The sequence below is a fragment of the Nesoenas mayeri genome (genome assembly GCF_963082525.1).
Source record: "Nesoenas mayeri genome assembly, chromosome: 12".
In the NCBI taxonomy this organism is placed as follows: Eukaryota; Metazoa; Chordata; class Aves; order Columbiformes; family Columbidae; genus Nesoenas; species Nesoenas mayeri.
This window is the reverse complement of record NC_137547.1, coordinates 17,256,168-17,544,525: the sequence shown is the minus strand read 5'-3', so window position 1 is coordinate 17,544,525 and position 288,358 is coordinate 17,256,168. Positions and strand designations below refer to the sequence as shown.

General features: G+C 38.5%; 8 protein-coding genes across 12 annotated transcripts; 2 read left to right on the top strand and 6 right to left on the bottom strand.

Moving 5' to 3' along the window:
- Positions 1–890: 890 nt before the first annotated feature.
- On the bottom strand, positions 891–28,423 carry TDRD12 (tudor domain containing 12; the record flags this gene model as incomplete). Its single annotated transcript, XM_080351657.1, has 28 exons — positions 891–976; positions 1,322–1,388; positions 1,484–1,637; positions 1,724–1,837; positions 2,271–2,325; positions 3,331–3,452; positions 4,316–4,485; positions 6,948–7,040; positions 7,578–7,788; positions 8,095–8,282; positions 9,643–9,742; positions 10,490–10,710; positions 10,807–10,940; positions 11,687–11,804; positions 12,733–12,861; positions 13,261–13,452; positions 15,167–15,294; positions 17,388–17,541; positions 18,235–18,420; positions 18,748–18,852; positions 20,358–20,434; positions 21,055–21,226; positions 22,285–22,370; positions 23,645–23,700; positions 25,056–25,175; positions 26,616–26,752; positions 27,041–27,202; positions 28,403–28,423. The coding sequence occupies 28 exons, from the start codon at positions 28,421–28,423 to the stop codon at positions 891–893; spliced, it is 3,558 nt and encodes a 1,185-aa protein (XP_080207783.1).
- A 6,050-nt stretch (positions 28,424–34,473) lies between these two features.
- On the bottom strand, positions 34,474–37,299 carry NUDT19 (nudix hydrolase 19; the record flags this gene model as incomplete). The annotated part of the gene is made up of 3 exons (XM_080352176.1): positions 34,474–34,701; positions 35,786–35,993; positions 36,601–37,299. The coding sequence occupies 3 exons, from the start codon at positions 37,297–37,299 to the stop codon at positions 34,475–34,477; spliced, it is 1,134 nt and encodes a 377-aa protein (XP_080208302.1). The 3' UTR covers position 34,474.
- A 10,795-nt stretch (positions 37,300–48,094) lies between these two features.
- On the bottom strand, positions 48,095–48,808 carry RGS9BP (regulator of G protein signaling 9 binding protein; the record flags this gene model as incomplete). Its single annotated transcript, XM_080351952.1, has 1 exon — positions 48,095–48,808. One exon carries the CDS (start codon positions 48,806–48,808, stop codon positions 48,095–48,097), a length of 714 nt encoding a protein of 237 aa, XP_080208078.1.
- Positions 48,809–59,350: 10,542 nt separating this feature from the next.
- On the top strand, positions 59,351–91,704 carry ANKRD27 (ankyrin repeat domain 27; the record flags this gene model as incomplete). The annotated part of the gene is made up of 28 exons (XM_080351656.1): positions 59,351–59,478; positions 60,324–60,434; positions 61,655–61,811; positions 63,319–63,473; positions 63,786–63,845; positions 63,944–63,997; positions 64,091–64,156; positions 64,238–64,314; positions 64,671–64,792; positions 65,739–65,817; positions 66,673–66,805; positions 71,566–71,655; positions 72,489–72,616; positions 73,077–73,159; positions 73,923–74,038; positions 74,790–74,882; positions 75,249–75,446; positions 75,758–75,817; positions 75,909–76,028; positions 78,648–78,692; positions 82,590–82,712; positions 84,438–84,635; positions 86,050–86,169; positions 87,222–87,383; positions 88,274–88,382; positions 89,408–89,489; positions 90,044–90,116; positions 91,432–91,704. Exons 1-28 carry the CDS (start codon positions 59,377–59,379, stop codon positions 91,702–91,704), a joined length of 3,189 nt encoding a protein of 1,062 aa, XP_080207782.1. The 5' UTR covers positions 59,351–59,376.
- A 3,283-nt stretch (positions 91,705–94,987) lies between these two features.
- PDCD5 (programmed cell death 5) lies at positions 94,988–99,546 on the bottom strand. The gene is made up of 6 exons (XM_080351815.1): positions 99,452–99,546; positions 98,384–98,424; positions 97,146–97,207; positions 96,599–96,690; positions 96,306–96,377; positions 94,988–95,910 (listed from the first exon to the last, which is right to left on the bottom strand). Exons 1-6 carry the CDS (start codon positions 99,515–99,517, stop codon positions 95,863–95,865), a joined length of 381 nt encoding a protein of 126 aa, XP_080207941.1. The 5' UTR covers positions 99,518–99,546; the 3' UTR covers positions 94,988–95,862.
- Positions 99,547–108,978: 9,432 nt separating this feature from the next.
- Positions 108,979–165,765, top strand: LOC308044785 (neural-cadherin-like; the record flags this gene model as incomplete). The annotated part of the gene is made up of 33 exons (XM_080351655.1): positions 108,979–110,005; positions 122,859–123,056; positions 123,884–124,109; positions 126,626–126,830; positions 128,282–128,393; positions 129,694–129,943; positions 132,195–132,337; positions 134,216–134,388; positions 134,970–135,138; positions 135,655–135,825; positions 136,707–136,879; positions 137,917–138,084; positions 138,672–138,921; positions 139,021–139,148; positions 139,997–140,183; positions 140,937–141,080; positions 142,544–142,827; positions 143,319–144,933; positions 145,581–145,674; positions 146,850–147,034; positions 147,247–147,476; positions 150,515–150,792; positions 151,693–151,907; positions 152,930–153,057; positions 153,639–153,766; positions 155,952–156,075; positions 156,637–156,817; positions 157,697–157,863; positions 158,617–158,881; positions 160,670–160,850; positions 161,803–162,047; positions 163,304–163,458; positions 165,358–165,765. 33 exons carry the CDS (start codon positions 108,979–108,981, stop codon positions 165,763–165,765), a joined length of 8,607 nt encoding a protein of 2,868 aa, XP_080207781.1.
- A 6,042-nt stretch (positions 165,766–171,807) lies between these two features.
- On the bottom strand, positions 171,808–197,573 carry DPY19L3 (dpy-19 like C-mannosyltransferase 3; the record flags this gene model as incomplete). 2 transcript variants are annotated; one of them, XM_080351865.1, is made up of 18 exons in its annotated part: positions 171,808–171,969; positions 172,536–172,694; positions 173,410–173,542; positions 179,963–180,045; positions 182,295–182,351; positions 182,904–183,015; positions 183,360–183,482; positions 184,958–185,116; positions 185,357–185,430; positions 186,074–186,175; positions 187,254–187,385; positions 189,024–189,158; positions 189,959–190,082; positions 191,624–191,769; positions 191,970–192,091; positions 192,936–193,026; positions 195,833–195,953; positions 197,461–197,573. In XM_080351865.1, 18 exons carry the CDS (start codon positions 197,571–197,573, stop codon positions 171,808–171,810), a joined length of 2,148 nt encoding a protein of 715 aa, XP_080207991.1. The 2 variants fall into 2 exon arrangements, with proteins under 2 accessions (XP_080207991.1, XP_080207990.1); XM_080351864.1 differs by having other exon boundaries at positions 195,833–195,966; positions 197,465–197,573.
- Positions 197,574–201,827: 4,254 nt separating this feature from the next.
- On the bottom strand, positions 201,828–224,495 carry ZNF507 (zinc finger protein 507). Of its 4 annotated transcripts, none has more exons than XM_080351812.1 (7): positions 224,117–224,495; positions 219,189–221,320; positions 217,917–218,022; positions 211,969–212,083; positions 209,041–209,145; positions 205,951–206,085; positions 201,828–205,818 (listed from the first exon to the last, which is right to left on the bottom strand). In XM_080351812.1, exons 2-7 carry the CDS (start codon positions 221,313–221,315, stop codon positions 205,461–205,463), a joined length of 2,946 nt encoding a protein of 981 aa, XP_080207938.1. In that variant the 5' UTR covers positions 221,316–221,320; positions 224,117–224,495; the 3' UTR covers positions 201,828–205,460. The 4 variants fall into 4 exon arrangements, with proteins under 4 accessions (XP_080207938.1, XP_080207937.1, XP_080207939.1 ...); XM_080351811.1 differs by lacking the exon at positions 224,117–224,495 and adding an exon at positions 223,493–223,654; XM_080351814.1 differs by lacking the exon at positions 224,117–224,495 and adding an exon at positions 223,493–223,654 and having other exon boundaries at positions 205,593–205,693.
- Positions 224,496–288,358: the final 63,863 nt, after the last annotated feature.

Here is a 288,358-nt window from a genome sequence, read left to right as displayed (position 1 = left end):
CAAAGCAAGACCAAAATACAGTTACATTAGCTGTTTCCTTAAGTATTTCTACAACAATTACAGCTTTGCAAGTACCTGTACTCAGGTGAAGGTTACAATTGAGCTCCACCACAGCCAGGTTCTCAACAGCACTCTTTTTTTTAACCATTAACAATTACAACTGTTTGTCACGTGGTGGTTTTCCACTGGCATCAGCAATATCCTTGAGTATTCAGAAAGGTATAGTTTTATTATATGCTAATACTAGAAAAAACTATAACTGAGAACAGATCCTGAATCTACTATCGTAGGCCTTGTTCCACACCAGCTGTAGAGCAGTTAGTGAGCTGCACTGTACAGTATTTCATAGCAAGTCAACTTATTTCCAATCAAGCAACAAAAATTGCCATTGGAGTTGAGGCATCATTTCGTGATGCAGAAGTGACAAACGTGATGATCGCCAACAAACTGACACCGTATGAACATAAGAGATGTGGCAGAACAATTGACAGAGCATCAGGATTTGAGAAACCTCAAAAATTAGTATTGCTAACACAGCAAATTCACTCAGATAAAATAAACTAGAAGCTCTCTAATTACTAATAAACTCAGCTGCTTCACAACCCAGGTTTAATCTTTAGATTTTACTGTTTGGATAGCACACATGCATATGTACATTTCATCATTAAAGCAAATAATTTTGAAGTCAAGGCACTGGAAAACATGCACAATGTTCTAGAGAGTATTACTTCAGATTCTCAGAGCCAAAGATAAGTAGTTGGTTCACTATTATCCTCTCAAAATTAAGGACAGTTCTGCAACTTGTTTAGCTTTATCAAATTTAGTGTAAATACTCATGCAAGAGACACTTTTGAAGCATAATTCCTAGAGGAAAAAGATCTGTTTCCAAATTAATCATCACTTTCTGTTCCACTGTCTTCTGAGGAGTTCACCAATCCTTCAGTCACTGCATCAGTGCAATGCCATTTTTTATTACCTAGAAGGAATTAGCAAAGTGTAACATACATAAAGCAAGGAAAAAAAAAGAACTGCAGCACAAATATGTAGCAGTATTAAAAACAAACACCCACACACACACTTTAGACTACAAACTAGACCAAAACACTAAAAACTACATTTTGTCTGTGCTATTCTGATAGAAAAATACCATGCTGCCTATATTTTGCTATTAGAGATCTTCTCATTTGTTTTCAGAGAACTTGAGCACACCAGCAAAGTGTCACATATCTCAAATAAATGAGTATTTCAGATAAAACCTATGCAAAAAATGAGGATGCTAATAACTTTAATCATGATAAACACCGACTCATTCATTCCTTACCAACTGGAAAAGGGCTTTTATCTTCAAAGTCTTCCCAGTGTTCAAAATCAAAAGACACATGAAGATTCTGTTGATGAAAAAACACAGTTTGAAGTATCTGCACTGACACACAGTCAGTATGTTCAGAACATTCAATAATTCTCAAATTGATTTCCACTTCACCTCGTCCTTCAGTAATTTGCACCACATTTCTTTATTCTCCTTCACAAGAACAATAATAACCTCTGTTTCCTTAATCACACAGGTAGACTTTTCTGCAAGTATATCTCGATGTAGCTCCATGTCAGCCAAATAATGTTTGTCTCCTGAATAAGCACTACATTGTAAAAAAGTTGAAAAAAAATTAACTGCAAGCTGACAATCAAATAATTTGTTAACTATACTTACATTCCTTAAACCTACCTGAAAACTACCTTCTTTTCAGAGAACTCACATTTACAGTCAGCCGCACTTGCTATTTTTACCTTCACTGTAACAGTCTCTTCATTTTGAAACCACTTTATTTCTGGATTAAAGCTAAAATAAAGAAAGTTTAGTTGGATTTTTTCTGAAACAGACAACTGACTTTCAACATCTGTAGGTGTACCCAGCCACAATAATTTGTCAATGAATAACAGTGTCAGGAAAGCACGTGATAGGATGTCAGCCAAACTTGTCACAAGAGTGCAGCGATCTCAGTCGCTGGAGGAGCACATCTACCGGTTCACGTGGGGACACACACTCCGGTAACTTCGCTATCCAAAGGGATCAAACCTACTCCTCATTTAAGGATACCGTCAGTTTGATTTTGTAATGACAAAGGGTAAGGTAACAGTAGCAAGACCAACCTCGGAAAGTCAAAGTAAACTTTTCAACTGACCACAGGCACAAACACTCATTTCTCATTAAGGTTTGGCAGTTCACATTAAAAAAAAAAAGCATGGGAACAAATCACTCTGAATTTTTGTACCATTTATGCTGATGCAGGGTAGAGTCTTCTGCTTCCTTAGTTTGAGCTACATCATCTAAAAATAAGAAATCCAGAAAATCTTATATTTCTCTTTACTATAGAAACCAGATACTTCTAGAATACCCCAGCACCATAATAAAAATAACTTGCTTGCAATCACATTACTACTACAAGACTGTATTTGGAGTTTATATTGGATACTTCCTATTTGGAAAGATTTAATAAAGTTCATAATTCGACGGAGAATTTTAACTAAAAAGAATATTATAGTTGGTGTAAGAAAATTATAAAAACTCACCAAAAATGCAAAGTTTTCCAGGTCAGGCAGAGGTTTTCCCAGTTTCAAAACAGGGATGAAAAATAATATTGATGTTACCATCACAGCTTGAAACATGACATTACAGTCACTGTCACCAGGACAAAAAGCCTCCCATGACAAGCACTGCAGGATCTCATCTGCCTCCTGTGTGCTGCAGCTTTTTAACCCCTCAGCTTTCACCACTCCAAACTCATGTGCCAACTGCTGCCACATCATCCTCTGTCCCCCTTCTGTGACTGACGAAGCCACGTGCTTTTAAGCCCCTGCTGACTGAATAAGCATCCTTGACCATTAGATTAAAAAGGGGAAAAAAAAAGCCATTTTCTATCACCCTGAATCCTGGGAAAAAAAAAAAAACCTCCCAGACAACGATGCCATTACCTCATATTTGAAGAGGTTTCGATTTCCTTAAACCCTATGGCTTTTGGCAGCAAAATGCTCACCCTTTCTGCAGGAGAAATTTCCTGCTCACACATTCCATTCACAGCCAAACAATTCTAAGTCTCTCAAGGACAGAATTTCCCAAATAGTGATTCAGCTATATTGACAGGGCTTACTCTCCCGGCCATTTGCAGGCTGCTAACTATAAGGTATTTGTGGCTTATTGCAAACATGAGCTATATGGTGCTATCCTGCATACTCAGAGAAGACTGCATCTGGTAAAATTATTTTTAGGGTGACACTGAAGCACCTAACCTAAAAAAAAAGTTAAAACTTTAATTAAATTATGAGAAGATTTACCACATGGATGATTCCCAGGTGTAATTTCGGAAGAATTACAGTTCCCAGTAGAATTTTCTTGCATGGACATATTCTGTGGATTGGATGCATCCTCTGGACCAGCTGCATTCTCTTTTATGCTTCTGAACACACAGAGACATTTTTAAAAGAACAGGTTTAAATATGTTTAATATTTAAAGGATTCCTAATCATAGTTTAAAGTCCTTTTGAAGTTACGTTTCGCTTTCTAACATATAGAAACTAACTAGCAACTGTAAATCTCAGAGTGTTGCTGAACTTTAGCAACTCAGTAAGAAGCATTTATACAGAAATCCAAGGTCAGATAACATACACAGTTCTGGTGGTACCAGCTTTTCTTTGGAATCACAAAAATCTATTGGCCTTACTGTGCGTGACAGGCCTAGATAGCAACGTAATTCCCCTTCACAAGTAATTCCAGTAGGTTTGGGGGCTTTTTTTTGGTCATAGTTCATTCTGACTTTAACAAAAAGTAAAAATTTCAGAATATTCTGAAGTTCTTTGTTTATTAGTAAGAGAGCTGTGGCTCTGCAGCTGCACAGCTGGGGGCTTCACTGGCTGGACTCGAGACGCAGGGAACACTGCAAGAGTCCATGTACTTGAGAGCTCAGACAGGCACCATGACACCAACGATATGCTCAATATACGGACTGGTATGCACTCAAAAAGGACACTGATTATAATAAAAGATAACAGAATCTTAATTCAGACTCCATATTTTTATGATAAACTCGACTACCTGCATCAATTATTAGTGCAACATTGTCTAGAATTGCTATTCTTCTTCCTGTGATGGTTACGTGGCTAAAAAGTAGTTAAAGGAAATCAGATGTATCACAAACACTATTCTCTCTGTGTTTAAATGAACATCACATTCAGTAATATTAATCATGAAAATATCCAGTTAAAATTAAATATCTTTTTTTCCTAGTAATATATACGCTGAAAAAAATTGTCAAACACTTACAAATGCTCCAAGTTCTTTGAATTATCTAATACTTTCATGTGTTTGCACAGCTTCTGAAGTTGTGTTACATGTTCCGGATTGTCAGTTCCCAGACCCGTAGACAAAATCTCAGACCGAACGTTGTATTCACTGACAGACATGTTCAAACCTGGAAGCCTGGCAACCCGGACCTTGAATTACAAAACATACTAAATGGAAACAACAATTCATAAACTGCCTCTCTCCAATGCTAAGCTGTTCTTTACATAAAACTTTAAACACACCCTCATTTATTTATACCTGTAAGCCATTAGTTTTCTCTGATTTTCAAACAGGAATCTACCCACTTTTAGCTGTTTTCAAAGTATCACCATCTATTTCATTGTGATAACATTAGGAAAAAATTATTCACTGAAAGGGTTATAAAGCACCAGCACAGGCTGCCTAGGAAAGCGGTTGAGTCACCATCCCTGGAGATATTTGATAGATGTGTAGATGTGGTGCTTAGTGACACGGTTTAGTGGTGGACTTGGCAATGCTGGGTTAACGGTTCGACTTTAAGATCATAAAGATCTTTTCCAACCTAAACCATTCTATGATTCTGATCAAGAAAACTAAGGAAAAAAGCCTAAGAGCTTTTCAATTTGCAGAAAAAATTAGGATAAAGCTAACTCTAAACTAGTGCAAGAACCAAAAAAGACAACCAAGACTCAGAAATGTAAACAGAATAAATTTGGTCTAGTATTAGAGGTCTTAGGTATCAGCAAACAATCTTGCAGGATCCAAGTTTCAGTCTTTCAGAGCAATGTGTGACAAACTATAGAATTGATTTTACAAGACAAAACCCTAAAAAATAGTGATTTCAAAAGATATTTTTGTTATTAACTTTGTGGAATAGGCTGGATGACACTTAAAATTAATGTGGTGCTTTGTTACTGGTGCCTGTTCAGATTCCAAGTTCAAGTTTTACTCGATCATGTATTCCATCTATATACAAACACGCATGTTTATCACAGAATGGTTGAGGTTGGAAGGGACCTTTGGAGACCATCTCGTCCAAGCCCTTGCTCAAGGAGGGTCATCTAGAGCCAGCTGCCCACAGCCACCTCCTCACGGCTTCTTAGTATCTCCAAGGAATCACAGAATCACACAATCACAGGATGTTAAGAATTGGAAGGGACCTCAAAAGCTCATCTAGTCCAATCCCGCTGCCAGAGTATGAACACTCAGATGAGGTTACACAGGAAGGTGTCCAGGCGGGTTTGAATGTCTCCAGAGAAGGAGACTCCACAACCTCCCTGGGCAGCCTGGGCCAGTGTCTGTCACCCTCACTGAGAAGAAGTTTCTTCTCAAGTTTAGGTGGAACCTTTTGTGTTCCAGTTTGTACCCATTACCCCTTGTCCTATCATTGGTTGTCACCGAGAAGAGCCTGGCTTCATCCTCCTGACACTCACCCTTTAGATATCTGTAAACATTAATGAGGTCACCCCTCAGTCTCCTCTTGTCCAGCTCCAGAGCCCCAGCTCCCTCAGCCTTTCCTCACACGGGAGATGCTCCACTCCCTTCAGCATCTTTGTTGCCCTGCCCTGGACTCTCTGCAGCAGTTCCCTGTCCTGCTGGAACTGAGGGGCCACAATTGGACACAATATTCCAGATGTGGTCTCACCAGGGCAGAGTAGAGGTCAAGGAGAACCTCTCTGACCTACTGACCACCCCCCTTCTAATACACCTCAGGATGCCATTGGCCTTCCTGGCCACAAGGGCACAGTGCTGGCTCATGGTCATCCTGCTGTCCACCAGGACCCCAAGTCCCTTTCCCCTATGCTGCTCTCTAATAGGTCATTCCCCAACTTATACTGGAACCTGGGCTTGTTCCTGCCCAGATGCAAGACTCTACACTTTCCCTTGTTATAGTTCATTAAATTTTTCCCTGCCCAACTCTCCAGCCTGTCTAGGTCTCTGATGGCAGCACAGCCTCCAGTGTCAGCCACTCCTCCCAGCTTGGTGTCATCAGCAAACCTGCTGATAGTACAATCTATTCCCTCGTCCAAATAATTGATGAATATATTGAATAATATAGGCCCCAGCACTGCCCCCTGAGGCACTGCACTAGATACAGGGCTCAACTGGACTCCGCCCCATTGACCATGACTATCTGGCTTCTTCCCTTCAGCCAGTTCACAGTCCACCTCACCACCTGCTCATCCAGACCGCACTCCCTCGGTTTAGCTGTGAGGATGCTGTGGAAGACTGTGTCAAATGCCTTACTCAAGTCAAGGTAGATCATGTCTACCACATCATCCATCCATCTTGTTATGTCCTCATAAAAGTCAATGAGGTTGGTCAAGCACGACTTCCCCTTGGTGAAGCCATGTTGACTGCCCCTAATGACCCTCTTATCCCTGATACACCTTGAGATGGCACCAAGGGTAAGTCATTCCATCAGTTTCCCAGGGATGGAGGCTCTACAGCCTCTGAGCAACCTGTTCCAGTGTTCAGACACCATCACAGTAAACTAACCCAAGGTATTATGTAAACACCACGTAGAATAAAACTAAAGTAGGAACAGATAGAAGGAAAGAGAAGAATGGGTGCTCTTGTTATAAAGGAGTTTCAATACAAATATTCTGTAATGCTACAATTCTATACCTACCATTGGGTCAACCCAAGCTGTATTTCCCAAGGTAAGTACTATTTTTGCTTCATGTAGTTTTCCTTTAATTTTGTAATCAATATAATGAGTTACCTAGGAAAAATAATTAAAATAATTTTTTGCTGCACTTGAGAAGTATACCAACATAACTCTACAGTCATTTTAATTACAATGAAAAGATCTGAGCTTCACAGTCACAGGGCATTCAACAAATAAAAGCAGTTTTGAGTAAAGTAGTGAAATACTTCCACTTTAGTGTAGGTTAAAATAGAACTAGCTTTTAAGGAAGGAGCTTCCTGAATGGTAGAACATTCAAACATAGGCCAATGTACAGAGGCTACCCTTTCCCTGTTACGCCCCACAGATTCAAAAGCAGTAATAACATGTTCTGGAGGATGCCATTTAAATCACAGAAGAAAATCACAAAAATTTCACTTTATCATTTTGTAGGAAAACAAACACCACTGACTTCTTAGAATCTGCTCTAATAGCAGATATTTATTGGCAATACTAATAAGCAATGAAATTTGGTAACTAAATTTGCAGTTCGTAACTGTTTTCTTGTAGAAAATAACACATAGAAATTAAGGAAGTTAGAGCAAATGCCATGGAAAACATTATAAACATTACCTTTGGGTTCCATTCTACTTCGTTATCAATGGGTTTCAGTCTACAAACCACAAATTCCACAGCCTGAGGCGGCAGACACTGAAATCTTGCAGGTAAGTGAAGCAGCTGACAGTTCTGAACTTGACTTGTTCTGCCTTCATCTATATATTTAACTTTGACACTAAAGAACAAATTTTCCTCTTCTTTTGGGGAAATCTCTACTACCTGAACCCTTCAAACAGTAGGCGAGGAAACACAGAATTATTATTCATATAATCAGTTGGAAAAAAAAAAATCTACTCTTTAAAAAATGGTATATTATTACCAAAATATGTACCTGCGTGTATGTGGGTAGTCATTCTATTCTCCATTCAGTAACTTAAAGAGTATGTGATTGCTTTTTAAAGAGCGATTTGGATAGCAGTGATTTTTTGCTGTTTTTGAGTATGAGTTGACTTTTTTTTAAACTAAACAGTGTTTTAAATTAATTGATATAAAAAGTGCACACAAATAATTTATAAAAAAATAACACTTTTACCTGTGAAAACGTGTTTCCTCACATAATCCATACAATGCTAGCTTCTCCACATTTTCAACTGAAATCTTACTACCAGGTTTCTTAAAATACTCATTAATTTCTTCAGCAAGAATGGTATATTGGTCCTTTTGTTTATCCACTATTCGACCAAAGTAGTTTGTTGCATTTACAATGTGGAGAGGCAGTATCTGAAAAAATAAAAAAAACATTAGAAAAAAGGAGGACTGGATGATTTATTTAAATTAATGACACGTAAGTTTTCATATTCAAGATGACCTACCTCTTTCTAGCCCAAAGAGGTGAGAGAGATGCTGCTGCATACACACATTTCAGAAGATTATGAATTATTATTATATTATTCAAAAGACTTAATTAAAACTAACTGCCCATAGATCAGCTAACAGTGGACATGGATTTACAGAGCAAGAACTGCTGGGTCTCAGTTGGGGGTATTCCACTTAAACAAAACACCAGTGAACTATAGTATTACCTGTCCAGCTATGAACCACAAAGCCTTTCCACACCGTTCAAGTATAATTTCAGGTGTTCTCCAGCCTTACAGTGAGTTTCAGTAGAACTGGCTGGGGAAGCATGAGGCCTTCACTCTTTTTGCACTAAAATTACTTACATAAAAAAAACTATGAGTACACTACTATCAAGACCAATGCATTAAATACTGGGTGCACTCCACGCAAAGGGTCACACCAGGAAGACGTACTGAGATAGAGCTGGGTGTATTAGGCCAGACAGGATAGTAAGAGGACCAGAAAGATAATTTCCACTTACTAAAAAGCTTAAAAAAAGCACAGTGTAACTCGAGGTTCTTAAAGACAGAAACACACTGAGTTCCAAACAAAAAAGAAAGTAAATGCTTATCAAAGTGATAACTGATTTGTAAGACACACACCCAGAAGCACAAGTAGATGAAGAAATGGTCCAGAGTGCAAGTTTCTAATAAAAGTGTCCTGAAATCTCTTCAGATAAGGGAGAAGCTGTATCCCATTTTCTGTGGATACTGCAAATGAAAATACTAGTTTCAAATGATGAGGCCAGAATATGTTAATTTTTCAGCAAGTTTGCATGAAAATGTCAGCTAATTAAAAATCCTCACTTCCAACAAAACACGCATCATATTCCACTTCACTTCAAAAGATGTTTATGTTCCCTATACAATAAATATAACTGAAGTTTATAGGCACTTTAAGCTTTGTTAATTTCAGTATATGGTCTCAATTTATAGGGGGAAGGAATAAAAAGAACATAAACCCTCTTCCCATAGAACGGGCATCTTCAATGCAGAAGAAAATATCAGGTGAACTGAATCACCCACAAAACAATTTCAAATTCAAGCTAAGGATTAAGGGAAAATATGGCACACTTATTTATGCATGGGAAAGAGGAAAAAAGCGAAAAAATAAATATCCAAGAGATACAGTGTACATAATACAGTTATATTAACGTAATATGAAAAAATAAGTAATATGCTAAATAGCTATTTAAGACCTGTCTTCTTGGTACCCAAAGCCAAGGTAAATAAAAACAACTTACTGTCACACATCCAGATGTTTGTCTAATTTTGTCTAGTATGGTCTGGGGCACATCTATTTCACAATTAATTTGATGACGATCTGGACACGCTGTTCTATTCCTATGTATTAAAAAAAGTTTTAGAAAAGAGTCCTTTGTTTTCAGTTGAAAACTATTTTGATGTGACTTACAACAGTTTTAAACACTAACATTTCATCAGCCTTTCATATTCACTTTCTGTCTCAAATAGCACCAATGACTCTGAGGGGTTACGCAGCAACGGCCTAAAAGCTCTTGCTGGAAGTTTACACAACAAAACAGAAAACTTGTTTCAGAATAAAACAAACACCATTACTGATGTTTTTCTTACTTGCAATAATAGTTACATACAATAGAAGGCACACCTCAGAACATTTAAGCTTCCTCCTTCAAGCACTAATTACAATCCATTTACACACAGCTCTGAAATTCATCATCTATTTACCCACTCTGGAGGGACAGGAGATGATATGGGAGAGAGAGAAGCACAAACCTTGTGCAATTACGGTTACAACACTAATCAAAACAATGGCTTAAAGTTCCCTCAAGAACTTCTACACAGGAGTTGTAATGAATTATGCTCCTATGTCAGAATACGTATGATTTGTCTCCATAGAAACGTTATTTTGTTTTCATAAAAGTACCTTAGAAGAGTGAAACAGATGCAACAGTGAACAACGGTGACAACAAAAAGTCATGAGCAAAACTCAGTTTGAATAAAAGCGTGCAACAGGAAAATTCATCAAGGAAGTAGAAGCAGCCATCATTCAGGGCACACAGTGCCTTCTTGTGTAAATGTGTGCGTCAAGAAAACTCGATATTTCCTTACTTGCAAATCCCAAATGTTTTAAGATAGGCGCACAGTGGCCTTGAAAGTTTCTTCTCTTCTTCAGCCTCTAGTACCTTGGCAGTAATATCATGCAGTTCTGGTGGTATTTCAGCTTCTGCGTGCTGCAAATAGTGCAGGATCCCAGGTGCATGACATGCACTGTCTTCTGTTAGCAGAATGACTGACCTTGCCTTTGTATATTCCTGATCTACAGAAGAATCCTACAAAAAAAGTAAAATTACATTTTTTAAAAGCTTTTATGCATCCACCACTCAATAGTAAAATGTAATACTAACACACTAAAGATTTACTCAAACCTTTATCACATTACAGAAATTATCAGACAGGCTTTGTAGACGCTGACCAAAGATGCTTGGAGAAGGGAAACTGAAGTGTACCACGCAAGTTGCATCTGTAATTCCCAAAGGCTGCATGCAGTCATCTGTTAAAACTAAGCACATGTTTTATATACACATATAACACACAATACCTTAAAGCATGTGAAGTATTACCTCCCCTCAGCAATGGCTGTTTTATTCTCCCTACCCATTGACTTAAGAACTGAGAAAAAGGTCTTTCCCAAAACACTTACATAAGGCATTATATTTCTTCAGTCAGTACACTTCATAAGTATACGGCAGAAACAGTCTCCGATAATTTAGCATAACTCTATATCTCATAGCAGTATCACAGAATAAACACAGCTGCCCACTGAAATTACTTTGCAAAAGTTACATTAATGCTAACACCTTTGTATGAACCTCCAAAGCAGATGTAATTCAGCAATCTTTTTGCTTTTGATGTACAAAATGGAAAAAAATAAGTCTGAAACTGGGCAAAAACCTTTACTACTGCAAACAACTTGAAAAAATTAAATTCTGCCAGAATATAAAGGAAATTATTAGAATAAGTCTTCAAAGTTTCAAAATTATTTTAAATTGAAAGTATCTTTTGTAGTAGGAGACAACTGTGAAATAATCTAATTTCTCTGAAAGTACTAGTACTTGTTTAATGCATCAAAAAGTCTCTTTTATGTTCCCTCTAATAAGTACAGTTTTCCCTCACAGCACTTAACCCTGAGACCTAATAACAAATAAAGGGTTAACTGTGGAAGTGATAACCTAGTATAAGTACTTAGTGTAAAACATGATTCACCATGAACACATAACCACAACTAGACAACAAGAAAATACTCACTTAACACAACATGAGTGCCAGAACTATACTTTTTTGTCCACTGCTCTAAGATACATGTGAAATTAAATTCGCTCTCTTTATGTATTCTCAAGGAAAATATTGAGTTGCTCTTCAGTGCCTGCATGAGAAAGTAAAAAGTTATAGTTTCTTCCAATACAGTAATGACTGTTCCAACAAACTCTAATAAATAGCGTATCTTATTAGTATCTAGCATACCTTAGTTAGTGGCAAGAGCCAAGGGAGTTAATGAAATTTTGAAGATTGAGATTAAGGAGATACATGTATATATATGTACACACATGTATATATACGTGTGTATATATATGTGTGCATGTGTATATATATGTGTGTGTATATGTATATATATCCAATATGTGAAAAAAGAACTATTGCAAGAAAACTCCTCCTTAGTCTCCACCTCGAAAATGCTGAGTATACAATCCCACAAAAAAAGGTGTAAAACTGGAACACATTCTGGTCCAAATAAATTTGGAACAGTTTTATGCCAGTTTTAAAGGAAATATATATTAAGCATGCTATCTTCCCCCACACCCTGTGACCTGAAGCTTAACTAAATTCTGGTAGACTTTCACAGGATGACAGAAAATGTTTCTTTCAAATCAGAGAAACAGTCTTCTAAAATTTCAAATACTCAGGAGTAGAAAGCAACAGAACAGAACTTCTTAACACAGTGACTTAAATTTTCTTTCCCCATGCCAGTCCTAGAAACAGTAAAATAAAAAGCAGCCACATCCTCAAAAAACACCACTTAACAGAACTTTACTGGAAAAAAAGTTGATTTGATTAAACTCCAAGTTCCAACCTGACAGACAGAATGTAGTGAAGAATTCAGTAATGAATGCATTCTATGCCAGCCATTCCTGTCAGTTTGGCTTGCTTCTAGTTGGCAGAAGGGCAGTGTTCAGGTTATATTTAGCAGAAATAATTATCCCTTTTTTCTCAGAAACCAAGATACTTAATGGTGTCATTCCTTAACATTAAAAAGTAAAAATCACTGATCTACGTAAATTTACATGCTATCTTACCTGATGAACCATTTCTGCCTCATTTACTGAGTCAGTGAATATCAGCACCTTCTGAAGATTATTGGGGGTAAAATCCAATATTTTGAGTAACACAGCAGTTCTCTCACTGTTTGTGCATGGCTGCACGACCTAGAAGTAGATACAACTGTGTCTTAGGATATGTTTTACCTTGTAGTTCTGCCATTCACAATTAACAATTTCAAAAACATTCTGATGAAATTTTGTTCATGAACTATACCATTTGCAAATACTTCACATAAAATTCTGCTTCATTTGCACTAACAATTAAATACTCGAGGGAGTATCTTCACCTCAGTCCTACAAAGGTAAGAGACCCTCAGCTCATTCAGTGATAATTTGCACAGGTTCTCTAAGAAGCACCTCAGTTCATACACAGGAGATGCCCCTGAGCAGTCTCAGTTTGGATTGTAGTTCTACCCACTTAACTGCCACATATATAGACTCACATCAGTACAAACAGCAAAATATTTTAGTAAACAAATAGTGAAATCATCCCCAATTTTTTACCTGTTGCACATTTCCATAGATGGAAGCTTCTTCAACAGCCGTTATCACAACGTAGGGATCGCTCATGAACTCCTTTATCAAGCGTGCTATATGTTTATTATAGTGAGTTCCAACAGCAATAATCTGGTGCAGTGAATACTCCCACTCTTCAGCAAGAATGGATTTATTGTAACAATCTAATATAGTAAAAACCTGTAAAGAAAAAAAAGGGTTTTTCTATCCTCTTATTCTATTCCAATGAACACTTAACAGCAGTGAAAAGTACATTTGCAGCACTCCATTTTATCCAGTCACAAAACCACCACCATGGCAAGACACAATTGTCACATCCCAAAACGAAGTGTTTAATTTGTGCACTTTCATCCTATTGTTTGAACAACTTCTGAAGCAAGAAGAAAGCGACAGGATGGCATGAAGGAACAGCATGTGCATGCAGATGGGATCATAACGTGGGATTCTGTCCAGAGAAGACTGAAATCTCAGGGATAGGATCTGTTCAAATCAGACAGAATGAATGTATTCCTGATGAAATCACTTTACGTAAGTGAGGAGCAGTGCAGTTGTGGAATGACATCAGGATTTCTGGCCAAAAAGTCCCACACTAAGAAGTATTCAATGCCTCTGGCACAACAGGACTCAGATGTTCTAAGAGATTCTATCTCAAGAGATTAATTCTAAGAGATCTCTCTCAACCCAGCACTAAACTTACATTGTTAAAAATACTGCTGCTATGGGTAACATTTCGTTAACAATGCTTCAGAAGGGCTGCAAGAGCCCAAACATTATCAAATTATCACTACCATCTGAAAGAGCATCTCTTCTTTTTTTCTGCTCAAGACTGACACTTGAAAAGCTGAGATGCTCCTACAAAAACTGCAGACACATGCACAGTATTTTACAAACTACTTTTCAACAATCATATGGTGAACCTGCACTCTGCCTCAGAACTACCAGAACAGAAAGAACAGCCTGAACAGAAAAAGGAAAGTCCCATTGGCTAAGGATGACATTTCATCTAATTTCTGACTTCATATTTGCTGCTACAAAGGCACATTTAACACCTGTGCATGCAGCAAATTGGGCAATTGATCTCCATTAAGATGTTTCTCTAGCTTTTCACACTTAGAAACATGGCCCTTTAGTCCCAGTACCAAATTTTAAACCACCAATGTTAGGGAGTTAATGAGTTAAAAAAAAAAAACAACCTATGACAGTGATAAAAATGTGTTGTAAGCCATTTCTTGCATACTGATGATGTAATATACTGTGAAGCCTCAAAACAGCAATAAAATAACCAAGGAATATTCTCAAACTATAATCATAACTTTAAAACTGCTAAAAGTATCCATCCATGTTAACATGAAACTTTATGCTGTTCCTCTTCCCAGGTTCTCTGAGTTGGGATCAGTTTCTCCTTTTGCCTGCACTGATATTATGGCCCAAGGGAAGTTTTCTACAACTGCTTCCAAGACTATGTGATCACTGAGTTCTGCCTTTCATTCTACAGAGACTGAGGAGCTTTCCAGTAAAGATGGTTCTTGAACTGAAGCGGTTCAAACAGCATCAAGGGAAAAGAAGGTTCTTTACAGACAGATAATCTAAGTCCTTAGAGTAAAGATCCCCATACCAAGGAAGAGAGCATAAAGGAGCAGCAGCACAGAGCACTCTGATTTGGGGGGTGGAAAGCAGAGTGAGCAGGGAATGTCAGATTTAATACATTACAGCTCCACTTTTCCAGTGTTTCATTCTGCCAGGAGTATATAGATGTGATTCCTTTAATTCCATTTTCTTCTCAACTCCACCATAGGACTTCAAGAAGGTTGTTTTTTTCAGTATGTTGCAGACAGTCCAAGACAGGTGCACAACTGAAACTGCAATTTACCATCTGAATGTATAAGCCATGTACCTGTTCAGTGGCTTCAGAGAGCAGCACCTCAACCTCATCGAGAACAAGATGGCAAAGTCTACAAAATAATAAATTGTGGTGTTCAAACAGTCTCAGGAAGCTATATGGTGTAGTCACAATTACTTCACCTACAAGTAGGAAGAAAAGACTGTTAACATTAACCTAAAAATTGAACAAATACTAATAAGACACCGTAGGACATGGTAATTTTATTAAAAAGGCCTCTTTTGCATTTCAGATGCCTCATCTTGAAGTTGGCTTTATTTTGGTTGGTTGGTTTGGGATGTGGGGTGTGGCTTTTTGTCATTGGCTTCCCTGATAGAGAACACTGAAGTCAATTTTCTGACTTCTGGTCAACATTAATTTTCAGTTTGCTTGGATTTTCCTACCCCTGCACATCTTCCAAGACCTGACAGGGTAAAACTGAGTTTTTTAAAGAGTGAAAGGTCTAAATGTTAAGAAGTTTACCAAGCAGGATGCTATTTCATTTTCCAGTAAGGTAATGGAAGTAGAGATAAAACTTCAGAACCAGAGAGACAGAAGGTAAATATTTCAACGTGTCCAAGAGCATTCTTTAGAAAAGTTCAGTTTTTACAATTTAATAAAGCACACATTATAGCTTAGATATCTACACACGTGTGCATATCTGTGGGTATATATGTATCTAAAACCACACTAATCTTAACCTGTGCAAATATACCAACAGCTCTACTAATAAAAGATCTGAATTCATCCACTAAGCTCTTAAACTTGAATGATGGATGCAAGAATTCAAACTGCTGAAACTGAAAATTTTACGCAATCCTTCATAGTTTGATCCGTATTTCTTGTTTTCTTGCCAAAAAAAGCCACTTTTAAAAATGCACTTATCAATTCAGGTGTAACAAAAAGACCAAACAAGAAAAGTAAAACTAAGTGTTTTAAGTAAACACACTTAAGTAGGGCAAATCTTCCAAGAGCTCTTTTAGTAGTTCTATGCTTCCTCTTCTTTATGAAGTATTCTCTGCATACTACTGAAGTTATAGGAATTAATCAGAATTTATTGCAAAAAGAAAGCTAGAAACCATCAACTAAAAAAGAAATTCAAACTAAAATTGAAACTGCACATCTATACAACATTGTCTGCACATAAATTTTACCTCTTAATACTTGACTTTTCCAATACTCTTTTTAAATTCAGAGTAGCAAAGAATTGTGTTAAGTGTATATAAGCAGTAGAGCACCAGACATGTACCTCAAATATTTGTCACTTTAAAAAATAGAACACATATACTTGAAATACTTATAGATTTGTTAAAAATATGTTTAAGAACATGCACATGTGCATTACTGTAGTGGGCTGTGGTCGGAAGCTGTATAGCACACAGATGCTCATTCACTGCCCTCATCCCCAGTGGGGTAGGGGACAGAACAGGAACTGCTGAAGTGAGAAAACTCGTGGGTTGAGAAAACAGATAGTTTAATAAATGAAGGGTGCGGGAAAAGACATAGAAAGGCAACCACTGACAACATTCCACCAGCAGACAGATGCCCAGTCACTCCTCAGATCATCCCCACTCTTTGAGCTTTTATGTAAGCATGATATTATACAGTATTGTGTGTCACTTTGATCAGTTTGGCTCAGCTGACCAGGTTACATCACCTCCCGGGTTCTGCTCACGCCTGGCTTACTCACTGGGTGGCAGGCTGGCAAAAAGCATTCTTGATGCTGTGCATGTGATGCTCAGTGAGAGCCAAACACTGGTGTGTTATCTGTGCTGTTCCCATTACAAATCCAGAACAAGCTACCACACAGATGATGAAGAGAAGTAACTCCATTCCCTGACAGATCCAGCACCTTTGTTCTGCAATGTATGTTCATGTATCAAAAAAAGCTCTTATAAAATCTGGTTCTAAATCAAGAAATTTCACAAATAATCCTAATTTAGTGTGATCTTCACCAAATCCCTACCACTAATTGGGCTCAAAAATAACTGTTATGGAGCTCAGAAAAAAGATGCTGAACATATAGACATTCAAAGAGCTTTAATACCATTTACTGTTAAATGGCACTACTGAAACTTCATGCATCACTAAAGACATAGAGCATTAAAGAAACAGAATTACTGCATTAGAGAACAAAAAACTTAGGAAGTATAAATTGCTTCTTTCACAATTCCCTGCAATTATGGCAGGCTCTGTTGTTTTCAAGCATAATTAAGAAGACAGAAAGTATTCTTACATCCTTGGATTTTCAAACTGCTAGCTGCTGCTTTGTTCTGGCCAAGTATTATCAGCATTGGATGAAGCTTTCTGGAGCATCGCTCATATGTTCCCAGTAGCTCAAAAACAAGTTGTGCCTTCTTCCGCCCAGGACATAAAATAAGTGCTAGTGGCTACACACATATGTATAAAATTTTACACCACAGTATTAGGCAAGAGTTCAGAATCTTAAAAATAGTACTACTTCAGCATTTAGGGCAAACCCAAAATCTGCAACACAGGCCTTCAGTTCAAAACAAAAGCTTTTAGTACTATATCATCTCCTAACTGCAGATGTTACAGACCTAAGGAACCACACACCAAGTGACCTGGAGACACACAAAGGATGCACACAGCAACATTCAGTAAAAAGTCCAAAAATTTAACAGAGGCAAGAGCATCTTGTTTTACTTAGAGCTGTACTAGGCAATTTACAGACGTCCCTTACAATCTCAGTCATTCTATGTTTTTGTGATCTAATACAAGTTAGAAAATGAGTTACAATATTTAAAACAGCTAATACAAATGTTACTTTAATGACTACATACTATCCCCTTAAAAACAAATCTTTATCAAGTATCAAAGCGATACAACATTAACACTTGTTAGATATAACCTGATATGTAAGTTTTAGAACCCCACATTCATACAGTCCATCTCTGTAAGCCTCTACGCAAAGGGCTTATATAAACTGGCCAGCATCATGAAGATACACCAAGATCACATTCAATGTATACGTTCTAAACATCCACTATCTTTTGAATCATTATTTTACATCTGCACTTTAGAACAAAAAACTTGTTACTACTCTAATAACATATACATACTCCATTCCTGCGTGGCAAGGCTCTGTAGTAACTTTTCGAGTGCAAAAATGTAAGAACTGGTGGAATATATAAAGAAGGATCATTTCCCTGATATGAGATGGCAACTACATCACATCCTCGAGCTACCGCAGGCCAACAGTAAGATTCCGTGAAGTTAGGGCCTAAAAAGTTTTTCTGAGCAAGTTCCTACAAAAAGAGAAATTAAGAGTTCCACCTGAGAACTGTGTACATAATAAATATTCCTAACATGCAATATGAAAAAGTTGTTCTGGGCTAAGAAGTTAAATTATTAAAATTCAAATTCCAAGACTTGTGGCAGTGGTTGATACACCAGAAGAAACGTGTACAATTCTTAAAGCATCTCTCTGAAGCTTCATTTATTCAACCACATGAACAACCTCCTAGACATTCCTCAAGCAAAAAAAGGTATTACTGTAAAGTTTAGTATCTAACATTTGGGTATGATACTAGCCTTAACAATATATTCAATGTAATATATTACACTAGAATTACCTTTTTCAGATCATCAAAAAGTGGTGCTGTTTCCAGAGTTGAAAATGGTTCAATTTTGTTGCTAAGAAAGACAAAGTTTTTTTCTTCACTAAGATTTTGAGAACTCTGAAACCATATAACAAATAGGTAACTTAACAACTGCTGATGCAGGCAAATTAGACTCAACCTTAGGTTAACTAATTTGTTGCAAATTAATATATATAAGTGCTGATTTGGTCATTGGGAAACATAAAGAAACAAACACTTCAGAAAAACCTTTCCTCCCCTATTCCCAGGCTTGACTTCACCCCAAACTCCTTTCCCCTCCCAGTCAACACAGGCCATACTCAGTTTCACCACTGAAGCACAGAGCAGCACAAGGCAGGGACCGCAGTCAGAATGTTGCGGTTTCTCTCTGCTGCTCCTTCCCTCTCACTTCTTTCCTCTGCTCTATTGTGTGTCTCCTACAGACTGCAGTTCCTTCATGAACACCTGCTCAGGCATGGAGCACCTCCTGCTCCCTTGACTTTGGCGTTGCCTCCATTTCTCACTTGTTTTTGTTTCTTGCCCTGCATTTTTTACCCTTTCTTAAATATGTTTTCACAGAGGTACCACCAACTTAGCTGGCTGGCTCAGCTTTGGCCTGCAGTGGGTCATGCCAATGCAGCTGGAATCAGCCCTGACCTCCTTCCCCAAAGATCACCCCTGCATGATGTGGTTGAAGACTCACGTCACTCGAGTGCCTGGTGAAGCCAGCTGACTCTTTGCGGAAGGGTATCAAGACAATCCTGCTTTAGTAACAATTCACGCTACTACATTCATCATAATTTTTTCAAAAAAATTTTAATAAGGTATTATAGTTTAAATTTAGGAGTGGTTGTCATCCTTCAATTCTCAGCAGAGTGAAAAATAACTTCTGCAAAACTGCTTTTTTCCCCTGACCTCACAGAAGTAGTTCTATTACTGTCATGGAAGCAAATTTCTCCTTTAAAGCATCTAGCAGAAGAGGATATGAACAGTGCATGTGCTCTGTGAAAGAGCTGAGACTGGATACACTCAATAGTGATTGTTTGCCTAGAATCTATCAGTCCATTTTCCTTTCCTCCCATATACATTGCAATAGCTCTACTTGTTCAATTGAGTACAGTTTGACACTCAAGAATGAGCTCTGACCTCCTGAAAACGCTTCACTGAAAAACACCAAGCAAAAAAAAGAGAAAATAGCAAGAAACCAGATTAGGTATTTCAGCTATTAGATGATTCAATAAATAAGAAGAGACTTCAATAAATGTTGTACAACATAGGACTATTTTGTTTTCAGGGAAACATTAACATTTACATTTTTTTATATTTGTCATGTCAACAGCTATCTTCTGCATAGAACTATAGCAAAGGACTGCAAAAGGAGGCACAATCTTTTCAAGGACTGTAGTGCATTTTTGTAATTTTATTTTTTGCAACTTCAAAAAAGAAACTGAAGTAGAATGTTCCCTTTAGACCATATAAAAAATGAGCTCAGTCCTCCAGATGTATGTTACATAGAAGAACAAGCTAGGTGCCTACAGTATTCCTAACTTGTCCTACGTAGGCTTATATAGTTCATATTTCACAATTTGTTACAAAACACTTACAGACACAGTATTTTCATTTAAATCTGTGCTTGATCTTTGGTATGTCTCTTCAAGAAAGGAACTGGAAACAGCAAGACCTAGAAAGTAAAAAAATGCAGAAACACATTTCTCATTATCTGAACAAATAAAAACGCGGTATTTTTACTTACAGTGGGTTGTGACTGACTTGTTTAGTTGCTTGTATTACTATTTCCTAATAATAAAAAGGACAACCAAAGAAACAGGTATCTTTACATAAAGATAACTATGCAGATGAACTGAGTGAACAAGGATGTAACATTGCACACTTTTAAATAGACTTGAATCACTACAAATGAGACAACTCATGGTAAGCACTAGTTAAAAGTACCCATGTTCAAATAAATCCTTCCAAACTCAAAGAACAGTAATGCACCATTGATCAATGTTAAATAATTTCAATAATATTGAACATTATTAAGCATATCAACGAATGCCCGTGTAACCCACCCTCAGCCTTCACCTTATACGGTACAAAAGTCTCTACAGTATTCCTGCATCTGGTGATTTGATGGGTCTTTTTTGTAAAGTCTGATACATACACATTCTTTGTTAGAAATAAACCATTTGATCCAATTCTTAGATTTAAACAGAGACAGTAGGTTCATGTTCAGTGTATCCAATGACAGACACATGATGCACTGCACGTATGATTGTTCCCAATACACATGGTTCCCACCTGTCTCAGGACTTGTTGGTGTTTTATCCTGACACAGCATTGGCCTGAAGGGAAACACAGGATTAACAGGTTCAGCTGGAAAGGACTCAGCATTTAATGATGTTTGGTTCTCCTGATCATCGTTCTCAAGACGGGCAAAGTTCTTTGCGACAAGATCATCATTAACGCATACCTAAAAAACCAAGATCTTTATTGATCAGGATCAATAAGCAATAAGCTACACCACCACATACTTGGTTAGAATTTATTTCAAGCTTTAAACAACAGCTGTTAAGACATAAGCAGTATAAGTGAATGCTTTCTGAAGATTATTAACATATCTTCCAGTATGTTCTCTAAACAGGTGTTAATTAGTTGCCAGTTTCATGCTTCTAAAATTCTGTACTCAACTTTCTCTATAAGCCCTAAAAATTAAAAGCTGTTAATAAGCCAATCTGTTTTCTGTCTTCTTCACTCAGCATGCATTAAAATCTGGCAGAAAAAAAACAACGCTATATTTAAAACTTCTTAAACTCCGTTGGCTCAGAGATCGGTGATGATATTGTCAACTGGGATTCTAAACTGAGAGAAGATCCTCAAATAAATACATCACTTCAAAGCTATTGTCTATGGCAAAGACCACAGCCCCAGTGTTAAAAGCCTTGGTAAAACACTCCAAAGTAGCAGCAGCATGTAAATAAAATCATTTGTATCTAACATACAGCTGCTTAAGTCTGACAGTAGCTACAGCAGATCTAGCACAAGTTAAACATTTTGGCAAGTGGAAGTAGGGATTTTTTTCATTTGTTTTTGTTTTGTTTTTCCCAAAAGTTCGAAGACTCAGTCTTATACAGGAACAAGTGTTAACTTCTACTTATTTTTGTAATCTACGCAACTGCCTTATTGAAGCATCTTTAAGTATGACACCACAAAAAGGTGAAAAGTACATTAAATAGTTCACCTAGTTGTCCATTTTGAAGTACCTGCTGGACTTCACTTGCTTGCCAATACCTTTCAAAAAGAGGTTCACATCAATAAAAACAGGATTTCTGCGTCTTGGCATTCCTTCAAAAGTTTACAAGCAATGGAAATATAAAACAAAACCTCTAATAAGTTAATGATTTAGCTTCTATCGTATCTGACAGAAATTACAAAACTGGCTTGCAAGTCATGTTTTTCAGTCTTAACCTAACTGCAGAATTATAAGGTACAAAGTGCACAAACAGGTTTGTAGATATAAAAGTCTCTCACCTTTTCATCGCCCTTTGTCGCATAAAGAAAAATATCAAATGTGTTGTCTTCTACAGCACATAAATTGGCTTTCATTTGCGTAGTTACTAAATGTAGTAATAAACACAAGAAGAAATAAAAGTATTTAATCCTTATCAAATTACCAGATGTTTTCACTTGGTACTTTCCAAGATAGACATAATTACAAATCACAGATGTGTAACCTATTTCTTCAGATAAGCTAGTACAAATTTAATAACTTTTAAATGAAACAAGAAAGTAATAAGGCAATGAAAATTTAAAGTTACAAAAATGAAGCTGTCCTCAGTCTTTGAAGGAAGATTGAGAGCTTAAACAGATTAATGACTTCTCTCTCCACACAAACTAGTCTTAGTTCTACACTAAAAGTCTTAGTTTCTCTTTTAGCCTCTGACAATCTGTAGCACAAATGCATACTTCCCAAACATGACATTTACTTTTCTTGAAAGAAGTTATATTTGCACATTTGTATAGCTTGGTTAGGCTCTTCATTTCAGCAATCGTGGCTGATAAAATCCATTAGTAAATTCTGAAGCAGCACTTCTGTATACACTAAGGATGTGCTAGCAATCCCAGTTAGTGGGTGAAATTACCTGCCCACAGACCCTTTATTGCTTTCATAAACTCATCCTCTCCTCACCAAATACCTGTTATGTGCAGCTTCTTACACTTCTGAGTAAGCAGGTAGGCAGTTTTTCAGATGGGAGAACATAAGCAAGAAAATTAGACAAATCTCAAAGAGCTGCTTTTCTAGGAAGACCAAAAACTATATAATACCAAAATAGAAGGCTTGATATGAAAAAGACTGGATGACCTACTGAGACACCAAACAAGGGAAAGGACAAGAATAGAGAATAGAGAAAAAGCAGCTCTATCTTACTAAATAACTACTGCTTGCTAAGGTTGGAACTCTTCTTCTGAGTTAGGTTCGGGGTATAAGAACTGAAAAAGTAAACTCATAAGCCAAATCTTGCCATTTCTGCACAAAACTACAAAGATACAGCTGTGATGATGATTCAAAGATTAAAACTAAACACACAGAAAGGCTCCACTGTTCAAAACAAATGTTACACGTTACCTTAGCCTGTCCAAGAGTCAGACACCATTTAGTCAACTATCAAAATTTACGCAAGGAAGCCCACAGTGCTCAAGATTCAGCTCCAGAAATATTTTACCTTAGTCAGTCCATCAAAAAAACCTTATATAGATCCTGTCTTTATTTTTAATATACAACATTCTTAAATATAATCAAATATATAAACTCAAGTACTACATTTCTCTAACAGTTTATTTTTCCCAAAACAGAAGTGCCCATTATGATTTTGGCAGGACATTTATTTACCTTTGAGAAGGTTTTTAAAATACTGAATAGCAGCACTGTCCCATCTTTTGGCTGGTCTAGGAAAATAAACAACCAGTTATCCCACATCAAAAATTAAAAGGGTAATTTTGGAAAAAAACTTTGGATGTGTGTAGAAACATTATTTCATATCACAGCAAATCTTAAGAAGTTCACCAACTAGACACATGAGCAGAATCTTACTACTTGGAATGTAACTTTTGTCTTAGTAATATTGTTTCAGCTCATCAATAATGTAAACTGACCAAAAATTACTGGATACTGCTTTGTCAAGGTATGATGGCTTATATCCAACATAAACTATGATGGTTAGAAGTGAAACAGAATAACCAAAAGTAAGGCAAGAATCCATTTGTGGAACATGCTAATGAAAGAGGTGTTGAGCAATTTTGAACAAACACTTAAACACCAAAGTAATGAAGACTGAAAGGTATGTAGCAGAAAATCAAGTTCACTCTTTACCATCTTCTGCAACTTTAAGTATAAAATAAAAAAAAAATTCAAATGAAGAGCACTATAAACACAACATGAAAATCTACTACTTTAAAAATTATTCACAATGATGGCCCACACAAAATGTATGCTATTCCTATGCAAACTATGCTACTATTTGTTCCGTCAGAATACTGCAAGTCAAATACTGATTTCTTGTGCCAAACAATAGCATAGAAAAAATAAACTGCTTGACCAAATGTAGTTTTGAATATTCTTTAATGACATAAAGCAAAGTATCATTCTTGTTGTGGACCCATATTCCATAGTGATTTAATCATGTCCCTGTCAAATTTGTAGGATCTTTGACAATAGCATCCTGGAACTCAAGAATACTAAAGTATTTTTCTTTACCACCAGGCCCCCGTGAAAACCTTATTCGAGTTATTCAAAGTTGCAGTGAGAAAAAACTGTCATGAATAAAAGGAAAACATAAGAGCAATCCAAAAGTATGTAAAGAGAAAGACAGATGGGGAAAAACAAAGCTACCTATTAACAGCTATAGAACTTCAATCAACCATGTAACTACCACAAAAAAAGTATAGGGAGTAAGATGAGCATCTGTAAAAAACAGCAGTTAAGGACAGATTAGTAAAGAAGTTCATACATTAGGAATTAAGAAACACAGCTCTGGGATGATAGACAAAGGGCAAGAAATGTCAGTAGCTTATCTAAACTTCCTAAGGCTTTAAAATAAACACCGAAAGACTCGAACAGGTGAATATTAAAACCCAAATCATTAAGGAAGCAGTTCTCCTAAAGAACTGCTCCTCTTGAAAGTTTTCCAAAATTGATTTCCTATGTTCTTCTTGAAATATAATTTCTAAAAAAAAAAAATCTGCAGTAAAACTTCACACTTAAGGAATTTATTACTAGAATACATTTCCTAAATTCTACTTACACTATTTTTGCAGTATTTTCACAGAAGTCGACACGCAGTGTCACCGGCTTTGTGCGATACAGTCTACACTTTTTTGCTCTATATGGGATCTGCAGAAATGCTTCCACTGCAATTCGAATGCTTAAAAACAAAGCAGAAATAATTTCATTTTATGGGGCAGATTTTACTCTCCAGACACCACTGGTCTCATACGCATCCTCCCATTACCCTGCATCTGACACCACAGTTCTTCCACAAGCCTCGTGCCCACTGTGGAACACCCTGGAACCACTGTTTGATTGTCCTCTCCAAGAGAGGTGCTACCAATATCAATTAGTGAACAGATTCGCTCTGGATACGAATACACTTTGTGTTTACTTGAAATCTTCCTGATCCTTTGCCACTACAGTTTGAAGTCTTTTCATGATATTTAGCCCTCATACTGCCACACATGCCACCTGGTGCCACATATTCCATTGGGCGATTATTACTTCTGTGTGAGAAACCAGGTATGATTAACATCAGCAAGAAGAAAATCTATTAAATACACTAATTTGCATTTATACTAATTTTCCTAAAAATGTATTCTTTATCAAACTATCACTAGAATACTAATCTTAACCTTTACACTTGGTTTGGTTGGAGACTTTTAATAACCAGCAACACATAATATATAGCAAATTCTAAAGATCCATATATTTAACACTATTGTTCAAATGTTTATTTTACCATGAAAAAAGCAGCAAAATCACACATTTACTTCTAGCTGAATGTATTTTAAACTTGGGGTATTGTCAAGTTGTTTTCCAATACAGCAACATGCAATTTAAAAACATTATTTAAAATATTTCTTAAGTTAAATAAGCTTTCTTAATTGTGTGAAATACTGCAAAAAAAAAAATTTAGTAAAGCTTCTTGTATACAAACTTGCATATTTTAGTATATACATGAACTTTAAATCTAGCTAAGAACTGGAACAGTTATTTTTAGAAACCACATTTTTCACTATTTCAGAACCACTAGGTTTCACAGGGTTTTATTAAAAAAACAGGAATCTGTGAAAACTCACTTTTTTTGCACCACGCCAAGACAGACTGTCAGCTCTTAGTAAACAAGCTTGTAAACTGTAGTGGGAAGAAACCCACATACCTGCGTCTTAATGTCAAAAGCTGGTTCAGCAAGTCAAACCCTGCTTCCATACACACTTTGTGAATGATCTTCACTGGTTATAACTTTTTATCTTTTTAGTATATATCACTTAATAATGGAGGAAAGTATATACCAATAACTTTAATTGGCAACCATATATTTCAATTGTAAGAAACTGACATTATTTCTGCTCCAAATCTTTAAAAAACCAAAACCTACAATAAAAAGCATCTTTAAAAATCCACAAAACAGAAGATTGGTTTACATCCACACCTGCAAGGGCCTATCGTATGGCTGGCAGTTTCCTGTGGACCCAGCCCACACCTCAACTGAACAAAAGCCTCATTACTATCAATCTAAATAAACGTTAATAACATTTGTATGCATTAACTAACAAATACATTTCAGTGACAGTGTCAAAAAAACACTTACTCCTTTGTTCCAACAAAAGTGTATTTGGCATAATCCACAAGAAAACATTGTATTTGATAATCATCTCTACAGTACATGATTGACTTAATAATTGCTCTACACCAGCATTCGAGTTCCTCACTGAAAACCACACAAATCTGAAAAAGAAAGAAAAAGACAGCAGGCTCTTGTAAACAGAATGAATTACACTCACATTTTTCAGAGGCAAGACTGCAGTAATTTTCATAGAACCCTCATTGCATTGCAGCTTACGTAATTATGAAGTTTACTGATAAGAAGATATAACTCATATGGATGCCATTAGCTACTTTTCTACATAGCAATATTAAAAAAAAAAAAAGATTAAAGCGTATCTTGGATACTGCATTCCAAACCAATGCAAATAACACATTATTTCCATCTACACAATACAGCAATGATTTTACCTGGCCCTCTTTTATGACTAGTGGTTTTACTTCATCCACATCTTTATAAGATTTGTCATAGAACCGATTCATTTCAGCATTCAGGTTGTTATATTCTATTTCGTCAACTATGTAAGGTGCACATCCTTTCATAGTAACCCAAAAGCAACCCGGATCTTCAATCTGGGGCAAAGGGTAGACAAAAACAGCAAATACTATTAACTCCTGCTAAAATAATAGGATGTTTTTAAGAACATATGAGCAGCAAATGTAAAAATAAAACTTTAAAATTATGGGGACTGATACTTCACATACAGATTGTTAAAAAGCAAAACATTTTTCAATTTCATACCATTAGTTTGTTACATGACTTCTCAACTTGCAAGTTTCTTCAGCACTGCAATTAATGGCTTGTGTAGTCTAAAAGGTAGCAGCATTATCTAAAAAGCTGACTAAACCAAACAGTGGGTAAACTGCAAAGATATGAATCTTTTTACTTTCATATTGTCTTCAAAAACTACACATAAGAAGCCCCAAAACACAACACCACCGATAGACTTCCTCATGCTCAGGGAGCCTACAAGACAGTCAATTTCTTTAAAAGGAGGCCAGAGCCTTCTGCTCAGCCTTTGAAAACCTTTATATCCCAGTCTTTCAGCTGATCTGGGTCTGCAGTTATTGTGGGCTAATCCCAGTAGGCAACTAAACACCACACAGCTGCTCCCTCAGTACCCTGCAGTAGGATGATTGAGAGAATTGTAAGGGTAAAAGTAAGAACAGTCATGGGCTAATATAAAACCAGCTGAGTAAGTAAAGCAAAAGCTGCACATGCAAACAAAGCAAAATAAGGAATGTATTCGCTGTTTCTCACTGGCAGGCAGATGTTTAACCACTTCCAGGAAAACAGGGCTTCCTCACACATAACAGTGACTTAGGAAAACAGACTGGGTAACCTTGGAGTTCCCCCTTTCCTCCTCCTCCTCCCTCCCTGCAGCTTTTATTGCTGAGCATGACATCATACAGTGTGGAATATCCCTTTGGTAAGTTGGGGTCAGCTGTCCTGGGTGTATTCTGGGAAAATGATTCTTCCACAATCTCCTGTGGAATTCAGTAGCATGCAGCAGTACTACTACACTCTATCTACGTTGCACGTCTTCCATTTTAGATTTTAGCTCTATCCCTGCTGACCTCTTTTGAGGTGAGACTAATATAAACATTTAAAAGAAATGACAAAACACACATAATCCATATATGATCCCACATGTGTAAGAACGTGCTGCTGGAAATACAGAGGCATCACCTTACCTGTAAATCTGACTTACAGAGAGGTGCATTGAAACAAATGAACAGCAATTCTTCAGACTGTTAAAAAAGCCAGCATACCTCTAATACTGAGACTTCCATGTTTCTCAGCTAGAGTCTTCCTCAACACTACTGCAAAGGAACAACAAATATTTGATTAAGCATTTTTAAAGCAGCCATTTATTTTGAAGCATATCTAAAGAGCATACACCAAAAGCTAGCCTATAGATTTTTTGCTATATGTCTCAGAAATATTACACGCATCAAAGGATTCAAACCAGCCTTCTTAACAATGCACTATGCTAAAGCCTAATTAAGATTTGCCATCCACACATGTCCATACAATCACCTCTATTTTTAATACACCAAAATATACCTGTTATCATCAACCTACTCACAGTATATAGCTGCTTATCTTACATTCAAAGGCCAACAGAAACAGGCTAATTGAAGACGAGGGCTGCTACAACATATTTACATGACCACATAAGCAGAAATACCACAGAGAAATGCTTAAAAAAAACCCCAAAGATAACACAAAAGAGTCCCAACCACAACAATTTTAACAGATTTTTACCAGTATTTCACATTACATTAATCTGCAATGGTACCTATCACACTTAGGGATTACAACAGAAAAATAAACTACCTACAGACTGAAGCAATGTGCCTTTCATTTTGGCACAAACCAAGCACATCATATCATCACTGCAGTGTCCATCTTACCACCTGAAAAGAATTCACTCTGGAAACAGGTGCCTAATAAAATGTTTTGGAAGAGGAAAGTCAAGTCATGGCCCTTCCACCCCCTCCGTTAGTGTTGAACACATCAGCACTGAGTAAGCAGCAATATGGCTACACTGTGGTCATAACAAGCAACACGCTTTGCTAAGAGATGGCACCAATTATTCCCCATTTGGCACTACAATGACACAGGTGAAACTATTTTAGAAGCTTTACCTAACATTGCATGATAGAAGCATTCTACCCCAGTTAAATGAAGTGTCTAACAGTGCACTATAACACAGTACTGCCTTATGTGCCAAAAGGAATACGCACTTTTATTTCAGAAATAAAACATATGAGACATAAATAACCTCTCTTAATCTCCCAGTTTGAGAAGCACAAAACCAATAAATGATCTGTCAAAGTATCAAGGATAAAGCATACCCAGGTAAAAGGCTAGCTCTCCTCACATAAACCTAATAAAAACACGCTTGCTTTGTTGATAAAAACTAAATGAGAACTCAAACGTTTGCTCAAGTTCCACCTCTAAGGATATTTAGCAAAATGTTGCTAAACCCACCACTCCGAACTGCCACACTGACCACATAACAGAAGGGAAAAGGTTCCTCTCCAGCAACGCACCTCATACAAACACCAATTCACTATTCCAACCTCTCCCTGCTAGTCAGTCTTTCTTCATTTAAAAACCCCACATCTAACAGACACAGTGCAGGGAAAGAGCATAGTAAAGAGTAAAAAGACTCTTAAGAAACTATCTTTTCCTTTATCTACCCAACCGCCAGTTTCCCTCATATTCATGCTCCTCCTCATAAAAGCAACCGCCCTAACCTTAGTCACCAACACCACCGCCTCCCGCCGCTCTCCTCAGAAGTTTCCAGAAGCACCGGCGCTCCCCGCCGCCGGACTCACTCCGGCGCGCGCGGGCTGCGATTGGGCGGAGTGCGCGCCCGGCGCCGCGCCGCGAGCTCGCTGCGCATGCGCCTCGCGGCGCTGAGGGGATGGCGGGAGCGCGGCCGTCAGGGCGAGGTTAGAGCCCTGCGGTGGCGCGTTCTCGGCTCCTTTGGTGTATTGTCGTGGCAAATGAGTCTCAAATGGGACTCTTACCGTTGTGCTGCTCCTGCTCCGGGCTCGGAAGGGCAGGACTCATCGATCAAACCTTGGGTATCGTCTGTCCACCCTAAGCAAGACGCAGGGCCATGGAGCCCGGAGAGCCAATCCCGACGGCGGAGCCACGTGGCGGGGGCGTGACCACTAGGCGGGGGGCGGGGCCACAGGGCAGAGGTGTCAGGGGGCGGGGCCGGTGGGCGGGGCCACGGGGCAACCCAGGCCTGTGTGGAAGACAGTGAAGCGATTGATTCTTTTTAGCGTTTCTTGAAAAGATGAGAAGCAAACTTCAACATGTGACATGGTAAGAGACTTTAGTCAGAGGATTTCAGGGGAAAAATGTCATCCAGAACAGGAATGTTCATGCACTTCAAGGCCTTGGGCCAGATCATGTGATTCCCTCTCTCCTCCCCTTGCTGGATGCACCCTTACACTCTGTTCTTTCACAGGTCTCCTCCCATTCTCAAGATGATCACCACCCCATCGCTGGAGTCGCACCTCTCAGCACTTGGGAAACTCCTCTGGGCCCTCCTTGTTCAAACCAGCCTCAGGGGGGCAATTGCCGTGCCTCAACAGACATACCTCATTTGTGGACGAGATCTTGCCAGGCTTCCAGCTACTGTTAGGTTGATGCAAAAATAATGGTGGGTTTGGACTGTTAATTTTAAATCATTATAAGTAGGCTCAAACACATCTTTATTCATCAAAATAGGAGCTGTTACAGTTGGCAGTTTTGCCAAAGAGAAATAAGTTTGTGTATTCCTGTAGCGTAAAAAAACGTGCTTTGGGATTGGACAAACTCTTGGAAAGCATTTTCTGCATCCTGCTGGTTGTGGAAGCATTTTCCCTGCAAAAATTTGTTGAGATGCTTGAAGAAGCGGCAGTTGGTTGGTGAGAGCTCAGGTGAATATGGTGGATGATGCAAAACTTCATAGCCCTATTTGTTCAACTTCGGAAGCATTGATTGTGTGATGTGCAGTTGGGTGTTGTTGTGGAGAAGAATTGGGCCCTTTCTGTTGACCAATGTCAGCTGCAGGCGTTGCAGTTTTCAGTGCCTCTCACCAATTTGCTGAGCAGACTTCTCAGATGGAATGGTTTTGCTGGGATTCAGAAAGCTGAAGTGGATCAGACTGGCAGCAGGTCACCAAACAGTGGCTGTGACCTTTTTTTTTGTGCAAATTTGGCTTTGGGAACTGCTTTGGAGGTTCTTCTCAGCCCAACCACTGAGTTGGTCATCACCAGTTGTTATATACAATCCACTTGTCAGTGCACATCACATCTGATCGAGAAATAGTTTGTTGTTGTTGCGTAGAATAAGAGAAGACAACACTTCAAAACAATGATTTTTTTTTTGTTTTTTGGTCATCTCATGAGGCACCCACTTATCGAGCTTTTTCACCTTTCCATTTTGCTTCAAATGGTAAACAAACATAGAATAGTTGACACTGAGTTTTTCGGCAGCTTCTCGTGTAGCTGTAAGAGGATCAGCTTCAATGATTGCTCAGTTGGTCATTGTCAACTTCCAATGGCAACCACTACACTCCTCATCTTCAAGGCTCTCATCTCCTTTGTGAAACTTCTTGAACCACCACTGCTCTGTACATTCATTAGCAGTTCCTGGGCCAAATGTGTTGCTGATGTTGCGAGTTGCCTCTGCTGCTTTACAACCCATTTCGAACTTACTCGAATAAGAAAATCACTCAAATTTGCTTTTTGTCTAACATCATTGCCATAGTCTAAAATAAATATAAAATAAGCAGCAAGTAATAAGTCAGTAGCAAAAAATGCATGAAGCAAGAAAAGTGGATTCAAATGATCCCACATAGGCCACAACCAACCGTATCCTGGGCTGCACAAAAAGCAGCGTGGCCAGCAGGTTGAGGCAGGTGATTCTCCCCTTCTCCTCTGCTCTGGTGAGACCCCGCCTGGTGTGCTGCTTCCAGCTCCGGGGTCCCCAGTGCAGGGAAGTCATGGACCTGCTTGGCTGGGTCCAGAAGAGGCCACAAAAATGATCAGGGGGCTGGAACACCGCTCCTATGAAGAAAGGCGGAGAGAATTTGGGATGTTTCGTCTGAAGAAGAGGAGGCTTTAGGGAAACCCTATTGTTGAATGTCATTACTTAAAGGGAGGCTTATAAGATGAGAGAGACTTTTTACCAGGGCCTGTAGTGACTGCATGAGGGGTAATGGTTTCAAATTGAGATTTAGATTGGATATATGGAAGACCTTTTTTACAGTGAGGGTGGTGGGACACTGGAATAGGTCACCCAAGGAAGTTGTGGATGTTCCATCCCTGGAAGTGTTCAAGGTGAGGCTGGATGAGGTTTTCAACAACCTAATCCAGTGAAAGATGACCCTGCCCACGTCATGGGTGCTGGGTTAGGTGATCTTTAAAAAGTCCCTTCCAAACCATTCTATGATTCTGATACCAGTTATCACAGTGAGGCTATTTTTTAAAGTCTCTATCTGCAGGAGCAGAGTAGAGTAGTTTACCTTTGTTTCTACACACCAACAGTCAAATAGGAATAGTTTTGCAAGTGCTTCCCTGTCCTCCTTTCCTGGGCTGACAGAATAACCTTAACTTGCTGCATTACTGTCCACCAGCTCAAAATAAGGAATCTTGGTTCTACACAGAAGGTGAAGTAGAGCCCAACAAATACATCTTTATCAATGCTGTGTCTTAGAGATTTGTGTATCTACTCTTTGTAACTTGTAAAACAACATAGCAACTACTTGGATGGCTTATTTTACCCATTACGAATAAACAGCTGAATCATTTTGAAGCAAAGATATTTGTTACTGTAGACACCACAAGTATGATCATAAACATGCCTTTCCCTCTTGTCTTCCTAGTACTACTGGCCAGTGTTAATCTCAAAAAGCTAAAAATCATGTAAGACAGCAATACAAGGTACTTTCTTTGCTTCCTCTACTCTCAATTTTGATTTTTCTGTTGTCTTCATGTTCAGAAGAGTTAGCCAGAATATTCTGAAGGAGACACAATACTGCATAATATACAGTATACATAATATACTGCTTTGTGTGATCCATGTTTAGCAGAGGTACACAAATTTCAGCAAGGTCTGCAAATGCAAGAACAGTCTGAGCATGTTCAGAGAGAAGAAAGACATGCATTTTTTTCCAATCCAAATGAATGCTACAAACCAATTCAATTTAATGAAAATATTGCAGAAAATTTTAATTAAAATACAGAACAAAAGCTGAAACGAAGCTTTCTGAACAACTTTACTGGCTGATCTCAAGTCATCATTCATTCTTCTTCCAGGTAAAGAACTTACGTCACTGTTCCATTTGCTCCATTTATTGCGCAAGAAAAAACAAAACCAACCAACCAAAAATCCCAAACAAAAAAGCAAGCAGCTTCCTCTGTAGTTCTTAAATCTCAGATATATTTACTAAAGTAGCTGAGAAGCAAGATGTGGGATGTTGAAATATGGAAGTGGGTGTTTCCAAGGTAGCACATTATTCCCTGAAGTTGTTGGTATCTTTTTGAAGCTAAATAATTAATTTTTCTAATTTTTAAATTGCTAACAACTTGAAGATAAAAATTATAATAAATAAAAAGGACATTGAGAATGCACTCAATCTGATGACTCAGTTTGTCTAAATTATCTCTACCTTTGAAAATTGTAAAGTTTTAAATAGAATACCATTTGTAGAAACAATTTGGGTATATTAAATATAAACATTAACTTAATAATTTTTTAAAGTGAATTTTAGCTAACAAATATATATTTTTTTATACATACACTGGTTTTGCCAAAAATGAAAGACAATAGACTGAGAGATGTCAGCATATACGGAATGAGAGATTTCATTCATTCCTAGACACACAGTACAGTTGTCTAACAGATAACTTTGGGACACATAGTAAAAGAATTTGCCAAGTCAAAACATATTGTTCTGAACATAATATATATTTAAATTTTCAGTGAGAAAAGAACCTGTGTGACCTAATCAACCATTGTTGCAGCATATTCTGCAAACAGTCTGTAAGTAGAATAAGGTGGTAATGGCTCAGTATAATTACCATCAAATTGCATTTAATTATTAATTAAGCTGATGGTTATGCTAAATTTTCAGGAGCCTCTAAACATCGTAACTGGCAGAACTACAGTTTCAAAGACTCAAAGAATTAGGTACACATGAATCTCAAAACATGCACACATAAATGCTTTGGCAGGACAAAGGAATATTTTCCTGACTATTTGGCAATGTTTAGAAAGGACCCAAACCACAGTGAATGTAATTAAAAACATTCTAGCTTTAAATCAAATGGATATTATAATTTGCTATTGTAATCTGAACAATCAAGGTTTATCATCAATGGATTAATATGTTTATATTTTGCTTGAATATTAACATAGACAGCAAGATTGTTGATGTTTTTTATTACTATCCTGTGAAATACACTACCCTCTTTCATGAGATCTTCAATCTTCTTATCTGTTGACATGATTGTTTTCTTCTCTCCGGTATAATCTGGATCTTCCGGATATAACTCATCTCCTGGGGGCAGAAAAAGGTTTTCGTTATACATTGTCTACCTCATTTTTCAGCCTTTTGATTGACGCTAGCAATTTTTAATATATTTATCAGGGCATGAAACTCAGTGGGAATGTATTTCATAATACAGAAGTAAATTGCCCCTAAACATCTTCAGATTTAAAGACAGGGCCCATAAATTTTGACGTATCTGTCAGTGAGGCTGCAGTGCACATTTGAGGTGTTGATTTGAATGTTCCAATGTTCCTGATAATACTAATATGCTACAATCACAGTCTGTTGATATACAACTTTATGTAATAGGTAGAGAACAAGACCAATACTTTTCTAAGTGTTAAAACAGTAGGATCAAGAATAGAAACTAGTTACTTTGTTCTGTTTTGTTGAAGAAAACAGTATTTTGCCATATAAATGCATGTTACTCTTGTGCAAAAGTGCAAATGCACCACCGATACAGAAATTCTAGAGGTTAATTGTGACCAAAAAAAAAGGGGGCAAAAGCATAATGAAAAGCAAAGAAGCAGAAAAATAGTAGACACAACTTTTCATAAGGAGAAGGAAAAAATGTAGATGATTATCAAATGAAGAGGCTTAAGTAGGAGAAAGGGCAGGAGGAAAATGAATTAGTTTTATCTTTTTAGATCACTGCCCTATCACTACTTTGTGAGGATTTGAGACTGCAGTTGTGCCTGACTCACACACACAAACAGGTAACTGAAGTAAATGAGAATTCCCACTGAGAAGGACTAAATAGGAGGAATTCTGGTACATCCTTCAGATGTAAAAAAAACCCCGAATGCTGAAATGCTAGAATTTCTTCACAAATAAACATATTAATATCCACCATATGAGCCAATGAGATGATAAGTAAGTACAGAAATAACGATGCTGTCTGATTCGCAGCTGGTCTCTCAGAGTAGCTATTATCAACTGTATCTAAAAAGAAAGCCAAACAGTAGAAAAAGCATGCAGTAACTTAAAACAGTAATTTTCTTACAGTTATAGCCTGGTTTATGTCATGTGGCTTAAGTATGTATCAATTCTCAAACTTTTATATTTTTAAAAGAACCTTGATCTGTATTCTTACCTGGCAAAAGCTGGATGAAGCCATCGGAAGCAGTTAATATCACGGGCATCCAGCGCTCACACCCCTCCAGAGCTCGATCGGAGCTGAACTTGTGTAACTCACGGAGCGAAGAGAAGTTGCACAGCCTACAAAATTCATAGAACTGAGGAGGAGGAAACCATATTTCTTGAGATTTAAAGCGTTCAATGGCTTCTGGAGGTGATGACCACTGTAAGATGAAAACAATAATAGTGTCATCAGCAGATGTATAAGCAACTTTAAAAGCCATTTTCAAGTCTTTACAGAAAAAGAGCTTTCAACAGTCCACGTTTTCTGAACACAATAAAAACCATGTATAAACTACACCAAAATAACAACAAGAATTTTTTTTTAAATTGAGAAAGCATAATAAAAGCAATTTATAAAAATTATTCCTTTTTCCTATAAAATTAAATAACCTTATCTTTCACACAGAGGCATACCAACTTTGGAAACTAAAACTGAGACTGGTTGTAGGGTCTGACTAAAAGTTTGCTGAAACAACAGGAAACATTAAACTCAACGTGAACTGAGTTAACAGAGGTTGCTACTGACGCTTAAAGAAATAAAGTACTTCCAAACATCTGCTTCTTACACACATTGTTTTCAGCCTGCAAGGGGGAGGATTAAAGCGCAGATCAAAGTCCCCTTTTCTTGCATTTTGAGGGAGCGTTATGAGGGCGGTTCGAGGGCTGGAGCTCCGCTCGCCCCGGGGTCGCGCCGGCGGTTCCTGACGCGGGGTGAGGAGGGGCTGCCCGGGGTCCCTCCCGCCTGTCGCCACGGGCACGCGCTCTTACCAGGATGGCTGTCACCTCCTGCTCGTCCTGCGAGGCGTGGGGCGGCCGCTCCCCCAGGCAGCACACGTAGAAAGCCGTGTCGTAGCGCCGGCCGCCAGCCCCAGCCCTGTCCACGGAGGTCAGCCAGTTGCTCCACTCGTGCAGGGCCCAGATGTTGGGGACGCAGCCCAGGTGCCGGCACAGCTGCAGGAAGCAGCCCGCGTCCTCGTGCACCCGCCGCCGCCACTCGCTGAGCTCGGTAGGGGGCAGGCGCTCCGCGGGCAGCGGGGACGCGGGGCCGCTGTCCGCCGCCGGCCCGCGGCCCGGCACCAGCAGCAGGATTCCCGCCTCCTCGAAGGTTTCCCTGATAGCGCAGATGCGGAAGGCGACTTCCCTCGGCAGCGGCGAGCCCAGCCGCCCCTGCTCGGCGGCGAACAGCGGGGCCCGGCTGCTGCCGACAGGCGCCGGTCTGACCAGGCCCAGCCCGCACTGAGGCGAGGCGGGCAGCAGCCCCAGCCAGTCAGCGGAGAAATCCGCCGGCTCCGCCAGGCCGCCCGGGAAGACGTGTGCGCTGGGCATGAAGCCGCTGCGGGAGCTCCGCTGCAGCAGCAGCACCTCATAGTCGAAGGGGCCGAGCGGGGAGCGCGGCAGCCGCGCCGGCGTGCCCGCCGCCAGCAGCAGCGTCGCCGCTTCCCTCCAGTGCCGCAGCCGGCAGTTCATCGTGAGGGGTGGAGGAGGCGGTGGCCGCGATCGCGCTCTGGGGCCTCCCGGGCGCCACCGCCGCCTGGGCTCCCGGAGGAGCGACTGCAGCCGGGCGCTTGGGCGGGAAAGCTGGGCGGGCTCGGCCGGGCCGGGCACCGCGCAGCTCGGCCGGCTGAACGCCTGTCCCGCCCGGAGACGCGGTGGGATGGAGGCCTGTCAGAAACAGCCGGTAATGCCTCAGTCCCGGTCAGCCTTAAGCCGGTAAGTAGCGTCACAGTATCACAGTATCACAGTATGTTTGGGATTGGAAGGGACCTCAAAAGATCATCCAGTCCAATCCCCCTGCTGGAGCAGGAACGCCCAGGTGAGGTTGCACAGGAACGTGTCCAGGTGGGTCTTGAATGTCTCCAGAGAAGGAGACTCCACAACCCCCCTGGGCAGCCTGTTCCAGTGCTCTGTCACCCTCACTGAGAAGAAGTTTTTCTCAAATTTAAGTGGAACCTCTTGTGTTCCAGCTTGATCCCATTGCCCTTTGTCCTATCATTGTTTGCCAACGAGAAGAGCCTGGCTCCATCCTCATGGCACTCACCCTTTATATATTTATAAACATTAATAAGGTCACCCCTCAGTCTCCTCCAAACTAAAGAGACCCAGCTCCCTCAGCCTTTCCTCATAAGGGAGATGCTCCACTCCCTTCAGCATCTTTGTTGCCCTACGCTGGACCCTCTCCAGCAGTTCCCTGTCCTTCTTGAACTGAGGGGCCCAGAACCGGACACAATATTCCAGATGGGGTCTCACCAGGGCAGAGTAGAGGCAAAGGAGGACCTCTCTTGATCTACTAACCACCCCCCTTCTAACCCACCCCAGGATGCCATTGGCCTTCCTGGCCACAAGGGCACAGTGCTGGCTCATGGTCATCCTGTTGTCCACCAGGACCCCCAGGTCCCTTTCCCCTACACTGCTCTCTAATATGTAATTTCCCAACCGATACTGGAGCGTCCTCAAAGGGCAAAAGCTTAAGGAAATACAGAGGGCGTACAGGCATAGGGCGAGTGGCAGAGAGAAACGAGGTGATGACTTTCAGTTTACTCGGAAAACTACGGAGTGGTTTGCAGTTTCTGAGGTTTCGTAGCACTGAGTGTATTTACAGTATGACAAGAGGTAAATGTTGAATAGCTCCCTCGCACCCCAAAGTCTCCCCGAGTGCTGCTGAGGGGACTGTGGTTCCAGCACAGGGTCATTTGTAACTGTGACAGCGGTGCTGACCCCCCAGCTGGCCTCGGGGAAACCTCCTTATCTCAGGCCCACATCAAGGTATTGTTGATAACAGAAATAATTGTAGGTCTTTAATTAACCGTGTCATGCTTCAAGTTGTTTGAATTTGTTCTGGTAGACTTCAAAGGGGAGAGTTATGTAGATTTTTAATTAATTTTTATTACAAAGCTCTTCTGTTTTGAGGCTGTTACCTGGAAAAAAGATATATTCAGCCATGACAGCAAAACCTTGAAAAAGCCCTTTGAACAGGTATTTTACAGTAGGAACCATTTTATTTTATTAACATTTGATTTTGATTCCTAAATTTAATAATAGATTTTTAAATTTTTTTCAACTTGTGAGGAGTTTAAGCTGATGACACATGTTGAGAAATTTTTTAAGAATACTATTTGCATGTAACATGGAGAATCCTCCTATTTGTCACCCTTCTCACTAGATTCTCTTTGGCAAACGCTCGCATACCTGCACATGCCTCTGATAACTTCTCCACTTTATTTTCTATTTGAGCATGTGCTTAATGCCCGTGAGATGTGTCTCACCATAACTGAAATGATATTTAGAGGCAATTTAACCAATGGGATGCCAGAATATTTCAGCTGACAGAACAAAAAATTCAGGTGATGTCTATGCACACACAGCTGGGCCATAAGTTCATCCTGGCACGAGGCTGCAGCTGGCGGAGAACAGGTCAGCCAGCCAGCTGCTTATACTAGAACTGGGGCAGGACACCAGCTGTGGTTTTGGCAGACAATATATGAGTGTGCTCTCCCTCTCCTTTCCTTCCTCATGACGACATATACAAGCAAAACCGGGACATCTAGCCTCCTCTTCCATAGTAGTTTAATCATTAGTGCTCAACAGTGATTACCGTCTTGAGCAATGGAAGCATAAGGTCCACTAATGTGCCTGTTCCAAATAGATGGTATTTTGAACCTAAAATCACGATATTCACCCTGTGTTTGTTTGCCTTTTTCAGTCTTAGTTACCTATTTTATTGTGTTAAGTGTACATCTCGTTAGGAATGTGCATTGCCTAAAAGCTGCTTTACTGGTGAAATATTAATAAACTACTGAGGTTTTTCAAGGTTTAACATCCAATGAGCTTGATGGCTGATCAAAAAGATTTAGGGTCCATTATGTCTGATCATTTCAGCATAAAGGCATTTTAAGTAGAAAGTACTCACGTACCAGTAACAGCATCATTTTCAAATCAGTTGTAATACCAGCACATATACAAAACTGTCTTACTGTAACAAAAATGCAATGTCTGACATCACTGGAACATTATTTCAGAACATCTTGGGGAAAATCTGATAATAGAGAACAGTATAGATTACATTATTAAGTTTCAAAATGGGATATTTTTAAAAATTTTTATTTTTATTTTTACCTAGTGCAGTCTAAAGTCTCTCAAGTGGTAGTATGTAAAGTAGGACTATCCTGGAAAACAATTCCTCTGGTTTCAGTGGTATCCACAGGTATTAGATTTAGCAGATCTAATTTCATAGGCATTCTTTTGTGGGGGCTGGAAATCGAATGTGTGGCTGGCATAGGTGCTGCTGTTGCCACTCTCAAACACACACAGAATACCAGGACTGTCAGTAAAGGAATAGTTGTGTGGTTATAGCGTTCTTCATGACCGTTCTCAGCACCCAAAGCAGTCCTTTGGCACCAAACACAGCCAAGTGCAAGTTAAGACAAACATTATTCTCCCACTGCTGCATTTTCCCACATGTTTGTATTTTTGTATGTAAGGCAGCTCTTTCCCTTAAGGATGATATTCCTTACCCAAGAGTCAGCATATTCACCCTGTTGATGGCAATTTTTTAATCTTTCATTATTGTTTTACAGATTAGATCAATATCTGTTCACTGAAGCTTAGGTCATCTCACGCAAAATTCCAGGAGCATATGAGCCTTTAATTGACCTGGTTATAAGGACTAGAGGTGGCAGTAGGTTCTAAGGGTGAACTCTCAGAAACTCTTTGAGCAGAGATCAAGTGTTTGAAGGGACTGTTACCCACTGCCAGTTTCCTGGTAGGAAAAAGGAAAGCTAATGGCTGTGAATGTGCATAGATCTGCCCTCTCAAAGCTATACCTGACTTGCTGGAGATAACTCAAATAGATATAGAAAATGTCTGAAATCCAAACTAGATGGAAGGTTATAAAGCATGTTTAATTTCTTCATTGTCAATTTAGATGACTTCTTTGTTCCCATATATTCTGCTAAAATGCAGAGCTTATCTCACATGTACTTAAAACTTGTACAGCGTTACAAGTGGTTTCCGAAAGAATGGAAAATCGGAGAAAATCTGCTACTCAAGAATGCAAATCTTAAACTGAGCATACTAGTTTATTCCTTTACTGTAGTATAAGCGTTCTGGCACAAGGGCCTTCTACATTCAGCTTCTACATGCCAGCTGAGCTCTGGCATTATCCTTCAAGGAGCAGCATGTGAGCTGGGAATACAGGAGATTTTAGTTTGGAGAAAAGTCTCTCCATAGCAAGAATTAGCTGGAGATAATATGTGACACTCAGTAAAGTGTAAGAGAGAAGGCTGGAGAGTCCAAGGTCCCCTCCAGATTAAATAATGATAAAAAGTATTTTTTGCTAAAAAATAAAGAATTTGACTGCTGTTCATGCTGCTTGTATGCCAGAACATACAATCGTTAACCTGATGGAGCCCAAATACTTCTGTATGTCAGGTTGTTTTCAAAAACAGATTGTGCTGCATTGAAAAATAAACCCTTGTGAGGTGATGCAGAAGTTCTGTCAAATGAAAAACCGTAAGATTATTGCACTGATAATTCTTTGTGGGATCATATTTCAGCAATGTGAAGATTACTTCATCCTTCCCCTTTGGTTACTGCTTATGAGAAAAAGAAAACATAAATTTGTTTACAGGAAAAATATTCAGGTCACTACATATATAGAAATGATTGTAAAATTAGCTGTCTGGGGTTATTTTTGTATATTGAGAATACTTAGTAATAGAACTATTTCATTCCCTTTTCTCAGATCATTATATACACTATTTTGCACATACAGATCAGTGCAGATCATATCACAGATCATTTCACTTCAGTTGAAAAACAAGGTCTACCATTATTTCACAATTTGATGTGGCTTACATGCTGTCCTGTGAGTTGGAGACGATACCTACTAAGTTCTTAGTTTAATTTATATACATCTGGTAAAAGCTTTGTCCCCATGCAGATGTAGTGTCTACTATAGTGAACAAATTGTTACAACCTCAAGTATAAAAAACTTAGAGGTTTCACTGTGCCTCTCTGCTACTTCTTCAACTGGCTGAATTCAAAATGACATTCTAAAGCTTTTACATTGTTTAGCTCATATAATATCAATGAATAAATAGACTTAATGAATAATCTAAAAAATAAATACATTCATCACTGTATATTTTTCTAAGTATTGTGTCCAAAATGTGAATAAATATCAAATCTAAGAAGAGCAGGTTTATGTTTATAGCACCTTCATACAGAATATTCCAACAAATCAAACTAATCAGAAAACTAGGTTACAGATAGTATTAACAACTGGAAATGTTTTACTTCCAACAGACACATCATGGATTACATGTTTTATGCAAAATAAAATCATGGTTGTAATTCTGCAGCTTTTAATTACATGAATAGTCTTTGCACATGTAATTTCTCACTGTACTGAGAAGTGATGGCTCATATGAGTGATGATTCAGACCACTCCCTCTAAGACCTGGAACTCAAATGTTTATTTATATATATAAAGTTACACATGCAATTAACATATTAGATTAAGTTGCTAAGGGAGTATCATGTTTGGTGTGTCAGGTACTCCACAGTCATTTTATATGGTATAAATAGTTAAATATTTTCTTCTGTTGTCTTTTCTCATTTCCACTTTTCTCCCATGTTTTTCTCACACTTATATATCAATTGTTGAAGATCATGCAAAGCAATTGCATTTGTTTTTTGTTTTGTTTTCTCAGACATTTATACACGGCTGTATGACCTGGCATTTACTATTCCTACAAAACTCCCACGATTTTTGAAGTCATGCTTTAGGCTATGCAATTCCTTAATGCTGTGACATATCAATGAGTCTGAGTGTGTATGTTCTTTGAATATTTGCGTGCAAGAGACAGACTAGACTGATTATAGACCTTAGTGATTATTTTAATGTATAGTGGAAAACTGACCAAAATAATAGACCACACATTTCTGCTATGATTGAATTAGAACTTGAATTAGAACTAGGTTTTAGAGGATGTTAGTTTGTTTAATTTGGTGGAGATGTTACTAATAAGTATATGATAAATAATGTCATGCAATACAGTGTAAATAAAACATACACTTCAATCAATCAAACCGGAACAAAACACCCCACCTGACTCTGTGGAGGTTCGAGAAGTCAATTTCTGACACTTGGGAAAACCACAGTAGGTATTCTGACAAAATTACTGGAACCGAGCAATCAACATAATTGTTATTGCTAGCTAGCCTGGGTAGGTGACAGATTTTCAGAGATGCTGTCATTTTACTTGTGTTTGCCTACATGGCTTCTAGTCACATTGCCACCAGCTTGAAATGCTTGTGCTTGACTGCATGAGAAGGTGCAGAAGAGCCTTCATGGTGCTTAAATGCCATGTGACTTTTCACCTTTCCACAGGTTTAATCCACGGCAGCTGATTAAGCTGCATTTCCAGTTGCATCACAGTACTGCAGCAGGAGGCTCTTGGGGTGGGTGACAGAATCCAGCCTCCTGGGACCACCTTCTTCCAATAGGAAGTCCTTTGTAGTGTGAAACAGAGAGAAATGGGTTGGCTTTCGTAAAATTGATATCATGTAGCACATAAAAACATTTTCCTCTTATTTTGTATTGAGTTATTCAGAGAACAGGTAGTTGGTTCCACTCAGGGATATTTTATATTCTTTGTCCTAGTATAAGATCTTGTCTAGTATAAGATACTACCTTCTTACAGAGAAGCTATCATTTAACGGTGATGCTATAATATCATATTTAACAAAAAGCATACTTTACTAACATAGCCTGAGATGTTTACTACATACATCCATCTCCTTCCTTCTCTAGTCCTTCCCTCAACATGTGCAGATAATTTCATATGAAAGACATTGTTTTCTAATCCCAGTTTTATTGTATGCTTACCACAGCAAATGCTGCTCACGTGTAGACTGCTATTTTGTCCAGATCTCTTCCTGCATTAAAAGACTTATATAATCGTATTGAGAGAAAGCACTTAGAGATCTGTAATCCACTGGTTTTACTGAATGACTTTTTACATAATGAAAATCTGTGAAGGGTAAATATGTTGAACAGGAGTTCCATTAGCACTTATATATATGGTATTTCTGGAAAATTTACATAAACAACAGAAACCTTAGAAGGAAAAGAAAGCCCATAACCAATCTGTTCAGACTACAAATAAGCGTGTTTAATTTTTAATCCGAAAACTAATGACATCAGTTGTTTCGTCTGTTTTTAAATAAGTGCATTCATGTAAAAATATTTTCATCAAGAATTTTGAAACTAATTTTATTTCACATTCATAATGCTGAAGTTTGATGTTATGTTGTTTGCAACATAAGGAGATGGTTCTTCATCCATTTTAGTAGTGAACTAAGAAAAGAGTGTAGAGGGTTTTTACGGTGATAGACTGGAAGTCCTGGAATAAAATTCCAAATTACTTCATTTTACAGACTCATTTCTGACAGTTTGATACAACTATCTTATTGTTGTTGCTATCAATCCTAATGGACCAAATTTCACCCTCCTTAGGTTTGCTAATGTTGCTTTGGGGGCTGTAAGGGGGCAGAGTTTGTATCCTAACAATGAGGGTCTAAACATTCCTCTAGTCTAATATGTTCTCTAGTTTTCAGCTGCCCAAGCCAAGGGTTCTGTACTTTACTCAACAGGACTGAGCCAGCAGTGCTGAAGGCAACACCAGCCCTGTGATCCTAAACGTTATTGTACCTGCTTCCTAAGGCAGAGATTTCTTGACTTTTCTGACTGCTGATTCCCTTGCAGTATAAATTAAGGATATATCACTGTATTCAACTTTGGGAGCTTGAGAAGGGTGCATTTATGTAAAGAAAACTGTAATGAGAAGGCTTAGCATGTTACTTTTATTCCTGTAGTTGAAATAGGAACTTTTTGTTTAGAAGAGCTTGCTGACAAACTGTATTAATATTCTAGTTTTTGTTTGGTTTTAACTATTGCTGTAAGCCAACCAGTAAGTTATAAGAATGTACTCTATTTTAAGTTAAATAAATAGTGACAGTAACAAGTTTGAATTATTCAAAGTATAGAAAAATACCACCCATACACAGGCAAAACCAGTATAATTCAAGTCAGGAATAAGATATGAGTATACAGCAAATGTAACATGTATATCCTGTGAATAAAGACAAAAGAACTAAAGTAGAACATTGAAATTAAGCAATGACCATCCTCTTTTGCAGTGAAAATGCAATAACATTCTCATTCACTGATCAGCATGAGAGTATTTGCATTTTCTTTGTGCTATTTAGAGTTTTTTGAAGTTTGCCTTCCCATTTTTCACTTACAAAAATAGTATTTCCAGTCTCCTTCCAGTTGCATTCCAGTGGGGGAAAAAAATGAAGACTGTAAATCTACATCATCTCTTTATTTCTTGATTTAAAAGAAACATCAGCACTTTTTGGCAGTGGTGGCTTCATCTTGTTTTCATTTTGTGCGCTTGTGCACCTGAAGTCTGTCACATTGAGTGTACAGTTGTATCAAGTGGAGGTGATTAATGGCAGCAGCATTATCCATTTAGATGGTGCCAATCCTCTATTACAATTCTACTTAATATTTTAATTTCAGGTATCCTAAATATAAGATGATACAGATTTTTAGGAACAAACAAATGACGAATAAATCTCCAGCCAGCTTTGTCTTAGGACCTGAAACTACTTTATTTTGCCAAAGTCCAATACTTTAAATACTAATTGTGTGTATTTGTAATGGAGCAAGACTTACATAATTATAGGTTACTTACATGAATTCTTTGAGTCCTATATCCAAAAATCCAAATTCCAAAAAATGCAATGGACTGTAAGTTTACAATTCACCAGCTCACTGAGGCTTGCTTTTCAAGATGACATTTAACTATTAAAAGTCCTTCTACATGCTAACCGTGGATAAACTGTATACCTGCTTCAGGATACCAATATCCAAGATAATGAATGCTGTAGGTGGCACCTTTTACTTATCCACCAGAAACCAGGCTTGCATTACTTGCGTTTTCAGAACACGTGCTTAAACGATATCTTATTCCAAAAGGAACACGGAGTTTTCAACAAGCACAGAACAGAGTCCAACTTCTTATCCACCTTCCTGTGGACTAAGGAAAAGGGGAGTGCAAAGAGTGAAAATACCCGCAGATCCATAGTGACTAGTGTTTGCAATCCTAATATGTACATTCTCCTGCAGCTTTTGCTGTATTTTCCATAAATACGTTTAGTTAATATGATTGTGAAGGAGATCTCATGTAAGTCAATACAAAGCAATTACACCTCGTCTAGTCAGACTGAAACAGTAGCACCGATAAATACAGGCTTGATTTTTGTCAGAATGCTGCTGCGAATCTCTGCGAAGCTAGGTTAACTACGCATGAAACACATCCTATGGAATGAGTGAAATACAATAGAAAGGAATGTGGAGTCATCTCATAAAAAGGTGAATTCCCATGAGAATGGAGCTGGACTGGATCAATGCGCAGAACCACATTATCCTTCAACATAATGATAGACTCTAATTTTTGATTCAGGTGTCCACTTACAATTTTTCCTCACCTACTTTATTTTTTTCTCACGTGCAAGTGACCATATTCAAATTTGTCACACACCTTTTCTCTTCAAATCCAGTTCTCATAAGTTTCAAAGAATAAACTTTGCTGCAGTTTTTCAAAGTGTGTTTAGTTCTTAATTCAAAAATATTAGGTGTTTGAGTGTTATCAACATAATTTTACTTAACAAGCCTGAAGACTGTTGTCTAGTAACTTCACAAAACATGTCCAACTGTTATTCTTTGATAATGTGTCCATATAATAAATGCAGAAGAATAATACCTTATTAAAACCCCAGTATTACAAGGTCTTTATATTTGCCTGTGGAGTGCCTCTTACACCTATGACACTATAAAGTACATACCAAACATTCTTGAACGGATGTGTGTTCACAGTGACAGAAGACATTTCCATAAGTTACACAATAAATACCATAATACATAGGTCCTCTCATAAAATGTTATACAACTTCTCTGCAAAGTTAGTGTCTCTCCTCCGCTTTTACATTTAAACATTAACAATTTTATAAGGAAGCAGTGCTGCTCTTGCATTTACCTCCCAAAATTGCAGTGTATCAAACTGGACCAGTTCCTGTTTCCCACATTATTAATCAGACATGAATGAGATATAAAACAGACACATTTTTAGCTTTATCTGGATTGCTGCAAAGAATTCAAGAGCTTGCAGAAATGTGGCTGTTCATATACTACAGGTATCAATCCCTGCCCGTCAACATGAGAGGGGATCTCTCTTTGGATTATTAGTAAGGGCTGCTTTAACTTGACATTTTTGCTTGCCAAAATCTATTTTCAAAAATTACTGCTTCTGCTGCGGGTAGATTCATTGCTCCTATTTTCAAAGTTAACTGTGAAGTGCAAGCTGTTTGCTTCTACAGAAAAAAGAAAAGAAAAAATCAACCAAGGGCAAGAACCAGCTTGGTAATAAAATAATGGTAAATGTGGATGAGAACCACAAGGCTTGCTGGTGTTTTTCTGAATACGCAACTCCCTGTTTTTCCTCTCTGGATTTAAAAAGCGATTAGTCATTTGCATTTGCTGTGCCAACCCATGCAACCGGGTTCTGTACAATCAGTTTAAATCAACAAACAGATTTGGTATCAAACATTGCTTGTTCTGTTTTTTCATCCTTCTCCACATATCCCTCCCCAGCCATTAACTTATCTAAAATAGAAGTTGTTTACATTCTTTTATTGGAGTTTTCATCCTTCCTCCTTTCCTCCACTGAAATAAATTTGATGAAAGAAGCAGCATTCTTTTAACTTTGTCAGACAAAATACCTGTGTTAGCCTCCAAATTTGTGTTACTCACAAATACTGTAAACAGTGACCAGCAGCAAACACCAAAGCCTATTCAAGAACAAAAAATACAGGCTTCTGAGAACAGTGAACTATTAATAGCAGACAAATCCCTGTTAAAGCCAGTAGAGATAATACCCTGATACTTCATAGTTAACCGTTACAAGTCCAGCAGATGAAGACATCCTATTCTGCAGGCTGATTTGCATCTCTCTTCTTCAAAGAGCAAGAAGAAACAAATCATGCATTTTAGGATACTGAGAGGCAAAAGTTTTGCTTTGTTTTTTCAAGTGCTAGGTTTAAATTCTCAGCTCATCCAAGTGACCCGTTTTGAAATGAAAGGTGAGAAGTGAAACACTCCATAGACAGATGGAGGGGGTTCAGAGGCTGCACCACCCTAAGAGAGTTTTACCACACACACTGCCAGGACTATAGCGATAATGAGCACAGCGGAGAAAATAATCCCAGCTAGAACCTTGCTGATATCGCAGAAGGATTTATTTTCCTCCACAGAGATCATGCCAATAGAAGAAGCGCCCATGCTGATGGTGGATTTTAGTTCAGCCCCTGGGTCTTGCTTAGCCTCTACTGTCCACTGGGGGACATTGACCTTCATTTCCATCTCGTACATCATCTCTCCTACCTGGTTGATTTCGTTCTCGAGGTCTTTCAAATCCACCACGTCTATATTGTGCTCAGCCTCGTATTTCATGTTCTGGACGCTCATCGCCCTGGCGGCCACACCAGAGGTTCCCCCGCTCATGCCTGTCTGGATCAGGTGCTTTTTGGGGACGTTTAGCGGGAACTCGTGGCCCAGCTCCAGGGCTCTCCTCATGTCGATCTCCAGGATCTCTAGGCACGTGGAGAAAATCACCCATAGCCTCTCGAACTCGGCTTTATCTTCCTTACTCACGGTTTTGTCCTTCAGGACCGTGGTGAGCTTGTTCCTGTTGGCCACCGCTAGCTCCTGGGCTTTCTGCCGGGTTTTCTTGAGCTCCTCCCGCAGGTTCTGGGAGTCCGAAGTGCCGCCGATGGTCAGCACCATGTGCCGGTAGCAGGCGGTCACCTTGTTGAGCGCGTCCAGCAGCGCTTTGCACTCCTCCTTCACCATGGTCCCGGCGGCGGCGCTGGGGCCGCGTCCCCGCCGCTCTGCCCGGCTGCCGCTCCGCCCCGGCTACCCGGTACCGGCACCAGGGAGCTGCCCGAGACAGACACTACCCGCACACATGGCAAGCGGCAGCTTCGGGCCGCGTCTGCATTCAGCGCCTTCTCACCCTCCTCGCGTCCCCGCGGCTGCTCAGGCGGCGCCGACGCCTCTGAGAGCCCGGGCGGGCTGCGGGGAGCCCCGGGGGGCGGGCAGCATCGCTCCCCGCCCGCTACTGCCGCCGTGCAGGAGAACCGGGGCGGCTCATTCCGCACCGCGCTGAACGGCAGCGGGGACTTCCAGCGATCGGGCGTCGCTTTTTGAAAAGTGCCAAACACCGCGGAGGGAGGAAGGAGGAAAAAAAAATACGCGCCGGTTAAAACTCTCGAGAACGAGAGGCAGGAAGCTGGCTGTCCCCGTCTCGCTGGCTGCCGCGTCCCGCTGCCGCGTCCCGCTGCCGTGTCCCGCCGCCGCCACCACCGCACTTAACTCGTCCCAGCTGCGCGCCCGCAGAGTCACATGGCGCAGCGCGGGGAGCGCCCGCGGCCTCCCGGGCGCGGCCCGGCCCGGCCCTATAAGCCCTCGCAGGCTCCGCCTCCGCAGGCTGCGACCCCGCGGCGGCTGCCTGGCTGCTCGCTCGCTCCCCGCCGGCGCCCGGCCATTGGCTTCGTGCGGCGCCGCCGCCGCGCCGGGCCCGCCCTGGATCCCGGTAGGGCCTGGAGGAGGCGCGGAGCGGTTGGGGGAGGTGGGTCGCCAGCGGCTCTCTGCGGCCGGGGAGGAAGGGAGACAATGTTGTCGGTGTAAGTAGCGCTCCCGCCCCGGGCGCCCCCGGGCTGCTCCTCGGCGGCAGGACGGCTTCCCGCGGCGTGCGGTTGCGGGAGCGGCTCTCGGGAGCCGCGGGGCAGCCGCCGCGGGGGCGCTCCCGCCGTGACGGGGGAGTGGAGCGGGACGCGCGCGCCCTCGCGTGCCCGGAGCGGCCGGGCCGCGGCCTGTGCGGCGGGCGGGGGCCGTGCGGCCTGCGCCGGCCCGGGGCTGCGGCGGGACGCGGGGCGCGCTTGTTCCCGTGCGGTTCGGCCGCACCTCCGGCCACACGAACAGGCGGCGCTTGTCAGTGCTCGCGGGCTCGCTGGCACCTGCCTGCCGTCCCGCTCCGTACCGCGTTGAAGGGGCAGAAACGTCTAATGTGCTGAACTTCATGTGTCCCCCGCCGCGCAGGGTGTTTCCTTGCGGGCAGCCGGCGGCTGTCCCGGGGCACCGGCAGCGCTCCGGGCTGGGGAGCGAACTCGTGGTGGTTTCACCTTTCGCGCGGGGTGTTTAGGGCGGCCGGTGTGAGAGCCAGAACGTCTGCAGTTGGCTCCAGTAATTATCCATTAAGAAGTGCAGGAGGCGCAGCGGGGTGCGCTGGCACAAATGGTGCCTCACGGACTCTGTGAATGTGCTGAGGTACCGTGTGGTCACTAGTGACAGGCGCTAGTCTGTGTTTGTATGTGCATCTGAACCTTCTAGAAGAACAGAAATCATGATGTTGAGTGCTATGTAGCAAATTAAACTATGTTGTCTCTAGTGGATGATGTGTCTTTGCCAGAGCAGGCTTCTGGAGAACTTGCTTGTCATAACATATGTTACTACATATGCCTCAATGTTTGTGGGTAACCGAGTGATTTTTTTTCTTTTTTTATTTCCTGATGTTATAGTGACTTGGGAAAGATGTGGAGCCGCAGTCCCATGAGGAGGGGGAGCGTGGCCCCCTCTGTAGTGCAGTGTGTGCTATGAGCAGCAGAGTCCAGGCAAGCTGGCTTTCTGGTGCTGAGCCCAACATGAAGAGTCTGTCTAGACTGTGTTCCTTCTTCTGGATCTTGGTAGCTTGGCCTCCACTGACTTTTTGTTTTTCTGCCTTAATTTTGGCCCAAATTGAAGCCATATGTAGTTTCTGCTGGAGGTTGCCACCTGTGGAAGGAAGTTCCTTTTAGCTTCTGTAGGTTGCCAAGTTACTACAGAGGAGATTGAGTAGCTCTCTACCACCTTGTGTATCTGCAGCCTGGAAGCAGCAAATTGCTAGTTCCTGTTTCTTTGTAGGAATAAAGAAACACAGGATGATTTTGACCTGATTATAAGTGAAGTCTTATAATTGCTTAATCATTGTCAGGTGGAAAGAGGATTAGCTCTGGATTTGAATCTGGAGACCTGTGTGACTTGAGTGCTAAGCTTATCGCGAACTAAATTATGCATATTTGTGTGTGTATAGTAGCTGTGCTTAAAGTCTGCCACGTAGCACTAAAGTTACTGTTAATTGTGGCACATTGGAATCTTGAAACTGCTTCTCTGAAAGTAGCTGAAGAGAGGGAGGAAGGGATATTGTTTCAGGAACATGTGATTACTTAAACCTAAAGGTGGCAGCAGTTATAATCTGTATCAGATAATGTCTAAACACATCTTTGGTTGTGTCATGTGGGAAGAAAGGAGCTGTTTTTACATTAGTTCTAAATTAAGTTCAGCTGCATGCAATTATCCAATTTGTGTGGATTGCGGAAACTCTTAAAATTCAGTTGTCATTTGTGAGGCAGGCATGATGTTCTGAAGAATCCAAATCTTAATACCAATTTCAAATCAGATGCTGGCTAGCTAAAATATTGTCCTGGGAAAACCATTAGGATTGGGTGTAAAAATCCTTAGAAATTAACTGGGAAGCAGCAGAATGAGCAGGAGGAGAAATATATTTCCTGGTTCTGTAGAAAAGCTTTCTTGCAATAGATGCTAATAATCATATTCATCCTATTCCAGTACCCTTTAAAATGTTTGAAGTATTCTGTGATGTTTCTTGAACATCGCTACTTGTTAAATTCTAAATCCTCATTTTAATAGACTTCCTTCAATAACTGTTCTGTGATTTGCGTTCTGCTAAGCATTTTGCTGCTGAAGTGGATTGAGGATTTGATCTATAGCAAGAATCTAGTTTATATAATGGAAGAATGTTATGTCTGTGTTGTGCTTACAGTTAGGAAGGTCTTAATTACCTCAGGCTGGTGTATGGTGTATTATGTAGTGTCAAAACACCAGTGGTGGTTAAAATAATTTGTTTTGCCACTTAGGAGAATTTACCTGCTGAATTGTGTTCCAACCGTCCTTACCCTTGCTCTGGTCCCTAAAGGAGGCAACTAGTGTAATTCTGTGATGTTTTCCATAAGTCTAGTAATGGTCTGATGTTCAAGTTAGGTAAGACTTGGCGTGTGCCTGCAAGGACTTGGCTTTCCTGTGAAGATGCGTGGAGAATGGATTAAATTCCTGTCCAGTTGTCTGGTCTAAACTCAATTCAAACCAAAGTAAATGGGGACAGGGTTGCTGACTTTGATTCCTGTGTATTTCTGTGGGTGGCCTGTGCTGGGTCTGACCCTGCATACTTGGTTTCTTTACAGACTCGCTGCTCATCTTGGAGCTGATACCAACCTTGCATGGTCTGCTGTGGATGGTGCTGGTCTGTAACTCTGTAGTCAACAGATGGTGTTACATTCTGTGGCCCCATCTCACAGCACAGTGTTCAGACCCACTGCACACTCAATGCACAGGCTTGGGAATTAGACCACTGTGCCTCAGTAACTAAACGATCTGAATAGTTGGCTTAAGTAAAATGCTGGTTATAGTTGTATTTCAACTCCTTTATTTTTGCTCCATCTCCCCAAAGTAGTACATGTGCTGATGCCCCTGCAAGCCTGAGGAGGTGGCCTTAAATATAACTCCTTAATATATGGAGAAAGTTACCTTATTTGAGAAGCTGTTTGGGGAACTTTGTACTTTCTGTTAATGTTTTTCTCTAAACATGTTTCTTGTAATTGTTTGTGGTTCACTGATTAGCACTCTCTGCACTCTGTTCCAGGGCTTACTTGAGAATAGCTCAGGGCTCCCCATCTGAGAGTTTAATGTAGCTTTCATAATGGTGAGCCAAAGAATGAAAGTTCTTTGCAGCTGCTCTGGTGGATTTCTAAACCTGGAAGAGCTGAGAATTGGCAATCTAGGCTCTGTTCTGCTGTCAAGAGGAGAATGCAGCTTATTCCTAATACTTGGCTAGTGGCAAGTAAGATTATCTCAAAAATCAGTGAAGTGACTGGATAAAAGTGGGAGACCTGCCTGTTGAAGGACAAGCCACTCCTATTAAAATGTGCTTTTCTCTGGAGGAAAGAAATAGTGACTGCGGAGAGTCAAGCCTCAAGTCTGAGACAAGAATGTGTCCACATCAAGCTACGGTACCAATACACTGTTAAAATACAAAGGGTGGACTTTGTATTACTTCTTAAGAATGAGCTCAATTTTAGAGTTTGAGGTGGAGTTCACAATGAAAAGCTGTGTGAGGAATGACAGGAGGTGTCCTGGAAGAAATGCGTGTCTGAAGGGGAGGTGTTGAGAGAAATGAGCATCTTCCTGGAATGCTGCTGACCCCTCCTTTCCAGAGCTGGTTCCATTGCTGTCAGGCTGATGTTCTGGGTTCAGAAAACTTAGTGTTTTTTTCCTTGTTGCTAGGAAGCCTGGAGCTGACTGATGCACATTCACCACTCTATAATAATTCAGAGGTGTTACTCTGACATACTTCACTTTCATGAAATAGATTCAGCTGCAGCTTGTGTTGAAGAGGGACAGAAATATCTTGTTTCCTCCTGTGCTCCCCTGTGGTGAGCAAAGTGCCCTGGAGCGCGTCTCAGAGCTGTTTTTCCTAAGATGCTCAGTGTTCTTCCCTTAGGGGAGGGAACAAGGTTTCTTTTTGTGCTCGGAAACAGAAGGATCTTCTGTTTTTCATTTTGATGTGAATGCTGATTTGAGGGCTCATTCTCAGCTTTTGTAGCTTTTACCCAGAAATAGGATAATTGAAGAGTAATAGTGCAGGTAAAACTGGCTGAAGTGGTAACTAGATTTTTATTTGAACTGAGACTAGTTAAATTCCACTTCTAGATTCCTGTTTGCTTGCAAAGTGCTCTAAGATGTGCTTAGTTTCAGCTGAAAAAAAAATTAAGTAATTTAGAACTGGGGAACAATTGCTTCCTCTTATGTTCTTCTGCAGAGCTCTGCAGTTTGCTAGTGTGATAAATATACATGCAAACTTACCAGAAATGTTTGCCTGCTACTCTGAGCGAAGCATCTTTTAGTTGACTAAGAAGTTGCTGCTTGTTCTGATTCTGTCATTATTTTGACCACTTCAGCAAATGGTTATTCTAGTTACTGGGGTACTAAGCCTTAGTTTTTACTGTTGTGGAGTCTACAAGCTAAGGTGAAATTGATGTTGTTGTGTGAAACTTCATAGCATTGCTATGCAAGTAAAATTCAGTGAATTTGTGCTGCTTAAATGTGACGTGCTAATAGATCTGGTATTGAAGGTTTTGGTGAATGTGGCATTCCACTTCTTTGTAGCAGGACTTTTGCGGGGAGGACACTGATGTTATGGATGTTAGCATCCCCGTGTAATATCCCAACTTGCTCTCCTGCAGAGATTTCAGGTTACTGAGCTAGGCCAATAATCTTTACCAACTGTGGGAGCTGTTTTACTGTCTTTGCTTTGCCAGAGTATTACTAAAATGCTTCTGTGAAAATACATAATCTTACACTGTTGAACATTGAATATGAAGTTTGTATACCGAATCCATAATTCTGTTAGGAAGAGCATTTTCTCTGCAGTATGTTTTGTTAGGTCTTTGATAGTGGTATAGCAGGACATTCAGAAAATGATGTGCCAAAGAACGGAATAAATAGTGTATAATTTGAATGTGGACATGATGTAACTGCCAAGTAACAATGCAAATAAAACTTCTACTTCAGTTGCTGTTTGTCTAAATTTCAAAGTGTTTGTTAAAAGGAACTGAAACCTGATGGGTCTGTAAAAGGTACCCCACTAGACCCATCTCTAAAGAAAAACACCATCAATGATGAGCTGTCAGTTAAATCCTGCTCATGGTTTTTAGTACCAAAGGTCATAAGTCTTCATTTCCAGTGTTTTGGAGGAAATGGTAATGTGCTTAAATTCCACGGTATGTGTTTCACTGTAGCTATCTCTTGTATAATGAGTCATATCATCAGAATTATCTCTCTCCTCTAAATCTAGAAAAGATTTGGCTGTTTTGAGGTTATGATTCTGTTTTTTGAAAGCAGTAATGTAATGCTTATTATATTCTCTGACCAGCTAGCTTCTCTTCTTCCAGCAATTTGAGCTATTTCTGTGTTTACAGGCACAAAGCCACACACTTAAGTGATTCCATTTAAGCCTTTTTATATAACATTAGTACTTGAGTATTACTTGAACAGCTCAGCATGGTAGAACCTAGTGAATATGGCTTATGACAATTTTTAGTGGGTCTCTGTTAAGCATGAACGGATCTGGTAATGTGTATAAGGTTTTGTACACTTTCAGTTCAGTGTTAGTAAATCTAAAGCTGTCCAACGTGCAACTACAAAAATAAGTCTGTATCTACCTGGTGCCACCCCCCAGTTAAATTAGGTTGAAATTGGATGTTGTGTTCTGGCAGCAAACTCTGAGTATTCTTAATGTGTTCTTAGAATTATAGTAATGCATTAGCCAGTATTTTCAGATGCATTTAATGCTTTGGGGTGCAAAAGAAATTGACATGATCTTAAAAACGACTGAGCCAAAATTTGCGGAAGATTTAATGTACTCTGATTCTGTAAACTTAATCTATTTAGGTTTAGTCTAGAGCCCTTTGTTTTTCTGTAATTACTTAAACTGTAGATGGTTTATACATCCACACTTGTCTCCCTGACTAATGCTGTGGATAGGTGAAGGAGGTTCAAGTGAATATAGTAACTGTTTTGATAAGTATTCTACCCTTTTTTTTATAGCTTTATTTTATTCAGATACAATCGCCATCCACTAATGCAGCACTGAGCAGATGCAGGGGTAAGGGAGAGAGAAAAGGGAAGGAAATTCAGAATGGTGATTCTCAAAGCAACACTAATTCAGCTGCAGGTGGTGGAGGAACATGCCTGTGGTGCGCAGTTCTGAGTTCAGTCTGCGTCTGGTCAAGGTGGCTGACAAATACCCATGTGAACTAGAAGTTTTAGCTTCCTTATTGGGGTACAGCGTGTCAATGTTGTGTTACGGCAGCTGAAGTCCCAGAGTTCAACGTCTGAATGTGGTTTCTCTTCACTTCTTGCTGGAGCTCTCAAATGTTACTCAACCCCATCAGTAGTTCTGTAGTAAAAGAATCTAAGTGGCTGCCACTAAGTGTTTTAAAACCAGTTATTTGTGGTGTTTACCTCCTTAGCCAGGAATTGAAGATTATAATTTCAAACTCTTCTGTGATAATCTGTTGATTGAAATTATTCTTTAAGTACTCTACTTGCTTGTGTTTTTATTTTCAAGTGCAGGTAATGATTTAAGAGCTACAGCAGATGTATGGACAGCAAACTTGATAAGCTCAGGTTTTCTGTGGGAGCTCTCCTCCCATAGATCTCTACCTGTTTTGCCAGGTGATGAAATGCTTTAAATTCATTTCTAGACAAGCCTTATCAGTTAGTGTGTGGTTGGTAGTTTGTGCTTTTTTGATGTTGAGATAGAGTTTTCTAGACAAGGAAGATTTGTGGAATGTGTTCCTTTCCCCCTTACTATTATGGAAAGAACTCTTTGAGCTTCTAAAGATTTGTTAAGCTGAAAAAATGGTAGTATAGCTATAATAATTGGAAACACTTGTGTACTGCAGTTTTTGTCTGCAGTCTCATGCTTGGCTGCCTTCTTGTGTCAACATGCTCTTTGCCCTGACACAGGACATGGTATATGCAACACCTTCTCTGTCGCTGTTGTGGGGAGGGTCACAGTCTCATGTACTACTTGACCAGATACTGAACACAAATTCACCAAATAAAAACGCAGATGAAGATGCCTGAGTGGGCCAACTACATTCATAAAAGCTTGATTTGGAAAGTACTTTGAGATAACACATAATCTAGTCCCCTAGCCTCCTCTTCACCTCTAGTAGAGGTTTGTCTCACAGTTTCTTAAATATTTACAGTGTGAGAGACTCTATCTTTGCCAAGAAAACATGTTTATCTTCTTTTGAAAGGTGTTCCTGATCTGTAGTTTATGCCTCTGTTCTTCAGCTAAGGTTTGTTTCTTCTACAAACATGGAAAAAAAGCCCTTAACTGAGAGCTCGATCCATCTGGGGAGAAGATTCTTACTTGCTCCATGCAGTTTCTTCAGTATAAACAGCATCACTGCATTTCATGTTTTGGATTCTGCTTCCAGAGCTTTCTCACCTTTCTCACTTCAGATTCTCTTGCAGTCAGTTCATCTCCTCTGAAATGCAGCACCCAAAGAAGGATGTAGGACCCCAAAATAAGTCTTGCTGTGGCAGACCATTTTGCAGGTTGTATGTGTGTACATACAACCCTGTTTAGTGCTTGACTTACTAGATATAATAAATTGGTACCGATTCATGTTTAGACTGTAAGCTGTGGCTGTTTAAGATCCTCCTTGGAATTATGGCCCAGCCAGCTGTTCAGCCGGCAGGTTTGTTGGTTTGTTTTGTAGCTGATTAGTCCTGCTTATTATGGTTTGCCTTAGCCGTGTTTTTCTATGGATCAGTGATGAGATAGGCTTGTGTTGCCTTTTCTCCTTCCCCCCCATGGCTGAGGAAGCCCACAGCTTGAACTTGGGTTGCAGGAAATGTCTACAGCAGTCATCAGTGGTGGAATTACTGGTGATGAGCCCGGTTACCCAGGCACTGCAGTGGGACAGACCTTGTGCAAAGCTGTACTTCTAGGCTTGAAGTCTCGTAATTACTGAACTTGACTAGTCTTTTGAAGGTGCCAATGAGCAAATGTTTTCTTCCCGTTTGTGTAAGCAAATTTAAGATCCATGCTCCAAAGAACACTGGTTTGGGTCTGCTGAATTAATATTCTTTCACAGAAGCTCTTAGTTTTATTGTATGTTCTCAAAGCCGCTGAACTGTTTTATCTGGAACTTCACAGGAAAACTCTGCTTGAGGCAGTTATCTGCTGCTGTCAGCCTTCAGTGGTTTGGGCTGAGGTTGTCCAAGCTGTAACTGCTGATAACTTCAGAGTGGAAATCGCTTGCAGCTTTAGCTGATCATGTTTGTATTTAGCTCTCTAAGGGAGTTCCGCTTGTGCTTAATTATAAGGAGGGGCCAGACTGTAGATCAGTTACTGGGCTGGTAGATCAGTTAACAGCACAGCTGAAACTCAAAGGCTATCTAAAAATTGGTGGGAGCTGGGTGTGTGTTTTTCCGCTCTATTAAACTGCCATACAGTGGTTTCATGTCTGTTCCAAAGGTGTTTAGTACCAGTACAGCATTAGGTGGTAAATACTACAAGTGTTGCAGAACAGGCATAAGAAGCTCACCCTGAGCAAATAATGTGCCAGATATCCTTCTACATTTAAGAAAACAGGGAGTACTGATTATATAAGGGTGGCTTGCTCACGTTAAAGTTCTGCTGCTGTTCTCACCCTTTCTTAGGGCATATAGCTGAGATTGCTTGAGGAAATGGTGCAACTTCTGTTGATTCCGAAGGGAAGCTGGATGAGGGCAAAAGGCATAGAACAGACTAGTTAATTAAGGACTTGTAAACCTATTAATCTAAATTCTTCTGAATAAAATAATTGTGGAGTTATTCCAGAATGGACCTATTGATATTTTTCCTGCCTTTATGTCTAGGATGTGTCATTTTTTAATAGAGAATTAGAACTGAGGAAGCAAGCAGTCAAGGCTTGGTGGCTCTAGAAATTGTCTTTTCCCTGTGACACACCTGGTGACAGCTTTTCTAATGCCTACAGGCTGGGCTTTCTGTCTCCAGTCAGTTTTTGCTTGGTGTTTTGCCAAATGTTGTGCTTCAGCCTGGCCTCAGATCATTGAGACCTTTTCTGTGGGAGCAGATAACTGCAAATGGTGCATTTCTTGGTGGCTTTTAAATTATGGCATGGGTATTCATATCTCCTTAGTGTATCCATCTCTCTCCTGTAACTTCCCCTGGAAAGTTGGGGATTGCCTTACAGAAGGATTCCTGTTACACTCTGTCTCCTTGGTGTGTGTCAGGCAGTAACCCTTACACAGGTGAGTCTGCAGACTCACCTGAGTCCTGTCATGTGGACTGTAAATCTACTGTAAAGAAGCTGCTAATTCGTGTCTCTTGTTTTAGACCTTAGCAGTGCCAATTAGCTTGTGTATCAAAGCAGTCATCATGTAGATAGTCTCTCCTTCCTCTAAGTTTTGTCTGAACATATGATGTGTTGTTAGACTATAAAACCTGGAAGGCCTGTGAAGACAATATGAGGATAATTATGTAACTGGAAGTGTATGGTCAGAAAATAATCTTTCTGAATAACTTTTGAGTAACTGTAGTTACCGTATTAGTTCAGTGTGCCGTGGGCTGCTTACATCAAGACTTCAAACTGCTTTTTCCTTTCAGACAATCAAACTGCCCCCCAGGTATTCCCAAATATAGTATATTTCAACAGATGCCTTGTATGATACAGTAACAGTTTTCCATATGTATTTTAGAAAATCTTGGAATATCTGAAGTCCATATGGCTATGTATGATGAAGATATCTTGAAAAATCCCTTTTATTTGGCCATTCAGAAGCGGCGTCCTGATCTATGCAGCAAAGTTGCGGAACTCCATGGTATTGTAAGTATAAATAACTAAATTTAAAAGCTGCTTAATAAATAGTAGCTGGATGAGTTTAAACCATACGACTGCTATGACGCTTGAAGATGAGTGCAAGCCTACAAAACCTGGAAGTGAAGGACAGCAACTTTTAGTTTAATTTGCTTGTTGCTTACTAATATGGACCTCTTGATTTATTGCATGGCAATGAAAGGCCAAAGTTGCTGTTGTTTCTAAACTTCACAGGAAGCTTGTTTGCTATGAACTGAAGTTACATATTCTCCCACTTGCTGTAACTTAGAATGGAATTAATGGTTTGAAATCCCCAGTGGACAGACAACTACTAATTTCTGACAGCATGCTGGGTACTGAAAGAACCACTTACTTTATGCTTCTCCCTTGACAATGAGATGTATTTCTTTTCAGCATGTATACAGTGTTTGTTGTATTCATGATGTATTGCTTTATAATTAAGAGTTTGTCTCAAACTGCCATTTTGTTGACATGCTGTATACCTGAGATGCTTGATCTTAGATTTTTCTTATCTTTATGCCTAATTTTAAGTCATTCAGGTGACTGGTGCTAAGTAGCTTTATCTCATCTTGTATGGTTTGCTTCAGTTACATTTGCTATCTTTTTTCAGGTAAGTCACTAAATGAAACTTGTGGGCTAATTGCCAGACTATGTGTCTATCAATGGCCTTTCCTTTTGATTTATTTAAACAAAAGCGCTAATAGTTGCTATATGTTTGCAAGTAAATGTTCATAAACCAGATTAAATTGCTTGCCTCTAAAGGGCAAAAGCTGCTGGGGTGTAGCTGGTCATACATGGCATTTCTCTCTAAAGCATGATATGACCTTTTTTAGGTCCTAGTTCCATGCAAAGGGAGCCTTTCAAGCAGCAGTCTGCCCGCCTGCCAGTTTGAATCTTATGTTCTGAAGCCGCTAGAAGGAAACTTTCAGACCTTAAATGGAAAGGTATTTCTGTTTGATATCTGAATGTAGCTTGGGGACACTCAAGTGATGGGCTGTGGTTGGTGACTGTGCCAGTGTGGTTACAGGAGGGGTCACCAGGAGTTAGCGCTGACTGGCAATAGTAGTAAGCTGTCCATCTAAGCCAAGGTTCTCAGGGATATTCTGCTTATAGCAAAAGCTGGCTTTTGGCATGTGCACAACAAGAGTTGTCCTGTTCAGATGGTAACGCTGCCGCTGATTTCATCTTACTACTTTGGCAAAGCAGCTTTGTCAATTTGTCTCTTTTGTGGCTATGAGCAATTTTTTGTGTCAGAAGGGCCTTTATCACTTAATTAAGAACTGTCTCTCTAGCTTTCAGGCAAGTAATAGTCTGCCTATATTGTATGCAGATGTGAGTTCATCAGGGCTTAAGACAAAATTATGATGATATCAGGTTGTAACTGAGGCCTGGTGTATTAGTCCAGTAAGTAGGGTAGAAACTGCCTAATGTAGCAGCGAGCCCTGATACCAACACTAACTGCATAGGATCATGTATTTTTCACTTGTACATTTGCAGTGTGAGATCCTGCTCCCCTTTGCAGGCTATCATCTAGAGCAAGGCTGTCAAACTCATCGTCACCGGGGCCACATCGGCCTTGTGGTTGCCTTCAAAGTGCCGAATATAATGTTAGGATTGTATAAATGTAGGAATAGTTACGTTTATACAGTCCTAAAATTACATTTGGCCCTTTGAAGGCAACCACAAGGCGGCTGTGGCCCCAGAGACGATGAGTTTGATACCCCTGCTCTAGATCTTCCTACTGCAGGCGTCTTCACTTCAGTTGCCTGAGAAGATAAAGCTGAGCGTGAGAAATGTAGAAAAGTAGTGTGGTGTTTTTCTGAAGCTGGACTTGGGCTCCGATTCTAGTTGGCTTTTCTGTTTCCCTTCTATTGAAAGTGCTTCAAAATCTGCAGATTAGTCACTTTGACCTTGTAGGTTGTCTGAAACCTCCTCTAGTAGTAGACTTGTAAAGAAAGTAGGTATAAGTGAGGTTTAACTAGCCATTGTACACTGAAGTAGTCTGTTTCAGTGCCAACACAGCAGGAGAGCATGAAACTTCTGGAATCTGGGGCTTTCTTGTCTTGCAAGGTTATCTTATTTCCCTGGAAATGTAGCAGTGCACTGTAGAAGCATTTTATTCTGGCAGAGTTTTACACTTGATGTACTTTTTGTTTTGTTTCAGGAGATCTTCATACAAGGAAACCTCATCATTTTAGGAACTGGTTTTAATTACCACCTCTCAGTACCTGTTCTTTTTGAGGAAACATTTTACAATGAAAAAGAAGAAAGCTTTAGTATATTGTGCATAGCGCATCCATTGGAAGAAACAGAAAGCTCAAGTATGTATTGAAGTGTTACCTTTGTGGTCTTGTTTGCACAGGGAGCAAGTGAGTAGGCTTGTGCTTCATGTGCTTCCTCATTCTGAAGAGCGTTGGCTTGGCTGAAAGCTCTTGGCATTTACTACCCTGCTGGGGTGGATGCTGGTGTGCTGCTGGGGACAAATATTAAACTGCTGCAAGGCAAACTTAATTCTGTAGGGTCTATGCCTTAGTCTCAGCACTAAACGTCATCTGCAGAATGCTCGATCCAGTGTGATTTTCTTTTTAGCAATGCTGAGTTTACTGCTGACTGCTTAAAGGGATTTAGTCTTGAATGTGACGTGTCTTGAGATGCAAGGTGGATGCACAGAAAACTGGAGGGGTTAGTTCTTTCATGATCGCTTCATTGGTGGTTGGAGTTTGTGTAGCGTAGTTACATAGAAGCTCTTCTGGTGGGTGTTGGTCTGTGTCATTAAGTTGAATGTGTTAATTTTTGTCCTAGTACTGCAAGTGCTCTTGGTAAGGCTGGAACACTTTCCAAGGCTACTATTAAACTGGGAATGTAAGAGGATTTCCTTGTGAATTTGCATAACAATGTTTACTAATTAAAAGGAGCAGAAGCTTTTTAAAACATAGGCTTTTTCTGAAATAAAACCATCTAGTCTTCCTAAATACATATCTCTTTGGAAAAAAGATGACAAAGTGAAGTAATACTAAGGTAGTGTGGAAATAGTGCTGTCAGGGATGTATGAAAGTTTTTCTGGAGAAAAAGCTGACATACATATCGGCTTAAGTTCTATAAATATTAATCAAAATCTAAAAAATTATTCTTGTGGCATTCTTTTTTTGGCCACCACTTAATGTAGTTATATAGCAGTCTTTCAGAAGTGAGGTAATCTGTAATTTCAAAAGTAATTTGAAATGAATGAGATCTAAGCCTGTTATTAGTTGCCTGTTTTTGCAAATGAAAGACGTGCCTAGAAAAAAATTTTTGGAAAAGTAATATGAATTTTAAGTGAGGGTTCCAATTGTGTTATTCAGAAGGAAAGTGGATTTGGTTTAATGTTTACATGAAGCAACCTTGCTCTCCCATTCAAAGAAAGTGCATCTAAATAAATAATAGGTTATGTAAAAATCCAAGATGGGATTTTTACAGCTCACTTGCAGCACGCTGACTTCTGCACGGCCATTCAGTCAATACTGTAATGTGCTTTTCTTCTACTTTCAAGCTTGACTTGCACTCAGATTATGAGTTGTGTATGTGGCAATAAATTACCCCGGGATATAAAAGCATGTGAAAACAGTGTTACCTATATGAAATAAATAAATACTTGACATAAAAGGCAAGAGAGCTTACTCTAAATGTGATGCATTAAATTGTTCTAATTAAAAGCAATAGTTTTCAGTTAAAGGTCTGGTAAGCTGAACTGGTGTTCTGTTGCACACAAGCTGGCTCTGTATGTAGGAACAGAGTACTTTACCATGCATAATATTAAATCTATGTGTTAATTCTTGTCTTTTATCTTAGGTGAATCTACAGCTTCATCAAACTCCTATTGTCTTAAAAATATTGAAGATGTTAGAGAATTCTTGGGAAGGCACTGTGAGAGATTTGATAAATATATAGGATCTTTCTATAGAACGTTTAAAGAACATGAAAGGAAAAGCCTCCGCCACTACATAGTCAGTATCTTGCTGCTTGGTGTTTAATTTACTACGTATAATTCACTTCACTGCTTTGGTTCTTTGTCTTATTGAGGTTTTCTATGCCAGAGTAGTCTGGAGTTGAGGAAGGTGGGAGGAGAGAAAGCAGAATTGCTAATTGTGAATTACCATATTATCTATTAATAAAGGCAAATTTTCTAGCTTAGAATCTTAAATCTTTGTGCACACTTCTAAGGCAAGGAAGGTTTCCTTTCTTTGCTTATTCATGGTTTGTTGCTTCGAGCCAGATTAACCTGAATGCCTTTTGGTGTTTTGTTTCTTCCCCACCAGGATTCTGTCAATGCACTTTATACCAAATGTCTCCAGCATCTTTTGAGAGACTCACACTTGGTAAACACTTATTCAACTAAATACATAGCACATAGTGTTACTTAAGCAATAGATTATCTAGCTTTCTCTCACCATTTGTATGGATTTTCTTTTTCCAGAAGATGCTTGCAAAGCAAGAAGAGCAGATGAATCTGATTAAACAAGCAGTTGAAGTAAGCATCTGAAATGAAGGAAAATAATTAGCAAGCTATTTTAAACTTTCTCTTTCATGCCTAAAGTACTGTTGCGTTTTTTTTTTTCTACAGATGTATATCCACCATGCTATTTATGATCTAGTCTTTAAATATGTGGGGACTATTGAGGCAAGTGAGGTAAGTTTGATTGCTGAAGTTCAGTTACATTAAGGCATTAAAAAACCCAACAAACACAACTGTTGCCTTTCTATTGATTAGGATGCTGCTTTTAACAAAATCACGAGGAGCCTTCAAGACCTGCAGCAAAAAGACATTGGAGTAAAGCCTGAGTTCAGGTGAGAAATGGTTGTGGAGTCTTTGAGGAGGCATTGAAATCTTAAATTGGTACGAGGCCAACCAAAAAGTATCTTTTTCAGAAAACAAGTTTTTTCTTCATATTTTTGAGATGGAAAAGTAAAGCATTGCAAGTGTTGTTTTATGGCAGTCTTTGAGATCATTATTTCCTTTGCTTTTATATTATTTTACTTGCCTCTCCATCTACAGGGTACAGAAATGCAAGTGTGCTTGGAGCGGAGATGGAAATATTTTAATAATGTTCTCCATTTCAGCTCTGAACAAGTTAAAACTTGGTTTTTGGACATCCTGCACAGGAACTCTGTGTGCTAATAATTTCTTTCAAATTATTTCACAGTTTTAATATACCACGCGCAAAGCGAGAACTGGGTCAGTTGAACAAATGTACTTCCCCTCAACAGAAGCTACTTTGTCTGCGGAAAGTGGTACAAATTATTATGCAATCTCCTAGCCAAAGAGGTCAGTAATTAGTGAATTAATAACTTAGTTTTAAACTTTTTCCTGAACCAGTACACACAAAACACTTTAGTATATAAACAGCTGTTTGAATAGAACTTGTGGGTTAAACACAGACTGGAGTCTGTCTTGCAGGTATCTAAACAAAGCAAAATGGAGACAAGATAGATAATTCAGCAGTGTTTCTCAAGGGTTGAGGTGGGGTACTTGATTAGCTTATACATATGCTAGCTGGTGCATGTGAGAAGCTTGTGTGTGCTGGGATGTTCTCCTGCAGAAGGATTGAGGGTGATCAATTTTAAACACTGAGGATTGCTGTTAGATCATTCCTGTCTATCTGTCCATGCTCCTTGATGATCTTGAAATCAACATGCTTGAGATGCATCTTTTGCAAAATGCAGTGTTGGTGGATGACAAGCAAACCTTCCATGTGCTGCATTCAGAGTCCTACCATGGATTACAGAAATGATTTTGTGATAGGACAACATGGACCTCTTAACCTGGTATTTCTTTTGTTTAGTCTGGAGAGAGAAGACACTTCCACTAAGCAAATGGAGCAGCACAATGAACTTGTGCTTTTCTTACTTCATCTCTTCCTTTCTCTAGGAAGACTCCTGGGTTATGGAAGAGTGTGTCAAATTAGAGGCTGTTTTTTGCCCTTAAGAATTTTGGAAATCCTGAAGTCTAGTGCTCTGGCTCTTCCTGTATATGGAGGAGGGGATATTAGTCAAATATTGCAATTTGTACAGTACAAACTGTATTTTTTTTGGCTTCTGGCAGCCTATGTTAGAGGGAGATTGAGAAAATTTGAAGGGCTGCCTTAATTACTCAATGCATTCTCTACTAGCGGAGCTGGCCCTTAGTCTTAGGAAGCAGAACTCCCTTTATAGGTATTGCTCTTGATATGAACCATGACATGGCTAACATCAGATGTAAATTCTTTTTTTAGTTAACATGGAAACCATGTGTGCAGATGATCTTCTCTCTGTTTTGCTGTATTTACTTGTAAAAACAGAAATCCCAAACTGGTATGTAATTATACTTTGACTGTACAGAGATTAATTGTATAATATACATAATGCTGCTGTAAGGGCAAATGTTTCTGAACATGTAGTAATAACTTAAAGTGTAAGAGGGGTTGATGTAATGCAGGAAACTATTTTTAGTAGGACAAACAGCAAAGATATATTCCAGGTTTGGCTGAATTAAGGACCTGTTGGGAATTTAAGTGCTATGTTATTGTTTTGATTCCCAGCCTAGGGAAAAAATTGTAATGGGAAGGCCATATGTATACCAAATCTGTATGTTCAATATGGACTTTACAGACTGGTCCTTCCCCATCTGTGTCTGGAGCTGTGAAATCTTGTGCAGCTTCTAACTGTTTGAAATATTTGATCCATTTCATATAGAGAAACCAGATTTGAATGCTTAATTGCTTGCTGCTAGACCATGCCATTGTGTTTCTCTAATCAGTATCACTATATCTAAGCATTCCACTTGAGCCTGAACTGAATTTTAATGTTGGTGTATCATGTATCTTGGAGATTAGCATTTTTCTCTAATTTGTAGCTATCACATTACACTGGTGCTTAAGGTACCTGAAGCATTAACATGTTTGAAACATGTGAAACAATCTCCCTCTGCTGTCCCTACCCTGTCCTTCATATTCTTTATATCCAATTAATAGCTTTTCATTGAATAGTTAAAAGATAGAGTTCTGATCCATCTACAAAGCTCAGAACAGCCACAGTTTTGCCAGAAGCTTTTTCTTAACACACACCTATTGTCTGCCTGGATTGCCTAAGATGAGTTGCAGTATTAAAATAGTGCATGCTAGTGTCATCTTATTGTTAGTGGTTCATGGCTTTAACTTTTTATTTCAGGATGGCCAACTTGAGTTACATTAAGAACTTCAGGCTTTGCAGTTCAGTGAAGGATGAATTGGGATACTGTCTAACCTCAATTGAGGCTGCAATAGAATACATACGACAAGGCAACCTCTCTGACAGATCAACAGTAAGCTACTCTTAAAGTCTGTCAAATGTGTATTTGATAAGCTTGTAGTATTGTGTACAACTGGGGGAGTAAATCCAAGCAGAGGATACAAACATAAGAGTTCTTTCTTTGCATGTAAATGAGTTGAGGTAACTACCTGAAGCAAATGCCAAAATGATCTAAATGATTACAATGAAGTCTTAATTCTGTAGCAATACTTGTTCATTGTAAAGTCCTTGAGCACATAGCTAAATGTCAAGTCTTCCTCTTCATATGGTTGGAAGAATAATGACAGTGCTGTTTTGAGCAGCTGAGTCTTCAGTAAGCTTAATATCTCTTGTACTTGTTCTGTTATGGCTGTGAAAGCAATGTGGTACTTGAGAACAGGCACAGTGTAAACAGATTTTTTCTTTAATAATTTTAAAAAGCTTAGCTGTGCTAGCAGAATGGAGATTGCACTGTAACTTAATGACTCACTAAGTCTTTGTAGTCTGAAAATTCAATGTGTTTGCAGTGCAGAGTACTATGTTGCACCAAGCTGATAGTTGCATGGGAGTGCAGGACTATGATATGGTGGTGCATGAAGGTCAAATTTGGCTCTTGGGATCTCTAACCTGGCAGGGGCAGGAAGTTTGTGAATGCATGAATTATTTCATTCTGGGCAACTAGACCTTCTGTCAGGTCAAATCCCTGCAGTCCAGTCAAGGATGATATTGGTGTGACTTCAGATACTTCTATGATTTAAGAACTTTGTAGCTTATTTAGTAAAGTAAGCCAGTCTTACTGCTCCTATAAAACTTTCTACTGTTGCAAAATTAGGTTTTCCTGATCTGATGTGGAAATCAAAGGGAGTGAGCGTGGAACCAGAGTGAATTCAACGTGTCTCAGTCTACCCAACTGCAAAGCACTGGAATCTAATTGCAGGGGCCAGAATAATGGCTCAGTGTGCAGGGCTTGGGATGGGACAACCTGGGGCACAATCTTAAAGAATCACTTAAAGTAACATTTTAGCCTTTTGATGTTTTGGCATTTTTTTGTCTTCTCTATGATCTTTCCACGAGCCTGTCATGCATAAGTTTTTGTACACTTGAGAGAAAAAAAGACACTTTTTGTGTAAAGAGACTGTGGTATTTCTTGTCTGTAATGCTGTATTGAATTATGTTAAAAATAAATGTTAGTTTAAAAGGAAAACAACTTGCCAAACAGTTTTACTTCCTGCAGTGGCTTGGCTATCATCAACAATTGATACACAACCAGCAATGCTGGGATGCTGCATGGAAAACTGGAAACAAAGTACAATTGTCTTCCACAACAATGCTGGCAAGCTGGGAAAAAAACCCTGTTCTTAAATTTCCGGAATAAAAACTGTTTCCTATTAAACGTCTGGTCTTCTCTCTCCTTAATATAGTTAAGGATAACAGGTTTTTTTTATAGTGTGGTTTCCTTCAAGGGGCATTATAACTTAAGTGCCACTCATATTCAGATATCTCCCAAAGAAATATAGTATCTGTCTTGAACGATGAACTCCATATTTGAGAAGGCTAATTGAGGGTGGTCTTGTACTGCTTATAGTAGCGTCTGCACCGCAGAATGTTAGGGAATATATGAGCAAGTGATAAGTGTTTCTATCTATACCTCAGCTGGATCAACTCCAGCCCTAGAGTGCCACCCTCTCCGTTTCTCACTTTGATGTGCATACAGGGTGTGTAGCAGGAACTTCTTCAATCTACATGGCCTTTCATAGGAGTCATTGTGGCTTGAAGGCCTGAGATGGGAACACAGCAGAACCTTGAAGACAATGAAGTCTAGCCCTTTAGCACAGCTGAAAAGGAAAGAGCTAGATTGACCACCCTTTAGTCTAGGGTAAGGCAGAAGGTGGCACAAAATGAAGAGGAATTGGAAGAAGGTAGTGAGGAGCTGGAGGAACATGGTAGGAATTTCTGGTAGGGTAGCACTACTGTTTGTGAACTTATCAGTTATTTTCCTTTGTTCTCTGGTGAAGGGAATTTTTTTTCTGGTGAAAGGAAATAATGTTTCTGTTCAAAGCAACGGCAGCTGTCACATTAATGCCCCATGGTTTCCTTTTCCAGATGGCACTGGAAGGGGTTGTAGGATTGAAGTGAGCAGGAACATTGCTGTACCCTGGGGCTTCATTACAGCCCCTCATGTGGCTACACTTAATTTTATAGCTGGCTTCAAATGGAGCTTCTGGCAGCTGAGTGATGCTGTTGTCCAATCCCTAACGAAGCTAAATACATAAAGAAAACTCAGCAAGAAACTATTGTACCCTGTGGGATAATGGGCATATCATCACCCTTATGGCAGTGGGAAAATTGCACATGAGACACCTGCCAAATCCCTTCACCCAAGGTCATGCAAGTCGTAGGGGGACATTTTTTGATGTGGGAAGGAGAGGAACAGGTCACTGATAGCATGAGAAATTCCATTTTTATTTTCTGGGAGTTGTCAACCTTATTTAATTAGGAGTCCAGTTAACAAGTGTTGGATCTTAGTTATGTTCCTATGTACAACTAATGTGTAGTAAGACCCTCTAGTTCTGAGGGTTGAAGTAGGTACCTGTAGGAGTTGGAGCCAGCCACTGGGGAATGGGTGTTTGGTTCTTGTATGGAAAGAGCTGCAGGTGGCAATGAAGCTGGGGAAAGGGCAGGTGGGAGAAGCTGAGGGTAATGAAGTGTGGGGAGGAGGAAAGGGAATGGAGATAATTTCCCCAAGTCATCAGTTGTAATCTTTGTAAGTCACCTTGGACAGGTCATTATATAGATACACCTTTACAGATACTAATATTGTGTTTCTCTACTATAGAGAGTAGTGTTAGATAAAAAGACTAATGTTTGGTTGTGTATTTTTCCAGACAACATAGATTTAAAATATCCAAGAGTCCCTCTCAAGCCAATTTATTTTTTTTTAAATATCTGGAGTGCAAATAAAGCTGGTACAAGTGACTTTTGTATTTGAAAGGCCCAAAAGTGTTTATACACGTCAACCCATACTTGATTCTTCTGCCATTCTGTATTGCACATTTGAAGATACGTAGTTTCATCTGGAATGGACACTTTTCTGAATTATATAATGAGTAATATAATATGTTGATTGCTGCCTCAAGTGTCTCTTTAAAATAATTTTTCTTCCTGGGGAACGCTTTTCTTGTAAAATACACTGTAGAAGGAACAGTACAGAACTACACCAGGTCTTGCTCGTGGTTACTTAGATTTTTCGTAGTGAGTGAATAAAGCTGTCTGAGCATTCATATTAGAACTTCTGATTAGAAACTTGTATCAGCAGTAAAACTTTAACATGTTTTTTCTAGTTAGTAAAATTTTTGACCAAATATTTCTTAAGGAAGTTATTACTCGTCACGCTGAAGAATCTACCCAAGGAGACCGGTGTTACGTGCTTTGTAATTCTGGAAAGATATGCATGCGTATCTTTAGCTGGAGTACTTCAGTTTGAAAAGACTGGTGAATATCATCTTCATGTATCTAGATACAAACAGCTTACTGTGGAGTACAGATCCAAATCTTTATCTCTAGACTTCACGAACATGTTTTTAATGACACTGTTTGCTCTACAATGGGGTTTTTCTGAGAGAGCTTTATGAGTGGCATCTGTGTTGGTTTTGAAAGGAGTGATCCAGTTTCTAGAAAATCTGAACCCTTTATTTTTAGTGTTCAAATGATCTTGTTTATTTGTAGTTCACCAAGTTTTTAAACTTCATGATGACTTACTAATGTTAAGAGTGAGTTGGACTTTTTTTGCTTATTCATATCTGGTCTTTACAGACTTAATTGCAGAAGCTACAGCCCAGATACTAAACCATCAAAGTTTATCTGATACGTAGGCATCTGTCTTAAATGCAATGGTCTTCAGTTTGATGAATGTTGGGAGTCCTTCCATTTCTAGGGAGATGGTCGCTATACAAAAATAACATCTGAAGAAATTATAATACCAACCGTAGCAGCAGTTGATCAGAATCAACTGTGTGCGTTTCCATCTGCTTTCTTAGAAAGTGTTTTCTTTAGATTGTTGTTTTATTTCCTGTGATGTTCAATGTGATGCTTTACCTGTTACAATCCTCTATTTAGCAGCAAGTAACAAAAAGTTCAGCAGAGTTTTAGAGTTGTATCTGGGTCATCTCTTTTTAATAGTCCCCAGTAGATGGCTCTTGGGCTTTGGCAACACCCTGTGGCAATGAGTTCTACAATAACATCTTTTCTTCCCTCTCTTCTCCCTATTACCTCTCCAGACCTAATGTGTGATGATTTTGTTGGGCATCCCGGTTCTTACATTTGGAGGAACAGCGAATATTCATTCTTTGCATGTTTGCTTTGGAGTTTTTATGATTTTTATAGACCCACTGTAGCACAATGAAATCTTTTCCAGAGTGAAGAATCCTAATTTCTCCTCATAAGAAAGCTGCATTGCACCTCTTGCTGTCATTTTAATGTCTTTTGTAGTTTTGATGTATTCTTTTTTAGATGGTACAACCATGATTTCATTAAGGCTCAGTTAGTTTGTGGAGAATTACAGTAAAGGAATATTCTAGTGAACATCTACTTGTTCTGTCTTTGAACAGCAGGTGTGTGGTTCTTCAAGTCTCAGAGTCCTAAATGTGAAACTGATTTAGGTTTTATGCGCATCTGGTGATTTGTAAGTGGAAAATACAGTGTCTAATGTTTTTAAAGTAAATTCCACTGTTAAGGTACCTTACTTTTGCCTGTAAATGAGCATGTAAATAATGGATCTATATATTTTATTTGCAGGAATCTGAGAGACTGTGTGACAAGCTGCTTTTAAGACAAAGGATGAACTTGTCCCAGATGTCTGCTACTCCAATAGACTGCTTATTTAAGGTTAATAACTTTTATGGCAGAATATGTATGTACTTATATACTGCACATCTATATCCCTTTCTTTCAGCAATTTTCTGAAATGTAATGCAGTGTTAATTGCATTAGTACTGCGAAACGTATTTCAGTAGATGCTAAAAGTGTTTTGAATCTAGTGCATTTCTGTGCCAAAACATTACCAAGTTAATATAATCTTATGGATTTCAGCACATGTTGTAAGGAATACGGAAGCAAATGAGGATTAAATGCTGCTGGTGTTGATTTGCCTGTTTGATGCACAGATGTGATATTGTTATCCGGTTGTCTCTCACAGCTTTTAGGACTTGACATTGACAGAGTTTCTGAAATAATTTAAATGTGATCACCTGACAGCTCCTTCATATTGTGTGTTAATCTTATATTGTCATTCTGAAAGAATTTGCCTATACAAGGACACAAAGCAGAACTTCTAATTATATGTGTTCACAGCCTATGGCTAGAGACTTGGTAATTTTAAGAAATGTTTTTGAACAGAGGGAGCTCAATTTCATGACTGACTCTAAAGAGAACAATAGGAATTGTTTTAATCTTTTATAGAAAGTGAAGTAAGCCAAGAACAGATTCTTCTTAATACTGAATGCCCATTATGGGGTTTTGTGCTGTGGCATTGTTCATTTCTGCTTTCTAATGCTTGAATACACATCTTTTATAATCAGTTCCTTTTGTTTTGTGCTTCAGTAAATTACTCTGGTTTTTTTGGGGTGTGTGGTGGGCGGAGGTGTTTTTGGTTTTTTAATTTCTTCTTAAACAGAGACTTTTAAATTGGTTTCTTATTCTCTTCTCTTGGCTTTTTGTAGCATATTGCTTCGGGTAATCAGGAGGAAGTGGAGCGATTACTAAGTCAAGGTGACAGTGATAAGGACACTGTACAGAAAATGTGTCACCCGCTCTGTTACTGCGACAAATGTGAGAAACTAGTTTCTGGGTAAGCACTTTTCATCTCCACAAATACATAAAAAGCTACGTAAAAGTTCTCATCCAAGGTTTGCTTTAGAAAGCAAGCCGCTTCTGGTTATGGAGTAAGTTGGTAACCCTTGGGATGTAGTAGAGAGCGTATGTTTGTGTGCTTTGAAGGAGCAAAAAAATATTGGGAGAATACTGAATGCCTTGGAACCAACCAATTTGGTGATGGAGGCTGCATGTCCTTGGGCAAATGTGGTGTGGAATGTTTCTTCTCTTGAACCTGACTTGAACATCTTGGACAAAACCGTGTCTCTTAACAAAATGTATAACTCTATATAGAATAATTTGTCAATGAGAAGAGGGTAAAGGATAGAAAGTTCCAGAATCCGTTTTGTGTCAGCCTTGGCAGTTTTTCTCTCTCTCTCCTCCTTACCACCGCTGCATAGGTAACTGAGCTGCTTTTAAACCATTGTGTTTTAAAGGAAACTGAATGATCCTTCCATTATCACTCCCTTTTCCCGAGATGACCGAGGATACACACCACTTCATATAGCTGCTATTTGTGGTGAGTGGTGTTGGTTTTTCACCAGTGTTTACTGTCCTTATGTTCCTTATTTTTATGTTAGCATGTTTTCCAATTTTGCATTAAAGAGTGAATTTAACATTAAATTGTGTTGTTCGTATTTGCTATGTAAACTGATATCTTGGTGCAGACTGAAGTTATTGTATATTCTTTTAAGCTGAGTTTCTTATGCCTAAGTTATTGTTTATTTGTTTCCTGGCTGTTTGCTCCTGCTTTAGTGTTTACCACAGTAGCTGTGAAAAATTAAAGGTATGTCATCAGAAACTAGTCTTGTTTTAAAGAACTGGCATATTGAGAAGTGGATCTTTGCTCTCTCCTGCACCTGGCTGTGCATGGTAGAGCTCTACCAGCTCCTATCTTGTAATGTTCATTATGCCACTGATCTTACATTTATTAGAAGATGGTATTAGTTTTCTTAGTGAGGTTTTTTTTTTAATAATTTCTTTTTTGAATTATTAAATACTAGTAGGAGAGTGCTTTGTGTGACATGGCTTTATTTTCTATTATTTTCCTACTCATAAGATAGAAGCGGAGCTTGCTTTCAGCTGGAGGTTCTTTTATGGAGCTTTAACCTTGAGTAATCTGTAACAAAAAAAAAACCCAAATTCTAAGAAAGTGAGTATACGGTATATAGAGACATAGTACACAGGGTGTCTTGGTTTGTAATTCATGTTTGAATTTGAAAATGAGCAATGTTCTCGTGGAAAGTTTACTTCTTTCTTTTAATGTCTGTGTATTTTCCAAGGGCAAGCAGCGTTCGTGGATTTACTAGTAGCCAAAGGAGCTGTTGTCAATGCTACGGATTACCACGGTTCAACTCCGCTTCATCTTGCCTGTCAGAAGGGATATCAAAATGTTACGGTAAGCACCAAAAGGCTTAATTAGAAAGAAAAAGAAATACTTAACCTAAACGATAAATACAGGACTCTTACTGAGCTATTCTGCTATTACTGTCAGTTAGGTCTTCTGAGAAGCTTTTACCAGAACTGTGTACACTGACAGAGTTGTGGCTCTTTTATCATTATAGTTTGCATGATATTTTATTTTTTCCTATACTGCAAGGTTTTCAGCCATTTCTGATAACCAGGCAATTGACAGCTGTGCATTTTATTAATACAAATCTCTAATACACAGTACAAATGGAGAGCCTGTTGACATCTCTGCTCTTAAGAACCATTGCAGTCATTGGAATGAACAAAGTGACTTCACATTGTGTTCAGGATGGACTTTCTAACTACATTAATTATTGTGTACTTGGATTTTGTATATGCAAGATTCATTGAGTAGCATTGTTGAAATCCAGCTGTTCTTCACTTACATAGGCTCTTAAATATGGTATAAACTATCACATAGTATGTGTATTGCAGTGTTTGCTGCAGTAGGTTATTCATTTTTCACTGAATATGTAAGAAGCAGCTGTTATTTGGTTCTTAGAGTAGGGAAAAATCAGTCCTGTAATGCCAAGAGGGTAGTGTCTGAAACAGGAGAGACTTAGCTAGTTTTTCATTAAGTGCTTCATCATGCTACAAACCTAAAGGAATCCACAGAATAACAATTATTTGTCCATTAATTTTTTAGTTACTTAAATGTCTACTTTCCTTTTTCTTTTAAGCTTCTCTTGTTGCACTATAAGGCAAGTGCTGATGTTCAGGACAATAATGGAAACACTCCACTTCATTTAGCCTGCACTTACGGTCATGAGGATGTAAGTAATTGTTTTGTAACAAACTAAATGGGCGTTCTAATGGAATAGAATTAAACCGTGATGCAAATTTGTACTAAACTTACATATTTTTAAAAGTAAATAAAAAAAGACTTGGAGGCTATTTAACACTGTAAATGAGGACTTTGTTCAGTAGTTCGTAGCAATTTTTAGTATGTATTCACTTTAAAGATACCAATATTATACAATGTTGGTTGTTTAACTCTTTGATGACACTGAATTGTGAAAGCCTGTCCTTTAGGCAATGGGTTATATGAGCAGCAATGAAAAAACTTCTTAGGATTGCACTTGTTTTATGAATTGAGAGACAATACTATAATTTATTGATAACTTTCCTTTTCTTTCCAGTGCGTCAAAGCTTTAGTCTACTATGATGTGCATTCCTGCAGGCTAGATATTGGTAATGAAAAGGGAGATACTCCTCTTCATATAGCTGCTCGGTGGGGCTATCAAGGGATCATAGAAGTGCTTTTGCAAAATGGGGCAAATCCAGAAATTCAAAACCGCATGAAAGAGACTTCCCTACAGTGTGCATTGAATTCCAAGGTATTCCTCTTTGTCTTCCAGCCTGGTTTCTGTCTGATACGATTTCACAGCAGTGTAGGTGCTTACCTGCTAATAGGAGTTTGGGGTCTGGTACTACGAAAGTGAAGATGTATGTTTGCCCTTAAGGAAGAATGGTCACGTTTTGAATGTAACAGCATGAATACAACCTGTGGTATAGAACATAAACTTGTAAATGCATGCTTTTAATCTGCTCAGTCATAATCTGTTACTAATATTAGGTTGTGTCTCAGTCAGTAAATTCCTCTTTAAGTGAAGTTACATTGGTTGTTTTTATTAATATTTTTATGCAGATTTTGTCATTGATGGAATTAAACTGTCTAACGTTTGAAAGAGGACAGTGCGCTTCCGAGGTAACAACCAGTGCAAGTTGCTAAGCTTTTTTTGCCTATGTTTAACCTGCTTAATCTGATAGGTAACTTTTCTCCCCCCTCCAACTTCAAGTCACCGCTTAGGTCTCCTCAGCTCTCAGCAGAAACCTTCAGCAGAGGGTCATCTGTCTCAAGCCTGTCGTCAGCATCAACTGAAATTAGGCAAGAAGAAGTAAAAAATAGTTATAAAGAGGTAAGACTGAGGTATAAGTTTGACAATAAACAAAGTGAAGGAAGAGTGATATTTTGCGACACTGCTTTAACTGCTTCTTCAGGAATAACCTTCTGTCTGGTTTGGAAAATTATCTGTCCTCAGGTGCTTGTTGTCTTAGCATCTAAACCCTGATTTTTGTACGGTATCAGCTGCTCTGCTGGTTAGTTCTGGGGAAGAATTGAAAGCATATTTGAAGTAGTTGTTCAGATTTATTTCAATTAAGTACATAATTTGAGGTTTACAAAGTTATAATGGTAATCAGTGCCCCAAGGACTTTGCTGTCCTGTCCAGGATTTAAATGCCACTGTTAGGTTACAAAATCTGTCAGGGAAAAGAGACTAGTACAGGCATACTGGCAAACAATGTTAAGACAAGCTTTCAAAATAGGCATAGGAAATAAATTTTTAATCATATGAAGAACCACACACTTGATAGTAAATATCTTGCACATGTGTTTGCTGATTTTGCTCTGTCCATACCAACCAAGGTGCCATCCTCTGGATTTTTTTCAAGTGGGACCTCAGATCCATACTTGCCATTTATCCCCTCCTAAGACTGTGGTATCATCACTCCTTCTCATGCTTCTCTATTTTTTCCCAGTCCTGCTGCTCCATTTTTTCCAGACTGACTTCCTTAGTGTATTTGTTTCCATATCACCTCTCCATTCAAATTATCTTTTCTGCTATTTTTAGAAGATTATTCTCCTACCCAAAGTTTCTGTTTTCTAAAACTGCTCAAGAAGCTCAAAGATGTACAGTTTGACTGGAAGGTATTACCTCAGACTTCATTATCAGTTATTCTACGAGAGCCTCAACATAGGAGTGTGCCCCCTTGTTTGTACGGAGTCAAGCACTCCAAGTCAAGTCTTAACATAAAGTTACCTGAATGTAAAAGTTCACCTCATAGATTGAGGATTTATTTTTCCTTGAAGGAACAAATATATCACACCCAAGAGCTAAGACTGTAGTTCAAACCAGGGAAAAAGATTACGAGCAGCTTACACCTTAGATTGACCTTCTCCTGTAATCCGGCTTTAGGCTGTTGGTGTTTGCCCAGTTTCACGTGTGCTCCCGGCTCTGGTTGTTCCGAAGCACAGGGGCCATGGCCCGGCCTGAGCGAGCTCAGGGAAGGGGACGCCTCTGGAAGTAATGGGAAGATAGTAGGATCAGTTTTCCAGACTTTAAGGCTTAGACCATGTGGATGCAGTTAGATGTTTATTAATCAATACTGCTGATGAATTAAACTCTTCGCTTAAATGAGCCAGTCATGGTGTATGTCTTGTATCTGACTGGTCTACAACTTAGAGAAGAGAGAGTAAAACAGCTTCCTCTGTTGGAACTGATAACTCCTTGCACAGTTTCTGTTCAGCAACAGAAAAACTGAGCCTCTGAGTGAATTGCAGCTCTTAAAACTGTAGGGAAGTTCTTCCTTTTGGAAAGAAATTCTCAGAGCTTGTGGGTTGCTTGCAGTTACCGTGAGGCATCTTATATGTGATAAGACTGGCTACTGAAAATCAATACCTTTATGTTCTCTGGTGACATTATCCTATGTGATACGGGGAAATTGATAGGAGGCACAGATCTCCCTTCTATATATAGTCCATGTTAGATGTATATGTGTAGAGATTGGGATTTGGCTCACCTAACTTCAGATGTGTTAATTTCTCTGGAGAGAAATTAATTTTGAACATGCTTGGTTAGACCCGAGTTGCATTTGAGTGTCATTTGTTGACTGCATTCTGTTTGGGGGTTAACAGAGAGGGAGTTTAAATGACTGGCTTAGATTTAGACAGTTCACTTCTAGACATTCAAAGTTAGACAAGAGGAATCCTGCCTTGAGTGCCTTGCATTGACTTCCATGAGCCTCACCTGGTGTTAGATAGGTAGCAATAAAATAGTAGTAATAAAATAGAATTAAAAAGAGATAAAAATGGATGGAGGGATTTAATCTGGCGTCTGATCTTTCACCTGTAGATGTGTCCTGTTCTTCTGTTAAAAACCTGAAGAGACCAGACCAGTAAAACACAACTCCCTTTTAGTCTCATGCTTCCTTGTTTGCTTTCCCAAGCACTGCTGTCACAATCAGCAACGTACTCATTTGCAGATAAAGATTAAAATGTGACAGTAGCTGTTAGTCCATGAAACCTGCAACTTGCAAAACTTACCGTCCTTGGTGCTTCTGGTCACCTGTAGTAGCTCAGCAAGAGTCCAAACAATGCTTATGTTTATAAGAGTAGAAATTTGTCTCGAGTAGGGGTTTTTAAGGTTAGGTTCACAACAGAAATGCATGGTCAGCTGCTGCTGAAGCGGCATCGTAACTTATGTAAGCTTACGTGGCTTTGTGTGTGGACTACATGTCCTCTCTTTAGGTAGTACTGCTTAACTAAGCAAGTCAGAGGTCATCAAATGGCCACAGGCCTTGCACAGCTTTTGTACTTCATAAAGGAAGAAGGTTTTTGCTTTATAGCAATAAATAGGGAATGGGCCAGCAGTAATTCTACCATGTGATCTTAGGAGGTTAGTAAAAAACCCAGGATTTTCTGTGTACAGCTTACTACCAGTACTAACAAAGCAAATAAATTGTTTTCTTCATACATAGGTGGAAAAGCTCCTAAGAGCAGTTGCTGATGGAGATCTGGAAATGGTGAGTCTTAGCATGACTGTTGAATTCTGATTCACCTCATTCAAATTGATGAAGTTATTTGTAAATAATGTTAAATGAAGAATGCTTTAGGTAATACTTTCCTTCGGCAAAAAACAAATTCAGCTCAATTTCTGCAAAGAATATTCACTCCGTGTCCCCGAATTATTTTATCCACAGTGTCTAAAGGCCCATTATTTTGACATTTCTCTGACACCTTGCACTAAAGGAATTACTTTAAATGGAATAATTCCTTTGTGAAGGCCCATTACGTAAAAACGTATGCAAAATCACCTCTAGGAGATGCAGAGAACTTGGGAAGAACAACATACAGGGCAGGCACGTTGAAAAGAAATATTGTGGGAAGGAGCAATTTATTTGTTTGCAGGTGCTCAAGCTGAACCGTCAAATGCCGTTTTTAGATAAAGATCATGGTGTGTTGCAGAACTGTAAAAAGATAATATACTGATGTCACAATATTGGACTGGATATGCAGTCAGCACAAAACAGCAACAATAAAAAGGCAAAATAGATGAGTTTTCAGGTAAGCCTGGTTTTTGACAGCAAATCCAATAGAAAGTGTTATTATTCCCAGTTGCTTGTTCCTGCGTCACAGAAGTATGTGATATCGTTTCTCATACGTGAATTGAAGCCTGTGCTCGAGTGGCCATGCTGTGCACCCGTTCTGGAAACGGAATGGTGGGGTTTATGCTTTGTGGGTTTTTGACTTGGCATTCCGGTAATACAGTGTTTTTAAATCCACAAATGCTTTTTGATTCCTAAATGGCCAGGTTCTCTAATGCTTTGAATATTGTCTACTCTTTATTTTGTGTTTACTGCATGTAATAATTGTGCATAGGTACTATAAATTAAAAATGGGCTCTTATATTTTGTTGTGATAGTTTTCTATTAATATTTCATACAGAGAGGAAACTTAGGTGATGCCAGTCAGTACAGAGAAGTTATCCTATGGACATACTACTTCTCTGTAATTTGGATTTCCCTTCAAATAGATAGCTCATGTCTATAATGACACCAGTTTCAGAGTTGATGTACTGTAATTGATGATACTCACCACCTGACTTGACATGAAGTTACTATTTCCCTTTATTCCTGAAAATGTGAACAACAAGGTGCTTTCAATGTCATTCTACTGGGAAATTGGAAGAGGACACAGAAATCTGTAGAAGTTTTGTCTTTGGAAAGATGTCTAAGGCTGTACATGTCTTAATTGTTTGGTAGTTCACAGAAGAAGATTGTGAACCCATGTGGGAATGCAGGGTCTCTCTGCTGGACATGTTCAGGAATTAGAGATGCTAATGAAGCATCACACAGTCAGAATAAGATAGATAATGTGCATCGCAACATACATACCATGCTAATGTTGATTCTCTCACGTTTTATTCCAGTTAGATGATAGAAACAATTTATTAACTGATAGAGGAAAGAACTGCTCATTTGTTAAGTAAATATTGTTATCCTACTTTACAGTATAACTTAATCTTAGTAATTATTACCAGGTCAGCCCTTAAGTCATTTTAAGAAGCAGCAATACATACGATGGTGATATTTACCATCTTCCTGGCAAGTAGTAAACCTGAATGTATTACAATTAACTTTTCATAGACTGTGTTAAAATCTAAACTGCATCATGAAAACATTTGAAGAAAATTAAATATAGTGCTATACTTTGATGAAAAATTAGCATCTAGCACTGCTCAACAGATGTCAATGACGAAAAGCATATGGAAATCTAATCTGTGCATTCAGGTGACAGAATCACATGATTTTTGTGGCTTTACTTGCCACATTACTCAAGTTCATGTAGAACTGTTCATTATAAAGAGAATTGTCCAGTTGGATGGCAAAAGTTACAGCTTGCTTATCTATTAGAAAACCACGGTTATTTAAAAACACTTTATCTTATTCTGACAGCCTGAGATCTGTCTCCATAGGAACAGAAGCAGCAGTAGGGTCATTAGCGCTCTTGTAGATTCCTGCTGTGACAGCCAATTGAGCTTTGCAAGAGGAAGCACTGAAAAAAAAGTGCTATGAAACGGGAAGATTTGAACAACAAAAAGTACTATGCTGTGATTGTTCAGGAAGCCAGAAAACAACCTTTGTCATCATCGTAGCGCCTGCAGACTTCACAAGCAAGTATGCTTCAGATTGGAGGGAATGGTGTTAATCAGCGAGTTTATTTAATTAGCTGACTCAATGGCAACTAATTCTACATTTTGAAAATAAAATTTAGCCCCCTTATTTTCTATGTCTGTAGTGAGAAAGAAGTATTTTAGACAGTATGGAGGGAATATCTGTATTGAAAATATTAAGCTTTATCCTAAAATGCGTTTCACAGTTACGCAGAAGCTTTTTTGAGAGAGGTTCCCTAAGTGTATTCTGACATGTTTAGTGGTTGCTGAATTGGTAGAAGATGATGATAGCTCCATTCGGGGTGGATACTGTTCAGAGTTGGTTTAGCCCATTGTGTATTGCTTTGAACAAAGCCTTTAGGTGGCTCTAAGTCAGTAAAGGATGGTGTAGAAGTAGTCAATGCTGCTTAACATCAGTTCTCTGACTGGATTTGGTGGTCTGGTCTACACCACGGCCCCTTTGTGATGGATGAACCATTCAGCTTTCAACAAAGATACTTAGATTTAACAAAAAACCCAAGCAAATAAAAAAACTCCTTTTATTATCAGAGTGGGATAACACTAGAACAGACCTGGAAGGTCACAGAACCTCTTGTGTTAAACGTATTGGGGAAGAGATTGTTCAAACTTCTGCCAACAGTATTGAGGAAGAACTGACATAGTCTCAGCGTAGAATAGTGGATTGGGGACTATTCTGAAATTCCTTCCACCCAGCTAGTCTTGACTATTCTGCTGGAATGGGTACGTGCAAATCCACCTCAAAAAATCAACCAACGAAACAAACAAATCTCTTGTATAAAATAAATCCTGTGGAGCAGTGAAAAGTCTGGCATACAGGGTACAGTGCTCCTGGGGTGCTCTGCTAGATATTCCTGGAAGTGTGTTACTCTGCAATGTAAAGAAGGTTTTAGATGACAAGTTAACTGGCAAAGGGAGATTATGGACAATTTTCTGAGATGCTTCAGTGTGTGTCTGTCTTGGTTTCTGAGTGCCATGATCTCGGCCCTTTTCACACAGCCACAGAAAGGTGACCGATAACGTATTGTCCCTGGCGTGATGAGACCAATTTAATTCCCACTTCTGCCTTGAGTTTCTGAAAGACTTGTCTCATTGACCATGATACACTAGATAGACGTCAGGCTTAACATTGCCAGGTGGTGCAATAACGGAGACTTAATACAGTCACTGCTAATTCTAACATGTCTTTAGTTTACGGTGGATTAATGAATTTCGAGGTAAAAATGTATTTCTTAAACAGCTTTTCTTTGTTGCATAGAATTTAGTGTAAAATTAACATGCAGTAAGCCCCATGTTTGCACATTGCAAACATCGGAGAAGTCAGTGCCGCTGCATAGTTGTGTATATCGGTTAAATGTTGTCATACTTGTCACTTACGTTTGTTAGAGCAAAAGATGAAACAAAATTCACATTGATATGAGCCTGCACAAATCATCTGAGCTGAAAGGATTTGGAGGGCTTGAGAATGGGTGAACACTGAAGTCTTGATTAGGCAGCAGAAAGTCAATTAAGATTTACTTCACTGCTGTACTTGGTGAACTTTCTGGCTGCTTTGTCAACAACATTTTTTAATGTGGCCTGTGGGCAGCGGTTGCCGGGAGGTAGCTCTGTATTCTACCCAAGATACTCACAAGTCTGTGTTTGTAAAATCTTACTTGTTTACATGTGGAAATCTATTGGGACACGGAACCTTTGGACTCTGTACAAGAGGACTTGCTTTTTATTCCAGGTACGTTATCTCTTGGAATGGATGGAAGAAGACTTAGAAGATGAGGACGACACAGTCAGTATATCGAAACCAGAATTCTGCCATCCATTATGCCAGTGCTCAAAATGTGGGCCAGCACAAAAGGTTGGAATATTCATTCCGTAAAAGGAATAACTTCTGTTCTGGTAACGTAATTTTAGCTCTAGGGAAATAGCATTTATATTGCCCAACACCTCTGTCTAAAAAAACAAATACATATAGATCATAACCGAGTTCATCTGATGTCATCAAATTGTTTTCTTTTTAGTTGAGCCGTAGAAAATTTTGGATACAGGAACAGTGTTCAGAGACTTGCTCAGTATCTTAATAGAGTGAAATAAATGTGCAGTTTGATTTTAGAATATGTGAACTGCTGTTATTAAGGTTTGGACAACTTTGAAAGATGGGAAAAAATCTTTTTCTAAGCCTCAGTTCCTCCTCGTTCCCTTTTTTAGTTTACTTTGCTAACTGGCACAGAGTATCTCCTTAGTATTCAGTTTAGCAAGGGATACCTGCTAATCCTATAATCAATGTAATGCTGATAAAGTATTTTTTAGATTGTGTGACATCTTTCATGCAAGCTATACCTAAAACCTATTCAGAGATTAAGTACAATTTCAAAGGCTTCCTTTCCCTTTATTTATTACGAACTGTAGAAGAGAATCAGGCTTTACGATACACTTTTTGCTTTTTAATCTAAATAAGGAATGATCCCAGCTTCTTGGACACAGAAAACCAATTACTTTCCTTTCAGGAAGAAAATATATTACTGTGTCTGAAGGTATACAGAACTGGATAAATCATCACAAAACAAACCAAAGTATAAATGTTCAGTGTATTGGCTACTTTGAGGTAACAGTATCCATGTCACTTAGCAGAGAAAATGTGAGATGCCTTAACTTGAATTCCTCACTACTACCTTTGTGCAGTCAGAGAGTATGCTGCTTGTCCTTAAATGCTTCACATTCACACTGTGCTTTATTCTCTGATAACGTCCGTGTACCCTGTGCACTGAGATCATGTGCTAAAGATGCCAGAGCCTCAGGCCATTAAGTGCATTTTATTGATAACAGGGGAAGGAGCAGCATTTGCTGCGGAATTTGCCTCCTGAATGAAAAGTAGAAGGAATTTGTTAACTAATCTTAACCCCTGTATTAGGTAGGCACACATTTAAAAGCTCGTTGAAGACAGGCAGAGTGAAAGATTGTCTGCTGCTGTAAATGTTAGGCACCTACACAGCTTGCAGGGATTGAAAAAGGATGTTCTGCACTGCTATGTGAGGTGTGTTCCAGGTGGGTTCCTTATCTTGACTCCTCATGGGAGTCTCTTCTCTGGGCCAGTGTTATTTCCATATGAATAAATTTTAGTTTCTATCCTCATTACCTCGAGCTTCATGTAGCAGTAAAATGGTGTGTAGTGTCTGTCTCCAAGAGCATAAATGTCTGTATAAATGAAAGTAACTCATAGTATTAACACTCCCCATATGTAATAGCATCCTAACAGCTGTAGAGTTCTACTTCTGTCTCATCCTGTGCCACTTTAGCCTGTTTTTAATATCATGAATACTTTGCCTGGAATTTCTCTATATGAAGCTATCCTGTTGGAAGAGAAGAGGGAATAAATAACTCATTTTTCTGTTGAAAAATACTACCGAGCTGCTCTGGTTTACTGACTCTTTTCCTGAAGGTCTCAAACGAGGCTCTGGAGCAGAAGTTCTTGTAATCTCCATCTACCTGTTTTGTGTATACTTAGCAGGTATTTGGCTGGTTTTTGGTCAACAGAAGGCAGCGTGTTTAACGATACAGTTTTATTGTGTGTTTTCCTGAGCAGAAGTTTGGAAGGATCTCTGCTAACGGGCTTGGAGTCAACGTTTCAAACCAGGATGGTTTTACGCCGTTGCACATGGCTGCGCTGCACGGGCACTCGGAGCTCGTCGCGCTCTTGCTGAGGCACGGAGCCCGCACCAGCGCCAGGAACGCAAAACACGCCGTTCCCCTCCATCTGGCCTGCCAGAAAGGTCACTTCCAGGTAACTGCGCCTCTTCATAAATCCCACCTGTTAGCAACAATTTACCAACGACGCTAGACCAGCAACAGGGAAAATTACAGTATCACAGTATCGCAGTATCACAGTATCGCAGTATCACAGTATCGCAGTATCACAGTATGTTTGGGATTGGAAGGGACCTCAAAAGATCATCCAGTCCAATCCCTCTGCTGGAGCAGGAACGCCCAGGTGAGGTCGCACAGGAACATGTCCAGGCAGGTTTGAATGTCTCTAGAGAAGGAGACTCCACAACCCCCCTGGGCAGCCTGGGCCAGGCTCTGTCACCCTCACTGAGAAGAAGTTTCTTCTCAAATTTAAGTGGAACCTCTTGTGTTCCAGCTTGATCCCATTACCCCTAGTCCTATCATTGTTTGCCACTGAGAAGAGCCTGGCTCCATCCTCGTGGCACTCACCCTTTATATATTTATAAACACTAATAAGGTCACCCCTCAGTCTCCTCTTGGTGATTCTGTTTTTTCAATGTCTGAAATCTCCAGACAGAAAGGGGATCTTTTGACTGGAACAGTTTCAGTAGGCACCTTTTCTTTCCTAAATTACCTGGAATAGTGGTTTAATGAAATGTGAATAGCTACTGTCGTACATCAAACACTTTAAAAATACCCTGTGCAGCTGAATCTTCCTCTGTATCCTCAACAGAGTCACTCAGTAAGTAGATTCCAAGCCAAGTGCAGCTGGAAACCGCAGCCCTGACTTCAAGTCAGGGAGGTGTCAGCAGTGAAGGAGCAACATGAGCAAATGAGGGGAGGATATTAATACAGGAGAGGGGAAATGAGAGGGGGAAATAATGATCATGACAAAGCAGGTGCAGAGAGGCAAATGGGAATATGCAGAAATGTGGAAAATGGTTTTTAAGAATAAGGAGCTGAGGAGTGCAAGAGGCAAAAATGGAGAGAATCGTGAAGATGATAGGGAGACAAAGCACTAGGGAAGCAAGAAGAAAATGAGAATGCAACTCAAACTTGTAGGTTAATGAAGGTTATTTCACGAGGTGTTTATAACGTAAAGAATGGCCAAGTGTTCTGATGAGTTTCGAAAGGGAGAAAGGATACTGTTGCTGTGGGAGGTTGTTTTTGATGTTTGAAGTTATTATGTATGTGTTTACATACCTTGGGTTTTGTTTTCTGGCCTTTCTTCCAGTTGCTTAAGGTTTTTTAAAAGGTGTACGGTAAAATATGAAAATTAGTATGATAGGAAGACATGCTTGTGGTTATTGTCTGTTTGGCAAAGATGAGACTTGTTTTCTCCATCCTTTCTTCTTCCATCTCTTTGTCATTCTAGATGTAAAAAAAGAAAGCTCTTTTAAAGAAAGAGCTGTCACTGTGTGGTTATGGTTAGCTGGTGTCTTAAATTAAAGACTTGTTCCTTCTTTCAATAGGTGGTAAAGTGTCTGATGGATTATAATGCTAAACAAAATAAAAAGGATATATATGGGAATACTCCTTTAATTTATGCATGCTTGAATGGTCAGTATGAGACTACTGCCTTGTTGTTACAGGTAAGATCACTGAAAACAGAACACTCAGAGTAGTATTTCTTATGTGATATCTGTGCTTACCCGGTACTCAGGATCAGTATTTTTAGTTATGCATTTCTCTGTCAAAACTACTTGGGGAAAAATAAGAGTATTTGTTATCTAACTCCTTTCAATCCCTTCCCCTCATGTTTTTTTGTTTTTTTTTTTTTTAATTAGATAAATATTATTTTACTGTTGTACAGCTCGATGTTTTTATGGAACGTTTCTGTGGCAGGTGCTAGGTTTTCTTGCTTATGATGCTTTCACATAGAGTTTTTTGTGGTTTTGTTTTTGGGTTGTTTTTTTTTTTTTAAATAATAACGTCTCTTGGAATGTGCAGTAGATAGACACAGAAATGAAAGAAGCTGAGAGGAGGAACTAATATGATCAAGTGGCTTATTGTTGAACTGGTGATTGCTAATCACACAGAATCCCAGAATGTCAGGGGTTGAAGGGACCTTGAAAGCTCATCCAGTGCAATCCCCCCATGGAGCAGGAACACCCAGATGAGGTTACACAGGAAGGTGTCCAGGCAGGTTGGAATGTCTGCACAGAAGGAGACTCCACAACCCCCCTGGGCAGCCTGGGCCAGGCTCTGCCACCCTCACTGAGAAGAAGCTGTTTCTCAAACTTAAGTGGAACCTTTTGTGTTCCAGTTTGAACCCATTACCCCTTGTCCTATCATTGGTTGTCACCGAGAAGAGCCTGGCTCCATCCTCCTGACACTCACCCTTTATATATTTGTAAACATTAATAAGGTCACCCCTCAGTCTCCTCTTGTCCAGCTCCAGAGCCCCAGCTCCCTCAGCCTTTCCTCATAAGGGAGATGCTCCACTCCCTTCAGCATCTTTGTTGCCCTGCGCTGGACTCTCTCCAGCAGTTCCCTGTCCTGCTGGAACTGAGGGGCCCAGAACTGGACACAATATTCCAGATGTATGCATTAAAAATAAAAGCCGAGAAAACCAGAATAGCAACGTCCCGTCTCCATGTCACGTTACTCCGTCTTTACAATTTCGTTTTCTGTTGTTTTGCAGCATGGAGCTGCCGTTAACCTGTGCAACGCCAAGGGGAACACGGCGCTGCACGAGGCGGTGCTGGGGAGGCACGAGGCGCTGGTGGAGCTGCTGCTGCGCAGCGGCGCGGTGCCGCACGTCAGGAACCACAGGAACTGCACCCCGGCCGACTGCGCCGAGCCCGTGAGTGCGCACAGCTCGTTTCTAAACTTCCATACGCACAACCCGGGAAAGAAGGCAAATGTAACTACTTATCACAACAGCGTTTGTCAAGATGTCTGTGTTCAGCAGTTATACGTGATGTAGACTAAGATGCCTGTGTGCTGTACAACATACCCTATGGTACCTGTTGTATGTGAAACCCTGTGTGTTTCTAAAACAAGTTATTCTAGACAAAAAGGGTGAGCCTAGAAAGAATGAAAGCACATATGTGAATAAAAATGACACTGAAATCTATGCTAATAATGATAGAGAGCAGAAGAAATGGTGAACATGGAAAAATGAACACCTGCTAATCAGTTACAGAGCCAGCAATCTTTGTTCCACCTACTATCTTTTGCCCTTCATACATCTAACATGTTTTATCTTGTCATCAATAGCTCTGACATTCCCCTTTAATAACAGCAGTAACATAATATGTAAATTAAATTATAAAGCATTATTTTACTCTTTAAATTATCTGATATATGGTCCCTATCTTTATGCCCTTAAATGGCCTCTGAGATGTAGCATAATGACCACAAAACTCTGTACTGGATCCATTTTAGCATATGTATTACCATTTAAACTGAAATTAGCTTAACTGTAAATAATAAAGTTTAAAATAATAGGTCAAGACCGCAATCATCACTCTGGTACAGTGCAACTTGTGGCACACTGATCTTGTCCCTACTCAAAATGATACAATTTATAGTTCGTATTGATAATGAGGTATTTTTATGTGCGTTACTTAACGGTTACATTAATTTGAACAGCAATTAATTAACACACTTTGCATAGACTAGAATCTTAAATTGTACTGATGTTCTTCTTTTTCTATGACAATGGCGAAACCGGAAACTTTTAAAATTAAGAATTCAAACATCATTAAGTTGCTGGAAACAGCAGCCAGTTGTGTGCCTACATCAGCAGAGAGAGGGAAGGAGTGTGAGCAGCATGCTACTGTCAAGATAAGAAGAAAAGGTACGTGTCATTTCTACTGGTATGAATAAAAAGGGATTTAGGAATTCATGTGCAACTGCATTAAATATTTTATGTAATAGATTTACATATAACTAAAGGACAAACAACTGTTTTGCAAGCTTATTACAGGTAACTCCTAAAATACTATAACTAAACGCAGCAGACTTTGTATTGTATTAATGATATTGCCACAAACACAGTTCTCACTTTTTTGGGGGGGTTGTGGGTGGGAATTTTATATGCAAAACCATTTAAAGTTTAAAAAACTTGCCACATTTGAGACGATGTAATTAACCATGTAATAATTGTCCATTTCAGTGCAAAGTAAACCAGATGAATTTAAATGGCCTCTAGCTGCCATTTACCTTGCCTTAAAACAGGTTAGGGAGTGATGCTTCCATTAGTTACTGTCTCATATTGCGGGACAGAATTAAGAGCTACAAAGGTAACAGTGTGGACCATTAAGCAGGAGTTGGGGTGGATGAGGAGCAGCGGTGCCCATTTCAGCATCCAGGAGTTCTCATCAGGCTTTTCAACATAACTCTTGCCTGCTTCCCTAGGAAAGATTGTGAATGTTCCATTAATACAAAACCAAAATTAATCACAGTATGCCGATGCCAAAGACTGATACAGACCTTTCAAATATTATGAGAATAGTTCTAAAAGAATGACAGAAGGCATGAGTAAGTAATATTAATGAAGAGGTGGTGTAGTGTCTGTGTGGTACTTAGTTCAGGCTTGTAAAAATTTGAGTTAAGGGCGTCAAAGTCCAGAATGACTTGGTCTCTTCAGAAGCTTGGCCAGTCATGCTTACCTGATGAATGCTTACTCCTGCGACTTAAAATGCTTTAAAATTTCCAAAGATAAATTGGGACTCTGATTCAAGTTATTACTATTATAGTTTTACTGTAGAATTTAAATCTAATGTTAGTAGATACCTCTCTTAATTCAGAACTGTGGGGTTTTTTTAATTCCTAAGTGTGACTCAGTTGTAATATTAGCTGCCTGTTCTTTTAAACCCCTAGTGAATTCTAAGCCATGTGAGAAAACCGATGATCCCATAAGCAGACAACTTCAACTGGTCCAATCAATTAACAGATTTAACAAGTAAGCATAGAAGGTTCCTCCAAAGTACGTTTATTGTTTCCCATAAGCAAACAAGAAATACAACTATTAATAAAGCCCAGCGGTGGGTCAGGCATTGTTAATGAATCACATGTGACTAATTGGACAGTGGATGTGAATCCTGCGAGGCGAGCAGGTGCGAATCCCCAGGCAGGGGTGCATTGGGGTGAACAGCAGAGATGTGCTGGGCAGCAGGAGGGAAACGCTGGTGGGGAAGGACTGGCAAACATATGTACAATTTCATTGGCATTAATACTTGGTGCACCATAAATCTGGAATTTCAGAGCCAGACTGCCTTAAAAATATTATCTTAGCGGTTCAGTCAGTGGTTGGGTTTGCCTGTGATCTTTTCAGACGTTAGTGTCTACTAATGTCTGCTCTGCGATAAACTAACGTAGTAGCAGGCTGTCATTCTGAGATGTCAGGTGGCAGCCTTTCTCTGTTGAGATAGTGCCGCCTTGTGGATTTGTTGTGATTGAGAATCTTGTGAAAAGGTTTATGTGGTTAAATTTAATTTCTTTAAAATATTTTTTTAGAGCAAAACATTTACGGAGAACAATAACGAGAGATAAAAGTGTTCCTAATTTTGACTACCAGTTATTGCATCAGGTAAGTAGAAATAGTTGCTTGGACTATTTGTATAATAGAGCAAATCTGTTTGTCTGCTATTAATATAGATACATATAATAGGAAGGTTTTTTTTACTAGTGGTGGTCAGTGAATCCCCAAAGTTCTGACCCGTTTGCTAAATTGTTAATGTTCCATCATTATTCAAACTTCAATGGTGCTTCTATAACACCTCTTAAACATCTTATTCTTACTTTTAAACCTCTTAAGCCTCTTACTGCAGCTTTCATCTCTGTCTCGTTTTCTGTGTCACGTCTGGCAGAACCTGCATTATACTAAGGCTTGAAAACCTCTACAGCGATAGCCAGAGATGCATTTACAAGAGAGAAATTTGCCAGATTAAAATTGAGGTTTCCATGATAAATCTGCTTGTTTAATTAAACGTGGGATTTAGATTTTGTAATTGTGGATCACTGGAGGTGAAGTATGTCATGCACGTGCAGCAGGTGTCAAAAATCTAATGTGACCATGATATATAGCACTTAAACCATGTGTAACTCACGGCTTTGTGAATATACAGGTTATACAGCTTTAAATTTTTAGTGAGTTTACACATGTATAATCTTAGTCAGAAACATCTTCTAGATTGCCGTTATTGCAGTAAAAGGGTATTATAATTGATTTCTGCCTTTAGTTCTTCTCCTAGAAAATCTGCCATTAGCATCCTTGGATTTTCTTTCTTCTCTCTTGTTATTTTAACGTTTGCAGGGTGGTCAGTAATCAGGGAGAGCCACCCACTCTGAAAAGGAAAAATCAGGAGCAGATATGGAAGACAGGAATAGTTGGAATGACCAAAAAGAGTGTTTAAGGGGGCTGTGGGGGCAGGTGTCTCTGCCCTGGCAGATGAGACCTGGAATGGGGGAGTTTCTGCTTCTGCCTTCAGCAGTGCCTGCTTGAGCCCAGCTGTACTAATACTTACATGTTCTTAATGGTAAAAGAAATGGCTGTTCAGTTCAAGTACCTTGAGACTTTCGTTACGAAAGGTGTTCAGAAGAGTTAAGATGATATTCAGGATAGTGCAGCCACAATAAGTTTTGGGATGCCCTCATTATCTTTTCAGTACTGGTGCTGATTTATGTGCAGCCTGGGGCAAGTTGGCCTCTTCTTGTTTTCTCATATGTAAACCAAATACAATTACTGTCCTACAGACTGTGCTACTTTTGTTGGCTGTGTTCTCAGTATAAAGAGTATTATGAAATTCACGGGATAGTTCTATTCAAGAAACACTATATTCATTTCACTTTGTAAAGAAGAAAGTGGGCAATGGTTTTAACGTATCATTTTTCTATCCTCACAGTTAGCTATTAAAAGCTTTGATAAAACCAAGTTAAAATCTGTTGAAACGCTGGACCAGAGCAAAGTTAAGGTTGACACAGGATGCAGCGGTGAGTTTGTGAAACATGACGACGTGACGGAAGTTCCTCACAGGAGTAAATTAATGCACCGAAGACACACTGTTAATGTGCCTCTTCCAGCAGAGAACGTCGGCGATAATATTTTATCCAGCCCTAGAAATCCAAGTATTTCACAGTCAAGAGACTGCTGTGATGACTTGCTTTCAAAACAATGACAAGGGAAGTACACATTTGGTGTCAAAAGCTGGGGAAGGAGGTGGTGGTCATTTTCAATAACCCTTCACTGTATATTGAAGAATTCAGTTGACACGTGCAAGTCACAGCGTGGAACACGGGGCGACTCTTCAGCAGAAACAGAATGTTCCGGCGCTTTCAAAGACCGAATCCTCTGTTTATGTTGGAGGTAACTGCACAGCCGGATCATTCCTGATCTCAACAAACAGGGACGTACCGAGATGTTAGCAGCAAAATTACGTTCCTATTTTACTTAGCACTTACTAAAAAACTATATGTAACAGTAAACCAAATGAAACCCCGTATTGTATTTTTCAGCCACCCGCTTTGTTTTTAAAAGTCTTTGAATAATTTTTGCTTTTTCAGTTTTTATCACTACATTGGATAAGTATATAAATATATATATTTATATATATATATAAAGATATATTGGATAACAAGGTATTTATTGCCAGAGGTAATTGAAATGTCTCTATTTTTATTGTAATGTTACAAACAATTATAGTATATATTTCTGTATATTTCAGTAGCTAGGAAAACAATAGTCCATAACATGTGTGACGCTGCATTAGAAATGTATACATGCTATTAATGTGAAGGGATATAATACTTGCTAATGCCTTTGCAATGCTCCCCTGTATTGGATCTGCAAGAGCAAGTTCTTATACAGGAGCCAAAATACTGGGGGAAAAAGTACAGGGCCCTTGACAAAGCTGAGCTTTGGACTCGCTGGTCACAGCTAAATTTAAATAAAGGCAGAAGCAAGCATGTATAAGGATATACCAAATTGTTTTAAGTTGGCATGTGGGGTTTTTTCCCCCTATCTAAAGCAAGTAATACAAAAATGCACAAATATTCGTGATTCTGAACCTGGGCAACATCTGCAGACAAAACTGCTTAGAAGCCGGCTCTGGACTTCTCTTTAAAAAGGTGAAATTCCAATTATCCAATTATTCTAATTATTCCAATCTTCCATGGGTAAGCGTTTGTTGCAATAGGCCAAGTATCACCCCATTCCTAGAGGTGCTCACTGAAGAACTGAAAGTTTGCAGGTTCCTACGAGATGGCTGCTTAGATTTCAGACTTCATTTCCTACTGTTCCAGTTGCGGTAAGAGAAGCGTAAATAGCACAAGCCAGGTTTCTAAGTGCAGGATTCTTTATTCTTGCCTCATCACATCCAGCTTGCATTTTATTTCCTAAACTATTAGTATGAATAATTGTATTTCTTTTAACTGTGGTATTAGGAAGCTGCCTGGCAAAGTAAAAAGCTGGAATACATACTGGTCATTTTTTCAAGTAACTTTTTAATCCAAGAGGTAAAATGTGCAATAAGTGCACGTATGGACGTTTGGAGATGAGGGTCATGGGTTTATTTTTCTAATAATTTATGAGCTCATCCGATTTTCTAATGTGCCTTGGATTTGTGCCAAATGATTGAACGAAAAAACTAGTAAAATAACTCTTGAAAATGCTGTTTTCTTTGAGCGATTTTTTTCCAAGCATTGAGTTTATGTCATTTCTTTGCTTTTGTTTTTGTAGGCAATTGAAGACTTCCCTTTGTGTTTATGTCTCAGTTGAGGGATCTGTTGGAATTGGCAGTTCACTATGACCTTCTTCCTCTCAGATTCATGGGCTACTGTTATTAGGCTGGGTGGGTTTGGATTGAAGGCACAGAGCTGTACCATTCAGTGAAGCTGAACCTTTTCACTTAACTTCTCTAGCTGTACATCCCCATTAGAAAAAGAAAAGTAGGATGGATGTTCAGCTATTACAAGCCAAAAGACGAAGAGGAAAAACAACATGACCTAGTTTTTTTACTCTTGTGATACTATAACAGTGACCTAGAGTTAAGTCACTTAGCCTAGATGTTACTTAAAAAGTTTAAGATACAAGTAAACTTTCAGAGATCCATAGGTCCAAACTACATAATGAGATTTTTGCTTGTGTTTTAATTATACTGTGCATTTAACTACATGATTCTTAAACCTTGACAATATGGTTTATAAGCTTTTTAATACTGGTGATAGCATGCTACAGAGTTTAGGTACATAATATCCTGCTGTGACTACAGACCAGGAGTTAGAACAGTGACACCACGTGTTCAGTATCATCTTTTCTCTTAATTCTTAATAATAGGCACAGTGTGCTCGAAGAGCTTTGGAAACAGATTTTAAGATAGCTCATTAAATAACGTTGAAGAGGGTTAGAGATAAGTGGCAAGATGTGAACTCGTTATTTAGTTGGGGTTTTTTTCCTATTAAAAGCAAATTTTGAATACAACAGGTTATTGAAAACAGCTGGTTCAATACTGTTGTATTCTAGGCAAGTGGTGAGACAGCTGCAACTCTCCCAAGTTTTAGCCTTGATATGAATGGTTATATAATTATTGGTTAATTTGACTCGGCCAAGTGTTAATGTAGCAGATGCCTTTGAAAAACTTCTCCTCCCCCTCCCCCCCAAAACCAGATATCTGCAAGAAAACAAGAAAAAAAGGTAGTAGCTTACTAAGGAAACTTAATGCAGACTTGGTGCATCTTGCCTAGTTAACAAAATCTGTATTTTAAGACATCTAACAAGAGAATATATTTTTTCTTTAGAGTTTTATAGAAAGAAGTACTAATTTATTAGCATTAACTTGAGTTTCTTTCCTATTCTATTGCAGTATCAGAATAGTTGTCCTTGTGAACCGGTGACTGAGCCAGGCTTCAGTTTTATTCAGTGTCCAGTGTAGGATAAAGCTTATTTCCAGATGTTTTGGATGGCTAGCGTATGTATTGAAAAAAGCACTTAACTGCCAAACAGTTCCACTATCATCTAAATTAGGAAAAGATAATGAGTAACAAATTATTTAGGTAGATGAAATAGTTTGCAAGCTTCCTTTGACATGCTTAACCAAGCTTGTAATTAAAAACACACCTTAATATTCAAAGAGATGATGATCAAGGGCTAAACTGGACTAGTATTTGAAGGGAGTGCCCCTGGAAGCTTCCCCCAGCAGTTCGTAGTGCAAATAGACTGAAGTCAACCTCATGACACTGTTTGTCTGCAAAACGTGATGCCATGCAGTCCAGATTGATCTGCAAAAGGTTGTAAGTTAAATCCAAAGCATTACAGACACAAGCAAAATGCCCAGTCTAGTCCAAATGAAACAAAAATAACTGTTGAAATACTTTTAAACCATATTCATATAAAAGGAAAAACACCCACTAGTACTCACTTTTAGTGCAGAATTTTATTCTGTTCCAAAAACCACTGCAGTTGGCATCATACCATGTTCCTCTTAAATTATGTCAGAAAAGGGTTTTGTGGTGTAGAGTGTTTATCAGCACATTATACAGTATTTATCCTACTTATTTCCATAACCATATTTTGGAATAAACATATAGCACAAGTTCAGTTTTACTTCATGCATGCAGGAGTTGCAGAAAGTTTAGGAAAACTGTCTTTTTTGCAAGGTAAGAAACACTCCAACCATTTGATAAAAGTGGAGGTAGTTTTAAGAAAATTATGATACCAAGTGTCTGAACAGTGCTGTTTTACACAGTTAACTTGCTTTTTTGGAGATAGCTCGATTATTTCATAGGGGAACAGTTCAGTTGCGTGCTGGTTACAATTTCTGATATGAAGTCCTCTGATCTAAACACTACTTTGATACCTTCACTTTATTTTATAAATCTCCAGTGAGCTGCTGGAACAGGCTCCTTCCCTTGGGCTCAGGACATCTCCTAACACTCCTGTGATTCAGAGCCTGGAGCCAAGTCTTAAAACTCCTGGAGTGAGTGGCTGTTCCCATCTTTACACCAACAGCTCCTCATGTTGTGGCATCTCCAACAGCAGCCAGTTAAACATGTGCAGTTGCTGAAAGCATCACTTACACACTGAGTAGAGGGCAACAAAAAGTTCATGCTAATGAAGCAGCGGAGATCCCCACACTGCTCAGGCCTCTTATACTACAAAAGTTTAAGTTATAAAATCCTCAGATTTATTTTACAAGACAAGTTCATTTGTTGGCCTTTTTATAAAACAGAACAAAATGAAGTAAAAGAAGCGTAAACATTTTCAGGTTTTGCATCCTGCCTGGTAATAGTATGTTGCCTTTCTCCAGGCCTTTCGTTTGGCAGACAGTCTTACAGTAGTATCAATAATCATCCTCTTCATCAGAATCCAACACTTTCCTTCTGTTGAACTGAAATGAAATACATGATGTGAAAAGTGGCGTGTCACAGTGAATCCAACATAGAGCAAGCCTTTCCAACTCCATGTGTTTGATAAATGAACACCTTATGTTACATGCGCACAGAACATTGACCCCATCACAACCCGCCCCCACCAAGTCCCTGCTTGGCATAGGAGCACAGACACAGGGCAGTTGTCTCACAGCACCAACATTCCACTGCTGCTATCTGCAAGTTACACTGTTGGTAAGGACTGCTGAGATTTAATCCCAGCACTTACCACTGTAGTAAGACCGGTGGTAAATACGAAGTTAAGTTCTACCTTGAACTGAAATGGCCAAATACATTCAATTTCTCTGCTCTATTTTATAACAAATTAAAATCACATTTAGAAAACAAAGCCTACCTTCACTGTTGTTTTCTTCTCTGTTTGCTGACTCACTTTTTCAAGTATTTCTATCAAACCTTGTTCCGTCACCTAGGAAAGGAAGAACCAGATAAATGCATTCTGAGAGATGCTTAGTGTCAAGCAACTGAATCACGCTTCCCTTCTTACAAAAGGTGTTTATATAATTATATTTAGAGGCTCTCAATTGACTTTTCCAGTTTTTTAATTTGCTGATATTAAAAACATGCAATTTTTTTAGAGTGAATTAGGTTTGGAAATGAATATACGTGAGAAAGAAAAACATAACTCACCTTTCCAGGTATCTGTCCAAATCTTGCCATCTGTATAAGGTAATTCTCTACTGCTTTTGCTTTGTCTGGTTTCACAAGTGCTAAATTGCTTACTGCAACAAAAACAGGCTCTGGTCATTTAGTTTCAAAACATAATCAAATTCTTTCACTAGTAACTAAAAAGTGCCAAATGCCCCTACGAAACCACCTTCTTCATGCCAGGTCATAAAATAAATTGAAAAAGCCATTTCCATTTATATAAATAACAATAGAAGATAGCTATTTCTTACCTTTAGATATTTGTTTTGATTTAGATTAACTAATTTTGACTCTCACTACATTTCCTACTATTAATTAAAAAAAATAATTAACATAATTCAGATGTCAGTAAACTGCTCCCCTCCAATCACTGACATCACCAACTGAAAAGCTGTAATAGTTTTATCTTCCCCTCAACAGCAATATTTTTCTAGTCTGGCCTCTATACAAGCACATACGTGTTTGATTTGAGCAGCGCTGGAATACACTGTGTGAGAATTTTTTATTAGAAAGTCACCAGAATACTTACATCTTGCACGAGCTGCTTGATCAAGAACTTGAGCTAAAATAGTATTTCTTATCTCTGCTTCCCTGTAATGAAAAATAAACCACACATTAAAAGTGGGATGTCACATGCCTAAAACAATAAGCACAAGACAGCAAACCTACAGAAGACTTTCAATTCATGTAAGTGGCTTATTGAGGCCCCTTGAAACTTCACATCGTTTCTTTCATAGCATTTTTTTTGTCATGAGTAGCTCTGTATATGCTGACAAAGCGACATAGCTGACATCTTCTAAGAAATATAGATGGATTTTACTACTTACACCTTCCTACTGTTTATTATGACATCTTACAGACAAAAGTCACACTACCCACAGGAAAGATCTGGCATGGGGGATTTCACCAAAGGCCGTGTATGGCAAAGTGGGCATAAGAAACAGTCCATGCAATTGCAAGGCACAAGCAAACCTCATTCTTTATTTACAATTTTTCAGTTAGTCTTCATGTGCTTACAACATTTGATTAAGTATTTGCAAAACTGGCATTTTAGTTTATGCATTTTGGTTAATACAAACTGTGTATGCCAAGTCTAGCTCTTTAAAAATTGTTCATTTCCTACTTAGTGCAAATACAAAATGCTGTTTCTGCACTAAGCTCTGACATGAATCATTTTGTTTCATATTTTTAACTGCAATAGATGTCCCAGAAAAAAATCCAATCAACTAGGAAAGTATGTTCCCATTGCACCAACAGAGCCAAACCCCAACTCAACACTCAGACAACACTCCAGTTTGGGAAGAGTTCTGCCAGCCCTCAAGATTTTCATATGACCAACTCTCACCAACCCTGGAAAGCCCAGGCTTCCGAGTTCCAGAAGGAGAGGAGAATGGGAATGGTGACCCTTCCCCAAAACATCCTATTGTATCACTAAGGGTTGTGAGGTTATCACACTCAGCAGAGTCCCAAAGTAAAAACGAGCTGCTCCTGTTGTTTTCTTCCACTCCTTCCCGGAGTGGAAGGGTTCAGACTGACAGCTCTGCTGGAGACCAGCCAGTACACTCACAGCCTGGGAGCCACATCTGCATCAGTCACATTTTAGCTACCCTTGGATTAAGTCTTTGACTTCTCAGCTTCTTTGTCAGTTATTTTTACAACAACAAATCATGTGGGTATTTCAAAGAAAATAAATACTCAGGGAGAAAAAAAAAAAAAGGTTCACAATGATTAGATGTAAAACCAAAAGTGAATAGTTCTCATTTATACCTCTGTTTTGCTTCCTGTTGAGACTGATCACTGGAAGGATCCTAGAGAATGAGATTAGAATAAATACACTCATCCAAAAACATTACATACAGGACAGTAAATTTAAATACTCCATCAGAATCAATGTAAACTAAACCTGCCTGCTAAACAGACAAGATCCTGAAAATAAGAATCTGCTGCCCTAGCAAATAAATATGCCACACTGTGCTTTCCTCACAAAGCAGAAACACAAATCAGTGTGATGACAAGACCTACTGGATCTATCCACACATTGTTGTAGGTTTGGACATTGAAAGGTCTTCCCGTTAGGTCTATGATAATGAACTTTCCCAAAGCCCAGAAAACAGATGAAAATATTTGAAACTCATTTAAGTAAGCTAAGAACAAATGAAATTAAATCTAACACTACGTATTTATCAATATTAAAAAAAAAGCCACAATCCTATCATGGTGTTTTGGAACTAACACAGGCAGCTGAGATGACTATTCAGAAGTAACTAACAAAAAAAGAGGCCCAAGCTGAACTTTATGTTGAATCTGCATCTCAGATTTTACAGGTAACATCTCAAAGTGTGAAAGCAGAATGGGAAACCAGAGAGAAAGTAGCCGAGGCTGATCACAGGTACGGGAGATCCCTTCACAGAACAGACTGATACACTGCAGCTCCGAAAACGGCCACGACTGAGAAGGCTGATGACGGGAACCCACACCGAGCGGCGCGGAAAGGCTGGGGGGACGGTCAGTGCGAACTCCCGAGGCGGCACCAGGCCGGCGGGGCCGGGCCGGGCGCGGTGGCCGCTCCTGCAGCGGGAGAGGAGGCGGCCGAGGGGGCCCGGCCGGCCCTCACTTTCAACCCCCGGGCCGGGCCGCACCTTCCCACCCCGGCCGGGCGCCCGTCACCGAGCGCGCAGGCTGCATTTCCAGCCAAAGCCCCGGGCCGGCCGGGCCGCTCCCCCGGCCTCGAGCCGAAGCCTTTATTGACCGAGAGACCTCCGCAGGGCGCGCCCCCTCGTCTCCCGCGCTCCCCTCCTGCGTGCCCGCCGCACACGGCCGCGGGAGGCGCCTCACCCCGTGCTTGGCCTGCAGCTCGGCCAGCCGCTGCTGCCGGAGCGCCTCCAGCTCCTCGTCCGCCATGGCTCAGCGCGGCCGCGCACCCACCGCGCCTGCGCGGCCGGGACAGGCGCTGCCAATCCACCGCCGAGCGCTCGAGAGCCTGGCGCCAGTGCCGCCTCATGGCGCAGCCGCCGCCCCCGCGGGCGGCCGAGAGCAGATGGCGGAGGTGGCGGTTGTGCCCTCACCCCCGCTCCGTGCAGTAGTTCATGGTGCCGTCCAAACTTCTGTCCCAGGAGCTTGTCTCTCCCCTGCGGCAGCCGGCTCTGTCAGGCCAGTGGCCCCACACGCAGCTCGGTTTCTCCAGCGTGATGCTGTGAGGAGAAAGTGGGGCAGCTTACAACCTGCACACGCGAGGAGCCCGAACCGGGCTGGGTCGGGCCTGCTTGTTCTTTGGCTCCGTGTCTCTGAGGACGCAGTGCAGGATTATGTTATTTATGCCAAGTAAGCTGCCACTAGGCTGGTAGGAACTGCGTTGGTTCAGTAGGTCAGTTTCTCCGTGTTGTTGCAGTCTGCTGCTGTGTCAGAGCCGCTGCCCGCAGCCCTTCGGCTGTGTCTCTGACTTCATAAAAAATAAGAAGGCAGGGCTGGCAGGATTGAGTCAATCTTCTGCACATGAAACACTGACTGACATTTCCCCAAATTCTGTTCAGCTGTGACTCCCCGAGAAATAACTCACTGTGCTGTGACCACGGCTTCCGAGTTTGATCCACTGTTGGCAATTGGGACTAAAATAAATGCATGAAATGATAGAGGTCTGGCCCTGTCTCTGGAATTTAAGGGTGCAGAGAGCTGACAAAAAGCTGCTGCCCTTGGTCAGACTTGGTACAGGGTCACTGTAGTCACTCTAGTATCAATTCAGAGCAGCTACTGTCAACATACTCACTTGATAGCTTCAGTCATGTTAAATGAGTAACTTTGACATCTCAAATTTTGTCTTTTCATGTTGGTCAGCCACACATTCTTATGGAAGACACTGTTTTTTTCACTTGTGCTTCAAGATTTAGCTAACCAGAGAAACAACTTTAACATCAAAAGCTGTTCTACCAGGGTAAATAAGCCGTGACTTCCTGAAAATAGAGGTTTCTATACAGAGATGTTGCTAGATATTGTTCGTCTAGTTTTAAAAAGTAACAAAAAGTATCAAAGTTGTTTCATAATACCTTTAATTAAGTACTCCTGCAGTGAATGCAAACACAACTGGTGGAGTGGAATTGATTTCTTTGGAGCTTTCCATGCTGTGTGCTCCAAATGGATAACACCAACCTGGCATTCCTACCTGAAAACCTTGTGCCCATCCAGATAATCAAGGTATAAACATGATACTCAGGCTGATAAATTTTAAATGGGGGTCTATTTCAAAATTAAGATTATGGTCTATTTAGTGAATTTCAGGGAGGGTTTTGGGTTTTACTTCCATGTTATCAGCAGAGGGAGCCCTAGTTCTACAAAAGTGTTGCCTATCCTGCCATAAACCAGAAAACACGAAAATTGTTCTCTTTTTTTTTGCTTTGCAGTATGTTCTCACAGATGAAGCTTTAATCTATATCGTACATCTCTGCTGCTGTAAATTCATGCTCCATTATACCACCATATGGTTGGCTCCAGTCAGAGAAAGCTGCAGTAATTCTAATACTTCATCTAGCTTTGTAGATATTTGTGTTGTGTGTTTGATTGCATATTGTTTGCTCACACACTTAAAGGTTATGTCTTAATAAGTTGTTTTAAATGAGTTTATTAGCGGTGAGCTGGCAGTTGATGTTTTATGTTTTGAGAAGGTATCATTGTAGTTATTGTCAATTACAGTATGAGATTCAGGAAGCCAAAGAGGAGAGTTCAATTCATTAGAAGAAATCTGGAGGCATGTAGCACAGTGCTTTAGGTTGTATGTAATTTCTGGCTAGTCAGCTGCCTGGTTTCTTTTCGACCTGGTTAGAGGTATAAATCATCACCTCTGCAAACTGGACAGCTCTGAATATGAAAACATGAAAGAATAGATACAGGTTTTGAAGTACTGGTTGAATTGCTTTACAGTGTTCAGGACTTTTAATTGTGATGCAGAAATAGCGGATTCCTGAAAGTTTTATATGCATTTGGTATGTCCACAGAGTCCTGTGTGTCATTTATATTGGTGAAGAATGGTTAACAGAAGAGAAATGCTTTTTTTTCTTTTTTTTCTCTTTTTTAAAACTTATTTTCTGATAGCTGTGCATCTCTTAGAGTGCAACTGGTAGATATTATATAATATATAATATATAAGATAGGTATAAGTATATACTTATATAAATATATACTTACATAAGTACTATATAGCTATGTTAACTACATTACATAACAAACATACTATGTGCAGAGACTAGAAAATGTTATATATTGCTAGCTAATACCTCTATACAATATAAAGGCATTTTAAAATATAAATGTATAGTGCATAATTAAAAAAAATATATTTAAGTGCCTTATTTTGGTATATCCTGTTTTGAGGCATTTTAACAGATGTAATTTTCCAGTGCAAACTGGGCTATTCAGTTCCCATAAGCTGAATGATGTTTGAAAGCTTAGGCTTTGTTGCATGGCCAATGAGGGCTTAAAAGCCGAAAAATAGGATTGCGTTGGGGCTACGATTTTGTCCTACCTGAGGCATCAGGTCAAATTTCACAGATATGAATATCAGCAAATTCAATAGGAGTTAAAATCCATGTCATTGAAAGGCAAGTTTGATTTAAACAGAACTGATGTGGTAACAATTCTAGTATTTTCATAGCATCTTTTAAGATACTGAACCATTTCAGCCATCTTAACATGATGTACATTGTTCTAGAAATACTGCATCTTGCATCTTCTGATATACTAGTCGTATTAATTCTTCCCATTATCGGTCACATCAAACATTGGTAAATAACATGAGATTGGTTGTTATCTCATAAGCTTAGGCTGGTGCTGCCAAACTGAGCTTGCCTGAATAATGCCCAGTGTTTATAGTTTGTCTGTCTTGTGTTGCTGTTAGCAAGGCAAGTCATGTTTGCCGAATGCTCACGACGTTTGGTATCAGGAGTTATTAACTGTACTGTTGGGGTGAGTAAGCAGGTAAAGATTATAGACAAGGTACAGGACAGAAAATGGAAAGACCGGGCGTGAAGAATGGGACAGTTGATGTGTGAACCGAGACCCTTCATACAGTAGTAACATGGGTTTTCTTTGCGACTGGGAAGCTCAAAATGTTCATACTTGAGTGTATGTCCGGGTCACGGGTTTACAAAGATTTGTATGCAACAGTATATAAGTACAGTAGAAGAGATTTGGGAATGGAATGAGGTCAACATGGGAGTCAGATGTGAGGAGATCTCAGACTGTAAAAGATGGGAGTGCAAAAAGGAAAAATACTATTCATTACATTTTTGTAGATAGACATTTTTATTACATTCTCTTTCAAAGAATAAGCAGCAAATGTTTTGCGGGAATATAGTGCCGTCAAATCTGAGCAGTACGCTCGAATGTTTTCTTATGCTATGCGTATAATTAAAGTCTGATATTGAAGCTGTGAAGTTGATGACAACATCTTACAGATTTCAGTGGGAACTGAATCAGGGCTTAAGTCCAACTCCTGCAAAGTACTTGAGTTCATGTGTAACTTTCAGCCCAGGGGAAGATCGAGTGAAATTTATATATATAAAATTTCTACTTTAGGATTGTCATCACTCATGGATTTGCTGTGCTGCAGAAGTGCCAACAGTTCCCTTAACTAGAATGAAGCCATTAATGTGATTTTTATTGCTTTATATGCTTTGATGCCTTAATTTTCTTAAACATCTGCAGTAAACGTTTTTTCTTTCCCTTTACCAAGAATTAGAGCGTGAATACCTGTTCTTTTTTGTTTGTTTGTTTTGTTTTGGTTTTGTGCTAAAATCTTTACCTCGGATTGCTCATTCTCTTGCTGGGTAATGTATTTGTGCCCATGTGAAGCAGCTGTGTTTAATGAGCTGGAGCACAGCAAAGCCAATAAAACATGAACTCCGCATTATCAGCACATACATGAAGTGAGAGGTGGACTGTGGATTAAAGCAACTTCCTGTTTGCCTTTTGAATTTGCAATATATCATCATATTCTCCTGTAATAGTATTTGCTGGATTGTTAAATTTCTACGAGGTGAAGCACTTGGTCACTTATTTGTTAGTTTGAATCATGACAAATGCTGACTATATTGTCTTACTGTCCTTTCTTAAGGACATTTTTACTGTATTTCAGATCGAAACTAAGAATTAATTTGAACGGAACAACTGTGTTAACAGTCTAGAACCATTGTATTTAGCTTTGCTGAGCAGGTTAAGCACTTTGGTAAGAGAAGGTCAGGATTGTTCTTCTTCCTCAGCTGAACGTTGCGTGTTCTGAAACGTGTCCCACAGCTCCCGAGTAAATCACTGAACTATGAACAACAGGGGGGAGACAGTTTAGAAATATCTCTTTAGGCTAAAGTAAAGCCATTGTAGTTGCCAGTAGTATTTTTTTATGTAATAAAATTAGAGACTTTCGCTTTTCTAAAAGCGCTAATTTAGGAGTTTCATAACTTTTGCTAAATTTAAGTATGGTAATATACCCTTGTCTTCCACCAAAATTAATTGTTGCTAAAAACAAACAAAAACCAAACCAAAATAAACAAAAAACCCAAAACCTAAACCAAAGGATATGGATATCCTTTGAATTTGATAAGCTTGAAGTATGGCTCTATTAAGAGATACTACCATGTAAAAATCAAATACATTTATCCATCAGTCCTGTCCTCTGTATTGCATATCTGCTTTCTTTAGTAACAGAGATAGACTATTGCTATTTTTAGCTTGCTTTTGGAACTGATACAGGTACAAGTAATGCACTAGACTTATTTCTTTTTTTCTTCATTAAGAGAAGTATTTATTGCATTCCAAGTATTATATTTTGGTCTAGGTTATGGAAGAATATCCACTTCAAATGGTATGGAATAGTATTGGTTCTAATTATTCAAGAGCCTATGGAAAAGAGGATGCATTTTAAAAACGTTGAAGTTAAGCCACTTTCACTTGCTGTCTGTTACCCATTTAGGCTGCTATTAATATTTCATAAATAGAGATGAGAAGAGAGACAGAAGAGTAAATGGAGGGGAGATTGCCCAGAATGCTACAGAGGAAAGTGATCAAAAGACTAGAGCTGGGAAAGGAAAGGTAAGACTGGGATAAAAAATAGTGTTTGCTCTTTTTTTTATTTTTGTCTTTCACTGTTGCTTAGGTCAAGGTATAGTGAGAAAATCTGAGCAGACCCCTGCAGCATTTTAGATATTCCACACAGGAGTCAGCAGCTGTTCCAGGAAAAGGTTGTGGAAGTAGGACAAAATTGAATACTAAAACTGTATTATAAGGAGAGTAGGTGATCTGCTGCCTGAGCCATCTTTTACCTAGAATTATTTGCACTAGAATTAACTGAGGTAGACTGGCAGCTTTCAGCTTGTCTCACCACACCTTCCTGTAAGAGGAAGGAAGATGATTAATGCTTCATGAAGGCATCAGTCCTTACTGATTCCTTGGGCTGTAGAAACAGGAATCTTTTCTCTGTATTCACTTGTGTAGATTTTCTGTATGCCTTGATTACAGCCATAAGCTTTTGTCTCTAAATTGCCAGCGATAATGTGCTTGAGTATTTTTAACACGTAAGAGCTTGAAGTGGAAGTCAACCAAATAAAAATATTAGTTTAGGTTTATATCACTCAAGAGATTCTTTAATTTTCAAAGACTAAGATGAACTAATTACTTTAAAATGTTAAAGGTAGTTTCTGCTTTTTGTAGGTAGCACATTATTCTTCATTACTCGCTAAACCAGAATATTTCTTATCATAATTGTTGATCTGACTGACACATATTCTAATTCTGATGTACAGTGTAAGACACCTTAAATGAGCACAGACACCAGTGTTTGGTGCTGTCAAGCTGTTCATGGTTATTTAAATGAACATATTCTATGTAAACCTGTTGTAAGTACTTTTTTTGTTAAATGTACCAATGTTCGATATTTAAAAATTTGGTTTGTACCACTTGGGAGCAAACCCCTCTCAAATCTTGAAAATCTCTGGGAAGGACTGTTACATCGGATCTAGGTCAGTCCATCTGCGCCTTCCAGAGCCTTGGCAGATGTGAGCTCCCTCATTTTGTAGCAGTTTTCTGCCCCACACCCTGGAGGCCTTAGCATCCCAAGCCATGAGGCTGCAGTGCACCCGATGTGCTTCCCAGAACTGCCAAATCTGGAAGACCAGGTTTCATCCTGCAGGCAGGATGCTGAGAAGCTCATCAGAAACCTGCCTGGCTTGTGCTGGAACCGGGCAGAACTGAATTGGATGTTTTCTTCACCAAATCTGCAAATTCTGACAATGTAAATTGTGTTCTGCTGAGGTGAAAAGAGTCTGGGATTCTGGAACCCAGAAGTATGTGATGACCAAAACAAAAGCTATTGAAGTTTTGGAGAATTATGCTTACAAATAGGAAATACAAGCAAGAATGAATTGATTCTTTCTGTTTACTGCATATTTACAAATAACTGAAGAATGCTCTAAGCAAGGTTTACAGAGATATAGTGTCAGGCATATGCATTCATTGTGTTTTATGTGTTGAGTGCAAAACCAGCAGTTTGTTTCTTACATAGACATTTTATTAAGGCAGTTAGGGATGAAGCACAGTTTTGGGGAAAATGGATGTTTAGAGAGTAGTATGAAGCCATTTACAAAAGTCATTATTTTAAAAAAGTGAAATGACGTTTTCTGTGTCAGTCACTAAAGTAAAAAATCTGATTAATAGACAAACTGTTATGTGAAAACTTAGGATTTTTAAGAAAAGCTTTTCTCTAAAGAATTTCAAGCTGTTTATTGTGACTAGTAATAATGTAATTAATTTGTTAAGTAGTAAGGCACCAGTCAGGGAAAACAGAATATACCATTAGCGTGTTATTCAGTGAGAATTTATCATTACTGTATTGTTTGATTTCAACACAACTCAGATTTCTTGTATGTATAGAGCTCATTTAATCTGATTATAAGTTGTGTAGGAGGCATTTCTGACTGCATAAATACATCCATTTACGTAGATTATTGTAATTAAAACATTTATTCTAACCTTCTTGAACTTGTATGTAGCACGGTATGATTAACAGCAGAGAGGGTCTGCCAGCTAGCTGAAATAAACTGGAAAGTGTTATAAAATACTGAAAGATATTGAAAATGTCATCAGTTTTTCAGTTTTAGAGGAAGGATTCTGCTCTTAGCATGACAGAAGGTGTTTCCTGCACTCATTCGACTGCTAGATCCCAAGAACAAATTGTGAAGTGTAGTGAGAAAGCCGCATAAACAGCTCGCAAGAATTAGACAACAGCAGCTGTACTTCTGAATAATTTAGGTTTAGTTTGCAAAATTATGCAGAAAAGGATTATCACTTGCATTTGAGAAAATGAAGCTACAAATGTTGTTACAAAAAGTGACAATGAACAAACCGTGCAAAATAGCAGAGGGACTGGCTTGTCGCTTTGGGCTGGACCCTGCAGAGCTGTGTGTGGAGGCACTGGGGTCCTGATTGGGAAGTAAATAGTGTAGGAAGAGCTGAGCTGCTGTTGTCCCGATGCGCAGGACCCTTCTTGAAAGTTCAGCCCGGTGCTTGAGACTTGTGTCGTTCAGGTGTACCAGGGACATATTGATCCCCTGGCTCCAGAAGGGAGTATTAGTTCTGTTATTGATATGTATTTATAGTTAGTTATAACAAAAGCTTTTAGGGGACTCCCAGCTCCTTTCTCCCCCGTGAAAGGCAGCTGGTGAGTGTGCGGTAGTCAAGAGCACTCACCGCTTCAGGCATATTTGCCTTTTGATCAAAGGCAAAGTAAATTGTGCCACTTTCCCCTAAGCCATCCTGCCCCTCAGCTACAAGGTGTATGTAAAACAGGAAGAATCATTAGCATCATTCTTCTCTCCCGCCTCAATATTTACAGTGCAGTTCCATAAGGTTAAGGCAAGATTTTCCTCAGAATGTTTCCTGTTCATATTTTAAAGGAAATCTAATTTGTAAAAAGCAAATTCCGCATCAAATACTCAGAATTATGTTTCTGTAAAAGTTTACATTAATATTGTAAATCAGTAAGTTACGAAGACAACAATTCAGGAATTTTCAAATGTGAATTACTCATTTTTGACATAAATTATGATTTTATCTTGGCCTTGCCATCACCTGATCACACAGGTGAACCTCAGTAACCAGCCGGTCATTTGTGCTCAATGCTGTGTGTGAAATCACAGGCACATTTGAGGCACAGGAGAAGTAATTTCCGTTAGTACTCTAGATTAATTTCTTTTGTTTCAGGCAAGTGGTTCTGGGTTTCTGATGGGCCACCAGAGCGTTGTCAGTAGCACCGTTCTATCTCAGATGGCTTTTCCTCAGCCTTTTTACCCTCTCTGTACTTCAGTGCACATTAGGGATGGATGTTTTATTTTTGGAAGTTCTTGTGCCTATTCCATTCTATGGGTGAACAGAAGAGTTAAACCTGCCCTGGACTCCAAAGTGATTTGTCAGTTTGAAGTTGCTGTATTACACAGTATCTTTTACCTTTTTTTTTTTTGCTTTTCTTTAATCTCAGAATGGTTCTTAAGATTAAATAAGTGATGTATGTACTACACAGATATAGCTAATGTCTGTTTTATATTTTGTTTGACTTTATTCTTGAAAGCACCATTCTGTTTTGGAGAGGAACTGCTTAAATATAGTAACTTTTCCTGGAGCATACCTGTTTTATGTAGTCAGTTATCTTTAATGGGGAAATTAAGTTTTATTATTTTTTATTTTTACTCACTTATGCCAAAAATCCAACACAGTTAAATAAATGTTGGATTCTAGTTCTGTTTATTTGCCGAAACATTCTCTAGTTAAGCTGCATTTCACCCAAAAAGTTTGTTTTACCTTTACAGATCAGGAGGCATTATGGAGCTGATTCTTTGTGACTAAAGGTCTAACTTCGGCCAGTGACATTGCTGAAGTACAAGCTGGGAGCAAACCCGGGATTTTATAATACATAGCCATCTACGAATCAACAAGGAACTGTTTTCAGCAGACACCTGAGCGCTGGGAGAGCCTGTTGGACCCGTGTGACAGGCGGCAGGACATCACTGCGCTGCCGACTGGGGTGAGTGGACCAAGAGCTCGGCTCCTGGGGCGGGCGGGGGCTTGAGGGGGGAAAGCAAAGAAGGACCATTTGGGCTAGCGGGCAGTTAACCCGTAGGGACGTCCTACACCAGACTCCAGACTCCGTGTGGACTTGGGAGGCGCGCAGGCTGCCCGCGGCAGGAGGCCGGGGAGAGGCGGGCACTGCCCCGACCCCCGCCCGGCCCGGCCCTGCCCCGCAGCCCCGGCCCCTCCCCGCCCGCCCACTCTCCGCGCCGCTGCGGGAAGCAGCGCAGCCCGGCCGGCAGCCGCCGCCGCTCGCAGCCGGCATGGGCTCCCGCGGAGCCCGGCGCGTCGCCGGCTGCCTGCTGCTGTGCTGCGCTCTGGCCGCCGCCCGCGCCGCCCCGCGGAGGAGACCCTCGTTCGGCGGCCACGTCGCGGAGAACCGCCCGGCGGGCACGCGTGTGCGCGGGCTCAGCATCCCCCTGACGCGGCTGGGGCGCGAGCCCTGGTGCGCCAAGGTGCAGGGGCGCCGCTGGCACCTGCAGCTGCTGGGCGAGGGCCAGGCGCACTTCCAGGCGTCGCTGCACGCCCGCACCGCCCGCGTCTGGCTGCGCACCCGCCGCCCGCTGGACCGCGAGGCGCGGGCGCTCTACTCGCTCCGCCTGGGCTTGTGCTGCAAGCGCTGCCGGCCCCGCGGCGCCGCGCCCGCCGAGCTGGCCGCGCTCACCGTCCGCGTGCTGGACGACAACGACAACGCGCCGCGCTTCGTGGGGGGGCCGCGCGCCGGCGTCACGCAGCTCCGCGTGGAGGAGACGCTGGCGCTCAAGTCCCAGGTGTGGCAGGCCCGCGCCGAGGACGCGGACGCGGGCGCCAACGCGGAGCTGCGCTACTTCGCCCTCCCGCGCAGCGCGCACTTCTTCGTGGTGCCGCGCAGCGGGCGCGTGGTGCTGGTGCGCTCCCTGCTGCACCTGCGTGCGCCCATCCCGCTGCGCCTCTACGCGCGGGACCGCGGGCGGCCCGCGCTGCTCAGCGACCCCCTGGAGCTGGAGGTGCTGCCGCAGCCCAAGCGGCTGCCGCCGGGCCGCCCCGCCGCCCGCCGCCGCCGCCGGGCCGCCCTGCCGCCCGCCGCGCCCCTGGCGCTCTCCGTGCCCGAGGACGCCCGTCCGGGCAGCCGCCTGGCCGCGCTGGCCCCGGCGCGCTTCGCCTCCGCCTGGTTCGAGCTGGTGTCGCCGCCCGTCGAGGAGTCGCCGGTGCGCGTGGAGCGGGAGACCGGGGAGGTGACACTGACCGCGGCTCTGGACAGGGAGGCGGCGCCCACCTGGGAGCTCGTCGTGCGCGTCCAGGAGCGCAGAGGTAGGTGCGGGCGAGGGGATTGGGCTGCCCGCGGCCTCCTGCGCTCCCCCCGCGGCTGCGGCTGCGCAAAAAGTTGTGTCCCACACGGAGTAGTGGTCGTGTCCCGGCAGTAAGTTGGAGGGTGGTTTGTCTTCTGAGGAGTAAAAAGTCCCCAAGTGACAAGAAGCACGGGACGATGGTTTGCATCAGGTGTCATGTGCTGTCACACTGTGGAATGTAGTTTTGGTCTTTTAAATCTGTAAACTGTTAAAACACTGGAGGTGACAAGGAGCATTCCATAGTTTCGCAAATATGAGCTGTATAGCTGTGTAAAATGCCTGCAGCTGTAAGGTGGTTATCAAAATTGAACTGTTTAATGTGTTAAAAGTCTTACTCATTAATGGAATGGAAGTTGTGCAGCATAACCCAAGAGTGTTACTTATACACATTGAGACAAAGCATGTTAGATATACCACACTTCATACACACAATTACTTCCTGATGAAACACTTCCCATAGCTCTGATCCTGTAAATGTTCCACCTGAAATCTGCGACTGCAGTCACTGAGATCTGAGTCGTTATTAAACTTATGTGACTCACAAGAATGGTGTGAGTTTTTGCAAGACTGGTGAATCTGAGGATTCCAATGTACACCATTAAAGTGGCATGTTTACAATTTAAATTGTCATCATTCAAAGGGTCTTATGCAAGTTTAACAGAATAGCTCATTTCGTTTATCTCTGGCTGATTACATCTATTACTTTTAAAAATTATTTTTTAATTGTCATCTTGTCTAATATTTTGCCCCTATTAAAATACAGCTTAGTATAAGCATTTTTTTAATTCACCGAATGGTGGACATCTGTGTACATTCACCATGTCTGTCGTTATTTTCATCTTACTTCTGATGGTAACAATGTTCTGAAGATTGTCTAGAATGTGGGCATTCTGGAGAAAATTGTATCAGTGGAAGTGAGTTGGTTGGTTTGATTTCATCTTAGAAAGGGTTTGATGTTATGTGACTTACAGCGTTTGTGAACACTGTTAACTTCTGAGCAGCACAGTTGCTCAGAGGAGCTTCAGTTGGCTGCAGAGCAGCACCAACGGGAGGCATGAAAACTTCCCACGCTATTCTTGTCCCTCATCTCTTCTGTTTTCTGACTGAGGGGCAGCCCATAGGAGTGCGGCAGTTTATTCCTTGGTGTCTGTTAAATCCCCGAGGATGCCTGCAGGGATCCTAATTAGTGCTGGCAGTTTTAGTGACATGGGTACATCCTCCTGCAAACTTATTTCACTCCGGTCCTGAGGAACAACTCTCACATGCTTCTCGGGTTCTCGTTGGGTTTTTGTCGTGCCTGTCGCTGGAGCGTGTTGGTGTCAGTCACTTGTATTGGCTTTGCACTGTGTTCCGACTTGAGCTTTGGCTGCTAACCTGGAGGCTGATAGACCAATTTCCAAAAAACAAATGCTTTCTGTGTCCTGTCTCCACTACTCAATCTTGAGCAAGGCTAGGTGCCAAAAGGAATGTCATTACTGGGAGGCAGTGACGAAATCTCTCGAGTCAATCAGAGCATGTTGCTGGGATGTTCACCCACTCTGTCATGGAGCTCAAGTTGTGGCCCTTTGTTAGTGTCACAGCTCCCTCTGTCAGGATCAGGAAGATGTTACTAGGAAAGCAGTAGCTAACCTTGCCCCCAGTTACTGCCAGTCTCACCTTTGTGATGGTTTTTGCTCTTATCTAGCCTGAATACAGAAACCTGAGATGGCCTGGAACAAAGCTCGTCACTCTGTCATGCGAAAGGTTTCATTTCCAAAGCAATGTTTACTAACCCAGTTAAAACAGAACAAAACAAAACAAAACACCCACACATCTTTCACTTCTTTTCAGGGATTTTTTTCACCATCTTGTAGTTTTACTAAATATTTTGGAGTGTTTTCCACTAGCCTGATATATTACTGCTAGTAGTATGAAATAGTAAGATGATAATCTTGAAGAAATATGTAGAACTAGATTCTGACTTTCAGAGACTAAGTAGGTGGCAATTAATTTTGGGCAGTATAAGTGGCATACTTTATATGATTTTCTTTGTTTAAAAGAACTTAAATTCAAAAGTACACCTGTATTAGTACTATTTTTTTCATCAGCTAAAGGCTAGTAGTGACTTGACACCTTTAAAACTCTTTAAAGTTTCAGAATGCTTACATTCTCATTGTATCAGAGTTAAAATACATAGGTATTTGAAACAGATTTAGAATGTTATGTGTATTTCCTTGCTCACAATCCAAACTTCAGTGATGTGAGAAAAGATAACCAAAAGAATGGGTTAGGAGATGAGAAAAGATGTCTAGAAGAACTAGGTGTTATTATTCATCTGAAATAAAGAAGATACAGAAGATTGCAAAAGCTCCAGGAAAAGACCACTATTCACAGAAGTGAGCTCTCAAAATGAATTAAAGCATGGAGCTAGTTACACTGAATTTTGCTGTGAGAAAAAGTGTAAGTTCAGGTTCTTTCTCCAGTTCAAGTGGTGTAAAGTTGTATTAATTACTTTAATATATTTTTTATTTTCTACCCCTCTAATTCTTGCTGCCTTGTAGACGAGAACTGAAAACTAACCAGTAATTAATTCTGGCATTAGTTTCTTCTTCAACCCAGGCAATGATGTCAAAGATAAGACAGATTTTTAGATGCTTTATATGAAGTCTACCATCTTTGTCCTGTATCTTTTCAGTGTCCTTTATTATTAGTCATTTGTTATATGCACTTCATTATATAAAATGGTAAAGAATGCTTAAAGTGGGCCTAATACATCTCTAGGAAGAAAACCTTTTTTTTTTCCTGATGAAGCATTCTCAAAGTAGTAGTAAGAAAATCCATAATTTGTTTGGTATTCTAGAAATAATAAATATTTAGTGCATTTTAGTGCTACAGTAAAATTAACTGCAATCTGTAGAGGAAATAGGTCATTACTAGTTCTGTTTTTTCACTGTGTATCTTTTTGTGGCCATCTGATAGTTTGTAGCCTTAGTTTTAACCTAATTTATGTGTTTTCTGGAAACAGTAATTACTGGAAAGCAGCCTCAGGAAAATAAGGACCCCCAGTGCAAAGAGCCTTTTAATGGTGTGGGCTCTGCTGTGTTTATGGAGGAGTGATAATCCCAGGGACTGGACAAGAGAGGAGATACTTGTTTTGTGGTTCAAGTTTAGGTGAGTTCCTCACATGAATTCTTAGAAAGGTTTTTAAACAACCCAGTTTTAAGAAATAGAGAAAAACTCACAGGTCAATCAAACCAGATAGACTTAATGGATCTATAGAATGTTTCCTTTCAGATTAGTGCTGACCTGTCCAACGTGATTGTCAGGTCCCGGAATGCAGTAACGGGTCTGGCAGCTCCCTGGATTTGGCTGCCTATCACAGTATCACAGTATGTTTGGGATTGGAAGGGACCTCAAAAGATCATCTAGTCCAATCCCCCTGCTGGAGCAGGAATGCCCAGGTGAGGTCGCACAGGAACATGTCCAGGTGGGTTTTGAATGTCTCCAGAGAAGACAGAGCCAAACCCACTAATTTGAAATTGAAATTTGGCCCAGCAATATTTACTTTTTTGTAATTTACAAGTGTGCTGGCCAAAAGAAAAAACAACCAAACCAAACAACAATCAAACAAACCCCCCAAAACCCCAGAACCCCAAACCAAAGAGAAACACCAGGAAAAACTCATACATTAGCTTGAGCAATGAGATGCTAAACAGAATTCCAAAATTTCAGGGCTTTTTGGCACATGATACTTCATCAGGGCTTTTTTAGCACATGATCCTTGATGAGCAAATTCCTCTAGTGACCCCACTGGTCACTCAGCTCTGGGCTATATTCTTCAGTTAACCTTGCCTGGAAAGAAGTTACGATTATCCTCATGTTTTCTGTCAGATTTTATCCCATTTATTTCATTGGGACACAATTTATTTAGTCTTTACAGACCCATAATACTATTTTAAGTTTTTACTTGGTGAACAGAAGGTAAAATTTCTTACACTGTCATACACTTTAATATTTTATCATAGAGCTAGCATTTAATTTGAGAAGGAGCAATTATTCCGTTAATGCTTGGGGAAGAGCATGAAAGATCTGTCTCTCTAATCCTCTGTTGTCTCAAGCTCCTTTGACTTTACTTCATCCATGGGCATTAGTTTTGTAATTCTGTCATTCATTTTTTCTTATCAGAGGATTTACTAAGGGTGATGTTTAACATGCCTTTCAAATATTTAACACCAATCACTTTTATTATATGTATATTTGTCCTTTTAAAATCCACATACAGAGTGGAGATAGCAGTTTTAGTGATACGTGTATTTTAAACCTTGAAAGCTTTCATGCTTGGAAGCCAAGGATGAGATGTTTTAATTTCATCTGAGGCCTTAGTCCCTTACTAGCTGTATTGATTCTGTGTGGATCATCCTTAAGAATTAAGTAGCTTCTGGGTGATGTTTTGCCTTTTGCAATTCTTATTACCTTGCTTATGAATTACAACCGGCTTAACGGTTACGCGTGAAGCTGGGCTGAAAGTGAAATCATCGTCTATTATCCAGCAGACGTGTTTTGTTAAATGGCAATGGTTTCAATGCTATTGAGTCAAAAGAAAACATACTTCCCATCTTACAGTGGGATGGTAGCTACTACTTCTTTAGCTAAGTTCTCTCCTTATGGTAATACTTTTTGGCAATCAATAATCATTAATTAAGACACATGTTCTGTTACTTAAGTATGTCCATTGCAATTATTAAATTGCAGTCATTATTTCACACCTGGGCATGCTTGGTTTTTCTATCTGCCACACTCTGCAGATGGATACAACACTGAGAAGTCCCTGATAACGTGGTTATCACTTTACTCTCTTTTAATTGGTAATATATATTAAGATCCACTCTGACACAATCATTTAGCTCATCTGATGCTTTCTTTACTTTTGTACTTTTGTTTTCTGGTTTGCTTTAGCTTCCATGTTAAAAGCCAGATGAGGGTAAGGAACCAAGATATGACAGACTGTCATCATTCTGTCTGCAAAAATATCAGGCACATTAGGAGAGAATGGGGGCTGTCCACAGCTTGAGCCCATCAAAGTTATCTCTTTAGAAGGTTTATGTTTAATTAATGAGCAAACTACTGTACTTAAAAGTAGCCCATCATATACTTAATTAATTTTTCAGAAATGACAGTAATGCTCATGCATAATTGTCCTATTTTTTGAAGGGTATACAGTAGGACTGGGCACAATAACCTGTAGCTTTTATCTCATGTAGTGGTCTGAAAATGGGAACTGAGATTTCTCCTGATTGCAACTAGAGACTTAGGACACGTTTTTCTGGAAATGTACCTTCCCAAACCTTAGGTCAGTAGATATTCTACATGAAGACATATTCTAGAGTGAGGTATTCAAAGAGTTCGGTATTATATTTGCAAAGTCTCCTCAAAACAACAATGTCCTCTCAACCAAACCCACAATATTTTACTTGTAGTAACCCAAACAAATAACAACCCCCTGATTTGTCTATTTAAGGTAAAAGTCTTAGAAGCTGGAGCAACTTAAAACAAAAATAACAACCAAAAACCAAAAAAAACCCAACCAACCAACCAAAAAAACCAAACCAAACCCAAAGTAACTTGAATAGTTAATTTGTTTGCAGATGCAAACCAGAATGTAATAGCAACATTGACCCAAAGACCTGCAAAACTTTTCACACTCTCATAGTCTTCTTTTACAGATAAATTGAAATGACCTAAAAATGCCAGGAGCAACCTAGCTTCTCACCCATTATTGTTTAATCATAATAATATCATACCTCTTCCCTGAGTACATTCAAGGAGTGTAAAATATTTGTCCACAATTGTAGAGACATGTTCAGTCAAGTACATGTTCTATATTGTCAGATTTTTTAAATTGGAATGCCTGACATTGTCAGTTTTATCAGTTATACTGATGCAGAGAAGCCTACATTGTTAACAAAAATAAGGATTTTATTTTCAGGTCTTGTCTTATAGAAGTATCCATTGGATTTTTGAGAGAAAAGGCAGTCATATAATTCTAATGAAATCAGAAGTCTGAGGATACGTTGAATTTCACAGATTGACAGCATCTTTTATAATCTGACATGGTGAAAAGAGATGGGTTTAGAGGCAACTAAACCCACAGGATTTGAAATTGCAGTCAGGTTATTTCAGCATGCATGGCTTTCAAGGCTTCATTTGACCAGCATAACATTAAAAAGTTGTTAACTGAATAAATACTGAAGCCGTCTCCTCCTTCCTGCCACCCTTGGTGTAACAATACAGGTAGGTGGGGGAATGTTTTTTGAGTTGCTGTATGAAACGACAGGATTTATTGGTTTGCAATATCTATGTGCAATCCAGTGAATCTTTCTAAAGCGACTTTGGTGTCAGATTGGAGGAGCTAGTTCATGGTACTTTGAAACCCTCATTTATAAAAAACACCGCAAAAGAGTTTTTTTAGATAAACCCAGATTCGGTAGAGCTATAAAGAACTAGTGAAGAACCTAAAGAAGAAAGGAACCATTGTTCAATCAAGATATTGGGTCACTTGTAATTTTCAGTATGTTCTTCAGTTTTGACAAACCTTAGACTCCACTAGAGGTTCATGATCTTGAGGCCTTTCAGTTCCTTCTAAATATTGTCCCTCGTATGTCTTAAATTTGATGTGAAAAATTACTAATTATTTTGTGAAGTTGTGACACCTTTTTAATGTAGTTACTTATTACTGTTTTTAAAGAGCATTTTTGCTATGGTTAAACTTCCCAGCAAACCACTTAATGTTTTACTTTACAAAGGATAAAAGTCGTGAGTCATGGCATAGCACATATTTCCTGTGAACAGAACTTGGGCCAGCCAGTGTTATGTTACCTAATGCAGTCAGAATTCAGAGTAACTTCTGCTTATGAGTTTTCAACCATAGATAGGCATGAAAAATAAGCAATTATAGACAGATACATGTGATGAGGTTTCAGCAGTGGATTCTGAAGGCTTTGGTGATAGGGAATGGATTTCAGTGCTGCAGCTTTTGTCAGTAATAATATGTTAAAAGGAAGCAATTCCAACTGGAGGCAATATCAGAGGAAAAGCAGACTTCAGGATGAGCTGCCCTAAGAAGGATTTTTGATGATACTCGAATTGACTCTAATAGGGAATTAAGCAGCTAAAGTAGGAAAAAGCTCTAGACTAGAGTTTATAATTTCAGTTTTATTTTTTTATATAAATTGAAAGAGAGCTGTAGAGAGGGCTTAGTTTTAATATTGCTAAAGGGCAAAAAAGTGGTGTTTGCAAATATGTGGGAAAAGTAATCTGCTCATAGAACCTGTTTTCATGAGTTTCCATAATGAAGAGAAATAAGAAAAGAGGAAAAAATACTTTCTGATAAAATGAAAATATGATTTCACCCTTTTGAATATGAGGTATTATTTTCTGTATGACTTTTAAAAATACTGATTTTTAATATATGATGTTCCAGTGTTATGTTACTGTCATGTCTATGTGCAGCAAGAGCCATCTTGAGTTTTATCTCTTGTTACCCAGTATCTGTGAGAAAGCTGAAGCTGGGGAGGAAAATCTGTCAAATGCAAAGTCTTCACATGTGCTAACAGTGTAATTAACAGAACTATTGTCTTAGTAGGATTTTGTTGAATGGATGACACTGTGTAGGGTATCTACAGCGTGTCTGGCTTGAAAGTCAAGCATCTAGTGTTTAATATGGAGGAGATTCTGATTGGTAGTGTATTACAAAACAGCTTGAAAATTCTTTTAGGGATAATGAAGCCTGTGTCAGGTTCCTGACTTAGGATCTCAGTAGTAGGTGGACTTACACTGCGGAGTGTAGTTGCAGGTATCTCCACTTGTTGGGGCCTGGTATTTAGGACAGATAATTAAAGTGTGTGTTTGTAGGTCTTAACCCAAATCCACAGAGGATTACCAGTTTTAAGCTGTTTCTGCTAAGATTTGAGTGGAATTCTAATATATTATTTCGCCCATAATGTAGCAATATTATTGCACATGTACTACCTATACACTACTAATAAACTATTATTAATAATAATATACAAATGCAGATACATAATAATGTACTACTAGTATTAATATACTGGTGTACATGTATAATATATTGGCAAGATACATATGGGGGGTGTTTTGATGGAAGGAGGCACTGAGACACCTGAACTACCAGGAGATGGATCTTTCTAAAATTTCCTTCCACTATCTAGAAGTACAAATGATTTTCATAAATAGGAGAATTTCAATATATTATATATATATAAATGAATTTTACATACCTTATAAAAATTATAGGTTTAGTTTAAGCTCCATTCTTTAGGAAAACACAACTATTTTGTAGGCGAGCAGCTATGTCAGTTGCAAAACATTAGAGAGTGCATTTTGTAATGTTTATGTCATGATAATTATGACAAATGAAAAACTTCTAAATATTTACTGTGCTCATTAGAACGTGAAGTTATTCTTTAAAAATTCACATTTACAAACATATACTTTGAAATTCTTAATGCGTTGTCCTGCTAGACATACACATACTAAACATTATTGTCCATGTCAGTCTCTTCATCACACTCATTGTCCTCTGGCAAGTCCTTGTCCGATCACGCTTCATTGGGCACCCTGATGTTGTTTCTACAAGTTGTCAGGTCACATTTGTAGGTCTCTATGCAGAGAAATACAGTCCTGTTCGGTGTTTCTGTTATAGTTTTTGCTTTGATATATGGCACGCAGTCAAGTGAAAACTGACTTGCAGTCATTTTCCTTCAGACTACCTTTATCTGAAAGTGAAATCGTGATGATTTATTTAGTATTTTTGTTTATGAATCAGATTGCCTATGGTTGATGGAAGAAGATAATATACCAACAAGATCTGTGAGGTCATATGCGGTAGAAAGGTATACTGGTCAAGAGAGGCACTTAGGCCTGTCTCTTTGATTATGTGCATGCGGTTCCTGCTGACTAGCCTAACAAATTTCTTAAGAGTATTCAGATGTTTCAGAGGTAACCAAATATTGCTGAAAGCTTTGATCTTGCCAAGATGTCAAATGACATTAAGGTCTCTTAACTATTAAAACAGAAGTACCTGGAGGAACATGCCCAAGTCCTTTTAGTTTTTGATTAATAAAGTTCAGTAGAGCATGTGAGGGTTAATCTTGGTCCAGATGCAGTTTTACGCAGTTTCCTTACAAGAGATATTTCTCAGTTATAATTATGAACTAAGTGCCAGCAGTGAACTGACAATCAGTAAGTGACAGGAATGGAATTTATACCCAGGTTGATTACTACTCATTCAATAAAAATCAGTTATTCTTCTAGTGTGACTTGTTTTTTGATATAGGAATACATGCATGTTAAGAACTTTAGAACTTGAAACAGAAGGACTCTGTGGGTTGATAAGGATATTGATTTCCAGCCTCCAGAGAGACAAAGATCAGTAACCTTTTACTCCTGTCAGGGTTGCCAAGGTGGCATTCAAATCCTCAATAGATCTTGCTATTATAGAGGTGGATTTTCAAAGGTTCTTAACTCAGCTTCTGATTTAGTGCTTGCTATTTTAAGCCTGCAGTATTCCCAGGCAAACTAAGCTGATAGTGGGTGTTTACAAACTTGGGACACAGCTTCTACAAGACCCGTTCTTTTGGGAAGAGACAGGCAATTCTCACACAAGCTTCTCCCTTTTGCACTTACTATTTTGGGGCAACCTTTTAATTAAAATCTTCGGATCATTCAGGCAGACAATGATCTCATTTGCCACTTCTCATTTAGAAGTTACCCCGTCGTGTGTTGCTGTGGTGTATTTCAACCTTAGACTCAGATCAGTGTCTATCAAGTTCCCTCCTCTGCAGTTTCTTCAGGTGTCTTGGACTGGCTGCTCTGGGACTTCTGGAACACACATTCTGACATGAAACACATCTGTTTGAAACACATCTGGTTCTGTTTAGTATGGCAGTGGGAAATAATGTCCATGCTACTGCTTTTTACTCCATGATTTTTGGACTTTTGTTTGATGCTCCTCCTGGCTTCTTTTGTGCTATACAGAGAAGAAAGCATGCAGCTGATTTCACAGGCTGTCTAAATGTTGAAGGGAATAATAGCTGGGTGACTACGAGGACAGTGTGATAACTGTGGGCTACAGTACACTCACCTCAACATCAGTCTCTTTTTGTAATGAGGCAGTTCGAGTTTATCATTGGAAACTTCAGCCTTCCATGCTATGTTATAAAGAACATTTGGCTAGAGAAAGCTGAACTGAGCATCCTTATGCCACCACTGCTGGCTGCAGCAGTGCAATACACAACACGCACCATTTGTCTCAGTTAGAGTCAAGACCTTGTAAGACTTGGGTATACATGGAAACTCTTTCCATGAAAATATAAAAAAGTTTGTTGCGTGTATCCATGTTCTGTGATGGAGTAAGGCATGTTTAGGCTTATTTTTCAGGAAACCTCTTCTGTGATTTACTGTTTGATAAATTAGAAGTTTAGTTTTGCTGTAGTCACTATTTTTTGCATATGTGCTGTCTTAAGCTAATATATTCTCTGGAACATTACATTCTGAGTACAGGATATAATTACAAAGCAGTTCATTTGGATTTAACAAGTTTACTGTCAATTCACTTTCTGTTTCTCTTTAGAGAAAGAAAAAAGAGTGATGTACTCACAGTTACTCTTCTGAAATTCAGATGAATTCGTACAGTTTTACAAGCTTAACTAAAAAGAACTTCTGTGGTTATTTTGGGTGAATGCTGATTTTTCTATTAAGAGAATTTTCTGGATAAGAACAGAGAGTACTCAAAGGTCATGATGGATTAAGTCTCAGGAATCTAAACTAAGAAACTTACATTTGGCTTTGTTAATCACAGCACCAAGGAGTTTTCTTTACGACAATCCACTTACTGGTTGTTTATAGATTGCAGATTATGATACGATGTACTAAATATGCCACTCGCCGTCACACAGAGGGGCGTAATTATGAAAAGCTGAAGCTTGCAAGAGACTGATGTGAAAGATATATTAGCACTGGTGTGGGAGTGAGGGGATAACATTAGTAAATGCAGACATCAGACAAAACTAATGCATTTTAATGGGAACATGAATGTTTTTTGGAGGGGGTATAACACTGCCATGAAGGACGTGGAGAGCGAGTACCGTGGGTGAGCCAAAGTGGCCCATCCTCCTGGGAGAATATTCTCCTTAGCAAGATAACACTGTTTACAAGATTAGACGTTTAGGCAACACTTTATATTTAGAGTCTTAAATACTAGGTTCTTTGTATTATTAATTAGATTTAAATTAAAACTGCTAATTTTAGGTGTTACTCTTTGTGTGTTGTTTCAGTTCCTGTAAGGCTATTTTGGAAATAAATACATGCATGTGTAGATATGTTTTCATGTATGTGTAAATAAAAAAATACACACTGAAATCAAGTAATAACACCATCAGCTTTAAAAATTCTGACTTTACATCCGTTATTAAAGTTGCGGATAAATGATGTTGTAAATGTAGACAGCTGTTTTTACTTGGACCACATTCCCTTTTGCTTCCCCAGGCTTGTTAGCGGGGCTCAGGACCACATCAGTGCATGTGTGCGGCTCTCAGAGTGGGGCTGGCTGTGTGTGCCCCCTTGTTTGGAGCCACAGGCAGTGACCATGGGCTGCAGCAACACTCACGTTGGCTTCTGAAGCAAAACTCTTCATAAGTTCAGTGCTGGTCTGCTTGGAGCCAGGCCGGCCAAAACACCTAAGTTATATTTATACATCCCTGATGTTACTGGTAAATATTATCAGCCACAAAAAAAAGTACACACTTTGTCACAGTCTTACGTTACCCCAGCTGAGTTTCTTCGAAGTCTGAGCTGGCCGTGTGTGACCGAAGGAAGCGTTTTTGCAGTTGAAAATGTGTATAAATTTATTAAGGAGAAAATGACTTGCTGCCTTCTGTATCACTTTGCTTTCTCTGTAACGTGAAGATTTCAATCCTACCCTTTGGTCTCGCGTTCAAAAACTTTCTTCACCGAGGATATTTTCCTACTCTTTTCTCCTTTAATAGGAATGCATAACTCCATTTCTGGAGATTTCAGAGCAGTTTCTTTAGTCCGACATTCTTCCTTTCTGCCACCTTTTCAGCAACACCTGCCTGATATTTATTACTTGTTTAGGAGCACTACTGTCCTCACTAGTAGATTAAACAATGACAAAGGTATAACAAATACTTTTCCCTCCATTTTTAAGGAACTTGTACGGTGGATTTTTGGAGAATTGAATAGTTTCATTCTATGGTGATTTGTTTTTGGAGTTTTGTTTGTTTGTTTTTAACAGCATTTATTCTTTAATAGAAGTGAAAACCATATTAGATTTTCACTGAACTTGCTAACCAGGAAACTCACTAGTTAGAGTAGGTCGATTGGGATTTTTTGGCAGCAGTTCTTTAATTTTCAAAATTCAGAGTTGCTGTAATCACTGTAGAGACAAAGTATTTCTTTATACGTCTTTTTTCTTCAGCAAAAAAAGATTTCGGAAAACACGTATTTAAATTTTAAAAATTTAAGAATACGTGATCCTTCCTAAAAAGAGATGTTAGTAGAATGTAACATGTGTGTCCCTCATCTTGCAGTTCAGTGATACTTGTGCTGGTTATTTTTAACCCGTATTGTGTCTGGATGCTGTTGATTGCAGAAGAGCCTTAAAAGCCAAGTTTTTCTGGATTACATGCCAACAATATTGCAGACAATACTCACTCAGGAATTGATACATGTTTCTGTTTGTCTGAGTGCCATCAAGTAGCTGCCTCAATATTTCTTTGTTGTTCTGTGACCATCAGGAAAGGATTGGTACCTGGTGCACTTGTCACTTACTGTGACAGACGTGAATGACAACGTCCCCGAATGGGCCATGGAGCCCTTCCCGTTCTTGGCTGTGGTTTCCCCTGAAGCTACGGGAGGTACTGAAGTGTACAAGCTGCTTGCTGTGGATGCAGATGAAGGGATCTGTGGAGCTGTAGAATATTTTCTCTTGGACGGTAAATTTTAACCCTCTCATTTCCTGCATATTTGGCTTCACTATTGTGAATTTTTTCTCTTTTATCCTCACTTCTGTTAGTGAAAAATCTTCCATGCAAAAGGTTCGTAAACCTTCAGCTTTCTGTGTGAGAAAAAGCAACTTTCATTGAGGGTGCAGGCAAGATTTGCTGAATTTGAAGTACATTCTCTGTGCAGAGTTGGGTTCCCTCAGGGAATGGGGGGCTGGAGCAGTCCATGCTCCTCAGGGCTTTGGCAAGGGGGTGGCAATGGAGCTGCCTGGTCTTGAGGTAGAGCAGTACATGGAGCACAGGTGGTTGGGTGGAGAGGGTTAATGTTCCTTCTCCCTTGCCGTGTCATGTTTCTGGTTCATTTCTAACAATTTTTTAAGTGTTTGGGTTGTGGTTTAGCTTTGCAAAGTTAGTGCAGACTCACTAATGATTTTCTTCATGGGGGTCTTAAAAGAAACTTCAGTAATAGTTCAAAACTCTCCAAGCAGAAGTGGAGTAGCAATACCTCTCCAAAGGTAAATTTGTTCTTCTTGGCCAGGACTCTAGCAGGGTATATTCTCATAAGGAATATTTAGGATCAAACAACAGCAACGTATTGGAGGATAGAGAAGAGTGATAACTGTTTAGAAAAGTATAATGCAACTTAGAATGAATTAATGTAATTGCTCATTTCTAAGTTCTAATCAAACTTGAATTTTTGTGTGCATGGTGATTCTGGGCCCAAACTAACTCAGGAATTTATACTGTATTCCCCTCTTGATTTTAATCGAGTAAAAATGTTCTTTGCTGACAACAATTTGTGGATCTGTTCTTTTTAGGTGGTGAAGACAGATTTGAAGTTGAGAAGGACACTGGCTTGATTAAAACGACAGGTTTGCCATTGGTGAGGGACAAGGAGTATTTGCTGACTGTACTGGCAGCAGATAAACTTGGAAGCAGAGGACCCCCAGCCTCCGTTTCTATAATTGCTGGATTTCGACCACCACAGTTTACAAACATATCATACTTTGCTTATGTTCCTGAAAGTATGCCACAAGGAAAATCGTAAGTAACAGTTAAAAATAATGCTGTGAGCTTGTTTTCCTAGTTTAACTTCTGTTTCATCTCCACAAAACCTCAATATTGTTTGTGAATGATAAATACATAATATGAGTAGCAATTTAGATATAGAAGCAATCAAGATACAGTTCAATTGATGTATTTTTTAGTCACCCTTTTATGCAGAAAAATGGTATTGAATCATTACAGTTTCTTGCTTTTTTTTAAATGATGTGGAAAATATTAGCAAGTGTTTATTGTGTTTTAATTTTCAAACAAAATGCAGAATACAAATTAGAACTGTTACATCATGAAGAAGGATATCCTGGTGCAAAAGAATACAGTCATTTTATGAGTTAAATTTGGAGAAGAGCCTTCTCCATCAAGTGAAAATCAGAAAAAATAACTGTCTTCATCGGTCACGGTGACAAACTGAGAAAACTGAAGATGCCACAAAACTTGTCATTTTATTTTTCCATCCTTTGTCTAACCATGTGGATCTAAATATCACAGAAAATGTTAGTAACGTAGGTCTGCTTTAATACTGGGTTCTCTCTGTCCCAAACTGTGTTGTTCTTATGGAAAACATTTCCTCTTCCAGTTGAATCGAGAATACTTTTGTCCAGTAACATCTTCCTTGTGTTATTATATTATCTGTAGTCTTGTTATTGTACTGTTCAGTCTACAAAATTCAGTATCACAGTGTTTAAATAACAAAGGTGTGTTAAGGTAAAAAAATAGCAACTGTTAACAGCAGACAATGAGATTTTTCCTTAAAACTGCAGTAAACTTAAATAGCACGGGCACAAAAGAAATGTAAGAACTGTGAGACGCTACAATACCAAACAAGTACCTGCCATTTTGGGTTCAGTTATGTTTTAGGATTAAAAACAAAGACATTCTTTATTAACTAATTTTTGTCACTACTTAAAAATAGGTTTACACATCTAGGATAATAATGGATGAATAATTTTTCTGAATTACTTCATAATATCCAAAAGGAATGAAGTATGTAATGTGGTTATTATGTCAGAAGAGGTTTGAATATAAACAATGTGCTCAGTGAAAGTAGTTTCCTGTTACGTGTTGACCAGAAATAGTCATGAAAATCCCTGTAGAATCCTGAAGTTCTGATGTTTAATTTGGACCAATTACACAGGGGTGCAGGCAAATGGAGTCACTGTTGTGTGCTGGGTCTCTGGGTTTGGGATCGCACAACCGGAGGCTGATTGAAGGCGGCTGGTGAGCAGGCGAGCGTTACCAAATCTTTCTGTTCCTTTAGTCTGCCACTAACGCTGATGTGCTCGCTGCATGGGCAGCCTGATCTGATGGAAGACAAAGCCAAAGGAATTAAAAAGAGTTTTCAGCTGGGTTGTTAGCATGCTCACTGCATGGCACTGTGATTTTTAGTGCTGACGGGAGAGGAGAGGTGGCAGGAGAGCTGGGGTAGGGAGTTAAAAGGAGGACAAAATAATTCCTGTTGGCAGGAACACCATCTTGGCGCTGGCTGAAACTGATTGTGAAATCACATCATAGGAAAATCCAGAAAAAACCCCGAAGTTATGACCTCCAGCAACCTTTTCCGTTGTTTTAGTATTGCACCTTGGGGCAGTGAGAAGGCAGCAGCATGGAATGTGTAGATGTGGCTCTTGTGGACTTGTGTTAGGTTTACAGTTGGACTTGATGATTTTAGAAGTCTTTTCCAACCCAGATGTTTCTATGATTCTATCCCATGATTCTATAAATACGAAAGGGGAAAAAGGTGTTCAGATAAACTGAGTTTTGTCTTTTTTATTGTGGTTGTCACTGGATCATACATGCTGGTGGGTTCTTCTAGGAGACAGAATTCTTTTTCCTAGGAAACCTGCATGGTAAGGCAACAGAAACTTGAGGAACTGGTATTCTGTTTTAAACCCTTTACAAATATTTATTTTTAAATTTCCTCTTTTACTTCATACTGCAAATGTTTTTCCCCCCTTGAAGACTTTAAACACATTGGGCTTCAGTGGGATAAAGATAGTACCAGACAAGGGCTAGGAACACATATCCTGTCTAACCTGTAACATGCACGCTGTTAGTGACTGGCTTTTATCCTTCTGCAGAGATCTGTTGAAACTTCAGGATGGTATGACTGAAGCAGCAAACTTACCATGCTCTTATTAAAATGAATCTTTTGTGTCTTGCTTTATCTTTTAGTTTCCTGGCTGAAAGCCATCACCACTGTAGGAGAAAGTTAGACTAGGCAAATTCGGTGGCAGTAAATGAAATCGTCTGTTCCTATGTTTTTAATCCTTACTGTTTTCTGTTTCCAAGAATCCTATCTATATCTGTTTAACCTCAAGGTGATAGAACTACTGTATAACAAAATGTTTGAATTTGATGTTGACTTCAGTGAGTATTGCTCTGATCAGACCTACAGGATTGCACCATAATTTCTGTTCTGTATAGTTTTTGTCATATCTTTCAGTATGTTATATTACTTGCTTAAGAATCCTCTTTTTCTCTTTATTTTTTTAATGCAGCTTTCTTACAGTCACTGCTGTATCATATCAAAACAAAACGCTGCGCTACAGTTTGCTAACTAATCCTAGTGGTCTGTTTAGTATTGATGGGGCAACAGGAGATATCAGTTTAACTCGGAATGTGGATTATGAGAGTGACCAACACCAGTATCTTCTTTTGGTCAGAGCAGAGGAAAATGAGGGACACTTCAGTAGTGCAGCTGAGGTAGGTGTTCACTTCTGGCATTCTATATATATGGGGTGTTTCAAAAAGGTGGACCCGATTTGAAATCACAATATCTCTGCAACCACGAAGCGCCCATGAACGAAACTCTTACCACTTGAAAGGGCAGGGCACAGAGTTTCTAGATAACTCATTATATTGTTTGTAAGTTTTTGTGAAATTAACGTGTTGCCATTGTGAAATATACTGCTTTGAAATCGGGTCCATCTTTTTGAAATGCCCTGTATTTCAGTTTTCCTTTAGCCTTTCCAGGTTTCTGTACTGATTCACTAGGGCTCTCATTTCCCCAGCTCATGCTGTCTGCCCCTTTTAAAAGTCTTTCTGTCTATGGGTAGATTTAGGGGCTGATTCAGGTACTCTTAGGGTTCACTCTTGCTGATGCTGAAAAGGCTGTTTCTGAGGAACCAAGATGCTGTTGCATCATAGATCCTAGGCCTTATCCGGGAAACTATGGACACAGATGCTGCCACACCACATGAGGTCTTGTTTTACTCTAAACCTTCATAAACTATGATGTATATTTGAGATTGTTCCAATTTAAAACAAAGGCAAACCAGAAAGTGTTCTGTATCAAGAACACGAAGTGAACTTGTAAAGAGAGAAATTAACAAAAACTCACAGATATTAGAAGATGATGGTTCATGGTGTTTTGGAAAGCTGTTTGACACCAAAAATATTTCTAATTATAGTTATTACAGTTGTTTGAGTTCAAAGATTCACTGAGCTAGGAAATGCGTGCAATATGACAGTTTGTTCCTGCTGCAGGAAATAACATGGACACTATAAAGGGAATCAGAGGCAGAATTATTAGGAATGAGTGGGAGGACACAGAAAGACAGTGTGTCAGTGTAACAAACAGTGGCTGTAGCACACCAGAGACTGATTGTTTCTATTGTCTCTTCTCTGTACTACTGTTCACATTGTAAGCAATACAACTATGGACTCATATTTGACATAGGAGTAAGAAAACACTTTTAAAGATATTAGAAGCAGGATAATTTTTCTTACTTGTTTTGCAATAATCAGTTCCATTTATGTCTGATTTACACTGCTGTAATTCAATTCAGAACTTGGTCTTGGAGATTTATACTGCTAAAAGGCAATATGCTTGGCAGTAGAATTTTTAGTGTTACAAATCACAGAAGTGTTGCAAGATGAGGTAATGGAAAAAGGATACTTGGAAAGCAGACTGTCCATTCTCCTTTAAATTAATAATAGGAAATAATCAATGGAAATGAAGAGTGAGTGGAAAATGTTGCTGTAGGGGACTGAGACTTGGCCATTCCTAGTATTTTGAAATCTAGTATATGAGCTATAGCTTCTGAAGACCTCAAGGATGTTTTTGGTATGTTCTTCCATCTGATATTTGAAGAGCAATGAAGTCGTTGCCTTGATTCACTTTGCTATTTAACATTCCTCTCTTTTTCATTCAGGTTTTGGTTGTAATCACAGACGTGAATGATTGTGCCCCTGAATTTCATCGGTCGATTTACAGCAAAGTTGATGTTCCTGAAACAGTTACTATGACAACTGCACTTCTACAAGGTTAGTACTTCTAAAACTATTTGTTACATTCAGTATCAGAATTTTTTTTCCTCCTACTGATTAGAATTCAGTTTGGAAGGTAAAATTACCTGCCCCAGCATGGATAAGTGCAACTCTCTGAAGGCAAATGGCACCTTGTAGAATTAGGTCATGATTATGAACTCCTGCCACAGCCCAAACAAATTTGAGGGATGGGAGATGGAGGAAACAAGTCTTCGTTGTAGGATTTTGAAGTAACAGGACTTCAGTTGTGGTTGGTAGTGCAGCAGCTGGCTTATAATAGCAATCTTGCAACATTCCTTTGTTTTGAAGGAAGAGAGTGATGTTGGATGAGAAATTACAGACACAGCAGCTCAGCTTCTCTGCCTGTCTGTAAGAGACCTACATGGGATTGCCATAGGAAATACCGCTCTTTTGTGCTAAAAGCCTTTTGCATGGTTTAACTATTATATGTGAAGTTTTGTTTGGGTGCTTAAGAAAAAGACCTTGCTTCTTCCCAATATAACCAATAACTTAAGCTTTAAATGATTATGCTGTCTAAATTATGATTATGTAAACTGCAAAAATCCTATAGTGAAAATGGTTGTAAAGAAATAAGCAGGTCCTGGCAATAAAAGAAATGTATGTCAACTAAACGGTTGTAAAAGGGCCTTATATTAGTCTTTAGCCCTTACATAAACTTTTTATAAATCTTCAGGGAGAAAAAGGAAATTAAACTACAAGAAAATTGCTGTTGCCTAGTAAACAGGATTTGTTAACCTCCTACCATTCTATTTAGTGATTTATTCTGTACTGATGGTAGTCTTCAGTTACTCTGCCGGTAACTGTGCTTTTAGCATAGGTTTTTGTAGGTTATGGGTGGGATCTGACAAACACATTGATTTAACTTGCATCAGTTGAATAAATTTAGATGTTTCTTCTTTAACCACACAGGCTGTGGTCTGTCCAAGCCAGCACTATAGATCAGCTGGACAAGAGAATATGCATCTCTGTAGGAATGTATTCTTGGTAGTACAGGGCTCTTTAAATCCAGCAGATAAAGGCGAGATCTAGTGGCTGAATTCAATCAGGGACTTAACTTTTTTCTTAAGGTTTTTTTTAAGCAACTTATTTTCAAGTAAGGGTTAGTCCAATAGAAAGCACAGAAGATAGCACATTTTTCTAAATGATTTCAAGCACTGCATGCCAAGGGAAATGCTATTATGGTTTTATACTACACACTAATTCTCTTGTTAAAGTACTTAGCATTCCAGTTCACAGACTTTGATCTACACAATGTCTTTCTCTTCTCTTTTCATAGTGACGGCCACTGACTGCGATTCAAAAGAGAATGCCGAAATACTGTATTACACTTTGAGTCAAGACTTCAGTATTACTTCTCATGGAACTATTTTTCCAGCAACACAATTAGACTATGAGCGACCTAACCATCTTTATGAATTCGTAATCATGGCTGTAGATAAAGGAGAAGAGCCAAAGACTGGGACAGCAACTGTTAGGATCCATGTTTCAAATGTCAATGATGAAGCACCTGAGTTTTCCCAGAAAATGTAAATACATATTCTTAAAATCTTGTTATCTTTGTCTTTTACTATTGCTTTATTCATTTTTGGTCGGAAGGCTGATCGTTACAAAATGGTAGCTGATGTTGGTTCAGTCAAATCTGAGAGTTAGTCTTACAAAGGTGGGATCATCTTTTGAGTCTGAAAAAAACAGGCAGAAAAAGCAGGCAACTCGGTGTTGTCCTCAGCCCTCATCTGGAGTACATGGTGGTATTTTGCCTTTTAATTGGGCAATTTAAGCTCGGACAGAGTCATCAGCCTGCATCCCTGGTTATAATTGTTAAAGAAAAATGCTTAGATGGCAGAGTCCTGATGGACCACTGAGTCATAAAACCCACGAGATAAATGTCAGTAAGTGAAGTTCATGTAATTTCACTTAGTTCCACGCCCTACAAACTCCACTACCTTTTTTTTTTTCCTTCTTTTAGAGGATCAGGAAGCATTTTTCATCCATAGTTGGGGCTCAGAAGCATCTGAAGCACTGTCAAAAGTACTATAAACTTGTATTTGCATTAGAGGCTTAGTAATGCAATTCCAGTCAGCTTCTGCATCAGCTTTCCACTCTTTAAAAGTAGAAGTTGCTCAGAACAAAATCCAGGCAGACATTTCAGCGATGCTAAGCTTGTGGTTTAGGTCAACAAAACATCGAAGCTTTCTTTATTTAAAGCTTTACTTTATTTAAAGGTAACCTCTGGCTTCAAAATCTTGTGCCGTCCTTTCTTTCCTAAACATTGCTTAGAACATATGGCTTGGAAAAGTTGATCTTTTAAAAATTCTTACTGCATCTCTATGCATTTTCAAATACTAAACCATATTAAGTTTCTCACTCTTCAGATGATGTCTGCTCTTAATTTATGTGTTTTAATACTTAGGGTCATTGAATATTTAGTTGTATCTGTTCCCTATGCAACAGCAGGAAAACTGCTATCATATGTATTTATAGACTGGAAATGGAATTGAATTTAGCTCCTGGAATTCAAATTATCTCAAGTTTTTGTTTAACCAGGTTAACCAGGCTTTGCTTTTGCTTTATCTTTCCAGTTATGAAAAAAATCTTGAACCAAGATGTGAATTTCAGACAGAAGTTGGTTGAAGTGAAGTAGATTTATCATGAACACCCATCAATTAGGTCCTGTTGAGAGACTGGTTTGCAATGAATGTGCCAGGCTAATACAGATCAAGATGAATATGATGTCCCTCTGGCCCTTTGTTTAAATAGATTTACAGTCTGATATAAACTTACGATTCCTTGCCACAAGCTTTCTTTCATCATGGTTATTCTGTGTCTCAGTTATGAAATGCTTAAGGCTCCCACTCTGTTTCATTTTGTCATTATTTACTTCTCCTTTTTAAGAGACCTTCTCTGGTCACTTGAACTCTTCTGTCCCTATATTTCATATTTAATATTAGCAGAATTACTGTTCATTTGCTTTCCAGATGCAGAGTGAAGACAGTGTCCTGAGGGTTGTGACTGAGCTAAACCAGAATAATCTACTTCCCTTACTTCATTGCATATTAAATTGGGGGAAGAAAAAAGCTGTTTTCACAAAGCTTTTGACGAAAACACAGATACCTAGACAGCAAAAGCCATGGGAGACGTTTTCTGTGCATCTATTTTATTTTTCTTTTAATTTTTTCCTGTTCTTAGCATATGAAGAGTCGGTCCATAAGCACTCTGAACCTAGTGGCATGTGTATATTTTATTTATATTATTGGATACACCCAGCTGCAGTTCATTCTTATGGCTGAGCTTTGGGAGGTATACTATGGGCATGTTTGTAGTATGCATAGTCTGGTCTGTGCTAAATCCAGTCAGATAAAATAATAAATATTTGGGACTTTGCTAAAGCAGGGGGCTTTTCTACTCTAGAGGGCATTAAGCTTAGGCTGATAATGCCTCTTAAGAGCTTACAATGTCAGTGATGTGTCTGGAATTGAGATTTTTGTAAAACTGACATTATGCATATATCCTCCACATCTAATTCTCATCTTAGTCATGTTGGTGCAGGGACTACACTGAAAGCATTTTGACAGCTTGTGTTGGAAAGTGTGCTATAATAAACAATACTATCATTTCACTGGTTAACAAAGAAGCATCTTATCAGTGTAATTATATTAATAAATGACAAATCTCTGCAGTGCCCTTTGTACAAGTAGTCAGAAGATGCTGTAAACCAGTTCTGTATATATTGTTTCCTGTCTAAGTTCATAAATGTGTTATCATAATTTACTTTAACAGCTACAGGAGTTTTGTTTCTGAAGATGCAGGCCCGAACACACTGGTTGCTACAGTTAATGCTGTCGACCCTGATGGAGATGGTGTGACATATGATATTCTGTCTGGGAATCAAAAAGGAAACTTTGTTATTGACCCTAATAAAGGTAATAATATATTAGCTCTTTGCTGCTGCAGCCATGATGTTGGTTCTGATGTGATGCAGCTTGAATTTGATCTTCGTTTGGTAGCAATTGTAAAAACTGAATAGCATATTCTGGTTTTGAATCTAATAGTAACCTAATATTAAAAAATGCAGGAAAAAGATGCAGTTGTTCTAGACTCCATTATAATGCTAAAAACCTAGTAGATTTTTCCTAAAAGCTTTGTGTAATTGACCTGTCTTACTTGGTCATTGCTTCTTTTCACTTAGTAACTTAATAGAGAGCATTATTATAATATATTATATATATATAATATATATAATTATATTTATATATATATAATTATAATTATTATAATAACATGTAACTTAATAGACAGTAACTTAATAGAGAATGTTATTATTGATAACAGTAAGTGTGACATTCAAAAATGTTAAAAAGGATGTCAATACCATTGAAACGTTCCCAAAAATATGATCTACAGGTAACTTGCAAGAGTTGAAGCGTGATCCTGAATTTATTGAGAGCTCCTTTTATGCTTTCTGGCTCAAAAATAAGAGCGATGGGTTCCAAGAGTTAAATTTCTAAAGTTACTTTGGCATCTAAATAGGAACGATGGTTTTAAAGGTGTCTAATTGTACAGGCGTAGTATACCTGGTACTTCTGAAAATCTTTATTGTAAGTGCTCAAAGAATCTTAACATCTGAGTGATAGCATCTCTTAGGATTACTCCATGGTTTTAATAGAGATAATCCTGTATATGTACTTCTATACTTTTTTACCAATTAGTTTTTAAAGTCTTTGAAACTTAATTTTAGAAACATGAGCATTTTTTTTCAAAACATGCCTGGGCTTTTGTTTCTTAGTAAACCAATAAAAGTTTATACAGTGGCCTGGAGCTGTTTCTTTTCAGAAATGATGTCAGGGGAATAGTTTGTACCCCCTTGTCACAGAAATGCCAAGGTAAAATGGAAATGTGTCAAAAATAAGTGCTCCAGCTGAAACAATACATTTGCAAGGAAAGTGAGTGACACCAATGCTGTGACAATACTCTGTTGTAATGACAATTGCTATTATGCCTGATGAATAATGGAGGTGATTGATGGATGATGGAGCAAAGGAATGACAGCTTCTCACTGCACCGTCTGAGCTGCAGTCACTTCTGCTTTTGTAGCAAATTTTTCCTGCATCTTTCTCCGACAGAGCCTTTCTGTCCCATCCAGGAGGATGTATCATTTGGGCAACTTGGGAGAGTAGCAAAATATGGGTTTCTGGAAATAGGCCAATATAGCTGAATGCTGTGTGATTGTGCTGCGGGAAGGTATAATAGACTCGTGCTGGTTTGTATTGAGCTGGTGTGGGTGGCTGTGGCAGCAGATGTGGTGACATGTGCTTCACTGCAGTAGTGACACAGAACACGGCCAGGTTTTCATTTTGTTTTGGTTTTTTTCTGTGGCAGATAGACTAAAGCCAGTATGTGCAGGTCAGCTGAGTTGTAGCTGTGGTGTCATTTATCTCTGTAGACATACCTGCAGACAAACAAACCTGTTGTGCTGTCTTAATTGTCTTTGAATATCAGACTACAGTAAAAATCCCATAGTTAAGTTAAACTCTAGTAGCATTGTGGTTTATTGGTGAATGGGTAAGCCAGAATGGTTTGGTGTCATGCTAACTAGTGAGAAGAATAACAGTAACTGGTTAATGTGGTAAACTAAAAAACCAAAACAAAACACCAACCAAGCAACCAAAACAAAACCCCCACAAATAAACAAAAACCCCCACCACAACAACAAACCCCCCAAACAAACCAACAAAACCCCAACAGCCAACCAAACAACAAACAAACAAGCAAAAAACCAACTACACACCTTGTTTTTGCAGGACTAGTCAGACTTCGTTCAAGTCCATTTCCTAAGCTGCAAGGGACAGAATATGTTCTTAATGTCACAGCTACTGACGATAATGCCTCTGGAGGGCCCCATTCTCTTACAAGTACTGCCCAGGTTGTTGTGAGAATCGATGATGTCAACAATAACAAACCTGTCTTTAAGAAGGTAAATATATGAGGCTGTTTGTATTGCAGCGTATGGTAAATGTTTGAGACTGTTGTCAGTGTAAGCGATGCAGCTGATGAGCTATTCAAGAGCTGTTCTGCTTTCATGTCTTTGAGCCATGATGCTGCTGCCACCTTTTCCATCTTTTTCGTCCCTCTTCTAAGACCTGCAGGTTTTGTTCTGCTCTGACTATTCACGTCAGTGTTGGAAGTTCTCAGTAATCTGTCCTTGACAAAGTTACTTTGTGAAGAAATGCCTTTTTGACCAAAGCAATTCTGTGGTTTGGGCAAGTGTATGCCCTCTGTTTTACAAGATTTTTGCTAATACAGAAAAATCTTTGCATTTTGAAGTATATGCAACTGTAACTTTTCCTCCAAGTATTTTCATTAGTTGGAGATGCCCAGTGGCCTCATATTGTGTGTTGTTTGTATAACTGGAAAATAGTGAGTGAAATCTGTAACATTGGTGTGTGTGTAGCTAAATCTATTTTTTCTTTTCCTTTTCTCTCCCCTGTAGTATATGTTTAAATCAAATGGCATGGTAAGTCCTTGACTTTTCTTTGTTTTTCTCCCTTCTCTTAGTGTCAGGATTATCGGGAACATGCTTCTGTATTGGAAAACCAGCCTTCAGGGACAGTTGTACTGCAGGTTGAAGCCACTGATGCTGATGAAGGAGCCAATGGTATAGTGAAATATGGCTTGATGCACAGAGGTGGCGTCCTACCAGCATTTAGTATTCATCCTGACACAGGTAAAGCAAATATCAGAACTGATACTAGCATTTCGAAACTGCTTTGTAAATTGTATTAACTCTGCGAACAAATATTCTCTGTTTAGTTTCATGCATGTCAACACTGAACTAGAACCCAAGTTTTCCCTGAAGTGTGGAAGTTCTGCTGTTCAGGCTAAACTTTTAGAGGATAAAAGACACGAAACATGCCTTTTCCCTGGACTTACTGCTCTTCAGAATGTTTGTTTTTATAAAGTCATTCTTTTAAATTTAGTTTGGTACTTATCTCCATTTTCTAAATTTAAGTCTAATTGTATATAGATGTAAGTGTGTATGAAGTTGTGTCTGCCTGAGCAGTACAACTTAAGATGATAAAATTGTTGAATCTTGTGATTGGATCCTTGAACCTGAAGTTCACAGTTTAGGTGTATTTAACCTATTGTATTATATCTTAATGTATTGGCAGACAAATATCTAAAGGCAGAATATTGTGAAATGCATGGTATTTTAACTCTCTTGTATTTGATTTATTTTCAGGAGTTCTAACAACTGTTCAGGTATTTGATCGAGAAAAACAGAGAGAATATCCCATCACTGTGACAGCAACAGATCAGGCAGCGGAACCACTCATTGGAATATGTCAGATAAATATTATCATCCTCGACCAAAATGACAATGATCCCAGATTTGAAAACACCCGCTATGAATGTAATTGAGAGTCATTGGATAGAGTTTCAGTGCCCTGAGTGTGAGCTTACCTGATGTCTAAGATTTTGGGGTTTTGCCTTTCCTGGCAGTAGATTTTGTAACCAAAGAGGTGATTGCAGCCATAGATGCTTTTACCTTAATTAACTGCAGAGTTGTTATTCTGTGGGATGTGCGACACAAGTACAGTGTTGTTTCATAGGCCTCCTTGAGTGTCGTTATGGGACAATTCCTTGAAACAATAGCCATGGCAGTTGTGATAAGGATGTGAGCGAGCAGTGCGGAGCACTAACTGTAGCCTTTGTTTTCTGATTAATAGATTTTTGTCATAAATTTTGATTACATATTTTTCCTATTTGAATTGCAGCATTCTCCGCTGTTTGTTGTTTTACCTTTTCTTCTTGGTTCTTCAAAAACCCTTTCCTGTTTATAGATAAACACGCAGAGGCATGTACAATATTCATAAATAATGATTGCCTGATAATTCTCAGTTATTTACACTACACAAATCCTAGAAAGTAGCTTCTGACAGTGTATCCTCTTTTTCTGGGTTTACGTGATAAATTAAAATTCCATTTATATATATTTCATACAGAACAATTAGTCCCTTAATAAAAATACAAAAAAAAAAAGATAGCATCTTATGAGAAATAAGAATTCCAGGTTATGATTGTGATAATGTGCAGTTCAACTGTGCTCCATAGCTCTGGAGTGATCACAGCTCTTTAACATATTCAGTTTGATTTTTATGGCTATTGTTTCAAGGAAGGTAAAGTTATAGCTTCCATACGTTATTACTTTAGTGTTTCTTCATTTGTTAGTAAGATGTTCATAGTACTTTAGTGAATTAATAATCAGTCTGAAATTTCCTTTCTTTACCTTAGATTTCCTAAGAGAGGACACAAGAGTTGGAACCAGCTTTCTTCGTGTTGCAGCCCATGATGATGACTACAGCTCAAATGCTGCCATTACATATTCAATAGCAAATGAAGAACCAAATTATTTACAAATCAATCCTACTACAGGCTGGGTGTTTGTGAACCAACCCATATCTCAGGTGTGGCACTTGCTTTCCTATTTGGAGGTGGCTATCAATATATCACAGGAGGGACTGAGGTCACGAGTTTGTCTTTACCTCCACGTTGCCCCTTCGCATTTAAGGATCAATACGTCATGTTTCAATTAAATACGTGTCTAAGGCTTATAGCTGATGAGTTCATTGACTGTGAATTGCATGTAAGCAAGCCCTTTTTTCAACTGGAAAGTAGCAGCTGACAGTTGTGCCTCTGAGAACTTGTTCTTCCCATTTCGTTAACTTTGGCATGTGAATACCAAGGACTGGAGGGCTGAGACCACGAGCAGGGGAGCAAGAACACGATGTGGGACTTCACTGTGTTAACAGGCAATGAGTTAAGACACAAATCTGGACATGAAAGAGTGTGAGATTTTGCTTCTGATGCAAATACCCATCTTGATACATGTTAGTCATGGTGAACTAATTGTAGCTATCCCTCGGGAAGGGATTATCTAGAATTTACCAGTTTCAGCCGTTTTAGATGCCTGCATAAGCAGTTTGATATTTTTAGAGCTGTAATTCATGTTGAAGTGAGAATATTGTTGTATATGTCAATCTTTAAATACCTAATAGATATTTTTAATATTGGAGTTTAACTTCTAAGTAACTGACACACAAAACTTTGAAGATATAACCTTTTTAATATATTTTCTTTATTAAACCTACGAACCCTACAGATCTAATAGCAAAAACTGTTGATAGGTAGGTTTAGGACTTCAGGGGCTCCACAAAGTGGGGTTTTTTGTTTTGGTTTAAACTTTGTGTGAAATTTGCTAATGTTTACTGAGACAAACAGCAACATTTTCCAACAATCTTAAGTAAAGCAAATAGCAGAATTTTCAGCAACCTTGTACCTGCTTCATATTCTGAGCTCAGTATTCTGCAGCTGTGGATGTTTTCCTTCTGTTACAGGTTTTCCTAAGTGCCTTTAATTTAATGTAATCATCATTTTGGAAAAAAAAAAGCTCATCGGCCCCCTGATCCAAACCCTTTGTAATGAAAACTTTTCTACTGTTTAGAGGTCATCTATAATTCGAGAGATTATTGCTACAGATGGAGGCAATAGGAGCAGTAAAGTTGAACTTGCGGTAACTATTACCAGTGCAAAAAACCAGCCTCCACAATGGGAGAGAGACAGCTATGAAGTTGTTATTCCAGAGAATACTACACGAGATGCATCAGTTTTGGTAAGGCTGGGACAGACTTGTTTGTCTATAGCTCTAAGGCTATAGGCTAACTGACCATTGCTTATTTGCTTAAATATAGTGAGCTTTTAAAAAAATTTGGTGTATTGTAGGAACCAATGATCTACTATCAGTTTTCTTTCAGAAATGCTAATGGTAACCAGCATTTTCACTCTGATTTGTATATGTGCAAACAACTTTTAATTTCTTTCCCATTTAGACAACACTATAGGTGTTCCAGTTTTTTGAATGCTACCTGAGGTTGTTATTAGGCTTAAAGTACTTACGAGTTGTTCAGTTTGATGGCTCGGAATGACTCATAAGAACATCTTTATGAGTTAACACCAAAATACATATATTTAGGATAAAAACATGAATAATCAAACATGTAATGACTTGTAAACTTTGGCTGCAGTTGTTTGCAGTCTGGAGGTGTCAAAACAGGGTTAAGATTTGGTATCAGGAAATACTTGTCCTAGTGTTTTCAGTTGAGAGCTGAAGATCTGAGAGGAGCTGATACACAAAAGCTTCCGTAAATGTTGCTGTACTTACAAAAGGCATTGATTGTGCAAACTTTTTGAACTGTGCAGACAATCAAGGCAACTTCTCCCCTTGGTGATCCCCGTGTGACTTATAATCTGGAAGAGGGACTTATGCCGGAGACCAACATGCCAGTTCGTTTCTATCTGACTCCCAACAGACATGATGGTTCTGCTTCAATCCTGGTAGCTGAGCCGCTAGATTATGAAACAACAAAGAGCTTTCTGCTGAGGGTTCGAGCCCAGAACGTTGCTGCAGTTCCTCTGGCAGCATTCACTACCATCTATATTAATTTAACAGGTGTGTAAGCTGCTCAGTGATGTTCTAGTATAATCATAGTTCTTTTTTCTCTTTAAAGTGTTATAATTTTTTCTTTATATGCTCTTTTTGGTGTTTTAGATGTCAATGACAATGTCCCATTCTTCACCTCATCTATTTATGAAGCCTCGGTAACAGAGGGAGCTGCTGTTGGGACATTTGTCATTCAGGTGTCTGCCACCGACCTTGACCTTGGTCAGAATGGTGAGGTAAGCAAGTGGGGACCTACATCTTCCGTGATGAAAGGTACGGAATAACTTCTCTATGAACAGTGACTAAACAGACTAGAAGTCTTTAACCTAGAAAAGGGACGACTAATAGGGAAACATGGGATGAAATAAAGTAGTTAATTACGTGTTTCTCTGTCTTGCCATGTGAAAAATGCAACTAAAACTAGTAGGTGTGAGACAGTAAACAAAGAAAAATCACAACCTGTAGTGCAGATGAAAAACTTGCAATAGAATGCCCTGGTTTGGAAAGGTCTACAGAAACCTAAAATGTAATTGGATAAATTAATGAAAGAAAAAAATGAGTTAAAGAGTTCTATGAGTTGTAAATCATTTGGAGTACTAAAGACTGAATCCTTACAAAATATGTCAAGTTAACACCAAAAGTGGATGTATTCATTACCGATTTGAAAAACTGGAAGTAGGTATATCCATAGAATAAGCTGAAGTCGAGTGCATTATACATATAATAGAGACTAGAACGTGGACCGTGATACTGAGCAAGTTCAAATTCAGCTCCCCTGTGGCTATTGTATTAATACCTGGGATCTTTAGCTAGGTTTGAGTGCTGTTGCACAAGCATTGTGCAAATGTGACCTAGTGAACTTGGGAACTGATTAGACAATACAAATTAATTTCCATTTACAGTCAACATGCAAGGAAGTGAGCTGACTTTAAACTGGATTGCTCAAGCTGACAGTTTCACCCAGCTTTCTTGGCCCTGCTCAAGTTCTCAAACACAAGAATTCTTCCTCTCTTAAGTACTTATTTAGGTGTGAACTATCCAACAAAAGGAAGTATAGATTAACAGCTTGTTTTTAATCCTTTAGATAACTTACTCCCTGTTACGTGACAGTGGCAGAGACTACACATATTTTCGCTTGGACTCACAGACAGGCTCAGTATACACTGCCTCAGTGTTTGACAGAGAGAAGAAGGGATCCTATCTTCTAGAAGTCAAGTCAGTCGATGGCTCTGAATCAGCTCGACCTGGAAAACATGGGAAGCCAAACTCTGGTAAGAGACAGATGTCTGTCACAAGCATGATTTTACCTGGTTTAGTCTCTGAAAACAGAAGCTCTAAAATGCAAGATTAAATGCCAATTTCCTTCCTTTCCAAGTGTACTTGTGGAAGAGCATCCATTGTTTTGGTTCTGGGTTTTAGTTTTGTTTCATTGTTTGTCTGTGCTGCAGTTCTGTCAGAGCTGCCTGAGATATTTTATATGATGATCAGGCAAATTTTTTGTTCTGAACTTAAAAGCAAACTAGGGCTTCATAGTTATAGAATATTTCCTAACTAGCAAATATGCACCCGTTACCCATAGGATGCAGATCTTTGAGTAGTGGAGGTATTTCTCTGAATACTGCATATGCTATTGTATTCAGTCAAAAGTAATTATGAAGTATGAAGCAGGAAAGTTCAAGATAGAAAATCCCCTTCTCCATTGACAGCTGTGCTTAAATAAAGACTTAAAATTTGGCTTTTGTGGCTTCAGGACAAAAAGTTATGACTAAAAACTGTACAATTGCCGTATTACGCATCAATTATTCATACATTATCTGCTTAGACAAACTGGATTTGACATTCATTTGATATCAAAGTGCTTTTGAGTAATATTGGTATATATATTGTCCACAACCCTAAGGGTTTGTTTCAGTATTGTCTGCATATTCGTCTTCATTTAATGTGCAGCTAGACAGTTTAAGGAATTGTAGCTGACAGAAGTGGCACAGCTGAGTATTCTAATCTCTTGTTTCTTGTCTCTCTAGACACGGCCTACGTGCGCGTTTTTATCAGTGATGTGAATGATAACAAGCCTGTCTTCACTCAAAGTGTCTATGAAGTAAATGTGGATGAAGACCAGGATGTGGGCTCGGCTATTATTACAGTCACTGCTAATGATGAAGATGAAGGTAAAGTATTGGAAATCTCCATAGCTGTGTCTAAAATATTAATGAGTTAATTTCAGTTCACCCAGACATATTTAGTGTTGTTAGAAAGGAAAATGTCTTTTTGTCTCTGGATTTTAAAACTTCTTTAAGTGTGAACTGATTTGACAGGAACATTAGTTCATAAAGGAGCTGTGAGGCCTAAGTCAAATAACTCCTGTTTCAGGAGGCAATGCATTAATGTGGGATGATTTGGAATAATTTCTGTGCCAGCAAATATGAATTTATTATAGATAATATCATTTTCTTACAAACGGGCGCCAATAAAAATGTCGTGGTTAACTAGAATGAATCAGACTTGATTTCAGTGAGATTCATTTGCTTTCTCTATGGACAGTATAGTTGTATTGTTCTTTATTTTTTGGTATGCACTTTCATATTTGAAACTAGACTTCCTAAATGCATATGATGAGTCTTAGCTATATTGCTTTCTCTACAAATCAGTCAGGAATTCAGCCATAAGTCACGTAAAAGTAAATACAGAGCTGGTGCTCAGAAATGAGAGTGGGAATGGTACAGACCTCCATCTTTGCGCCCTGGTGCACTACTAATTTGACTTTTCTGTATGGTGAAACCATACTTTTTTTGTTGCACAAGTCCCAAAGAACTGCTCTGTCAGTTTGTCTGTGAAGTGTCAGTACATCCTGGCTGCGTTTGATTCCTCACCCACTCAATATTGGGGCAAGTGTGGCGAAGTTGTGCTGAAGCAGGATTTACCTACTCAGGGAACTTCTGGTTTGTTACTTAGGCTGCCTGTAAATCTGCTCCATAGTGTTGGATCAGCGGATCTGATGTAATGTATATATGGCACTTCATTTCTGTCCTAATGAAGTAAATGGTTAAAGATGTAGCTAGGGAAGAAGGGAAGAAGAATGATAATGTGAAGATAGCGCTTGCAGAAAGGCTCAAAGTCTTTACTTGATCTAAAACCATCAGCAAATTCGTACTGAATCTGAAAATTTGAGAAGCTTCTTTTAGGACAGTCTCCTCTGGCTTGATACGTAATTATCCTGTATGTTGTTTAGGTCTACATGTAAATTAATATGAGTGCAGAATGATTTTGTGGTATGAATATTTTATGATAAATCATTCTTACCTGCTGGGTGTTAACAAATAAGGATTTGTCCTTTTGATCCCATAGCCTTTGCCAGTCATATCGATCTTTCAGTGAATTCTAGGGATCATAAGTCAAAACATAATTAATATTTCATTGCAAAGACACATTTTATAATTAGACACAAATTACAATTGGACATACCAGAACTGAAAATGCTGATAAGTAATCTGACATAGTTGCATGTTTTAAAAGACCACAAAACTATAATACCAAAAATCAGTTAGCATATGATTTGTACCTCATCTTAACATCCCATATTTTAATCTACTTCAAGAAATGTGTTTTTTCTGACACTGTTGGTAATTAACAGGAACAAATGCTAAATTACGGTATCAGATCACAGCTGGAAACACAGGAGGAGTACTTGATGTAGAACCAGAAACAGGAGCCATTTTTATTGCCCAACCACTGGATTATGAAGAAACCAAAATGTATGAGATTCACTTGTTGGCCTCTGATGGGAAATGGGAAGATTATGCAGTTATCATCATCAATGTCATCAATAAAAATGATGAGACTCCAGTTTTCTCTATCAATGAATACTGTGGAAGTATAATTGAGGAACTGGATGGGTTGCCAGTCTTTGTACTTCAGGTAGTGTATGCAGTTTCAGAGATTATAATTTTTCAATGAAAGAACACAGATTACTCTGGTACAATTATGTTAATAATAATCCAGCACAGATATATTAATGAAATTTGGTTTTACTGCATTTTTTTTGTCAGTGGAAGAAGAAAAGTAATAAGTAGGATAAACAGGATGGATCATTTGTGATCTTAAAAAGCAAATCATTAACATTTTAAAGTTGCTATCAGAATAGTGTCATTGAATTATCTCTATAAATTTGAAAAAAAATATAATTTTAGTGTTAGAATATCAACACTGTTACTATAGGTCAAAGCATCTTTACCTATGCTGAATCATCCCTCAGCCACCTCTTATTTGTCATTCATCTGACATGTACATATTAATAGCATGTCATATACTTTTGCTTGGACTTCTTTATGCTGCAGCAGCGTACAGGATAAAACACAATCATTGCATGTTTTGTAATTTCTGTGTCTTTGTTTTCAAAACTTTTGTAGGTTATGGCAACTGATCCTGATAGCAATGCGGATGAAGGAGATTTGAGATACTCATTGCATGGACATGGTGCAGGTGATATTTTCACAATAGATGAGAAAACAGGCAGCATTTACTCACACAAGATGCTAGATCGGGAAGAGAGAGCGCTGTGGAGATTTGTTGTGTTGGCTACTGATGAAGGTGGAGAAGGACTTACAGGATTTGCTGATGTAATTATTAATGTGTGGGATATAAATGACAATGCACCCATGTTCACATGCATGCCTGACGATTGCAATGGGAGCGTCTTTGAAAATTCTCCTGCAGGCACGTTGGTCATGGAAATGGGTGCAGTTGATCGTGATGATCCAAATGTAGGTCTTAATGCTGTCCTGACTTACAGGATAACAGAGAATGTAAAAAATGAGTTTGGTACCGACATGTTTAATATCAATCCCAATACTGGTACAATCCATGTAGCAGGGGGAATGCTAGACAGAGAAAGGACTGACAGTTATTTTCTTACTGTTGAAGCAAGAGATGGGGGAGGGCTAACAGGAACTGGCACTGCCACTATCTGGGTTGCAGACGTCAATGACCATGTACCTCAGTTCACAAAGAAGATGTGGCAGGCAACAATTCCTGAAAACAGTGCCGTCGACTCAGAAGTTCTGCAAGTGTGTGCTACAGATTCAGATGCTGGGGAAAACGCTGACTTAATATTCAGTATCATCGGGGGAGACCCAGATCAGAAGTTTTATATTGAGACAGACAAAGAATGGCAGTGTGCCACTATTCGACTGAAAAAAAAATTGGATTTTGAGAACGCATGTGAAAGGCAGTTTAACCTTACTCTTACGGTGGAAGATCTTGATTTTTCTAGTATTGCAGTGTGTCTGATTGAAGTTGAAGACTCTAATGACCACAGCCCAGTTTTCCTTTCTCAGTTTATTCAGACAAGCCCTTTCTTTGAAAACACGCCTGTAGGTACTACAGTAACCACAGTGAGAGCTACAGACAAGGATTCTGGTTTGAATGGGAAGATTATTTATTCTATAAAGTTGGATTCAGATCCTATGAGGCAGTTTGCGGTTGACCGATATGGTCATGTGATTGTGGCAAATACACTAGATCGTGAAGTCATTCCGAAATACAGTTTAGTTGTACAAGCTTCAGATCAAGGGACGCCTGCCCGCACTGGAAGTGTTACAGTTTTGGTTAACTTGCTTGATGTCAATGACAATGGACCAAGGTTCGAGGCACCATACATGCCTGTACTTTGGGAAAACGTATTGGGGCCTGAAGTAGTGAATATGAACCATACGTCAAAATTGCTTCACGCATTTGATCCAGACAGTGAGGAAAATGGGCCACCCTTTACATTTTCATTGCCACCAGATTATCAGAATTCTTTGGATTTTTCTCTCACTGACAACGGAGATAACACAGCGACTGTAACTGCTTTGAGGCCCTTTGACAGAGAAAAGCAGAAGGTGGCGTATCTGCCAGTAGTTATAACAGATAGTGGGACTCCAGCTATCAGCTCTACAAACACCTTAACCATAACAATTGGTGATGAAAATGACAATTGCCATGAATCTGGCCATAAGGAAGTCTATGTGCACAGTTACCAAGGTAAGTACTATCTGTGTATTATAATAGATTCAATAATGTTGCATGGTCTTGCTGTTCTTAATTTTCTTAATGGTTTACCTATTTCGAAACTGAAACTCGAATTCTCTAAACTACTAAGTGAAGTGGACCAAGTAAAGTATATTTGCAAAGTGGAGACCCTAGTATGTAAAAGATCATCTACAAAAAACTGTTAGCTGTAAACAAGTATATATTGCACTTACAGAAAAAGCAGTATTTTTTATAAACCAATAAAACCTATTTTCCATTCACATCTTGGACGCAAAATTCGAAGGTCTCCTTCCCTGGAGTTGCTTCTTTTGCTGTTTTAGAACAACTGCTTAGATGTTCCACTTCTGTGTCAACCCACAGGGGCCTGAAGAAAGGGCCAGGGACTGGCACAACTTGGTTTTGTTGTTGTTTTGTGTTCTTTTCAGCTTTTCCTCTTTCATGTGACATCCGTAGGGTACTCACCTTTCCAGAACTGGCAGAAATCATTATTTTATGCATTATTTTAAGAATCTTGGATCATAACCATCACCAAATTCGAGCAGGAATCTGAAAATAAATGCAGTAATGAATGTGGCAGAATATAAAGTACACTGAAAAGCAAAAATCAAATGCAGATTTATTATAATTTATCTCAACAGGAAAATGGTCAACAACGGCGCTTGGGGAAGTGTTTGCACCAGATCAAGATGACTGGGACAATAAAACATTTCTCTCTGAAGGAAAACTGCTCAAGTGAGGATTGTATTTGTGTCAAAATGAGTAATATTTAATCTTCTGTAATCATTTTACTCACCGTGTATTCTCTGTGTTCAGGATATGCATAAAGCCAAGGTTATTGAGTGTATTAAGGCATGTACCTTCTGAATTCTTTTTCACTTGAGTAACTAGATATTAAGAAATTAATGCATGGAACATTTTTTCCAAGAGAATGCAGAATCACACCGTGTTGCTGATTTTTAGTCAGATGTCACCATTAATTTATTTAAAAATATGCATTCTGTAAGATGCAATTTAAAAATAGGCAGAATTTTAATGCTTAGTCTCATATGTTAAAGTGGATGGAATACAAATCCCAGATTTAAAAGAGAAGAATGGAGTAATTTCATCAAAAGTGGAAGGGAATTTGGTGGTTTCCATTCATGGCTAAATTTACAATTGCATGTGAAAAACATGACTCTTAGATTAATTAAAGGGTTTTTTCTGTTAATTGAAATGTTGAATAGAATCCTTAATTCCTTCTTTTACATTAATTGTTCATATCGTACAGTGAGCTGGCTTATAGCATAATTGTATGGTGTTTGAAATACAGAAAATGGATGTGAAAATGAACGTGAACTTTTGTCTCCACTGTGAATAAGAGTTTAAAAGCTTTACGTAGCCCCAAATTAGACTGACTTCCTGCTCATCAGCTGCCCCTGGGCCTGTTTCCATATTAAGAGGTTACTGTTCCATAACAGTGGTCATGGAATATTTCCATCATTACTGATTACTGTCCCTTTGAGGTGGCAAATGAAGGTGATATCAGAGATTTCATACAGACCTTATCCTGTCCAGATGAATAAATGAGAATCTGGAACAACTTCGTATGGTTTTGTCACTTTCTATTACTTATAGACCTGCTGATGGTGAATATGTTGAACCCCATGGTTAACTAAACATACTGCTTTTATTCCGGATTGGGAAAGTCTGGGGATTTGGGAGTGGCAGAAACATATTTTTATAAGCTCTGCAGATTGTACTTTCTGAATTAAGGTATTTCTCATGCTTCTCTGAGGTTGTTTGCTAATTCCCATAAGTTTTGATCCTGTAACCTTCATAGTAACATTTAAGGCCTTCTGAATTATGTTAATGAATAAAGTTCTGAATTTTGATTTATTAAGGTTTCCGAAATGAAGGTTTATGTCTAGGTCTTTCAGATTAAATCAGAGGACTGGTTCTTTGATGATGGTGGATAACACTCCTCAAGGCATATACAACTTAAAAATTAGAGTTTCTGATGGAGTTTGTCCTGATGTTATATCTACAGTACAAATCCATGTCAAAGAGCTGGAAGATGAAGCCATACAAAACTCAGCCACTGTGCGTCTATCAGGTGAGTTTTATTTGCTGGTGAGAATTTAGATCAGCTGCATCTGTAACTGAGTGATTATGTGATGTAGGTTTTATTATATCAGTACCGATTTACTTATCAGTGTAGGACACTTTCTGGTATATTTCCATATTGTTAAATAAGAAATCACTTGAGAAATTAACCTGTGGTCTCCCAGTATTTCATGTTTATGTGTTTTTGAATCTCAAACTCAGATGTCACAGCAGAGAAATTCATAAGGAGAGATGAACACGGCAGAACAAGGCATGACAAGTTCAAGGAATTACTAGCCAAAATTTTACCTGCTAAGCTTAGTGATGTTATTGTCTTCAGCGTGATGAACATTGATGGTGAACAGACAGATGTAAGATTTGCAGTCCACGATGGCTCAGCTTATTACAGACCTGAGAAACTGCACGCTGAGATGGCAGTCTTTAAAACCGAGGTAGGTTCTCTAGGTTTATTATGCATCCATGTAATTCACCCAGACACTGAGGTTGCAATGTATGTATCCCAGACCTCAGTGGAAGAATATGCTAGATCAACAGATAGGGCTTTCTTTGCTTCACTAAGGGCAAAAACAATTGTCAAGCAAGAGCTTAATACAAGCTTTCTCCCTTCTCCTTATGCTCATACATACAGTCATTATATGATTGTGCTAACTCCTGGTTCAATAAATATAACCACTTTTTAGTTGCAGAGAGACGATCCTCCATTCCCATCATGGTACAGTTGCCCGTGATTTCTCCAGTCAGTGTTTCATGGTGTGATGTATCAGAGTTTTGAATACGAAATCAAAATAATCCCGAGAAGCCAAAGTGGTACTGTACTACAGAGAATATCTTGAAAATGACAGCTTTTTGGGCATTGCCGATGCTGCTGGAAATAGCCAAATCATCCGCTTGTGGTTGGACACTTAGAGCAGAGGCTTAATGTCACCCAGATGGAAATTCTACTGTACAAAGAGGTGACAGTCCATTGAAAAAAATCCTGCTGGAAGGAATATGCAGGTTACAATAACAGTTCCAACAGATAAATGAGGTAGAGACAACCAATTTTTTTATTGTATTTAACTCACCAAAGGGCAACTTTAAATACAAAGTGACACACACTCCCAACTTTTTTTGCAGTTACGAGGGGAGAATAGTTTTTGAATGTAAGATGTTTTCTTCCCCTTTCTAATGTTCCCTAACTGTCCTACTCTCTGCTGAATAGACACTAAAGCTGCTGCCTTGCACAAAGGCAAGATGCCACTGCTTGACTCGTAACTTGCCTTGGACAAGGCAGTGCTTCCTGATGTGGGGCATATAGGAGTTTAATACATGGTACATCTCATGGAGGATTTTTCCTGAAGAGAAAACAGCACTGCCCGTTTTTATGAATATGGTAGGGTCTGCCTGATTCTGGGAATCAGAAAGGAATATCCTAACTTCTGTCTTCTGTGATTCTATTAACTTCACCACCTGCCTAGATCTGCTGTGTTTTAAATAGTTGTGTGGATTATGAGACTCTTCAGAGTGACCAAGTAGGAAACACCAGAGACAGACAGTATTCATGAAGCATAACTACTGCTTCTTTTGCATATTTATTGAATTACTGCAACAATAATATAGAAAATTGCATAGATTTCAAATATTCTGTGCCATAATGTATGGCGGGTGAATTCATCAAAGTGGTAACATGGGGATTGCTTTACATAGTTTAATGAAAAAATATGTTTGTATTAATTATGTATCACCTTTCAATATTTAATAAATAGCTCTACTGAGTAATCACCAATAATTTACAGAAAACCAATCACAGCTGGACAATTTCTCCAGTAGTTTTTGTACATGTTGCTTCACTGTGAATATAGAAAATAAGTAATTAGCACTGGAATTATTCATTGAATTGCTAAATAAATAATATGTTTGCGTTACCTCCTTGGGATATAGCTTTACAACAACTATTTTTATTTAGCAGAAAAATAATCCATCCTAATACTGTAAGGGACCCAAGGTTGTTTATATACGCTATGTTTTTCTATAACAGTATTACATAGCGGTCTAAATGTGCCTTATAGACTCTCCATTAATGGTGATAGATGTGAGCAGCAGACACAAAACTGCACTGACAGAATGCATCATGTCATTACAGAGTATGTTTTCTGCCTCTGGGGATGTATTTTTCAATACATGTTATGATATTTGAGGATATACTGACAATTGATTATAAAGGTCAAAGTTCTTACAAGTGGTGAATTGAGACGACTGCACAAGTGAAATAAAAAATGCACTTTGATATTTATATGTTCATTCTGGTCTTTTCAAAGCTTATTTTAAGAATATTTGTCAATATTTTATCATTAAAAACCCCCACATTTATAAATAGAGTCTAATTCTGATCTCATGTTGCTAGTTTTACGTTTGTATACCTTAGTGTATACCACTGTGAGAGTAATGTCTCTTGTACTCAGGTTTGGGCACTAAATACACATCATTTTAGGGTATTGGAACACCAAAACCAAACCAAATTCTGACGCTTTATAGGCACCTGTGCAAAATCCCCAAACAAGTAGAAGGAAGAAGTCTGTTGTGCCGGGACCAGACGTAGTGATAACTCAGTCCAATGTGTAGGCTACTGGCTGAAGTACAAAAGGTCTGAAATAATAACCCTGTCCTCAGGCTTACTGTGAGCAGCTTGCTGCCCTTTGTGCTTTCTGCTAGTTCTTCTTTGGTCTGTTTGGGTTAGAAGTTGCTAACTGCAGAAAAACTATTACTACGTTACAAGACGTACATATAGAGTGAGGCTCTTTACTTGGATATTTAGGCTTTCAGGTGTAACCCCAATTAATACGAACAATGAACCAGCAAAGATTAATGTAGACTACAATACAGTATCCAGTATGCTGAGTTGACTGCAGTTTGTTTCAGGCAGTTTGACATTAAATATAAGTTCATAGGGCACGCATCAGTAGGCTGAGTCCTAATCGCTACAGAATGGTCTTGTCAGGTCATCGTCTGTGGACGTTATTGACTGCAGCTCAGCCCTGCGTTTTTGTGTGTGACAGAATGTAAGAAATCACACTGGGTATAACCCACAAGGAAGAATTTTTATCCCGGCTTGAGCTAAAACCTGCCTGTTGCTATCAGGGTGCAGAGAAGTGTGATGCAGAGGACGCAGCTTGGAAAGTGGAGTGGATCTGCTCTCAGAGCTTTGGCCCTTGGAAATGTTTTTAGGCCAGTTCAGATTTAGGATGTTCACAGTCAATTGTGTCAATGGTTAAGGCTTTAGGACATATTGCTACTTTAAATTTTCCAAATTTTTTCCAGTATTTGTTAAATCATTTTACTTGCCTGTATAGTCGGGGATGTAACTATTTAATACTCAAGAAACTAAGACTTCCATTAAATCTATGAGGGCTTCAGTTTTTCAGAAATTAAGGAGTAAGTAAAAGCATTCATTAGGAAGAGCCTGGTGATGTGTGAAACTCTTTTCTCTTAGATCCAGTCGGCTTTACAACTGAACATCTCACAGATCGATGTGGATGAATGTAGGAGTGCAAACTGTAGCGAGGGTGATGGCTGTACAAACTACCTCACGGTCAGCGACACCCCAACAGTGACGGACACTGGAAGCGTGTCGTTTGTCTCAGTAACAACCACCATCAGTGCACTCTGCACCTGTTCAGCTCGGGACCGAGTTCATCAGCCTTGTTCCTCCTATCCTCGGAGCCCTTGTCTCAATGGTGGGATGTGTATTGACACTTTGAATGGTTACAGGTGAGGAAAATTCTATTGCAGGTTATCTTTTTTCCTCTTCTATTTATAAATTGTTGAGTAGAGCTTACAAGATAGAGGTCTTAAAAGAAATCATAAATGTACTTCTAACTGAAGGAGAAACAAAAAACCCACAAGTGCACTGGTGTGTTAACCTAATGACAACAGGGTCTTCAGTAACAGCCCGATAATGGTGCTGCAGTCCTGAAAGTAGGGGAAATAGCGTGTGAGTAGGAAAGAAAACTCCAGGGGAAAAACAGTGATATAATTAACATGTGTCATCTTTTTAAGATCATCTAAATCAATATGAAGGAATGGGAAGTGTGCTCTGTTTTGTTGTTGGTTTGATTTGGTTTGTTTTTCACTGGTTTTTTGTGTGTGTGGCTTTTTTCCCAGAAAGTAAATAATAAAGTTGAATAGCAGTGGTAGCAGCAGGGATGTAGTGGGAATGAAATGGAGTTTAAACAATGGGTAATAAAGAGTTTAGAAAACATTAGATAGCAAACGTGCTTCATTATAGCACAACCTGGCATGCACCAGTATTCCTTTAGTGAAATTATGCTGGTTTATTCTATATAGGAATTATGCCCCTAAGTTTTCCCTAATAAATTGACAAATTGATATTTAGTGTTCTATGTTACTTATTTAATGAAATAATTAATCTCTCTCAAAAATACTTTTTTGTTTGCTTGTTTTTTGGCTGAAGATAGTATAGTGGATAAATACGCTTTGTACTCTTTCAGTATTTTAATAAATGCCAAGCACCCCTGAGACTCTGCTAAAAGCTTTATTGTTCCACTGTTATTTTTCTGTTGTGATTTAAGTGCTGCATTTGTTGCATATAAAACCAAAAAGTTGAACATTGGGGGATTTTGGCTATTTTTTGTGTTTGTGCTCTTTCAGATGTCTCTGTCCTGCTTCCTTTCATGGACCAGAGTGCCAGCAGACGAAGCACAGTTTCCGTGGCAATGGTTACGCATGGTTTCGGCCCATCAGGCCGTGCTTTGAAAGCTCACTCTCTCTAGAGTTTATTACTGTGGTTCCAGATGCGCTTTTACTATATAGTGGTCCTTTATCAAATCCAGAACCTGGGAGTACAGAAAACTTCATTGCAATAGGTACTTCTGCAAAATTTTGAGAAAAAATTAACCATCTTTTGGGAATGGGTTGCCTGGGAACAGTGTAGTAGTTCGAGTATTAATTCTGTCTCCCCTTCTTATGAGGTAATTTATTTTCTGGTTTGAAATATTTTGAAGTGTTTCCTAATAGGTTGGTCTGGTTTTGCTGTCTATCATAGCCTGCACCTATGGCTTTAGGTCCATCACAGAGTTGTAGAAATCAAAGAGAAAGCAAAATAGATTGATATCTATATAACTAATCTCCTTAGGTAAATTGTAATACCATAAAGGAATGCAGTTACTTTGAAGATAGGTATTACAAGACTAATGCCGTCTTAGTTCCGTGTCATTCTTATCTAGTTTGGTGAAGAATCCACTAAAACTACTTTTGGTCTTGGGGCATTTTTGCACTATTTTTTTAAAGCAGGCAATGATTTGATGGATTAATCCAGGCCCAGCACAGCACTGCAGGAAAATTTATACACAAGTATACACATTTATACAATTTATACACATTGCTTTCTGTTGGCACATATTTAAAAGTTTACTATTGCTTTTTTTATTTTGTGTGTGAGTTGATATACAAGATGCATACAATGCTTGGTATTTTATATTTTCATAATTCATTGAAAGGTGATGTTACTGAATATTGTTAAACCATTAACCTCTCTTTTTGCTTTGTTTTGCAGTTACTTGTAAATTTGAGTAGAAGATGGGAGGGAGCAAAACCTACATGTGTTAATTGTTTTAGAGCATTATATAATTGCATATTGTTTATCAGGAATTAGCTCCAGTGTTTTGACGAAGAAGTGGCACCATCTAAAGTATAAAAAGAAACACTATATTGGATGAGTGTTTCAGCGTAATAGAAGTCATAGAATAGAATCCCAATTATTTCTGTAGTGAGCCCCACTTCATGTGCCTAGCAATAACCACCAAATCAGTACAGTCACTAACTGCTAAAATATCCAAAATAGAAAGATTCTCGCAGCTGAATTTAATTTATTTTCCTGTTGTATTAGAACTCTTTGGTGGCATTCCTGTGCTCAAGATGAGCCATGGCTCAGGTTTTGTGATGCTGCAGTTTCCAGGTCACCTGAATGTAGCAGACAAAAAATGGCATCAACTAGAAGTCAGAATCAATGGTCAGGTCAGTGTTTCATTGGTTTTCCCCATCAGGATATGTATGTTTCCAATAGCATTTACCTGTACAGAAACAGGAGAGCAGAAAAAAAGAGACCGGTTAATGATATGTATTATTCTAAATGTGCTTGTACATTTGATTTTCAATTCCCAACCTACATATGTTGTAATCCATATTCTGGGATGGAGAAGTCTTTTTTTCCTGCTTTTTAGGCTCTGCAGCACACGTGGAATGTGGAGAAATGCTTAGTTGTAATTTGCATGTTCAGTGCACACATTTGGCCACTGAAATCAATAACCTGTGCACAAAACCCAGATAATTGTTTATTTGCAAATGCAGTTACAGTTTTTGTGAAAGTGGTTAAATTACTCAGAAGCATGAATTAAATGCAGAGTTAAGTGTCTTCTTTTGTTAAATGGTTCCATGTTGGCTTTAGTCTTTATTGCAAGATGTAAAAAAGAACAGGAAAAAAGCCCAACACTTTTTGCTTGGTGGTATCCAAAAAAGAAAAAGATGAAAATTTATTATAACTTGTTTATTGAATTTTACAGGAATGTTTAATTCAATAATCCTGTTCTTTGGTGTAGGATGTTCGGTTCACTTTGGATCGTTGCAGCGCAGCTGTTGTTTCAGAGATAGAAGGTGTAGGCAAATGGCTGTCTACTGAAGATCGTACAAATTGTGAAGTCTTTGCGTCTGTTCCACAAAGACCAAGGTACGTTTCTGGAGATTCACTGAAGGACAGTTTATGCTGAGGCCTTTGAACATTTTACCTCTGAAACTGAAGCAAAATTATTAACAACTAGGAGCATAAAACCAATTTCTTTTCTCTAGGCCTTCTGGGCCAAGTCTGGATGTTAAAGCGCTAAACAAATGTTAAGGCAGCAATCATCCTCTGGGTAGTGTTACAATGGAAAATGACAACCCAGGAACACTGTGTGCTAGTACTGGAGCTTTTGTGGGCACTGTGTACCATCCCTTACCCACAGGATTTCTCCCACTTTATTTATCAAGTCACTGTAAGCCTGCTCTTGAAAACCTCACAGGCCACTTGACTTTTTAATGGCAATAACTCTGGATCTTCAACCAGTCTCTGCTTGGTGTAAGGCTGAGTGTTCCTCCTGACAAGGTTTCATGAACGTACTAAGGCAGAGTAACACGTCAGGGTCTCCAGTTGATCTAAACTTACTGCCTTGACAGCAGAGTCAGAGGAATTGCTTGTGTATCCGTACCTCAGCTGTTCACTTCACAGCCAGATGTTACCTGTATAAACAGCTGATTAAAGTGGGCTGGTGCTGGTGTGCCTGGCTGTGGGCTGCAGCGTTTCATAATGAGACATACAATCCATCTGGGTTTGATTTCTAGCAAAGTAATACAGCCAAGATGTGATAATGATTCTGGTGGTTTAAATCGCTTGTACTGTTGGGTCAGCCCTTAGCCTCAGTTAAAACTGAAAAAGCTGGAAAATCATATTCAAAAAGCAATTATTGGATTCAAAGCAGAAGGATGTGTTTGGCTGCATTCTGCAAAGGTTTGGATTCAGTATCTTCAGTCCTTTGGACTGATGCTTATTGCTTTGCTGATGACACTGCGCTGGCAGAAATGATCAGTATGTTGGAGGGCATGGCTTGGAATTACAAATTATCTTGGGAAACTGAATATAGGACCTGGAAATACACTGTATTTTTCCTGTATGACAAAGACCCAAGTACTGCATATAGGCAGAAAAGACCAGCCTCACCAATCTCGAGAAGGGAACAGCTGCAGGATGAGGAAGACAGTCAGCAAGCGAGTCAGCAATGCCACTTTAACTTGAAAACGGCGAACACTGCACAGTAATACCTCCAACATATGTAGATTTCCAAGACATGGAAAGTAATTCTTTAAGTCTGGTTAGGACTGTTGGGCCCCAGCTGGAGTCCTGGGTGCAGTTTGTGCACCGCAGCACGGGACAGATGTGTAACAACTGGGTACAGTCCAGAGCAGAGCAGTGGCTGTAATCAGCTTGCCTTGAGAATAAGGCTTATTGAGAATGAGAGAATTGAGGTCACTTAACTGAAAGGAAAACTGAGGAGGGATGTGATAAGTCTCAGTGTCTATAGAAGAATACTGCAAAGAGGATTTGGACAATCTTTTCTATACAGGGCCTTAAGTTACAGTGAGAAATATTCAGGTTATATTTTAGGGAAACCTTTGTATTAATAAAGATACTTGAGCTGTGGAATAAATGGTCCCAGTAAGTGTGCTGATTAGCATTGGGACTAAGCCCTGTCAGCAGATGCACGGAGCCCTCCTGGTCGTGAAAGGAGCACAAAAAAAAAGGGAAAAATGTAAGAAGAAATGAAAAATAAAGATGGAATTGATAACTCAGGAAAAAGAAAACTCTCTGAGGACTAAAATATGTGGAATTCTTTGGCTCAGAGAGATGATTGGGAGACATTGCAGAGTGTGAACATGTGTACTGTACCTTTTAGACCACATGGACCCAACTTTTAAGCTTTTGGCCTCTATCATACACAAAACAGTCTTTGTTGTTGTATTCCTACAGTATGGGATGAATGTGTGCATGCAGAAACACTTGAAGGAGAATATGGTATCTAGAACATCACAGCTGTTCCTGACTTGAGCACACACATACATGAATTACAAGTGTCCCTCAGTTAAACTCCCAATAGACTCCGCTGTCATGTTTAAAAAATAAATTGCCCTTTATTTTAAAGGATCTGCTTCTGCTCACTGACCGTATTTTAGAGAAATAAGTAGATAAAATAGTTGCATTCTTTGTTATTTTATAAAGCTTCTATTTGAAAATGCAGTGAAGATATTTATGTGCCTTATTATGTAATGTCTACGTTTGAAGGTAAATTCACATATATTCTATTATTAATTTATTTTTAAAGGTATTTGAATGTGAACTATGTTCTACAGCTGGGTGGTGTAAAGGAGTCATTACCATATTCCTACCCACAATTGCTACACAAACATTTTTCTGGTTGTTTGCGCAACTTGATCTTGGATACTCAGGTAGGGGAAGCGTAGCCTTTTGCTTTAGCAAAGGAGTAAACTTCTTTATTAAATTTTTGGGAGACTTGTATTATACCTGAAACTTTTGCTTCCATTAATCTATTCAATGCCCATGTGCATCAATGTAAAATACAAGAAAATTCTGGACTTTTTGGTCATAATTAGAATAACTACCTTGAAAAATTAGTTCTCAATTACAAACAGATATCTTTGTGAGCCAGAACTGTGCCTTTGTTTATCTCCTGCTTCATGCGGCTGTCTTCCAAGCTTCTTTGTGCATTCAGGGGACTTGTGAATGGCAAATGTCTAATGGTATCATATATTTATGCCAGCTGTCTGCTTTGTTAGGAAATATTTTTTGCTTTCACAGCCAGTTGAGTTTATTCAAAGGCAAAATATTGTCTTGATACAGTAAGTTGAAATCTGAATGTCAAAAAGCAAACTTAGCATCTTAAGCAATGCAGATGAAGAACAGACTGTTATGTGGCATAGCTCTTTCTGCTTAAGGACAAAACGTGTTTCTTAAATAATATTTTGATGTCATACCATTTTCTCCTCAAGGTTTATGACCTGCAGTCTCCTGCGGAGTCCCTGAACAGCTTCCCGGGCTGCTCGCTTACGGATGGGAGCTGTGAGACCCTGGGGATTTCTTCCTGCGGTGTTCATGGGAGGTGTCTTGCAGACTGGGGCTCTTTCGCCTGTCATTGTTTGCCGGGTTACTACGGCTATCGATGTGATAAAGGTGAAGTCTGGTCTTCTGTTACATTACTGATAGGCTGTTAAGTTTTACAATACGGAAAACTTAAAATGTTTGCAGGTAATGACTGCTGAGGTGGTTTCTGATGTTTACATTGTGTAAAGCCATATTTCAGTGTAGTTGCCTGCGATTTTTAACAATTTATTTTCTAATTCCCTTTGAGAAATTACTCTCTCAGTATCAGATAATTTCTTTAGTCTTGAGGGTGTTTGTGCACTAATTGTATAACGTAGGCTGCATTTCAAAGAAATTTTGAACAAAATTATTTGTTCTTATCACATTTTTTTTGGATTTGCATCTGTTTATACTTCCAGAAATATCTAATAACCTAAAGCTTAAATGTGAGTGTGCCAGTACCACTTTCTGGGCAGAATTAGAACTACACCGCAGGAGTTGGCAATTACTCCTCTTGGTGTCTGCAAGAGACTCTCTTGGTGTGAGGATCTGTGCTTTTGGTATAGAAGGATCTTTTCTTTAGCCCCCATGGAGCCAAAGTTTGCAGCAAGAAGACAACTCTAAAATAGCAGGTTGTGGTACTTAGTACTTTGTCTGCAGCCTCTTGTCTTGGCTGAGCTTCTGCTTTCCTGCTGCCATCCCATGCAAGCATTGTAAGGAGGAGTATTAGCAGGATGAAGACAGGAGGGAGATCACCTTTTTACAGAGGAAGATGAAGCAGGAGAGTGACTGCGGAAGTTGTGGCCATAGATAAAGGGACATGTCCCAAAAGACAACTTGGCTCATGGATCCATGCTGTGCATTACGACTTTTTATTTTACTTTCAACTCTTATTATGAAAATAATGGAAACAATAATATTTCCCTCTCCCTACAAAATGATTTAAAGGTCTTTATCCTGTCTTTTTAGTTGCCAAAGAATATACATTTGGGCCAGGGAGTCACATTCGCTACCAGCTTCCCGTCAGTGTGCCGGCCCGTAGGACGCTGTTTGAAGCCATGATTAGGACACGGCAGCCTGACAGTGTCATCACAAGCATGTTGTCTCAAAAGAAGGATGAACACATCACCCTACAGGTGAGCCAGGCATCCCAGGCAGCAATAGCATAGTTAAATCAATGCCAGTGAATAGTAAGCCCAGAGAAACCTTAGCTTAAGAGTTGGAAATTGAACTGAAAAGAACATATGCTAAGAACAAAAACTTTGTAATTCATTCTATGGGCACTTAAAGATCTGATCCTTCACTTAAGATATTGACCACACAAGCATGGTATCCCATTGGATTTCAGATGAATTTGTTGCCAGTTACAGTGAAGTATAGTTTGCTGTTGAGGATAGAATGAGCAGTGTGTCTGCCCTGGTGTCCTGTTCAGCTGTGGTCACAAGTGGCTGATTCTTTATCATTCAGTGCCCATAGCAGTTCTAATGATGTCACTCTCAACGTGACAACCTGTTCCTTTTACACGTACCACTGCATGAGTCACCTCTTCAGCTAAGTTGGTTTGAGCTGGCAGTGTAGAAGTGATACACCAGATTCTTAACCATTTGAAGAACCCCATAAATTTGTCCAAGAGCAGCAGGGTAAAATTACTCTGAGTTACATACTACTGTGACTATATTGCTACTAGTATGTAGGTTGTCTAGTCCAGTAGCACCTGAAGTATCTTTATATTACACTGTATGTGCAGTGGAAACATACCGTAAATTTAAACAAATGCTTTAAGAGTGATGACATACAAGGCTTAGTTCAAGTAATGTGACTGTTACAGGTCAACACAATATGTCAGGTGATGACTTTTCTTTCTCACCACTTTGTTAATTGTCCGCAAGGTTGTTCAGGGATTCTTAGTGGTCTCATATAATCTGGGTGATGGAGACTATTCTGTGCGCCTTCCCTCCTACCACATCGATAATGGTGAATGGCATCATATCACACTGGAGAGAAATGAAAATGAATTTACTCTTCGCCTTTATGAAGGAGGTGGGAAGAGAGAAATCCTGAAAGCAGCAGGCCTGTACAAGGAGATTGTGATTGACCCCAGCAGCTTGGTCCTTGGAAACACCTACCCATTCAATCCAAACAAGAGTTTTCAAGGTGAGGAATTACCGATCTCACTGTTCAGAATGTGCATGTGTAAAATGAAGGTTTATTGGTACTGTGTGAGCATACTGCGAGAAGCTTTCTTGTATATGTAGGGCCCAAAGTAAACAGATTTATTGCATGACGCTTTACAAAAGGGACATATAAACTGACTAGGAAAAAGATACAACAGGGAATTACATGCAAATGCTGTTAGCTATTGGACTTAGAACAAGGTAACCTCTTCACACAACTGTATGTAGAGGATTTGTAACTGGAGATCCACAGGCTTCTCCCAGGTGGACCGTGGGTGGCTCAGTGCATTAGACACACAGAACTGGATCATTGCCTGGGTCTATCCCATCCATTCAGCAGCTGTCCCTGCGCTGAAAGGAATGTTTCTCTTTCATGCACACTGCATAGCACACAACAAGCTCTGGTTTATTACCTTTATGCATTACCTTTGTATTATTTTACAGTCACTCAGTTGAAGCATTAACTAAAATTAGAAATGGTTTATTGAATTATAGCTAACTATTGAAATTTTTAGCAACTGAGTGGAAAAAGGCATCGTGTCTGTTAATAAAACAAACAAACAAAACAACAACAACAACCCAAACCCACAAAAAAAACAACCAGCCAAACAAAAACCCACCAGTTTTCAACCTGAAAGTTCAATAGTTACATGAAGGAGAAATATAATGAAACATAAGGTTAAGATATTCATAACAGCTTTTTACTTTGCCCTCGGTTGGCAGCTCAGCCTAAAATCATAGTATGAGTATCCACAGTTACGCAGCACATCTTTTATGTCGACAAGGAAGACACACACACCATTACTTGGCTAAATGCGCCTGGTATCTGTTCATCGCTTCTCTCTCCTGTGCCTTTCACATCTTTAACCAGATTCTAGTAAATCCATTTGAATCAGGGTGGTAATGTTTTCACCAGATAATGGTATTTCAGTGAGTAACACAAACATGCAAGGAGAGAACATATAAAATGTGTATGGATTAAATGGAGTGATAACTTACCACGTAAGTGTATCATAAATTGTTTTCTATTGTTTCACTAGAAGTATTCCAGTAACTAAAACTTATGCTGAGAAGTAGGGACCATACTTTGAATTTTTATTTATGGGAGCAATAGTATTTTTTTAAAGGAAAATAGATATTAAAAGTCAAAATGTTGCAGGAAGATTGTTTTAATTAGGACAATTAATGGTGCTGTTAAGCAGCTAAAACTTTAAGGGCTTTGATGTTGTAAAATGTACTTAATTCTAAAATGTTCTTAAAAGTAAGTGCTTTTAAGCTGAGGCACCTCGTGCATACAAAATTAATGCCACACATCTTCAGTACAAGATTTATATTAGTGGCCCAAGGCTGTTTCACCATTATTTGTGGTTTGCTCTTCTATACAGTTAAGCTGTAAACTACAACTACAAATTGACCAAACCCAATTTTTACTGGTACACATTGAAGAATATAACAGAGTTTCCACATATAACAGATTTTCCACAATATTTGGACTTTTCTTTTGAAAACACAGTGAAGGATTACGCGTTCCACTGCCTTGAACACAAGCAGAGAGGGGCCTGCAGCAGCACTTGGTTCTTGTGGAAAACACTGGAAATATTCACAAAAACATTAATGAATTCAGCCAAAAACCAGAGGACAATGCTATGAAAGTCCTAGATAGAAAGTTTGGCAGCCTTTGTCGAACACAAACTGCCAAATCTTACAGCTGCTTCAAATCATTCTTGCTGGATGGCTTTTAAAACAATCTCTTTGTGCCTTGCCTCAGGATGTATGAAGGATGTCAGATTTAATAACTACAGGATCCCTCTGGACATGCATGGGAAGGAGCTGGTGTCAGTATTAAGTGCCCAAAGCATCACAGAAGGCTGCTCTTCAGAGGCTTGCAGGAGTAACCCCTGTACCCAGGAATTCGTTTGTGTTGATTTGTGGATGACGCATGAATGCAGGTAACTGGGGCAAATACACACACAAACCACTGCGGATTCAGGTGGGAAAGGGCGGATGCTGAAGCAATGTGCAATTTGAAGGCTGCCACTGGCAATCTTAACAGATCAGTTGATCCGCAGCGAAGCACTAAGTCAGATGCCTGTGTGGGCATCAGGTTACTCAGAGAACACTCTTCTTCTAGGTACTGCCCTTAGCTGATGTAAGTCCATTATCTACATTGATTCTGTAATAATGTTGACTGCCTGTCTTAACTGAAAACACTTAAAGAACAGCAGCAAATCCAGAATGTTTGTCAACCCTGAAAATGAGGAAAAGAGGGTATGTTAGCTGGAGTGGAACCCTAGCATGGCTGGCTGTTCTGTGGAGCTGGTGCTGTGCACTGTATATGTGTGTTCTGTTAGTCCTGGCTTCTTAAACTGTCTTAAGCTGTGACCTCTGTTCCCTGACAGGCCACCTGAGTTGCGTTAGAAGCATTAAGCTCAGAGATGATGTGTGTGGCTGGGGCTGAGATGAGCACAACACTGATTCAAGTTAGTTGTGCTGTGAAAACACACGTTAAGCGTTCCTGACTGCCATGGTCCACACAAACAGGGTTTCCTAGAGATGTATTTATTTCTGGAAATCCACTGTGATGGAAACACAAAGAACACAGCGTAGCTTGTCTTGCCTAGACAGAACTGCAAACCCTAATCTGGCTATTTTTCCAAGGGTAATCTTGCAGAAGCCTGAAAGCCCCAGATGTTAAGGGTTTGAAGTTGTGGAGCTCATTGCTCTGTGACTGCTTTAGAAAAGACTACAGGCTTGTAATTATTCTAAGTAACTTACTTATAGGAGCTACTTCAGAAACTCTACATAGAGCGTCATCAGAGACTGGTTTAAAATCTTAAATACTGTCGTTCATGCATACTGTTCTCCAAGTTGAATGGTTTCATTTTGCCTTTGTCTTTTCAGTTGCCCTCCAGGACACATGATGACGGAAAACGCCACCGGCAGACATTGTGTCTACACTGCGTGTGCGAAACGGCCCTGTAACTATGGGACCTGCATCTCGCAGTCACCAACCAAGTTCCGATGTCACTGCCCTGATGGCTACACTGGACGTAACTGTGAAGTCACGCTGGCGGTCTTTCACAAGGATACAGGCCTGAGTTTTAGTTCCATGTTTGCCATCTGCATTTGCTTTTTGGCGCTGTTAGGTAGTTATGGCAACTACATCTTGTATTACCTTTGGTGAACTCATTTGTCTGTCTTGTCCTGAATAGTCGTCATCTCATCCTCCTGCTGAAAAACTAACTTTCCTAATGGAGACTTCTCTGCCTTCATTTCCTTGCCATGGTCTCAGCTCCATCAGGAACTTTTTTTTCATCCCTGTGTGTATATATTGCTAAGTGAATCAACATTTGTGAGCGATGAGAAGTCTTTGCAGTTTTATTTTCTGCACATTTTCACTTCATTGCTAAGGAACTGTTCAGATGCATAACTGGAAGCAAATTCAATTGAACGGCAAGTGGAAACTGCTACCAGATCAGCATGGTTTAAACTACTACTGAGCGTGAAAGAGGTTTTTCAGTCTAGGAGAAATATTCTGTCGGATAGGAAAACACGTTGTCAGACAGGAGCAGTCTCTTGTGTCTGATCAGTTGTGTTACAGCTCCTAACTGCTGCTTTTGGCTTCCTTGGGCATTTTCAGGCTTAGGCACTGGGTCTTAATCAGAAGAGGAAAGACAAAGGAGGATCTCACTAGTGAGGGAAGATCACATCTTTGAGTCCTTCTTGTTTATTCAAATTTCCTGAAAGTTTGCTTGACTAAGGACATAGGATTTTCTCATGGCTTTTACAGGGTTAATCAAGTTTCACTTAGAAGTCCTAGTGAGAGTATGAAATGTTCAGCATCTGAAGCTTTTACAACTGTGTGTAAAATGCACCTAAACATTTAAGAAAAATGTTTAAATTCATGGATGCTAAGGCAAAATGTGCCTGATTTTTTTTCTAGTAAAACGTATAAGTCATTTCCTCTTTTGTCTTGTGTCTTCTTGTGCTTCATTTCTGTGTAATTGTATCTGTTACTGTCAACAAGTTGTTTTTTAAGTGCTACCCCTTTGTATACATTTCCTCTTTAATTCGATACAGTAAACAGGTCTCTGAACACTGCACGGGTCATTCAGTTCTTCAGTTATGCTTATAACAGCTTCAAAGTTGTACTTTAAAGGGTATTCTAAAATGCTCATTAAAGGCCTTTTTCTCTGTCTTTGTTTACTTGTAACTGCATTGAAGAGTGAGAAAATTAGACATTAGATGAGAAACACAAAACTGCAGCCTTGCAGGCACCGAGTGCAAAGCAGCGCTGCGCTTGTCCCGTGCAAGGGCTGCGGTCTGAGCCTCCTGCAGCTCTCCTGGAGACGCGTTCTATTGCTTTCTGAATGTTCTGTTTTGCTCCCGTGTCTCCGCACAGCTCTGTTCAGTGCTGTATTCTGGTGGGCTCGCTGGAACACTCGCAAAGGGCTGAACGGAGGAGTTTACCATGGACCTGCGAATCCTGAGGATACGGACGACTTCAGAGAAAATATCCTCAACTACAATGAAGAAGGAGGTGGGGAACAAGACCAAGTAAGGATGACTGTGTTACATTACAATTAAGAGGTGGCTCACAGTGCTAATGAAAATGTGTTTTATGCTTTTTCTTTCTAACTGAGGACCTTAGCTTTGTTCTGCTGATTCATTACTGCAAATGGTAGATGAATTATTTGCAAGGTTATGTACACAAGGGTGCATGTTTCTTAAGCAGAGATAAGTGCCTATCAATTTTTAATTTGTCTTACAGCAAGTGATCCTATGTGTGTATTTAAAAGTGCTTGTGGGGGTGAGTTTAGCAGGAAGGGACTAACAGCTGATGGTTTGGGTTTCATGGCTCAGGCGCCGCTGAGCTTCCCAGTGGTAATTAGTGCTGTGGCACCAAGGGCTTGAGGAGCCTGATGTAAACTGATTGTTACGGGCAATCCCTTTCTGGGGAAACACAGCAGTTATTCAGACTTGTTAAGAAACCGAGGGGCTATGTTTGTTCCTCCTAAGCCGTAAAGCACATGGTGGTAGTGGAAGAACCTTTCTGCATTTTTCTGGTTTGAAGAGAAATACACCAGTGAACACAAGCTTCATTTATACTTGCAGTAGACCAGATTATACCCAATGAGAATAACATTAACATTTCCGCTAGCTGTTGTAAGCATGTCAGCTTAAGCCAGAACTTTGAAATAAAAATGTGGATATTATAGATGAATAATTTAAATAAGTTATTTGCTGACCCATAGACATCTGCTATGTTTAAAAAAGGTCAGGAACTTCATTGGCACCTTTCAGACTGTTTGTTTCATGGATTCAAAAGGTGGTGTGACTGCAGGGGTAGCAATAGTCAGGGCACTAATGTGATGGATCAAAAAAGCCAATGCTTAAAAAAAAAAGAAAATGTGACCCGTCCCAAAATTCAAAATATCTTCAAGAATTTTTAGTTATAAAATGTAGCATGTTCTACAAGGCCACCTGAGAAAATATTCTTCCTTGTAAAGCATCCTTAATTTCTTGATGAATTGCTGTGAACATCATACAGGGGCATTTTCCATGCACAACTCCATGCATAAATCCTGTGTTCCTTGGTAAGATTAACTCCCACTTACGTGGCTTCTTGACTGCAGGTGGGTTTTTTTGAAGCAGTTTCTCTGTCTCTGGTTGAAATTCAGCAAAGCCTCACCAAGATCACCTGGCATCATCTCTTATAAGATGGTTATACACAATTCAGCATGTCAGAGAATCAGTATGTTTTGGCAAGTGCTGATTTGACAGCCCTGTCATTGATGGCTACAGGTCAGATGAACAGTATGAGCCACACAAATACTCATTTGCTCTAATGAATTCTGTCTTGCACAGCCTGTCAATGTTCTTCTTTTGCCTGGACATAAGTCCAGAGACACAACCTGTGTAATAGGTGGTTGTAATAGGTAGTTACTTGGCTTTTACAATCACACCACTTCCATATAACAGAAACAGCCATTATTCCACAGATTGATAGAATTTTACCAGAAATCACAGTAGATGTTTGAACTACTAATAAGGGAAGATTTCTTTTAACTTCCTATTTGTGAAAATCCTTTCTCACCTTTGTTGCCAGACTTGGTATGAATGTTTAATGGTGCTAAAATATTCAGATCTGAATTTCTGACCAAAAATCAGGGCACTTCTGTTGTTTTTATTTAGCTTCTACTATAAGATTAGACTTGATTTTGAACATAACTGTAGTAGTGCAGGCTGCATGGATGTTCCTCATGGATCCTCATCTGCCTGGTGGCTTTTGGCTTTCTTGGGCATGTTGTAGGTGTCAGAGCTGGTTGAACAAGCGAATCCTTCCTGTGTTCACACCAAAGGGACTGCTGTGGCGTTGCTCCTTCTTTCTTTCCACTAGAACATGACATTTTGGGATCTATAGAGAATATTAACGTGAATGGTTTCTCACTGCAGGATGCCTACAACATGGCAGAACTGCAGGTGTCCATCCAAACCAGCCCAGCCTATTCCCTCTACAAGAAGAAACCAACAAAACCAAAGAGTTTCTTTGGTGCTGCATCCCCAAGCACACAGGAGCAGAGCACAACATCCGTGGCCACAGGAACCTCATTCAGCAGCGGAGACTTTGGTCAGTACTTGTCAGACGTTGTCAGAAATGCCGACTGTCACCCCCAGGCTGCGCCCCAGGACTCGCTGCGGGTGTTCTGCACCGAGGGAGAGGGCTCGGCCGCCGGCAGCCTCAGTTCCCTGAGCTCCTCTATGACAGAGGAAGGGATTGGGTATGATGACCTCAAAGAGTGGGGACCAAAGTTTGAGAAACTGAGCGAACTCTACTCACAAAGAGATGCAGAAGACCTGTAGATCACCAAGTCTGGTATGTTCAAAGTTCTGGAAGGGTGAAGGACAGTTTTGCATGCTCCTGCTATCTAGTACCCTCCTGACACCGCACTCCCCGCTTTGCTTTTCTCCCTGTTATGGGAGGTGGCCAGATTCCCACTACTGAGCCACACTTTCCACCTAATTGAAAAATTTAGTAGTAAGAACTAATTTTGGGACAAAATCACAGAATGGTTGGGGTTGAAAGGGACTAATCGTCTATTCCAACCCTCCTGTTAAAGCTGCATTTGTGACACACTTTGGAAAATCTCGAGCACACCATCAATGGTTACACACTGCAGATGATGTGGCATTTTCATCTGGAAACGCTAAATGCCATTTTTACCCACCCTGAATAATTTTGCTTCACAGATGGTACATAGTCCATTAGTTTGTAATTTTACTAATCCATTTACCCATCTTGCAATGTTCACAAGTCAGGTATGTCAGATCCTGTATTTCACAATTGTAGCCATCAGAAACAGGATATGGAAAATGAAGCAAATACATTTTATGCACAAAAAATCTCTTCCTTCTCCAACCAGCAGTAATGTTGTCAGATTCCTCATGTTTTCTCCATAACTGTGGATATGCTGTCATTTTGGCTGGTTTTAATTTAATTTAGCTTGTAAGCTCTGTGGGGCAAGGACTGTCTTTATCTGCCTGTGAAGTGTCATGCCTCTCTAAGGCACCATATAAATATTAAAGAAGCCTTCTGTATATGATGCCTCTTCCTTGCATTTATTTCAGGTTGACTAAAGCTTGGGCTCTATTGAATTATTACTCTCTCAGCTTTGATCAGATACTTGCACAGACACGAGTCCCAGGTGCCGTTCTGTCTGACAAGCCGCAGGAAGGAACAGTTGCTTCTGACTAAGGGGGAGGAAATCCTGAACGTTACATTCAATAGTTAGCCACAGGTGCTGGGGTTTAGGTGGTGAGAAGCAGCTGACGCATAGGGGACACACTGTGATCCTGAACAGTCACACAACAGGACACGTACCAGCGCAGAGGGTGGGTGGGCAAAAGAAGCCAACCCGAAGCTGCTGCTTTATTGCTGCTTCTTCCCCTCTCACAGCAACGGCACTAATTTGTAAGCAAACATAAAGAATAACCACCACAACCTCAGAGCTACCTATGTAATTGCAGTTAGACATGTCTTACTGCATATCCAGCATGAAACAAAAGGTCAGAAAACATTCTAAAACTGCTCTAGGAACTTGTGTAGATGGTCTCAATAATAGGACATATCATTTGGAGCTGTCATACCCTATTAAAACTGTCTTTTTCTCTTTCTGGGGTCACTAATTAGTTCACTTAATTTACCTGCTTTAATTTGCATGCTGCTTTTTTAATTACTGTGCAATTTCTGAAATAATATCTTCACTTGTTCTGCATTTACACAGATACATACAAATATTTGAGCGCCTCTACAAAAAAAACCCAGGCTTATCACAGCCCAGCACTGACATGGCTCAGGAACAGGGACAGCTGGTGTGACAACACAAAGCTTTGCCAGGGGTGAGGGGGGGAAAAATGAATTAAAAAGAAATCTCTGGGTCCCTAGGTAGCGGGATTTTCAGTAATCTGGTACTTCTATTAATCTTCCACATTCTTTATAGACTTTAAACATGTATTAAGAACATTTTATTTAGTATAAAAAATATTTGTAAAGGTCTGAAATTTAAATAATCATGTGGATATTAGTATTTAATCTGTCTGCCTGTCAACTACATTAATCTTTATGGTTTTTCCCCTTTTAAAATAACATTCCAAGTATATAATGTGTAGCCAAGGCATATGAAAGCTGATTGTCCTTAGGCCTGACCTACTGGCTGGTACTAGCAGGCTTAGAAGAGAAGCACGGCTGGAGGAGGAGCAGGATGAGGTGAGCAGAAGAAAGTTGAACATCTTCTTCATTATAGAAATGTTAAACACCATGGCCATTTCCTGGAGATGTAAAGAAATCACTTGCACCACCCTATTGGTAACTGTTGATGAACGGGGTTTTGAGAAATGTGGTTCTCTGGAATCCAGAACCCCCTCTATGCAAGCATACCGTGTTGTGATCACGTTCCATTAATTAATTTTATACAAGTCCTGCCTGTGCTTAATTAACACTGGTAACAAAACTTCCCCCAAGCCTCCCTGCAGGAGCAGTACTACACGTGTGAAACTACGACTGCCCTCTCGCACCACCCAGGAGAAGGGACCACAGCCCCTTCTCCTGCCACAGCACACCTGGGCTTTTAAAAGCTTCCCTCTGCCGCGACATCCTACTCCAAATAACGCACTTTATACATGTAATTTCTCTCTCCCAAAGAATGCAGGTTTCTTTTTGTTAATACTCGAGCTTGAGCTACAATGTGAAAACGGGCACATCCCTATTGATCAAAGCAAATTATATTGACTTGAATGGAGTAACCGCCTCAAGTCTACTGACCTTGCTGAAGTTAAAGTGTACTGCGTGCTGACTGGTAAAACTCATGGCTGCTACACCTTTAACTTGTAACAAGGAAGACCAGCAAGCTGTTAAAACAGAGATGATTCAAACAGTCAGTGCTATCTGCAGTGTAACAGGCTTGAGAAAAGTCACAACTTCCTGCTCAAAACTACTTTGCTTTCCTCCATATGGACTGAAACAAAGCTGATTCCATAACTGCACCTTTCTCAATCCATCCTAATGTAAAAACAATGAAAAAAGTGATTTTCAAATTGCACTATTTATTTAGTATACAATAATCATTACATCTCTTTACAACAACGTATTATAAAATAACTAGGTTAGATCTCACCGGCAGAACATTGAAACAAGAAATGAAAATATACTTATGGATCTCAAAGGCTTTTCTCTCCTAAAAACATTCCAGCTACTTGATAACATTTTGTGACTGTTATCTACCTACAAAGTCACTCATGCCACCATTCCACTGATAACACAGAGCCGAAAAGTCCTTGCAGACAGCAGGCAACGCACACGTGAAGTCGTGGTGGTGCCGCTCCCGCTGCTGGTTAATTGTAAGACTTTGGGAAACGCAGCACCACCAGGGCTGTTCCTGCGGGTGGCTCATACTTAACACAACCAGCGATGCCACAGCAGCCCCTTGGAAACAGGGGCATCAGGATGATGCAGTTCAGCAATAGGTAAAGTTATTTTTTTTTAAAAAAATGGCACATTTTAAATGTAATGAATACAGATCACAGCAAGACATGGGAAGCAGAGAAAATGATTATCAGCCAACTCAAGCAGCACTTACCTCCTGGAAGCCGCAGCTCTCAGACCCCACCTGTGAGAGGAGCAAAGGCAGCCCTGGCCCAGCCCAGGGGCTCGGTGCTGGGGAGCGTTTACATGGGGATGGGGAGCAGCTGCTCCTGTTTCCATGGGCCGTGCTGAGGCGGGCACTGCTCTCCAATGGACTAGTGGGCTCGTTCCTTGGCATTCCCTATTTTACTGTTTTAAGGAGACGGGTCTTTTGAACACTGTACTACATAGTCAGCAAAACACACCCTTTCCTTTAGTATGAAATATTTCTGAGGCAGGAACTGCCGGAATTGTTCACTAGTGTCACAAGCTACCTGCGCTTTAAAGACTTTGAACTGCACCAGTTAAACAATCTCCAAAATACTTTGTATCTAATGCTTCAAATGCCTGGTGTGCTACTTTGGGGGGTGTTTGTGTTGCAAGAAGAAACTATGTTACTGAGGTGCTTCTGGATTATAAAAGATATTGTTTTTTATGCTTACCAAAGACAAAGGTAGCTTAGGGTCTACTTTTTTTTATTTTTAAAAAAATGCAGTTTTTAGTTTCTATGAAAAGGTCAAATTTCTAATTTGGCAACATTAGAGGCTGTATTTTTGAAAAAAGTCTATTTAAAAATAATCACTTTTACAGTCAGGACTTCTGAGTCTCAGCTGTTACCTACAAGTAAAATGACAGGGTACCTCTGGGTCTCGGGATCTCTCATTTCAATCAGAGGAAAGTTACTGCACCTTTAAAAAAAGATACAACCACATTTTAAAATAAGACAACACAGCCCAGCCATACTTTACCTTACGTGTGCTTGTTTTCAATTACTGTAAGGCACTCATCGAGGAATGCACTGACCCATGTTTTCAGCAAGAACAGGCATGCATCATTACGGGTCTAATTAAAGTTTTAATACTGATTAAAATGTTTTATTATTGTATTAAGTTAAACTGCAGTGGTCTCCAACCTCATTAAGGGATACAGGCTGGAAATCACACAGGAGTTTCAGTTGCTCAGTTTAAGTACCTGGCGACTGTCAGTGTTTGATTTAAATACATCCTGATTAAAGCACCCTTCGCTTTTGCGTTAGCAGGAAAGTGCAGAAAGACATCGAACGTTGCTTAATGAGTATTTACTGAATATAAAACTGTTTGAGCATGTGACAACCATCTCCATCTCTTCAGTGATTTACCTTAGTACAACTGAAAAGGGAAAACATTTAAATCATTTGGAATTGGAACACAGCTCAGTTGTGAAAGCTAATCTCATTACACATCTTGATTAAATTAAATGTGGAGTTTGCTATCAGTAGCACTTTAAGTTTCCCATCATTAGAAATTAATTGCAGTGGTAATTACTGTAAATGAGTTATTTGCACAGGCCACAAACACTCTTATAGGTATTCAAATGTTAATTCAACATTGGCCTAGAGGCACTTGATTATTACAATTCTGTTTTTCATAAGAAACAAACGATCCTAGTGGATGTCTAATTAAAGTTGGAGATTACTGTTAGACTTTCAATCAGACTTAATCTCTAATTTCAATATAAAACCAAAGCAGCACTAAAACACAGCAAAAGTCAGGTGTTATCTACATGGCATTTAGCAAGTCAATACAATTCACAAAGTTCTGGCTGGTAAAAAGACAGTGGGTACAAACAAATCACAAAATTCTCAGGATTGAATCCCATCTTTGCTTAATCTTCCAAGTTAATTTAAAATAGCTGTAGTCTATTTTTTTTTAGGATAAAGAGCAAGGACACAATGATTTTTAGCACAACAATTTTGTGCTAAAATGTGTAGCTTTGTATCTGGAATAATGTAAAGCAAAGCTCTAGTACCAAAACATATTTTAAATAAATATTTTAAATAAAAGTTTCCTGTTGCATTTAGAAATGACTTTTTCTTTTGTAAGGTGGGCAATGTTCAATTTTGGTATCTTACTGGAATCCACATGGGGAGAAAAAGCATCTCCTGTAGCTTAGAAGGTGAATATAGAAAATAGTGTTGTGAGAATCCAAGCTGAGAAATTTGGTTTTTTGTTTGTTCTGAGCATTTTACAAAGATGCAAACATGCAACATGTATCAAGCATGCTCCAACCTTTATTCTCATTAGAAATACTTAATGCTCCATCATTAAGTGCTTAACATTATAAAAAAGTACGTTTCTGTATCACTAAAAATGCTGGACAGTGATTTAAGTTTTACTCTTCAAACTTGTCTGCTATTTGCACACTCACTGATTCAGCAGTCACACAAGCTCGGAAACTTGTATCCACATACATTCCCCAAGAATTCAAAAAAGAGGCACTGAAAGAGCACAAGGATCTGTCAAAGAGGATCAGACTGCAGGATAAAACTCTCATTACGGGGGTAGCATGGGCGGCTTTCGTGGCATTTCTATCATTTCATAGTTAAATTCCAAACTGTTGAGCAGAACCTCCCAGGCTCGCTCTTCTGCAGTGGCCATCAGGCTGTACTTGGTGTGTCTCCCAGTCAGTTAAAACTGGAAACAATACTAGCCTATGTATTCGGGTTAGACTTCGTAATCAAAATGGTCCCTGCTCGCACTTACTTATGGATCTATGAAAATGTTGGCAATATCAAGAACGTTATCAAAAGTAAACTGTCTGAAAAAAAAATAAGAATCATAGTAATTAAAGAAGAAACCATCAATGCAAAACGTCTTACAAATGCAACATGTTTGTAAACAACCTCTGTGTTTTCTAACGTGGGTCCTAGCATTAAAATACTGCAGTTGAAGCCATGGTAGGAAATGTTATTTATGCTTAGCAAGTTTGTAAACATGGAATGTTTTGTTTTGAAACACTCTAGTGAAGTGTACGGTGTAAGAAGGCAGGTTTTTTTTAATTTCCTCACAGAAGCGAGGATACAACGAAGGTTTCAAATCAGGTTCATTCTCTCCCGAACCATCCATGATCTGTAATAAAATGGAACAGACCCATGAAATATCTTCAGCCAATTCATAGCTACAGGCACTAACAAGAAACTAAAACCAATGTCAGCTATACATTCAGAGGGGCAGACTGGCCAGGTTTGTTAACAGCGACTGTATGAAACAACTGGGAAGAAGAAAATACCATTAAAATAGGAAGATCTGTAGTATCATTGTCTCTATTATGGATAAAGCCCCCGAAACACTTGAAAACTTCCCTGACACACTGCAGTAACACTGATCCTGGGGGAACTGAATCTACAAAGTGTCTTACACCCTGAAAAGGAACACTGTTTGTGTGCTGCTAACCTGAAGCTCATCAGGAAGTGATTACTTACTTTGCCCAGGCCAAATTCTTCCTGCTTTATTACCAAATACCATTAAAAGCAAGCAGTGTTCAATGTGGTGACTAAAAATCACTCCATTAGATTTTGACTTCCCAAGCTCATGATGAAATGGAAATAACCCATGCTTCTTCAAATAATAAATGTATTTCAAAAGGAAGTTAAGCAAAATGTATTTTCTTTAGAAGTCTTTTATATAATACTTACGTGGCCATTAGCTATATCAAGTAAGTCCCGTAACCGACAGCCTCTACTGTGTCTTCTTTCGTAACAAATGCTGTCTTCCAGGATCACATAGTCTGTGCCAAAGGATCGCAGTATTCTGTACACATCCTCAGGAGATCTCTTGGCATAGATTTGATAAATCTGTAAAAGAAAAAAAATCTAAGCTCTAAAACACATTACCACTATTTCTTAGTTTGCTCTTTCATGATTGTCTTGAACCAGAGAAATACGTGAGAATGATAACGCGTGTGATTTGAATTAAGTATTTAAAAAAATATAGAGAGTTTATTCAAGAGCCATGTAGAGTTTCTATGTTATGGCTGCTATGATGCACAATAGCACTGCTGCTGATCACAAAAACACTGGATGGTGCTGCTATCTGCAAAAAAAGCCTTGGTAGATGCCTGTAAGACTTTCAGAATGTCTTAGTTATAGGAAAGGACAGTTTAAAACAACCTCCCCAGCTTTGTGTGGAATTTCTCAAGGTTGTTTCTATATATGTACCAGTCTAGGAACTGAAGGGAGTATCAGGCAAATCAGGAAACGCTCCAGGTGGGTTTAGCAGCCCAGCAGGATCTATTAACGCCAACAGCACCCAAAACAGTTCACTCAGAACCAGCTTGAGCCCCTGGGTACGGTTATTCAGACACCTGCCAGCTGTGACTTAACAGCTGCCCAGAGTACCAAGAGTTTAACAGAAGCTGTTAAATTCTGGAACTGTATCTGAAGATCAGTTAGTTCAATGAGTAAAGCACGCGATGCGATTTGCAATGTGCCATTAGAGGCTGTGTGTGTTTTCTGGAATGGAGCCACTGATACAGAGAAGAATCAGCTTAGACAATCGGAGCACTCTTACCTGTTTTGTCCTCTCTCTCAGATTCTTGTCCTCATAATGGGGATGATTAGTTAAGGTCCGTCCGGTGCACAGTTTGACTCCTGCTAACAGCTGCATGCTCCCAGCAAACACTGCTGTGTTTGGGGTGTTTGACCTAAACAAATGTTGACAAGTCTGAGGAAGTCTCTGTAGGGGCGTTTTTGCATTGCTTGTTACAGATCAGGAGGAAAAAATAAAAGACTGAAAAGAAATTTCTGCCTCTCCTCTATTCAGGGACCAAACTGTTCAAGCAACTGTGTTTTCTTCAATACGAAGTGGATAAATCACAATAATACCCTCTAACTGCAAATAAAAAGTTTCCTATGCACTATGAGGAAATTTAGGGAAAACATGATCCTGAAAATTTCAAACTACTTCCCTATTTCATATATTTCTTTGGTTCACCGAGCCTCTGAATATTTGTAAATTTCTATATCCTAATGATTTTAACATTTCAAGAAGTTTGTTATGACTTAGAGTTGTGTCTGCTATATAAGGTATTCTATATTTAATCTGAGTGCTAACATTTCTTTTTACTGTCCAGGCATTCACTTGAAATGAAAACATTGTCATGCGAAGTATTAGTCCTTCTATTCTACAACTGTGGGAGAGAAATGATGAAAAAGTCACTGTGGGAGGAGGATGCAGAAGATTCCCGATAGAAATGCTATCGATTATTGGTACCGTGATCTCATCTGAAATTCAAAGCCGACATCTAAAATTGTTATCTAAATAAGTCTTGGTATCTCAAGATTGCTTAAATACCCAGAATGAAAAAAATTTGGTGCTCACCTTGCCCCCAACATGTTTACAAACTAAAATATTTGTAAAGACACAATAGAAGGGCATAGCAAAAAGGTAAGGTAAAAATGCCAGGCAACAGAAACTACTATAATTAGGCTTATTAAAAATGGTCATATGTTTAAGTGTTTTCTAGCACGTAGTGGGCATAAAACCATGAACAGTTCTATGAAGACAAGACAACAGAAAGCAGCATACATTCAATCAAGTAAAATGAAATTATAAAGGAATGGGACTAGTTGCCTAACATCCACATGCACATATGGTACCTATAGTACTCAAATAGCTGTGACGCTTTGCCATGCACTTTAGGGAGCACTTTGAAACTGCAGCTATGAATTCAGTCTTAAAGCCCTGTGATCGGCTTGAAAATGTTAACAGACAGGTTCTAAATTTTGCTGTTGCCTTTCAAGAGATTACGCTCAGCAAATGAAATTAATAATTACAAACTCTTCCTAAAACTTCTTGCACTGGTACATTAATCTCATCTAGGAAGGACAGAGATGGTACTTTTAATAGGCCAGTTTAACGTTAGTGATAGACTAGTTTTGCAGCAGTTTATAAAACAGGTTTCATTTTAAAGTCTGAAAACATTTAATCTCTTGAAAATTTCTTTTTTTTACTTAAAATATTCAAAGCCACAAGTGTCATGAAGTAAATGTTCCGTTAAAGGAAATAAATTCATCCTAGAATTTAATACAATGCAAATGTAATGGCTCTGACAGGCTGACAGCAAGGACTCATCCTGAATCTGCATGAAACCAGAACTACTAAGCTGAAAAGAACATGGACTAGATTCAGAGAGACTTGGCAGAGCTTAGATAACGAAAATGATGCTTTTCAAAGGACCTTCAACATATCCCTGTTCCTTCTTGAGCCAGAAAAGTTCTAGTGTGAAAAGACTGTTTCCATGTTTGTTCAAGATTAGTTCAAATTTTATAATGCTCTGCAGTACTTAGCCCTGACTTGGCCTTACCATGGCAATCCTGCACCTATGGCTCCTAAAGATGCAAACTTGCAGAATCAAACTTCTTTAAAAAAATTAACCCCACAAGTACCAAAGGCAAAACCACAAGAAAACAAAAAGCAACATTCCCAAGAAACAGCCGGGAGCCTCTTTTCTTACAAAAGGAAGCCAGAGGAAACAGCCATAGTGCCCTTTGCCCATAACTTACTGGTAAAAACGCCTGTCACAGGTGTAGAGGATGGGAGGTTCCCCTTTCCAAAAGCATTCACCCTTGCCCAGAAGGGATGAAATACAACCAAGTGCATTCTTATCAAGCATGAAGAGTTCCACCAACACTTCCTCCTCTTCCTACACCTGAAAAGCAATCCAGTGACCTTCTCTTGCTACTCAAAGAAGTGGCTCATGCGCTTTTGTCCTGGCTGAGTTCAAAATTAGGTGACACCAGATGTGTACATGAGATTTGGATTTACATGTTTGAAGCCCTAGAAATTCAAAGGTCTTAAGACTCATCACTGTCCATAGTTTACTGGGGTCAGCTCCGGTGGTTCCCAGACCAACACGCGCTCCAGGGCACCTTTTCCTGTGCCCCCCGGCAATGCCGCAACACAAGCCAGGACCGGCTTTCCCAGCTGCCGGCTGACCCTGGGCACTGGGAGGTGACGCTGAGCTCCACGCTGTGCTCAGCGACTTCTTAAAGAACGTCAGCGTGTGGCTGGTACTGAGGGTTTCTCTGCTGAAACAGCCACTGGAGGGAGTCGTGACAATTACCAGCTATTTTTCAGGTACAGGATGATTTCTACATTTCATGTAAGCGTCTTTCTCTCATCCTCCTACCCGAGGCAGCCACTAACCGCTGTGGTCTGTATCCGAGGCAGCTAATGTGCTCTGAACCACTGACTGACACTTCTCTATTATAGAAAAACGAAGCAATTTTTACAAATGTCTGAACAAATGATGTATAAAATGAAAGGATAATTTGTTTTTATAGCTTTCTGCCAAGCTCCATACCACACTGCCCAACCTGCAAACAATTTATTCTGTATGAAATGTCACTAAATAATGACAAGGACTTACAGGTCAAACTGATTTACATTATATAATTTAAATGTCATTCCAAGCAGACCTGATGGCATTTTGAACAAATAATCTCATTTATTTTTGAAGCTCTAAGCTTTCAACAAGTTAATTACAGCTGAATTAATGGGTAAACTAAGCACTATAATACATCATATGAAGCTTTTCTTTACCTACACTTAAGAATGTAGAGAATTATGTAAATATTAAAGAATAACTCATTAAAACTAAAAAGGTCTTACAGGAACTACAGGTCTACACCTAACCTGCACAGACTCTACAAGTGGTAGTAATTCTTTATTAAGCTGCTAACGAACTATCGTGAAATAGTTTTAAGGAACTCCTACAGAAATAGCCAATGTTGCAATTACAGGTTACATCATTAGAAATAAAATGGCTTCTTCTATTAAAAGTCCTCCAGAATTGAACTCTGTAGTTGGCTTTCAAAGTCAGAAAGTCTGACAAATCTCAGATCATTGCTTTATTCGTGCCTGGTTATGATAAGAATCTACAAAGCAAAGGGGGTTTGAGAAAAGGAGATTCTGAAAAGGTTTTCTCAAATATGCCATGATAGATTATCTTTTTTTTTTTCTTTAAAATAAAGTATTTTTATTTGCAGAATGCCATGCCAAAATATGATAAGTTTAGCTGCAAATGATAGCCAGTAAAGCATATTCAGTCAAACTGTCATGTTTCTTTTTTGCCCCTCTGGTTTAGAAAGACTCAAAATTGCAAAAACAGAAAATAACAGCCATAAGAAAAGAATTACAAGATGTATTTTTGTTAGACCCAGCCTCAGTTTTATGCTTGCATATTTCATTCACATAAAGGAGTGCACCTACACAGTTGGTCTTAACCTCGTTCTCAGACACTATCATTTCATGCCTGAATTTTCCTGACCTATCAGGCAATGACAAAGGATAAGCCCAAGAATTTAAGAACAATAATAATAATAATAAAATGTAATATTGCCTTTAAAGTCTGGAATATGTATTGATTTCAGTGTGATTACCCTTGAAAATCAGGTACCTAAGTAAGAGTGAAGAGTTAAAATTTATAGCTGGCTTGAAATTCAAACATAATATAAATTACTAAAGCAAAGAACCACCACTGAGCCATGGGTGTTCCATTTTTGTAACCTTAAGAGCTTTTAGGAAATTTGTGGGGTTCCCAATAATAGAAAAATTTGCCTGCTTATCCTCCACACCTGGTTCAACCACAGTTGACACACAACTATGCTCTGCCAAATCTCAGCCTTGGTTCACTTTTCCACTGTTTTGGTTGTTGTCTGAGATTTCTAAGAAGCTTCTACATGATTTTTGGTAGCTGCTTATGAAATACTCCACAATTCTAGGCAGGTTTCCTCTTTAAAGGCAGAAGACATTGCTTCTTCAACACTTACCAGAGGTAAACTGAGTAGGGAAGTTCACGCTATTGATTTGCTCAGTCTACTGATATTCTTCCCCATCTCACAAATGAGCTTGTTGTTCCTGTTGTCTTGGGGAGAAAGACCAAAACTAAGAATTTTAATATATCTCCCATTTGGGCACACAGCTGTGAACTATCCCTGTGTCTATGGCACGACCTTCTTGACTTTTTTTTTATTAAAAAAAGCTAAGAAAATGAGGTGGTGGGTAGTAAAATGCAAGAGACTGGGATACACAAGATCATTACGCAAAGAATTGTGCTCTGCAATAGATGCAGCACAATTCTGATAGTAACTTCGCTGTAAAGATACAAACTAGTATATCTTCCTGAAAATGCTCTGGTAATTTCAGTGAGGGGAAGAGTAAAAAATACATCTGCAGACACTTCCCAGTGGATAGACTAATAGCTGGCTGTTATTCAGATTGTGTATTTGGAGAGGGTATTTGGACCTAGGCAGATGGAAGGGTTTTCTTGTTGTGGAGAGATGGTAACATAGATGAGTTATTCCTAATTCACTGCTATACATGACAAATTAGATTTTCTCATAGTGAGTTTTAATAATGAATGATGAGTTCCTGACACTAACCTTGACAGATCATTAACTACAGCGGAACTATCAAGTGTTACTATAGTAAAATATCTTTCTTATATATCAAAACTTAAGAAAATCTGTCCCACTTCAAGAAACTTACCATAAATTTTGTTGACTTGTATTTAAAGCATAGATAATTAACTCTTCTTTATATGAATATTTCTAAACACAATAAATTCTAAGTAGAAAATTTTCCCCGTAATTGTCTGTCACGATTTAAAACGAAAAGAGGATAAGCACCACTTTAGCATTCTCAGCACTAAGAACATGTGAAAAATTATCCTCATTGGATCCAGTCAAATCTAGTTCATGTCTGGGAATAACTCCACATGCATATTTTATGTATAAATCTATACATAACTCCATATATTGTACACAGGAGACCTGAACTATCAGACATTTACCATCTTTTAATAAAACAGTAGCGCTAAATGGAACTGGCTGGTAAACATTAGTCACAAAAATGTGTCAATATGGCTGCTAAGATTCTAAATGATGGAGAAAAACATGGCCTGCTTTCAAAATAAGTCAGTGAAGGCTTGTAATATATTTTATTTTTAAATTACTCCTTCTAGGTTATGGATTAAAGAAATAAAACATTATGCAGTGTAAATATGTTGCTATGGGTAGAATAGGTTGGGCAACTGGTTTCGCTGAAGTTTATTGCGTTTGAAAACACAATACAGGGCTCCAAGGAAATACTTCAAACAGTTCAATGCTAAATGTAGTAAACTCAGATTTTCTTTCAGAATGTTTTCCTCCAGAACATCAAACTAATTAAAGGAAAAAAAGGTCTCTGTCAGAGTTCAAAATAAATACAAGTCCCAGGAATATCTCTGTTCAGAACTTAAGAGTTTTCAAGTGGTTCCTATATGTTAGTAAAGAACATATACCTTAAATTCACCATCCTCCACAGAACACTCTACCTGGCCTTTTTACTCAGGACATTCTACATGCAGTGTTCCAAACTATTTCCACCTAAAAAAATAGCTTCCTATGCTCTGTGTGAAAACACAAGTGATAAGGTGGTGTTGAAATTATTAATTTGTACTCCTGAAAGAGACTTTGCACCTGTGCTTAGCTGTGACTAGTTCAAGTTCAACTACAAATATTTTGTTTGCAGTTTAGAACACATATTGGTATTAATTCTAATAAATATAACCAGTTTTGAAGTTCAAGAAACAAACCGTAGCGTACAAATTTTCCAGCTCTAAAACTCTACATCCAAGCTGTTTAAAATCATAGGGTTAAAAAGAGGAGGACACCAGGTTTGGGGGAAAAAATGAAACTAAAATTATTTAACTGCAGAGATCTATTAATGTAAAGAGGTAGCTATAATATGATGGAAGAAGCTTGATACCTCCAAATTGATCTCTTTCAGCTGGGAAAACTAAGTGTGCTTATGGCAGCAAATGGAGTCAACTGATTCCCTGACGCATGGGCAATACAGCAGCATGATACTGGAACCAGAGCTGTCTGGGGGACTTTGCATATAACTGTTCTCCACAGCCATTAATATGCTAACCTCTTGATAGCCCCTTTATCCTCAACTATCTCCTTGGGTCACCAAAGATCACTGATAAGCTGTGACAAAATAAGGACAACACTATAACTAAGAACATTAGATCTACACAAATAGCATTTAACTTAAATAGAGAAAAAAATCCTCTTACTTAATCCAGTTCATCAGCTCCACAGTGTCTGGGTCATAGAATTCTCTCAGCTCTGACAGTTCATCCATTATTCCTGGCCAGAACTATAATGAAAAAAAAATTAAAACAAATTGGAGACAGAATGATTAAAACAAGTTCTGGATGTTGAAACACATTATTTCATCTTAGCTGGAAAATGATGTTGTCCAGCTCATGGATAAGTTGCAAGACATAAGCATTTCTTCCCTTCTCAGGAAGGACACGCGGCTGCCATTGCTGTATGAAAACACAGAGTTTGAGATCTGCAGCTCGTGCCCGATAACCAGAAGAACACAATTACCCGCTGTGTCTGAGAAGAACAGCTTTTCTCTGGAACACATCTCACGGGAGGTTTGCAGAACTCTATTAGTTAAGATCAGTTTTTATCTTAAAATCAATGGGAAACTGAAAGTTGACACCAAATATGATTGTTGCGCGCTGTATCCACTTTACAAGTGAACCTGCTCAGTTTCCTGGACTGTATGCTGAATGTTAATGTTTTACTTTATTTTTTGACATATAAAGCTTTAAGAAAAGGAATGAGATAAAGAGGCATCAAGTAACAGTTCAATATGTAACAGCCAAGGCATCACATAATGCCTATGAATACAGGAGAAGGAAAGGCCCCACAAATTAACATTTAAGTTTGGAAAGGCAAATTGCAACTATATAAAAAAAGGTAGGAAACCCGTATCAAAAGTTAAAATCATTAGACGTGCTGTGGATGCCATTAATGGCATTTCAGAAGTTTGAACTAACAGAGAACCACTGAAGAAAAGAAGAAAAAGTGTGACTGAATGGCAACATCCAATAGACTATTGGGGGAAAACATTCCAAAATTTATTGAGGACAAGAAACACACAAATCAAATTTGGAGGAGAGAAATAAGGATTGAAAGTGATTCTAAAAAACTCAACCCTCTCTCTCTCTCTCAAAAAAAAATAAAGCTTACAGAGATTTATTTAAGGGTTTCTTGTTGTTTAAGCTAGTGAATATTCAAGGGCAAAAGGGAGCAATTTAGAGAGATAACGACAATATAATGACTGATTGCTTTGCATCAGTCTGTACTACAGAGGATGTTATGGTGAAACCTATTGCAAATCTGCTTTCTTTAGATAATAAGAATTGCTGGCTTGCCAAGTGAAATGCCATAGGAAAAAGTGTAAGAAAACCTGCCTCACAATCTAAAAAGGCATAAATCATCCAATTTAGGTAATAGTCATCCAAAGTTAAGAATGAATTTGAATGTGATGCTGCCGAGCTACTTAGCAAAAATATGCATTCTTTCACTAAAACTAGAATCATGTAGGGATTTTGTTCTGGACTGGAAAAATCTTGAGGACTTGTAGTTTCCAAAAGTCTTAAAGAATACTGGTATAGCAAAAGATAACATGAAATGTTATTGCTGACTCGCATCAAAACCAAAAAGGCAGGAAAACAGAAAGGTGGCATTCTCTGAACTGGTAATGAGGAATACTTTTCCTAAGGTATGCAATTACTCATTGAAAAATAAAACTAAGTCCTAAAATTTACAACAATAAATGAAATAATCAGCTCTTGATGACAGGACTATAGGAAGAAATTGAATTATCAGGAGATTTAGGTACTAAAGTTGTGTCTGATCCTTTATCCTAGCTTCTTGGTGGATGTAAGACAATGTTTTAACTTTCAGGAGCAAGATTAAACACTTTCTGAGTGAAAACATCCCAACTCTCTATATTGTAGAAAGATTTCAGCTTTTACTTTCACATTATTTTTATCCCTTTGGCTGAAGATCATGGATTTCATCCAGTATAACAATGCTTAAGCTTCTTATTGAATATCTGGTGTGCTGTGGGTTTTCAGTGTACTTTGATTTATTAATAGTTACTATCCTCAAATATACAGGATATACACAAATTTTAACTCGATGCCTGTGATAAGAACCCAGAGATTTATAAGAGCTTGCAGCTTTTCCTGACAAAAAACCCCACCATATTTTTCATTCTAGCTAAAAAGCGCAGAGTTAGACAATTGTTCCAACCACAACCTTGGAGGTGTGGAACAGTCCACTGATAATTATGGGAGTTCAGTATTTCCCAAATACAAGGATATTCATTTTGAATTCAAAAAGTATAAGTATTAATTCTTTGGCCTCTGAGTCTAAGAGAAAAGCAAGTACTACTATATTATTTATAGTTACTGTTGGCCTAAGAACAAAAGTTAGGAATCTCCCTAGAGAAACAGGATTAGATTTAGATATCACAAATAAACATGACAACTAAATGCATGCAACTAAAAAGTGCCAAAATATTGAGGAAAAAAAGCCTCTTACCTTATATGAAATGTATAGTAATGTAATTATTGGTACAGAATACTTCATCACATGTGTCTAAAAGAAATTGCAAAGAAAGTGGTTATTCTGATGAAACACTTATTTGGATAAACTTAATTTTCAATCTAATGATATCCAGCATATTTATCATGTGGTGCAATTTACAGAGCTTGAATTTTACAAGTACGTTCTGATCTTGTTTTAAAGTACCCCCTTATTACAGACCCACCACAAGTGATGGATTTATTTCCATATACTTAAATCTATCTTCTACAAAGTGGAAAACACTGTATCATTTGGTATAAGATACTGTAAAGGTCTTCTCAGACCTCTGACGATTTCTTAATAAGGTGAAAGAATTTTTTAGTAAAATTGTAGTTATTTTTCATCGCCACATCTATATTGCCATCTAGTGTATTCAAATGGAATTGTTTAATAAATAAACCACTAGAAAATACATTTCACTTACTAAATCTATACAAATGTACTTCAAAGATATCCAGTTTAAGAGAACTACAGACACTATTCATTTCAGATGCCTTTTAAATCTGAGTCTTGATTTGGTTTAGATATGGGGCAAAAAACAGTTTCATGAAGAGTAGTGCTAACCCTCTGTGGTGTGTAGAGATGGATACACTTCAGGATGAGTTTCCACACTTCTGTACTGCACAGGCCAAAAGATGCAAATACACACATGTGGGATGTCCAGAGGTATTTCATTCTGGAAGAATACAGACAAGTTTGTGCTGATTGTCTGGAGCTCTGCTAAGTGGTGCCAATAAGAATGTTAGAGAAATTCTGAACATAGTTTTCTTGGACTTTCAGGACTCCGAAATAACTGGGTAAAATATTAACTTCACACTTTGCTATGAGCTCTTGAGAACATCCTTGTTCCCAGACTTTCAGACATTCTTTTTGGCAATGCCTCCATCTACAAGCAGAAACGCAGCCAGGAGAGAAAGAAGGTTCATGATCTTATCAGTTTGTGGTCAGTATATTTGACACTCTTATCAAAATAAAGTCGACTGCCTAAAAAAGCCTTTAGTAGAATTTTTAAAAATATACCTCATTGTGCTGAATGCCAGACATCCAAAAAGGACTGTGTGAATAAAGTTGTAAGCAGCATCAGGCTTCAGTGTTATTGTGCATTCTTCCATTTTTTCCATGAACTGGACTTGATTTGAATCACTAATTAAACAGAAGAAATAAAAAGTGTTATAGTCAGTTCTGTAACACATTTCACATAGTTGTCTGTATTTTAAAAAGCATTTAATCCTTCTGATGCTAAGAGCAATACCACTGCTATCAGTCCACAATCTTGTGTTACACCTATGAAATAATTAAGCCCCATAGCACCAACTTGATGCAGCATCAGGAATTTATTTTCATGTCTGGTTTTCTGGAAATGCAATGGGTTTAAACAGGCTGTTTTAGAATGAGATAAAATTATTTACAGAATGGCATGCTTTGTATATTGCTTGAAAGAGCTACTCCCACAGGGTTCACAGGGCTTTGGATGAGCATGAAGAATTTAACTGTGTTTAGTGGGGCAGTGCTGGTGTAACTGGGTGCTACTAAGGCTGCAGATTAAAAATAAGATTATAGAAAAGATGTGCTGGAAAGGCTGGTTCTTGCTTGATGTGGTTACTCTTGTGAATGAATATGGAGAACTGATTAAAAAAAATAACAGGGAAAAAACTCACACATGTAAGCGGAAATTTTTTGAGTGGAGGATAGCTGAGATAACTAGTCAGTGTTAAAAATTAGGGTAATGTTCGGGATTATGTTTTGAATTACAGAAAATAACAGCTGCAGAGTCTTTGTTTTTAAAAAGGACTGATGCAGTGAGTTTAAGAGGCTGGTTGAATAGTACCAAAATGCCTTATAGATGACTATGACTTCGCAATTATTGTAACGTAGCTTTGGAACATCTTAGATCCTCTCTCTCCCTGTTTCATGCTGTTTTCCACCAAATCCACAATGACTGGCATTAGTTATGTGACACTCCTTGAATTTTTGCTTGATCTAGTTTTATATCATCCCTTCTAACTTTCGCCCAAGTTACAAATGTACAACTGAGAAGTTTATAATGAACCATTTATCTTTTTTTCTTTTTAATAGCAGTTCAGTACTAATTTTCTCCTAGTGTTCCATAAACGACTCCAAATCCTCCAGCTCAGCTGTGGGCACAGCTGCAGTCTGGCACTCCTGCTCCTTCCCACTCATGATGGGGAGGTCAGCACAGACCATCCCAGCTCATTTCTGGGCAGTCTGAGGATATCACTAGGGAAATGTTTAATTGGGAGTGCTTTGCACAGGGAAAATGGGACGAACTAAATAAGCTAACATTGTTTTCTATACAGACACCCTTCCCCTGCTTCCCATCCCCCTAAAAAAAACCCCGGTCAATCGTAAAACCTCAACAGCAAAGAGCTTGAAGAAATCTAGCAAATAATGTTTCTTTGTTTCATCTCATTAAATTCTTTACATTTTTAGCTTTAATGGAAAGTTAATTATTTTGACCTCTCTACTACATGTCCTACTGTTTCCTTAATACCTGTGGAAAGTAATACTGTGTGCTGCTGTACTCAACTGTCAGTTCCTTGGCCTGTTGATGAAGAGAAAATGGATAAAAATGTGAATTATTTCTAAACATATTTTACCTGAGGTTCCGAAAGGCAACAATTACAGCTGCTACTGCCACCAGGAATAGAACAAATATGTAGACGTAAAAAAGCAATGTGTCTGAGAGTCTTGAAAAAGTATTTAATGGTAGTAATCCAAAAGCTTCTTCGCAAAGATACAGGTTAGCATCAAAATCTCTAAAGAAACAAAAATAATCCTTGTCATCATGTATTTCAGAACTCGATGTCAAAAAGGAGCAGTTTCCTTTTTTTCCCAAGCAATTATAAAGCCACAGTTGTGCAGAGTATTTTGAAAGAACATGACATAAACATGAGGTAAAAATCCATGATTCATTACCAAAATTTGAAATGAGCAACAACCTTCAGGCTTCATTTAATGAAGCCATACAAAAAAGTAAAATTGCAGCTAAATCATACCTTGTTGCCCCAAATCCAAATTTTGCTTTCAGGAATTTGAATATATGTTCATCTGACTCAAGATGAAGAATTTTCTATAAAGGGGGGGGAAAAGAAAGGAAATTTAAGTATAAAAAAATTAAGCTTCACACAGTAAACAGTTTTTTCATCATTTAAATGAAACTGTGAAGCAACACAGACTTATTGGACAGGGTGCTTTGCAATCAAATAAGCACTGAGTTTGTAATTATGGTCCTGTGGTCCAATGGGCAAGTTACTTACTTTTTAGACTATTAGGGTTAGTTTCTTGTTTACAGATAAAGACTATCCAGGACAAGTTGAAATGAAAAATACAGCTAAAAGCAATGACTTATCATATCTTACTGTGATACTTTTAATTTCCATGTGTACTAAAGTTTAATCTGTTGATATAGATCAGTTGAAGAGACCAAAACTCAAAAGCAGAAAAGGTGTTACTGTTACTAATGTCTGCAGATACCTCTGTGCACAAGAAGAAATAAAAGTGTGGTATGGTCTACAACATTTTTATAAGTATTCATTTCTACCTGCATTCATTGAAAAGTAAATTCAAAGAAAAACTTTGCCAATGCTCAGCAGTATAGGAATGCAGTAGTCTCTGAAATGCAGCCAAATATTCCAATTTTTATCTAATGACATTATTTGAGATGATTAACAAATACTTTTTGTACGTTTCTATCTTAAAAATTATATGCTTACCTTGATGAATTTATTTATTAGGAAAGTCAACCACATGACTAACAGTACATGGAGGATAAGTTTTCCAAGCCTATTAAGCAAGGTGCCCTTTTTTAGGTTTTTCTAGAAAGAAGAAAATATCGGTATTTCAGTACTTTTTTGTATGTATTTGGAACAATATATTAATATTTCAGTACACGTGTATGTATTTAGAACAAAAGCAACACAGACCATTTCAGATCGCTTATCTGCTAAGCCTTATTAGGATCAAATTTGTATTAGGTTCATGGAAGCAAAAATGCATACATAACCAAGTATCCAGAAAGAAAATGTATTTCTTCCACAGAACTGAAGGGACAATGTCATAAGAACTCCCCAGCACGCTTATCTGTCGGAGTTCTGTAACCATGACATCTCTACAATTGCTGGCGCCCTGTGCACATGTGGCTGTGTTCCCAGGATTCCCTTAATTTCAATAGCTTTGTGTGCCTTTTGAAATATCTGTTCTTTAGACCTCCCACCTAAATGTGGCAAAGGTGTCTTCTGGCTCTGTCAGTCGATAGGATTTTGAGCAGCTTTCCAGTTCAAAGCTCCGGATCTGAGCGTGGTGCTTTGGCTGCTCACAGGCAGCTTGGAAGAGGTGCAGACATTGTCTGACTATAAAAAACACAGTCCTGATTTTTAAAGGTCAAGAGTGAGAGATATCAGGAATGACCCTGTAAGTTCATATATTCTAATTAGAGGCTGTCACCAATGCCAGCAGCAGAAAAAAGAGAATTGTAAAAGCAGGAAAAAAACTCCTAATCTTTGAAAGAAACAAAAGATTTCAGTAAACTGACTGTGCTATGTGCCTAGCTCTCACAGAATATTTTGTTGGAGGCAGACCCATAACTACAAGACAAATGCTACTGAAACAGGTGTAAAGTCCATTTATGCAATTCTTTGCAGGATCTAAAACTGCAGCTTGCACCATCATAAATGTTAATAGCAATCACAGAATTATGGTGTCTGATGTGATTGGCTATGCTGTAGAGAGTATAATTGAATTCATTATTTGATCATGCAACGTTTTTTTGCTTTACGCTATGGTAATTCCTTTAATTACTATTAGTAATTTAAAATTATAATGCATAGAAATTACTCATTTATCTCTATATATCACACTCTTCATTTAGTATTACAGAAATATTTCAGTACCTACCTGGATTGTTCTTGCTATCAAGACAGAAGCATTAAAACTTAGAAGTAATGATCCAAGTATCATAGAATTAAAGAATTGTAGGACGCAGACCAGAAGTAATCCAGAAATCTGAATGATATACAGCCACATAACCTGTAACAATAACCTTACAGTCATAGCTGCTTGTCTTTGAATGTGTTTTATAGTTTATCTAAACATCAATTATTCTTACTAAAAATGTATCATCTTACACTAAATCATCATACTTACAGTCATTACTATATCCTCCCTATATTTATCTCCTGAACTAGTTAGATTAATATTTTATGCCTGTTTTATACCCAGGAGAACCTGATGCTATAATAAAGCAGATATGTTAACTGCAGAGTGAGGAAAATATTAATTACTTAATATTTGGAAGGTGTTTTTTTATTTTCATTGGTCAAAGTATTGTTTCTGTAGCTTCACTAATGTCTTTCTGACTGAAGAGTTATGGCTCAGTGTACTTCAGTAATCAAACATCTGCTGATTTCTCTAACTTTTTAATAGCAGTTTAGTACAGCCCTTTTTGAGCTATGCTAAACTACTACAAATGTTAAACTGAATGCAAACAGTAAAAACCAGATGATTTTCAGATAAAGTGGTGCCAAAGAACTCGAGTTCCATCTCATATTACAGAGTGGTGTAAATCAGTATCAAATGGCCCAACAAACTCCAACAGTTTCAAGAAGAACTTCTATGAAAACTAATATGGAACAAGAGTAGTACAGTATGTCCACTTCAGTATAATTCAGGATGAAGCTGATAATTTGCCAACTTTTACGGTAGCTGATTAGTGACATCAATTGCTAACTTCATCTTACACTTGCACATACAATAAAGAGTTTAGAAACTGTTAAATAAACCACATTTATTTTGATATGCAGCCACCATACTAATTAATAAATTAATACAATCACTAATATTCAAGTCTGCCTCAAATTTAAAATGAAATTAATATGAATTGTGCTTCATCCTACTGTAACCTTCCTTAATGTTAGGACCTTTTTCAACTAGTGTACACTTTTACAAGGGCTAAAATCATCTCAGTAGAATTTCACAGTGAGATTAAATTCAAAGACAATAATTTCATCCTCTGTAGTATATTTCTATTAAAAAAAAAAATAACTGTAAGTGATCTCTTATTTTCTTAGTAACACCTGTTTTACTTTTTGGCTTATTCAGTTCAGAAACGTATCAGTGACAATGTTGTTATTTCGGGGTGAATTTCAATGTATAAAAGAAAACTGCTTCTCTTGAGCAATTTAGTCCATCTTCTCTTCATGGTACGGTGCCTACACCTCACTTTCAAACAAGGATGCATGATACTTGAGGCAAAATTCATGCATTGTTATGACTTCAACTTAGGCAAAAATTTCTTGTGCAAACTTTTTTCTGTCCACTTCCAGAGGACGTGCTTAAGCTGTGCTATCACATCAACTGCTATGACGGTATTAAAAGCAATCCCTTAATAGTGTCAAAACATAGCTGTGCCTAAACAAAACTAGACAAAAATTAAACAATAGAAGTGAATTACACAAAGTGAAATAAAATCAGGAGAAAAAAAAAACCAATCAGAAATGGTGTTGCTCTGTTTATTAATTTTTACGCTTGCAGTATATACACTGTGATTACTTAAAAGCACAAAGCAGCACAGTGTATAACCTGTATTACTTTGGGCATGTGTACCACTGGTTAGTAAAACACCTCCAAAATTGAAGAAAGTTTGTTTATTTCCAAATGTGACCTCACCTTTGCTGTAGGAAGCATGTCAAGGCAGTCCAGTATGAATAACGCCAACGCCTGTATCAGCATCATAAACTGATTAAATTGCCAAGTCAGGCTAAAGAGAAACGTTGATATGAATACAGCCAAAAGTGTCATTCTCTAGAAGAAGAGAAAGAAGTTTTATTTAACTTTACAGTTTCCTTAATGAAAAATAAATAAATTATAAATACCCCATCTTGTTCCTCCCCTCTCCGCCCTGCTCCCTCCAACCAAAACCCACCTTAATTTGGTTTTATTTTAAATCAGTTTTTAAGACATTAATATAAGTTTTCTATCTGCAATAACTGTTTGGAGGATAACAGAAGTTTTTCAGAGTTACAGGTTCCTGTATTTATGTCTGTATTTTACAATTGTAATAGCACTTGCAACAAAAGGGTAAGATCTCAGATAGTTTCAGCTCATAGATTAACAAGCAATATGTGTTTCACTATGCTATAAACAGCAGTTACTTGAACAAATTGAGGAGTAATGACTTAAGAACTGTTTGTCAAAGACTGTATCACCATTTTGTTTTTATTCTTGCAGATAGGGACAACATCCTGTATTTGCAAAACAAAGAAAATCAAAAGAAAATCTTTAATCCTTGTGCTTTACAAGCTTTTCTGCTGCCCACTTTATACTAGTCACTTATGTTTTCTTAAATACACAGTACTGTTGTCATATACTCTTTAGAGCTTACCTTTATTTTTTTTCCATTAGTGAGCACATGTATTCCTTTGTATTTCAACTACCTCTGAATTAACAGAAGGCTCATCTAAATCATGTTTTCAACGTTATAAGTGATTTGTGTGTGTATATATATCCATTGCTATAAATGCTTAATAAGTATTTTGTCCTAAGTTTTATAGGCACTTGTCTAACACTAATTTTACTGTGTCATATTTGTTAGAAATACTCACTTCTTGAACAGGCTGCAAATGAGTTCTGAGTAGGTATGTGATGGCTGCTATCTGAACAGCAAAAAATGGTAGTGCCCAGTTCTCTCTTAAAGGAATGGTGAATTCTACTCTTGTAGTATCTACTCTGTATAAAACAAACAGAGTTTCATAAATTTAAAACATAAAAAACACCAACATGGTGACAGAGACGTTGCAACGAAAGGCATCTTTTTGGTATTTTAACTACTTATTGATAAAATTTGAGGCTTTACACTCTAGATCCTTCAACATGCTTGGTTCTGAAAAAAACATGATTATGAAGGTTCTGCAAGTCAGTCATTTTTTCTGTACCTTAAATGCTTGCACAGCTTGGATAATTTGAAAATGAACAAACACCCAAACAAAAGCACCAAAAAAAGCACCAAAATCCAGCATGTGGGGTTTTCAGGCCACAGGTAATTTTACTTCATTTTTTGGTTTGTAAAAAGCACGTATAAGAATAAATAGATATCAATTTCTTCACTGTGATCCCACTGCATTGGATTTGAATACCACTAAAATGGTTAGAAACTTCTGGTCATTTTTTTTAATGCTTTACCATCAAAGGTATGTGATGGAAGCTAGCAAAAGCTCCCCAAAGGGCACTTATTTACAAAACTTGAATTCGAAGTTAAAACCAAAATAATTTCCTTTTCTCTTGCATCAAGAAAATGTTTGCTAAAAAGTAAAGTAAACAACACATCTGAGACATGCTTAACTAGATGAAAAAACATCTGAAATGGAGCTATTCAGTAGCCTCAGATGTACTTCACCTGAACAGTCTTTATCCAAGTCAATTTAGGTACTTATTTTATTTGCATAAAGGATAACAGGCTTCCATTGCTTGTGAGTTAATAGAAAGATGGACAAAACAAATCTGTTCCAAATATTGTGTAAATGGAAAACATGACCTCATGAAATAGACATGTAAACTACTCCACATTGCATGTATTTTTTAATTACTTTCATCTTAGGAGAAAGAAACGTTTTACCACTATATACCTACAATTATTCTGTAATGGAAATGCTTGCAGATAAACTTCTTTACAGCTGCTGATTAACATATAAAAGCATTTTGATAGAATGAAACTGTCTTTTTCTAGATGAAGTTATAGATAACAGCCTGTGTCACCACTCCTAGCTTCATGCCACCAGCTTACTGCTGGCCTAATGGCAGTTCTGTAATTTTGCTCTCCAAATTCAGATTTTTTTTAAAGTGAGAAATCACCAGAACAGCTCAATTACCATCTTTTTGGAGGTTGGGTGTGGGGCAGCGAGGAGAGACCTGACGGGCATATATGCAGGTGTCTTTAACACCTCAGAGATCCTAGGCTGGAGAACACAGCATGTATCTTCTGGAGATCCAAATACATCTGAAAGATGTAGTTCCCTTTTAGAGACTAATTTAAGCCAAAATTTTCTAGTTAAACTTCTTGAAACTTTAAAAATTTGGTCTGAAATGTCAGCTCATTTCAGATTGGTTTAATTATTTTGTATTACTTAAACATTTTTTCCATTTTCTGGCTCATCTGGAGAGAGGCCTTATAGTTGGAGTTTAGTTCAATTAATCACGCATTTGAAGATTTAATGCCTTACCTTTGACATGAGGTACAATTTTATAACAATGGAATGTTTAATCTTACTTACCTGTTGGTAATATACCAGCAAGCAGCCAACAACCCTGAAAGCCATGTTCCACTAAGAAGCCAGCTTGTTACATACAGAGCAATGACATAAACTGCCTGAAGTCCAAACAAAGTGTAGATATAAAAATAAACGGGCTCTAGGTACTGCTGTAAAACACAAGAACACTGATGTTGACATAAAACACTCACGGGGGGGATTATACTTAATATGAATTAGGGTTTGCTTTTACAAATTACAGAGGTATTAGGAGTATTTCTAATTAGAAAATAACTAAAAAGGGGAGCTATGATTCACTGCGCAATCTTCATAATGCACTTACAATCTAAAGTCATAAATAAACGCCTACCTGAATTGGAAGAATCCTATACAGAATGCTGAGAAACACCTCCTGGTAAACATTCATTCTTTCAAGTATGTTAATTGTCCTCACAGATTCAGTTTTATTGTCATATACTAAACCATGTAAACCTTAACGATAAAGAGAAATTGAAATAGGAGATTGTCATTTCCCCCCTCCACCTTCATTTGAACAGTGAATAACTTTTTCAAAGGTTATTTTAGGATCTCTCATCAAAAACTGCAAACTTTGATTCAGATCACATTACCTCTGAATGAACATGACCTTCTGAGGTCTTCAGTTTCCCTGCTTTGAATGTGATGTAGAGTGCTAATTCAAGTACTGTACTTTAGTAATGTATAAACCATTTATTTTTGCCCTTGCATTCCTAGCATAGAATCTGTGGTACATACTGGATCTGAAGAACCACTCCTGTCACTACTTTGAACACAGGTGATGTTAATATTGACAAAAGTGTAGTATAAGTAAAATTGCTAAGGAGCAATTTAAGCACCTAGAAAATACGAGACTGTCACAGGAAAACCCCATCATTGTCTCTGATTTACTTGGAAGCTGCTCATTGTGTCACTTGCTGTTCAGGCATACAGAAAAAAAAATGCCCCTTCCCACAAATAGCTCATAATTCAAATTAAACAAGAGAAGAATAAAAATGAAAGTAATACTGAATAAATCAGCAAGGCTGAAACCTCAACAGGTATAAAAGTTGTGCCTCGAAGTGATTGCCTTCATCAGAATGTGAAAGTGTGGCACAGAAACCAAGGTATCATTGTGAAATTTATTATGTTCATAACTTGGTGGTTCGCTGGTGTATGAACAGAATAAATCTGTGTCCAGTACAATTGTTACACTGTCTTTCACAGTTATAGTATTCCTTGTTCTCAACTAAATTTGAAAAAATACTAAAAATAGTCAGCTGCCAACATGAAGTAAAACTTACTTTACAGTTTACAATACCTTGCTGGATGGAAGCAGCCTGAATCATCTGCTTGTAGTAGGAATAATAAAGTCCACATTCTGTTCTGAATGAAATTTCTCTTTCAACTTCCTGCAAGTGAAAGTTCAATAGTAAATTTGCTTTCCATTTCTTTTCACCACCGTGTGAAGCTGCTTTCAATTCAAATTCTTGCTGTATCAGGGAAATTAACCTATATGGTGGCTTGGATCTTTGGGTTTGTGCATTCTATGCAACTTAGTTCAAATAAAGGTAAAATATACGGAGAAATTTCGGGTAAGAGAGAAATGGCTGATGTGTCAATGCCTCTGTCAACCGATTCAATTTCCTTCATGATTGAGATATGCTGTTTGGAAACATTTTAGATTTTTTTACTATTTTTTGTAATACTCCATGCTTCAATAGGTGCAGTGGCCAACAGCTGGACTTTAAAACTGCACATGCTTGCTCTATGCATTTAACATTTCTTCCAGATTTAGATATTCCATAGTATTCTGTGGCTTTGTCACCTTAAGGCTTGATGAATTCAGTGTGCCGTGCTTGGGGCTGCACCATAATGCCATTCTGAGATTTCAGCTGGCAGGGTACTCTGCTGCCTGTCAGCTGTTCATCACTCTCATACTTCACTTACAGGTTAAAGGAAAAGCGATCTTCTACTTATTTATAGGTGTAGGTAAAGTTATTATTTTTAATTTTAAAATGTCCAAATGATTTAAACTACGTACACCTCAGACCATGCCTCTTTCTTGGCTGTTCCTGCTCCGGCAGGGGGATTGGACTAGATAATCTGACATTTTGTGATTCCCTCCCATACTGCCCAGTACAGAATCTTATCTGAAAACATGTGTTTTATTGAAGTCAACTGCTGACAAACTAAACCAATACTAATTCTGGTCTGAGAAAAATCAACAGATAAAAATGCATCTGATTCAGTGTAAGTTCACAATTAAACTCTCCAGCTGCTCTATGACACAAAAATCATTATAACAACAGGAGAAGAATCTGACATTGGCACTAAATACTAAAAGCCACAAACAAAATTAGAATGCTGGATTTTGAATGAGTGTTTGTTTCAAGTTCATCATTACTGAAAAGTTTTCTAATACCAAAAAGTGGCTGTTTCTAAGTGCTCATTAAAAAAAAAAAAAAAGGAAAGTTAACATTTGGAATTTATTAAGGGGGAGAGAGTAGTCATAGAGGGGGATCTAATTAGCAAAAATGCATTCAAACATGATTAATTTGTAATCCTGGCACCAGCTGTATTCAACCAAATGCTATACTTTATGAGACAAACACTAGTGAGTTTTACATCTGTTTCATGCTAAGATAACATCTGTTTTATTCACTCACAATACTTTTCCAGTTCTACAGCAATTTATACTTTTCCTAGTATTGCCTGTCAATAAAAACATACAGACTTATGGGTAAGCATTATACGAGCACATGTTTGTCTTTCTGTGTATTCAATTGTGAGTGTTTAACAAAGAAGTTACCACTGTTCCAAGGGAGAAAAAGAACGTGATCCTCCAGGACAAATAGAGAGTTGCACAGGATCTCAATTGATGCGATTCTATCCCAATAATATTAAGCATTCAAAAAAATAAATAAAAGACTTTTCCTCTCAAGTGCAGTGCAACATTCTAGAGCTTAGGTTTCCTCAAACTCCTTAACCAAGTCATTCAGGATCCTGAGCAAGCAGCCGAAGTCTGAGTTGAGTTTTTCCATAAATGAAGAGCATAAGCAAAGCACCAATTACTTTTCTTTTTTGACAAAGCTAAAACACAATGCAGACAATTGCAGAAAATTTGATTAGACTTCACTCATCCCCAAACCTTCTTTGTATTTACAAATAAACTGCAGGGGATACTACCTGTTTGGTCTCACACTGTAACAAAGAATTTGAGAAAAATCTTTAAAAGTACCTTTGAATTTTGCTTGGAACATGTTTACAAAATAACCTGCAATAAAGTTAGAGCTATAGCCTTCTATTTGGGAAGATATCCTTAGAAACAATGCAAGTTGAGAGCATGCACAGGCAAAACACGAACAGTATATGCTCACTGAACACATATAGCTGCAAGAAGCAGGAGTATGTATGAAGTCAGATCAGTTATGGCTCTGTGTTACAACTGACTATTTTATCTCTAATAATACCTGAAATCTCATTAAAGCTTTTCCTGTTAACAGTTTAAAATTAGCACTGTAGCCACGTGCCTTATCTGGTGGAGTTAACATCTTACTGAAGAAGGTATAATGTAAGATCAGAGAATATCTGCACTTCTTTCTCCTTTAGCCTGCTGAAAGATGAACTGAATGCTTTTTAGAATCTTTCCATCCAATTGGCTCAAATTGCTCATGTTCCAATGTTACTAGTTATCATATCAACTCCTTAGGATGAAATGAGAGCTACAGAGACAACAGAGTCCAGACTAAAAATATCTAGAGGGATTTATTTAAAATTTAATATCTAATGGCATTCTAGTATACTTAAAATGAAAACAGTAATTACCAAATAAAATGAGCATTTCATGCATTGATGGGCAAGTTAATTGCAACTACAGACCTGCTGCTCTTAGTGAAGTTTGTGCCTCTCTGTATCAGTACAACAGAATAAAAATGCTGTATCCATTATGTTCATACATTGCCACAAGTCCATGCCTGTTTATACTTCAAAATATACACATACCTGTGGAATTAACCAATACTTGTTTTTGGAAGGAAAAGGCAAACCTAAATTGTACCTTCAATATATATATACAATCTATATATTCAAAGAAAGATGACAGTGGGTACAAAGCAGTAGTATGTGTATAATACAACAGTAATTGTTTCAGTAACTGCCAATAATTTTTAATACGCTCTACGAAAGCACTGATAAAACCATAGAAATGACTGTTACCTTAATATTGGAAAACCACAGGTCATTTTCATGGAGTGTGGCAACATAAACAGAAGTAAGAAGTCCCAGAGAGATGGCAACAATTCCACCAACAGTTACCGAGAGTATGTTCCACAGCTTTCTACCTGTATGATCTTAGAAGAAAAATATTTCACTCTGTCATTGTGAAACACATAATTCAACTCAAAGGAATTTTGGAAACAAAGCTATACATTGTCTGCGCTAGTACAGTTTACATTCTGTAGGTAACAAACACTGGGTTTTGAGAGGTCTTTGTGGAGATCTGTTTTGTATTTTTTTTCATACAGCAAACTCAGAGTGCTTTATTTTCATGCAAAGTGAAAAAAGGTGTGCCTTAACTGGTAAACGAACACCAGGACCCAACACAAATCTACATAAATACCCATATCTAATTTGTAAATCTAAATTGGAATATCCTCTGGGGCATCTTTTGTAATTAAGGCAATAGAGGATGCATGTTAAATCACAAGGTAAGAAATTAAAATTTACTTCAAATGTCCTAACAGCTGCCCAGTTTGGGTGGGTTTGCTTGGTTTTTATAAAAAAAAACTACACTCAAGGTTCAGAGTCTCACTAAATACCCACAAAGAGACTGAAGAACAGCCAAAGCAGCCTTGATAACGGTGTCATGCTTTGAATTGCAGATGACATCCTGTTGAAATCAGAATAAGATTATAGGTGGAACCATGAGAAAAAAAGGGTTGCGTTTCTAGGTAGCTCAATCGGTTTATTGTACACTTACGTTACTGGTACTTTTAGGTTGGTCGTGTGTTTAATGTTGATATAAGGCTTAATATGGATATTAGTGATCTAGAATTATATCTCTGAAATGGTTATTTCATACTGTTTGTGACATCTACGCAATGGGTACCAAATACGCAATTCAGTAGGCCGGAGGGCTGGCTGAGAACTATGATCAGTTTCCCTTTTAGTATTTAGCCTAAGGGTACTTGTGTGGAAGCAACAATGTATGTAAAAGTAACAATGTAACTTTCCTTTCATCCACCCCCAACTGCATCTATAAAAACATTTGGAATTGAAGTCAAACCATCCCTTAAAAAAAATTTGATTACAAAAAACAAACCAAACAAACTTTGACAACTCTAAAGTTATAATTCCAAACATAAATATTATCACTATTTAATTACATAAACAGATCCTCAAATTACGATACTTAATGTCTCTGAAATTTACCTAGCTAGTCTGTCCTATAGTCAAAAAGGAAGGGTTGCAGTTACATTCAGATTTCATGTGCAATCTGCTTATATTGAAGTACAATTCAGAGGTCTTCAAATTCTTTTATGTGACCAATGATTTGAACTGGGATTAATTTAAGAACCTATGATGGCTATATGGAATTTGATAGTGCGTCACTGATACTAAATTAAAACCAAATTGTTCTCACCAATTTAAACGAGGATTTAAACATGGAGATGAGATGAACACACAGTAATCTGCATGCGCTTTGTCTCATCCAATTAATTTTGGTGATAGATATTCAAGTATAAAATGTATTTGGTACATACTTAGTTCTAACCTGTGCTTAGGCTAGATACCAAAAGCTAAACACTACTAAAAAGCTGTAATGCCACAATCCTTTTTGTTACCCACCAGGCAGAATTTTCCCACCTTCTTCATTTTTCACATTCTTCTCCTCCGAAGGCTGATCTTCAGCTGCTTCTGTGCCTTTTCCAACCCTTCTCTGTCTTACAGTTGTCATGATGTCAGCCACTTTATTCATTATTCTTCAGTCTGACTCCTAGATGGACACACACAAGCAATGCACCTTCCTACCCAAACATTCACTTGATGCTGTATGAAATACCCGAAAACAGAACCATACTTTACTGCCACCAGAAAGTTTCACTTACAGAACTATACTGTAGTTGAAGCCTGGCCTACAGAAATACAACATTTTCAAAGTTTTTACAACTCAGATTGCAAATTAAAGTATAGAAAACATCATCTTAATTTTGTAAAGGCTTAAGCTCACAATTTTACAAACTCTTGACCACGTATTCAGAACAATTCATTATTTTGACTGCCATCACATTTGGCCCTTGACTCAAAATGCACACCAGGCTCCACTTCTTTGAAAAAGTGTAAGCCCTTTAAAGAAAAATTACTTCTTTTAGGGTATTTTAGTTGGGCACCTAAAATAGAAAGCCAGATTGTTTAAATCTTAGCTTTCAGGAAATCCTGAGTAAGGGGGCCAGAAGATGCAAAAATGATGTCAGAGAACATGTGCTATAAAAAACTAGAGACAGCATAAAAAAAATCCTTGATGTTTTATACTATTAAAGCACCATAACATTTGAGAACATCACAAAAAAGACAAAAAGAAGAGCTATGAGTCCTTCCCTGGTCAATTCCCTTGCACTGTCTGCTCTGTGAGTGTGGTCCACGCATAAAACTACTTCAGCCTGCCATTCTACAGTTGTCCCATCTAGAGACATGGTTTAGTGCCAGAGTTAGGTTATAGCTGGACTCAATGATCCTGAGGGTCTTTTCCAACCGAAATGATTCTATGAAAATCAAGAATGCCCCATCCTGAATGCATAAAAAATCTGCCACCATTCCTGGGGTGCAAATGCTGATATTTGTGTTACCACTGGTGTAACTGGCAGCTAATGGTAATGCTCTAAGGAATACGCCTCAACCGCACAACTTGGTTGTTCTAAAGCTTTCGCGGTGATGAGCTTCGTCTCCTTCCTTACCCTGCGCCTGGGGAAACACGTGGAGCATATATCCAAGTTGTTTTTAAATGGCTGGTTTGTAGAAAACCTGACAGCTAATTAATGCGGCCAAGGTGATCATCATAACCATGCTCCTTCACGCTGTCAGTCTCGGCCAGCTCTCCTCACTGCTCAAGGGAACCGTTTTGCCCGGCACACGCAGCGGAGCCTCGACAGGCCGCCAGAAGGGACCGTCCCGCCCCGTCCCCGCGGCTGCCTGAGGTGAGGTGAGGCCTGGGGCCTGGGGCCCGGCCGGCGGGGCAGACGGGCGAGAGGGCGGCTGAGCTGCCGCGGGCCGGCGGAGAGAGCGAAGCGGCCCCGGGGACAAGGCAGGGGCGGGAAGGCGAGGCGAGAGGGCCGGGCCTGGGGCCGCGGCTCCCCCGGCGGCCGGGGCGGGTCCCGCGGGGCGCGGGCAGCTCCGCACAGCGCCGCCCTTCCCTTCCCTTCCGTTCCGTTCCGCCGCTGGCGGTGCGGTCGCTGCGGCCTGCGCGTTCCGGCCCGGCGCGGCCTGCTTGGGGGGATCTGCCCCCCCCGCCCGTCTCCTCCCCTTCCCCTCCGCGTCCCCACGGCGGGGCCGATACCTGCCGGCGCTCCGAGGGCTGCGGGTCGCAGCGGCGAGGCGGCGGCTTCTCCTGCCGGCGCTGCCTGCGCGGAAACGCCCGGGCCCCGTCGCGAGGAGGGGAAGGGGCGGGGGTGGGGGCGGACGCGGTGCCTTTTGTTCGCCCCTGCCGGGCGGAGCGGCGGGGCTGCGGCAGCCGGGGCGCGGGGCTCGGCGCTCGGCGGCGGGCTGGGGCTGGCAGCCGCCGCCGGCGGGGGAGGCCCGGGCGGGGAGGAGTTGCGGCTTTGGGGGGCGGGCGGAGGGGCCGCGGCCGGGCTGCGGGTGGGGTGGCGGGTCCGCGCCCTGCGGCGGGGCCTGGCGGCTGCGTTCCGCTTCCAGCGCCGCTTTCGGGCCCGGCGAACAGAAGCGCGGCGGGGTCAGGGCTGGCTGCGGAAGCAGAGATGGGCAAACCCACCCCGCTCGAACTCGTCCCTCCTCACCCCGGGAGGGTTTAAAGTGGTTTCAGTTTCAGAACGCGGCGGGCGCTGCCCGGGCTGGGAACGTGCAGTCAGCGGGGCCGGGGCTGGCGGCGGCTCGGAGCCGGGAGCGGGGCGGCCCGGTCCGGTCCGGCTGCCTCGCCCGGCGGGACCGGCCGCCCAGCGCAGGGCGGTCCCGCCGGACTGAACACCGGCCTGTTCTGTGGAAGTGGTTGCGGGTTACCAGCAATGCGAATTCTACTGGCATTCCCAAACTACTAACGGAATCTACTCTGCAAAACAGCGTTATTTCAACTAAAACTAGTTTGTGCAGTAGAAAAGCATTAGATTGCCTTAGAGTGGTTAATGTATCAAAGAGTAAATGTTACCTTATGATTATAATACTACAACAGTGGCTTTATATTTGCCAAAGCAGTAAAAAGATATTATTTCAATATCCTTGTTACTCGTGTTCTAACTAGATTGTATGGTAATAAAGTCCTGTTGTTAGTATCAAGTTACTCATAATCCCAATGTTAGTCAAACATCTACAAATCACAGTGTACAGGAAATGGTTGAATGAAACGTTACATTTAATTATTTTATACTACAGGGTGTTTCAAAAAGATGGACCCAATTTCAAAGCAAAGTGATTTCGAATTGGGTCCATCTTTTTGAAACACCGTGCATCTATATTTGTGTTTTCTCCTGGATTGTCACATTGAATACTGTAGCAAGAGCCACTGTGAACTAGAAACACATGAGGACTCAGGTTCTGACTTAGATTTTGAGCCTACACCTGCAATCTTAGTTTCTTTTCAGCAGCCATATAATATGGTGCAAGCATGACAAATTTCTAGGTTATATATTTTTTTCAACTTTGAAGATGCCTGAAGTTTTTCTTTTGGGCAAAAGCATCTTATTTTGACCAATTCTGAGTTGCTTTTTTTTTTTTTACCTAGCTAATATTAAGTCAGTATTAAAGGTGTTTCCCTCTCTGAGTGGCTCAGTGTGGTGGCTCTTTTTCCAATTAAGCCTAGAAGGGACTGCAAAAGAACAGTAGGGCAGTGCATTAACCCTTCTACAATAACTGAGTGCATATACTTATCCAAGATACAGGTCAGGGTGATTCAAACCCCACTGGTGTGTGGTAGGGCTCTAACCCATTTTCTCCTAATTCTTGGGAGTGTTACAAGCACGAAACATTTGGTCAGTGCAGCTCTATCCAACAGGCCCGTTCCTGCAGCAGCTGCAGCTCTGGGGGGGCAGTGCCAGCAAGGGGGACGGTGTCTGACCAGACCTGTGCTGCACAGCACACAAGGTGTCTGGGATACCATTCGGATCACACGTGGCCAGGTTATTTATGGGGGGAAGGTAACTTCTGATGAGGCTCTTCATTAAGCTGAAGTGAGCAAGGTGTTTTAGCCCAGTGAAAAGGATTATATCTGCACGGCACAGCCCACTACAGAGACTTTTTTTTCTGAGGTTTTGCATTAGAGAAAATAAGAAAAAGCTGTAGGACACAGCATTCTGTAGCATTGCATCTAAACCCATTTGTAGTTCCAGCTTTTTTTACTTCAACATATTTGGCCCAGGGCCATAACAGTAACAACAAAATGAAATAAGATAGTCTGTCTATGTAAACAGTAAGCCATGGGAATACCAACAATTTGGTGGTACTTTCTCTTTTCTCTCCTTGGCCAGCAAGAGCAACTGAGTTAGACTTTGTGTTTTGGTGTGTTGATTTTTTTTCCTCCTGATAAAGATGGGAATAAAAGCTCCAACAAGGCAAAGAGATAAGCTGTAGGTTTAAAATTAAATTGCAAGATATATTTTAGCTTATGTGATGGATAAGCAAGAGTGAATCACCTGAAAAAAGCTGCATAAGGCTTTCGCTCCATTTAAATTCAGGAAAAACTCCCACTAGCTTCATTATGAATTTTGAAAGTGCAGTTCTGTCCTTCAGCGTTGTCCCATCAGAACTGCATGCAGGCTTACAAGTATTTTTACTTAATAGTCTCATATATCATTACTACAGTTACTTTTATAAAACTTGTATTAGCAGTATTAAAACTATAATAACGTGACACACGAGTGAGATATGGCAGTAAAATATTTCAAATGCTTTTCAGTTTAACCAGATTACCATCTCTCTAAACACTGGTACAGTGTTTGAGTTTTCCATATTCATATGTCATACGGGTCAAATGAAAGTGACTAAAGGGTTTAACAAAAAAAGTTTATTACCAAAATACAATATTAAAGTCAATACGTGACAAACTCCTGTAAAGCAAAATAAATTATTCTAACGTTGTACAGTATTTCAGAAGGTAGTTGAAGTAGTACTACAGACTTTGCTTCATAGTTCCAAACAGTCGTCTATCAGGAACACAATCCTAGAGAGAGCTTAAGGCATGCAGCTTAATGTGCTGGATAATTTTATAAAACGAAACTCATCCTATTTAATAAGATACAGTATCAGAATTAACTGCAGTCTTTACATGTCAGTTTTCTAAATTTTTTTATACTTTGGCTATAAAAGCAGTGCCATAGTGTTACAATACCTTTTCTTAAAAAAATACATGTACCCATGTCCATGAATATCAAATGCAAATGTAAACTTCTATTAAATATATCTTAACAAATGTTACTTTGAGCACCAACTGTACATTTTAAAAAATGATTAAATAAGTGCTTCTGAAAGAGGAAAATACAATAACTGACTGAATCCCACTCTATTTTTCCAGGCCAAGCAGAAATTGGAAAGATGAAATATGCGCCTATTTATCAGTATAGTCTAGTATGAAGGAAGTTTTCTCTTTAGTAGAAGTATAGGCATTTAAAACAAAGCTGCAAGTTACAGTTCATATCACAGAATAAAATATGATTTAAACAAACAGGAAGGGAGCAGCCGATCATCTGACAGTTCTGTGATGTAAGATCTGAAAATATTTTAAAGCTTAAAGAAAGGGGAAGACCGCAGTATTGGTGACTTTGAAATGTGCTTAAAACCCCCCGTACATAACATGCAACCAAGCCAACCATACACTTTCTAAAGCAAATAACCTGAGGAATAATTTCGCTTTCAGAAAAATTAAGCCTGTAATTACTTCACATGCAGAACTTCTGATGAAGTCCATGGGAATCGTGAGTGGGTAACTCCTGGTAAGCACCATGGAGACAGTTAACAAAAATCGCTGTGCACATGGGAAAGAATTATTTGTTGGCATTTGTTAGGACTGAAAACGGTTTGTTAGAGGCAACTGGCTTTCTACTATTTTATAGGAGCACACAATCAAAAATAAAAAAGCAACAGGATGGCAAAGAACAACTGTGAATAGACACATCTTGCTTAGGAATCCTATTACAACGGGTCCTGGTGCATTGTACTTAATGCTGCAAGTGAGCCTTGCGCATACACCCAAACTGTCAATTTTGATTCAAGATTACTTGCTTTTACGTCTTGGTTCACTGTCATCTCCTCCTTAGCTTATGAATGCAAGTTTCTTACCTTTTTATCTTTCGCTAGCTGAGCAACTTCAAAATAATTATCCCTTTACACAAAAATAACGATGTGGCAAAATATTGTTTCTGTGAATACCGATGGGTAGTTTAACATTACTACAGATATCTTTTTACCTTTAATTTTTTCAACAAATGGGATCTCTGAAGCAGAAACTTTAGATATATTCAAGATAATGTACTATTTTCTCATCAATTCTATACTGAAGGTAAAATAAGACAGTGTGAATATCCCAGTTTACTATCTCTAACTGAATTGGAGATCATGTAAATAAACCATGTTTTTCAAATGTAAAATCCATCTGTAGGGATACAAAAAATAACTGAAAAGAATGTCTACTTACTTCACATTATTTAAAACACCTCAAATATCTGAAACAAAAACGCTTTGACATTCTATCCTGACCAATTTTTATAGCAAAATGCGTACTTTCTGCTCTCTCATTTATAATAAAAATAATAGATATTTAACCCCCCAAAACAAGTCAAATTGAGGATATTACTTGAAAAAATATCATCAAATGTACTTGTAATCTTCGTGCCTTTACCATGGCCTTGAGGTTTTACGCTGTTTCATAAATTTATACCAAGCCTTGTTGTCTTTTCCTGGTCAATGATAGTGCGATAGACTGTACACTACATATGCCACCTTCTTAGATTTACAGTTGTAGCTTATTTCTGCGAGCAGAAATGTATAAACAGGAGGTAACCACAAAATACTATTTTCCTATAAGTAAGTTATTTTTTAAGTAATGAGCTACTAAAAATCAGGTAACTGCATCCCCGTACCAGGAAGCAGCCATGCTTCATTAAAAGCAAAAATACATGACCAAACTAGAAAGTTTAAATCTGGCTGCTCAGGGGCTGCTTTGGACGTGCAACGACTTCACTTCATTGATGTATTTGAAACAATTTAAGTAGCCCACTTTATAAATAACCTAGACAAAGCTGCCAGGCAATTAGCCAATACAATAATATCCCAAACAGATACAGAAATGAAAATCTTCTACTCCAAACCGCTGTAACTTACTTAAAAAAATCAATCAACCAACCAACCGAAAAAAAAGCACTGTAGTTTTAGCAGCTAAAGGCTTTAAAAGGGAGAGATTTCTATGTGTTTCTTCGAAAAACAAAGTAATCTCTAATTCCCTTTATGAATCCATATTATATGCACTAGTAAAATTTATTCTACAAGTGACTGGATACAATTTTTGCTTAAAATATTATTTGCTTTTTTTTTTTAAAATATGATTTTCTACAGGAAGGTTCCTCTGTCTTTCACTGAATTATTTCTACAGTTACAGCTCTGACAGACAAATGGGAAATTTAGACAGCCAGTGGGATTTCCAAGAGCTCCGAAGCATTTCTCAAAATCCTACTTTGTGCTCACCTATATCTTTAGGAATCTACATGGGTTTAATCTACATCTCTTTATGGCAATTATTGTTAATATCTTGTTCTTATTAAAAACATTGCTCATACGTACTGCAAAGTAATCACCACAAATTTAAAGTGACATAAGACAAGCTCTTTTTTAAAATAGTTCTGCTGAATGCATCAAGCAAACCATTAAGAAACAGCAGGTCATTATCATCAAGGATTTTTTACACATTATCAATTTGAAAGATAGCAATTTTTTAGTTAGGACCCAATCAGACAAATAGTTATTAGCAAAATGTTTCTAGGGGCCTCAGCTCCCGCTGCTCTAAATCGCTAGAAAGGATAGCGGCCTATGTTGAAGGACGACTTGGAGTTTGTAAGGCCTTAAAAACAGATTGGGAAAACTGAAATGCCTGTGTGTGCATGCAAGCACACCCATGCCCTCACCCACGCCCCTCTCCCTGCTTTCCAGAATCTCGGCAGCAGATTTTATGAGATCACACTGTAAAATCTGTATCTGGTCTGTTGCCGGTTACAAAAAGGAGGGTGAAAAGTTCTTTGCTGAAATACTTGGAAAATAACAGAGGGAGGAAGCAAAAAGCTTTTCAATTGATACAAAGCTTTCATACCTTTGGGTTTTAACGTACTGTACTAATGCATTGTTACTGACTAGTACCTGACAACAGAAAAGACAACCCAACAATCCTACGTTCTTGGCACCATATAGAGAAATAACAGGTAAAAAGGGATCGTTCTATTCCTCATTTCTTATATTTATCTCTTAAATGATTCATCAGTCCCTGGTTAAAATATTGTACTCCTCCTGAAAGAAGGACTCAAGATGGGAAATCAAGTTTTGCTTGCAATTCTTCTCTTTAGCAAGTTTCTCAGGCAAAAAACAGCAAAGAAAGAAAATATTTACTCCAGGAAACCCTCTCATTAACTTACTGCTTCACCTAGTTTATGCTCTGAGTTGTGCTGTGGTCCTTATTTAGGATGATGTTTATGATTTCACCCTCATGTTCTTTCATATGATCCAGCAGGTTTTCTTTGTTGGTAGACTCAAAACCACAAATGCAGCAGCAGAAGAGAAGAACACAGTATTCTGTGCCAAGATGGGGTAGAGCGGAGTTCTTATCTAAACTGCATGAGGTATTCATCAAGTTAGGTTTTTCATTTTCATCAGAACCTGAAATTTCATTCGTAGTCTGGTTAATAGACTCTGTAAAAGACACCAAGTTGTCTGAACTTCCTAGTACTGTACTTTCATCTGTTTTTTCTAACATGGTTTTGTCAGGAAGCTGTCCTTGAAACCTGAAATAATAATAAAAACCAAAAAAATATCAAAAGGTACAGTTGTTGCTTTTGACAGGAACTTTATTTTGGATCAGAGGTGGGTCCTTTGAAATTTCTAGAAGATAGGGCTGGAAGGTAAATCAGACATACCTGCTGCTTTGTGAAATTGCATCATTAATAGCCTTGTTCACTTGCTCATAGTTATAGTTTTGGTCACTTGCATGTTTCCACATGTGGGACTTGAGGGATGGAGGATGGCTACACACATATCCACAGAGAGAACATCTAGGGAAAAAAAGCGGAGAAGGAAAAAAGGGAAACATTTTGAATTTAAATTTTACTAGTAGTTGATTAGTTTTTCCAAAAGGCTGAGTAAACAGAGAGATACCTGTCAGTTCATGGTTCCCCTTTTCAGTTTCATAACTCACTCAATTTAGTTTGCAAACTTTCATTCTGAATTGTGTGACTATTTTCAGCGTCTGAGAATTTTTAAGTTTGTTTTTTTTCCAACTTCTTAAATGAATTAAAATCTTATCTGTTTGGCCTGTTAAAATTGTTTCAATACTGCAAAAACGCAATAGTTCTGATGGCTGCAGAAACATGGAGTCCATCAGCGTGGCATCTGGTGGGCAGGGAGTGAGCTCTCTTTGCCATCGCTCTGAACCAAGCAGGAGCTGTATAATTAGCACTGATTATTTTAATTGAACAAAAAAAGCCTTTCCTGGTGTAGCATGTATTGGTTTATTTAAAGATCACAGAGCTGTTCAAGTTGGAAAGGACCTTGAAGAATAAATCCTATTTACATAGAGATGTAGAGTATATTTACGGATACAACTCAAGACTGATCAAATCCCATAGGACTTTTTTCATACATGAACATACAACAAAGGAGTTTTTTAACAAGTGTTTTCTAAGATGATAAATTGTCATCTCAGCGTAAAGGAGATGAGTGACACTGCATGACATCACTCCAGAGCAGAACAGTACTCATGGTAAAGGTGGTGTAGCTCCTTGTCTTTTGGACAAGAAAACTACTTTGCTTAGCAAACTGCTACTTTGGAAGTCTGCAGTTGCTCAAATCACATGGAAAAGGCCAGGATCAAATTCTTCTAGAAACTGGAGGTGACCTATTCTAGTAAATTATAGCTACGAATGCATCTCAGTCCATCTCAATCCTCAATGCGAGTAAGATGTTTTCTGCTCAAGCAATGTGATCCTGATATGCTACACTGAGTCTGTTAAAATTACTATGACACTACTAAGTTTTTGTAAATTTTTCAGAAATAGACCTGGAAACACGTATAGGCCTGCGTAAAACAGCGTTACACGCTACAGTTCAGTAAGGTTTTACCATTTCCCTTAATGGCAGTAGGATATAGTCCTTAAATGCCTTGCAAATAATCATATACAGGAAACTATTTCTGCTCAGTAGAAGATGGTGGGGAATAGCAAAAATCTCACAAGTTAGGTGAAGGCATGGTACGGTACCTTGCTTATGTAGCAAGATAATTCCATCCTGCTGAGGAACAACAGGCATGTCCTTCTAACTCACTTTTCTCTATTATTTGATTTGGAATGTACTGTCCTATTTTTTTCCTTCTAATTTGAAGGCTAGTAAAGAAAGTGGATGCTTTCAAATATAGGCAAATTCACTTTCAGGTTGAGAATCTTAATATTTCTAGTAAGGCTGTTGCAAAACAATGCCGTCATTAAAAATAAGGTAAAGCAGACCTTATAGTTAACTAACAGATAAAATTAGGCCAAAATTATGTTCTTTTACATAATACAGAGATCAACAAATAATGTTAATTCCATTCTATTTGCACAGGTATTCCACTAGTCGTCTTATACACATGATTTTTCCGTGCCACTAACAGTGGTCAGTGGGTTGGTAACACAGTGAATGAAGTGACAGTTCAGTGTTTGTTTTTTGTCCCCTTTCAATTGCAGTCTTGTTTTTTGAAGTACATTGGTTTACTCAGGTGATTTACTAATCAGATTTCCTTTGCTGAGAATAATATCATGAGCCAAATGCTGGCGACTGCTTTAGACACAGAAACTCAACAGCTTTTAGCCTGATGTGCTACACTTACAATCACATAGTTAATGTATAGTTACATTATATGCAAGGCATTCCCAGAGAAACAAAATTATTTTACCATTGAGTTTAGTAGTAGAATCTTTTCAATTCTACAGCATGATTTGCCCTACTGGTTGGCCTACATTGAATTACTAAACTTTACTGTTCAAGTGCATCCTGAACTGATCTACTGAAGAAACAATTATCTTGCAGCTTTTGATGGGCTATTTCTTTGGGGACCAAAGTGTGGAGGTTTTCAGTAACCCTAAGAGCACTCAGCAATACTGTATGAAGTATGACAGGAGAGCGAAGAGAACTTAGTGCTACTAGGAACATTTGGGGGAAAATGCAGTGGAAAGACTCCGAAGTTGTAGAAGCAGATTTTATTGAGAAGAAACCTGTATGTGAATATGCTTTATTTGGATTCTTCCTATTGCCTTTAAAATCTTCCACTAAGAAAAGTTCAGTATATTCCTGATTTTCTTTCCTTCCGCAGCTTCTATTTTTTGTTGCAAATTAGTAGCAAACAGTTGCACCTATTTGTGCCAACTTTCTCATATATATATATATATATGTGTATATATATATGTATGTATAAAACCCATATATTTATGGACATACTACAAAGGACACAACTCACTTAAACATAATGACTGTTTGTACCAGTTCTTAACTAAGGCAGTGTGACGCCAATCTGGATTCTCACTAACGTGTACAGTAAAGGCTGTGCCTAGACTAGGATATTAAACAAAGCCAGAGAACATTCCTGGGTACTGGAATTTAACAATCTATAATGTTAAATGTTAGAAGCCTACCGGGCATGATTTTGGCACATGGATTCTCCCAAACAATTCCAGGCAGGTTTTGGTAATTAACATGATCCAGAAACTACTTGCAATAGACAGTATATGTGCAACCACCCCATTCTGGAAAGAAAAAGCTGAATACTGTACCAGAGGCAGGTCATGGCCATGTTTAACGAGCTGGCACAAACATTACCTGGGAATGCCATATCAAATCTCTTTCTCTCAAAAAAAAAGTCACTGAAACAAAGAATTAATCTAGGAGGGAAAAGAATAGAATCTGAACTCTGCTTTCTATCTTAGCATAACAAAATTGCTACTATCACAGCTTTTTGCCAAATTAGAACTGTTACATACTTGTACTGTTCCATTAGCTGCACTGCCTGATGCTCCTGGGGGTGGCGCCTCATATGGCATTTCAAGCTATTCATATTTGTGGTGGCGAAGTCGCATACTCGACATCTAAAGAGACAACAAGAAGTAAACTAAACTGCTAATACTATTCCAGAAATAAAAACCTAAGAGAAAGCAAAGGTAACTGGAAAGACTACAGCTGAAGACTGTCAATATTTACAGAAGTCCAATTGATGAAGTTTTCAGCCTTGAGAATCTTTTGCAGCGCCAAAAAAGCCTTCATCTTTGAGCAAGAATCACGAGGCATATGGACTATGTTCTTTCCTGACATCTGTCCTGCCACCTCTACCGAAGCTGGTGAGTGTCACAAAGCGTAAGGGAGCTGTGGATGCGACTGAACGGGTGCAGCCCTGATGCAGATTTCTTGGCTGTTTTGCAAGGGCAGATTATGACCATAAGAGCTATAGGGGACACAGTGTACTTAGAAGTGAGTCTTGTTCCTCAAGAAGATGTGTTCTACTTAATGCATTTTAAAAGTAATAAAATGTCAAAGTTTCAGACCATTTTACCTGAAACAGAAGTCAGGGAGAGGATGAACACATTTAGATTCAAGTGCCCTAAGACAAACGTGTCACACCATGCTGTCTAAAATTTCATTTTTTACTTCTGTCACAATACCTTTGTATACAAACAATACATAAAACAGTCTGGATCTAGATTTAGATCCCTGGACTTAGATCTCAAAGTACTAGACAAAATACTATGCTACTCATAAATACCAATATCACACAAGCTTCCTCTATAAAATATTTTGAAATAAAAGCCATCAAGCACGGCTAAAACTCTGTGTCTTTATTAGGACTTTAGTTGCTTCTTTTTTTTGAAATGGTAAAATGTCCAGTATTTACTAAGTCTGGTCTATAGTGTGAAACAGTTGGAGACTGCAGGATACTTGACATTACTTCCTTTATTTTTGAAAGGACTTAACTGTGCAGTATTAGAATTCAGAAGGTATTGAATCTGCAAAAATGCATAATTGGAGGCTCTAGAGTTTAATTTCCAGCATTTTTTGTCAAACAACAACAAAAATGTTTACGGTTATAAAACCGGCAGCAATACAGCAAGTTGCTGTCTCATACTGTGAAAGGCTTGAGGAATATGTGTTTCATAAGGAGAGAGGTTCTCCTTCCCCTCTACTCTGCCCTGGTGAGACCACATCTGGAATATTGTGTCCAGTTGTGGCCTCTCAGTTCCAGCAGGACAGGGAACTGCTGGAGAGAGTCCAGCGCAGGGCAACAAAGATGCTGAAGGGAGTGGAGCATCTCCCATATGAGGAAAGGCTGAGGGAGCTGGGGCTCTGGAACTGGAGAAGAGGAGACTGAGGGGTGACCTCATTAATGTTTACAGATATCTAAATGGTGAGTGCCATGAGGATGGAGCCAGGCTCTTCTCGGTGACAACCAATGACAGGACAAGGGGTAATGGGTTCAAACTGGAACACAAAAGGTTCCACTTAAATTTGAGAAGAAACTTCTTCTCAGTGAGGGTGACAGACACTAGCCCAGGCTGCCCAGGGGGGTTGTGGAGTCTCCTTCTCTGCAGAGATTCCAACCCGCCTGGACACCTTCCTGTGTAACCTCATCTGGGTGTTCCTGCTCCATGGGGGGATTGCACTGGATGAGCTTTCCAGGTCCCTTCCAATCCCTGACATTCTGGGATTCTGTGAAATACTGGATCTTTATGGTTTTTGGCTGTGGTTTAGGTATCATACCAGGCCTGCAGATATGTCTACAGGGTTTATGAAAAAATAACAAGAAAAGCAAGCCAGATCAGTAGGCTTAAATTTAGAATGCAGCATTCTGTATCACCAATGGAAAATTTTCAAGGGTTCCCAAATCAAACAGGCTGGATAACGCCAATCCAGAAAACTACCATATAGAAGACACTCTACAGTATCTGCTGTTCCAACCCCACTAAATAACAAATAACAACAATAGGGAAGACTCTGAGGAAAAAAAAACCAAACTATTTGTATTCCACATTTGCTCTCTGGGCAAACATCTTGCAAATTTTTGCTAGTGTTATGGGATATCATTATAATGCATAAATCAAAACACAACATAGCTTCTTGGTTTGTTTATCCAAAAGAGAACTCAGCAATTTAAGGTGTTGAGTTTCCAGAATTCGTATTAAAAAGGTAGACATGTTAGCTAAAAAATTCCATTAACTCAGGTCTATTTTCCAGCCACTAGAGAGGGACAAAGATCCACACTGAATGAGCACAGATGGAATTTGCAGGAATTTATACAGCAACCAACAGACAAACGCATGATTTATTTTTCTGCTGGGGACCTGAGCTATAGTATTACATGTGATTTTAGATATCAAAGTTCATATATAAATCAATATAACATCTGTGTGGAAAAGTTATAAAATCTGATCCTAGGTGAGAGTGTTAATACTGTTTGAAACGTTTGAAAAAGATGACAGGACTGGCAACAAGATAAAGGGGAGAATTTTGCCACACTCTTTAGAAGCCGATGTGCAAAGAAACAATATGACAATGGAGAACACTTTGCAATAGAGCAAATCCAAAATGAACTAAGGTGTGCAAGGAGTTAAAGAAATATATTATTGGCCAAAGTTCAGTTTTACAATGTAATTATTTCTCTTTCCACATCTGAATGCTTCAAACTAAAGACAAGCAGTAGACTGCTCTAGCAAAAGATGCATCCAGGAAAAATTAGCAAGTCTTAATTACATAGTTTGAGTCAACCAGTAAGGGTGGCTCCTTCAAATTTGCAGTAAAATTAGGTAATTGAAATTCTTTTAACAATATCTTCAAAATTCGATGAGCAATTAAGTAACCCTTTTAGTTAAAACAAGTAAACCAAGCATGTGGCATTAGCTAGTAATAACTGAGACACTTACCTGTATGGCTTATCGGAGTTATGAATTCGTCTGTGATTTCGTACACCAACGTAAGTTGTGCTGGTATAGTCACATACATCACATCTATACAGTTTCTGAACCGAAGTCTTATTTCCTATATGGAACAAAATCCATTATTTTAGAGAGTTGCATTCAGCATTGTAAGAAGTTATCAGATGATAATTTCAGCACAATTGAATTATGAAACAGGAATTATTTCTCTCTATGCGGACACTTCCCTTCTTCCTGCAGTTGGGTTAAAATCCTGTGTTACAGCAAAAGGTCACAAAATATGGAAACTGCTGAACCCCTGAATCAAATCAAAGGAAAAGATGGGCATTGAGAAAGGACAAGTTTCCAATGGCAAACATAGAAAAACAAAAGGCCTCCCAAAGCATCTAAAGCCTCTTTATCATCCACATATGCTCACAGTTTCAGAAGGATCTGAGATGATTAAAAAAATAGATACTGACCAGATGTGTTAAGAAATAATTTGGAACTTCTCCAAATTACTAAAAAGCAATTGTAACAAAAATATTTTTTTTTTCCTTTCCAGAATGAAAGAGAATCTTGAAAAATTAATGGTTGCAGAGACAACGGCTAATGACTAATTAACATGGGAAAATGTGTGCCCGTAAGTGCAGTTCGAGTATTTTTGAGATGTGTCTAGACTTGAACAGCCCTATTCTTGCTCCCTCATTGAATAATGGAACTGCTTTGGGTTAAAATATTAACATTTGGGAAGAGGGATGGTATTTATTGTGTAGGTCATTTTCCCATTCCAGCCCACCACGCACTCCCCCACTGTGAGAATGGCAGAAACATGAACACCCAGGTTGCAGCTGTTTAAATCAGCGCTACTGCCAAAAGAAACATCAAACTAAAATCAAAGGGTTTTCTTTCTGCATCCAACCTCTTCACTAGCCTAAGTCATTGGACTTTTTTTCCCCCCAAGTACAAGTAAGGTGCTCAAATTCATTTTATCTTTACACCAAATTCTTATTAGCTGGCTGAACAGTCAAGCCATTACTCTCAGTTATGTAAATGGGCTTTGAAGAAACTCTGATAGAGATCCTTGGAGAATTTCTGTGGTGGCTAAAGATCACTACTAAAGTACATCCCCAAACCAAAATAAATATACAATTCAATAAATAAGGTGTGGGTGACAAAGTCAAGCTCAAATCTTGCAAGAACAGACTTCAGAAACTCATGCTCATATGAGGCACATCTCCAGCACAAACCAATAATTAGTTTGTGTTTGAAGGGGTTTACTACTAGTAGGATCCACCAGAAGATCCTATGTGGGACAGAAAAAGTTGTATTATCTGCATGGGTTTTAGTAGATAGTGCCTTAGGAATTCTGATAGTATCAGCAGGTGATCTGCTTCCCAGGCCTCCCAGCTCCTCCCCAAACCAAAAATAACTCGCCTCCCTAAAAAAATACAAGTTCTGATGTCCCAAATAGGAATTGTGAATCCTGAAGAATTCTGTGAAAGGCTTGGCAAGGGCACTGATGGCCCGTGTCGAAGTGAGAGGAGGATTTCCACTGTTCACCCTGCACAGTTTGAAAAGACAGCCGAGCTTGACATTTGAAAAAAGTGACTCCAAAAAGATGGAAAGTAGACACATCTCTGCTTAGGTCCAAATACCATGAACCTCTTCCCAGTTTGGAGTAAGAAAAACTGAGTGAACCTCCCTCCTTTATCACTTCCTAAATTTTCAGGTGAAGAAGGGAGGAATTAGACAAACAGATTGAATTCAGGAGGACCTGTAGAGTTCATCTTGAAAACAGAAGCTCCATCTCCTAAGTCCAAAATACTGAACAGACTTTGTAAAGATAATTTTGTTCTGGAGTTTCCTCTTGATTATGCTGGATTCCAATAATCCAGACTGAATCTTTTCATTATCAAAGCAGTAATTAACAATCTTTATGGTAAAACTCTTCTAAGGAGACATTGCAGAATAAACCAGTAGCAGGAGTCATCCAAAATGGAAGTTCAACTTTTCACTTTGATATTTTCTTTTCCCACAGGTGGGCACTGAATTAAGTAAAAAAGAAGTTATAGATCTATTCTGATACAGTCACACAGCTAACTTAAACAGTCAGTGACAATCACCACTAATTAAACTTTCACTCCAAAATCCAGCACTTCTGGTTCAAGATGCAAAGTAATTAGGTAGGGCTGATAATCCCAGAGGGCTATTCTGAAGAATACACAATATGATATATTGAATAAAATAGCAATCTGAATACAAAGACAGTCTGAAATAAAATTTGAATAAATCCATGTGTACCAAGATAGCAGGAAAAATATTTTATATTTTTTACTTTAAAACATGACAGAGCGCTCACTCTTGTAGCATTCTTATAAAAATAATATGGAAGTAATATATACCATGAACTCTTTGTGAGTCAGCTTTAAAGCAGAATATATCAGAGTTCTCCCTTTAGATTTTTTTTTTCCTTTAATGTAAATTATCAAAACAATGTTAATTATATGCTTGGAGACTTTGGAATTTATATTTCTACAATGATTCTTTTATGTATGTACATTTATGCAGAAGACCTCAAATGAATACAAAGACACTGGGCTGCAGATCTATGGGAGAAGAGGGGTTGTGTGAAGGTTGAGCTATTGCATCCTCTACTTGAATGGCTTTTCCATCTTAAATTCTGCAGCTTTAGAATAAACTGCTTCCAAATGTATTTTCTGTTACGATTTGGGTATTTTATTGGGCAGGCAGCCTAAAACAAACAATATCTAATGAGATTTTTAAAGCATTATGCAAACATATTATCTATTGCATAGTTATAAGTGTCTAACCACCCAGTAGCACACATGTAGGAGCAACTACTTATACCAATCACTACTTTATATTTATTCCTTCAACAAAATGCACATAAATTATAATAAATCACATACTCTCTGGCTGTAGCGAAATAGCAGTTGTGTCCCCTACCCTCTCCGACAGCTTCTTGTCTTCTGGGTTTGGGGCCTTTTTTGCTTTCTGGATGGAGGACACCAGTTCTCTTTAAAGCGACCATGGAAATGACAGATCTTTGTTCTGGCGCAGTAACAGGTGCTCCTGTAATGCTGCTGATTACCCTATTCCTTCATTATTAGACATTTACAATCTGATCACATCCGGTGTCATAATGCTCCCTTTTAATTTATTATACAACCATGATGAATAAAGAGACTTTTAGGACTAACTCTTTCATAAACAAGAAATGAAACTGTTCCAGCTCAGGCATCTTTCACATAAACAGATGCTATGCCATAAACTCCTTTGTTTTGTGTCGCTTTATAGGGATGACATCTGTTTGACAAGGGATTGTTGTACTGCAGTGGTATTGCAATTTGATTATAAATTGATTCTGAAATAATTTAAGCATTCCACAGTATGAGTTAATAAAAGTTTAAAAGGAGAACTGTTTGCATTCAAGCCACATTGCTGAATTTCATGTGGGGTAAACAATCAATCAAAGTGCGTGGCTGTAGCACTTTTATAAGATAATAATGAGCCAAAAGATATTTTAAAAAATCTGAAGTAATTAAATTGAAAGCAGTCAGTTTGCTTGAACAGAGGCTCCTCTTTCATGGAAGTTACATTACAAGATGAGGATATAAACTCTAAAACCACCTTATTAAAACATACTCGTTTCAAAAGCAGACAGGCATCTTGATTTTCAGTCACCAAAACAGGGTGTTAGCTCAAAAGGTACAGTATTCCCCAAAATCTGACATGTTTCAGACGTTGCAAGTTAGTTATTCCTGTATCATGACATCTTTAAAAATCTTGGTTTAAAACAAAGGAACCATTCTAAGAACTAATAGTCCAAGTTGTGGTCACAGATGTTTGTAACCAGCTAAACTAACAATATTTTATTTCCTATCACTTCCATCACAACATTAGTGCTATTTCTTTTGAAAGAAAACAAAACCAAACCTACTTAACAGGGACCATTCCCACTACCACCAGGCTCTCCCCAGCCTGTCTTCTCTCACCCCAACCTCAGACGGGTATCTCAGGCATTCTGTAGCACTAAAGATCGCTGTCCTGAATTGAAATGCCTTTGGCAATGATGGGAGCGAAAAGGGGTTAGGAAGGGTCATTTTACCTGAAGGTGATGAAGTAATTAACTTTCACATTTCTAACTTGTATACTGAAAGCCAGAAAAAGAGGCAGCATGAGCTGACAGCAGTGAAGAATCACACAGAATCCCAGAATGTCAGGGATTGGAAGGGACCTGGAAAGCTCATCCAGTGCAATCCCCCCATGGAGCAGGAACACCCAGATGAGGTTACACAGGAAGGTGTCCAGGCGGGTTGGAATCTCTGCAGAGAAGGAGACTCCACAACCCCCCTGGGCAGCCTGGGCCAGGCTCTGCCACCCTCACTGAGAAGAAGTTTCCTCTCAAATTTAAGTGGAACCTCTTGTGTTCCAGTTTGCACCCATTACCCCTTGTCCTATCATTGGTTGTCACCGAGAAGAGCCTGGCTCCATCCTCCTGACACTCACCCTTTAGATATCTGTAAACATTAATGAGGTCAACCCTCAGTCTCCTCTTCTCCAAGCTAAAGAGCCCCAGCTCCCTCAGCCTTTCCTCACACGGGAGATGCTCCACTCCCTTTAGCATCTTTGTTGCCCTGCGCTGGACCCTCTCCAGCAGTTCCCTGTCCTGCTGGAACTGAGGGGCCCAGAACTGGACACAATATTCCAGATGTGGTCTCACCAGGGCAGAGTAGAGGGGAGTTAAGAGTTAAGGATCTCACTTTATTCTGAAACGTACCAGGTTGCTTTGGACAAATCATTAATGCTTCAAGGCGTAAACCTGGCTCATGCTGGTTAGAACCCTTTTTCACAAGTAGTTGCATTAATTTCAATGATTAATTTCACACTCACTGTGTTCAGCTGGAGAGGTGAGAGTAGAACTCAGAAATTCCAACTGCAATCTAAGTATTATTACAGTGCACATTTTGCAATCTCAAACAAATGAGAGACCACAATCAAGACAGAAAAGAGCAATGCACTCAAAATGGAAATACTTCAACCAACAGTTTTTCAGAGGTGATAAAATCAACAGCATTTTCCCACAGTGCTCTAAAATTGCAAAATACTAATAATTACAGTGTTGCCTTCAGAAGATAAATGCTGTAAATATTTTCAGGAACTTTAACTCCCCAGAGAAGAGGATCCATTAAAAGTGCAACAATAAATATCGGGCCTCCAGGATACTCAAAGGATTTTAAGACCACATTTTCTCCTAAACTTCAAAATCTGGCTATTTTTACCCTATTTTGCTAATTGAACACATCAAGGGTTTAGGTCTTGTTGTTGTTTTTAAAACAAAACACTATTAAATTACAAGCAGATACACAGTTAAGCAAACATTCAGAAAATGAACACCTACTGTTACCCTGGCAACCGTCACAAATACAGGTTGCATTTTTAGAATACTTTATATTTGCCTCTCTGGAGCTAAACCAAATGACTCATTTTGGACATTACCATAATTATACAGGAATTTCTACACACAGAATGGATAGTATTGTATGTATATGCTGACAGCAACCTACATGACCACAGTGAGTTTAAAAGAAGCTTGCTTTTCTTTACTGTAGGCAATTTGGAAAACACTGTAGCTGCTGAAAGAAGGAGAAAAAGATTGGTTTTCCTTAAAAATTCAGAGTAATACTCCATACCAGTTGTTTTTCTTAAGAAGAAGTACAAGGTCAAATTACAGGGGCTAAAAATGTCCTACCTACCAATAAATGTCAGTAAGGTATCTCAAAACCAACCATGTAAGTTTTGCACACTGAAAGAGAACATTATGAACAGGCATGAAAACATTACAGCACAAGATCTTAAAACCAGTTTTAAGCAGGCAGAAGTAATGTTATGAGTGACTTTTTCTTACTTCAAGTACTAAATATAAACAGTACCTTCTCTTTCATCTGCTTCATTGGAAACTATTAGTTTGTTAGATGTAGCTGTCGAAAAGATATCTGGAAGGCTGTGTTGTTCTCTTTCATGATTTCGCAGTTGGCTCTGAAAAAACAATTTCCCTTGTTTAAATATACACAACAAACATACACTACATATTGCAATCATTTGTGACATTGTTACTCAAGTTTTAATGACAACTGTTATAAAACATATTTTAACATATATACAGATTATATACAGGCAATTTTACCAGAAACGAAACAAAGTAAATAATTTAATTAATAACATAAAGGATTGATGAGAGTGACTGAGAGGATTATATGATTTGTGTTTATCTAGAAAAAATATTTCCTTCTTCGCCGTTTCTCATAGACAAGAGGTAAACAGTTCTTTCTCCAGAATTATACTCCAAAAGCAATATTAAATTAGAAGTTAGAGGATGGCTTGTGTGAAAATTGACTCAAATTTCATATTGCCTAGGGACTTAAGAATATGTTATTCCTGTTTCTGCTTGTGTGGGGAGGAGAGGGAAGAGCCTTTTGCTACCCACCCTGTACATTTTTTCAAACTAGGACTGAACAACAGTAAATATGGGAAAATTTGCGCTACTGTTGCCTTTGAGAGTTTCAGTTGTAGAGCTAGATATTGATGTTATCTATTTTCTATTCCTGAGTACTGGGCTGAGTACATAGGAACAACTTCATCAGAATTAATGCTTAAAACAGTGATTGTAAAAATGGCAGAAGTACATCATTCTGCTCTGGTGTGTAACGTTTCAGATCTGAGTTTTACAGAACATCCAGACCACCAGAACACAAGAGAAAATACAATAATTTCTGCTTCAAAGAGTCCCATGTTACCCCCAAATGCCACAATTTATTCTGCATACACTTACAACTAACAGGCATATTTGAGCATTCTTCTAAAGTTTTGACTATTAAGTTCTCTGACGCTTCCATTTCTCACAGTAGCTGCTACACGTGGGCAGAAAACCAACATGATATTAACACGTCCATAGGACAGTTCTCAGAAAAATAACTGATGTGAGAAAGCAAGTTTATTTTGGTGGGGAAAGCAGAATAATTATAGCTGAATTGTATATTCAGAAAGTGTTGCTGCCAATAATCCCCAATTGTAATGACAATGAAGCCAGGGTGTCAGACTGAATTGAGTTAGAAAGAGGGATCACCAGTTATTAAAAAAGTAGTAATATATATATATATATTATGTATTTAACTGGTTTTGACAGGCACAGGAGAGAACTTTACCTTATAATGAAAGGATTCTTCACATTGTTTGCACTGATACATTCTTGTTTTGCAGTGGTTGATCATGTGGCTCTCTAGATCCTTGCTGTTGTCAGCAATGTGTTCACAGATAGGACACTGGTACGGCTGCCGCTGCCGATGGACTCTCAGGTGTTGTTTTATGTACCCCTTGTTACCGCTGCTGTAATGGCAGAGGCGGCAGCGGTAGGGTCGATCTGCATTGGGTATATATTCTACTAGGTTACTTCCAGGAAGATTTGCATCATTTGCATTTTGGCATTGTGCGTTGTCTTGTAATTCTTTCAGGATGTCATCATCAGAAGCATTCTGATCTGTCCTCTCCTTGAGTTTTTCAATGACAGTGAGCAGTGACATACTGATGCCCATTTTAATTGGTGCTTCTGATAACTCTGGCCTTTCTTTCTGTATCTCTACTATTGCACATTCACTTTGGTTTAAGCCACTGAACTCCTCTGAAGGATTCTTAAGTGAGGATACGGCTTTAGAATGAGCCACACACGGGCCATCAGCTTCTCCCTGCCCTGCATCTGCACCCACAGCATCTTCGCCAGGCAGAGTCCTGAAGCCAGACCCTGTTAGTTCTGCAGCTCTGATGGGCATTGTAACAAGAGCTTCTGCAGCTAATGAGTGTAGCCGTAAAGACTCTGAATTTGTCCTTCTTCGAACAGGAGGTGCATTTTCATCAGTCGTTACATTTTTATTAGGGCTTAACTCATTATCTTTCTTCTCGGCATTATTCCATCCTATTATTACTTCCTGCATTTCATCTGAACAGTAAACTTCATCAGGTTCTTCACAGGTAACACGGGACTCCTCCAAGATTAGGTTTTTTTCTGTTTCAATGTCAGTGTTCATCAAGAAAGGCTTTTGTAAGACACTTTCTTCAGCACCTGGCAAACGCTCTACTATTACATTAACATGACCCTTTTTATTTGGACTACAATTAATGATTTTCTGTGCTGATGAAAGCAGGCTATCAGCTATCATATTATCCTGTTCTGTATCAGATACAGTCTCCTCTAAAACCTCCGTAGCAGGAGAATGCACTACAGACTGATTTAACATCTCTTCCTCTTTGACATTTGTTCCTGCTGGCAATTTGCATGATAGTTGCTCAGAATTGCAAATCTGAAGCTGAAGAGAAGGCTCACTATGGATATCAAGTTCATTGTTTTCCAAAGAAAGAACAACTGTATCCACGCTATGAGGTGTTTGAGTTACAACTGTGTCTGACAAGGTGGTAGTTTCATTTTCTTCCTCAAAGATAGGATAGGAGCAATCAACCTCACCCGCGTGCTTCCAGGCATGTGTTTTCAGCATCCTTTGCTGACCACAGGTGTACCGACAAATTAAACACCGGTACATGCCATACTGCTCGTAAGTATACCATTTCCTCCTACCCATCTCAGGCATATGACTAGACTGAGTGATATCTTTACATTCCAGATTTCCTGTCTGATCAGTGCCTGATTTGACACTTCCTTCCACTGGCCCTTGCAAAAATGAACTTGCGACATTTACACATTGCTGCACTTCTGTCTGGATGCGATTTTTGCCATCATTCTCGTGGCAATTTTGGAAGTGGGATTCAAGTTCTTCTTGGCTTTTAGAAGCAAAATGACATTCCGAGCACATTAATATAACTTCATTTTTCTGCCCATGTTGTTTTATATGTTCTTGTAGTGTTAAAAGAGAAGGTGACAGAAACTTACACAGACTACACTGGTAGCATGTCACCTTCTTTTTGCTTGGTGGAAGACATTCAGTCACAAAATAATCTGCTTGCAACTCTTCAGTCTTTTGCGTAGCAATAACAGATAGCTCAATTCCTTTAGCTGGGATTTCACAAAGATCGTCTGAGTCAAAGGACTGTGCAGAACCATTACTATGGGAACGTTTTTTCCCTATTAAAAGGCATCTTTGTGACTTCTCATTTTCAACTATTTTGCTGAGTTTCTGGATAACATGGATTAGTGGATCAGTTTTACATTTTCTCTGATCTTCACTGTTCTGCAGTGTTGGGCCAATGACTGTTTCAGAAATCAGCACAGCTTCCTGCTCCCCAATATTTGGCATCAATACCGCAACACTGCTTCCTTCTTCCATAATACCTAGGAGAAACGGTTTTATAAAATATTAAAATATATAGATGCACAGTAATAAAAATACAACCCAGTACTATTTAGATTTCTCCCTCTACTAAATGTGGAAGCCTAATGCCACTAACTTTATAAAAACTGTGGTATGGCTACATAAGTAGCCAGAAATTTTGAGGACATTTAGTGGATAGTGTAGATGCTACTCAATACAGCTGGACAGAATAATTCCAAGAGAGCCTATGACTCCAAGCTGGGCAACAGAAATATTTATCAAGTATAGGCTGATTAGCACTGTTACAGCTATTGTCTTTTCCTCCACAAGGACTACACATTTGAATGGTAGACACTTAAATATACCAGTCAATACTAACTGGCATAGTTATGCCTAAAAGCCATGATATGATATGAAAATGTATTCCTAACATACTTATTCTGATATACTGATGTTTCCTAAAGCACACGACAATTTGCAACAACATCATTTACAAAACTAAGTTGTTTTGTTTTGTTTTCCTTGAAATGTTAGGAAAACAAAGTAATTCTGGTATTTACTTGCGTTAGTCATGTTGCTATGACTATATTAAAAGACCATTCAAGTGGCAAATCATACTTCTTATTATAAGTGTCATTTTTGAGAAAAGCTACTAATTGTAGCTTTTTCTACAATTCCTTAATTGTAGGGAAAATAAATTGGTACTAAAATTATAAAGAGTAATTTTTTTCTGGTTTGAGGGAACGCTAAAGGCAATAACTATTTCCACTTCCTTTAACCACATCTAACCATAAACCACAGGCAGTTATGTGGTACTGATGGAGGTTAAATTAGAAACCGATTTGTACAAATTTACATTAAAACATAGTTTGTGATGTGGTCAAATGTGAGGGGTGAAGGAGCTGGACAAAAAAGTCTTATAGTGAAAGTTACTTCTGAAAAAATGTCTAAAAATAACCTCTTCACGTTCCGCTATATTTACACACATCTATGTTATACACAATATCTGTTTTTATATAATATATATAACATTTAGAACATAAAAGAGATGCCAGATATTTCTTTTTTCACTCATCTTTGAAAATGTGTTCTGAGTTCTTTCACGTGGACTTTTGAAAGGTATACAGGCCAAACCCTCAGCTATTTAATACCTTACACCTTTAGTTGGATCTATCCAAGCAGATTGAAAATGATGAATACTGCACTGCAATAGTAGATCAATTATAGGAAACAGAAATTAAAAATTAAATATATTTAAAACAAAGAAGCGTCATTTTACGTAAGAGTATACCAAATGGCCTGCTTATTCAACTCAACTTCAGTATTGTCTTATTAACAGGAATCAATGTATGTTTCCAGAATTACTATTAAACTGAAACATGCAAGTATTTATCTTTTAAAATATAAAACAGTAGATGTCTTGATGTGCATTTTTTGCTTCAATTTCTATTATCTGGCACAGTGTATTGAATGACTACTTATGTGGGTAGGAAAAATTATGCCCCTTTCATGCGTTATCTCCAATTATATATTAACTTAAAAGCAGCTTAAGGTTATTATTTGAAAATCATCCTATTTAGGTATACAAACTTTGCTGTTTGTTCCATACCAGCTGTAATATGTTTTACAACCATTATGAAAAGTAAATGAATGTGCTTTTTCGCCTGAAAGCGGATTTAACATTACATTAAGTGCTCAAAGGCATAATGTCTACTTGAAATATTTTCAAATTGAGAACGAGTTAAGGAAAATTATAAGCACATGGTGCTCCTCAGGGCTTTTAAAACTTTGTAAGTAAATGCTAAATAGGCAAATATTTCCCCTACTTTTTTTCATCTGAAAGCACCATAGAAACTAAGGGGAAAGATCCTAGATGGACCATAAAAGAAATGCACTTCCACATACTACTGCTGTGTCACAAATGAAAACACAGAGAGCTCCTCCAGATGTACTGATTTCAGATGCTTGTAGCTGATCTAAGTTATCAGATGTGTCGCTATGGTGTATACGTGTTATGTCATTCTCTGATTAGAGTAAGTTTGATGCTTACTGCTGCAGACTTTGGTTTTTAGAGGGAAGATAAGAGCTGCACACAAATATCTGGATTTTAATAACTATATCGCTTATCACTAAGAGCAAAGATGATTCAATCTCCCACGACATAAAAACTTCACGCCTGTGCCAGCACGTACCCTTCACCCAGCCCATCCGGTAACTGAAATGCGGGGTCCGGGATGACAAAGGGGCCCGGAGGGGAAGGCGAAAACGCCTCCGCGCCGCCGGTGTCAACCCCCCCCGCCAGCCCAGCAGAGCCGGGGCGAGCTGCCCCGGGGCCAGGAAAAGCCAAGCACCGCTTTGCACAACAGCCGAACGCGGAGCGGCTCCCGAGGGCAGGAAACTGCACCAGCGGCCGCCCGACGCTGCCAACTGCGGCCCCCGGGCACTGCAGCTCGGGGACGTGAGCCTGCGGGTCCGCGACCCTCCTCCGCGCCTCCTCCGCGCTCCCCGCCGGCCGCACCTGCCGCCGCTCCCCGCCCGGCCTCCGCTTTATAAGGCGCAGGTGCCGCGGGCGCGGCCCTCTAGCAGCGGGCCCGGCGCCGCCGGGTGGGCGAGGAGCACCGACCGGCGCTCGGGCTGCCGAGCCGCGGGAAGCCGGGGAGGTGAGTAAGGTGGAAGGCAGGGGAGCAAGGCGGCCGCTGTACGGGCCGGCCCGGGGAAGGCTCCGCGAGGAGCCGCAGCCGCCCGCGGCTCCGCACATGGGCTGCGGCGCGCCCCCACCGGGGCCTGCCCGCCCGCCACCGCGCCTGGCGCCCTACCTGCCGCGGGCCGCCACCGCCGGGCTGCCGCCGCCGCCCGCTCGCCCCGCGGCGTCCGGGGCCCGGCCGCCGTTTCACGGGGGTTTAGTGAAGAAAAAGACTTTTTTCCTCACCTCCGGCCACCGCTTCAAGATGGCGACGATGGAGACCGTATCACGTGATCGGCGGGCTCGGGTCAGGTGACTGACGGGTGGACGCTGCCACCGCGCCGCCGACTTCTCGCCGTTGCCAGGGAGACGAGCGCGGGCCCCGCCATGGCCGCCGCGACCCCCGTCGGTACCACAAGGCTGCGCACACCGGGCCGTGGGGCTGTCCCGCCGGCCCCAGAAGGCGGGAAGGAGCCGAGTGGCGGTGCGGTTGTGCCCGCTCCACGCATCGCTGCCTCTTGTGAGGCGATGCTGGTGCCGCTGTCTCCATCCATCCGTGCACGAACTTAAATGTCCGCTCAGCAGAGACCGAACAACAGCGCGCAGCCGCTTGTGCTGGCCCAGCGGGTGATTGCGTTCAAAATAACGGGCGGTACCTCGCAGGTCCTGCGGTTCCTGACCCTCCGGTTCCTGCTCTTGTCAGTCAGAACTTTGTCGGTGCTCCAGTATCCAGCACAATGTGCTTCAAGAAATAGTGTAGTATCCCCAAAGGTGTTCTTTTTCAGCACAGTTTTCAAACACCTGTAGAAAAGAAAAGAAGCGTCCAACGCTACATCTCCACATTTTGTGTCTAAAATGGCAAATCAATGCAAGTGTTTCCATGGGTAAATTGCAGAGAACTGACCAAAAGTCTTAGCAATTTAAGTTAGAAGGAATCTGGAGTTGAAAGTGCACGCTGCATGTCAGTGTCAGCCTCAGAAGCTGCGTACCAGAAATGTGCTGTGAATTTATAAGATGTTTAATAGAAACTGAGAAGTCAGGGGAGTAATGAGTTTCAGAAGTGGCTTATGGCTCAGTGATGGCAACTAAAATATAATGTTCATTTCCAGAAAGGGGCTTGAAGTATGTTGAGGTAAATGGGTCTGCAGCTGGATTTGAGGGGACCCAGGAAAATTTTAGCAACTTTTTGCAAGTTCACTTCTTCCTTCAGGTGGGAGTTTTGCTAATGATTGTATATTGTTTTGTAGGGATAGAAGACACATTTTAAATAGTGGCAAATCAGGTATTCAAGAGATGAATTTATCCATCCTTTCAACAGGCATTATTTCATCTCCAATTTTACTTTGTGACTTAGGTTCCTTGCCTTAAGAAGCTCAGTTTAATTGTATGAACTGCTATAAAAGCTTTATAATTTTCACATTGTTATAATGCATTATAGTGTATTATATAAATGGGGTCCCCGAATCCCCTGCTTTGGAGCTGTATGTACAGCAGAGGTGAATCTTGCATGGAGCACTGTTTGGAATGGAAGCCTTGGCTTGTACCCTTCGAGGTGAACAGTGAGCAAGAGTGCTATGTGAGCACTTTGGCACCTGAGGGAGTAAGCTTTTTTCTTGTATATTTCACCTAAGTTTTAGGTCTTGTCAGCCTGGAGGTGGCCTTTATCTATCATTAGGTAGATCCACCATAAAAGAGTGAAATTTGAAGTAGCATTGCAACACTATTGCCAACTAAGAATTTTTCTGTCATTGATAAAGACTGACTGCAGCACATGAGCCTGGACTGGTTTTTCTCATTCTTTTCGGATGACAGAATCTGTTTCATACTGTATCTGCTGTTCTGTTTCTGGAAAAAGAAAAAAAGTGCAGAGTGCAAAAATACAGTTGATTATCACATGAAAAATCAAGTTTTGGGAGTTTCTCAGAAAGTGGTGGTAGAGTTTGCATATATTTATGTAGGTGCATATGTATTGGCTACTTTGATTTGTCAGGCTGGCATCTTGGGAGTCCTTGCTATGAAATGGAGCTTCACACAGGGGACAATTTTTTTCTCAAAACGCTGAAGTTTGCAAAGCTCTCTTACAGAGAGTACGAGAAGAGTGGTAAGAACACTGTATAGGAAAAAATGATGCTGTGTTATTCATGTATGAAAAAGTACGATATTATATTGTGAGAGGAAATACCACAGACAGATTAAGAATGATTAGCAATACTGAAAAATTATACGGGGATGGATGAACATTGCATTGCTTCATTTAGACAATACAATAGAACATTATAGACATATGAGGATAATAAATAATATAAAAAAATTACACTTTAAATATGCTTCTCCTACCATTAGACTAACTAGATATTCAGTGAAGTTGAATGGTTGGATTTTCAAAACAGGTAAGGCAAGTTTTAGAATTTTTAAAATATAAACGTGTAATTAACCTCTGAAACTTGTTGCCACAAGAGATTGTAGAAAACAAAAACTCTTTAAGAGTTAAAAAAATAATTACATTTCTGTATCTATAGAGACAACATGTACAATTCTTCCAGATAAAATGAGAAATGTATTAACAGTATGAAATGTCAATGTTTTTTGTATTGAGGGAAACATTGATAGGAGTCACAAAGAATCTTTCCCTGTGAAAGGAGTATATGATATTTTAAGCTCTGATGTTTAGATTGCAATGTCCTTTGGGGTGATTGTGCTCACCTTCTGTGAGAACCCAAACTATACAAACCTTTTGTATAGTTAGAGTGAGTTATCTTTTTTCACCATAGCCTCAGTTGTCTTAGTGCTTTGGCACTGAGGCAGTAAAACTGTGCAGAATTTATATTACTTAGATGGTTTATTTTGCATTACACAGCCTTTTCTACTACAGAATTAGGAAAGTTCTGTATTAAGTCATATTTCAGCTGCAACAATGACATCTAGGGGCTGATTTATATTAATTTAATTTAGATACGTATCTCCTATTTTTGAGAAGATGGTTGCTAATATGTTTACTAAATCTAAATTATTAGTATTTGCTGAGAAGCTGTAAATCTGATATATGTTGTATATTCAGAAAATAGCCATGGCATTTTTAACTTCCTATTTTTTGTGTTTGTTCCTTGATCTGTCTTTTAATTATTTTAGTACTGCTAACACTGCAAAACAGTGAATCTCTCTTATTCCTTTAGACCTTGTACTTTTTCATGACGTTATCAAATGTATACTTTTCTGTGGAGTAAAGGGAAATCTCTTTGACTCTGCTTTCTTATGTGACTTATTCTGTCTCCTAAAATCACATCTACTTTATTTTTGTACAGGAAATGAGACCAAAAATCCCTGTATTCAATCCCCTGCTTCTCCCAGCTTTATGGATGTGTGGATATAGGCTTGACTTCAGATTTAAACCCTATGATTCAGGACCACCTCTAAGCTATACGTAAATCCAATTTTATGTGTGCAAGTAAGTGTATATGTAAAATACGTAATTGCAATTTAGAGGTGATTTAACAGCATCTGTCCTATTATTTGCAAACTTACTTTCTTTCCCTTGAATCTTAGTTATTTGACCATAAGTCACTTATTTGGAATTGCTTTTTACAGGAAAAAAAGTCTATATTTCTTTCTCATCGGCTTTTTCACTTATATTTATGACTTTTTCTCAGGAATTAGAGAATATAATTTTTTTGCAAAATTCCACTCATGCCATTCTGTGGAATATATTGTGCTACCTTTAGCATACTGACTTTTTGTTGATATTGAGATGAGACCTAAAGAAGAGCCCTTGAGTGTAGGAAATAGGGAAAGGCTCACCTTTTTCTTTAGATACTTCCTTAAAATTTTGAAGTAAAGTTTGTGGTTTTGGGACAGTGTTACTGACTTAGGCAAAACTAAACCCTAAATGTTAGGTCTTCTAAAATGTACAACTTATAACTGTATTTTTACAGAACCTACCAGTCAGTTGTAACAAGGCACTCAGTTTAAGAGAATGTGAAAAGTCATTTGACATGAGATTGCTGGTGATAATAGTGAGACATTATGGAGAGTTTCACCTTGGCTCAAATCAAGGTGCTGAAATGTTCTCTACAATAAATAAAGGTGTTTTTCTGATGCATCCCAACAATAAGAGGGACTTTTTCATATAGAACTTATACTGATGCAGCAATTCTTTTCACAACTGCTGTACCTGCTGGTTTCGTCTGTGGGGTGACAGCTTATTTCTGTCAGCAATATTGGCAAAACGTGATTATAACTGCATTCCATATTAAATCTTACATAAAAATCTCACCAGAAATCACATCCCTAACTATTATTAGTATGTTAGTAGATGATTTTTACAGACTTGGTCAAAGTATCACAATGAACATATTTGTCTCTCATAGGAAGGTCGGCAGTGAATGTAAAGCAGAAGAGGATAAATCTGAGCTGTAGTTGACTCTGAGTAGGATTGGAGGAAAGACGAAACAGGAGAGGAAGATTTATAAAATTCTTAAAAAATAAGTAACAATTATTTTAATGTATATTTTTGCCTATATGAGTAATTTTATGATTCTGTATTGAAAAGGAGTGGGTTTGCAATGGTGACTGAAAGAACTAGGATGCATTATGACTTGAAGAAATGCTTCAAACTCCCATGTTCTGCCTTGGAAAAAGTACATTTAAAAATAGCCAAACCGTGCCATATTCTACTTAATTCATATTTTGAGGCAAAATATGGAATCAAGAGAATTGGATCCTCTGAAATTAGGGCACTGCAGAAGAAATTGTTAGGGGATGGGCTACAATTTGCTGATTCTTTGAACTCGATTCTGCAGTGAGCGAGGGCAGTGAAAGCCTCCGAGTCAGAATCTCGCTTTCCAGTTTGCCTTTCCCTTTAATAGTTTGAAGTTCTCTACAGCTGTGGGAATGATATTGTCCACTGGTAGGTGACAAATGGACCTACCCACTGGTAGATGACGACTCACCATTGCCTTCAAAAGACCCAGAGTTCCTCCTAGCCCTTAAAATATGCCATTTTCTTATGTCTGTCCTAATATAAAGGCAGTGTGGTCTGTGTACATGTACTGAGGATAGATCTGTTTTAAATTAGTGAAAATCATAAGGAAAGTTTGGATTGGTTTTTACGTCTGAATTGGCCATGGGGAAACTCCACCTAGAATAGGGACAAAAGATTATTTAGCTATACAGAAAATATCAAGGCGGTTCATAGAGACTTGCCACATGGTAGTACTATATTTTAATGTCAATTATTATATCCCCTTTTTATTATTTTGTGTCAATAGTGGGTTTTTTGTTGTTTTTTTGTTTGTTTGTTTTTTTGCCAGCTCTTACTCCAAAAAGTGCTTTCTTAGTTATGTAATCCAATTAAGGGAGCGTAGAATGTGATTTATTACTGGCAGTTGTAGCAAGGGGAGTCATATGCATCAAAAAACTCCTACGACAACAGAAATCTACCACTCTTTTTTGTTTTCTTGTTACAGTCAGAGAAAATACAGAAGCTTCCTTTGCATTCTTAAGAGAAATTAGCTGTATGTGAAGTGTTGCATTATAGCAGGTACAGACTGATCCCAGTTGTTACATTTTTCATTCATATATGCCCCAGTGACTGCCTTTGGTGTGTGTTTTACACATTCAAGAGAATTCGTTTATGAATGATAAACTGCAGTAAGCCTGGAATTAGATCCTACATTACATAAATTAATATTTCACATGTAAAAGGAGAGCCCTTAAAAAGAATTGGACTCCCTGGAGTTCTAATATAGCTAATATTCCTGTAATTGATTTAATTGCCCCCCCATCCCCCTTTTTAAAGTAGTAGTTAAAAGGCATTCTTGTTAAATCAGTCATCGTAAATACACTAATTTCTGGTGTGAGAAAGAGCTCCTAGAGTATGTCCTACATGGTAGCTCCCAAAGGATAAAGTAGCACCAAAAATCTGTAAATCCAGTCAGATGTGAAACTGGTGTATCCATGACTTAATTTCAGTATCTATTAACAATAAAGATATTAAGGTTTCCTGCTCAGCATGGAAACTGGATGATGTGAATCAGAAAATAACAAGTGCTTTTGAGTACTTCTCAGGGAACTGTGGACCAGGCATCTGTCCTTCAGTGAATGCTCTGGCTGGTCCTGGAAACTTCCCTTATGTTCCATCGATTGATCTGCTCCTGCAGACTTTTTTACTTGAAGTGCAATCTGTTTTTTGCCAAATGGGATTAGGTAGGGGTTTTTAATCTAGACACATAGGTGCTTGAGATGGGTTTTAAGCAGTAGATTGTAATTTTAGAGTGTGACATTTTTCAGATAAGTTCAGTGTAGCAGTTACGTTAACCTAACCTTGATAAATTTTGCAAAATTTACATAGCTGACCACAGATTTGTCATGTGTATGATGGTATGAGGCTTCTGTTATGCTCCTGGAGAACTTTTATGAGTACAAACCTATCTAATTTCTGAGCATCCATACAAACACACAACACTGCAACTGTTTCATGGTACTAAATAAACACCTTGTTCCAGTTTTCTTCATAAAATATTTATTTGTCCTCCAAAACCTTAAATAAGAAAATTTACACAACTTTAGTATCTGTGCTATAGAATGTATTGTGCACTTATTCCCTTAAAATGTTTATAAAAATACTAATACAAATGTGACAAACCAGAGTTCACCATCCTACTGTGTTTTTCATGTTCGAGTTTAAAAAAGCAACAATGAAACAAACCTTATCATACCAGGTTTTTAATTCCCTTTTGAATTTTCCTAAATCAAATTCTTGTTCGTGAGTTTGTGTAAAATTAGAACCTCATGGTTTGTCTCACCTTATGAACATTGCTTAACATCCAAAGTTGTTTTTTGACTCTAACCCTTAGCTCTGTGTGTGAATGTGGGTTTGCAGGTGCATGTGTGTGCACTTCCAGGTACACAGAGACATAGCATTGTTTTTTCATTGCAAGTATGTGTGTGGATTCTGCACACAACGAGCATTGAACACCTGCATGAAAACAAAGGAGTTTGTTCATTCTTAATTATTGAATCTTGCTACTGTTTATCAGATATGAGCAAACTGAAATGAACCATCACACTTTTCCGTAGTGACCTTGAGGTGGCAGCAGCATTACATTCATTTCTACCATACACCAAGTCCATTTAAGGTGAAAGTAAAATTTGCAATAAATCAAAATAATACTGATTGTTATAATTTTATTACCAGAGCATTAAGTCAATAAAACTTATCTGAAATGTCATTTGCATTGTATACAATTTTTACTAGTTATCAGGTATGTTTTAAAAGCATGTTTAAAGCAACCAAATGAAGAAATTGGTGATAAATTGTTGAAAAGCTGAGATTTGTCTAATGGTGTAGTAAAACTAAAGTCTGTTTTGATCTCTTGTATTGTAAAAGACTGTTTTTGAAGGCATTTGTTAGTACAATAATGTCTTGTGTCATGACTAACTATATTTAATGTCCTAATGTCTGATTAAATATTTTCCCGCAAGTTGTCAGGTCCTTTTTCATTCGTGATTTTATGTAGGAAGGTCATCTAATTATATGAAACCCTTTCAGTGAAGGAGAATGTGTTTATTTCTTTTAATAATGAGGAATAATGAAACTTATTTATGTTGGAAGTCAGAGAAATTTATTGCAGAATTACAACACGAGAAACATGAAAATTAAAAAGAAACCAACAAACTTTTAATAGCATATTCATTACCAAGAAGCTTGCAGGTAGTGAAATAGTTGTATAAAACCAGTATATTGGGTGATATAATACTGTGTGTGTCGGTTTTCAGGACATGGTTATTTTGAATTTCTGTGTTGTCAATTACTATTAGGTTACTAAATTATTATTACCTAATTAGTCAAAATAGGATGCACTAGAAGGAAAGATTAACAGCAGTTGCCTTTACAAACTTCTAAACCAGCTTCGGGCAGGGAAGCCGGATCTCGTCGTCTGGGTTGTGTTGCTGTTCTGCAAGATTAACACGAGTCTGGCCTGGAAGCCGAAAGAGAGATCTATTACACAAGTTAATCACATTGAAGAAACAACGTTGAAAAGTAGTTACCCTAACAAACAGACAAAAATAATGGTAGGGATGTGTTTATACATCAGTTAAAAACTGATTTGAAAGAAACCCTTTAAGTGCTGCTAAAGGAGTCCCAATAACTGATTAAAGATAGCTTGTATAATAGTTAAAATAATTCAGTGGTAATTTAATGAAAAATAAGATTATATTGATTAAGTTTTGGATTTATTTCATCTTCAGGGGTTTGTATTCATACTAAGATAGGATATTTAGATATGTTTACCCTTATATTCTTTATTAATGTTTCACTTGTTTTGTTTGACCAGTTGTACCTTGACAACTTTTTCAGCTCCTCATGAAATAATATTGATTATAAACAAGTACAGAAGTATATAAACAAAAATAAGTTGAATTTTAGCTTCAGAATGACATGTTTTTAGATTTAAAAAGCAGACAGAGAATCACAAACCACAAGCCAAACAGAGATTACAACACCTGGATGCTGTTTGGGCTCTGCCAATGTTTACCAGAGCCAATACAAATACTATTGCTTCACTAAGACATAGATCTGGTTTTTTTATTTCTGTGATCTGTACTGTAGTTTTCTCTTTGCTGTTTCTTAAGCTAATTTCTATGATTTTACAAAATTTCCAAAGGTATGAATGCAGTGAGTGACAAAGCAGCAGAATAACTGAGGTAACAACAGTATTCTTATGAGGAATGGAATTCACTGTGACCCTCTTTCTTCTTTCTTTCTGATTTTAACCTTATGGCTACATATTGTCAAAATATATTTACCTCAGAAATAAAACTAAGGCAACAATTTATGTGAGCTTAACATAGTTAACATGGAAACGAATGTAATTTCTTAGAAATATATATAAATGAGGTTGAGAGGCTACCCCTAATCTCCGTAAATTACCAACATAGATTATCACTGTCTCAAAAGCAGAGATGTGCTTTTTATTTGTCTTTAGAGCACCATAAACACACATTTTGTTGGAGAAATTTAAAAATTACAGTTGTTACATTGGGGGCTCTTTGTAAGTGTACAAAATTCAAATAAACAAGTTGTCCTCGACTTCATTGGGAGAAGAATCTGTTATAGCAATTGCAGAATATTCCAGAGGTTTTGACCTGGAGCCAGTGTTGAAGGATTTATTCAATGTTAGTTTAACATTTGCCCAATGTTTGTGAACTAATGTTAAATGAGAGCTTGTCATAAGACCTTGTTGAAATTGCAACATGGCTGTTTTAAAAATACCACTGCTGTACTGAAATGGAAGGTACCTGATATGATCTCTTTTGGTTGAGCTGTGTATTGTCTGACAAAATGGGTATAATTTGTATATAATTTGGAATAATTTGTATAGCAAACATTCCATTACAAACTGTTCAGTTAGCAAGACTACTGTTTGGTAAAATCACATTACCTAGAACATTAAAACAATCATTCTAGAAGATGATTTATAATGATTTGAACATGTTTGTAAAAAATAGATGACCACTGTACATTTACAGTTGACGCAGAGGTCCCTAATGTCAGGAAAGCACTCTTGACCTTGATGGGTAGTTGTAATTCAATTTAAATCAATTGCCAATACAAGTCAAATGAAGTTCTTATGGCTGTCTAGTGTGCACTTCCCCATTCTTCTGACATTATTGTTCTACTCCAAGTCATTCTTCAATCTTTTAACAGCTGAAAGGGACCTGCATTCTGCAGCTTTATGAGAAAACAGCATTAAGTTGGACTTCTCTGTGTTTTGAAAGGATCTACTCTTTTTCACTGACTTTATTTCCAAGCTAACTAAGCAAACCTTTTTCTACATAAAATGCATTACTTGTCCTGTTGCTGGCAAAGCTGAATATTTCACTATTACAGTGAATCCAGAATGCGTTTTCTGTGGCTACAGTTTTACTGGTGATTAATTTAATTTGATAGAAAATAAGCTCTTAACTCTGAAAACTGGGTATCTCATTGTTAGTATAGCCTTATTAAAAGCTTTCACTGTATGGTATATTCTAAGCATCGTTTTTGGTGTGTTTTGTGGGGTGGAAGAGAAAGGGACACAAATATCTCAGAAAAATAACTTGAAAATGTATCCCTTGTGCATGTCTAGATACTTATTTCTTCAAAGGACTTTGCTAAAATTAGGGATGAATATTTGAACAGTGGTACGAATTTGTTAAACATTTTGCTCAAAAGACACAATCCTTATAAATACAGATCTTTCTAAAATATTTGGGTTTTGTGTTATTAACTTGTAATGTTCTCACTCTTCTACATGTATTTAATTGTCTACCTTTTGACAAGTGGGACTATTAAAAGGTCATATCGTGGCACAGTGTTTACAAGATTGAAAAAAACAAAGGTACAGGTACTTTCTCAAAGACAGATAATACAAATTATAGCTAATCCCAATGACCTATTAGAGAGCAGCGTAGGGGAAAGGGACCTGGGGTCCTGGTGGACAGCAGGATGACCATGAGCCAGCACTGGGCCCTTGTGGCCAGGAAGGCCAATGGCATCCTGGGGTGGATTAGAAGGGGAGTGGTCAGTAGGTTGAGAAAGGTTCTCCTTCCCCTCTGCTCTGCCCTGGTGAGACCACACCTGGAATATTGTGTCCAGTTGTGGCCCCTCAGTTCCAGCAGGACAGGGAACTGCTGGAGAGAGTCCAGCGCAGGGCAACAAAGGTGCTGAAGGGAGTGGAGCACCTCCCTTATGAGGAAAGGCTGAGGGAGCTGGGGCTCTTTAGCTTGGAGAAGAGGAGACTGAGGGGTGACCTCATTAATGTTTACAGATATCTAAAGGGTGAGTGTCAGGAGGATGGAGCCAGGCTCTTCTCCGTGACAACCAGTGATAGGACAAGAGGTAATGGGTTCAAAGTGGAACACAAAAGGTTCCACTTAAATTTGAGAAGAAACTTCTTCTCAGTGAGGGTGGCAGAGCCTGGCCCAGGCTGCCCAGGGAGGTTGTGGAGTCTCCTTCTCTGCAGACATTCCAACCCGCCTGGACACCTTCCTGTGTAACCTCATCTGGATGTTCCTGCTCTGGAAGGGGGATTGCGCTGGATGAGCTTTCGAGGTCCCTTCCAATCCCTGACATTCTGTGATTCTGTGTAATCCCCCCAAACCCTCTTTCACAGGTAGTTGAAGACTTCAAAGGGTCCTGTATTAATGAGAATAATAGGTAAACTCAATTTGACTGATATGTTAGCATTAAATACATACAACTAATAAGAATTGATAATGAAAAAAAAGTGATTCTGATTGCAATGGAACCTGGTTGGGATATTATGAACAGGTTGCTGCAATTAATGCAAAACTAATCACCACTCCTCCATGGAGAGATGCAGATTGCAAGTTGTTAGAAGGCCTGTTCTGTTCAATAGGATTTGTACTGCAGCTAATCCACTTAGCAGCTTCCCATGTTTCTCTGTTGAGATTGTTTTTTATTTTAAGGAAGTAATGAAGTGTTATTCTTTCCTAGAGATTCTAAGGATTTCTTTAGTTTCTATATTTTGACTCTTCTGTTTTTACTAAATATGTAAGTATGTTTGCCTGCTCTTTCCCATTCCCACGGGCTGAGATCAAAGTAGGTGTCTCTATCTCATTCATTCTCCTAAGCCACTGGAAACTGTATTATATGATATGAAGCTATAGCTATAGAACTGACCACTTGACATACAGGAAATGCATTGCATATACAGTCCTCATCGGTGCAACTGAAATTAAAATATTCTGCTGTTCTACCCATCTGCTGGTGGGCAAGAATTGCTGCATAAAACCTGCATTTAGGTACTTGTCAGTTTTGGTAAACACAACACGAAACAAACCTTTGTGGTTTGTGTTTTGTTTAATTAATTAATTTAGAAGTAGTTATAGACGATATTGTTTTATTAAGTGGTCTTTTACTGCTCTTTACAGTGTGTATATACTTACCAGCAGGCAGTAGAAGGAAATGTATCAGTTATGGGTTGGTCTGTTCCTTTACAAAGAAACTTGTCCCTAAGCATGAGTCATCAAATACCGTGACTTAATTTCCGAAGGGAGTATCTGTGCGGAGCAGAGGTAGAATGTGTCCTTATGGCATCGGTAGTGTCGTAGGAAGACACATTTGAATCAAGACATTGAATCGTATTTACCTCCAATTGGAACAAATGACAAAATCATAACGTGTCTTAAATTCACTGGAGAAGCAAGTTCAGGCTTAGTGCAGAAAGGAAGAGCGTTGGAACACTAATACTTGATCTTACAAACCCAGTTTTAATGGCAGTGTAAATATCATTGCTTTTAATTAATTATGAAGGGAAAATTTGTTTCCAGAGCAAACGTAGCATGTCTTATAAGTAAATTCTGTAAATAAAATGGCAATGTTATTAAAATTGAATGTCTGGCAAATATTTTGGCCGAAATTACACACAAGTTGGTCAGTATTTTTTTGTTTGTTTGTTTTTACTAAATGTTATGTTTTGTTGCCACTTTGAAACTAAAGAGCCGAAACATAAAAGGTTATGAAATCTCTTTATCTTCTGTACACCATTGAATGTTTGACCTTTTGTTGTATAATGTAGTCTTTTCATACATTGAAGATTTTGATCCAGATATGCAACCATGCAGGAAGAACTTCCAGAGAAAGAAATAATTTGGGTTTGTGCAGCCTTTGACTTGAAAGCCATTTCTAAAAAAGAAAAAAAAGCCATCTGCTACTTTATTGTTTGATATCAGTGGCAGAATAATGTCCGATTTTAATATCATACTGCTTGGCTATGTACTACACTAATTCGTTCTGTGACATCAATGAATCAAAGCAGAGTTCCTGGTAGAAGAACATCAAAAGGAAATTAATCTCCCTGTGATAGTATTAATAATTTCAGAATAGACGTGTTTTGCTCAATTAATGTAGCCATTGAAAGCTGTGTTTTTGTGGTCGGTTAGATCGATATCACAACTGCTACACATATCGAGTGTGTAAGAACAAGACTGGTACTCTCCAGCCAGTCGGCAGTGCCATTACTGATGGACAAGAAGTTTACTGAACGTCCTTGGTTGAATTTTGTGGTGACTTAAGGAAAGGAGACGTGGAGGTATGAACTTGTTGGGCTTGGGGGAGCTATCTGGAAAAGATCCCGTCACTTTTCCATACACTGGGGAAGATGGTGGGCCTGGCATCACAGGTAACATCAGCAGAGCTTGCAAGAAGAAATTAACTATGTGATACTGGAAGAAATTTAGTGCGAATGGAAGCTAATTGGTAAGAAAATTCAGGGATAATAAATGCGTCTCAGGAAAAGACGTGAAAGTACAGCATACTGGAGGTGTGTATTCAACTTCTATTTCTTGTAAATACTGTGTTTTTAGAAAAGGGCTTTCCCCTCACTTTCCCCCTCTTTCCTGGGCAGTATCTTGCCCTTTCGCACGCACACTGTCACCGAGGTGTCCCCAGCCTCGCTGAGGGGCTGTGGCGCTGGGGCGGCTGTAGAACCACCCGGAACCGGCTGTTTTGGCGCCAAGCAGCTCCAAGCTCTCCCCACAGAGACCGGCCCCGCCAGAACCTGAACAGGACACACAACACAGCGTACTGATTAGCTTTGTACTAATAATCTCTTAATTTCTTTGTTCGTGTAAGAGTGCCAGTGATATTAATGAGATTATTTTTTGTCTAGGAAGATGCAGTGAGGTTTTTTTTTAATGATTCCATACAATTCCTAACAAGACTGACACACTTTATTCTGGCTCAGCACTGTGAGAATGATGGCTTTTTTTCTGCATCGATGAGATAAAATCAGGTGCATTTATAAGCTCTCTCCCTTTGATATACTGTAATAATGTCTTGAATTAAGGACAGTAGATGGGTGAGCAGCCAGTACGGTGGAAAGGCTTCCACTGCATGTCAGCAGAAACCCTGGAAGAGTCAACAGAAATCTCACCATCAGCATCTCTGTTCTGGTGTCTTCTTCACCACCTCCTTTGCTTTCCCTTCTGTTCAAGATAGATTTATCAAAGGGAAACCAACTTAAAGGTGTTTGATAGCATGACATGTGAAGGAACTGCTTCATAACAGTGATAAATCCACACTACACCATTTTGATGGCTGCAAATGTGCTGTTTGGATTGTCCCTGCCTGTTTAAAAGGTATTTAAGAAAGTGCTGACAGGAAAACTGAAGTAATTCTCCTGTAAGCATTGAACAAGAGTTTGTTCCCAATTGCTCTCATGGAAGTTAAAGGAGACCATTCTATACTGGGAGTTAGTCAAGTTTGTCTCTGTGTGGCTTTGCACACAAATCCTGAGGATCTACTGTGTCTGCAGAATCCAGGTGGGTTTGGTTTTGTGTTTGTTTGGGTTTTTTGTTTGGTTTTGTTTGTTTTTCGTACACGTGCATGTTCTAAATAGCTTAATAGAATATAGAATGTAACTAGGGCTAATAGCTTATCTTCTTTATAAGAGAAGGGAAAGACTGTGCTAAGTATAAGCATGTAGAGTTAATGTCCATTTAGGTTTACTAAAAATCTGCACTGTTTACTGAAAAATTTAGGTTATTAACAACATAATGTGTGGTAACTATATGTGCAATGGCTACCTGTTTATGGGCTTTCTGCTTTTCTAAATTCCTTCTACATAGTATTTTTTATAAAGACACAACACGCCGTGTTTAGATGGAGTCTTGCAGGGAGAAATGCAATTAAAAATGTTGTGCAATAATACATTCTTTTTCTTACACATAATATATTTGTGAGCATCATCCATGCAGGCAAAAGTGCTGATCAGAGTAATTCAGGACTTTACATCTCTGTACCATATTGGCTGCTTTAGCAGTTTTAGTACAAAGGCAGTCATTCAAAGAAGAAGAGTATTAATGACAAGAAATAGAAAATAGTTCATTAATTTTTTTTGGTACAATAAGAATGAGGATGTTACTATATAAAGGTTTGCCAGATCTTAGTGACATTTTTCCATTTTAATAGAGGTGGATTAATATGAAAAGTTCTCTAGAAGAGTGGTGAGGAAGCAGCAATACTCTTGATTTTTGACATTCAAACACCATGTTGTTGTCGGTTAATAATCTTTCATAAAGTACAAAAAGTAGTGATGAGAAAAATCTATCTATTTACCAGTTGTTTTCCTTTGGTTAAAGCTGGCCTTTGTATTTCCTTTCTTTTGTCTAGATTTTCTTTAACTTTTCCAGATTTTGGACATCCTGAATAAACTTTTTAGTGGATTTTCTGCAATTGCATAAGTAAGATGAAGAAAATATTCTTAAAATATTTACCCTATATTTTAGTTTTTCTAATGATAACATAACTTCTACTCTCCTCACTAGCATTCACAATAATTCCATTTTACTTTTGATAAAGCGAGGTCACCTAGTTAAAATAAAAAGGTAAAAAGCTCGTGTTTTAACACAGAATACAGTAGTTCAGTAGGAACGAAAATCCAGTGAATGAGGTTTTAGTACTCTGATAAATCATAGCAGTACCTTTTATTGCTTAATTAATTTACTACTACATACTGTAAATACTAATAATTAATAGCAGTACTGTTTTCCTAACTTGGCTAGAATTACTATTGCGACCCTTGGTAATGTTGCAAAAAAAAGATTCAGCATTTTGAACTGTGGATGTGGGTGAATGTCTATTATGGGAAATAACAAAAAGTTTCAGAAACTAAGTTATTAATCTTATGTGAATTAAATTTGAACCTGTTAGGTAGCTGTGAAAGCTTTATAAACAAATATCTGATAACTGAGCAAATACAATTTGTTATGTTTGTAAGATTTTATTGCATTTTACTCTTAAGAAAAATTGGGGGAACAGGATGTACTCATTTATAGGAATTTGCATCTTATTATGCATCAATGCTCTGGTCATATGTCTAAATCAAAATGTGAGAAAATAAAAAGCAATAGTTTTGCCCTTACATATACTTTTTGGAACTTAAAAGTGTTCAATCTAACTTTAGAGAGGAATTACAAAACATTTTTCCCATATTGACAAGTTGAGCAGCTGTGGTGCTGCACTCCTGAGTGCTCGCTGCCAGATTTGTTTGAATTCTGGGTGGGTTTTGCTTTCTTTTTTAAAGCAAAAAAAAGAAAGAGGATTCCACCTTTGCAGCTAATCCAGAAGGCAAGGGTAACTCTGCATTTTTAGGTTTCTCTATTTTGTAGATGCCAGACAGAGCACAAATTCAACAGAAGATGTCAGGGAATACTGTTGTGTCAGCTACAGGTGTTGTCAGATGTATGACTGCTACAATCCTTGCTTACGATTATGACTTTATGACTTAAAATTGTGATTAATTTTAGAATACCTGTAATCTCTTTTTAGTGTTATGGAAGTCAAACTTAGTGGCAGGGTTGATAAACTGGTTTTCATGTTAAGCCTTTTAAAATGGAAGTTTTCAGTCACTGTGGTGAGTATGTGCAGAACTCCAGTAGTGTCAGTTACTTATAATCTTTATTGAAGGAAAATACTCTTAAATATGAGAAATGTCAATATTGGTGTCATGCTGTTATAGTCACACTCTATTTTTTTTTAAATTATCTTTTCTCATAGAGTGTTAATAATTATATTTCTTTGTCAAAGAATCATATGAATGCCTTGATTTTAATAAACTTTGTTTTCTATAGTTTATATATTTGTTTTTAATACCTAAAGGAAGTGAAGTGCAATGTAGGTTTTAAAGGAAATAATTCATTTAAAATGTATGTTTTATTCATAGGGCCCCAAAAAATTAGTTTTTAATGAGCAGGTATGTCATGCCTGCTTTTTATAGACATACATTAAATATATTCACTTATTTAAATATTTTGACATTATTGTTTCTAAGGAATGAACCACGTGATTTTAAGGCTATTTAACGTAAAAGGCTCAGTGGAACTTTTCAGTTGGAAAATTAGAAGACTCTTTCTATTTCTACTCAGAAAATACTTTGTTACCTTTAAAGTACACATTTAGGATAAATATATACATAGAAAAATAAAAAATCTCGATGAAGGGTTGACTGAGAGATTCTAACATTTTAAATGTTCATTTTTTTATAGACTTTTTAATATACTGGTGATTCATTTATTCCCTGAGAGTCTCAATACATTTAAAAGAGCTATAAAAATCCCTCTGGTATATGTATAGTAAAATGCTCATCAGTTTGTCTTTCTGTGATATTCGTAGTTCATGAACCAGATTTTTGCTAGTGATCGGTCAGTTCAGGAAGTACTAGTTATATGAGTAGTATGTTGTTAACTGGTGGCTTATTTATAATCTGAGCTGTTGATATAAACTCGTGTTGATCTTCTAGTCTTAATTCAAGCTATGTGGTAGAAATATATTCATTTCCTTGGGACACCTGCATGTGAAGAACCTGTAAGCATGAATTCTCCATGGCTTCTTATCTGCTTCTTTTAACACTTCTTCTTGTGTAATGTACTCTTTGGTATTAATTTGCAACAGATATAACATTATTAAGCAAGCTCCTATTCCAAATTTGCCGGTTCTATAATGAACTATGCTGCAATCACTTCTTCACAAGGAAAGGGATCAGTAAACTTTACGAGAAAACTGCCTCTATTCCCGTGGAAATTTCACTGAGCCAGAGTGAAAATTATGTCTGTAAAGATACTAAGTAGAATAATAGAAGTAATTCATGAATCTTCCCCCACCCAATATATTCTAGAAAGACTTGCCATTAACTGGTAAAATAGACTTTCAACTGAGTCAACAGTATTGTACGGTGCAGGATCAATGTCTCAAAATTCTGAGTAATTTATAACTTCGAATGTGGTTATCAACATTTACCTGGATGGAAGCTGACATAGCTGTAGGAACTAGACAGCACAGTAGTGTGGGTGATGAAGCTCTAAGGAGGCAGTGACTCCATCTTCTGGCTGAAAAGAGAAAATTAAGAATTTTTGATTGAGACTTTTCAGGGCAAAGATAGAAAATACACAAAGGTGTTCTCAGAATTAGCATTCAGAAAATTAAGTGCAAATACGAGTAGCAAATAAATATTCCATTCATTCCTTCCATATTAATTTTACTTTTTTGACTGCAACCAGTTTCATATTCTAGGATAAAGCATACTGTAAGTCTTCATTACATTCATATTACATAGAAAAAGTTGGTTCAAATCATTTTTCAGAACAATGATGTTATCTTGAAAGCAATTTAGAAATTTCCTTGATACTATGGATTATTGATTGACAACAGATGGCAGTAGAGCAGATGGATTTACCTGGTAATGAACACACATCGGTGTATGAGACATATGGTTAAAATTCATAAAGAGGCATTTAGGAGCCTAGTTCACTTCTCTTAGATTATTTAGGCACTCCAGAAAATATTATCCTTCTGTTAGGAATTGACTGATATCGGGAAGATCTGTAATAACAAAACACAGGCTCAGTTCTGCAAGTTAAGTCCTTCCTCACCCAACTGAGTTGCTGCAGAGACTGAAGAAGCCTTTAGACTCTCTGAGGTAAGCAAAGCTCTTCTTTCCGTTTCCTCCTCACCTCTGAGTCCAGCTTTAGTGCAGAAAGGAAATGTCCCAGTTGATTTTGTGTTGTTCCAATTTCAGTTTAGTATCTTAGCTGGAAATGCCTATTTCACTACCTGGAGCCACAAGATAAAGTTGAGAGTTTTCTCTGTATTGTTTTTACTCTGGATTTCTACTCAAGTAAATCCTAAGGAGATGCCTCTTTCAAGATGTGCTTGTCCCCCAAGTGCTTGAGAATGTCAGCGCCGGTGATCTCAAAATCACATTAGATTTGAAAAAATTATGAGAATACGAAATGATCAAAGAAAGTCCACATTTAGACACTTTCTTTTATAGATATGATTTTGCAAATATTTTGTTATTTTAGCTCACATCAATTTTTAAGAGAATTGGGATGTCTGTAGCAAGTAAAATTACCAAATTATATTGTAGCTGTATACCAGTTTCAATGGATCTAGAATGTGACAGTAAAGATTATTTGTATGCATTGAACTTTATGTACATGTCTAAACAACAACCCTATTTATGGTAGCTTGTAACCTATGTGTACAGTTGGCTAAACAGTTTAACTATTCATGTGCATTATTTTTATATGATGGAGTGCAGTACAGTAAGTACACCCAAAAGGATAATACTGCTCACTCCTCTTGTGCTGGAGAGACCAGCAGGGACTGGCCATTTAGGGCTATCAGTAAACCAATACTGTGCTAGGGTGAAAGGAAGCATATGAATCATAAATGTAGCATGCTTCACCTGTTTTGTTGCTAGCTTTATGATTTCATGCTGCTTAAGCATTATGATTTTGTGATTGAACTGTCTGTTTTCCTCCCTTGCAGTGTAACAAGATGACATTGAAGAAAACCCTCCTCTTTAGGTTATAGCATGTTTAAATATATCAACATGCAATCTGAATCCCTGAAATAGCCCTGATTTGCCCTCTATTCTTTTCAGTTTGTGAGTCTGCACTCTCTTCTAAATTACTGCATGGATACTGCAAAGAGAAGAATAATAAGAGTCAAGAAGTTTTGTTCAATATGAGAGTGTTTGACTCCCATTTTACTGTTTGCTTTTTCTTCTATGTCATCTTCTGTATATACTACATACTTGTTATATAGTTAATGGAAACAAGGATAAAATGTCTGTAACGTCTTTCTGCCAGTTCAAATCCACATCTCAGTATGAAATTTTGTATTAAATATCCATATTTAGGAATACTTCTTTTTAAAAGAATACCTACATTTCCAATGAAGAGCTTTGCACTAGAAGGCTCATTAGAAATGACAATGGTAGGGTGAGCTCTTTTTTTTTAAATAGAATCAGTCTTTATGGCACTTTGAAACAGCTGATGCTGCAATCCCCCTTTGACAAATTCTGCAATAGTTTGGCATGAATTTTGTTTTAGCATAAATTAAGGTATCTCCAAGGATGATCCACACTTATTGTGTCCTTTGTGGCCATTATTCAGAAGGAGATTGGCTGGACTGCTGCTGCCAAAATTCCTCATTTCTGCCATGCTCCTGACATATGACTTATGCTCCCCCTATGCTACTGATGGAATTAGCTGTCAGGTTAAACCATCTTTAGGAACTCAAGCTATGCGTGTGTTCAGGTTTGCTCCATGCTGTCTACTAGGCAACCAAAATGTGGATGAGCTGAAATTAGTATTTAGAGGTGTTCTTCCTCCAGTTCCTTTGAGCATTCTGTAGCTTTATTGATGTTTAAAAGCACTGAAACAAAGAAGAAACCCCAGCTCTGGGAAAAAAGAACCACACGCTTCAGGTCTCTGTATTCCACCTTAGTGTGACCCTGAGTACTCTCAGCCCTGTGGTGTGAATGGGCAGAGCACAGACCTGGTCACGTCCAGAGCTTCCCTGCTCTCTTTGTCTTGTACTAAGTACTCAATACATTTATCTACAGAATTGTGATCATTAACTGATCATTAATATTACTGTTTCATTTATTTTTACTAAAAAATTGGTAGAGATTGTTCACCATAATTCACATTTTAATTAAGTTGGTGGGTACTAAATCACAGCCGGAACCAGACTGGTAAGAATGTGTTTGTGTATAAAGGTATGGATAGGTATATTCTAGAAGTACGGACATGCCTAATTCCCACTAATCTTCAAAGAGCTCTCAGAGCTCATTCCTTTTTTCATTACAAATCGTATGCTAACCTGCATCTTTTTCATCATTTTAGTGAGCCTTTGAAGTGGGTGCTGATTTGTCATTACTTTGCTATATCTGTAGATAGAAGGGGTGTAGATATTATTGCTAGTATGTGTGGCAAATTATATTGGCTAACTTTATAACTGATTTCTCATTGCTGTGGGCTGTGCAGTGATGAGTCACGTCTCCAGGTCTATGACAATCTTTGTTAAGGAGCCTGCGTTTGGCTCTCTATGTGCAAGTGGTAATTTTGACAGAGAGCTCAGTGGAAGGAAGCAGATGTGGTCAGACCCTTGTCCCTTCTTCTTGTTTCTACAGTGGTGTCAGAAGCCTTGGAAGTTCCCAGACCTTCAGGTACCTTCAAGTCATTTTGATTTCTGACAACTTAGAATGATCGGTAGCTTAATTAGATGATTAGCCCAAATGTAATACTCAACTCAAGCAGAACCCAGCCAGTACGCTGTAGTTTTAAAGCTAATTAATGATTCAAACGATAACAATTAGAATTTTTTTCTGTTATTTTATTTCTGCTTATTGCTTCAGCCAAGGAATAGATAAGTCTGAGGCTTTTTGAACAGAAGATACTATTTCAATCCAGAAGACCTTTCAGTGGTTTTTTCAAAGAAAAAGATGGAAGTTTTGTTTTGAATTCAGAGGAAGCAAGATCAAACTCTCAGTCAGTTTAGACATAAGAAATGAACAAAGGGATTTGACACAATAACATGTCATTTAGATTGTTCAGGTTACACATTTATTTGAGAGTTTTCTCCTCTTTTTCTGAATAACTTCTTTATCTTTTATCAATGTAATGTTTTATACCTTGGATTTTTATAGTACTTTTGCATTTCTGATGCTGCTGTTAGACAGGAGCAATAGAGCTTGATAGCAGCAGCAAGGTCGACACAAACATGTTAGAAGTTAGAGAGAAGAAAGTTCTCTACTATCACTGTAGCTTCAGAGCCATTACTTACAGGAACATTCAAGACCAATGGCCACTGCATTTCAGATTAAAAAAGTCACATTTGCTTTGAGTTCTTTTTGCTTCCTTTGGTATTCTAAAACCTTTAGGTTCGAGCTTGTAGTGTTTTCTCATCATTACTGAATATTGGAAACAACTTGAAAAAAAGAAACTGAGGGAGTTTTATATATATATGCATATATATAAGAATACAACTGCAGGAGTGCTTAGATGAGAAGGAATACCAAGTAACAGGAGACTTGTGAAAAATCATGAGTGTTGCCAAAGCAGAAACAAGTGAGAGAGAATTAGATCAAAATCAGCATCCATTGTGTTCTGTTTAGACATTTTCCCATTCACCTTCCTGGAAAATGATACTATTATGTTTCCATTAGGGTGAATTCTTCCATATGCATTGCTAACTGAGCTGAAATCAGAATACTAGACCAAATACAGAAGTCATTTGTTACAAAACAGCAGTGCTTAAGTTCTCAGAACTGTGCTGACTTAATCAGTGGTGGGTTTCTCTTCTGTGTTTCTATTGTGATGACTCTACCTATTAATTCTTTAGTAACCTGTTCATTGGCTTCTTGATAGTGAGTTACTTCTTCTGACTGAATATTCACATTACTAACTGGTAAGTCTACTAAACTGGTAAAGAAGCATAATCAGCAGTATTAGAAAAGCCTACAAGAAGAGGATACCTTAGGCTCAATTAATCCCAAACTTTGACATACTCTGCCATTTGAAACATCTTAGTGGTCTCTAAGGCATTCTCGACGGCTTGATATCCTCTCAATCCCTTCACCCCTTTCAGCAGCTCGCAGCCTCAGGTATCTGTGAGAGACACCTGTGTTTAGGAACAAGTAGTGAGCCCGCTTAGTAAGATGGTAGAAGTTGGTAAAATAAGTTGTCAGTGGGGGAATAAAAAGAGATGTGAAAAATAAACTTAGAGCATTGAAATATACATCCCCCCACTGCTCCCCTGATGGTTAGAGGAAGACGAATGAATTCTAGAAAGGTAGTAAACCAAGCGGAAATTGTATTTCTTTTTCAAATTGTATTTTAAATAATGTGAAAGCTCCTGTTAATTCCTCTCAGCACCGAGCTATATCATATGATGAATTGTATCTGCAAATTCTGTCTTCTGAAGGCTGGAGACAACATTGTTCCGGACCTCTGCTGAGGAATACCACACACACGTTCATGGTTCATGATATTCTGTTTTCCATTGATCAATAACTGTCATCTGTCCCCTGAAGAAGCTATTCCCTGTGTTTAGAAAAAAGAGTTGTCTCTGGGGGGAACTGGGAAAGCACAGCTTTTAGTGATGTGTTCAAGATTATATGAGCAGTTTGTAGTAAAGCTAGGAATAAACCCCAAATCTCTTGATCTCTGTTCTTTAACTATAAAACTGTGTTTTCTCCTTGGCAAAGCCCTCTTTTGGTTCTGCTCATACCTCATAGTATCCGTCTGGACATGTTAGTGCTTTCTGTAACATAGTGAAGTTTTCACCTTGGAATCTTAAATCAAGATACGACTACGTATAACAGTTTATATGCTGTAATTATTGCAAAGCAAGGAATAGAAAATTAAAAGGTATTATAAAACTAGCAGTTTTGGGTAGAACTGCCAGACTTGCAGGTGAAATAATTATAATCCTGTAGCAGAACATGGAAGTGTCTTTGTTCTCTGTGTATGTTCACTGCTAATCCAAATGCCCATACTTACCTGCATAGGTCCTATAATATGAGAAAAGGAAACTGAATGCCTGACTGTCGCAGTAGCTCTAGTTGCTGAAAGGTTCAATTCACAAAGAAGCTGTTTATGTCAAAAAAGCCAGTAAATCCAAAAGGAAGAGTCCCCACACAATTAGATCGTGAACAGAAGAAATCAGTTCTGTATTTTTGACCCTTTCATCAGCAGAATGTCATTTGGTATATATGCTATTAGATAATTTCAAGCCTTCCTTTAATCCTTCAGGTGCTACTAAAGTGGGTTTATAAGGCAGTGAGACTCAAATGATGCCTTCTGTATGTATTGTGCTTTCTTGAGATAAAAATAATGATATGTTAATTAGATATTTCAATAAAAGTAACCATATCTATGTAACTGCTGCATAGGTGCATGACTGAAATAGAAATGGCAGAGGGAAAAAGAAGATGAGAAAAGAAAGGAGAAACAAAAAAAAGCAAAGCAGCTGCTTACCACTACCTGAAAGAAAGATTATCTCTTATCCTAGTTCCCTCTTGCTGAATAAAACCTGATGTGATCAGGTCACTGCATGTAAAATGCTGTAAGAATGTGATCTGTACTTCATCATTATAAAATTCAAACATTCTTGAACCTTTTATTCCACCCTGTTCATATTTATCTTTTTGGTCCTGTCTTCATCGGGTACCACATTTGTATTGATAAATTGTAGGTACTTGGAGATGTATTGATGGGCTGAAGACAGTTCAAAATGTAGAGTGCTGTGGCTTTGCATATCATTACACCTAGCTCGCTCTTTGCCTCTTGAAAGCTGTCGATTTGTGCATTATTGCTATTCAGGCTGATAAATGACAGTAATTGTTCTTAAGTTGAAGAGCTGGCTTAATGTGCTGACTTGCTTTGGAATTCTGAGCACCAGGGTTAAACTAGTGCTCGCCTGGTTCTAACAAAATGCTCTTTTCCAGCTCAGAATAGATACTTAATTGAATTACTTTAGTTTTCATGCATTTTGCAGCTTTGCATTTGAAGAAAAAATATTCATAACAAGATCAGGGAATTCAGAGCTGTTCATAGTGAGGTCAGGCCTGGTATGTGCCCCCACTTCAAGGCACCTGCTCCCAGCGAGGCTACCACAATTAAAAAAAAAGTTGAGAGGGAGAATATGTTAGTCCTATAATGGCACTGAAAAAGACAAAAGAAATCAGATGTAGATGTATCCCTATTCTTTTTTCCACTGTCCCAGTGGTGGAACCTGGTTAGACACACTTATAAGGATGAAACACAGCTCATTCTGTGAGATTTTTTAAACGGTGTTTTTCCATGTGTAGTGGCACTGATTTTTCAGTATATTTCATCAAGGAGTGTGTCTTAAAGCCTCTGTTAATTATACAAAAAGACAGATTTTTCCAGGTGTAACTCAAGAAGAATTCCTCCTGAAATTTGGATTTTTTTTCTGTCTTCATTAATGCCACAGAATTTAAACAAAAAATTCAAAATTTTCAGAAGTTGAGTGTGGTTTGTATTGAATTGTTCACTATTCAGCACAGTTTATGGGTGCTGCAGTACAAATCAAGGCTCACAATCAAAATGATTGAGTGTCTTGTGTTTTCATGTTCCAGCCACTTGTTCTTGTTTTAAACAGTCTCCATGTAATTCTTTTGGGTGACAGCTTCGCATTTCCACACTGATGCAAAAATTTTCAAATCAGATTGAAAAAATTGAGCTGTTAAAGAAGAAAATAACAGGATTCAGGGTGAAATTTATTTACTTCATTTTGATTGTCTATGAAGACTTGTTTCATGTATAAATATTGAGCAGGATCAATCCCTTTCACATGAGGTACAGAAAGTGTTTCCTTTTACCTACAAAGACAATATATTTATTAATGGTATTCTGTAGTTCCAGGCATGATATTTGGAATTTCATAGGTTGGCATCATATAAATATTGGTTGTTCATTCAGGGGGAATTTTAGTCACTACCTTACTGCAAGATTCTTGTCTTCTTATTTATAACTGCTGTAGCTTCAGTATATAATGTATATTTTCAAGCAAATGTTATGAAACCACTGGAAAAACAACAAATTCCGTATCTGTTTAGTTGTCTTAGTAAACAGGAGTCCTTTTCCTTAGTCTTAAAAAGGAAGATTATCTACAGTCATATAAATGTGATAGATGATCAGTGGATAACCTTATTTCTTTTACTGAGACTTGTGATTGTTACCCTATGTAATTCAAGGTTAATTCTCATTCAGATAGTCTCACAGCTGAATTTTTAAATCAGTCACCCAACATCTACCAAGTAATCCCCTGCCAACTTCTATGAATTCAAGTGTAGATTCGATGTCTGCGAGCACTGAAGCCTCTCCATGGGTATGCAGACCTACCCAGCATGTATCTCAGGTGATCCAAGAGTCCTAATGCGGTCAGTTGAGCTGGGAGACAGAAAGGGTTATACTACTCATTGTCTATGTATGAGATTTACTATTTTGGATTACTATTGTTAAAGTAGGTAAAGTTTTTACCACTGGCGGACGTGATCTACCTTGACTTGAGTAAGGCATTTTACACACTGTCCCACAGACATCTCAAGGCATATCAGGAATAAGAGGGTCATTAGGGGCAGTCAACATGACTTCACCAAGGGGAAGTCACATTTGACCAACCACATTGACTTTTACGAGGACATAACAAGATGGATGGATGATGGCAGAGCGGTGGACGTGATCTACCTTGACTTGAGTAAGGCATTTGACACAGTCTCCCACAGCATCCTTACAGCTAAACTGAGGGAGTGTGGTCTGGATGATTGAGTAGTGAGGTGGACTGTGAACTAGCTGAAGGGAAGAAGCCAGAGAGTCGTGGTCAATGGGATGGAGTCCAGCTGAGGCCTGGATCTAGTGCAGTGCCTCAGGGGTCAGTACTGGGGCCAATATTAGTCAATATATTCATCAATGATTTGGATGAGGGAATAGAGTGACTGTCAGCAGATTTGCTGATGACACCAAGCTGGGAGGAGTGGCTGACACACCAGAGGCTGTGCTGCCATCCAGAGACCTGGACAGGCTGGAGAGTTGGGCAGGGAAAAATTTAATGAACTATAACAAGGGAAAGTGTAGAGTCTTGCATCTGGGTAGGAACAACCCCAGGTTCTAGTATAAGTTGGGGAATGACCTATTAGAGAACAGTGTAGGGGAAAGGGACTTGGGGTCCTGGTGGACAGCAGGATGACCATGAGCCAGCACTGTGTCCTTGTGGCCAGGAAGGCCAATGGCATCCTGGGGTGGATTAGAAGGGGGTTGCTTAGTAGGTTGAGAGAGGTTCTCCTTCTCTACTCTGCCAGCTCCTAGAGGGACATTTGTGCTGTTTACATTAGATATTTGGGTTAATCTACTGAATGTAAAGTAAATACTTGGTTACATAGGCTGTAAAAAAAACTTTGTTTTTTCTTTCTTCTTATTCCTTTGTTACAATACAAATTTCTTACCTCTACAGACATTTGTGCATTTACTGAGCTAGAAGTCATTGAAGATCCTAGTTAATTCATATTTCCTCCATTCCATGCCTCAAATAGATTTCCCAGCAAGAAAAGACTCATTACATTACTATTACAGTCTGAAAAATGTAGATTTTCCTCAAGCTGCGTTTTTACTAAGTTTTCCTCACTTATCTGCTTTAAAATTAAACAAATAGTAATTTCTTACTTTTGTAATGGGAAAACAGCATCAACTGAGTTCATAGAAAGGTGGACTTCTTGGGCCTTACATGGATACAGTATTTCTTCTCAATTTTATTTAACCACTTTTCTTGACAGAGCTCATTTTTTGTTATTCATGAAACCTAAAGCCATTGCAGCATAAACCTTAATGGATGCCATCTTTCACATGCTGATCTTCACATGCCCAGTTTTCTTGCAGGGTCTCTGATAGAAGGTTAAAGAATATTGTGACTCAAGCATATATTTTATTTTTCTTTATCTACTCTTCTGTAGTTTTTCAATCTTTTCTATTCAAGTCAGGATAAAGAAGAAAGTATGAAAATTCAGCTCATAGAAGAGCTTTGGAAATACATAATTCAGAAATGTTATGCTATTTGGCACATTTAATATCTGTCCACAAGTTTTATATAATTGGTAGTGCTTTTTTTTCCAGAAATTAATTTTTATTTCAAAGAAATATGCCTAATCGTTTTAGCTCCAAGAAGACTTTGCAAACATAGACATCTTGTTATAGATTTGTTTCTGGCAACGTTAATAGCATATTGTATGCACTTTTCAAACACAGAATATGCCTCTGCTGAAGACAAACAGATGTCATCTTTCTGAATGTATGGACTGAAATAACATTTGTGAACTGTTTTATTCAGCCAGTTGGTATTATGACTATTTTTAATTTAGTAATCTGTGAGTGACTGCTTTTAAGGTCTCTGATTTAGAGGCAAAATCAGATACTATGGAATCCAAACTACATCTCTAATTCCAAAATAACATTGAGAAAATACCTTTTTTTTGTTTTAAGGTCCTAAGCACCTGCAGGTTCCACTGAAGTGAGTTGAAATCCTGAAGAGATGGGCAGCTCTGAAAATCCAAAGTTTAGTGAAGAAATGTTGGGCAGAGCACTGGTTCCTTTGGTGGATATGAATTCTTCTTTTACCTTTTTTTCTTAATTGTAGTGTTGGAATAATGCGCCATATCAAAGACAATACTGAGAAAAGTAAGATGAGTATTTTGACAGGAAAGGTGAATTTGTATTTTCCTCTCTATGCATTTCATTCTTCCTTTTAAAGAATCATTAAAAGTGTTACAAGCATGTGGTCTTGTGGTTCTGCATCATGCTGAATCAATAATTATCATTTCCAGCTGGTTGACTGTCAGTTGACCTAATGGCAATTCTCTGTAGTGACCGATGTTACTTTACACCCTTTGTCTGAATTCATTCAGCTCTAGAGGTGAATGTGGCTGTAACTTTGGTGTAATCAGGGTCAGGTCTGGCTTTGTCCTACAGCCGGGCTGATGAGGGCTGGTCTTGGGTCTTTATTCCTTCTGGGCATAACTTTTGTTTGCACATCTATCCACTGTTAATGTGATCCAGCAGGAGATAACTATGCAGACATTTCATGGGGGCTGAGGAGGGGTTTGCCGCCTGCTTTTTCACTTTTCTATGTTAGTCTGTATGCTGTACATAGATGTGCCAGTATTAATTTCTGTTATGTATTCAGTATTCTTTCTGAATCAGAGCTCCACCACTTTAATTGGCTGTGCAAAGCCATTTCATGTGAGGGTGCCTACACCAGGAATCTTATCAAAACTGACCAACTCCTTCCTCCAGGAAGGAAAAGGAAGCAAATTAATTGTTGCATGGAATAAAAAATATTATTCAGAGAAGCGTCTACCAGAGGTTGGAGTGGAATGGATCTTTAGGCAAAATTCCTATTTAAAGCTTATGTAAATGTTATGCCCTATGTAGAACAATGTTTTCTTCCTGAAGGATGAACTCTTCTGCTGTAGGCATGCAAATATTGTTTTAACAGCCTATACATCACCCTTAATTTAAGTTTTCCTAACCTTTTCAGTGAAAAAAAAAAGGAGGTTTTCAGTGTCTTGAAACTTTGTGAAATGTTACCCGTTTTTATGGGCTACAACTTGCAAGTTCCTGAAATGTTTGTGTTTCAACTAAAATGTTTTAGGTGTTTCTGAGAACTAGAAGTATATTATTGGCAAACATTCAGATAGTCTTACACTTTTTTTTTTTAAGTTTTAATGTCCATTTTCTTTGCAATAGATGTATAGCAGGAGGACACATTTGTTTCAGTTTTGCATTTTGTTGTCCATGTTAAAAAAAGAGTCATCACTCAGACACGTGTACATTAGAAAGTTTTAAATTGGCAGGTAAGTTTGCCCCAGTTGGGGTCGAGAATTCTGCTACACTACACTACAATGCAATTACATCTTGGAAGTGCTCTCCTGCAATTTTAATGTTTGCTCATTAAACATCATGGTTGATACACTGATAGGAATAATTTCAGTATTGAGAAAGCATTAAAGATTAGCTAGTTATTTGGAGGTTGTCCTACCATCTGCATAATATTCTCACTCCAGGTTCCTGATTAGCTGAATCATTGCAGGTGTTTTGGTACTTCAGCATGGGTTGCACTTGTGGAACCAAGCTGGTTGATAAGAACCTGCTGTGTCAGGAGGGATGGATGAAAGGCTGCAGGTGAAACAATAGCAACCCAGGGCCAAACCAGACTCACAGAAACTTTACTTTCTTACTCGGAGGAATGAAACCACACTGTGATGTGTTTGTTTGAAAACAAAGACAAAAGTCTCAATCTCTATTTTCATCAACTCCTCCTTCCCAACATTTCTCCCCTCCCCACCCAATCATAACACTTGCTACAGAGCCTCATTAGTCCAAGTGAGTGCAACTGGTGCTGCAGTTACAAAACACCTGGAGGAAATAGTTCCAAAGGGTGATCTCGCTTAGTTCAGCAGTTGCAGCATTTCCAGTGCATCCTTTGTGTTCCTGTTTTAATGCTTGTGTTTGGAAAGCATCCGGACTTTTCTGACAAAAGAGGTATGTGCAAGGCATTTATGAATATGTATATCTGGTTTAAAAATCATGCATTTTGTGTGAGAGATTTAGAGAGGATTATTTGATACAATAGTGGTTATTTGGTGATGAGTTAGACTTTTGCTTGTGTTTGAAAGTTTCTATGAAGACTATGGAAAAGCAGTAAGTAGGCAAACTCCTTGGGATTTTGTAGTGCAGAAGATATTTGGTCTTTGTTTTCTTTGTGAGTTCAGGCCACTATATTTTTTAGATTTTTGCTACAATCAAGAAGCTTAAGAAAGTTTGCTTGCTTGCTTGTTTGTTTTTCTTGGCCACCTATAATAATTTGCTCTAAAGAGCTCAGCATTCAAGGAAATATCAAAACTTTTATGATTGGAAATATAAAACCCCAATATTTTCTGAGCAGATTCAGTCACCTTTTATTATGCTTAAATTGTGCCAGGTCATGATGGGCATGTGTTAGTAATCAAGGTTCTTCACACCAAATTTGATGTCTACAGTGTTCAGAATGTATGTTTTTAAAGTAATAAGCTAACAAGCATCTCAAGGTTTTAGCTAACAATGCCTGTTTGAACGTGGTGCATTTTCATATGATGCAACCCAAGAAAATGCAGAGGAGTTAGCAGCATTTAAAATGGACTTCATATTTATGCAATAGTATTTGGGTAAAAAGTGTGCAAATATTTCCCTTCTTAGCTAATATTTTTGAGAAGTACAGCATTGTGTGTAACACAAAGGGATGTCTGTAAAATTGTCTGTATTCCATACTTAGTCTGTAAGACTATTTAATGCCCTGCAGAAATAAACCAACAACTTCAAAGGTTATACAAGCATGATAGATTTCTCCACCATGTTTTAGAAATATGGAAAGCAGGAAAATCCCCAAATCTGGAAAAGCTGCTGGAAGAATCACTTGTCTGAATTAGGTTTAAAATTTAGAGATTTTTAGCTCTTTTCATGATTCACGTATTTCATTTTCCACAAGTTTTTTAGACTCACTTTTGTAGGACTTGTGCTAATGTAAATAGAACAAGTGAAGCTCTAAAAGTAAAATACCTCTTAGTAAGTTTAATCCGTTTTTAGTTTAAAAGATTTCATTCACTGTGAATGTTCTTTATTATCTTCTTCCCGAACACTGATGAGGAGAGTCACAGAAAACCAGAAATGCTGGTCTTCAATAACTGCATGTTTCTTATTTTTCCTTCTAGAGGAATGTTTGGAAGGTAGTTTTGAGGAGTGAAAATTATTTATGTGTTGGGTTTGTTTTTTTACCCTCATCTCTTTTATGTCAATTTTCTGTAAATGAACTATGTTAGCTTCATTTGGTGAATGGTTTCATTCTGACAGAAGGGGAAGATATTAAGTATGCAACAAACAGAGTCACATATGAATCTACCAAGCAGACCATGATGTTTACTCCTGCAGGCTTTACTGTATATGAAGCTAGTGGATTAAAGTAATTAACTGATAAGTGTATAAGCATTTGCAGAGCGAGGACTTTTCGATTAATCTTATATTCTGTGAGATTTCTGCCTACACCAACTTGTACTCCACGATCCCATCTCATTTTCTGTATTTGGGTCTTTGAGTTGTTCTTGCATCTGACTTTGTTTCCAGGAAAACACAACAAATCTGAGATCATTACAGCACGCCATAGTAATTAATAACCTTTGGTTTCTGTTTGTAGAGCAGACCTGGTAGTTTTAAAGGATATTTTAATCTAAAAATCAAATGGTGAAGGGAGAAGGGAAAGCATTAGTTTGTTTTGTTGTAACAGATGCATTTGTTGCCAAAACTGACCATCATTTGGCTGAGATAGCTTTGTTATTTTAGATGGATAGCTAATTACTGTCCTTTTTTTATTATTCCTATTTCTGTCCTTCATGTGGTGGTTGTGAATTAGCTTTGTGCCATTTTCTAAAGTATCGGGCATTTTTATACATTTGGTATATTGAATGGCAAATACTTGATGTAAAGTCTGCAGTTTTACTCCATAACCAGATTGTAAAATATGAACTGAATTAATCATAACTGCAAAGAGTAATGGCACATTTTCTCTTATTTTATCTTTACTGCCTTTCAGATCATGGTTTAAAACGTTCTACATCTGGTGCACAGAATGAGGCAGCAGCTTTGGTAGTGGATAGCAAGAGGCAAAGGTCAAACCAGAGGCTGCACAAATATTGTGCACTGGATTTATTGTTTTAATTAAGAGTGTGGCAGTTCATCATAAACTGTTTATGGTGTTTTTGCACAGTGCAGCATTTTGAAATCAGCTGTTTTAATGAAAACATAATGTCATATCTGTCAAAGTTCTAAATATTTTGAAAGTGAAATATGAAAAAAAGAACTTTAATTCTGGGTTTACTGGGATTAGCTCTTGGAATTGTTTTAAAATCCCTTATGTGTCATATGACAGGTAGCATAGTTCTATGGTAGAAAGGAAATGGAAAGTACTAACCGGAGCTTGTTATTTAATGGTGAAAATACATGCTGAGGGCTAGTACACTGAAAGACAAAGCTGTTATGATTTGCCTTAGAATGCCAGAATTAAGACATAAACAGAGATAAGGTACTTCCTTCCTTCTTCATAAACAATATGTAAATGCTGTATCCTGATTGTGCTTAAAATAGAAAAAACCAAGACCCAACAAATAAACCCCCCAAATCAATGGATCCTTAAACCTGGAAAGAAAGAAATATGCTGTGGGTCATATGATGCCGTGATGTATTAGCATCAGGGTCTCTGTAACTAATTATTTACAAGACTTAATGTCTTTCTGTGGACTTTTAAGGCTGAGCATTTTGTAGTCTAGCAATTTTCTGCTATCGTTATGTATTCATGTAGATATGTAAGGCAATTTTGCTTACATTTTTTATATAATCTGATAAAATATTTGTATAATCTGAAAATTATATTTTTGTTGTACTCTCCTTGGAAAATAGAAATTAAGTCTGTCATTAGATGCTAGGCCACAGTAGTTGACTGAGCAGGGTAATGTATGTTACATTTTGTGCTATACTTGGTCAAGTTTCATATATATCGTATTCCACGTTATTTTATTAAATTTAATATCTGCACTTCCTATTACCAGACATGCCTCTCATTCAAAGCACAGAGGCACAGTTCTCTAATCAGAAGTGACAAGCTATATAGTTTCTTTCAGCCATTATTCGGTAGCCTAGAGCAAGGAGCTCTGTTTCCTTGAAAATGTTTTGAATTGGGTTATTTTTATTGAAGTATTAAAGTAATTCTTCAGATTTTAGGCTATTATTTAAGTACTTTTGGGAGAATGCAATAACCTCTGGATTCTGTAGCCTTTGTTATGTTAACAATTGTAGCTGCTAAATGTATCTTTTTAATGCTTGTTATGTAAGTGTCTGGAAAAATCATCTGACTGATAGAAACTAACAATATTTAGGAAATAAACAAGATTAGTTGGCTAAATTAGTTTACTATTGAAGTATAATATAAAAATGATTCACGATTTAAATATACCAATAGATTCTGGTCACCATACCTTCACCAACAAATGCACATGATCAACTATTTGCTAATTTTTTTGCAGCATAAGAATATATCTGCCAAATACGAACTTTAAGGATTCTGAAAATGATACTTTCCTATTTTAAGACAACGTATTGCTTGTGATGATGTTGGTTAAAGCGCTCTACAAAAATGTGTAATATTTGGGTTTGTTGAGTATCTTTGTTTGAAAGAACTTCTGGAATCTTTTCAAATTTTGTACCTCCTCATATTTTCTTGAAGATGGAAAGCAGTGTGAAAATGTCAAATAGGTAGGGTAGATTTGGTGTCAGAGGAGAAAGGAAACAGTTGTCCCAAACCCCAGAGATACCCCTTTGTACCTCTTCTGAGAAGCGCGTCTAAGAGAATCACAAGGTGAAGCAGTGTTATTGGGGGCCATGGTCCTTTTGGGGTACAGATGTTTTCTGAAAGTTTATCCTAATGTATCAAACATTGCCAGTTTTCCTCCCATGTCTTGTGTTTGTATACATGGGGGGAGACGTGTGAAGTATAATAGAAGAACTACCAGTATTAGAATTATGTGAACAATGTGAAGAGAGAGTGAGTGTTGTCAGCAGGTCTTCCTGTCATCAAAAGAAATACTGGCCTTTGTTAAGTGGAGACAGTGAGATTTGTGAAATTTTACAGTGATGTTGATGGACACATGAGAGAATGATAATGCTAAGAAACTAACTCCAATTTTGAATAAAGATCGTGTTCTTCTAGGGAAACATCATGGGCACAATTCAAAGTATTTTGCCAGAAACAATTTCATAACAAATTTCTGCCAGTTGAAGGCATTTCTAATATCTTGTTGCCTCTGTAGTTTATTTTTTGGTTTTTTTTTTTTTTGGTATAGTATGTGTTGGGTGAGACCTTTCTTTTGTTAGTATGCTTGATTGATACTGATTAACAGGACCATGGTATTAAACATCAGCTCTGTCAGTGTTTTGTACAATTTTGGTATATTTAAAAATGCAGTGGGAGCTAATCACAGTGTTTGATTGACCAAGACTATCCTAAATCTAAACATAGCTTTGTCCATATATTATCAATTCCAAATGACTATGTTGTTTTCTAATTCAGATGAGTGAAAATGTAGTAGATTCACAGGCTTTATAGACTTTGCTAAGCAAGGAAAGAGAAACAGAAAGTACTCCTGAGCACGTTAATGGGAGAGTAGGAAGACTTGCAGACAATGTTAGATATACATATGGACAAGGTATTGCCAGGCACAGTGCTTTTGTATGTAGTTTTGATTAATTAGGTACATATTATACTACTTGATTTGCAAATGCAAACTGTATCCCATACACAAAAATGACTGTTCTATGGAAAATATGGCCTTGAATTGAATTCCAGAATGATAGTTCCTACAGTTTGGTGTAATTAGATTTACACTTCAACTATATAACACATTTTTTGGAAATGAATTTATCACTAATTGAAAAACAAGAATGGGTAATATTAAAGGGCTTAATATTAAAATAAATGAAATGGGTAAGAACCGATGTGAACTAATAGAGTAAAAACCCACCAGAGATGACCGAAATATGTTGGAAATTAAAAAATTGACTCTAATAATAACCAGCGTTACATGGAGAGAATGAAAACATAACAGAGTAATGATGTTACATGTCTAAAATCTTTTATAAGATGCCGAGCAATACTTTGAAAAGATACACAGTGGCAGTAGAGGGCTTCAGGTAGAAATGTAGATGAAAAATACAGGAAATGCTGACTTGAAAGTAGCTGAAGGCTGGGAGAATATTAGGGGGAAGGATCTCATCCTGGCCCTGTTTTCTTCATAGACACTGTTGGAGACAAGGTACAAAGTGAAATTACCCATTGATCTGACCTGGTGACTTGAGCCTTAGAGTCCGAGTGTGCAACCCAAATGGTGGGTAAGTGATGCAGAATCATCACTGCCGCAGGACCGGCGCTTAGACCAGCAGTAGGGGTGAGTGAGATTGCACTGCGGAGGGTTATGGCTGTGGTATACAACTACCCAAACAGCTTGAAAATGCTTCTGTTAGGTAAAGTCAGCTAAATCTTGCTTGCTATTTCCTGAACAAAGTGCTGTGTCTACTATTTAACATTACAGCAGAGCTGTATATAAAGCAGCCAGTACATGCTAAACTTATTAGTAGATGCTGATCCAGGATATGCTTTGCACTCAACAGTGTGCTTCATAGGATGCCATCTCATCTCTCCCAGATAAATGACTCTCAGAAATTTGTTAGCAATGGAAACATGAGGAAGAAGTTTGCTGTTCCCATTCTGCAGTGATATGGACTGCTTTTAACATGTTTCTATTCACTGCTTGTAGTGATTCAGCCTGTTGGATTCGATCTGGGTACTGCTTGGTGAAGTGTTGTGGCAAAAGACAGACTGGGTTAAACGTACAATTCCTTTTAGCCTTGAGAATCTGTGGATCTTTTCCAGATGTGCAGATCTGGAAGAGCACTAACGAATATTAAAATTCATACGGTGCTTTGCTAAAATTACATGATACAGCTTTCATTGATGAAAGATGTAAAATTTTCATTAATATATACAACTTGACTATGCTTAATTTTCAGAACTTTTATTTTGTAAAATTTGGAAAGATGTCAGTTACTTGACAGGGCAACATGCGTTCAGCGTTATGGTGCTACTGTATATACATAGGAACATTTAATATTTAACTTGTAAGTCCTGAATTTGAAAAAAGCATCCATATATCTGCAGAGGAAATGCATACTGTCCCTAAGAGGCATTAAAACCCCCCCAAAATCCAAAGAAAAAATGAGAACAAATTATGCTCCCTTTAAAACTACTATTCCTCCTTTCCGAGATGCACATGCTTTTACAACCTGCTAATGATTGATACAATTTCATTTGTAGGAAAGAAAATTGTTATTAATAATAATGTGGACATAAAGGTAGAAATGACAAGAGGATATGTAAATGGAATCACATATGTAGAGTTTTCACAAAAGACACATAAATATTTATCCCAAAATGGGACAGATAAGTAGTATTTAGTGAACTTCTGTTTAAATATTAGTAAAACCAAATGTGAATGGTAGAAATTATGAAGTAACACACATGGGAAGCAGAACTTCAAAACTTTTTTTCTCTTAATTTTTCTCAAATGAGTATCTGTTTATTATTGAATTATATTGAATATTGTCTATTACAATTTATTCTGTTACATAGTGCTGGCATATTATGTGATAATTTAAATGATGCATTTTTAACAAATGTCTAATTAACATTCTTAAAGAAAAACCATAGTTTGATAGGCCAATTTCTATCGTCTTAAAGCAAAAAAAACCCCCACATATTTATTGTAATAATCTACAGCAAGATAAAATGAATAGAAGTATCTGAAAATACATTAAGATATATGTATGTACATTGGACATTAGTGCTATATATAAAATATATTGTGAATGTGTTTCAAAATATTTCAAACATTGTTGACCTTTTTTATATAATACCAAGCTGAAGGAAATATATTTGCATAGATTTAGTAATATATTGTAAATAACTACACAGGACAGTGCACATTTTTCCTTAAGATGCAGCATTATAAGCAAGACATTAAATTATGCCTATCAGACAAAGCAGCCGAATCTCAACATTTTTTTTATAGCACATTCTATTGGGAAGACATCTCTGCTTCTAAAAAGCACATGCATTAACTGCCTGATTCATGTGGTGACATGTGGCATATCCAAATGTGTTATGGATCTCCCAGGAATAAAAACAACATAGCAAAATCATCACCTTGGGATGTTCATTGAGTGAATATTTTACAGACATACTCCTTTTATATTTATATAATAATTTAGTGTTATGACAATTTTTTTAGCAGTGTTGGCAGTTTTTCTTTTTTATAATGGTATTATATTTGTGAGCCTATTAAGTGCACATGGGCTAAACTACAGAAAAAAGTATTTTTCATAATTCCTTAGGGTGCTTGTAGCAAAAGAACCATATTGGTATAGAAAAATGTTAATAAAAGGTCAAGCAGAACTTTCCAATGTTTATCATGATAGCAATAGCAATTTGGGGCTTTTTTGAATTGTATATTGAAGAAGCAGATTTATGGAGTACATAGAGAGGAAATTATACATACTATAGTTTGTACTTAAACTCTTTTTTTTAAGAGACACATATAAGTTCTAATGATAAGAAAAATAATTAATTTCTGCCACTTTTCCATTCAAATATCTGGAAATTGGTGTGAAATCATAGGAAGCGAACTGAAGAAGTTTGCTTGTTTTGCTGTGTTTCTGTGCTACAACTGTTGCTGTGTTCTCTAGAAACCAGAATGCTGCTTACATCAGTGTAGGCATTTTTGCAGCTCGAGAGAGCTGGCACTCAAAATGGGAGCAATGCTTTTAGTGTATTCATGTGCAACAGATAAAGAAATGCTGGCTTATAATTTAGCAATTAGTCTGTTCATTCTGGTGCATCATCGTATTCTACTCAAGTTTGTATTTGCACTGAAACAAGGACTATAGCTGCGTTATTGTCAATCAACTCTCAAGTCGCTTGGAGTCATGTAAGAAAGAGCTCAGATTTTGATTTGATGATTCTTTTAGAGTGTTTCTTCTTGCAGAGGTGCTGTGCTTTGTCTAATTATAGATGTACCTATCTAGAGTGCACAGTTTATAAAATGCTTTTCCATCTTTATCCAATGAATTTGAAGTAGTAAAAGCTGGGTAATGCATGTGTTGACTATCTCTGAACAGAAAGCAAGCTGGTTGATGATTCAGATTTCATTGGTACTCCACTGGGTGTTCTTTCACACTGACCAGGTGTCTGGTCTTGCACTCCTCAAGTCTGTATGATTCCTTTTTTTTGTTGTTTAAGGATATTTAAATACAACCTATGATGACATTAAATATGGAATGAATGTATACATGTGTCTTTACACTCTTTTGCTGTGAGATCACAGCATCAGTAGTTACTAGCTCCACAGTGAAAAAGTAGGAAGTAAATTAGTGTGCTGCTTCTTCAGCATTCATTTACTTGAGTGTCTGTATCCTAAAACAAATAAACCGCTGAGAGGCTGAGGAAGCTGGGCTTGTTTAGTCTGGAGAAGAGGAGGCTTAGAGGTGAGCTCAGCACTCTCTAGAACTACCTGAAGGGAAGTTCTAGCCAGGTGGGGATTGGTCTCTTCTCCCAGGTCTCTTCTCCTTCTCAATAGGACAAGGGGCCATGGGCTTCAACTCTGCCAGAGGAAATTTAGGCTGAATATTAGAAAGCAATTATTTCCAGAGAGAGCGGTCAGGCATTGGAATGGCTGCCCAGGGAGGTGCTGGACTCACCGGCCCTGGAGGTTTTTAAACTGAGATTGGACATGGCACTTAGTGCCGTGATCTAGTCAATGGACTGGAGTTGGACCAAGGGTTGGACTTGATGATCTCTGAGGTCTTTTCCAACCCAGTCGATTCTGTGATTCTGTTTTTTTCATTGTCCTCTTGGTGACAAGACTGGGCCATAAAGATCAATATTATGATAATGAATGAGTATTGTCACACGTGCTTCAGAGTCTCTCATTCCTGATCAGCTCAGAAGACATGGATGATCTACAAATGGCAATGCCAACATATTCAGACCCAATACTGTGAAGATACTAATTTTCAGTTAATTTTTGTTTTTTTCTTCAACAGATGAAACTGTACCAGGTGCATGTGATAGTGTATGTACAGTGCATAAATTATATTAAGAATTCTGAACTATATACTTCTCTACCTTATTTAGAAAATAACTTCCTTCATCTGCTTTGTAAGTCTTGCTCTAATAGTATGCTATGCTTTAATTATATACAAGTTACAACGCTGTAATGCTGCAGATTAAAATACTGACCACAGACAAATACCACATCTCCTCAAAATCTAAATGTGTTTTCTGTGCAAAAGTGTAGATAAAGGCTATTTTCTTGAAATTGATCCAAGTTGGCTCCACAGGAACAGAAGCATGAGCATCCAAAGTAGCTGTAGCAGCAGGAAATTCACTTTTCATTGCCATTTTGCTGTATCCCTTGTGAGAAGGGTTGAAAATAGTGCAGGGAAACTACAGGAAATCTATATCAAATTTTCTTAGAGATCCATCTTATTGTTTAGCAATTTTCTGTTGTATCATATTAGCACTGTATTTAGAACTTATTTTTGGCAGAGACAGTAGTGGTGATTTTTATGTGATCAAAATGATATTAAGAATTAATAAAGAAGTGTTAATGAAGAGCAAATGATGTTGGTAAAATAAGGTATGTAAAAAATATAAACAATATCAGAGTTGCCAGTACAAACTGGTATTTAATATGCTGCTTAATATCTGGTGTAAAGTTATTAATGGATTCCACTTTTATCATATGATCTAGAAAAAACATTTTCTTCAAAGACAGAAGTACGGGCGTTGGTAGTCAAATTTTGCCTGCCTACAGAATAAATATCTTGGAAATTATCAATTTGGTTTTTATTTCTGAAATGTTTGAGTTTCATATTAGAGTTTTGAGTTTGACTGTATGTTATGGTTTCCAGCTACCAGGGATACAGGAGATGGCATCAAGCCTAAATTAATAAGCTCTTCCAGGCTTATTAGGCTGGGCCCTGTGCTGACACTGCCAAATTCAGCAGCTGGGGGAGGAGGGAGGTAGCAGCAGGGCTTGGAAGAACAAAGGATGGAAGACAAGGAGACAGCATCAGGCAGTGGCAAGAAGCGGCGTGGTGGAGAGTGGAAAGGGAGGGTAGTGGCTGGAAGGAGGCAGGTCGCAAGGAGGAGAAGAAAGGGGAGGTAATGAAGTTCATTCCGTAAAGAAAATGGGGGACCAAGGACCTGTTTCTTTCAATATGTAACGTGAGACCTGAGTTACTTCTGAGCTAAAATAGTTATTTTTCTAAAATTGAACTCTTGGGACTTTTACACGTAGAACTGGTCTCTGGTGTAAGCATTGTTATGGGTAAGCCCTGTTCATTTTTTGATGTTAGCTAGTATGTAAACAACAAAACCAACCATCTCTTAAGAAATCCCACCTAGTCTGTGCACTGTAGTTTAGCACCTGAAGAGGTTCTACCTGTGGGGGCACAGAGGTGGGTTCCTCTTCTATCTAAACATTGTGAAAACTCCTCACCCTGACTGGTGGGAATGGCTGAGCAGAGGGGAAAGGGGAGGCCTTACAGCAAGGGCAAGGCTGCTGGAATTGGTGCTCGTTGACTGCTTTGAGCTTGTGACAATGGACAGAAACGTCACATTTCTATACAGTCCTTCAAGGACTGTAAATGCCTTCTCAAGCTCATCTTCAGTCTCCATGGAACTAAACTAAAGTCAGCACATCTGGAAGCAAGATAGCAGAAATGCCAAAGTTCAGTCTTGACCTCCAATGGATCAACTGTACTAAGACCTCTTGGAACTACTGCGGTGTGATTCGGTCTCTGCTTTCTCCTTTCTTGATGAAGTGATCAAGGAAGAGTTCTGACAGCTTTTCTGCAGATATTTTCTTTGTTTAAATTCATCAAACCCGGGAGGAGTAGTAATTTGGACACAGGCACTCTGCTGTAATAGGAAGTGAGGTTTTGTGGTACATCTTCTTTAAAGCATTGTCATTCATTTTTCATGGAATATCAACCTTAATTGAAGATCTCTTTTTCACTTTTCAAGAATCTGTGTATTCCTTCCTCTTCCAGTTGTTCCTGTTTTAATTTTGAGTGCCTAAGATTGCTTGCATTTTTTGTTGCCTACCTTGCCCAAAATATCCAATATATTATGTGAGTTTTAAGTTTAAAAAAGAGTGGCACTGAAGCAGGTTTGGGAACTTTGAAATACATATGATGTGGTTTTTTTCTATCTCTGCCAAGTTTTGATAGGTACCTAGATATGATGCAATGAGCTACCCAAACAGATGAAAATGTAGAATACCACAGTAATGGTGGTATCTAGCCATGCCCTGAGTGCTGTTTATGTTCATGGAAATGCCTAGTATTATCTTCATATGTTATTTTGGAGACGTGGGGAAATTACTTTTGTTAAGCTAGGAACAAGTGTTCAAACTTGAGAAGTCTGTGTAATTCATATGAACTAAGAACGTAGGCAATGATCTGTCATTCACAAGGAACTGCAAACGGGCTGTTATTGGGAACATAAATGACAATTAGACGTGTGTCCTGTTAAATTACTTGAAGGTACCTCACTGTCATTTAGTGCCTTTGGCTGCTTCTAAAGTGTGAATTTTATTTGGACATAGTTATGATCCTACTGGCTCTGAACTCTTTTTTGCTGGGCTTTCTGTGGTGGAGGTTCCTTCACTCACAAGTGATCTGCTCCACATGCTTGTCCTCTGGGGATGGAGCGATGCAGCTGTGCCGGCCCCGCGCGATGCAGCTGTGCCGGCCCCGCGCGATGCAGCTGTGCCGGCCCCGCGCGATGCAGCTGTGCCGGCCCCGCGCGATGCAGCTGTGCAGCAGCGTTGCCTTTGCTCCCTCTTACTCTCTTCCATTGCTGCCCTGGGATTTATATTGAGTACAGCTGAATTAATGTCTTCAGTGTTGCTCCTTCTTCCTGGAAATAAAGAGTGTGTAGATAACTGTATTTCCTCTCATTAGTTGCTCTGTTTCCTGTGCTATTTGCTAGAAAATAAAGACTATGTAAACTCCTGCCCAAGTAACAGAGATTCTTGTTTAAGGCAGATGTAGAGACTCATAAATAAAGAGGAGCAGCCACGTTACATATTGCATGATAAGTGATTGAAAAATACTAAAGCACATTTATGATTTAAATGTATCCCATTCTTAGCTACTTGTCTAATTCTAAAAGTTTTATCTGACCTGTATGTTTTTGGCATCTTAGCTGCTCCTGGAATGCTTCCAATCTCCACCCCTCTCCATCTGAAAAGTTCTACCTGCATCATGAATGAGGATTTTATAACAGAGGGATGGATAATGTTAAAAACATACAGCAATTCTAAGACATGTTCCGATTTCTGAAATTCATGCTTCTATTTTGTTTACCAGCAAATGGAGTTTTCAATTTGTTGCAGCATTTCCCCTTTTATTCTAAAATTGCAACAGTAACGGATAGCTCTTTTAAAAAGATCCTGTTCATGAGATTTCACAGTAGTAAATACGTTACTGTAAAATGAATAATTTAAGATTCATGATGAGAAATTAAATGTCCAAAAGATGACATTGATGCAATTCTGCCTATTACAAGTTGTTTTACTTATTTTTTTTTAAATGTCCCTTCCTTTTGCTGCTGTAATTAACAAAACTGCTGAGTGACTAGAAATTATAGGAGTAAAAAATTCAGAATATGACTAAAGTTTGGCTAACATAACTCACCAAGGATTTTCTATTTATGTAGTAATATTGGACAAGGATGATATAAATCAGTCGGTAAATGTATTAGTTTCAAGAATTTTTCCATTTGAGTCCAGCTTTATGCTCAGCATTTAACTGCAGCCTTGTAGCTGGCAGCTATTGCTGGGACACTGAGAACTTCAGGAGAATACGTAGCAGTGTAAATAGCTAGGTGAAGGAAAGAGAACTTTTAGGATAATTACATAGAAACTAATCTATTTTTGCTTTTACTTTGTCCTTAATATTTTGAATTTTTATTATGTGTTTTTAGAGTATTGCAAAATCTTGCCTAGGTTCTACGAGTAACCCTCTGAAGTGCTCTTGCCGCCTTTTGGGTGGTGTATTGTAGTTGACGACGGTCCTTAGAAGCCGCCCTTTCCTGCGGGCCGGTGTCCTCTGTTGTTCTCTAGCGATGCTGTGCTCTGGGTGTCTGTTCCCTGAGCGCCCCGCGCGTTTTCCGCGCCCCGCCCCGCTCGCGCTGACGGCAGCAGCCGGGGCGCGATCCCGGGTCCGGCCGGTGGGTGGGAGTGTGGGCACGCGCACGGCGCGGCGCGGCCGCGGGCTGCGGCGGGACCGCGCTGACCTTTGCCAGGCTCGATAGCCTCCCATTTATCACTGATCACAAGAGTGGAATGAACACATTTACTTGTGTTTTACTTTCCACTTATAATATCTAGTGGCATGGGAGGAAAATGAAAACAATTGTTCATATGGGAAATTTATGTGCTTCATCTGCCTGTATGATTTCCACAGTTGTACCAGTGCCACTTAGGGACTGGTATTGCATTTTACATCTTTAGGCTACAACAAAGTAGCTTTTCCATCTGCTGTGAAGCCTCTAATAATGCTTGTCTCGCTGTGTTTTTGTAGTACAATGTTTCATTTGAATAGCAGACTTCTTTAGCTCTTTGTTTAACAAATGCCTTTCATCTGATGTAAAAAACCCCACTTTTGTTTTAAGGATATTTTCCTTTTATCCTTCGTGAATGGAAGATTCAGATTTCTGATTTCTCCTCTTGTGTGCTGGGTACAAATTCATTTAAATACCTGAACTAGCTTTATTCCAGTTCCTGAGTTCTAGATGGAAATTTTCCTGGATATTATGCAAAGGGTTTCCAAATTCATTCCCATCATGGGTTTGTCACTATGTTCATCCTATTCTCTTCCATGCTTTACTTATTCACATAGTCCCGTTAAAACTGATGGGATTATTAATGTAAGTAAGGAACGTGGGAGTTTTAATTTGAGCGTGTTTTGGTTTTGTTTTTCCTGACTTAGTTGTTTTCCTCACGTTTGAACTTCTATAATGATTAAGCCTGTAATATTTTCTGATTTCAAGCACCATTTTTCAGAGTTGTATTAGTTTAAAATGTGTATGTATCAGTACGCTTGTGTAAATCTACCTGCAAGTAAATTCTCTTTTCACTAGTCTGTTACAGTATGTTAACATTGGTAGTTTAATAAAACTGTGTTACAATGTTGAATGCCCTATCATTTATTCAGTTAAAGTGTCTACCAAGGTAAATGATTTCTTTGCACTCTGCAGATTAAAATATATATGTATATATACACATCAGATTGTGATCACTAACTGAGAAGTTTCTTTCATTATTTCCCATATGTTAGCAGATTTTGGTGGTTTATGTATTGTGAGCTTCCTTGTCCACAACCTGATAATTTTTAGATGAGATTTAAACAAAATTTAAGTAATTTGTTTATGGAGTAGTACAAAGTGAATAGGCGGGACAATAGGTATTATAATATATTGTTTGGAATTGACATATAATTGTAAAATTAATAAATGTATTAGTATATTCTTAAGAGTGTAATTGCTTTAAAAATAATGCTATATATTTAGCAGTGTTTATCAGTAGATAATTTCCAGAGATACGATGGGTATATGGATAACAACTTCGGTAATAAATTATGAAATACTGTGATATACTTGTGGATTTTATATTTCTACTGTACTGCCTGCATTTGTAATGTAGTTTCTCTTTATTTAACATGCGTGCTTTACAGATTGGAAGCAGAGGCAGATTACAGGGAAATCAAATGGAGTAATAGAGTGAAACTGCATAGGAAGCAGAGTTGGATGAAATTCCAAAATAATTTTGAGATTGCATTCTGAAAATTCTGATTTCGTAATAAGTTTTTCACTCTAAAAAGAGGATACTGCTGTGTGTGTGTGACAGGGATTCCTCCTGTTCGAACGCTGCATCCAGAGCACAGAAAGTACAAGCACATTCTGCTTTGGTGTGAGGGTGATTAGAGGCTGTTGCAGTCCTGAGTTTGCCAGTGTACAGCAGAGTTCCCAAGATGCTTTACCTTGCTTTTTAAATGTATTTATTATAGGCAGAACACGCTTATGTGTTTATCAGTGTTAGGATATATGAGTAAAAAAAAATAAATCATGAAACATGCACAAAACGGTGCTGTTGCATAAAAATGTATACTGTGTGCTGAGCAGTTGGATGGTACGTAGATGGATGTTATCTGAGGCTAATCCCGTTTTTAATGCTCAACCCAAGCACCTTGGGGCTTCGGGACCTATATTTAATTTATTATTTGTTGCTGTCCTTTTGTTTCTGTAGAAGTGATACATTTGAAATGCTTTTATTGTATCTATTTGCTTAATTTAAGAGAGAACCTTTACTTGCTTAAAAGCAAACTTTTAAAGTTACTGAAGGCAAGCAGCAGTCTTCTTCTGAGGTGAATGGAACCCTATCTCAGCTAATGAGAATTTACCCCATTTTCCCAGCAGTCTTACAATTGAATTATTCAAAATTGCATTTCTTTATTGCATGTTGCCAAATTCCAAGGTGAGAAAATATTAAGATAATGAACAAATACTTATGACAAATTAGTAACCTTTATGTATAAGAAAACCGGTTTCTATTAAGATTAGTAAACACGATAAAACACACATTATACTAGAACTGGACAGAAAATGGTTTGATGCTGAAATAAATATGACATGTTTTTTAACAGGCAAATATTGATAGTGGGAGATGGATATACATGTATATGTGGCTACCTTCATGTGCAAAGAATTATAAGATGCTTCTTTGTTTATTGTTGCTGTTTTCAATGAACACAGGATGATAAAAGAATTAAAGAATGCGAAATATTTTACTATTGTTATTTGCATTTAAGTTTTTAAAATCTCTTACTGCTTGAAACTGAAGTTAACTTTTTAAATTATTTATGGTAGCAATAATGCATGTTTTTGTTATTGAACTATATCTCTATAGTTCATCTAGTGAACAAAATCCTCCCTCAGCTAATTATAACTTACAGTATTTTCCCAGCAGTCTTACAATCAAATTATTCAAAATTGCATTTCTTTATTGCATATTGCTAAAACCCAAGACAAGCAAACATCAAGATAATAAACAATTATTTATTGCAAATTATTACCTAATATATAAGATTAACAGCTTGTAACTATTAAGATTAATACATGTGGTAAACTGTATTTATTATACTTATTTTGTAGCAAATATCTTTGTATAAAACATATGTTTATGTATTGCAATTAATGAGAAAAAGTGTAAGATTAACAATTTAAGCTGTGTTTTGTTTTTAGATTTATGCACACTGTAAAACTTATTTATTGCACTTATTAAAAGTATTTAATGATGGACTTTTAGATGCTATATTTTTAATGTGCAAATATAAACTAAAGGAGTGTTAAATTACAAAATGGAAAATTATAACTGAAGTCAAAGGATCTAAGTATTTTCTGCTATAAATCTACTTTAAAATGATCATCATTGGAATTACAGAATCCTTAAATTGTGGCCTTTATAGTACATAATGAGTTGTGATGAGTTTCCTTTTTAAAGGCTTTTTTCATCATTAGAACTAAACTCAACATCTTGCTCTTAAAGATAAATGTAGCTCATAGTATAAACATTGGAATCATATCTTTTTATGATGAGAAGTTAAAATAACATTTCGGAGAGGAGAGAACAAAACCAGACAACTTGTGATGCACTGCGAGGAACAAACAACTTAAAACTGAGGCTTCTGCTTAGTCTGTGCAGAAGAACGGCTGCTGCAGCCACGTAGATTGCGCAGGTTGGCTGAGATGATGTTTCAACACTCTTATTCGGGAGATACTTCCTTGGTCCAAGTATTTCTGAACAGATCTTTTCTTTTGCAGAATTATGATATTTTTTCAGCATCTTTTATGCTTGCTTCATTTTGCTAGCAAATTTTTACTGCTTCGATCTGTCAGTGATTAGACTCTGGTGTTATAAGTTGTCTCAGCATTTTGTTTTAGAAAATATCAATGCATTACAAGTGCCTTCAGAACCTATTAGTACACTGGGTTTTTTTGTAAAGGGAAGGAATCTTTCGGTTGAAACACACTTCTGCTTCTTCTTATGTGACCATGCTTAGTACCAGGCATTTAGAGTGTACTGAATGATGTAATAATAAGATACAAGTGATTTTCATTGGGATTTCATACTTAAGCAACCAACCAAGTCCCTAAGCAGGCTGGGTAGGGGGAAAAAGCCCATATTACCTCTATAAGTTGGTGTGATGGTGGGTTTTCCTTGTGTGTTTTGGTTTTATTTTAATTTTGTTTGAAAGAGATTGATTCTTATTAAACACTATACAGACAGTATTTCTAAAAATATTATATGTAATTCTTATATCACAGATTGGGTACTTCTAATAGTGTGTGGTTTTTTTTTTTTTAAAGAGCATTCAAAATGTATCACGATATGAAAGAAGGAATTAATAAGAACGGCAAGCTGTGTAATTTTAATTTCTTTAATGGTATTCTAGGCAATTATTGTTACTATTATGGTTTTTAAACATTCTGTGCTGAGTTTAACTTGATGTTGAACTTCAAATGTTGAGCTACAAGTGTGTTTGAAGTCAGGTAAAAATATAGCTAAGTTTCTTTATGATAACTACAGTGATTTGATGGAATGAGAATCAAGTAAAAACATTATTTCGTTAAAACCAGTGGATATTTTGAACTGAAAATCAAGTGTGTGGGTTTTTTTTGTTAAGTTTTCTGGAGCATAAGGAAAACGTCCTTTACTTTTTGCCTACAAAATGTATTTTTGGTTTTGTGGTTTAAATGCATTAAAGCAGTGATGTACTGAGTAGTTCTGCTTACTGCTGTAGGTGTTACTCCAGTTCACAAAAACTGAACCAGGTTTTCTCCAGTTGTAATTTATTGTTATACCGTCATTTGATGAGCTTTTCATCAGGGAGCTAATAAGAGGAACCGATCCTGTTGCCATCGAAATCAAAAGGCTCGCTGAGTCTCTTTTATAATTCCTTGCTTGTTATAGACACTGAGATTAGTGTAAAAATGTCAATCAAAATATTGAGGTTATTTTGAAGGCTTATGTTTTTAGTATGATGCTTCCATTCTAAAACACAGACCTTAGTTTGCTAATTTTGAAGTAGTAAAGATCCTGTATATTATGTAAACATCTGCGGAACTCTAGAAATATTTGATGCAAGTTCTCTAATGTGATTTTGCTGCTCAGGGAGTTGAAATGCTCTGGTTTGGGATGCGCGTGGCGAGCTGAAATTTCCCGAAGTAGGAATCAGTCTCTGATGCTACCTCCCGTCTTCAAATTTACGATCGCAGGAACAAGCATTCCGCAGCAGCCCCAAGCCGCCTAGGACACTGTCCTTTCTGTGACATTGGCCAATGAAGGATTTAGAGGGAAAGAGTGGAAGTAGCAGAGCAAAAATAGCATTGTATTTTCCCAAATTTGCGCTATTTCTGGAAACCAGCAAATTATGACCTGTACTTTTATACTCCTGATTATCCTTGTTTCTCGTCTCGAGTACCCTTTGTATTTCTATTATCCTTTTTTTGAGAAATGGTTACCAGAATGCACTCGGGTTTAACGATGCAGGCACTCAGTCTCTGCTGCGGAAGGGCAAAATGGCTCGAGAGCAGGACAGAGCTCAGTCCTTTGTTGGTGTAAACTCCCAGAGCTGCCATCTGTGACTGGTGTTTTGTAGGCAAATACCCTCACAGTTTGAGCTGGGACTGTTGGAGTCTGGTATCAGAATTATTGAGCTTTAATTAGGCCCATGATGCTCCTCTTCCTTGTGTCATCATTCTCAGGGCAGAATGGACTCAGGAAAGACGCTGACCTTGTGATCAGTTAACAAAAATGATGTTGCTACCAATGAGTTTGTGTGTGTCTGGACTTGGTCCTGGTCCTAAGAGGTCCTGACTGGTGGACATTGCGGCTGTGCAACAGCTCACGGGATGAGGTTTAGTAGTTGCAGAACTGAATATGGCATTTAACAAAAATCACAGTTTAGACAAGTCCCCCAATTCTGTGTTTGTTTTATTTGGTTTCTTTGAGATTAATTTTGGCATTTCTGGAATTTTACTTCACTGACATCAGAAAAAAATGACCAGCTTATGCAGCTGATCTGTGAAAACCCACTAGCATTAGGCCATCTAGAAAAAAGAAATACTAGTTCTTGAACAGTGTCTAAGAGCTTGTTTTTGAAGAATAGATTTCATGTGATTGCCACACGATAGTGCATTACAAAAAACCAAAGTGCTGAAACAAGTAGGGTTTTATAGGACCATTTATATTCTAGGTTTATTTCTGCAATAATTTAAACTTTTTCCTACTTTGCAATTTCTTTGTGCTAGTAAAGGTTTATATAGCTTTGAAGACAGTGCTATCTGGAATGTTAAATCTGACTGGATTACCACAAAGAAACACAACAGCATAAAGATATTGGCCACTTAAAAATACTATTGAAACTGAATAAATGACATATGCAGTTTATATGAAATTTGAACTTTTTTGTGACATCAAAACAGAGTGGATACAATGAGCGTGTTCACCTGGAAGCTGGTGTTACTGTATTTCAGATATTTAAAGCTTTCTAAGACAGTCCCTAAGACTGGTTTCAGCGATAAAAATAGGAGGTAGGGGCTTTTTGGGGAAGGGTAAAGGGGCTGTGTATTTTTTCTATATTATTTCTCATCATTTCATTTCCCTGCTGCCTGTGAAGTACTGTGTATTTTGAGAGATGTGATTCCATGCCACAGGGTATGAATTAGGAAAAACTTCTACAAGTTCTTGTCAGAGAATGTTTATTGATAAGGTTTTTCATTGTTGTGCTTAGAAAATCCAGGCAAAAAAGTGACTGAGAAGTGTGAGGTGGGTGTGTTTGTTTGTTTTTTAATCAGAAATTGATTTTTAAAAACACACAGCCCACCCAATAGCTAATACTTTATTTAAAACTGTTTGGGAGTAACACTCTTTGGTGTTACCATAAACCGTACAGTCAGTCAGATGCGTTGTTCATGTGGTAACTGAAAAACTGTACATTAATGGAAAAAATTTCTGAAAGACAAAAGTCTGAACAATGTAACAGATGTATTTATCTTCTCCTGTCAAACAGGATGGGGGTTCAAAGCTAATTTCATTTACAGAGGACAATAATTAACTAAGGATGATTTGAAGTGTGGGTCATACAAGTAGCTCTGCAAACATCACAGAATAACCGATAATGGACTGTGCTGTGAAACTGTCCACACCAAGAATTAACTGCGAGATGAACTTGTGGTGCGGGCAGTAGGAGTGCATGGGAAACAGGAGTGAGAAGGTTCTGCTCATCCTGCTGAGTTCTTTGTGTATCAAGCCTGATATCAAACTAAAGACACTGTGTCACTGGCCAGAGCTTTCTGCATTGAGTGGATAAATAGTGACCAGCTGGAGGGGGATGTAGAGGGTGTGTGGTGTGATTGTTTGTGGTGTGTGTGGGTTTTTTTTGTTTTGTTTTTAAATATATTTAATACATGTTTTCTTGTCCAGATGGCTCCTTGTACTTTGGATATGGCCCTTGCAGGAATAAGTTGATGCAGAATATTTCTGCTCAGCCAAGTCTATATCTGAATCCAGAACTTTTACCGTCAGTTTTTGCTTGTCTGCAGACAGATTGTAGTCTAATGGTGATGTTTTCCTCCCCCCTTTTTTTTTTAGTTTCTAAATCATATGCATATTTTTGATACACAAGACATACTTTTTAATATTGCTTTTCCATATGCTGCTCTAAATGTATCCGTTCCACATATTGCATCTAGGGATTTTTTTTTTTCTTTTTTTGTGAGAGGAAAGTCTTATTTATCTGGTATTTATCTGTACTTCAGGAAATCTCAGGCAGGACAGATGGAATTATGAAGCCCTGGAAAGACATACACTCGCTCCTAAATGGTGATGGGTATGAGTCAGGATTATGAAATTGAGGGAGCTTAGTTTATGAAAGTGCAGATGAGAAGGGATCTGATCCATAAGGTAATATTTTCATTTACATGGGCTCCAGAATATGAAAATATCTAAGGGTGATGACAGGATTTTCACGTATGGAATCATTTGGTCATAACACTTGTTTAATAGCCACTGTTCTTTTGCAATATTATAGTATGGGAGTCAATATTTGAATAATAGGTGATGGCCAGATAGAAACCATTTCTTTTTGGTCTCTTAAGTAATGTGTGCCTTGTGACTCACAGAATCACAGAATGTTAGGGTTTGATTCTGATTTGCTACAGTTATACAGACTATTCTCATTCTATCTAACTTAATAAATGATATTAACATTTTAGTGTACAAGAAGCAGTCCCTCCTGACTGCAACTCACAAGGTTTTTTGGGAAAAAAGAAAGCAGTTATTGTGCTCTGAGACTGGGTTTAGTCTGTGTGATAGCGGTAGCATCGTATAATAAAGCACAATAGAGCACTAACACCCTTCTCTTTCCTGTATATCCAATGCAGGAAGTTGTAATTATTAGCTATAGATTTGTTTCTTGTTTTTTCAAAGCTTATACTACCTGGTAGCTTTGATTATAGAGTATTTTGGGCTTTACATACATTGCCTCATTAGGGAGACAATAAACCAATTTTAATATGTCTCAGTCTGCTATTTTCAGATGAAACTGTCATCATGGGCCTTTTTTGTTACACTTCACAGCCCAGAATATTTTTTCCTTTACTTGAGCATGTTTTCTTCTCCATATATATTGCAGTCTAGATATCAGCATATGTGGCATTAGGTGAAAAAGGCAGCATATAATGCAAATTAAGTGGATATTCCACCTGAACTATATAAAAAGAAGGTGATTGACACCCGAGTGGTATCTGTAAGGGCTATGAACGGTCCCGTTCTGTAGGCATAGTGGTGTAAACATGGAGCAATGAGAATTTATCATGCTGGAGTTGAGTTCAGAACCTCTTTGCATGAGCATTAATAAAATACGACAAATTAAAAGTCAAATATTTTAACATTAAAATGTAACTAGGTTTATAACTCAAAATCAGAGTGGAGTATAGATGCTTAGATTATTGCCTTTTGCACAGAGTCTTTACCTATAGATAATAATGACGGAAGAAATAAGAAGACAGGAGCCATTCTCTAGGAACACCTGCCTGCCCATTGGAATTGGTGAACGAATTCCTTGTTTTGCTGTGCCTGTGTATGTGGCTTTTGCTTTGGTTATTAAACTGTCTTGCTTTTACCTTTCTGATTCTCTCCCTCATCCCATGGGGGAGTGAGTGAGCAGCTGTGTGGTGTTTTGTTGCCGTTTGGGGTTAAACCATGACAATTATGTAATCACATGGAGATGTTTGTTTCCTTTTTTCCTTTTAGGAAGGATCTTAAAGAAATTCTGACATTTTGACATGCCAGAAACTTGAGGTGCAAGATTTTTGTAATTATACTACTGTTGTAGTAACATTCTTTTGTAATGTCCGTTCTTAAGGTTACCACAGCAGCGTTAATATTAAACAGAGGTAGAGTTTTATGTAGTCACATGTAGAAGCAAAAAAGATGCACATTGCAAATTATAAGATGGCTTTTTGAGAAGCTAGGAAGGAGGTGAATGCTTCTGTCAGAAATGAAGTTTAGATGCTCTACAGATTGCTGGTTGGAGAACCCTGAAGAATACAGTCACAGAAGGTCAAATTCTGCTGTTGCATCTTAGTTCAAATGCACACTAAAAACTTACTCTTGCCACCACCAATCCAGGAGGATTTATAAGCATGACATTTAAAAAAGGTTTTGTTCATTGGTTTAAGTAACATGGGAAATTATCATATCAAAAAGTTTATTTCTCTTGCAAGTGGGCATTCATATTAACTTACTATTGTAATAATGCATAGGTTTTAAAGTGGCATGTATGTATTCATATCTTCTAAGGTTCTTCCAGAACTTATAGTCTGAATGAAGTAAGAACTTGTTTTAGTTGTAATAATTACTTTTTTTTTGTGCTGAAATAAAATGTTTCATGTCTTTCACTGCTGGTCTGCAGATTATTTGGAAACCTCTTGGTTTTGGGAATAACAGTTGTATTTAAAAGTTATTGAATGTAGTCTAAACTTTTTTTTTTTTTTTTTTTTCCCCCAAGAATGTCAAGGTAATTCTATTGTATATTTCTATCATCTGTGTTACTTAAGGGTCTGTTCACATGTTAATTCTTACTGTGCCTGAGGACTCTGCTTGTAGACCGGGATCCCATTGGATTAGGCAGATATCAACATTAAAAAAATCCATGCTTAAGCAGATTAAAAAATTAAAGTCTTTTAAATTTATTATTCTATTTGTCAGACTGGAAAGGGGTGTCCCAACTGAATTTGGACTCTGGTATCTCTTTATCTTCTTTCTCTTATACCTGCTGTTTTATTTTCAGGCTTTTGGTTGTCTTTCCTTCAGTTCTTCTGAAGGACACGTGAGGTGGCCAGTGGTTTCTCTGAGCTGTGTTCCCCCTCTGCCCTCGCCCTCCTTGCTTCGGACCCCTTGTGTTTTACCTGACCCTTGTGACTATCAGAGGCCAACATCTGCCACACTTTTTAGAGTTTCTGATCATTTTTCATGATAGGCAAAGAGTGCAAATTAAGATATTAACAAAATGTTTCCTTTTGTGAAAAAAAATGTAAGAGTTTATTCCGACTCTTTTTTTGGTTTGTTTTGGTTTTGTTGTGTTTTCCTCTCAGAATACTTCCACTATTTATATCTAGTCTCCATTTAAAAAAATAATCTTTATTCATGTGAAGAATTTCTGTGAGAAAAATCACCAGTATCAGTGTTATCTGGCAGGTCTCTACTCTGCAATTCTCAAGTAAGTCCTGTTTAGAATTGGCAGTATCAGTATAGATGACATTATCTTTATATAGTTTTGAAAAAAAGAGAACAAAAAATGCCATCAATGTGAAGGTGAACTTCAGTTGCTATGCCTGTAGGAGGAGTTTTCATGCCATTTTATTTTTTTTCAGCAACTTAGATTGTGCAAGAACTGTCTGAAGACAGATTTGTCTGGCATGAGAGTAACAAATGGATATCTCGTAATTGTATTTCTTATTTGGTTGGGTTTTTTTTCCCAACCAGCTGTACTGAAATATGATTCTGCCCCCTCTTCCCCCACCCCCAATGAGATTCATAAGCTTTACTGTTTTATTCAGGAAAAGCCTTCGTAGCTATGGGAATGAACCTTACCTTTGTGATTTTTCTAAATCACAAAGTGTGGATTTTTTTTGCATTTGACCGCATGACATTCCAGGTCTGCTCACCAGAGGAACTGCTATTAGTATGTCACATGTAAAATTTATTCTTTGTTAAAAATGACATCCTTTAAAATATGTTTTGTGAAGTTTTTACATAGAACATCCTCTGCAAAGTTTGGTCTCTATTTCACAGTTATGTGAATGGCTTAAAAATTTACTTAATTGATACATTTAACTTCCTTTGTAGGACTCTTTGGATGGTTTGGTCCTGCGAGCTTCTTTTTCTAGTTCAGGAAACACTGAGGTGCCTTTACAACAGGCTGTGGTCTATCTTTTACTTTCAGTGTACATTTTTAAAGTGAATAACATGGACTATTGAGCAACTCCCGGTTAAATGTCAACAGGACAGACTGGAAATGAAGGGGCACATAGCACTGCTGGAAACACAGCTTGGTGTTCTGTGAAGTCGATTGACGTACTTGCTGAAGCAGTTCTTGTTCTATTGTAGTCTCTCGCTCTCCGACACCCCTTCTACTCCTCCTTCTGAATTTTGTGAAGGTTTGCATAGATTTGTCTGCACTCATGGATCTCTTGCTCTGCAGCATCTTAGTTGATTCCTTGGTTAGTACTTTCCAAAGATGAACTGAAAGGGAAGGGTGGGCTTGCAGGCACAGGAGAAGGTTATCCTGATTCTGATGTCCTTGTATAACTTCTCTTGTGACAGCATAGTTACCTTTCTAGTGAAAAGGTCTTGTGTCCCCAAAAGTTTGTGAGTACTTGTTGATTAGGAACATAAAATATTGCCTTAAATCACCTTGAGATTAAAAAAGGGACCTACTTTAATTTAGTTCTGATGATGAATATGTCTTGGGAAAATTGATGAAGTCACTTCTTCAACTGGATTTTGTCTTTGATTGGATGGACTAGGCAGAGTGATATAGGAAAAAATATACTTTATAGCCTAAATGCTTATATGTATCAGATCTTCTTTTATATCTGTGTAGTTGTATTTGTCTTTCATCTTTTATTCATGTCTTTTATACATGTGGATATAAATGTTTGTTGATTGCCATATCAAAAGACAGAAGTAACATCATAACAGTCTGGATGAAATGCACAGTAAGATTTTATGATACTCAAAAATTTGCAAGAATTATGCTCTTGATATTTCACTCTTTGAGCCTAGATATGGTATGTGAGATCACTAGCAACTTATGAAACACAAAAGGGTTTGGTTTAGGAAGATGTTAGTTGAAGCCTTTCGTGCTTTCCACTCTTGACAGTGATTATAATGAAGATAATGAAGTGGCTGACAATAGAGTTTTGAAGAATGAAATACGATAAGAAAGGAATTGCACAATAGATACAAAAATGGTAGCTCAACTCAGTAGTGTGTGGATAACCAAAAGAATAATTTAGAGAGAGAGATGATTTTTCAGGATTCCGAAGTCCCAAAATACCTTTTTTTTGATAGTTCTTTGACCGAGCTCTGCTCTCTATATTTGAACTAAAAGCAAAACTGTAGGTTTGACTCTCACTAGGTCAGCTCTTTTTACACTTTAAGACCAGAGAGGATCTATTGCAATGGATGTTCCTGGGTACTGCAAAATTAAGAGCTACAACCACTGAACTTCCTGACTTCAGTGATCTGGAAGCTGTCAAGGTTTAAAAACTGAGTTTATTTATGTTGTTTATGAAGCAAGAAGTGTAATTTATCTACTGGGGCTAGGAGTCAGCTAAGACAAGGTGTGCAACAGAGGCATCTCAAGGTTGGGTTTAGGTTTTTTTGGACTGTAAGAATTGCTTTAATATACTTAATTGAACAAATATTTGAAGAGGCCAGACCTTGACCTTATAAGTATGTGTTAAAACCATTGAAGTTATTTCTTGAATGCATACAGACTCAAAATGTGGATAGAGAAAATGGTAAACTGTAATTTTACTTCTAAGAGTGAAGAATTTTTCCTCTATTCAAGACAGTGATAGATGTTTCAAACCAAAAATGTTTGGTTCTTTTTGATCCACTTACTTGTACTGCAAAAAACCCAAAACTACAGGCAGTTGATGTGTACAGGATGATGGTTGCAGCTCCCATGAATTCAGATTGTACAAATTCATTGACAGTTCTAAGATTGCAGATGTGTCAGGGCATATTTTGAAGATCTTGACATTGCCTAGGTGAGGGTAAAGGCTGAAGTTAGACTGGAAAGCCTCTAATACTGGCAACAACATGCACAGGAAAAATAATCCAGCCTGACTTTCAGATTCTAGATTGTTTGCAATATCAGTAGGGAACAAAACGTGTTCTTTTACAGTTGTACTGATAGTATGTGTTATAGAACAGGAAAGCATGTTTTGAGTGTTACCGGACCAGAATTTAGTTATTTCTGGTTCAAGTATAAGGATTTTGTTCAGTTTCATACTCTTCAGAGGTTTTAATTTTGGCTTAGAATTCAAGGGGAGCTTAAGTCTTGTTTGGGACATATGAAAATCAGGCAGCTTGTATTTAGACATTAAATTTTTATATCCAAAGTTCTTGATTTCTAATTTTGAGGTAGAACTAAAAATAAAGGTAAAGGCATGGTTTCTCTTCTCCTCCTCCCCCTCCGTAGGTACATGTATATATTATTTTGCTCCTGATATAGTTAATTAACAAATAATTCTCACTAAAGGAGTTTTGGAATACTTTTTATCCAGTGATCTGCCTTTTTAAAAAATGGATATTTTGCAAAGTCCTATAGACTGGTACGTATGGTAGATATACCATAACTTGTAAGAGAAAGCTCTCAGTGGTACAACCAAGAGAAGGTGACAACTGGCTATGGGATAGTAGTGTTGTGAGAGAACTCTGGCCTGCTTGTTCTGCGATCGAGAGCTTTGTGTTTCCTTTAACCTGGTATTTTACTAACAAGAATTCCTTTTTTTGCCCATAAAATGAATGACCTCTGACTCCAGAAGACAGGTACTTCATTACTTTGCACATCAATAAGGGAGATGAGAGTGACACTTGGAAGAGAATAATATGAGTTTATTTGCAAATGGAATCCTGGTCATAAGGTGCTCCTCTTAGCAAATGATAAACAGGAATGAAAAATCTGGGTTCTGGAGTCTGCTGATGAGTTTATCATGACACCACCTATTTCTTTCCGAAAGTTTTTCATAGGTGTAAAATCCAGCACTTGCCCTTGTTAAACTTCATGCAGTTGGTGATTGCCCAGTTCTATAGTTTGTCTAGATCCCTTTGCAGGGCCTCTCTGCCCTGCAGAGTATCAACAGCTCCTCACAATTTTGTGTTATTGGTGAACTTCATGTTCCATCAAGTCCCACATCCAAGTCATGTATAAAGACATTAAAGAGTGCTGGCCCAAAGACGGATCCCTGCAGAACCCCTCTAGTGACTGGTCGCCAGCCTGATGTAACCCCATTTACTAGAACACTTTGAGCCCAGCTTGTCAGCCAATTGCTCACGCACTGCACTGTGTGTTTATCCAGCTGTGCGCTGGACATCTTGTCCAGGAGGATACTGTGAAAGACAGGGTCAAAGGCTTTACTGAAATCTAAAAAGATCATGTTGACAGTTATAGATATGTCGACAATTCTCTTGCATCCAGCGTTGGTCTCAAAGGTCAGCAATGTCTTGCCTACCAGCTTGATAGTGTTAGAGCACATTTCTATACAGCTTTGTTATGTATGTGTATCTTCTTTACTGAAAGCCACAAAATCAACATGTCATTTCCCTCTCTTCAATTGCCAGTAGTGCCAGCTAGAAGACTTTATTAAAATATAATTTTCAAACCAATAATTAAGATATACCGAGCTGGCTCCTCATTTATTGTGAGATTGACATGATTTCTATCCCTCCCTTCAATTTACATCTCCAGGTAATAGTTTGTCTTGGTACTTGTAGCTTTTTGCACGTATGAACAAATTTCAACTGTAAGTTCCTGTTTCACTTCTGGCAGAACAAATTGTGTATAATATTTGTTAATTGATTTATTCTTTGCTTTGGAAACTGTGCTATTTAGGGAAATACCCAATCTTTTTAAACTGACTTTAAGTAAAAAAAATTAACCTTAAATGTGGAAATACAGATACTTTCTTGCAACAACTTAAAGAAAATACAGTTGAATATTTTGCTATACATTAAGAAATATTTTTGGTAGCATTTAGATCAGTAATATTTTCAGTCAATTTTTATTTTAAAAATTTGATAATGCATTTAAAAAAGAATATTCAAAGAGAAATTAGAAATTTGTGGTGTATATAAAATACAACAGAACAGAAGTACACAAGTATTATTTTCTTTCTCTACTGGTAACAGGTTTCATTGAGTTTATGGAGAGGAAAAATTGGCCTGTTTGGTCAAATATAGTTCTTGATTATCCATCAGATATGAAAGGGAGTTCTGTAATGTTCTCTGAAAGCTTGCAAAATTAGGCTTTGTCAGAAGGGAAGGTGAATTTCAAAAGCAATAATCTGCTTTCAGTGGCAACGTGGATTAGTTAGGCTGTGAACTGACTTTGAATTCCTGGTGGCATAAAAGGAGGTAAATCCAGTCTCCAGCTCTTATTCTGTAGCAGTTTTAAGGTACAGATTACTCTGAGGGCGAGTCACTGACTGCAACACACAGAAATACGGCTTCTGTCATAGGTCAGATCCTGACTGCGTTAAACATGTGGAACTTTGATACCCAGGTCAAATCCTGTACAGCTGTAAAAGAGCAGGTTTGTCAGGTGGTCAGGAAAACTAAGTATGTTAAGTTGTTGCCCGACTTCATGTCACTCCATGTATATGATAGCTCAGTAATCATGACTGGAAATAACAAACCAGTGCATGAGAGGAACTAGGTTTGCATCAGAAAGCATTTTGGTGATTAAAGAACAACTACTAGGAATTAATTATAATTTGAAAAGTTTCAGTCCTATTCTCATTAAAACCAATGGAAGCTGACAGGCAGCAAGATTAAGCTTAGTGCCTTTGAAGGTTCTTAGTTTTAGTGCTGTCATTCAAATTCTTCACTTCTCCTCAGAAAATGTGCAGCAGGAGGACTGCAAAGAGCAGACAAACATCCGATCACCAGAATGACTCAGTGATGACTCGGTAGGGTCACCTTACGGTAGAGAAATGAATTTGTTCTTTCTATCTTTTCTGAGTTGATCAAATGGGCTTCTGGTTGTGATGGTCTATGTGGTTTAGACACCTGTTCAACTAGGAGCAGAGCCAGCCTCACCAGTTACTTCATAGCTACTTGTGCATTTTCACTGCTGATCTCCAAAGATACAATCGTAAGCTTGGTGGTGGCCGCTCTCTGTTCAGGAGTGGATGTTGTAATAAATGCTACAAACTTACGGTGGTTGTGATATTGTTAAAATTTCAATATGGCAAAGCAATTCAGAGAATCTGCCTAAATTCTCCGTGTGCTTTTTACTAGCTTTGGAGCAAAATTTTTCAGAGGCCAGGACTGACCCATCAGAATGTACATTCAAAGCAGCCAATAAGCAATCCCTTTATTATTTATAGCACAATCATTCATAAATGTATTTAAGAAAAGAGATGATCTATTTTCTAAATGTTCCTTAAAGGGCTTCCATTTTAGCTTCAATTGTAATTTTTACCTTTTTCAGTAGAATTTATTGACACAATGCCTAGCACAAGCCCTGGATTTTGCATCATCCTTTTGTCTGCAAGCATATTCACCAGCCGCTTAATTTGTCATAGCCCTGGAGGTATCAAAACTAACGAGCTTTGTTTGAATAGACTTTTTCCAGTTCATCTAGCACACTTTGGGGTAATCATTCAGTTTCTGTTTGCTTCTGATGTGAAGCATTGTGGGAAATATAAGAAAATAATGGTTAAAAAAAGGCAGTATAAATTGTTAACAGCCACATTCTCTGAAAAGCCTTAAAGATGTTATATTTTTAATTTCACTATTTATTGAAGTATTGTGAGTACCTTAAGTGCAATCATTACAAGATAATATCAAAGGAGAATCTGATAAAATGTTATTTTTCAATTAGCTCTGAGTTTAATTCTTTGCTTTTTTAAGTATTTCACAGCTAACAAATCTTTAAACAATCTAACCTTCCAGGCTTTGGAAGTGGACAAGGTAATAACTATGAATACATAATATGGTAGCAGTGGTAAGGGTTTAAAAATCTATTACTTGGATTACATACAGGAATACCTTTTATTGGTCAGACAATTGCATTTTCATTTTTATAAAGCATTTCCCTATACTCAATATTATACCACAGAGATACACAAAAATGGAACGCAGAGGTGTGCACAGCATTAGTAATTTCTGAAAGTGTCAGATACTATGTACGGCATATGCTTTTAATCTCAAATTCTTAGAAAGACTACCCTTTTTGCCAATTAGGTCAACATTGGTGGTTTATGTTATTTTTGCCTTGTATGGTCTAGAATAATATATCTTATAGGAAGTTTCCAATTATAGAATAAGGGGTTTCAAATTCTTTTTAAAGTTAGTGCAATGAGGACAGGTTTCCTAGAACTTTTGGTTAGTTTCTTCTAAAAAAAACTCCAACAAACCTGGTAGGCCAGGCTCTAAATTTGATTGCTGAGCAGCTCAGTGAGTCGTTATGTTTCAACAGGATGTAATGAGCAACTGAAATGTACTGTGCCATAACTTTGCATCAGTAAGGCATAACACTTCTCAATAGCCCACTACAATCTATAAGGGGTTGTTTCATGTGAACAGTCCCAGGACCTCTTAGTATATTTTCACATTTCTCACCATAAGTTGATTTGATGAAGAGTTTTTTCTGTAAAGAAGACTGAGAAAGAGGGAGAAAGGAGGTGGACTAAGAGACAGAAGGACAAGAGAGGAGGGAAAGTACAGGAGTTATTTGCTTTTTAGATCAAGTACGATCTCCTTTGGAACTTTTTTTATAATGCATTGTCATACTAAGATGACTTGAAAAAAAGCTAGCAGGAGAAACCATCAAGTTGGCAGTTAGCTGAAACTCAACCTACCTAAAATTGAAGTGTGCAGAAACTGTGACAAAGCTTGTATCTTTCTTTATTAACTGATTATTATTTTATATTGGTAGAGCACAGTGTGATGCTCTACAGAGAAACCCCTGCTACCATTGAATAAGACACCCTGAGTATCAGAAACAGCATTAGGTTCGTGACCAGCTTGTGTTCCTGAGGTTTATTTTACATCTCAGTTGGTCTAATTGATGTAGGTGGAGTTCTACACTAAGACAGCTACAGTATTTCTGTACCCGTATTGGGTCTTGCTCTGTAGCTCTTCCTAGCTACACTGTGCTGTGTAGACACACACTTAGTGACACAAATCAGTTTGCAATCCGTGGCTTCTGTGGGTTCCATGTGTGATATCGAGTACTTAAATGGCATTGACAAGCAGTGTTTGTCTTCTCAGGGATAGAGCTATAACTTCTGCTTGTTGCCTTCACTGGCTTCTTCAGGTTTTCATCACTTTTGAATTGGATTGCTGCTGTGAAATCTCCCCTCTTGGAGGTCACTGGAAAGGCAGTTCAGAATACAGAGTGCAGAATATCTTATGTGGATAGCTAAGCCATGTTCAATAAGTACAGCAGCTCCCATAGTTAAGAAAAAAGATGATTTTGATTTATACTTGATGTTATGGTTTAGTCTTTATGTATTGTAGAATTAAGATTTGCTAAAGAGCAGTCTCTTGATTTGCATATCTGGGACAGAGAAGGGATCATTGTCAAATAAGAAACATGGCCAGGATAACTTATATAATACAATTGAGACATCTCATATGAGGGTGCAGCACCTCTGGCTTCTTATCCTATGGGAAGACACCATCCCTCTTCCTCCACTCCTATTGCTTAAATGTTTATGACCAAGACATAATTTAAAATTAGGTTAGATTTGGTCAGGTAACCTCAGCATCTTATCCATGGAGGTTTTCCTATTCCAAAGTATTTATGTGATTTCTTGGTGTTAAACTAATGATTTACAGATTGGATTATTATGAAGTAGAACTCAAAGTACAGAGTTATGAAACATCTGTCTTGGAGAAACATCTATGTTATAGCTATAAATAATAAAATAGTAGTTTCATGAGAAAGGGTGCTAAAATATTAAATGATGCTGTCTATTCTTTTTCATTACGTGTATTTAATGCACTTTTTATTGTCTTTACCACTTCAAAAAGATTTCTTACTTCAAATATTTAATTACAGTACATTACAAGACCAGTAACTGGAGTAGATCTGGATTCTTTATTTAACTTCCAGTTGCATACTGGTTAAGATTTATGCAAAGTTTTTAGGACCCCCTCAGGTATTGTGGAAGGTTTCAGTCAGATTTCTGTTACTTCCCTAGAAGTTTGGCATAGGAAGAATGCTAAAGGTGCCACGCTTTATTGTTTGATTTGTAGAATATGATATTGGGATTCCATACTAGACAGATACTTGAATATATTCTAAGAAACAGCACATTTCTTCCTAAACCAAATAACTGAAATAACAGCAACCTTCATCTCAAACAGATGGACTTGTCTCCGCTGAGAACTGGGGCTCTGAGGGGACACTCTGGCTGTGGCGCTGTTGCTGTTGCTTTGTGAAGTGTGGAGCATCACGGGAGGGAGAGTCGCCAACATCCAAGGAAACAATAAAAATATAGGAATGAAAAAACCAAAGGGTGGGATAGAATTTGACTTGAAGAGATGTTTAATAACAATTTCTGAGGGATGCAATGTTGAAAAAAGAGCTTGGAACCAAGAATAAAGACTCAGGTGTTCCTTGTAAATAAGCATAGCTGCAGCAGAGTAACTCTGCCATCAGGTTGTGCTTCTAAGAGAAACAAGCCTGACTGAGCTTAAGCTAAGCACTCAAGAGAAAATAAACCACATTGAAAGAAGTAGTAGCTGCTCTCTGTATTCAGGGACTGCCACATAGCGCTGGGTTACACGAAGCATTTATTCCTCAGGAGAGCTTCATTGCTGAGTTAACTATACACGTGGCATCCCAGGCCTTCAAGTCTTCACTGTTTTTGTCATACACTTGCGCTATTCTTCTTCCTTTCATGGATATTAATTGTAGTGTTTAGTCTTTTTGGGTTTATTATGCTAATAGTTAGATATTTATAGCAGTGAGTGTAGATACTGTTCTTGATATGCTTGTGGAAACCTAAATATGGGTATATTTGAGGGTTTTTTCCACTCTGAAGTAGCTCACACTCCTAAGTATTACTGTACTGATGAGTTTGAATGAGCTGTTGAGCGCAACAAAAAAATTTGGTCACATTGACTATCTGTCAACTTATGTTAGAAATTTGGAATATCTGGTTTGGCGTATCTGGGACAAAGTTGCTAAAAAATGCTGATAAAAGCACCAGACCCTTTGTGATTAGACACTTAGTTTTCAGCAGTAACAAAAATGTACCAACAAAGTCCCTGAAAGGAATGAATGAAAGGCTGCAGTTAACCTTGTGACTTTGCCTTTGCTTGAATTACTTCTTGGATTAACAGACACTGCAGCGATAGAAGGTGTTACTGCAGATAAGCTTAAATATTTTTGATGATGTGTTGTTTAAAACTCTTTGTGAGCGCCCTCTAGTTCAAAATTTCTATTTTCTGCCATAAAATTAGTTTTTATATCAGCACCCTAGAATATTTATATTTTCTAATACAGGAAGGTTCTATCTTGATCAAACTTTAATTTTGCTATAATATATTTGTTCAGTGAATAAATTTCTACAGCTGTAAGTAGACAATTACTTTTAAAATATGTAAGGTATTACAGACTTTTAATTAAGGTTTTCTAATGAGTACATTGGAATAATTCCAATTTTTTAAATTTAAAAAAAAGTATGCATTTTTAATTATTGCAGGTGATTTGTTTTCCATGTGAATAATGCCAGTGAAATCAGTGGGGCAATCTGAATATAAGCTGCTTATACCATTTTCCTGCTTTGCACCTTTGCATGTTTTACTGTGTCAGGAGCATGGAACTGATGTAGAGGTGGAGCCCCATGGGCTGAAGCCTTGGATTTTTGCAAATTTGGGCCTACAATTGCATAGTACTTTTCTTTTTCCTGAGCATAAAGATGTAACGTAAC

What these genes read in the sequence shown, in the direction of transcription:
- PDCD5 (XM_080351815.1), bottom strand. Translation starts at nt 99,517, where the DNA reads ATGGCGGACGAGGAGCTGGAGGCGCTCCGGCAGCAGCGGCTGGCCGAG. An exon ending in AGCTGCAGGCCAAGCACGGG is followed by an intron (nt 98,425 to 99,451) that starts GTGAGGCGCCTC and finishes CTCATTCTCTAG; the next exon opens with GATCCTTCCAGTGATCAGTC. An exon ending in TTGGACAGATACCTGGAAAG is followed by an intron (nt 96,378 to 96,598) that starts GTGAGTTATGTT and finishes TTCCTTTCCTAG; the next exon opens with GTGACGGAACAAGGTTTGAT.
- ZNF507 (XM_080351811.1), bottom strand. An exon ending in TGAAGCAGATGAAAGAGAAG is followed by an intron (nt 212,084 to 217,916) that starts GTACTGTTTATA and finishes TGTTCCATATAG; the next exon opens with GAAATAAGACTTCGGTTCAG. An exon ending in CAGCTAATGGAACAGTACAA is followed by an intron (nt 206,086 to 209,040) that starts GTATGTAACAGT and finishes TTTTTTCCCTAG; the next exon opens with ATGTTCTCTCTGTGGATATG.